This window comes from Chlamydotis macqueenii, chromosome 1 (assembly GCF_036417535.1).
Source record: "Chlamydotis macqueenii isolate bChlMac1 chromosome 1, bChlMac1.mat, whole genome shotgun sequence".
Lineage (NCBI taxonomy): Eukaryota > Metazoa > Chordata > Aves > Otidiformes > Otididae > Chlamydotis > Chlamydotis macqueenii.
This window is the reverse complement of record NC_141556.1, coordinates 51,784,017-52,072,374: the sequence shown is the minus strand read 5'-3', so window position 1 is coordinate 52,072,374 and position 288,358 is coordinate 51,784,017. Positions and strand designations below refer to the sequence as shown.

At 39.3% G+C, this 288,358-nt stretch overlaps 6 protein-coding genes and 1 long non-coding RNA gene across 10 annotated transcripts; 2 read left to right on the top strand and 5 right to left on the bottom strand.

The window, feature by feature from the left end:
• Positions 1 to 99,425: 99,425 nt before the first annotated feature.
• On the bottom strand, positions 99,426 to 112,428 carry GAS2L3 (growth arrest specific 2 like 3). Its single transcript, XM_010124717.2, has 9 exons — positions 112,301 to 112,428; positions 110,936 to 110,983; positions 109,797 to 109,965; positions 109,265 to 109,383; positions 107,666 to 107,807; positions 103,888 to 103,951; positions 103,050 to 103,188; positions 101,676 to 101,783; positions 99,426 to 100,943 (listed from the first exon to the last, which is right to left on the bottom strand). Exons 2-9 carry the CDS (start codon positions 110,963 to 110,965, stop codon positions 99,555 to 99,557), a joined length of 2,160 nt encoding a protein of 719 aa, XP_010123019.2. The 5' UTR covers positions 110,966 to 110,983; positions 112,301 to 112,428; the 3' UTR covers positions 99,426 to 99,554.
• Positions 112,429 to 117,032: 4,604 nt separating this feature from the next.
• Positions 117,033 to 158,818, bottom strand: NR1H4 (nuclear receptor subfamily 1 group H member 4). Of its 2 annotated transcripts, XM_086750935.1 has the most exons (10): positions 158,715 to 158,818; positions 152,596 to 152,735; positions 141,586 to 141,948; positions 135,812 to 135,952; positions 132,029 to 132,162; positions 131,407 to 131,505; positions 130,337 to 130,436; positions 128,678 to 128,824; positions 119,181 to 119,294; positions 117,033 to 117,892 (listed from the first exon to the last, which is right to left on the bottom strand). In XM_086750935.1, the coding sequence occupies exons 2-10, from the start codon at positions 152,678 to 152,680 to the stop codon at positions 117,654 to 117,656; spliced, it is 1,422 nt and encodes a 473-aa protein (XP_086607061.1). In that variant the 5' UTR covers positions 152,681 to 152,735; positions 158,715 to 158,818; the 3' UTR covers positions 117,033 to 117,653. The 2 variants fall into 2 exon arrangements, with proteins under 2 accessions (XP_086607061.1, XP_086607068.1); XM_086750942.1 differs by lacking the exon at positions 135,812 to 135,952.
• Positions 158,819 to 176,275: 17,457 nt separating this feature from the next.
• On the bottom strand, positions 176,276 to 206,552 carry SLC17A8 (solute carrier family 17 member 8). Its single transcript, XM_010117075.2, has 12 exons — positions 206,410 to 206,552; positions 200,307 to 200,559; positions 199,701 to 199,819; positions 194,662 to 194,776; positions 194,100 to 194,187; positions 185,021 to 185,107; positions 183,984 to 184,123; positions 182,516 to 182,665; positions 180,153 to 180,285; positions 178,748 to 178,858; positions 177,231 to 177,358; positions 176,276 to 176,614 (listed from the first exon to the last, which is right to left on the bottom strand). Exons 1-12 carry the CDS (start codon positions 206,550 to 206,552, stop codon positions 176,276 to 176,278), a joined length of 1,806 nt encoding a protein of 601 aa, XP_010115377.2.
• Positions 206,553 to 209,647: 3,095 nt separating this feature from the next.
• Positions 209,648 to 219,088, top strand: LOC147602033 (uncharacterized). The gene is made up of 3 exons (XR_015257570.1): positions 209,648 to 209,748; positions 214,343 to 214,456; positions 217,440 to 219,088. It is a non-coding gene; the product is annotated as an uncharacterized LOC147602033 (long non-coding RNA).
• A 3,018-nt stretch (positions 219,089 to 222,106) lies between these two features.
• SCYL2 (SCY1 like pseudokinase 2) lies at positions 222,107 to 262,851 on the bottom strand. 2 transcript variants are annotated; one of them, XM_086750885.1, is made up of 18 exons: positions 262,691 to 262,851; positions 257,539 to 257,743; positions 249,504 to 249,661; positions 245,460 to 245,604; positions 244,713 to 244,862; positions 243,884 to 244,105; positions 242,911 to 243,027; positions 240,549 to 240,674; positions 238,911 to 239,087; positions 235,363 to 235,485; positions 234,636 to 234,749; positions 234,023 to 234,155; positions 232,120 to 232,238; positions 231,370 to 231,470; positions 230,539 to 230,605; positions 230,318 to 230,407; positions 229,089 to 229,208; positions 222,107 to 228,502 (listed from the first exon to the last, which is right to left on the bottom strand). In XM_086750885.1, exons 2-18 carry the CDS (start codon positions 257,713 to 257,715, stop codon positions 227,846 to 227,848), a joined length of 2,796 nt encoding a protein of 931 aa, XP_086607011.1. In that variant the 5' UTR covers positions 257,716 to 257,743; positions 262,691 to 262,851; the 3' UTR covers positions 222,107 to 227,845. The 2 variants fall into 2 exon arrangements, with proteins under 2 accessions (XP_086607011.1, XP_086607021.1); XM_086750895.1 differs by lacking the exons at positions 245,460 to 245,604; positions 257,539 to 257,743; positions 262,691 to 262,851 and having other exon boundaries at positions 249,504 to 249,615.
• Positions 262,852 to 262,947: 96 nt separating this feature from the next.
• DEPDC4 (DEP domain containing 4) lies at positions 262,948 to 276,811 on the top strand. Of its 2 annotated transcripts, none has more exons than XM_086750862.1 (9): positions 262,948 to 263,032; positions 263,986 to 264,412; positions 264,940 to 265,091; positions 265,672 to 265,855; positions 268,154 to 268,380; positions 270,395 to 270,537; positions 270,756 to 270,881; positions 272,072 to 272,150; positions 274,260 to 276,811. In XM_086750862.1, exons 1-9 carry the CDS (start codon positions 262,948 to 262,950, stop codon positions 274,475 to 274,477), a joined length of 1,641 nt encoding a protein of 546 aa, XP_086606988.1. In that variant the 3' UTR covers positions 274,478 to 276,811. The 2 variants fall into 2 exon arrangements, with proteins under 2 accessions (XP_086606988.1, XP_086606978.1); XM_086750852.1 differs by having other exon boundaries at positions 264,937 to 265,091.
• Positions 276,812 to 278,491: 1,680 nt separating this feature from the next.
• ACTR6 (actin related protein 6) lies at positions 278,492 to 287,941 on the bottom strand. Its single transcript, XM_086750874.1, has 11 exons — positions 287,198 to 287,941; positions 286,496 to 286,613; positions 284,888 to 284,956; positions 283,400 to 283,523; positions 282,507 to 282,642; positions 282,361 to 282,417; positions 281,609 to 281,707; positions 281,343 to 281,421; positions 280,664 to 280,835; positions 279,614 to 279,752; positions 278,492 to 278,820 (listed from the first exon to the last, which is right to left on the bottom strand). Exons 1-11 carry the CDS (start codon positions 287,263 to 287,265, stop codon positions 278,691 to 278,693), a joined length of 1,191 nt encoding a protein of 396 aa, XP_086607000.1. The 5' UTR covers positions 287,266 to 287,941; the 3' UTR covers positions 278,492 to 278,690.
• Positions 287,942 to 288,358: the final 417 nt, after the last annotated feature.

The following is a 288,358-nucleotide window of genomic DNA, read 5'->3' as shown; positions in this document are numbered from 1 at the left end:
CCTCTCTTAACACAGCATCAAATCCCTTGCCATTGGTAACACAAACAATTCATGAAACTGTATCTAAGCCCAGATCATGCTTGAAGTATAGCTTTGAAAATGTTGAAACACTTCTAACTGCATTAGATGTAAAAAAAACCCCTACAACTGCAAACCTTTAAATGAGCAAACAGAAAAGCTACTAGTTACAGAACTTCCCTGGAACTGAACTGGCTGGAGAGAAAGCCGCTTAATAACTCCATCCATCTTGACATATGTTCAGTTTTCTGAGGCTTTGCATGGTCTTCCCCTCCCCCCTCAAGTATCGGAGAGATGACAGGATTTTCAAGACTCATATTTCTGAAACGAAACTGTTCCCTAAATGTAACTTTTTCCCCCATTTTCTATCAAATAATTTGTCCAGCTGGCTTCTGAATTTACATAAATTTTTAGGACATACAATTTTCCATGGAAAGAAACCACAGAGCTTAAATATATAGCCTGTGAAGGAATAACACTTTTTCTTTATCTGAAACACTTAATCGCTGAAGTTTTGTATTGGAAGAAATAATGAACGACCACTTCCCTTTACCTCTCCATTCCACTCGTGACATTACAGAGCTCTGTCATATCCCCTCTCTGTTGTTTCCATTCCCAAGCTTAGGATACCTGATTTACTCTGTTGCTCCTCATGAATAAGCTGTTGTATACCTCCAATCATCCTTGGTCATTCTTTCTATGTTTTCCTTTTTCAAGAAATGAAGATTTGAAGTGTACATTAAGAAAGTTTTAAGAAGTAGCACCAGAAATGCCCATGATATTCAGGCTGTGCCTTCAACAAGGATTTACACAGTGGCACAACGATGTTTCTGGTTTTGTTCTTTCCCTTGTAATTTCATTTGCCCCAAGATACTTGTAGATGGGTTGTACCTCCCTGTCTAATGTGCCAGCTCTTCAGGCAATTTTCTAGTGAATCAGGGATCTCCCTCCTAATCCACCTGCTCAAGGTCCCTATGTCAAGCAAAAGCTGCAGGAAAAAAATACTGCATTACTTCTCTCATATCTACATCGCAGCTTTTTCCACTTCAGTTGTTTTCTAGGTTTATTACTTCTGTAAGAGCATCACTGTACAGCCCTTTTGTATCAGCAAGACAAATCTTCACAAAGGTGCATTACTTGTCACTGCATTTTTTCTTCAATTACTCTCCTTCAATGGGAGAATGCTAGCATCATCCCATGCCTGCCATCACTGGTGCTATTAGGATTTGATTTTTAAACTGTCATCAAAGGCATGTCGGAACTAGAACCAGGATTCCATAAAGAAAGGGCTTGTGTCCACACAGTTTATGCAGCTTTCTCTGCACCAATTTAGAAACTAACCATTAAAGAGCCGCAGACTTGAGAGGGACATAGTTTTACACTTGCAAATGTGCTTTAAGTCTATTCTTCTCAAATTTACAAAAGTGGCTACATTACCTGCGGTACACCTGCATCCAGAGCCAGTGTTAATTGAAGTCTGCCAAGTTCCTAATAAATAAGATCATGCTTACCTTAGGCCTACCATCAAAGGGTTGTTTTCATAGCCCCGAAGGTAGTTTATTAAATTATGACAAGCTAGCATTCAATGGTGATCATCTAGCATCACTGAAAAATTCCCATAGTACTCACAGAGATGCAGGATGTCAACCTGAAGTCATGAAGATGTCTTGGAGAAAGTCATAATAGTCTACATGACAATCTGAAAAAACACTTGTTTTATGCATGGATGAAGGGAAAAGCTTAACTGAGTCAATATATAAAGCTCTTTTTGGTTGCTGTTGACTTATCAGAGATTGCCATGGGCACGTTGCAGGACCACAATGCTGAATGCAAGGTGCTGGCTACACAAGTCATATGAGGCCAGGTGAATAAATGAAACTTTCATCCCCAAGATGCCTGATTTTATCAATTTATAAGCCCTGTATTTTTATTTCTGTCTAACAATTCATTATTTAGCTCCTCTCTAGAAAAATAAAACACACTGTATAGTGCATATATGCTGCTACTTCTTCCAGGCTACTGGGATAAATGCCTAACAATTATCTGTAAAATATGCCCCCCTTCAGTTAGGCCAAAAAGCTGCAATCAACATCATTTGTCACCATCCTAGTCAACTGAATTCTTAGTGGGGTTGCCTGCGTTTTTGTTGTTGTGTTTAGTGTCTACTTTGATTTACTTTATTATTACAACTGGATGCTCAATAGTGTCAGAATCGCATGCATTCTGAAGAATAATTTGGAAAAAAAAATTTAAAAGTTCTTTTGCTTGCCTCACTATGGAAATAGCAGTGAGAAAGAACACCTGGTCCTAAAATCTGATAGACAAAATAGACATAAAAAACTGAGGCTGATAAAACACTTTCAGTAGAATGTTTATCAAAAAATTGTCTTTTTTTTTAGGAAAAAAAGATTGTCCCAAAGCAAGAGCTGCTGTCAAAAATTTTGCTAATAAATCTGACCTTATCTGGACTAGAATATCCTGGCTTTTTATTTTGTAATGACTTGACACTTTGAAAAATGTAATCTAACATATCAAATACAATACAAACTATCAATTAGAATACCAGTTGCCTCTGAGCAAGCCAAAAAACAATTATCATTTCAATTACTGAAACACCATCTATAATACTAATCATCACTTACTGTTACTGTTATATATAAATAGTAAGAAATAATTCAAAACAAAAATTAAAACCAGAAAGCAAAATACAGAAAGCAAAAAACAGGAAGTCCAACCAAGATGAAATATTTCAACTGTTCAGAAGCAAATTCTGATAAAAATATTTTAAGCTTTGTCTTGAAAAGTGACTTCAGAAAGTGTTCAAGAAAGAATCAAAGGGAAAAAAAATTCAAGAATATTTTAACTTCTGAGGACTGGATGTTCTGGCTTTTGACTCACTGTCTCTCTAAGCAAGTGGAATAGACTTGCACTAGAATGAACGTAGGTCCATGCAAAAAACAGTAGATTCCTATCTCAGCTGCTCTGTTACAACAAATAACATCATGTAAACTCTTCTTTCTTTGAGATAATATCTATTTTAAAAAAAAGGAAGATTGAATCTGTCTTCTTAAGTGGCACATATATTTGGAAACTATGCAGTAACTTTTGTCTTATTCCTGTACATGCACAGAATTTACTTGCCAGAAATAGAACACTGAGATGATTTAAAACTTACTTTCACTTGTGCTGAGAATTGCATTCAAAATCATTTTCTTTCTTAACAACTAGCTATTACTCTGATTTTCAAAATCACAGACATTCTCATTAAAGCTCTCTGCACTGGTTTTGAGGCTTTTGCCCACATGCATATGGTGATACTACACACATAGCAGTGATATGTACTATAAACACCAGAGCAAATCACAATGTCCCATGAAATAAAGTCAAGTGCCAGATGCTTTTTACTGGCCAAAGCACTGGTGAAGCACTACCCATGCAGATATATTTTGAGTGTGGGTAGATTTAAAAGCAGAGAATTCTTTTTTTTTTTCACCTCTTAATGTGCTGCCTGAATGTCAACTGCTAGATTTCAAATACCACAAGTCTCATTTTATCTCATTTAATCGGATGTTCTCTATAATGCAGAACAGTGGAATCAATCTGAGACATCATCTGTGAAACAGGAAAAAACCCAGGAGACTTCACAGATGGGAAAGAGATAGCTCAGGATACATCTGAATGTGTCTGCCTCCACAGTGCAGACAGGAACGATTTTTCAGCACAGCAACTAGCCTTAATTTGTCTTTTTGCGTCCTGTTTCAGGGGACCTGTTTGCCATCAGTACTCTTGCTGCTTCAGCACCCGGCCAGCCCTGGTCCTGCTCCCCAAGGAACCCGCGAGCAGCAGGTCGAACGTACGCTCCTGCCTTTGCCCAGCCTGTGCTCCAGCTACGGGACCTTTCACAGGCTTGGTATCAAAATACTCTCTGCCCACAGATAGTTTTATTAACCATTAATTGATGTTTACTTTGATAACATTTTTTATTAGTCCCTATACAGCCAGTGTCTTCAGGGGCATGGCCTAAGACAGCAAAAGTTTCTTCTTCTCTCCACTCCTCTCTCACTTCTCTCCACATCTTATATCCTATAGTGCCGCCTCCATAGCCACATTCACTGAAACACGTAAATCTGAAATTAAGCTCTTCCATGGAAAAGACACGTTAACAAGGGCCAGTTGTACCAGAAATTTTGAGGCATGTGTACCACTTGTCTTTCTTTTGTGCATCACTAATTGCCAGCACACTCTCTCTTGGCAAGTAATGCTTTTGGTTGTAATAAAACCTATGGTGCCAAGCTTTCCAAATGGTCGTAAAGTGAGGATGATCCCCAGAGGAGATGGCAGCTGTAGTGTGTAGCAGATGCCCGTGAAAATCTGTGTTCATCTGCCACCTCATCTTTCTGGCAAGACTCCAGGCAATTAACAATTAACAAGATCCTATTGAAACGAATATGTAAACCTGCCATGTTCGTAGATACGTTTCTCATAGGGATCCAATTAATTGTTCTCAACTTATGCTGATCTGGATTGAACAAAGCACAGGTCTTGCTTATTTCACTTCCAAGCTAGACTGTATTTGTGATGGAAGATGAATAAACTCTGAAAGACAACAGTAATCACATAATGATTGGCTGAATTTGGGAGATTAGTACATAGAGATGGAAAGAAGCACTCTACTGATTGATACCATTTTAATTTCTTGAGCTATTGACAGTAGAATCAGAAGAAATGTTAAGAGGCTATAAAAATGCAGTAACTACATTGTAGGGGATATGAGGTCTATAACATACGTTCGTGTTTGTAAAAGGCAGTCCATACTCTAACTCGTATATGAAGTAACAGCCTTGTGCAAGAGCAAGACCCATCATTCTTTCATGTGTAAATAATTCTCTATATATACATTAGCAATTCAGAAAAACATGAAAGTATGCTAGACAGACTTTAAGCTATGTTTTTTGCACTACATAAAATACTGTATGTTAGTTGCATGTTCCTAAAGGTTAATAGGAGGCACAGAAGAGACATAATTTTTCTGAATCCACCTAAACCAGCTTGATTATAGAAAGAATCTATAAAAAGAAACACATGTCTAAATTTAGCACCTGTGACTGATGTTTTCTCAGTGAAAGGACTTTCACAAACTCTTTCATAAAAGTTTTTCTTTTTTCACCCATATGTGACACTCAGTGTCCCATTACTGTTCATTCATTTTCAAAACCACAAACATGATGTAAAAAAAGAATTTTAAAAATCACAATACATAGGTAACAAATATTGTAAATATTTATAAATTATATCTGTAAGTATTGAAAATATATTGAAAGTTATATTTGTAAGAAAAATCCAGTCTGAGAACGATACTGAATTTGTTCTGAATATCACAGGAGTTCTGAGGATTAAAACAACCAGGCAGTTAAGGAGGAAGGACTGCTTCTGTTCACAGACACCATTTTGCCTGGAGTCAAGAATATGCAGTGCAACAAATGTGTAGAACCCAGTCTTCACGAACAATTCCTAAACTGCAATTTCATCACCAAAACTGCCTATACAATCCTGAAACTTGTTAGTAGTGATTCTGAGAAAAGATTAACATATTATGAACTGGGACTGTCTTTAAGCAATACACAGCATCTGAACAATTAAAGATTGTTGTGTACGCTGCTCCTATAACAGCATACCATCCACAAAAAGAATACTCAAATACAGGAGCAGCAATGTATTGAGAAACCAAGAGAACAGCAAAGTCCATTAGTCGAGTACTTAAACCTAAAAATACTCATGGGCAGCCTAGTTAATGACAAAAACTCAAATAAAAAATAACATCAAAGCCTTCCCAATGCAAAATCCTTTTTTTTTGTTTAAAAAAATAATAAATCAAAACCAAACAACATAAAACCAACCAACCCATCTATCTCATTCCTTCCCTAGGTGAATGCCTGGTTAGACATAACTACATAAAGCTGTCTTATATACTCCCTGAAAGAAAGACCAATGTGTACCTCCTCAAATCACATCTAAACCCCAGAATAAAAATGGCACCAAAAATTATGGGTTCTACTGGACTCATCTCTTCCTTCTAATCCTTTATAAATACAAGCCTAAATTGTGAAAAGGCTGAGTTTAGAGATAATGTTCTTTTTAAATTTCTATGAGGAAGTAACCACCAACCAGAAACATTTTTCTTCATTTACAAAGCAATATGAGCCTGCTTAGAAAAGGCTATTAATGGATCACAGCAGTCATAATTACAATTGCACGGACAGCAATCTGGAAATAGATTTCTAAAGATTATTTTAATGCATCAATCAATAAAGTCAATATGTGCCTAGGAGTGAAGAAGTAGATGATTTAGAATTGGAGTGGATGAAGGTTTGTGAGAAAATGAACATTACATAAGAATATAATCTGTTAAGAGAGTTCTTGAAAATGTTAATGATGTTTTCAGTCTCCTTATGTGACATCTCGCCTTGTTGCAAATTAGGCATGGTCTTCATTTTATGGCTACTGACATAATACCTCCTTCAGTGATCAGGCCATTGCAAGGAAATGTTTGTTACAGTCTCTCCCTTTTTCATAAACTGCTGGGTTTTGGTTTTGCTCCTGCCTTTACAATTGTCAAACTTATTCCTCTCATAATGCATTTTTCAATTATGGATCTTCACTTGACTTAAAAAAAGTAAATCTAAATCAATCAAGATAAAGAAAATTTCATTGTTGACAATATTGAGCCTTTCTTTATTTTTATTCTTAGCTTTGCCAGTTAACAATCAGTTTTATAAGTAAATGCATCAGAACCTAAACATTAGACCAAATACAATGATTCATAAGAATTCCTAAGTTCTAAAAATTGTTGTCCAAATGTGCTCAAGATACTTGGTGCTCTTATCAGCTCCATAACACTTTTTTTTTCTTCTTAGAATTTCATGGTATATGCCAAAATATTTTATATATTATCTTCAATTAAAAAAAATATCCCAAAGTGGTTACTTTAATCCAATCTCTGAGAATATCTGAATTCAGTGATTATTCTCCCTGACACTAAATTCACATTCAGTGAATACAAAGACCATAAATATTCTTAATTCATGTAGTGATAATTCCCTGACTGCTTTCTTTCTGATTTATACAAGTGCAAGAGTCTATAAATGTATGAAACAAAGTTATTTTCTCCCTCTTTTGTTGCACTATGCCACAGCTCATCTCTTCTCCTTAATTTTAAAACTACAGTTATTATTTACGATGTGCATCATTATTTATCATGCATACTGTTTACCCTTTCTATAGAAATGAATGTGTATTGTCTGTAAAAACATGATAATAAAGATGTGTCTTTGACAACTGTAAATCCCAAATCCAACTTTCTCAGTAAAAAGGCTATGTACTAGCTTTTGCTATGTGACGATGGGCAGTATGAGAAATATTTGACATAGCTATAATCCCATCTATCAGAAGCATTGGGGAAGTAAAACATTTGACAGTCTACACAAGGTCAATCCTTAGCCCATTTTTCAGAAACTTGATCATGGTAATTCACAACAGTCACTTCTTTTTTTTTGAAAGATTCTTGTTCAACTTGCAATCACTTGGCATGACCTGCTATCAGCTTTCTTGCAGACACAATCCCATTCCTCAGTGGTATTTCATTAATGTACTGCTTGCTGACCAAACACCTTGTCAAGCTTTCAGTTGACTTTGGAATTTAAAATAAAGTTCTTGACAGGACCCTACACACAGGAGAAAAAAAACAGCCCTTCATATCCTACCGATCCTATCCTCCATTACAAAAGTACAAAAGGCAATTTATTACTTACCCATATTTCACCAGAAATAAAAATATCACTGCCTGATGGCAGAGACATCTCAAAAGAACACGCACTTCAGATAACTGTTACTAACTTTACTGCTAACTTTGGTCTGAAAGTTAAATCTTTCTAAAGATGTTACATAACATGAATAATTCAGTAATTGAGCTTATTTTTAACTGCCTTTACTTTTAATTGAACTACTGAGGTATTGAACTTAAGGCTGTCACCTTTAAACGACTCATTACATGAATAAAATAAATTTCTAAAAGTCTTTACAAAACTTTCCCCTGCTTAGACGTGCTTTATAAACTGTTTCTTCCAGATATGCACGGCACAGAGAAATACCTGTGGAGTGCTGGCAGCATCACTCAGCCCTAAATCCAGCAGGACCAGCTTGCTTTCTCCAAGCTCGGAACAAGACCAGCGAAATACAAATGAACTGTGGCCATACAGCTAAATAAAACCAGGCGGTGATCGCACGGTGAAGCCCACCATGCCCACTCCAGACATCAGCAGTGCTGCTCAGCCAGCCGCCCGTGGGCAGCCCAGACCTTGCAATTACAATCCCAGATGGCATGAAATAAGAAAAGGAAAGTCCTCTGCTGACCTGCCCTCCTGCTCCCTACATGCAGTGTGGAAACACTCCTCCACACGCTGATACACTTTTGAATCATTATGTTCAACTTCAGCAGCGCTGACTGGATTCTTTTTTAGCAGAATGTTTTCCATGGCAGTTTTGCAATTGCATTAAAAGTAACTATCTATCTCTTGCTAGTCCACCAGCCTCCCTACCACCTTCTGAAAGCCTCACTGCGTCTGAGGTTCTCAGTCTGTAAGTTCCTTCTCCCAGTTGCACATCTCCTTTGGACACAGAAAGTTTTATTCTAAGATGTTCTTATTTTGGTGAGTTCAGAATGTAACATCAGAGTTCTCATTTCAGAGAAAAGAAGTTCCATGTTTCTTGAGTCTAATACACACAGATAACAAGATATTAAATAGTCAAGCTGCATACTGAGAGAAATCAGAGGAACACAAAGATCAGTACTAAAGTTACATTTCATTAAACTGCAATGCATGAGGTATTTTCTTCTTTTAATGCACGAGCGACTTGTTTTTCCCCCTCTCTATTCTGTTACCTTACTTTCTTTTTTGATTAAAAAAAAAGTAATTCCAAATAAGATTCTGAATATGCATGAAAAGGCAGCCCAGAACTAGGACATGGAAGAATAATGTTTTAATTAGGAGAAAAACATTGGCAAATTGTTAACTATAAATTCACCTAGATGATATCTAGTGATATCTTATCACAAGTATTACCGTCAGGCTTTATCTAGTTCTCCAAGCCTATTTTAAGCTAGCATTATGGTAAGACTAGTTAGCATGCAGCATCCTTAAAAAAACCCCCATCACGAGGACGATATAACTTTTCCTTTCTGCATATAAAAGTCCCTCTAACTGATTCTTGTAAAATCTTATATTCTCTAGGAACATTGTTAGAAGCTGTAAAAACTCACCTTTCTCTTAGATGAGCATGCTTCTTAAATGCAACTTTCTATGTTTGGAAATTCACTGTAACGGTTGCCATGGTGATTAATTTTAAAAGTGAAATTCTCCTCTTTTAAAGTTTTTTCTTTAAAGAAGAAATGCTCTGCACTAGGGCCCAGTCCTTAGCAAGGTAAATGGGAATGAAAATCCCATCTTAATCTTGAAGATTAAAGCCTCTGTGTAACTGAAACTTCAGCAACAGAGATATTTTCAGAAAAATAACAGAAATATCTATTTTTACCTAAAAATGAAAAAATATTCATAGAAGAAAGAACTGACGTACAAAAGCAATGTCTTCCAGTGATCAGACTGCAGCCAGCAGGCCAGGTTATACTCATGATAGGAAGGAGGAAAGGTAAGGAGGGAATGGTAGTGGTAGCTGGAGCTCAGCAGAAAAAACAGCAAAGCAGAGTCAGCTAAGATAGTGTCATTGCATGGCAAGAGAGAAGAGAACTGCATCCCCAAAGAAAGAGTCTTGAAGCCAAAGGTCATTAATGAACAGCTCTTTACCTAAGGCATCTTCAGTTTCCTTTTCATGGCTCAAGATGCAATTTCACATGGATGTCTCCATCTATTGACTTCTCCTCTGCACAATGCTGCGCAGGGCTACATTGAACTTTGGCTTTTCACATAACTGTGTCAGCTGCCAGGGAGCAGACAAACGTACAGCTCTGTTCCTGCACTGAGAGATGGAAAAGTACCATTTCTTCTCTAAAAAGGCATACAGTGTTCAACATTGCAGCATGCAACTTGTCACTGCATAAGCTGTCACTGCAGAAATATAGCAAGTGTTGTGCCCGTTCAATACCCAGGCAATTTATGACTTCCTTATTCACATAAAGATCACAGTACTGTGAGACAGTTGCATTATTCATTATGTGTTTAATATTTTATCTCTCCAGATAGAATTATCTATACAAGCACAATTAAAATGTGTGACGTAGACAGAGTTAATTTTAATACAATCAATCACATTTGTTTCAGAGACTTGCTTGACCTTAAAGCTCTGTGGTTTAAAAGGAGAGATGGAAAAACATGCTGAGACTCACTCATATGGTGCAGTGTCTGAGTGTCACCCATTTTACTTTGAATGACTAGAGACTCTTTACTTGATCTACTACCACATCAGTCATGGTCACTGTAAGATATTCTAGGTTATATTTAATTATTTTAAAGTTAAACAGATAAGGTCATGATGACAATGAAAAATAATCTATTTTAAAATGGCAGAACACACAAATAGTTACCCATGCTGCTCTGTCACTACCATAAAGGTTAACAAATCCATATGCTTTGTATTTACCTGCAAAAACTTTGAGGGGAAAAACTGTTTTCTGCACGGCATCAGAGTTACAGGTATGAATGCAATGAAAGCTGGGTAGGAAACAGTCATCCTCTCGTTCCCCACACCCCACAGCAGCAATGCTGCTCCTAAATTACTGGTCCCCATGCCTTTTTGCCTTCTCTCACAGGGAAAGATGACACCTATCAGCAACTCTTCGTTCCCTAAAGAAAGTCCAGTTTGGTTTCAATGTACACGAAGTCCCACAGAACTGTATTTTGCAGCACATAGAGTTCAAGAAATGAAAAATCCATTTGCTGAGCAAGGAGAAAACCAGGGTCCAACGTGCAAACGGCTAAACTGGTACAAGCGTTTCAAGGTTATCATCTCTGTCATCAACAGGTAAGTTCATTCTTTTACATACTGATTTTTATAAAGAAAGTAAATTGAATAAATTGCTAACTATTCCTCATATTCAGTTTTAAATAAAGGTTTTTTAAGAACTACGGAGACAAACCACACTCCAGAAACCCATCCTTCAGGCTTCCCGAATCTCTTCAGAGACTGATAGTTTCCAGTGTTCCTTTACTTTTTTTTTTGGCAGCAAGCCCAGGAGTCTTCAAGATTCATTCAGTCAAGAAAACCAGCGTTTACCAGTGTCAGTCCTGGAAAAGGTGGTGTGGCAGAGATCAGATATAACAAGAACAACCCCATCCCTAATGCTGCTCCTAGCCCTAAAGTAATCTATGCAGCTTTTGGCTTTCAGCTCAGTGAAAAAAAAAAAAAAAAAAAAAAAAAAAAAACCAACCAAAAAAAACCCACCAAAAATTCTCCCACCAAATATATTGTCAAAAGGTCATTTCAGGAGTGCACATTCACACAAAAGAAGCAAACCTGCAGATTTAACAAGCACAAGACTGCTAACTTCTATAAAGCTCCAGAAACAAAAAGATTGAGACCTGTGAAAACCAAGCAGGAATTTGAAATATTAACTCCTTCAAATTGCAAGAGGTCACACATTCTCAGAAGTTGCTTGTCTGAAAAAGCACATTGCTCCATTTTCTTCTTGATGAAGATGGAAGCCCCAGGAAGCCTCAGAAGAACTTTTCAGACAGATCATTATCATGCTGCTACCACTGTAAGCTTTTGAACTCCAGACACACACAGTACCCTTGCTGGGCTCAGAACTTGTGGAACTGAGAAAGAAATGCCAAAAGGAAGACAAGGACTCCAGCCACTACTCAGCTTTGCTACTCATAGCCAAAGATCAACTTTTGTGTTCTTGGTTTATCTTAATTTAAAGATACAAATGTTCATACTGGACATGAAAAGCCTCATATGTCACTGGAAGAGACTGAGGTGAGATGGCAAAGGGGTACTATGCATTGCTAATATTCCTCTAGAACCCTTTCCAGTCATCTAAAAACCCATTCAGCCCCTGCCTGCTGCTTCCAAATACAAAGGTCAAACTCTACCTGGGAGCAGAGAAGTTGCTGGAGGTCACCATGCAGCACCTTTTAGCTCAGAACGAAGCTGAGAATGACCAGAGCTAAATTGCTTCACGACGTGTCTTTGAAAGTTGAGACTAATTTTATGTTCAGGAGTAAGTTAAGCTAACTAAGAACAGTAGTGAAGCATCATTCACATGCTTTGTACATTTTTTCTTTTTCCTTTTCTCTCTCTGTTTCCTCTCCTTTGACTAGCGTTTTCCTTAGGCTATGACTTGCTTCTCATTTCCTCAGCTTGAGCAAACTGCAGAACAGTTTCTTTCTAAGTAGCGTGTTTGTGAATTGCTTTGGAAACATCACTGCTTAGACGGGATGTAAGCAAGATGGGAACTAGTCCAAATACTGGTCAATAAAAGACCAGCAAAGCCTGTTACAGTCACTTTATTTGGAAGGCAACAGTATGTCTGCAACAGGCATCAGAGGATGAAGAAATTCAAAATCACAACTTGCAGACAAAGCACTTTGCAATGTTTTGGTGGTCCAGCAAGCTGCATTAGCTGGCAGCGAAGGACAGTGAAAAAGAGATCAGGCCTTACCTGCTGGCCTGGGACTACCACAGGTCTTGGACATAACATCAAAAACAGCCAGAAGAAAAAGTGAAAGCTATTCCACAGTCCCTCACAGTGCTGTGAACATATTGTGCATTGAAAAGGTAAGACCAGTGCTGACCTGTTTAAGCTTCGCCATGCAATAGAATAAGTTAAAAGTTAACAAACACTTTCTTGTAATTATCCTTTATTTTTAATTTGTACTGGGTTTTACAAATAATAATGCCCAGAAAGCTTTAATTTAGAACTTAATCTAACTGAAACTGTTGTCTTTAAACAAGTAAAGGCACACAGAAGAAATATTTGATGATTATAAAAACAGTTAAGTATCTGGTATCTATCTGCTTTTGACAGTAGATGAAAACTGAATGTTGGCCTTTCAGTCCTTCACTAGCATGGTGTCAGCATTCAGAACATGCAGGTAATACAGGAATATACTGTGACGGACTCTGGCTGGCAAGGAGAGCACAACTGGCTAATTCTCAACACTGTGAAAGAGCATGATCCTATAAATGTTGCCTAGAGTTTGAAGTGTGTTTTTCAGCTAAGACAAGGCTAAATGAATCAAATAAGCCAAAAGAAAAAGCTGTGGTTTTAGCTGAACCTTCTCCTTCAGCAGCCTCGCTCAAGCTGCTGATGTTTCTCTTGTGACTTCACCAATGTGTTACAACCACCTCCTCACAGAAAAAAAAAAACAAAAAAAACCAAACCAAAACAAAAAAGCAGCAGTTCAAGGGATCCCAGCATATAAGGGAGTGGAAAATGGCACTTGGGAACAGGTGGCTGGAGAACCAGCCAGAGATATCCCTGGGTCACCATGGGAACTGTGTTGTGGTCTCCCTTCCCTCCTTAATACACATCTGAGGTCCTCCCAGGAGCTTGCCCACCTAGAAATGAAGGTAAGAAGCAAATGAAGACACAACAGAATCTGAATAAAAAGAGATACTGGATCATTTTACCCTCCTCTCAAAAAGAGACTCAGCATGAGAAATAGATACTTTCATTATGAACTTGGAAATTTCATGCCATAGGTAATCTTGGAAACATAAGGGAATCATTTCATTAAAGCCAGAACTTTTGTGGATGTTTCCAGCTTACAAGAATGCACTCTAGAGACACAGTTCTAAACATAAAGAGATTCTTCCAGATAGGAAGGCCAGCTGAGCCATTCTGGGACTGAACCAAAATGATGAGTGCTAGTAATGCAGAACAAGGAGATGACGCTTAAACTAACAGATCCCAGAAGCATTCATCCCCTCTCTCTCCAGAGAAAAGAGGAATGAATTTACCTGCAAAGGGAGAAGAAAAATAGAGCTTCCTCCCTTCCCCGAGTGTATTTCCCACTAGCACTGGGCAGTGTGACTGGTCAATCTGTCCCATTCCAATCCAGACCATAGTTGTACCTACCCCATCATTTCCAGATGAGAGAGGGTTGCTGTTTGAATGTAGTAATTTCAATGACTCAGTATCCTCCACTACCAGAACAAGCCGCCAGCAATTCAGCTGCTAAATTTGCAACTTTGCTGTTAGATCAATAAGATTGATGTTCCAGGTGGATGGGGGAGCCACTGCAATGTAATCTCCTGCAGCACTGCTAAGTGGCACCATTAGTCTGAAGAATCATAGTCAAGTACTATTAATATGCCATAGAAGCAATCTGGGACTACTACAGAAATGTATGGCCCCTAGGATATCCACGAAAGAGCAGACACTGCCATTCAGAGTCTGTAGAAGTAGACATGAGGGACAACTTCCGCATTGCATGGCAGAATTGCAGTGTAAGCCAAGAGCTGAGAGCAGTATTGGGAAAGAACAGTAACGCGGTGTCCTCAAGGTTCTGGATGCTTAGAGGTCAAGCAATAAATCTTCTGTTTTCCCTCTATGCAGCCCTAAGCTTCCTGAAACACTTGATTGTGTTACCCACAGAGGAGTCATTGAAACATTAACTGGCCTGACTGTAATGTGATCACCTATACTGAAACAATCCTATCAGCCTAGGAAGCCCAATGGCAGAGAGCCTTCGCCTAAAAAAGCACCAAATATAAATTCCTATTCAGTAGGACTAATTCCGACCTGTGAAGGACACAAAAAACCACATTTAACGTAGGGCAAAATTATCCACTTCCTGTGGCATTGTAGAAGTCCTGACACAAGAAGAAGGTGATGAGGTTCCTCAGTATATTTGACAGACAGGCCAAAAGTATTGTTGACTTTGATGTGCTGCAAACACCAGCCGAGGTCTAGAGGTTAAATGTAAACTGAACCAAGTGTCAAAGCTTCAGCAAGGACAGTCTGGTAGCAGAAACGGAACTGCGGTAGAGACAATCCAGGACCTGATACTAAGTTACATCCAATTCTTAACAAGTACTTGGAGCAGAACATTGAGAGGGGGTGGGGCTGGCTATCCATGGAACATCAAATATCTGAGGACATCTGAAAGACTCCAGTTTAGTCATCCAGTAAATGCTCAGACCAAGGAGACAGAAGGACTCAAGTACTGAGCGTCTATACGCCATATCCTTAATACAGCTTGAGACCCTGAGGGTGCTCAAGGCAGCAAGCGTGCCAGTGAACAGTGAGGATGGTCCAAGACCTGAGACCAGACATTTGTTTGACTAAGTAAAGGAATAAGCAAAGCACTAATCCTAGCATATTACTTTATGATTAATATTAAGGAAGAGCTCCCTCACAAACTAGCCAGAACTGCACCACTGTGATGTAGAGGTCAACCACGGCAGCCTTAGTGCAGCGCCAGTAGCAGATGTGATAGCAGTCCTGACAATACAGAAGATGTTACACGGAGACTGAAAACACTTCAGTCACTGTTGCCAGTAGAAACACCAAACAGCACATACTTTCTACATTACCACACCATTAGTTCTTTGGAACAGAAGATAAAGGCTTCAGCTTCTGCCAATAACTTAACATGCCTCGCTGAAGGCTAAAGGCAATCTGTGAAAATGGTGAAAAGGAAGAGTTGTTACGGACGCTCAAAAATTGTTCACACTGCATGACTATGCAGATTGCAAGGGGCAAAATGTACCTTCTGCATCTTCTCCTGCCAGCTGAGAGATGAGGTTTCCCCTCAAGAATGGGTTTTGTCTGAAGGGACTTCTGTACTGTCCCAGCAGAATTAAGGAACAACATCCTGAGATGAACAGCACTTCACATAAATGGACAGAGAAAAGTAAAGTAGTATGTCAGGGTACCAGGCTGGGCATGATGCATACCTGCATCATACAGTGCAAGTTGAGGAACAGAGCAGAAGGAGGATTCATTAATCTAAGAGAAAATGGAGACAGCCTGTTCACTTCCAGTGTCAGGAAGCATGTAATCACAGCAGATGACTCCTCCAAATTCTGAGACCTGTGCTATGCAAAGGCATTGTGATCCTTGGGCTAGCATTATCACATGTAAACAGAAGCAGGTGTTGTACTATTCAACACACTACCTTCAAAAGACAAGCCAAAATACAACACACTAGAATAAAGCAGTTCAATCCCAAACAGAAATTTATGCACACATCATCTTCACCTGGATATTCAGCAATAAAAAAAAGACAAGTGGCAAAGGTAAGGCAAGTAGGAAGGAATCAACATTGCACCACCAATTTAGCTCCACAGTGGGCTGGTGGGAAGGTGCCCAGGCCATGCCACCTGGCAGAGAAACTCTAAGATGACAGAAGGAATTTTATTATCTCCTATAAAGATGAAGTAGAAGTAGGAGATTACTGAGAACTTACTTAGAGGAATGCGAAGCCTAGCAGATAGTCTGGGCTGACAGACAAAGCACTAGCAACCTCTGGCCTCAACAAAAGAGGAAACATTTGCAAAAAAAACCTTCCCTGCAATGACAAAAATGGAAATACAAACCTGTAGCAAACTGCATAACACTTAGAGGGAGGAATACATCTTATGGACAGAGCAGGTTGAGGACTGATCAGTCTACATATGTCTCCACGGCTACTGCTATAGCTGTACTTCCAACACCTCTGCAAATAGCTCAGATGCATGCTGTTACATGACTCACAAAACATAGTGTTTTCATTTTCCTTGCTGGGAAATATTAAAATATTATTTCTCCCTACTCAATACAAGGAATATTGAAGTTATTAAAAAAAAAGTGAACTTAAGTTTTCCAAAACATGAACTTTTTCCCCTTCAGCATTCCAATTCTGTAATTAGTCATTCTTAGTTCTGTCTAGTTTTAGTTTTTCCTCCACAGATTTTTGATAAAATAAAAGTTTTTCTTTCCTTGCTTTTATGTTTGCTAATGCATTGTCAAAGACAATACAAAGTATGCAATCTGCTTTAAACTTTAGTCATGTATCTAGCAGCTATGGTGATTTTATGTTAAATACAACAACTTGCAATGTATAATGTCAAAAAGAGTAAGAATAAACTTTCTCATATTAAATATTAAAATTATTATTAATAATACTACACAACATTGCAGCAAAGTTAAGAACAGATATAGATTCCAGTCACCACAGATTCTCTTCACCAGGTTTACCTGGAACCACAAGAAACAAATAGAAAACTACCTAGGAAACAACAAGAGAAACAACCATGAAGGTGAATATCTGATAATGTGTCTCACACACGTCCCTATGAAAGTCACCCACCTTCTAAGCTGAGAAGGAGAGATCCCCTCACCACAAATAGAGGGAAACCTCAAACAAAAGCAAAACCCCTGGCAATTATCGTATATGTTTTGTCAAGAAATGTCACTTGTCTGAGAGCTTGTTAATCATTTTTCTTTCTTGAAGAGTCATTTTTCCTCAGCAGAGTTACGCCATAAGCAATGTGGCATTGTAATAGATCACGTAGCACGGCTGACACACTGTAATTTGCTCTGAATGCAGACATTTATGGTTTCATCCTGACTTGCTTCATGTTAATAGTATAATAATTGACCTGTGTTTTTTACAAGGAAAAAAGAGTAGTAAATCATGGGTAAATGACCATTGTAGCAAGTAGCCATGTTTCCCAGCTCCTGATGTAATGATGCCATGTCCTGTTAACCAGCCTCATTCTAAGTAATACCACTTAAAAAGTGAAGTTGGCAGTGTCACGCTAGTGGGGTCACTGACCACTGCCAACAAGAAACAAGCCATCACACATAGCAAGGGCATTGCAATGATCCGGTGACAGTGTTGTGCAGCCGTGGCTCTAGACTGATGCCATCCCCAATGTGACCTTGGGCTGGGCCAAGGGAGGGCAAAACCAGTCCCAAAACACAGAGAGCCAGGGTCGGCCACTCTGCTGCTGACCAAGGGACGAAGGGGTGAAGTAGCAACCTAATTTCTGAGAAGACATCTCACCCTCAAGTGTAGCTGTTTCATGTCCCCTTGTCTCGCCCACAGGCTGCCTTTCCAGGACTCTGCACAAGCACAGGAAAAGCCAGGCTGGCTGCTCCCTCCTGCAGCCCTCAGCAGCTGCCCGGGGTGCCTCTGCCAGGAGCCAGCCCAGCACTGAGACCCTCACTTTGCTCAGTTTCAGCCCACACTGTACCACCTCTGGGGCTACTTTGGTCCTCTGCAGCTCTCCCTCTTGGGGCCTGCCACCCTTTCCCCATTCAATCTCTTCTGTCACTCAAAGATTTCCCTTCTTTTAAAAAATGTCCTCCATTTCACTATACTCTGTCTCCTTTCAGTTCCCTTAAAATGGACTTTCCTCCATTTCCTCTATCTTTGATCTTTTAATTAATCTGGTTTCACTTGTTCGACTGCAGTACAATGTCTTTGCAGTGCTATTTTCTGTACTGTATATTTAGTTCTCTAAAGCCTTCTGGAGATGGCTTATTTACAAGACATCGTATAATTATAGGAAGGTTTTTAGATTACGCTGGAAATGAAGTTGTCATTGTGAAAGTAGCACTAAAATATGCTGTGGATTTAATCCACTGTTTAAGTCTTATAACCAGGTACAAACAACACCTAAATGCCAAAACCATAAATGTACGTTTCATAATAAAAACAATTTACTCCCAAACAAAACAAAAACATCTTCATATAATTACATCCACTAAAATTATCTATTAATTACATTTTAAAATCAGTATTCAGAAAAAATTGTTCCAGCAGGTGGTAAACTGCATGTCATTCACAAATATTCCAGTATGCCAAATGATGTTTTGGTACAGCATTTAATGAAAGCAAATCTTCTCCTCTAACAGCTGGGAAATAGCACTTCTGGGACTGGTAGAACACATGACAAAAGTCTGTTCTACAGCCTGCGTGGCTCACACTGGCAGCACTGTCCTGCTCTCCTGGCATGCAGGGAAACCTTTATGTAGTGAATCCATATAAAATATATTTTTACCTTAGGCTGCAGCAGAAAGCAGAGTGTTGGAATGTGTTGCTATTGACTAGAGTTATTAAATTAATTTCTTGCACCAGAATACCTTGTCCACAACTGCAGAAAAAAAGGTATAGCTAAAAGGATTAATACAATAGGCATTTATGGATTCCAGCTGCAGGACTCTAGAACTTCTATGCCAATGCTGTCATTCTGGCTCCTAGTTGATGGTTTACACCAGTTGAAAAATAAAAATGTGAACTTAACAAATATTTTTTTTGGACTAAGGCTCTACAGCAGCTTGCTGGTTTATGTCTGCAGGTTTCTGTATACTGCCTTTCAACTTGGATCCAGGATTGCCTAATGCATCAGTTATTCTAATAGGTCAGAGTTCTGGAATTCAGTGCAGACTCCTCATTTAAACATCAACTTCCACGTGGGATTTTAAGGCCAAGGTTCCTCTGGTATCCTCATGGTGAGGCTGAAATTCTTATTTAAAAAGCAAAAGAAATTAAAACCCAAGAAAAATAAACTTGCCCTAAAGTATTTTTAAAGGAGTAATTATAGTTGACTTAGCACATTGCTTCTTGTTAATAATTCAAATTATTTCACCCCATATAGACCTAACTTTGCGTCTATCTACTTTGAATTCCATCTACAATCACACTGCCCATTAACTTCGTTTTGCTGGATCCCATTAGAGATTTGTGGAGTCTTTTCTAGTTTTGCCTTACATAAATAATTCTTTATCATGTGTAAATGTTGCTGCATTGGTATCCATCCGACACAGAGACTTTTAATTTTCTCTCCCAACTACACTCTGCTCTCTTTCCTGTTCCCATGTGTGTGTAACAGCCTCTGCCATCCAGTTAACATGTAATCTCCTCCTCCCTGACACCTTTTAACCTTTTACTTTGCCCAAAACTACCTTGGAAACATGGTTTTTTTTTTGGTTTGCCCTTTCACTGTGAACCATCTCTCCTTCCTAGAAAAGCAATTGATAAGGCATCAGACAGATTTCAGCAGTTTTCATTTACTTCCACACCACGCTCACCTCATCTCTACCTTCTCTGTTCAGCTCATTCCCAGGGGCTGACATTGCACCTCCCTTATTTTTCAGCAAAATGCCATAGCAATCTCTGGCATTAGAGGCAGAAATCATTCAAGTTTCTTACAACCAACTAAAATGTTTCATAGTCATTGCCTGAAGTAGTGACATTTAAGATATCATAATGTTACAAATGCCATTATCAGACATTTCCCTGGCTGTAGTGCTCCAGGGAACTCCAACCACATCCTGTTTGATTCAGGAGTCATCTTCAGACAACTGGAGAGGTTTTCATACCTGGCCTCCAGAAAAAAAAACCTACACTACTGATATCTCTTTAAATGAAAACAATAAAGACCCAGCTAGTAAAAAGAAAAGAAAATTACAAAAGAATAAAAATTATCTGCTAGAAGTCTCTGTCCTACGCACAAGAAACTGATTAGAAAATCAAACTAAGGTTAATGTGCAGAATAAGGAGTTTTCTGATTCTCTTTCTATGGATGTATTTTTATATACATTTGTTGTGGTTTCATTTAGTGAGGGGGGGCCTAAGGTGGTAGCTTCTGTAGGAAACTGCTAGAAGTCGCTCCCCTTTGTTTAGTGGACTTGGCCGGGCCTAGGGCGGACCCACTGCTGGCCAAGGCTGAGCCGATTGGTAGCAGAATGTTCTGTGATAACACCTCTGCGATAACGTATTTAAGAATGGGAAAACAGAAAAAAAAAAGAGAAGAGAAGATGTGAAGAAGCTGAGTGGGGGCAGAGGCGCAGAGGGGGAGGTGCAGGCCTCACCCTCTGGCCTCTTGCCAGGCGGCCGACTGGGCCCGGCCCAGCTGCAAGAAGTGGAGAGGAGATGAGAAGTGAATGAGATGTGAAGAGATTCTGAGAGGCATCTGCCAGCCTGTTGTGAAGAACTTTTCTTGTGAGAGGAACGGCTGCAGATGCCAAGGTCAGTGAAGAAGGAGGGGGAGGAGTAATGCAGCTCCTGGCCAAGATTCCCCTGCAGCCTGTGGTGACGACCATGGTGGAGCAGGTTGTCCCCCTGCAGCCCATGGAGGTCCACGGAGGAGCAGAGATCCACCTGCAGCCCGTGAAGGACCCCGTACTGGGGGAGGTGGATGCCTGAAGGCAGCTGTGGCCCATGGAGGGCCCGCTGGGGCAGCTGTTCTGGAAGACTGCCCCTCGTGGAAGAGATGACCCACACCAGAGCAGTTTCAGGAAGGACTGTGGCATATGGGTGGGACCCCACAACAGAGCAGGGGAAGAATGTGAGGAGTTCTTCCCCCGACCATGAAGAAGCGGCGTAAAAAAATGCATGATGAACTGACCATAACCCCCATTCCCTCTTCCCCCCTGTGCCGCTTGGCAGGGGGAGGTAGTAGAGATAATGTTAAGTTTGAGAAGAGGGAGGGGTGGGGGGAGGTTATCTTGTTCTCTGTCTCATTATCCTGCTGTTTGTGGTAATAAATGAATAGTTTTCCCCAAGTCGAGCCTGTTTTGCCCATAACAGTAACTTTAAGGATTTTCTCCCTGTCCTTATCTCAAACCTCGAAAAAAAAACCTCATATATATATTTAACAAGTCATCAGTCATCATAACTATTACTACAGTAACAGTCATACTTGCCATCTTTGCAAAATACAGTCATAATGATATTCTAAACCTAACAACATTAACATTCCTGATTTCTCTAGGGAACATTACGGCAAGAAGGAAAATCGTACAGGCTGCAGTAAAAAAGTAGCAACATTGCACAATTCCCTTAGAGCAATCTGTTTCAAAAAAAGTTGCAGAAATAACACTTCCAAACAAAACTACACAGGATACTGGAGCTGAAGATTACTCATGAGGTTGTTAATCTGTGTGGTACTTGGCAAAGCAGCCTGATTCTAATGACCTGGGTACGTTCAACTCAAGGCTGTTGAGGAAATGACTGCAACAAAAGTTAAGTTCAAGGCAGTGTGTGTAAGCTCACCTAAGCTAATAAAAGGTATAGAGACTAACAGAAGTCATGGTAGCAAGTAGACAAGACAAGTGAATAAAATCAAGCTTCAACTCAACTGTTGCCCTGCAGGGTTAGGAGAGATGTGTAGGACGGGGATGAAGTGTGTGCTGTGAGCAGGAAAGCAACAACTCTTTGGGCCACAGATAATGTAGATAAACATTGCACAGTTTGCCAAAAACGCAAAACTAGAGAGTCCATTTAGAAGAACCACTGTGCAAACTCGTCAGGATCCCACATTTCCATAACAGCAACTATTCATTCATGCATTAAAAGCACAACAGCAAATCTGATGTTAGCATATTCTGATAATTCAGAGCCTAGGTGAATCTTTATCTCTTTCACTTCAAAGTGACTCTTTCAGTCTGAGTACAGCTTTTCTTTTGTTGGTCACATATTATCTGTGCTTTATTTCCTAATCCTCTTTTCTGTTTTTCTAATGGCAACCTAGGTAGCAACTAAACAACCAAGGAATCAGCTACATCCTGTGTCCAAGAAAGACAGATTATTACTCATTTTCAAAATATATTTTCTTTGTGAGGAAGTAATGAAAGAGAGATTGCTCTCTTGTATCTTCTGTTTATAGCAAACTCCTATAAAGTATACTGTTTGCAGTCATACTGCATCATTAATTTATTTTTTTTTTAATTATAAACACGGAAAAGCTTTCCTCTTTAAAACAAACTGGGAGGACTATATCTAAGTATACATTAATCAGAAGTGAATGAGGAAAAGGTGTAAAATACCAGGAAATGAAGTGACCTGATGAATACTAGCTTCAGTGTAAAACGACTAAGCCTTATTCTCACAGCTATCTGGTTCCTGCCCTACCACAATGGTAAGCATTATTTGTCCACATTATATTTAATCGAAGTTTTCATTCAGTGCTTTATTTTACCACACGAAAGCTGTGGTATCGGTGCAATATGGGCTGTAAATACGGCCCCCAACGATGTCATCAGTGACACTAGTCACGCATGTGGAGCAGCTGAACACTCACCTAACATTTTCACAGGAACCTGGTAGCAACACGCAAAGCCCTTGAAGGTATTGGGATATCTCATAGTATGTGTGTCATGAGTCTCAGTGAAGATATGAACATCTTATTTTTCTTTGCTGTTTACTGTGGAAGTCCAGGTTGATCTGGCTGAACGCCAAACTGTCATTGCAATAATGGTGTCTTTATAAATCCACGTTTTCTTAGCATAAGACACAGACAATTTTTGTCTTAGTATACATTAACTTCTTTTTTTTTAAAAAAAATATTATTTGTCTGAAGTGACCTCAGCCTATGGCCTTTACTTAAAAACAAAAACAAACTTACTTTTCTGTCTTTTAGTGTTTTCTTTCACTTACAGATGTAGGATTTGAAATGACATAATAAAAAGCCACTCATTTGGTACTAAAAAATCTGGGAGAAGAGATCATTTTTTTCTATGACATTCCTTTTTGAGCACATCTTTTTCTCCAGCACAATTGTATCTACTGTAAATAGAACAAAAATTACTCTTCCCAAATCCTTTACGGCAAAGTTCAAATTTTTCTTGTGAAAAATACTGTTACCTGCAGGCTATGAAGCACAGTGAATGAACAGAGCCTTCTTCAGTCATCAGTTGCCTCAGAGAGGAAGATTCATTCTAATTTGACTGGAGTGATTTTTGACTACATAATTACCACCTGGATTGCCTCTAGCATGATTTCGCTATACAGTTCTTAAACATGTCAGTGCATTGCTTATCTAATTCTATGCATGTTGTAAAACTTTCCTTCGGATTCACAATAGCAAGCCAGAGTTAATAGTAGATACTGAGCCTATAGAAGAGTTGAAGGCAGGGAGGAGATGGCAAGTGAGCTCATCTTTTTTTCTCGGCACAGACCTGAATTAAAATGTCATCACAAGTTCATTGCACTAGGTTTTATGTTATTTATCACCTTAGAACCTTAGAATCCATAACCCTTTTTGTTTCAAGCACATTAACATTGCTAATATTTTTCCTTAAAACTATTCAGTTTTACTGAGGATACGCTATGGCCAGCTTTTATTGGATGATGAACTTTTTTAAATTGGTCAGTTAAAATGTGACCACTCTAAACCATATGAGCCTTTTTGAAACACTAAGAGATATTTGCTCAAGTAACAGCAGATTGTTGTACAGTGGTTTTGCAACAAGGTGCAAGTGACTGGGGATGCAGCCAAGCTCTCACCAAGATGTTCCACTGTAATAGTTCAGGAAGACACAACTTCTTAGCCCACAGCTGTTCTCAGATGTAGCAAGAGATATTTAAGAAGGAGACATAAGAAAGATAAACCTCATTCTGTGAAATGAGGATACTTAGTAACTGGGGCTCTTTTAAAGTATTACCTGGAAACATGCATCCTAAAGAAGTCTCACGCATAGACTTGTGAACCCGAAACATTAGTGGGAATTAGAGTCCCAGTACTGACAGAGACACAAAGCATTGCAAGGACCACAGCTATGACAGTACACCTAGCTCAGAGCCTGACAACTTGTCTGGATTCAAAAGGTCAGAACCTAGCCTGATGTAAAGCTGCTCTGCAGCACTGTAAAAGATGCTCTGAGACCTTGTTCACTTAATAGGAGCAGGTAATGCCTATAATGACATTAAAACAGTGCCTGAAACCCGGTGCTGTAATGCCCCCAACAACACCAGGTGGGGTTATGCTCACATTGAGCCATCTCACTGCAGAGGTCAGCAAGCAGCTTGGCTCTGCTGGGAAGTATGAACCCTGCTTCATCAGGGCAAATGTCACAGCAATGTGGGAAACAGGACAGCAGGAAGCTTGCAAGGTCACCCAGACCCTCCTCTACCCTCTATATTGGAAGCCTGAAGCCATGCAGGACACAAGCCACTTTAACCCTGGAAAGCTCCCAGGAGAGATAACACAGCCCTTGCTCCCTTCTCAGGCAATCTTCTCCAGTGTCTCATTCTTCTCACAATTAGAAAGTTTCCCTTAATGTCCAAAGCTCATTTGCTGTAGGTTAAGGTCTCTCCTCCTTCATCTACTCGCTGTGGACAGAGAGAAGAAATTATTCCTTTACCATCTGGTACCACTTCTGATGTGACATAACTGAAGAGACAAACATGGACCTTATCAGTCTCTTCTCTGCTGGACTGAGCACCAACAGCTTTTTGACTGTACGCTTTGTTCTCCAGGCCTTGTCTGCTCTTGCTGCTCTCTCCCAAAACTTCTTTCCCCAGCATTTTTACCTCATCCTAGAAGGGTATTGCCCCAAACTAGGCAAAAGACTGCAGCTGAGATCTTCTTTGTGCCAGCAACAGAAGGAGGATTTCTCCAGGTATCTCCTATACAGCTATCCTCCTTCTACATCCCACTATGTTGCCTGTTTTGCAGCAGTACAACATTACTGGCTCACGCTCAGTTTTCTATCACTGTAAGTCCCCCACCCCCAGATCTTTTTTTTAGAAAACAGCTGCTTCTTGTTTCCCATCCTCCACAGGTGCAGTTGATTTTTTTTTTCTGCCTAAATGCAGTCATTCTGACTGAATAGCATGCCATTTTTTTCCAGACTATTTTTCCAGTTTATCATGATGATTTTGAGTTTGACTCCTGCCCTTCAACATATCTGCAGCCCCTGATAGGTTTGTGTCATGTGTAAATATATCATATTCTACCACCCCAGTTTCCAACAAATTATTGTATAGTATCAAACACCAGGTGAACTCCTTAAAAAGCCCTGTTTGACACAGCCTTTCAGGGTAGCAGGTTTAATATCTACCCTGTGTTTGGGTTTTTGTTTTTTTGTTTTTTTTTTTTTTCACAAGAATGCTGTACCCATCTTGGAAGAGTTTCATGAGTGTCAGGCTTCAGTAGTTTGCACATGAGAGCGTCATGAAAGATTTTGTCAAAAGCCATTACCGAAGCCAAGAAATATGTCAACTACTATTTCTCCCATATCCAGGAAATGTGTTACTCTGACACAGGAGAAAATCAGATGGCTTTCACACAATTTCTTCTTGACATAATTTGTTGGCTGCTGCTCATCTCCTTGTAATCTCCTAAATATGTATCAAATGCTTACTTGCCTAGTAACTTTTCCCAGGTATTTTTCAGGGATTAATGCTAAACTAACTAGTCAACAATTTCCTGACTCTGCTTTTTCCTCCTCTGTAAAAGGTGCCAATTTTTTTTTTCCCCCTAGTAAAGCAGTCCTGTACTGTCTTGATGGAGCATAGTAGCTCTTCCACACATTATGGTGAAATTAACTCCTCTGCCTGCACTGTAAGACAGGCAAGCTGCCCTGCCAGTACTGCACTTTCCCTCTCATTACCCTAAATAAATCTCTTTAAGCCAGCTCCTCCTCCTTCTGTTCCCTCTGCCTTTGTCTCTCTCTCAGCTGGTTAAAATGTAACCCGTTTCTATTAGGACTCTGCACTGGAAGGTCTGCTTGGTTTAAAACATCTGGAAAAGCAAGAGATGGCTTTTAGAAAGGGCTTGTAAGGCTGATGGAGTGAGTTTTGCCTATTTGCTGATCTGGTTGCACGTACCCAGAGCTTCCATTATCATGGCATTTTAGCCTGGCTTGGCAGTGCTTTGCTCAGAAGTGCCTTTACTTAATTTACCTTTAAGTCTTGCCCATAGCTGCCACCCCAGGAGTGCCAGAACATTGAGACTCTGGAATTTTACATGGCAGGTGTCGGGAAAGAGAGGTGTATGGTTTCCTTTGCATACGCAATTTGCCATCCAATGTAACCTCTTTGTATGAGTGCCTCGGTTTGGCAATTCGAGGGGAGGTTGGGGTGGGGTGAGGTGTTAAAAATTATCTTTTTTCTGCTTAAGAACCCAACACTACTCTGATGCTGAAGTGAATGCGACAACACTCAAGGGCCTCACTTCTGTTGAAAGACAGCACTGCCACCTCCTCAAATATTTTCCATATGCTGAATTTTCCTCTATATGCTGAATTTGACCTAAATTTGCAAAAATATTAAATCAGCCTAAAATTACATCTGTTATCATTTTGGGGCAAATAAATTCTGAAATGTTTGGTTTGTGTCTCTGTTTTCTGTCTCAAAGCACAATATTATAACATTTTCTTTGCCTTTGAATTAATTGGGATTTTTATAAGGGTTTATATCTTAGCAAATATGGATAGATTTTTTTTTGTCAAAACAGCAAGGACGTACCACTCTTTCAAAAAGCATTTGCTGTAAAACAAAGATTTGCTACAAAGCAAAGAGTTGCAGAAACTGCTCAACAGAATTATTACGAAGATCTTATTAATATTAGCAAAATATTTCTACAGCAGTATATAAAAACTCTGTATTAAAAACACTCTAGCAGAAACTTCAGAGAGGTAAAAATATCTGGCAAAAAATCTGAGGGATTTTTTTGTAATCTGCCCTCTTCCTTCGCCCTCAATTCGCTGCTACCGCTCCGATGTCAGATAACAAAAAGCCCAGCTACTCACAGATGCACAGATGAGTTTTACAGAGAGAAACAGCTGTTCAGTGCCGTCTCTGATACTTACTCATCTGAAGCTTTCTCCAGCACAATTTCAGGGTACCAGGCTAGCATTGTTCTGTTGATGCCAACAGAATAGACAGCAGCTGTAAAAGACAAGTCCTTTTTTCATCAACATAAAAAATATGGTGCTTAATTAACTACATGAGAGTGAGAGAGGTAAGTAGGGAAACATCAAGGTTATCAGTAGAGCACACAAAGCACTAATCCCAGGGTTGACCTGAATTTTCCTGGTAAATGTTGGATTAGCTCAGATACTTTGCATTAATCTTTGTCAACAGATATTTTAATTCTGTGGTCTGTAAGTGCCTGGTTTCACATAGCTTCCCTCCCAAGCCATGTTCATCCTCATTACATCATACTAATTTAAAATTATACAAATACATTGCCAAACAGCTAATAGTCTTCCCTATTTATTTGTTTTACTTCTTATTGACTAAACTGGAGCCTGCTTGCTTTCTGCAATGTTATGTATAACCTTATATTTATTTACAGACAAGCTGCCTGAGGGAATAAATTCCTGTTCCTCCTGGGAGGATTCATGTGCATTCTGCAGTACGTGGCCCATTTAATTTGAAAAAAAAATGACTACTACAATTACAAGTTTTCAGGATTGTGCAAAAAAATTCTATAAATGTTTTGGTCAGGTATTCACAATGAATAATTTAGTCAGTTCTGAATATTTCCCAAATACTTCCTTAGGGCAGCTTGTAGGAAAACAAATTCTTTTGCATCAATTAATGAACAAAATACAGAAAATGTTTTTGCAGGGTAAAGAGTAGACTTCAGCAATATTCAGCTCTGTTGTCTAAGACCTTCATTACAACAAGGGCCTTCATTTACAATGAGAGTGGTGGAAAACTGAAACAGGTTGCCCAGAGAGGTGGTGGATGCCCCATCCCTGGAAACATTCAAGGCCAGGTTGGACAGGGCTCCGAGCAACCTGATCCAGTTGGAGATGTCCCTGCTACTTGCAGGGCGGTTGGACTAGATGACCTTTAAAGGTCCCTTCAAACCCTAACTATTCTATGATTCTATGTTTCATTAACAAACTGCAGCAAGACCAGTTTATTATGATGCTTCCATGCCTTATTATTGATCATTAAACTGGAATGTCGTGGATAACTCCTTGGTAAGGTTATTGATGAGAGTAAAACTGAAAGTGAATGAAGAAAATGAATGAATGAAATTAGATTATGCACTTGCCAGGCAAGAAAGGAAATACACAGATACACAGCAATACAATTACTGTATAATATAATAATACCAAGTAATAATAATACTAAGAATATAGCATTTAGTCACATTCACATTTCTTCCAAAAAAAAAGAGATGAAACGGTCAATCAGGATGATATATACTGCACCAGAAAATTGTGAGTATCTGAGACAGGATGTTACTTTTCAACAGCTACACCTGCACAAAGAAATAGTAAGACATCTGGTCTTCTTAAAGCACAAAGAGAAAATATTTGCAGAAATTCCTGAATGTTCAATATAAGTTTTAACAACCAGAGAAAAAAATGAAAGAAGCAGCTGGTAGATGGTGTAAGAGAGACAAAGGCAGTGCCAGCTTTCCCTGGGTTCTCGCCTGGATAACCTGTGGCCTTTCCCTGCAAGCATCGTTCTACCTCGCCAAATGCTGCTACACCGCAGGAAGCCCCAACAGCAAAAAAGGTTGAATTAGCAAGGTAAGACCCTGCTGCTGGAACTAGGGGAACAGAGGAACAACTGAACTCCCTGTCTTTCCACTGTTTTTCAGCCTGCTTCATGTCATCAGCACTTGTTTTGCTATGGAGTAGAGGTGAGAGGGAGCTCTCCTGAATTACAGTGCCACTGCTTTATGTCTATAAAGGTAAATATAGTCATGTTCTAAATAAATATTTAAAAGATTTCTGTTCTGAGGTTATTCAAATTACCACTGGTTTTCCTCAATCCCACTGATCTGCTCACAGCATATGATAGGGTCACTTGGGATTCAAAAATACAGTATTTAAAAAAATATAATCAGTATCAAAATCTAAGAATTTCTACTCTATTAAGAAAAACCTCTTTCTTCTGGCATTTGCTGCTAAGTTACTCATAATAACATCATTTTAAGCACCTCCATGATTACTATCTAGATAGCTTTCCAACCCTGTGAAACTTCTGCACAGAGTATGTATTATGTTCAATATTAACAATAGCACAAATATTCTTAGTGCTTATTTGTAGCTTACCTATGATTTTTACCTTTTCCCCTTTCTTTATCTAAATTTTCCATTAGGTTTTTTTTTGTTTGTTTGTTTTGGTTTTGTTTTTTCCCCTGGATACAACAGCCAGATAAAGTAAATTGCTATTAGACCAGAGAGGTTGAAAAGGCATTTTGGAGTAGTACAGCAAATAAATTCACAGGGAAATCGAAACACAGGGGAAGGTGGAGACCACCTACCACTCACAGTTGCAGTCAAGAGGAGCAGCAGCTGTGAAGCCCAGCCCCAGGTTCGGAGCACTGACCTCCTCTCCAGGGGCAGCTGGGAATGGCCCAGCCTCCACCAGTGGGACCAGCACCTACCTAACTCACAGTCCACTGCCAACAGCAGTTGCCACACTTAGACCATCACAATCACTACCTGAAGATAATTTTGGTGCTAATATGCAAGAGATGAGACTTTCAGAAAGCAGTCCTAAGAGTATTTTCTATATAGGGCTAAGGAAATCCCCTCTCCCGTGCTGTCCCAGATACTACTGCTTTTGTCTCCAGGTCTTGAAGATTCCTCTTGCATATCAGGTCAGCTCTCTTGAGTATGGGTGACCAAGAACACAGCACATAACAAATTTGGTACAAAAAGCAGCAGTCATTTTCAAACTTGCCTAGACTTGCAGCATCTCACAGCAGGAACAGCCCAACATAGAAAACAAAGTGCATTTTTTTTTCTTTCCTTCTTAATTTACAACTTGCTTCGGTGAGTAACCTCAGCACATCCAAACATCATTACAACAAGCAAACAGCTCAAAGACAAATCTGCCAAACCAACCCCTGAAACTGACACCAAAGTTGCAAAGCAAATGAAAAAAATATTTCCAGAAGGATTCTAGTCTAGCAGAGGAATTGACACTGCATTTTCCATACATGCTGCAAACTAGGCAGTAGGTACCTAAACCTGTTCCTCACAATGGCCATGCTCTTTGCATTGAAGACAATGATCTATTTCCATTAAGGCCTCTATGAACCTCTAGTTTGATGGACTTTCCATGTATATTCATAAGTATTTTTTTTTCCTTAGAAGCTGACTCTCAGCTTAAAACTCACAAGACTGGTAACGCTCTGGGTAGCCTGTTCCAGCACCTTAACTCCCCACAGAGCTGCCTTCACACACCGGGCAGGGCAGCCCAAGGCTCACAGCAAAAGAGGCAACACAACAAAAAGCAGAAACCCAGTGCGCTCCCCTTTACGGCATCAGACAGCAAGGTTCTGAATGCTATCTCCCATCACATTCAGCTTGCAAATAGGCTTCATCTTGTGTCGTAGTTCAGCCCCGATCGGGACCAGACTATGCAGTCTCTCTCTCGCTCCCCCCACCCTCCGAGAGAACAGGGGGAGATGATATTAGAAAAACGGCTCAAGGTTTGAGATAAGGACTGGGAGAAATCCTTAAAGTTACCGTCACGGGCAAAACAGACTTGACTTGGGGAAAACTATTCATTTATTTCTAAAATTAGCAGGAGAATGAGACAGGGAACAAGATAACCTCCCCCCACCCCTCCCTCTTCCCGGGCTTAACATTATCTCTACTACCTTCCCCTCCCGAGCGGCACGGGGGGGGGGGAAAAGGGAATGGGGGTCGCGGTCAGTTCATCACGTGTTGTTTTACGCCGCTGTATCATGATCATCGTCAGGGGAAGAACTCCTCGCATTCCTCCTCAGCTCCAGCGTGGGGTCCCTCCCACGGGCCACAGTCCTTCGTGAAACTGCTCCGGCGTGGGTCATCTCTTCCACGGGTTGCAGTCCCTCTAGAACAGCTGTCCCAGCGGGCCCTCCACGGGCCACAGCCTCCTTCAGGCCTCCACCTGCTCCGGCATGGGGTCCTCCACGGGCTGCAGGTGGATCTCTGCCACTCCGTGGACCTCCATGGGCTGCAGGGGGACAACCTGCTCCACCATGGTCTTCACCACGAGTTGCAGAGGAATCTTGGCTAGAAGCCGTATTACTCCTCCCCCTCCTTCTGAACTGACCTTGGCGTCTGCAGCCGTTCCTCACACCAGGCTGGCAGACGTCTCTCAGGATGCTTTTTACATCTTATTCACTTCTCATCTCCTCTCCACTTCTTGCAGCCGGGCCGGGCCGAGTTGGGCCCAGTCGGCTGCCCGGCGGGAGGCCAGAGGGTGAGGCCTGCAAGGCTCATGAGGCTCGCGCCTCCCCCCTCTGCCCCCCGCTCAGCTGCTTCACATCTTCTCCTCCTCTTTTTCCTGTTTTCCCCTACTTAAATACGTTATCGCAGAGGCGTTATCACGGGACATTCTGCTACCAATTGGCTCGGCCTTGGCCAGCAGCGGGTCCGCCCTAGGCCCGGCCGAGTCCACTGAACAAAGGGGAGCGACTTCTAGCAGTTTCCTACAGAAGCTACCACCTTAGGCCCCCCCTCACTAACAAAACCAGAACAATCTTGCTAACTCATGAACACATGAGTAATCTTGGCTAATATAAAAGCAGAGGAAATATGGACAAGGAATTGCAAGCTCAAGCCCATTATTTACCAGAGTACGCAGCTGGTAACAAAACTAGTCATCTTTACATTCATGAGTAAGGCCCTTAGGCACCAGGCCTGCTGTTACTAGTATTTTTTCTTTTTCATACACTCAGTTTATTTATTTGAATTACTTAGCTTTTGAGACTAATTAAATAATAAAAATGTTCTCTTTGCAAAATTGCAGCCCTCACACAAGAACCAGACGGGCATTTGTTTGGTTGCTAAAGAGTCTGCAGTGGGTGGCTGTTGTCTTGTTCTTACTTAAAAATCTATTAACTTTGGGGGATAGTTTTTTCAATTTGCCCCAATTTGCCAAGAGCACTGTTTCAGACTGCAAGACTGAGTCTTTGAAATGCCTGCAGTACAGACCTAACTGCTCTCTTGGAGAAGTCTCTGGACACCTCTACGTGCTTCGCCCTTTTGAGCATCAGACGATTTACTTAATCTCCAAAGATATGCACCTGGGAGTTTTGCTTTTCTAAAATGCTGGCTTAATAAAATAAAGACAACTCTGCTGTTCTCAAAGGCATTTATAAACATTTATCCACTCATTCTTCAATTTCTAGTTTTCATAGCGCTAAAATACTTACTAGTGCATTAACAGAAAAATGCAATGGTGTGATGCTGCCACTTGTGCTGGAAGTAAAAAGGAAAACAATTACTTTCAAATCACTGTTTGGCATCTGGCATTTGTTGACCAGAGTGTCATAAAACATTTACTCCTGAGGAAAGATGGGAGTACTTCACTGACAACATGATATATGTGAAGTGGCAAGTGCACATAAGAAAATATGAATAGACAATATAACTCATGGGGTTTCTAATAACTTATGTTAACTACATTTTAAAAAAAAGATAACACAGAATTATTGCAACCTCATGAAATGATGCCACAGAAAGATATACTGCTTGTGTTCCTAGCATTAATCTATCTTAAAGAGTGTCGTAGTTCAGCTACCACCTTAGGCCCCTTCTTACTAAACAAAACCAGAACAAAGAGGTATATGCCTCAGCCCCATAGGATCTGAATGCCTCAAAGTCTTTAATGGGTTTATCCTCATAAAAAAAAAAAACAAAAAAAAACCAAACATGAGACAGAAAAGTTAACTGGCCTAGATGCTCACAGACTCTGTGATAGCCCTATAGTCACACTAGAAGGCTACAGGCAGTCCAGAACAACCTATAGATCTAGCAGAATGAAAATAAGAATATTCATAAATGTAAAAAGTTCAAGGCTGCATGATGCTAATAGCTCATCTACTGTAAGAGTCAGAGTTGCAGGCTCATCAACATAATTAAAGCAGCTCTTGACTCTCTGTGTAGTCTCAGATGTAGCATTATCAAAATGCGGATATATTAATACACTTGATTTTTCTAGAAATAATTACTTAATTCTCTGGAATTAACTAAATTAACTTATTCTTCTGTGCTTCTGTATTTAAATAATCAATGGTACACATGCTACATATGTGTTTGTATGTCTGCACGTGCATAAGTCTACTTGCATTTCAGACGGTTACCCTTCAAAAACTGTCTTGCATTTAATAATTTTCTTTACCTGACACCAGTATATTTCCTGAGAAGCTAGGTGGTTTGTTTGAGACCACAGCGCATGTCAGAGTTGCAGCTGGTATCAGGACTCATAGCCACCACCTGCAAGTTTGCAGAGAAGTTCTCTGTCCATGCATGTTTGGATTGTGTTCCTTCTGTTTCTTCTGACCTTCCAGTCACTGCTGGACACAGCTGTAGTTTGACGGATCAATATCAGGGATAAAATTTCTATGTGATTTTAATGAGTTAGCTACACAAAGGTATGTTTGACAATTCCTTCGCCGCCATCAGGGACCATTTAAATGAAATGGGGATTAGACCCACAAACACTTTCAGTACTGAAAGACTATGCACTTGGCCTGAGAAATGCTGGATACCACTCCTGAAACAGAAGAACTACAAATGGCACAAAATCAAGGCTTAGATGAGAGCGTAAATGCAAAGTAAAAGTCTGTCAGCAAATTTGATAGGATCTCTGCTTCCCACATTTTGCTTGTGCATGTAACTGCCTGGGTCTCCACTGGGAACAGACTAAAATCAGGGTGCTTCACTTTGGGTACCTCTGGTAGCTACCTTATACAATAATTACCTCATCAGTCTGCAGCTACACTCTGCAAGATAAACAATGGCCAATGTCTCAATTTTAGAGGTACATATAAAGACAAATACAGACTAAATATTTTTTCAAAAGCTCACAGTATGTTGCCAAAGAAGCTCAATTTACATTAATACTGGTTTGCAATCCAGGCTCAATCCACCTTGTTTTGTTTTGTTTTGTTTTTAAAATGAAGTTCTTATTTCGCAAGTCATACTCAAGAAAAGAAATCTCCAATTCATTTTTCTGGGCTCCATTTCAGAAAATAGGAACATAGAGAGGATCCCTATCTTATTCTCACTCTGTTTTCTTTGGGTGTTTTTCCTCTATTAGAAAACACATTAGGAATTAACACCTTGAGAGAAGAGAAAAAAAAAGAAGGGAAAAGACATCTTTTGTATTGTTCAATATTTTCCCCATGTTCTGCAGCCTAGTAGCTCTTCAGGAGTAGTAAATTAGCCTGCAGCACTGATTTTTCCCCAGACACCTCTGTTACTTTGAATTTGCATCCTTATCCTGTATATTATGTATGCCTGTGCGTCACTGTGCCTGAATTAGACTACAAATTCCTTGCAGCAGAGTACCTTATTCTGTTCGCAGCGCTACATTCAATTTTGATGTTCAAATAATAAAGTAACATAGGAAACATAATGGCAAGAAAAATCAACCAGAATATGCTTAACGCAAGATTGACTACGGGTCTAACAGCTACGAGACAAAAATCAATAGGCAGCGCAACCTAAACATTCACAGCTGAAGACCTACAAAAGTAGCCCCACAGACTTCAGATGATCATTTCTCTTCATAAACGCGCATCATGGGAGCTCTTCTGTAGAGGGAGAACAGCTCTTCCTAAAATAACTCCCTGCATGGAAATGCTTATGCTGAGATCCTAGGCATTAACTCTCATCTCCTCCTTTTTCTGGCTCTCTGCAAGACTGGTGGGGTGGAAGGGGCCACACTCCACCTTGGGGCTGGGCTTTCAGAGAGGAAGGGATCCCCTCGTGTCTCTCGCCCAGGAGCGCGTGGTAGCAGAAGGGATACTGTTTTCAGCTCAATGCAAGGTATCAGAAAAAAAAAAAAAGAAGTCCCAAGACTCTTCAGAACTGCATGCAGAAATCTTGGAGAAGGGTAAGGAGGAGAAAGAAACCCACTTTCTCCTGAGCTCAGAGCAAAGATTCCAGAAAAAGGAGTCCTGCCAACTGAGGCAAATACAGGACAGATCATATGAGGCATCCTCTGTTATTTGTGGTCCTTTCCCTGTCTTGATTCTTACACTTCTGATAACATGAAAAACTGCTGTTTGAAGCCACTGGGATCAATAAGGGAGTTTTATCTCATTTTAAATCCATTACACTGACCACCTTCAGAACTCACCCATAAACAAGCACCGACAGGGCAAACAGCACAAAATGATTTATACATGCACGAGATCACTTCAAGGGACTAATAATTTTGCAAGTTCTGACAATGTCACATGGGAAAATAGACCTTGTCCTTCAGAGAAATAAACTATCGCTTCAAAGGGTTACAAAAGGCCTTATTTTCTGAAGTGTCACCATAGTATGGTGTTAACCAGATGTATCATGAGAAAGCTTCATGGTTCTCTATAGCATTATGAGCAGCCTATTGCCAAACCCAATGCAGTAGATGAAGAAATGGTCTGATTTAGCACTTTCTGCTCCACTTCATAGTCACTCATAAATTTGTTTAATCTGCTGTACTGACTTGATAATCTCAGGTTTTTCATCAGGACCTTGTTTTTTGGGGACAAGAAGACATTCTGCAATTACACTGCTATATATTAAATTGACATTGCCCCAAGCAGTGCTCAGGATTACTGAAGATGAGCAGGATTAGAAGGAGGAAACTATTTTCTGTCTAGTCAGCAGTTTTATTCTATTTTCACTGGACAGCCCTCCACGTATGGTTTGTTTCCCAGTGGTGCTGACTCCTTTTTTCACTGTCTGTTCCCCTGCATGAATTCTGCTTTGTGATCTTGCAAGTCCTGCCTTCCTGGCACAGCTGTGGCTGTCCTGGATAGGATACAGCTGGATGCAACCCCCTCATTTAGCAAAATGATTTTTTTAATTTATGCCCATGTAAAATTTTGATTCATGCTGCAATATTTATGCAGCAAGCACAAGTTTTTTTTTTATATAGCCTTGATTCCTTGCACCTCAGCATGCATAGAGGAGTCAGGAAGGGAATTAGCTGGCAGGATGGATCCTCATCTGCCAGCAGTGTATCAGACAGGTGTGGTTCCTGTTCTCTCTCCACCTGCTCCTGTGGCTTCCCTGCTTGGAGCTGAGCAGAGCATAGGGACAGGAGAAGGTGCTATGTCAGCTACCAGAAGACACAGCAGTTGTTCCAGTGACAGCAATCTTTTCAAAATGGAGAGCTGAGCTTAATCAGCAAATAGCTAGTGACCTGGAAAGGCAGGTAATTTGGTGCTTGTCTGCAAAATGAACACTTAATTGAAGCTTTATCAAGTGCTTGCAGAACTTACTCCCAGAGCTTACAAACAGGCCCAAACACCCCACGAAGCAAAAGGGATTGTTTACACCATCCAAACAAGTTGCCTTGCATTTCTGAGCAGCCAAACAACCCAGAAGGAAATAGGTGGGGCTTCCTTGTACTTTACTGCTGCCTCCCTCTCTTCAGCAATTTCCAATTATGTTAAAGCTGTCACAGATTAAGCGCTGCAGTGCAAACAACAATGCTCAAGTTCATTGGCTCTAATCTAGAGACATGCCAATGTTCAGGCAGCTCTAGAGTTCTGGGTTTAGACCACATAGGTACTAAATATGACTGGGGCAGGGTTAAAATCACCAGTCCAGTTCTCACCTACCACTAGGAAGGTGACCTCCAGCCCTGGCCAGGCTGCAGTGCACTATGAAACAGCAAAAAATAGTGCAGAAACCAGTTGACAGGTGCCCATAAATGCTAACTACTCTATTAGGTCTACTCACGTGTGTGAACTGGCTTAGAAAAATGGTCTTTACATTGTGGATGCGTTCATAGGTACTATCGCAATGTCTCCAACCATCTTCACCACTAGGGCAACACATTAAAACATCCAAACCAGCAAAAGAAAGCAAGGAGGAGGATAAAAATTACAGATCATTTTTCCTGGAGCTTCACAACAGTGTTTTGTCACAACTAAATGTGAATAACAAGATTTAAAGTGTAAGGGAGTCAATTTCTCCTTATTTTGGGAGCTATCTCCATAGCTCCCTTTCCTTGATGTCCTGTCAATGTTTGACACAAAAGGAACTATTTCCCAGGGGAGCAGCCTTGTTTTGAAATTTTGCCAGTATTTCGTTGCTGATCAGCAAGGCTTCAGAAATATGAATGCAATAACCGCCAACTCCTATCCAAAACTGAAATATAAGCTTATCATGTGTGTTATACTAAACTAGAGGCTGGAAATGTGCTTCTTTGTTTTGCTTGCCCCTTTAAGCATATAAAGAGAAGTCAGATTGCAGCTAACTGCACCACGTTCCAAGTGATTTAAATTTTTTTGTGTGCGTGCACTGATAAGAACCACAATGTTAGTTTTTTAATTGACTTTGGGAATAAATAAGAAATGTTTTGGTTCAGCCCCTAGAGTAGCAACACTCCCTCTGCTACTAAACCTCTGTCATCAGTGTTGTCCGTGAACAGAAACACCAGGCTTTGCAATGGTCCTGACCAAACTAAGCATAAATCTGCAGTGTCAGTTCTTTCCCCTCTGCATCATCTGAAAAGTACAAATAGGACGTAGCTGCCAAATGGAGACCAGCAGCAATGGAGGGGAATGCTCAGCAGGCAGGAAGAGGCAGCCAGCTCTATGCCCTGCACAGACAGGGCAGAGGTGATGGGTTACAACAGAAGACAGAAATCCTTGTCCGCAGTTCGCTGGTGCTGACGAAGTTGGGTATCAGGATGAGGCAGTGCAAAAACTGGGAACTGTTGCTCCCACTGTTCTTACCCTTCTTCCAAGCAAAGCACAGGACTTGAGAAAATCTGGACCATGACTTTAAATATTTCCCCTCACAAAGTCAGGAATCGGTTCACACTTTAGCAATAGCCTTCAGCTGTAAAAGAAGTTTTGTTTGCTCATGCCCCTGGATATATTTTTCAGAATGTAACAGTATGATAGAGACAGAACCTTCAGTATCTTCCTCAGCAAGAATAATGTAGTGATGGAGAGCTTAGCAACAATATGGCCATTAACAGCACCTGACTTTGAGTGACTTTGTCAGAACAGGTCAAACATTAAGTTGAAAGTCAAAGCAAAACACTGTTCTCCTGGAGGTTCATTAGTTTTAAGACATCATGGAAATTTTATGGCCTTTCCTCATAGTTCTCTCAAATGTGTATTATTGTAGCAATGGATGAGACACTACACTACAGCTCTTCTGAAATTTTTGCTGTTGTTGCAAAATACACAGTCAATTTCATTTGCTGCACTGGATTGGAGATAAACCCACTGATGTGAAGAAGTGACCTTCAATTTCTTTTTATCAGAAGCTCACTAAGTTCTTGGATGTCATTGCTTTGACAGCACGGCACAGCATTTCTCTAACTCACTTGCAAACGTAAGTAAAAATGCACTGAAAGTGAGATGATAAACTCCAGTTTAAACTCAAGGGCTGTACTCTGCACAGTGTACAGTGCTGAACTTGCATGCTGCATATTGCTTCATCCCCAACGACCTGCTTCCCACTTTTATTCCCATATTCCACTGCAGATGCTAAATTCTGATCAAGCAAACTTATTACAGATAACCATGCCTGTACTCCAATAATTAAATTAAGCAAACTCGTGCTATTTCCCCCTCAATTCAGAGCCAAAGTACATTTCAACAGAAATTTACAACTTTGAATGCATACATGTATCATGCATTTCCAGACTTTGGCTAATCCATCTTTCAAAGCTCTCCCACAAGACAAATCTACTTTACACACAAGAAAGAAGATATGAAGGGCTGCTTAGGTTTCAGTCATTAGCGTAGCATTATTGATGGATTCTCACAAGATGAACAGGAAAAGCTGTCTTGCCTGCATGTGCTGCTCATTCCTATATGGATCTGGTGCAGTTACAGCAACGGCCTAATCTGCAAAGTAGTAGGCAAGGTCCAAGTGACTTGACCAAAAGTCAAACTGCAAGACATTGTCAGAATCAGAAAGGAAGTCCCCACCACTACCTCATTTTCTGTTTCTCTCTCTAATAAATATTTAAAAATAAAAGAGTAGTTAAATAATTAAGAAAAACCACAGTGACTCACTCCAGTATCAAAATACTGATATCATTATAATGGGAGATTGATCTAAAGAAATCTACCAGCAATGCCTTTGCCTGAAAAGATTTGCTTTCTATTAAAGTAGCCCAACAAAGCCCATACTTAAAAATTCAGGATCTTCCTGCTTCTACTAGGATGGTTTTGTCACCATCCTGCTACTGACACAGTTTCATTCTGTCTGATATAACTGTGGTATTAAGGAAGAAGGTTTGTCCAAGTCATTCATGAAGTCTACAGACCCACAGCAAGGTACACTGTCTCTATGTTCATTATCTCTGGATAACAGAACCCAAGCAGTTTATCTCAACATAACACAATAAGCTACCCAAAGTGGACAGACCTCTGCCAAGCTGGTGCTTTTCTCCCCTTGCCTGCAGACTGCCCAAACACACACTACTGAAACCAATTCAAATCATATTAATTGCTTGCTATGTTTAGGGATGAATTCTTGAAAGAGAAATTATTCACTGTATCCACTGCTGCGTCCCACTAAGGGGCCTCCTTGATTGTTGCATATATCACATTCTAGTAAGTATCTGCATTATTTTCTCTAAAATCCTATACATCAAGGTACATCTCACATGGAGTTTCATTAAGCAGATCAAAAATACTTTCAGCACTACCTGTTTTCCTTGCTTAAATGTTAATATTTTGTTTTCTTTTTCTTTGGAAAGTTGCAAGCCAGCATCATATCCATGGGAATTTTATTTAAGTATTATTACCCCAAAGTATTTCTTATGGTCAAACAGACAAGTTTGAAAAAAAAAAGAAACCAAACAACAAAAAAAACCCCACACAGTTTTGATCAAAGTGCAATGTGAGATGTTACAGAACTGAAACTCACCTGATCTAGATTTTCAAAAACAGTCACTTTGACAATCTATAATACCCTTTGTCTTGAAACTAGGACTTATATTTCATATACCATCTCATTATGATGGTAATGGGAACTGTGGTATTTTTAAAAACTACATAATTGTCTTCCATTTTTCTTCCTTTTTTAGTTTACTCATTGCATAAGCAGATATATAAGAGTATAGCTCCTCTCCAGATACTTTGAGCTGTTTGTGGAAAGAAGAAAATGTTTTTATTGATGTTGCTTATCATAATTTTTTAGTGTCAGGTTTTCCCCTACATATTTATTTTCACAACTGACAGCATAAAAATGAAAACACTAAAAAAAAGTAAGAGATATGATCAAACCTTGTTCTGCATAACGTTGAAAAGTGACCAGGGGTGGGAGGGGGGAAAGAGCTTAGCCTCCTCATGATACTACTTAAATTCTGTTCAAATTAATTCTGCAGATGTTGGATGCTGATTTACACAGGATCGAATCAGCATTGAGCCTGCCCAGTTTGAATGGTGCTTTTGCTCATGCTGAGGTAGCTTCACCTCTGGGTTGTCAACAAACATCAGGACTGTCTGATCTTAGCATGGTTGGTATCAATAGCTTTAGAGATGGACACCTTTCTCCTCAGTTTCGTGTTGTGGTAGAATCAGCTCTTTCATTTGTTTGCAATTTCCTGAAGACTGTAGTCCTCATAAAGGTTCCTCAAAGACTCCACTGTTGCAAACTTGACAGACCCTGGCTGCTCACACATTTAACCTTGGCAAGAAACACTCCCCACTTCAATCCTCAATTAGGCATTGCCCCATGTTAATCTCCTGGAAACTGTAACACAATCAACTATGGGAATTCCTTCCAAAGAATCAGCTAGGCATAATTGAAGAGCTTTTTCTGACTGCAAATGAATGTCTTGCATTAAAAATTAATTGTGAAATTAAACTGTTTATTAATTCAAGCTCTTTCTATTCAATGATCCTGAAATAATACTATTATTAAAGTAAAACAGCATTTATTTTTTCTTTTCTTCGTTGATCATTCCATAAACTTTAAACCAGGCATTGTTAATTTCTAGCAATTTAGCCTTCAAACTCAATATAGAATGTAAAGCCCATGAAATCCATGGGTCTTCTGTGATTATAACACAAAGATGTAGACTATTTACTTGGCTGTACTAACCTATATATTTTTCTGTGCTGGCTTGAGTATGTTTCTAAATGAGAAAAATGTACCTCAAGGAAAAGTTACAGCTTCACAGCAGTGAACAATGCAAGTTTCAGTAAACTGTAACCTATTCTCATTAACAATTCAGCAATTTTTCTGTGCAAATGCTATATCTAAAATATGGTTCCAATCCTGGTTCATTGTTCTCTACCTTCAATTCCCCTTTAAAACTAAACACGCTTCTTGCTAAAGGAAGAGGAAGTGAAAAAACACTCCTCCCTCCCTCTTTTTTTTTTAACCCTGGAGAATTTAAAAGCCTAATTAAATAGAAAACCACACAGTTCTGAATTTTCTGGCCTTACGCACTTTCCCTGCAGGTACCTGTCAGAAGGTGCCCTGCCTCCAAGGCTGCACAGGAGGCTGAGTTGCTTCTTAAAGCAGGAGAGTCCCAGAGCCTCCAGGAGGCTGTGCGACCTACGGAGTGAGACCCAATCATCACTATGAGTAAGTGTTCATTAACAGCCATAAATTATCCTTCCAGCACGGGCAAGAGAAATGCAAAACTCTGCCTGTTTCCCACCTACCCGATTTCTTGAACGCCCTCAGTAAGATCCAGCTCCAAGCACAATACTTCTGCGCTGCTCACAAGCTGCACGCTGTGCTGAGAAAATTTTTGACCCTGCTACTCCTCCGTCACACTTCCACTTCTTACTGCCATTCACTTCTACTGTGTTAGCAGCGCCATTCCTCTTCAAACACTGGGAATCAGAATTAGTCAAAAATTTGCATGGCAACAAGGAGATATTTCACGTCTCAGCTCTACAAAGAATTTCCAGTTAAGACAACTATCCATTGTCCAAAACAGACACAGAGCAGCTCACTCCCTGTCCCTACTGCATAGGCTGCTGTGCTGACCTCTGTATTATTTGAGGTTTTCAGTAAGCAGCGGAGATTTCTCAGTCAAAACTTTGAAATTGCCCAAAACAGCCTAAAAAAAATGTAGGAGGTTAGAGATCTGCACATGGCAGAAAAAAAGAAATAAATATTTTGGTTCCCAACAGCATTCAGGATCTCACAATCCTGGGTGTCTGACATCATGTGCTTTAAAATAAAAAAAAAAAACAAAACAAAAAGCAAAAAACTCTTGTCCCAGATGATTACAGTCTGTAAAAAGGAGACAAACTAAGCTGAAGAGTGAAAATAGGATGCACTTAATATAATATGTGGGCATTGGAACAAATCTGACTTGTTCTCATTCATTCCCTGCTACTGCTAATTGTATGGACCATTTACTAAAACTTCCAAAATTATATGATGTATTTTATAAAAACTGATACCAATCCATGAAGGAACATGTGAGTACAATCAAAAATATTACACCAAGTCAGGCTTTGAGTTTTAAATTTTTTTTGGTAAATTTATTCTAAAATCAACTGGACAGGTATCACTACAGCCTGCGAGTTGCAGCTGCAGGGATTCTGTTGACTACAGCTGAACAGCAGCTTCTTCCTGAGCCATCAATACCCTGGTAGGATGAAAATGGAAAGCATGCATTTTCACTTATAACTGATTTCCTGACAAACTGCAGCACTAGATTCTATTTCACTCTCTCAAAGATTTTCCAATTACGTCAATTCCTACTGACGTTCTTATGTAAGACCAGAAGATCTGCAATGTTTCTTGCATGACTCCATTTATCGAAAGCACCTGCCTCTTAATTATTTTATCACACTTGTAGTTTGAGCTTCCTCAGCAAAATAGCAATACTAAAGCCAGAAGGATTATTGCACCAAAGTACTCAGCATCTGAGAGTTAACAGGCTATAATATTAGGGGCATGCCAGGTTTTTCATATGAAGAGTAAGAAAAAACTTCTCCAGACTTTCCCAAAGTGTGAAATTCAACACAGAAGTGACCTGTTGTGTAAATATTGAAGGTTGCAACCCTGACTTTTTCTAGATCAACTAATAAGTGCCTGCTTATACTGAAAGAAAATGGTCTTTGTGGGAAAAGGAGCATTTTGTATATCCTTCAGTGGAAATCAATAAGTCTCTAATTTCCTTGACACAAAATCGGGTACTTACTGCTTTAAAACTGCCATGTAGAGTAACTAAACCTACCATCTTGCTCTCCATGCTTCTATTTATGCAAATGACTGCCTCCACCTTCTGAGCATCAGTATTTTTAGCACACAATCCTAAGTGTGATTACATGTAAAAACATTTAAATGATACATTCAAGTAAAAACATTTAAATAATACATTCAAGTTATACTTTTAAGTGATAAAACGATGACTGGAGGGACATCCTAAATACTGTTTCCTGAGCTCTGCAATCCTCTGTCTTTGGCTTCAGAGTATATTGAGCCCATGACACATCCACTGATATATCTCAATCTAGGAAGAATTTAAAGTTATTGAAAAAAAATATTTTAAAGCATAGAGAATTTAACTCATAGCTTTCCTTCAGCTGAAGTCAGAGTAAGGTGTGTACTGAAGCCCAATAGCACAGAAAGGGTCAGGCCCTTTTCTGGGATTATGCATTAGATGCAGTTCTTGTTCTTGCCCTGGGACAGCAAAGTGCGGGTAACGAATCCCCACAAAGCCACAGGCATTGTAGGATGCCATGCTGTGACATCTTCCTGCAAATGGCACTCCAGCAGCATTTAGCAGGCATCACTGATTCAAAATTTGCATTCCTATAACCTTGGCTCACCAGCCAGACCCTCTGGCAAAGCTTCTGAAACAAGGCAATGCCTATGGTATTTTCAAGTGCACAAGAGTTAAGTATTAGATGCCTTATTCACAACACCTAAAACAGGACAGGAGATGATTCTGAGGGGTTTTTTTTGGACTTGACTGATTGCAATTACACTATTTGTATTATATCCTTCACTAAAAACTATGTTAATGAGGTGGAATGAAGACATTTTCACAATTTAATTGTATTTACTTAAAACACTGAAACTGTAAAGACAGAATTTGTGCTCATGTAATAGCTAATCAACATTGACTTTTCTTTTCAAACAGCAGCTTTCAAGTATTAACCACACCAGTGAACATGCTATAAAATCACTAGCCATGCACATACAAACAGAGGTGCCTCAAAATTTAAAATGCCATTTCTGACTTGGGACATCTCCTTTAACATACTTTAAATCAACTTTACTTGAAATTCAGAGGGAGAACACTAAATATTTCAGGCTCTTTTGTAATATCTTAGCTGCAGAAAAGCACTAGTCAATTCTGAAGATTTGAAGATGTATGCTACCAACATCTATGTATCTGTATCTAGAGAGATAGCTATTATAGTAAAAAAAACAACCCTAAAGTGATAAGCTATTTAATTTTTTTTCTCTCAACAATAGACATGACAAAGTATCTTCTGGGTGAAATAGTTGATTCTAGGTTTTACTGGAGGTTGATTGAGTAGGTTGTTTTGTATTGGTTTATGTAATTCTAAAGCAAAAGATACTCAGTCACTCAGGATAACAAAAGTAAGAAGAAATGTACTTTGATATGCCAAAAAATAATAGCAGTCTCTGTATGTTAGAGCAGGGATTTGATATTTGATAGATTCTGTGGAGAAAAATTATTTGCCATCTAAAGAGTATCAGAAGTTGTGGCAATTGCCATAAAAATATGTCAATAGAGAAATATTAGTTTGTTTTTTATTTGGAGCACAGTTTCAATCATATACAGTAACTATCAGATAGAACAAACTACTTAAAAAGGAAAACAAAAACAAACAAAAAGAGAACTCAATGAAAAATACTGCATGTGAACATATGACTAAAGTCTCCAGGAAAAAGCATAAATGCAGCCAACCAAAATTCTGACATTTATTAATTCTTAAATGCTCAAAGCTGCACACTCCCATGCTTTTTAGTATAATTAAACACATCTAGATTGCACAGTGCTAGTACCCAAGAACACAATGAAGTACTCACAAAGCCATATCCAAGGAATAAAATCTATTTCCAGGCTTACAGATGTTTCTAAAAATGCAGTTCAAAAAATGTAAGTACTAACAGCAAGGCCCCAGAATATGCTTTCCCCCTGGAGTCAATAAAGCAAAGAGGACATATGTCTGACAACAGTGAAGGAAAAACATCACATCAATTGAAAGTTGCTTAGCCCGGAGTGTACTGCAACCAGCACGCAAGTGAGAGTTTCAGAGCACATCAAAATCTAACCAGATGTCATGGTGCACCCTGGCAAGCAAACAACTGGGAATTTTTAGATAAGCAATGACAAGCAGCAATGCTATCAAAGTTATGTAGCAAATATCCTAAATATTACTTCATATATTGTAACAATATGATAATTTTTTTCTTTGTTAAAATTTCTCTGAGGACTATTATCTAGTTTAGAACCTATAAGATTGTAAGTTTTCTTCTTTACCTCGCCCACTTGAATGCAGTTTCTCTCTTCTGAAATTCCCTTTTCCCCTACACTACCCCTGTGGAAAAAAAAACAGGCTAGCCTGGCACAAGCAGCGTACTGGCACAGGTTTCAATAGTCCCCAGTTCAACTGTACGATCTTAAGGAAGACCCTTAAATCTCTGACGATGAACAAGTTTCTGTGCAGTAACTGTCATGCTGTCATATGGTAGCTGAAAGCACCCAGCAATTCCCAGTTGTGCAAAGTTTCTTTCATCACAACCTGAGCTTGAAGCAAAATGTCAAAAATCAGCTACTCTGTGCCACATCCATCTCGCTGCTTCTCACTCTTCTCCCTCTCGGGACTGAAACCAAGCACATCTCCTAAACCCATCTCCCTCTTTACTCACTATTTCCTTTCTCAACACAACTCATGAGCAGAGGTGATACTGTTCGGCAACCAATCTCACATGAGGAGCATCGGGACAAGCACAGGCCTATCATACATCCTCCCTGTAACATATATTAAATTTCAATTCTAACATTTTACCCTAAATTCAGAAAATAAGGTTATCATATTGAAATCTCACACCGTACTTCTGCTCTGATACATCTCTGCATTGTAACATGACCTTTAACACCCTCATTGCATTGTTTCTCAAACAATTCATGGAAAATCATTACTTGTTACTGTTGTTGCAAAGAATGCGAACCTGTGCAACAAGCACCGCTGAACTACCTTAACTCAGTGGTCTGAGTGAGTTCATTTTTTCACAGCTCAGAACTTGAGGGGAAATAAAAACAACACTGAGATGTGAGTAGGACGCCTGGGCACAAAACCAGCCTTGAGAAACAGGTAAAGAACAGAAGGAGCAGAAAGAGAAATGCTAGAGGGGGAATGAGGCAGAGCCTGGAAGAGAGTGAAAGGACAGGAGGTCCAGCAAGTGGCAGAATTAGGAGTGGAGAATTGGAAGGAGTAAGATCAGAGACAGAAGCTGAAATATAACAGGCAGAATTAAAACAGCAGAGAAAGAGTTACCTGAACGCTGATCTGACTGAGTGGTATCCCTGAAGGAAAGCAAGTGGATCATTTAGGCCTAAAAGTTTGTAAAAAATAAATAATTGTGCAGTATGCTAACATGTAAGTCCCCGTAGCAAGCCAAAAATGATTGAGTGATGTTACTTTTTAGTTTAAAAGGAAAATAAAGTCATATTTTTCTTACACAAGAATGTTTAGATTGTTTGCAGAACTGCTCCTGGTGACAATAGTGCAATGATACGTTGCAGCAGCAACTTCGCCATGGGGCACCGAGTACCAATGTAAGCTTCAGAAAAGTTGTTCACATAACCAGAATTTTACTATAATATATTAATCAGAATGGTTGAGAATCCATCTTTATTAGAAATGTAAACTAAGTAAACTTCATGACGCATACTGAAGCAGGAGGTTATCCAATCTTTTGCCAAGGCATTTCTGAAATCCACATCACACAAATTCTACATTATCGTAAAAGAAAATTAAGAATTCTGTCTATGGCTCTACAGCTATTTCAGCATGACCAGTTAGAAATATCTTCTTATACTTAAGCTGACCTGGTGGTCAACAAAAAGATGTAGAGAGAGAAAAACAGGACAATTATTATCAACACTCATCATCGTATAAAGCAAAAATAAGTTGGTGACTAGAAACTTGACTACCCTAGATTAAATTTGAATGGGATCAGTAATTTCCCCCCATCTTCTTCTAGAAGAGTTTGTTATCTAAATGACATAGGTTAGAAAATCAAGTACTGCAGGTGTTTCTATGGGAACAAAGGACAATAAGAAATCAGAAGAGGTATTCTTTTCTTTCTCCTGAGGGCAGAACAGCCTCCAACTTAATTCATCTGCCCCTTCTCACCTAAAATAAATAGTTTTATGTCAATAACCTCAAAAACATTGTGCATAAACAAAAGCAGTGTTGCCTGCATGAAACTGCAGAGAGCTTGAAACAACTCTGACCAGTATCATCTGCCTAATTCTTCTTCATTATGGTTCTTTGACCTCAGATTCCACAACTACAGAATATACTATTTTTCTAGCAGATTCAGGAAGAGAGTATTCACACTAAGGAGGCTAACATTTTATTTGGCTCTTAGGTTCCAGCCCTTTTGTCCTGCTAAACCTGCTTATCGTTGCCTCCAGTTCTTCGGTTTTCTACACAAGCTTCACAATACATTGGGAGTGCAGCCCCACCTGTTCATTTAGAAAACACAGTATTTGCTGTTCCCCAGGAAATGAATCAGAGCAGGGCTGCACCTAGACTGAATACAGTATAGGATGGCAACTAGTATGGCTAAAAAAATCCCAACAACAAAAACAAACAGTAAGAGGACAATCAGCATGAATAAAAACCCTAAACAATCTAACACAGATATCATCTCTATGAAGTACAAAAAAAAAACATCAACAAAAGAAAACAAAACTAAGAAAAATGTGAAGGTAAATCAATATGTGAAAAGGGAAAAAAGTATGTGTCAAGGGAAAATAGTGAGAGAAACAGTGACATGGAGCACAAGCAAGAAAAGATCTGAAATGAGCCTGAGGTGGACAGCACGGAGAGAGGTTCCATGTCTGCCAGGATACAAGGAGACATACTAACAGAATTCACAAAGCTGGCATTTTATAGGACGTCATTCCCCAAGAAGTACCAAGCTCATTTAGAAAAAGTCTCCAGGAGTCTAATACAGCATGTGTAAAGTATTATGCCTAATTTTAATGAAAAACAGTTGTGTCAAAGAAAATTATCTGAAATGGAAATATATCTCCTGGTGATCCAAACCAGCTAATCACCAGGCTGGCTTTTCCCTACAGCAAACTGGCTCAGAGGAGATTCGGTCTTGCTCTTCTCAAGTGATTTTGTTAATTAACTTCCTCCTCCAAAAACGAAGGGAGGCACAATCATTTTTTCTGTATTTGAAGGCTCTAAGCACCATATAAAATAAGAAATTAATGTCAATACTGCAGGGGGCTACAAACAAGAGCAAATGGATGAAGTTAAAAAAGCTGTCCTGAAACAGACATCTCTTTCAATCACCTCCCAGCAGCAGTGCCATAAACCCTATGGACAGTTTAAATTATACAGAAGCTCACTCTTGCTAGCTTCATATCAAACAGCAATAGGATCCTTAAAGGAGATTTAGGACATTTCTCTTTGCCTTGTTTCAAACCATGGTCTAGAAGTGCTAACTTCTGCTATTCTACCTCTGCAGAGAGCATGAGGACCCCACCTCCTACGATCATCATCAATACCTTCATAATTCCGGGATCTTAGAGCACACTTATGGCCAGCATGACGTGGCTCTAATCCTGGCTAGTGTTATCTGAATATCGACTGTTTGAAAATGGTTGTTTTTATGGTGTCAGACTGGTGCCCAGTTGTGCTGGTGGCTCTAATCTCATGCAGGTGACCCAATAGCTCTGATCTGACATGAAACAACCACTACAAAGAGCTAACTAACACCAGTACTGAAGTGATTCAAGGGATTGCATTCAGAATAATTCATGGGTTTGTTGTTTTGTTTTGTTTTGTTTTTTTTAATATTTATCCATGGGTAATATAGAGTTTTGAAGGACAAAGTTGTGCAAAATTCTTGGACAGCAAGTCTGCCTTTGGACAGTCAGATTTTAAATGCTGATCCTGGAAATCTCTGAACTCATGTTTAAACTTCACTGTCTGGTGGGGACTCATCTTTTCTCAGGGCTGGATTTGGAGGCACCTTTGGAGGTGTGCTTGCTGTAGCTCCTCCTGAGATGGTAAAGCGACACTATTTTGAGAGATGGGCCTTGCAGCACTATAAGTGTCTACACATAGCTCTTAGAAACATGAGGCTTTCCTGAAAATCTCTCAGACTTGAGCTCTCCTAGGGTAAAATTTATCCACGTGCAGAAAGCTGTGTGCCATTAGTTCCTCTGTCAGGAGATTTAATTGCAGTTTAGTGATATTCAGCCTGTTCAGATGTGTTCGTAGAGACTGAACATTCACATTACCTGCTCCAGTGCCAAGGTCCCTTCCACTGGGATGCTAAGAAACTAACCTACAACTTTTAACCAGGTTATTGTTTGACTTTATACTGCAAACAGAACAATGTGAAGTTATTGATTCTAGTAATCTCAGATTATCAGACTGGGACCATTTTAATTTGGTTGAGTCAATTTAGCATAGAGTTTTGCCTTCTCCTTATCTTCCACTGAAAAAGGCTACAAATGTTTCCACAATCACTTGAAAGTGAACACTTTACCTTTAAAAATTATCATTAAATTCTAGTTAAGGTGCTAAAGAAGCCTATGAGACAGAGTAGTCCCTAGGGAATGCTTCGGTTCTTTGATATTTCCCAAAGCAAGCAGGCCTAATGCTGCTCCGTTATTACCATACTGAACCTGGAACAGCATAATTGTGACTTACACTGGGCAGGAGAAAGTTCCTTAATTTATAGAAGATCTCTCACTTTATTGTCCACAGAACAATATTGTCCACTTTATTTCCTACACAGGAAGTGTATGTGAGCAAATCTGCATGGCATGAACAAAAAGGCCACAGTTTCCATGAAGAATCAGACAGATCTACACAAGGGCAATGCAGTTGTACAAATGCAGAAAATATGACACCCCTTGCCTGGGGATACGAGAGGCATAGAGTGCAAGCACTTACTAAGACAGCAGCATATGCACAGAGACACATGAGACACATTAAACGATGCCTGAAAGCTAATCCTTCCCTGCAGACACAGAGAAAGCATGTAGCACACGAAGGCCCTGTGCAACACTTCCCAAAAGCACCAAACTTCTTCTAACAGGTTCTGCAACACAGCATACATCTACAGGACTTCCAGATGCCCATGAATGCAAAAGTAGCAACTGGACTGAAGACAGCTCACTTGTTCAGGCCTCCAGACATTTAGAGACAGATCTGTAGTATTTGCAGCGTTAGAGCTGTAAAGTCCTTGAAATCATCCTGGACAAAGTCTGCAGACTAAACGAGAGGATGTGTCCAGGAAAACCATAAAAGATAGCTCTATGAATAACAGAGAAAGCCTAGAAATTGCAATAAAGTTTAGGCTATCCCTATGTGCTTGTGTAAAGTACATCTGAAGAAACACCCACTTATAACCACAATTAGCATAACATGTAATATATATACATAGAATATGTATATTGTAACTTGTAATTACATGTGCTTTGTAAAAATATGATGTAGTACCTTACCTTTGACAATATTTGTGAACAGTTTTCAGAAGGAGCTTTGAAAAACCACTAGCCAGAGCACCACCTGGTACTGGTGACTTCAGCTGTGCATCATGCTTATCCCAGTATTACTGTCCAGTCTGGGGCAGAGAGGGAAGTTGGGGCATGGCTAATCCAGCACCTGGATTCTTCAGCCAGTCATAATCAATACCTGCATGCGCAGGTTTTGTCAGGAAGGATATTGGCAGGTAGAAAGCATAAAACTACTGATGCAGTATGGCGCAAGTGATCTTTCTGTAAAAAACATACCCTTCTAAACTCACAACACGCTACATGGTTAAATAGCTGTGGAGTATAAAGCTTTAAAGAACTTGCTTGCATGGACAAGTCAAGTGAGAAACGCATACTGAACATATACAGGAAAAAAATAATGCAGTGACTTCATCAGACCATTGGGTGATTTTGGCTGGCTAAGGAATAGAGCTCTTTTTTTTTTTTTTTTCCTGCAGTTGTTTTCTATGCAGTCTTCAGCCGCCCTGCAAAGGAATTAACATGACACCATGCTGTGAAACAAGGAAGTACTATGCATGCATTCCTCTCTCAGAGACTTCACAGGATTCCTAAGAACTGAAAAGCACATCTACCTACTTGAACTTCATATTTTTTGAGGGATTTCACTCTTCTCTCTACCTCTCAAGGGTTTTATAGAGTATTGCATTTTTATTTTTTAAGCCCTCAGCCTGCAACAGGATGTGCTGACAAGGATTTTAGGAGCATGGACCTCTCAGTTGCAGTACACAGATGTCAGGTTCCAAAGGTAAACATCCCATTGCAAGCTCATGTGGTTTTAAACTGAAGAAAATACTTCAGGATTATTATTTTTCCTCCCTTCCTTTTGCCTCAAGGTTACTTTGAAAGCACATTACGTTATGCACTTTGGCTTTTAAACTTTTATTGAAAAAGACATATGATTATGCACTTTGGTTAAAAATTAGCTTTTGCAAGATAGTCTTATTATACATGAGTCATTTTTTGAGTTAAAATAATCCTTTTGATTAAATGTGAGGTGAGAATGTAGATTATTTTAAGTCACAGGAATATCTTATTTTATAATAATAAATTTAAAAATAAAAACATGCTGTACCATGCTTAAATGTGTAATCTTCAGAATTATTTAGGTTGTGCACCTATTTTGCAAGCCCTTTTGTTTTTTAAGTTTCCAGTAATTTTATATGGAACAAAATGGTACAGCTCCACATGCAGATGCACACACAGAGTAACTTGTTAGATTTAATCAAGAAAAGCCTAAGCCTGGTCTCCCCAAGGCAATGTCACAACCTGCAAGCACTTAGGACGGCTTCCCTGTGTATGTTAAGAAGATCCCTGCTGGTCTTATTTCACAGGAAAAAGTTTCTTTGCTACCGTCATTGTGTCAGCTCTTACTGAAACTGGAAGAAAATAAACTAGGCACCATTGTTACCTTAAAAAACAAAGTAACGCATAGACCCTACATAGTGCCCAAGCTTTTTTGCAATAGGCAGCGGGGAGGACTGAGCTGCGTGGGTGCCAAGGTAGATCTGCTCCCTACCAGAGAGTGGGAGGGGAGGGAGGCAGGTTTGCAGCGTGCCCTCACCACGTCAATGAGAAAAGAAACGGGTCCAAGGATCAGCTGCACCAGCGGGTGCAACATGATGCCAAGATGCATGGTCTGATGGGGAGATGACTTGAGCCACTGACATCTGGGCTATGTGCTAGCCACTACGGCTTTTTCGCGAAAGCAATGCAGCAGCTAGCTCACTGCACCATGAAGTCCTCTACCTGCAGATCTGTGTAAGCCTCCTCCTCCTCCTGGTACCTCAGTGCCTCTTGCCTAATGCTGAGTGTCCTGCTCTGGTTCCTGAGCTTCCTCCCCTCAACACAAATACACACTATCAGTACAACCAGGCATTACACACAAGTACAGAAAAGAAATGAAGGGTATTTAAAATAACTGGAGTGTCTGAAAGTTTTTACTCATTTGGGAGAGGGAAGGACGTATACAAACTCTGTTGAAATGAACAGCTCATGAAGCAAAACCCTCTGAATTACAGGACAAATCACCAACAAAATTTTTTTATTAAGCCCCAACGTAAGACACATTAAACAAAGAAAACAAGTTTCTAAACATCAGCATATCTCTTGCTTAAACCCAGAAAAGGCAATGTAGAGACAGAACAAAAGCTTTCTTTTTACCCTACCCAGTAAAATCAAGGTATAAGAACACATCACCTCTTTGCCTTGCTCTGAAGGCAGAGCAGCCTGTGAGGAGTTTCAGCCAGTGTTATATCTATACCGTCAGCAGACCTTTGAAGATTTAGTAAAATCTTTATTATTCCTGCAGTGTGTAAGGGCTATGCATAGTCAATCCACATAATGGATTCACAACAGGAAACACATGTAAGTTAAAAGAAATATTTTTGTAGTTCTCTCATACCAAAAGCAGAGGAATATATCTATCTGCAAGAAATCATGTGTTTGCATTTACTTTAAATCTCATGCAACAAACTAGGAAAAAAACAGATGTCTAAGGGCACAGTTTACTGGGGACTAATAACCTTTCCTATTTACAAAATCAGAGTTGTTAAAATAGCTTAGAGCATGGATTAAGCAAGCACAGATTTCCAGACATTTAAATGAACTTCTTTTCTACTGCAGAGTTGTAAAAGCGCTCCAAAAGGCTAAGAATCTGCAGTTGTATAGAGCAGATAGGGACAAGGGTTATTAGGTTGCCTGTTCAGTAACTTCTTGTCCCAGCCAGTCTGCACTTGTAAGATGCAAAAGGTCCAACTGACAAACACCTGATGACATAAGCTTATACTGAAAATGCTGAAAGAGCCCATCCTTCCTTCCTATGCCAATGACAACAAATACCAGCTCAAACCACATGTATGCCCCACACTTGAACACTGAGGGGCTTCAGAGTTTTCTACATGACTAGTCAAGCAGGGAGGCTTTCTGTGCCCTTCCGGCACCTATAGAAATGAGTCACCTTTACCAAATCTGTAATTGCAGTTCCCCAGAACCTTATCCCGTTGCTGCTACAGGCAATCGTGAGCAGCGCTCAAGCCTCCCGTTTCAAGGACAAAGAGGCAATACTCAGATTGCAATCACTACTTCAGAGCTCCCGGTCGGAGAGGGGAAAGAGCAAAATAAAGAGAAAACTTGTATTTTAGTTAGCCAACATCTGCTATGAAGAAGATGAAAATGATGACTAAGATTGAGTGAAGGTCACGAGGCTTATCTAAGAATATAGAGGCAGGAAAACAGACGGGGAAAGGGGGAGGGAGAGAGAGGGAGAGAGCACGAGCACTGCAGCAAAGAAGCTATGCTCAGCCAATACATGCTGGCACTTACCATAAAAATAGAAAGATCCAAAGAGACTCAGATTAAGGATCCTTTTTCTCTCTCTTCAGTAGAAAGATTTCCACATGAAGCTCTGAACACAGCTGTCCAGGGAAAAGCAAGGTAATACGATGATACACAGAAAACAGTAACACAAATGGTAAGTCCTTTCACAGCCTTCCAAAACCTGCAAGCAGTTTGTGCTGAAAAAACAAAGGTAAGAAATCTGAAGGCATTTCCTACATAACACTGCAGCTAAAACAGACTGCTGTATTTCCCGTCACTCACACCGCACTGTTTTCATCTTCATCTTCTCACCATCACTTACATCCTAGAGGTGGGTTTAGGGGTGGGGAAAAGAGATTTCTCCTCCAAGTGGAAAGGAGTGCAGAAACAGCATCAGCATTTACAATCAGTCACTGGGAATACCCAATCAGAGGAACTGAGCGGTGCCAGCGTGACAGTTGTCCAACACAGGGCAGCCTGGCACGCCAGCTGCCAGCGCGTTGCCAGCTCGGCCAAGAACACTCACAGGCTAATCTGCTTCTTAACCCCAGCAAGGTTTTCCGTGCCCACATGCAAAGAAACTGTCTTTGTGCACTGCATCTTCTCCGAGGAGCGGTGCTTGGGAAGCTACAGGGTTTTCTGGGCTGCTGTTCTGACAGGCTGTTTTCTGCATCTGTGCAATAGTACAAAAGCAAGAAAAGTTTGGAGGTTCAAATATCAGCATCATTTAACTTACTATTTATTATCCAGTAGCTTCCCTATATAAAACATACATTAACCACTGCTTCCTTTTCACAGGTTTCTTTTTGAAGGAGAAGTCTGTAAGAGATTTTACAGCACAGCCCCACTGCTGTGAGCTGCCTTGTTAGAGCCGGCGCTGGTTTTGACATGACATCATAGACTCCTGATGGCACCAGAAAATACACAACCAAAGTCCCTCTCCCCCCACCCACCAAGGTGACAACTGGATTAAATGTTTGTGCTGCTATCTATCAAACTATTGGACATCAAAAAAAAAAAAAAAAAAAAAAGAAAAGAAAAAAAAAAGACAGACCTCAACTTAATTTCCAATAAGGACATTCAGGATCTGGAGACAAACCTTTCTATGACATTTAACCCATCGAATCAATCTATACAGGAAAGTGATGCAGTCAATATTAAAGCTGCCAACCACTGTAACTTCCTGAGGATGCTCCGGATGCTAAAATACAAATGCCTGCATTTGACAATGGGGGAGAAATTCTTCTGCTCCTACTGCACAATTCAGTTCACAATGGAGCAAACCTAAATACAGCCTGCAGATTGGCATTTACTTAAAGTAGACGCTCTGTCAGTAAACAAAGTTAGATGCTTACCTTCTCAAAACATTTTGAACACAGTCCATCCTGAATTTCTGACATACTGCAAAGTAAACATGAATATCATCCATCTGATATTCACATTTCAGAAGAGGAAAAGGCTCTGTAGTGTAAGGGAGGAATGCAGGGAAAACAAACCTTAAAGCATTCCCAGCAGTGGTACCCATATTATTTGGTCAGTATCAAGTACTGGTAGAACATTCCAGGAAACAAATATAAGCCTATAGGGAGAAGGTGTTTAAAAAAAAAATAAAATAAAAAAAAATCAGAGGGTCTAAGGCCTGAAGTGCAGATTAACAATCTAAAGTGCAATTTAATACAACTACTCTGTTCTGAAATAAGTGCAAGACCATACAAATTCCACTAGCAAGCAGCAGTGATTGTCACTGAACACCAGGCTGACATACCATGTTGGTCATAACCAAAATTATCTTTCTTTTTCCCCTCAGATGACAGGACATTAGAAGATCTGTTACTTTCTTGCATTTCATTTAGGTTTTAACAGGCTTGTTTCATCCTATCAACAGAATATGCATGATATTTATTTCTCCCTTATCATAAACACCAGTAGTCAAAAAACACAAGATAACTTGTATGAGAGATAGAAGGCACAAATGAAGATCAAAAGAATAAATAAGAAAGGAGGGCAATTACCATATACAAATAGTGCACCTGGGAAATATACAGCTAACAGCACATATACATACATATATAAAAATTTTAAAATATAGTCAGTATAGGAGTGAGCACAAGAAAAGGAGGAATCAGCAGAAGAAAATACATTTAAACTCTGCAGTAATTTTTCAAAACATATTGCAATGCGAGCAGAAAGATTACTATTTGACACATGCTTGGTGAAGTAGGCAGTTTCTGTTTCAGGAAACTGAGTATGAGAGACCTTCAAAAAGTGTCTCAAGATACCCATTACAGAAGAAAGACTGTCCACACACACCCCTAAGATCATGTTTTAATATTCGTTCCACAGCCAAAAAAATATGTCGTTATATAGTTAAGGTCCTGAAGTAAGCAATAAATAGAGGAGAAATCAGAGACAAATCCCTTGTAAACAAAACTCTCAATTCCCTTTTTATCCTATAAGGATGCATGAAAAAAAAAAAAAAACCAAACATTGATGGAGCAGCTCTCTGGAGAGAAGAAAGTGAAGTCATAGGCAGAATTTAGTGGACAGTGGTATGAATATTTTGCACTGAATCTCATAGCAAAGAAACCTGGACCTGAACTTCATAAAAAGGAAGGGTTGGGGGGGGGGGGTCTGTTCCCTACTTTTTCATTGTAAACATGGGAGGTGTGAGAAGAGGCTGTGCCCACAGAAGGAGGAAGAACTGCTGTGATTCTATCTGCATGCTCTCTGGTGATAGCTATAATGAACCAAAAGATAAGAAAGGCTAATAGAGTAATTAATTCAAGCTTTCAGCTAAAAGCAGAGGATTGAACACTCAAGTAATTTAGGTTTAAGCTCCTATTGAGGCCACCTTCGAGAATTTGGAAGAAGTCTCTGACAGATGTTCAGAGTGGATTTAGCACGGGGTCTATGTTTCTGGTGAACAAAAGATCCCAGTTTCCTTGTGGTGCTTTGATTATAGCTGAGGGAATGGTAGCTAATTCATTTGGAAACATAATTGTTCCTCTTCTCCTTCATTTGCAGGTGGTCCTCTTAATATGCCTCAAACTGTGGTTGGTGACACTGGTAACCTGCTTAAGTGTTACCTTTCAAACCATTTCAGGGATTAGGAGTAATGGAGGGAAAAACACACATATGTCCCCAGAAAGAAGATAATTCTCTCTTCCATGTCAGTAAAACAACTGCTGCCTGAAAAAAAAAATTACTGAAACCAGCTGTTCTTCTACATCTAGTTAAAAGGACAGGAAAAGCTTACTTACTTTTTTTTTTTTTGTGAAAGAGAGCCAAGAGCATTCTGCCAGTCAAAACTGGGGCTTGTTTTATCCTACATATCTACCTGTTTGTCCAGAAAGCAAAGCAAACTCAGGACTAGGTGGTCCAGAGCTGTTCTCTCTATTCCTCCCCAATAATTTATGAGACAACAGTTCAAATCAACATGCCTGAGCTGGAAGGTAAAGGCGACATCCAGAATTGAATAAAGCTCCGCTCTGACTACTGGAGTCTCAAATGAACTGCCAACTGTTCAGAAAGAAGTGAAGGATTTAGGAAAGTACAAAGGCGATGGAGCTTGCCAGTGTGCAGGCCCCAGCACAGCAGCACACATCAAAAAGGGAACGTGTGAACAGGACACGCTGCTGACAGGAGAGGGAAGAAGAGCATTAAGTATAAAGGAACAAAACGCGATTTCAGGGAGAGGTGTTTGAATATTCAGTGGGTAATTTAGGTGCAAGTATTTTGTTTCTCCAAGCTGTCAGGATCACTCCTGCATGCAGAAGGAAATTTCCACACTCTGAACTAAGTGAAGCAGACAACAATGAAATAGCTAACGCAGGAAAGTGAGAAATGCCTAAAACTTTACTCCCCTGTTCTGTCAGAGTGCTTGTGAGCCTCCCCAAGGCGTTCAATCCCAGCTCTGGTGCCCAGTATTGAGCAGCTTGATGAGAGCAACAAAAAGCAGGAAAGTTTCTGCTAACTTTATCTTGGCTGAAGGTGACTGAGGAAAATTAGTACTTGCTACTGCTCTGGTGGAACATCCTTCAAATTTCTGATTTTGCTATTTTTATTATCTGTTAGATGGAAGTGCTTTTAGTTATCAGACTTCTAACGTTGATCTATTGAGCAGTGACAAAAATCTCTCCTTAGTTGTCATCTTGGTAGGTTTAGATGTTCTCTGGTCTATTAGTCTGTCACATGGTTATTTTGCAATTTTTCAGCACTTTTTTTTTTTTTTAAGTCAGGTAGGAATTTAAACCATTCCTTTAAAGCAAATTAAAAGAAGATATCTTTCTGCTGATTCTCAAATAATTTAATTTGTGGGTTTTATTTAGAAATTATTGAGTATTAAGTATTTCAGGTTATGATATCATTTTCCCCCTAATGACAGAACAGAAATACTTACAGACTATCTCTGCTTTTAACATTATCATATAAAATTTTGCTATTTCTACAACTGAACTATAACAGACCAATTTTAAGTAAAAATTCAATTCCTAACATACTGTAAAATCTTTCCTGGTTATGAGAGGTATCTTACCTATTTTCTACTGTATTAAACACACATTAATAGTCATGGTTGTCAATATAGCAAATATTTTTTCTATTTAACAATTTTTATCTTACAGTTATAAAATGAATATATTTTTCTTAGTAAGACTTCACTCTTCAAAATGTCATTTCCTTGGAAAAGGTAAAAAGTTCTTAAATTACTTTCAGGTAAATAAACAATTCATAGTTATAAAAAAGTGACTTCATTTTTCAAATCTCTTGACAGTGAAACGGGAATTATCAATATCAATCCAAGAAGAAACTTTCTTTCTTTGTTTTCTAGAAAAGTGGGCATTTCAAAGGCTTTTGTTTATGCTGCTGACACATCATTTGAAAACAAGTAAAGGAGGTTCAGATGTACAGATGGAAAGGAAACTGAAAAGCATGATGGACTTTGAGAAAAAGATGTTGGTTAATCAAAATGGCCACTAATAATTTCTACCTTAGAGTTTATTTTTTTTAAAGTAATCCATACAGTCATTTCTGAAGAAGTAAAAATATCCAGGTAGAGGAGAAGAGAATAAGTATTCATCTAGAGAGACTTTAATTTCTGCAACAGAAGTTTAAATCTAACACAAGTGGGAAGCAGTACAAGTAACTGATAAGACTATGTGGATAGAAACAACCACTGCTGAGTATGGCATCTCTAATTCTAATTAGAGAGCTTCTAAGACTTATTCTATAAGAGTAAAAAAAATATGAGCTTTTCAATGACGAAGCCAAAATCCCTCAAAGAAGAGTAGTTCATAAAAAAAAAAACTGAAAAAAACCCAAAACATATGTTTCTTAGCCATCATTTGGCAGAAAAATCTGTAATGACCATGTCTGCATTCTAGAGACTTTGTCTAAAAGGAATTTATCTAGGGAATAATAGCAAGCTGCCCATAGAGATTTTTTGTTTGTTTGTTTATGGAGAATTTTCCTAGCTGTTTTATATAAAAGAGGTTGTTTCAGATAGCTTCATTGTGGGAAGGGGCAACGGATTATGCACTCACATTTGTGAAAAAAAAAAAACAAAAAACAAACCAAAACAAGAAACACTACACCAAAGCACCCACAAATTTTAATATTTAGGCATAAATATACAATATTTTTAATTTTACACCAATGTGGGCATGGTCCCCCCACCTCCTCACCTTGTTCCCAAAGGGGACAGTAAAATCAAAGCCATATAGAGGTAGCTGAGGGATACAACTCATCCCGAGCACACCAATACCAGGTTCCACTATCTACAGTATCATATTTGGTCTTTAACTCAGGACCATAGAATAAGACTTTCTATAAATCAAGTAAGAAAATTATATACAAGTAATATTTCTGAAAGTATAAAGTACGGGTTTTATTAATGCATCTTCAAGGTGACTCTTAGAAAAACAATTGCAGCCTGAAGCCAAAGCTGGTAGGTATAAGCAGGGAACGTACAGAGCCGACCAAACTGAAGTCTTCAGTTAATGATGCTTTTTAAATTGGGGAACCAATACTAAATATTTAATGATTAGCCATTTTTGAACTTTTTAAACTCAATTATGCTACTGCTGCATAACTCCATATTAATTACATTTTGCACAATAAATGTAGTTACCATGGACCTTGTAAAGACACAAGTGTCATAACACATGAAGCAGTTAAAACACTCTTAACAGATCATAATTTAATGGTACAGAATATTCCATTTATCTCTAGCTATTTCTTTAACTAATAAAACTAAACTTTTAACAATTAAAAAAAATCTTTTGATAGCCCATAAAAATGACCTCTCCTTAAATTTATACTTCTGTCTATGCTATAACCTAGAGCAGATGGACAGAAGATAATCTACTCAAAATAAAAAAAAAAAAATTTAATGCTTTTCCTTAAAAAGTACAGTAAGTCATTTTGCCACACATCTTTGAACTTTAATGTCAATGCAAACAGATAAGTTTGCTGTTCATTTGAAACAAAGACAAAAAGGACAAACCTTTCCAGGATGATTAATTGGAGAGCAATTATTTAGACTACACAAAGGACATCATAATCTCATAATCAAAGCCCAACCCATAGGTTAGCTCCTAGTATGGATAAGTACAGCACTAAGAAGAGAGTCTGTCTAATAAGGGATTAAACTAAGGTTCACTTGTCTTTTACTGCCAAAACTTAGATCTGCTTTCCCACCCCATAACAGAAAAATAAAAGAACATTTTTAAAGCCTATGACAACATTTTCTGTCAACAGGCTAGGAATTCAGGGTGGAGAAAAGAAAAAAAAAAGGTTCTTTAGAACAAAGAGCGCATTCTATAAAAGTTTCTAAGCACTGAATTAGCAGTAGTAGAAGATGGCGAAATTCAAAAGTTGGTGAAGATTCAGAGATAACAGTGTACTGCAGTGGACAAGCAAGACAAACCTTTACCAAAGCATGTAAAAAAAAAAATTATATGTATGTATATATATTCTTCACATATTGATCCCCAGATACCTTTTTAATTTTTGATTGTGGACCAAAGAAGAGTGGTAAGACTTTTTTACCTGCAAGGAGACAGGCATGTTACATCAGGTCAGACAGCAGGGAGAGTCTGCAATACTGAGCTCTTGAGAGGAATAAGGAGAAAGATGCCACCTAGAAAGCACAGGGCCAGGTGCCAGAACAGACGGGCCCCCAGACACTCATGAGGGCTTTCCAGTCCACTGTTAAAGCAGGTGGCTTAGAGCTGTGCCAGACTATTAGTCAAATCGGAGGTGATCATACACTAACCATTCGTCTTCATGAAAGCAGAAAAATGAACTGAAGTTAATGCTGAAGCAGACTGGAAGGACCCAGCATGTGTAGATATATCAGAATGACCCCGGCAGAGCATCACTTGGTAAATTGTGTCCTGTATCCAGGGCACCACCGGTTCCGTGATACAGTGTCATAGCTGCATCCAGCTCTACTTCTAGAGCAATTTGCAAAATAGATTGTGAGAGGAATTGCAAACAAAATATTAAGAACATAGCACAGGGATATGAGAGAAAGCATTAGATGCCATGGATTGGCCACTAAGATTTGGAGGGCAGGTTCACTGGGGTCAGACACCCCAACATGATGAAGCAAACACAAAAACATTATCAATTAGGAGATGTATGTGCACAGATGCACACATGTGACAAGCATTTGAGAGTTTACAATAGTAGAGAGTGTTGCTGAGCGTATAAGCACTTGGCACCTTCACTGCTAACTTTTAAGAGATTTAGATAAAGAATAATAATAAATAAAACATAATAACTAAGAATGCATGATCTCTGTGAATAGATGAAGTGTTTTATTAACTCTTGATTTGAGGCTTACCTTACCTTCACTAACGGATATGAATCTAATTTGAACTAGTCAAAATCTAAACTGATCTAAGCTGATCCTGCTTTCAGTGGGGGACTGGACAAGATAATTTTTAAATGCCTTCTAATATAAATTTCTCTACAACTCTAAAAAACCCAAACAAACCAACAATAAACAAAAAAAAAAACCCCTATCAAATAGAAACAAAACAATAGCAAAATTGACAATGATAACCACTAATAAGAACCATAATCATGACCACTGAAGAACATACACACACTTACACACATCATAATGAAGGATCCTGAATATCTTTAAGTAGTATTTCAGGCAGAATCAAGAAAAGAAGATAACTTCATCCTGGGTTCTTCCTCCCAGCCAGCAAGGACCCACATAAAAGGCCCCATACCAAGAAGTTACAAAAATTGGGTGATCAGACTCTGGAAAGTGACCCCATCTAATGATGATCTTTTAAATACCACCACACCTACCAAGGCTTGGATGAGTTCCCCATGTCCTAGTCCTCTATTAAACCTTAAAGAATTTTTTCTTCTATAGAAATATTTTAAGTGTATCTTAGAAATAGTAATAGAATTATTTTCAAATGTTCTGCCAGAAAGGGAAACTATTTTTTAAATTAACTTACTACTTATTTAGTTGGTCCATTATTTCAGCTCATTCGGCAGCACAGACCATTTAAACTGTCTCCATTTTTGGACATTCAACCTTTGAAGTATTAGGAATACAACAGACAGAATTTAACCACAAAGTCTCATTCCTTCCTGAGTAAAAGGAAGCAGTTCCGTCTTGAACACTTGCTGGCAATGTGAAGACAGCTACACATTGATGTGTCTTCCCTGGAAGATGATAAAAGTATCAAGTACAGTTCGACTGAAAGAGTGGGGAAGAAAATCCGGATGTAGCCCAACAGACCTGCTGCTGTGGCTGACTACAAAGAATAGATACCAGTATCTGGAATTAATTTTGCTTTAGGTCTTAAGCAAGTTGCCTGAGAGACTAATAAATCATTTGCAAGCAAAGAAGAGTCAAGGGGCATGAATATCGCTGGTGGAAAAAGGTGTTGTGTTACTTAAAGATTTGATAACTGCTGCTATTACATGAAACTAAGACTGAGTGGAAAGATTGCTGACTTAGGCGCTGATTACTCTGCTGCTAAAGCATCATGCAAGCAGCAGTGTCCAGCTGGCACTAACAACACATTGCAACGCTCCATCTGCAGCTCCCCATGTGTCTGCTGTGGGGAGAATGTCCTGTGCAAAGTACAGGACATAATTGGGCAAGAGAGGCTAGAAATACAAACCAAACTGAAACAGTTTTTGCTTATCGTGATCCACCCTCAGCTTCCCCAACACCAGTAAAGACTGATTAATTAACTGTGCACACTTGGAAGTATTACCTGCCATTTGCACTTACATTTCTTCAGCTTATTATCATTCTATTACCATTCATACTATTATCATCTGGAGTAAAACACTATTTGAAGACAGTCCTGAAAGCTGGGAGGAGGTTTGTATCCACCCATGTTCTGGTTCTCTTTTCCTGTCTTAGCCTGGGAAAGGCTCCTTAAAACCAACAGATTCCTCAGATCAACGTTTTGACACACTTCACACTTCCTAAAGCCACAGACTCAGAACAACAATTTTCTAATGTAGCTGTTTTGCCTCATTTTTATACTTAACAGTTGTGGATTTGAAGTGCTAGTGTGGCCCTGGAAGAAGCAATTGTTTTGCTATTCAGATTAATGGCCATTTCCACACTAAACAAAGGAAGTAAGTGACTTAAGAAAAAATGATCACCATAAGTAGCTGTAGAGCAAGAAGTAACGATAAGCCAGAAAAAAAAGAGATAATTTTTCACCTACACATATGGAAAATTAAATAAGACTGATCAATTGGCTAAAATAATCTATGACATGCAGAAAATTAATCCAAAAAATGATTAATATCAACTCTTACTATAAAACTTTTTTTTTCCTCCTTTCACCTTCCTCCCTCACATTTCAGTCACTTTATTGCCTGGGGCTAGGAAAGGAAGATTCTGTTAAATTTCCATAAAGCAGCGGAACAGTTAGTGTCATAGCCATAAGCTCAGAAAAACACGTTGCTAAGTTTAAAGGTAGTCAGACTCAGTGTACAGTTAAAGTCAGAAAAGCAGCTTACATTCACACTTTCACGTGTCCCCAAGACGATGTGGGGTCATGCCGTCCTGATCGCTGCTGCTACGGAGTGGGCTGGAGGAAAGTGAGATTGGTTTTGCTCCCTGGTATCTTCCAGTTTATCACTGGTTTCCCTTTCAGAGATGCTAGTTCAGGTGATTAATTTCTGACTAGACAAAACACCTTCATTTTCTGATCTCAGCCTGAATTTGACCAATTACAAAACCACCCTCCAGCATCAAGTCAGATCAGTGAGGAAGGTGACTGGGAGACAACCACCATGAGCCTTATAGAGGGGCTAAGGGTGGGCCAGGCCATCAGCCTGCAGGTGGCCCTCATGGGGCCTGATCCCATCCTTACCCACAGGCTGACGTCCCAGCCTTGCCTCCGCCTGTCCCCTCCCTCTCCCCACAGAGGTGCCTTATGACCACGGCTGCCCTGGTGCCCCCCACCTGCCCTGCTTCAGGATATTTATTCAATAACCTGAATGCAGACATTAAGCGTGGAAGGAGATACAGAACAGCACAACCCTACGCCCTTACGTGTGGTCATCCACCCCAGGACAGAGGCAGGCTGAACCCAACACCTGTGTTCTCTCCTTTGCTTGACCTGAACTGTTCTGCCCCTTCCACATGCTCGCCTTGAACAGTGTGTTTTTGCCATCTCTGTCTAGGCAGATGTGGGAGCAAGCTGAAGTATGTTGCCATCGGTCTACTTGCAGCTTCATGGTGGCAGGGTCAGGGTGCAGGTCTCCTCACAAAGCGCCGCTGCTCCTCCTCCCCGGTGGCAGGTCCTGCTGCACCTGCCCCCGTGGCCACCCTGCCTCTGCCGTGGCAGCAGCGCTTTCTCGGGGAGAAGGGGGCTGCAGGCAACAAATCCCACTGAAGAGACTGCAGTGCCAGTGCCAGGACAGCACAGGTGTCTTCTCAGTGCAAAAATCAAAGCCTCTCAACAGACCAGCATGGAATCGAAGCCATTTCAGCTTCTACAACACCTTTTTCAAACACAACATGAGGTGGCCAAGGAAGGACTGAGCTGTTTTTTCATCACCTCTGCTTGTGAGGACACAGTGATCTACGCCAGGCAGGAAAGTTTCTCCCTGTAACTTGGCCTCTCATGATACCAGTCTTTAAACTGCCCTTGCAGCTTGGCAAAAGGTGTCCATCCCCTCCTCTTACACCTCCCAAGTGGCTGCCTATGCATACTCACTGTAATTGGAGGAGTAACGTACATTAAGTTTGCCAGCTTCATTGGGATTCATTTTTAATAACAAGATTGAAAAGGTGAAAGCAGTACAAATTTATTCTGTCAAAACCAAAGGCTTGTTCCTGACGACAAAGTTGCAGAGGAGAATAAAAGAACCAAAACCTGTTTTATAAGATGACAGATCCTTCCCTAAGCTGTCACTTGAAACTCCTGAAGCACCTTTTTTTGCTGTAGGGGAGGAAAAAAAAAAATGGGGCAACTGCATCCCCTCAGAGCTGAGCCCTACGGGCAGCCTGGGGGCTGCTGCACCAAACCACTTGCCTTCTGCCCAAGCAAAGCCTCCCAGCTCTCATACCCACCTCTGTTCACAGCTTCCTGTGTTTCTATTGTTGCTGTTCTCGTCTGCTTTCTTAACAAGCAGGAAAGCCACTCCTGGCTTCATGTTTTTCAACAACCGGGGCTACCATTTTCCAAGTCTTATCCCCAGACTCTGGGACACAGAAGCACAGGAGTGAGGCCACTCCTGTCCCTGCATCCTCTGATCACACCGTGCCATCATGCTCTCTACTACATTTCTCCAAGCGTAGGTAGCTTTTCAGGTGGTTGCAGTGCTCTCAGGACCATCCCGCTTTTTCATAAATAACAAACCATCAGGAATATTTGTCATATGCTTACCTTACCTTACAAAATTTTCCATTCTTGGTTTGCTTTCAGCCCTCCACAGGGACCAACAACACTACAGAATGAAAATGTAGGGAACACGTCTGGCATGCAAAAGGATCTTTCCAGGTGTCCCACTGAATCACAATCTGGAGAAGTTTGGTTTTCTTGTATGGACTAGCTTCCTCGGCATGCCTCCCTCCAAGCACAGCAGAGTCAAGCAAAGTGTTTCTCAGCTGCATGTTGTTACTGAATAAAATGAAGAGGGAAAAACCTTCTGAAGTCTGAAAGTGGAAGTCAACAATCAGAGGACTTCACTATTTTTAAATACCCGTGAGTGTTTCTGCAGGTACCCAACATTACAGAATGTCAAAGTTTCTTAAGAATAAATGCATTTTGAGACCTTTAAGTTCAACCTCTTGGCAATAAGTTGTAGCATCAGTGAAGGACTTTGTTTCTATTTCAGTGCGGACCAAATTCTTTCATTACTTAAGCTGCCAGAACCGTTTTCATAAGTAAAACCTCCCAGAAGTCTCCTCGTGACAAGTTTCCCTGCAACTAGCAAAGGTGTGGTCGGAGGTCATGTGCACAGAGAACCAAATGTCCTCATTGGAGAGGGATCAACCAAGATACTGAGCATTCAAGACCTAATTGATTACAATATTTTAACATTAATTCAAAAGTACCACTTAAGTTAAAAGATTACTCACGTGCTAAAACCCACACATTAGCTAAAATATTTTTCTAGATCATTCATGACGGTCTCAGCAGTATGTATGATTAATTGGCTTACTTATCTAAGAAAATTAAAGGCCTCTTCAGAGGACTGAACATAAGGTCTAGGCCTCAAATATGCTTATGTTTTAATTTGGTCAGAAAAAACTGTTCTAATATCTTTAAACAATGTAAACATGAATAATCAGATATTAGTATTTTCAGACTGGTTTACTAACACATTCATACTGATTAACTATTTACTTTTCCCAAAAGTGCTCTGCAAAAAGACACATTAATATAGAAAATTAGCCCAGCTTATTAAATTTATACATTTGTCACCATTATAGAAAATTCTAAATATATTAGGCAAATGCACTGTAGAAAGCAAGAGTATCTTTACTTTGTATAAGGAAGGAACAGACCGAAAGAAAGGGAGGAATTTAACACAAAAATAAGCATCTTAAATGCAATAAAACAAATGCTTTTGTAAAGATGACTGTTGCATACAGAGCTGGAGGGGGAGGATATTTTTTTAAGGACAGCACGTACTGAACCTGCAGAGTCAAATGAACATTTATCACACAGTTGTTGAAACAGGTCTAAATATATTTTAAAATGAAATATCAAAATCTGCAAAAAACCATGCCTGCAAGCAGTTTCTAGACAACTGGCATGCTTGAAGTGTGATGCATCTTTACATTGCTTCAGAAAGAAACCTAAACCAGTGTAAAACAATGTTAAGAATAAAATAAATCTATTAAGTCTTGAAACATTTTATATCATGTCTCCTCAGTTGCCAAAGAGAATTTTAAGCAGTGTGCCTGAGAACAAAAAAAAATTACTGTTTTTTTCTCTGAGCCAAACCTTCTTCTGTATATGCCTGAGACTCATATAGATATTTTTTAAAATAATAAAACAAGGTACTAGAGTCTTCCACTAAAATGATTCTATCAGTAAAAAAAAAAAATAAAAACCTGTTTGGTTACCCTTGAACTAGAGGTGATGGGGGGCAACTCATTCTACAGAACCTAAACAGAACCCGTCAACTTCAAAAGAATAACAAGGCAAAATCCTCCGGTACTTTCCACAGTGAAAGAAGGAAGATGAGACTTTGAATGCACACAGGAAGCAGTGAAAGAAGATGGTTTGATTGTCTAATAAAATTCCGATCAGCAGTATTATCACCTGATCAGGAAACACTATACTAAAAAGTACTATATTAAAAGTATACTAAGACACACATTTAATAAACTTTGATAAAGAATTTATTGATAATAATTGATAATACAAAATTCTTATTTAAAGAAGAAACATATATATTACAAATTTTACATGCATTAAAATTTGCATTTACCCTTTTTCAGAGTTTCATTTACTATTACTTTAATATTCTGTTAGTAAATTGCTCTGAATAAGAGTGAACAGTGTGTTCATGATCCAAGAACAATATCACTCTGCTCATGAAACTGCAGACAATGGAAAGACTGTATCCTAAAATATGCACTGAAAGTACCTCAGTCCTCTATCAGTTCTCCTACATACATAAACCCATTAAATGAGAATTTCAGGGGCCCATTTCTGTGAAGATAACCTCATCTGATGTTATCCTGAAGTTTCTCAGAAGCTGTTTCATTGATGCTTACATCAGTCAATCCACAAATTTTTACGTAAAGCCATCTTTATTCAGCCATTGATGGTTCTTCTGGTTCAGCTTTCAAATATTTACTGCCTGATTCATATACCAGAGCTCAGAAAAACCTTGACTGACAGAGTTTCAATAATATTTTTAATAAAAACTTCTAACATAACACAAAATTCAGAGTTGGTAAGTTATATGAATATAGTGTTTCTGGACTAAGAGCCCGCATGAATAGCTTCACTGAGATCCTGAGACTTTGTGCTGAATGACTGGATGTTTACAAATGCAGAGACGCTATTTCTACAAATAGCCAGTTTTAGCCATGGCTTTCTTGACAGAATTTTCCACATATTCTTTGCAGTAATTGGCCTTTAAACTTGATGCATGTCCAAAGAGTTGTTAAGCACTGAATTCCTTTGCTGTAGCTTCCATTTGCATGTTCTAGCCTTACATAAAAACCTTGTTTCAGCAACATGAGTTACTATTTTGCTGAAATAAGTATATTACTGTACTTCAAATACAAATTTCTGTATTTTGCAATTTCCTCCTGTCTATCATCTAAAAAGTAAACTAGAGCAGCAGAAGAAATGGACTAATTTGAAAACATAATGTGGATCTTCATTGTAATCAGAACTCAGTATCAAGTATTACCAGATATACCACCTCTTCTTTAAAAGCCTGGTTTCCACTGTCACCAGCACATCCTCTGCTGTTTTACTGTTTTGTTTTGTTTTTTAAAGACCTGGCTCTTTAGTGTCACCCATCCCCACAATTAGGATGCAAAATTAGCTCAGAGAAACATGATTGGTTTTTCTTTTCCCCCACCAATATATAAACCAAATGGAGGACTTAGATGCCCTCACAACACCAGCATATTGCATGGTGATTTTTATCTAAAGCAATGTGATCTGATCATGAAAACTCACCCAACTCACCCAAAACTCACTTACTAGTAGCTACTCTACTTTGATGAAAATGTTCATCAAATAATTCTTTAAAGCCATCTGGATGACAGTTGCAAGCAGGTGAACCACTGCTCGAGCTCATCGTGCTCCAGCTTTAAATTGTGTCAGAATATAACCTACAATTTGGTGTGCTGGGTCAGACTAGAAGCATTCCAGTCCAATTGCTGAAGCATTCTGTCCCCAGTAAGAGCCAGAGGTCATAGTTTCTTGCCATCTTGATCATCACTAAAAGTTACCACTTCTTCGCCCACCCTGTAAATGAAATCATCGCATCCTTCTAGCCATGAGACAAACCCCATTCTAACCAGTGATAGCTTAAAACCAAGTTGAGCTCATGATTTCCTATGTACACCAACATAGCTGCTTTTTGCTTTTGCTATTTCTACTTGGCTTATATAGCCACTTCTCCACTTGCCACTCATGATATTCAATATAAAGGAAGATTAAAAAGCATTGCACCTCATCTGCTTGCATAGGAGGAAACATCTATCAGTGTTAGATGCTTTTCTAGTCCCTGCAATATCGGTTGTAATAATACACACAATTCCCAGGTTATTTCTGTTTTCAAGCAACTTTTACAACTAAGTAAAATCACCAGTAATCCCTAGTGACTATGGGTTTATGTAGTATTCAAAGTTTATAGGGTACAGACACAGTCAATTCCTGACAGCAAATTGCATCTTCAATTCAGCTGCCCAGCTTACTTAACACTTAATTCAGATCCACAACTTATTTTTAATAATGACTCATTTAATTTCATCCTCACCTTCTTGCAGTCTCAGTTCAAGACTATTATATAACTCAACCCAGCAAAATATACAGTTGAAAACTTTTACTGTTACAGCTCCACTGCTTGCTGATAATTTATGGCAAAGATGCCTTTTACTCCAGTGTAACAGAGATGTTTACTAATACAGGTTCTAAACTATCAGCTCTACTAATAACAGAAGAGAAAATATTTTCTTTACTGTCCTAAAGATCATCACCTAGGGGGGTCTGATTTCTCTTCTGACTCTATCAAACACTACTCCTGTGACCTTGCAGAATAGTTGGATAATGGCTCCACCTTTCTGTTTCTTCCTCCCTCACCTACCATCCACAGAATGGCACAGTGTAATATCTGCCTAAGAAAAAAAAAAAAAAACACAAACCCAAAACCCTACAGTTTTCAACACACTTTAGGTGCAGCATATTCTTATTTTTAAGTATGGAGATCAGTGCAGACTGATGCTCTCCCTCGCCCCAAAAACTTAATTCCAATAACTTACTTTCACTCCCCAATATTTTCACCTTAAAGACTAACGGTTTTCAAGCATGTGAATGACAATATTTTTGGCGAAGGAGAAAAAAGTACCCAGGGGAAGTATTTAAAAGAAATATTAAAGAAGCATATAGGTATTTGTGCATGAGGTATGTTTGCAGTTTTTACTCTTGACGTGCAGAAGATGGCTGGGCTTTGAGAACTTGTCATTTGCAAAGCAGCAATTACTTCTGTAACCCCAGAGTGGTATCTGATACGTGCATAATTCTTCCTAAGCAGACAACAGGAAGCAAGTGCCCATTATAGGGGATTTTTTCAGGATTCTAGGACAGAAGGGAAACAAGGGGGTAGGAAACAGTGGACAAATGGAAGCATAGACAGCACAGAGAGAGAGCAGTTGTGAGACAGCAAAATAGGGTTTGTGCTATAAACACAGTAACATCAAAAGCAAATGCATGAACTGACAGGAGGCAGTAGGAGTGGTTCTAAAATATGTTTAAACAAGTTATGCTACATTTGAGTAAAAGTTTTGTTCATCTTGGGCTAGATTACCTTACACTGAAGAACGCTTCCTACTTTGACACGTGTCCTTTCTCTTTCAAAGGACTAAGACTTCATTATGGATAATAAACTGAAAAAGCTTATTAAGAATTTGTGTTTTCTTTATGGTTTTCCAACATCAGTCATTGTTTATTCTTCTGGTTCACTCTTTTTAACATGACTGTCAAAAGAAGATTTATTGGAAGGTTTGTTTTTTTTTTTAATAGGTTTTCCCAGCACAATTTCTCTGGAGATAGAGTTGGGAAGTGTCCTATTTTGGTTCTGTAAAGTTAACAAGAAGATATTAAATAATCATTCTATGCTTGTCTTTTATTATACGCTAGCATTTTGGTTATAAAGTATGCAAGATAAGTACACTATTCCCAGAGAAAGGCATGTCACTGACAGAGAACTGAAACAGATTGCAGTTTTGCACAGCATCAGTAAACCCCTATCTGATTTAAAGAGCTACTTAAACATTTCCTTCTTGCACTAAGTCTTAAAGATTCAATAGTGCTAGAAAACTGCAACTGGAAAAGTGGTACAGACACACATCCTTGTGTAAAAAGTAGTCTTCTGGTACTGACCAGAACTCCAACCTTTAATGCTTTTCTGCATTAACTGTTGAGCATACAAAACCACAATATTGCCCAGAAAAAAAAAAAAGGATTATTGATGAAAGCTCACATTCAAATAAATTCTTTTTGTACCAACTGTGGTGAATGGACACTGCAGAAATGTATTCCAGAAAGAATAAGGGAAGCAAAAAGAAAACTTATAAATTCAAGTCTGTGTTATCCAAGTAGCAATTTGAAAAAGAGACTCTGTATTACAAATCCTCCAGAGTTTAAGTTCACATGAAGCACCAGCAATGAGCAAATGGTGATAGCATCAGATTCCAGTTTAAGTTTTTGCAATACTGTGCCAACCTCAGATCAACAGAAAGGGCAAATATCGACTTTCTAGATAAAATGAAAGGCCAAGCCTTGTGGTTAATTTCAAAAGAGATGTTAGCAGAAAGAAGAGGCTGAAGAGTAAACGCACTTCCAGCTGTAAAGATGCTCTCTGAAGACAAGACTCAAGCACACTGATGCAGTACTACAGGAGCATCGTCAGTGTTCAGTGCCTTCAACCAACAAAGCATGACCAGTGCTGGCTGGCATTTCTAAACATACATGTTATGACAGGAGCTACCAACTCCCTGTGCTTAGACAAGTTTTAGTGTCTCATGGTAATAAACCACTAGAGAATCTGTTAAATTCATTTCAATGGCACAACTCTCAAGTCCAAAATTAAGCATACATTTAATTGCTTTGCTGGATCAGAATCAGGCAGCTCAGCAGCTTCTAGGCTTGATCCTACAATAAGGTCAGAAGGTAACAGAAGTTTCATAATTTTTATTTCCTTCCTTTTAAACATGAGATTTTTTTAGAATCATCTATGCACTTCATGTAAGCCAGAATTTTAAGTAAACAATATTACACATCTTTGAATCATAAAAGCAATGCTACTGGTAGCCAGAGCCTTGAAATTGGTTAAGTACATGTATCTAGATCTTTGGAAGTATAGACTTAAGGACACTCTCTATCCCAAGAGCCAGTAAGAACACTAATGTTACCAAAATACTTAATGTTCTTTTTAAGATCTTAATTCATCGTACTTACTGAATGCAGTATGCTTTTTAGCCATTTCAGGTTTATATTTAAATACATTTATTCTCATTTTATTCACAGAAAAAAACACGTATACACTGCATTTCAAAAACAAAAGATGACATAGCACTGCAGGAAAGGCATTCCAAAACAAATTGCACCTCCATAATTTTGATAAAAGTAGTTAGTAGTTGCCATTCATAACACTGGGGGATTTGGTTGGTGGCTGAATGAAAGAATTGAGAAAGATAAACCTCTCCTCTTCATGGCCATGCTGATTAATGAATAGAGCACAAGGACTGTGCTAGCAGATGGGACAGGACAGGGCAGCAGCGGAGGCAGGCTGTTGGCAGACAGGGCACCGAGGTAAGTCTACGCAGTTATCAACTGGGCTGCATCATGTCTTGGGTTCAGCTAACTTCAGCGTTCCCAAGTAATGTTTTTGCAGACAATATTTTTCCTCTTTATAAACCTCACTAGGAGCTCTCTATTAGAAAATCATAAACTACAGAACCCTATCTCTATTCCACTGCCTTATAAGACACTATACAGAGAATAGCAAACAAGCCTCCCAAAATGGTCCCTGCCTCCATGCAAGCATAGAAAGAAGACAGGCAGAGAAGCATCAGCAGTCAGCAACACTGTAGGTACAGCAGATTTTGCCCTTGGCAGTTAAAGAGCATGGAAATTCAAGTGAGGATGCTGATGAGAGATAACACAGATGTGTTTTCTTTCTACCTCTCAATTTTGTAATTTCATCAATCCCTTTGTAGCTGAAAGCCAAGCAAAAAGAGGGTACAAACTCCATAATAACCATCATCTTTCCAATTCCCTTATTTCTGTCTTCATTTCCCTCTTTCCCTCCAGTATACAGAGTGTGTATTAGAACTCCTTAACAGAAATCAATGCATAACTACAAACTGTAGATCAAACTGAGCCACTGACTTTATTACTTATTTACAGGTTAATACACAGCGAATATGCTGCATGGAAATTTTGTCTGGTTACACACAGGCCACTGCATGTTGCTCTGCATCTGTGATAATGCTGTCGACGATGGTAAGGACTGTCAGCACCATCTTGTGGCTTTCACTTCTGTACGTAGTCCCCGGGACTCAGGGCACTTTGTGAGCCCTTCACATAAAGATTGACAACCGGAACAAGTTAGCTCTAAGTGGTAGCATCAGCAGTTGCATCTCCAGTGTCGCTTGGCAGTTTCTTCAGATTCTGAAGGCTGCTGGTCAGGATAAGTGAACAGATGAGATGCCTGTTCTTCAGAACTGGCCGTTTCCCAACTTTTATTTACATTAAACTATTAAATAAATAGAAACTGAAACCCACTGTCTTGATTTTTCATTTTTTTTTTAAATAGCTTTTGTTTTGTTAGTTTAAACACAGCAAACTTTTTTTACTCTCCTTTCCCATATTGTTCTGGTAGTTCTCTGCTTTAACTCCAGTATAACTTTATCCTTTTTTAAAAGAAGCAGTCAATTTGGGTAAACAACTTCAATCTCTCCCTCTGTGGCAAATATTTCACCTGAGACATCCCAGGCTTCCACTTGCTTTTTCACAGCTACAGCACACTCCTAATTAGTAGCTGGATTTATCTTCTTCTACTGTTTCCAGCTGAGGACTCCCAGCTCACAGGAGAAAAAAAAAAAAAAATCCTATTATGTACAGTCTTGAAACCTGGACTATTGTATTTCATCACTTTTCCCTTATTCTGCTCCCAAAAGCCATCCATTTCTTTCTACCTGACATTCAGATTCTCCTCTGCAGGGATGATGTCTCCCGGCTTAGACTCATCAGCACATCTCATAAATGCACTCCTCCTTTCCAGGCAGAAGTCATACATAAAAATATTAACCTTTCCAAACTAGTACTGGGAAAACTCCACTATTAATCTTCCTCCTATTTAGCACTCCCCCTCCCAAGACTGTTATGATGTCCCCTCAATCATCTATCTCCTTATTCATATAATAATTCTTCCAAGTCTCATTTTTCTCCAGGTGAGCAAATAACTTCCTAGGCAGGCCAATACTAGTCCTTTTACAAAATGCAGCTAACATTAGATCTATTCCACTCACTTTCTGTGCATCTAGCTTATCAAATAAATTTAACTGGAGTCCTACACCATACTAAAAAGTAGTAAATGTCACAAATTATTTCTTTATATAGCTTTTTACTGTTATTGTGTGATTTAAAACAGGCCTTAAATGCTGCATGAGACAAGACAGCTCTGTCATAAATATATGGAAGCTACAGGATCAAAGAATCCATTTAAGTACACAGTTACATACAAATAAAGAAATACATAACAAATTAATTTTATTTCTGTCTATGTGAAATATAGCATTCACAGCAGGTGGCAATATTTTGCAGTGTAGAAACAGAGAAAAAAGTTTTGATGCTATAAATAAATAAATAAAATTGAGAGGTCGCAAGAATTTCTGTAAACAAAACAGGAAACCCAAGCTGCAGCCAGACTTCCAACTTATTTGAGCAATGAAGCTGGAACACTCTTTCAGATTTTTGTATGTCTGCAAAATTTGTGTACCATAATCCTAAGAATACTATTTTTTTTCCAGAACTGCATGTTTCTGACCAATTGCAAGACAGAGCCAGGTGCATCCCTGAAGATGGTCCAGCTGACTCAAGTTCTTTGCATTTTCCCTGTCTCTGCTGGAAGTACAAGTCCTCCTGAAATAGCTCTATTCCATACATTCCCACACCAGGGATCAGGCACAGACCCAGAAAAGGCACATAGGTGTCTACTTCACATTTCAGTTTCCTTGCTGGGATGTAGGAACCTAAATACATGTAAAGGAAGACTCCATCCAATTAAGGATGGAGTAAGGTCCTGTAACAGTGGAGAAGGGCAAATAAAATACTTTGGGTAATTACAGCCCAGTCAGCCTAACATTGATATTTGACAAAAGATGGTGACAAATTAGTAAGCAAGCAATAAGTCAAGTGGTCTGTAAGCATCTTGAAAAATAGGATGATAAAGAGCCAACAGATTTGTCAGGAACAATTCAAGGCAAATCAATATAATTGCTTTCAAAACAGCTGATCTAGCATACAAGGGGACAGGTCCCTGTAATGAACAAACAACAGAAATATAGCCTAGATGAAGGTGCATTAATTTCAAGTCAGAAGTGGTTGAAAGAAAAGATTCAGATTATTATTGGTAAAAAAAAATGTTATATTCAATATTTTATATTCAATGTTAGATTCAATATTTTAATGAATTATGATATTTTACATTTCTTTAAAATTTGCAGATGACACAAACTTGACAGGTATTGTTCAGCTCCTGACTCATTTCTACCCAGTGCAAACCTAATCCTCTCAATCCAGCTGGTGTTGTCTAGCAAAATCTTCTGGATATTCTGGAATATATTGTTCAATGTAGTTAAGCACTGGATCATAAGAAGAGACAAAGTTAATCAACAGAAACTCTTAAGGACTCAGTTCAAAAAACTGATCTGTAGTTATGAAATAGTTATCAAAACTACACTCATCTCTGGTAATCCCTCACAAGATTTCCAAGTTAGGAAATCAGTACAGAATAATTCCTCATCTTTTGTCCCATTCTCAACGGAAGCATGGTCTTTATTTACCAGTGCAAACCTCTCAAAAAACATTATTTCAAACCACAAATAATATTAAAAGTTCAATAATTCCCTTCCAAACTACATTAAATTGATTGATTCTGATGTCAATTATACTTCTATATCCAAGGACAAAATCTGACACTACTCTCTAAATTATCTAGCATTGCAGAATGCTGCGAAGCAACAAAAGCTCTAAGTAGAGACTAAAGTTTCAAGTAGGATGCAAAGCACCCACTAAGACCTGCTCCCCAAATACTATTATCTGTGGTTCTATCTCTTTCATACTGTGTATCCTAATACAAGGAGTTTTATTGTGTTGATACCTTATTTGCCGCATCACTGTTTTGCTGCTCTGAATGTAAAAATTCAGCTCAGATATCCCCAGGCACAGCTTATTGCAAAGCCCCGAACATGCCCTGCTTGGGAGCAAGCAGCCAGAATTTTACCACTATCAGTAGTTAAAAAAAAATTCTTTTGAAACCACAGTGCATGTATTGTATGCATTATATGCTGGTGGTTTAGCATAGTTTATTTTTTAAGAATTTATTATTAAAATGTTACAGAGAGTTTGATGCAAATTCACAGGAGAGAAGGAGCTCAGTAAGCCTGTGGCACGGTGTTCTTTTGCATGTCAAATTCCTGTAAACAAGCTCATCAAGTAGTCTTGGACATAAATAAGCCTGGATATAACTTTAAGATATAACCTGTCTCATTAATCAATTTCTAAGTTACCGTTTGTCTTTTCAAAAATTCCCCTGAAATTTCAGCTGAGGCAGGACTCTTGCCTGTGCTTCCACAGCCAGGCTGTACACTGCTGAACAGCTGCTATCTTCGCTGCAAACAAGCTTTTCAATCATGGCAAGACAGTCCCTGAAAACTGGTAACATTTAAAAAAAAACTGGAGGAATCTTTGCATTAGAAGTATTATAATAAGGCCCAGTGGTACAGATTATCACTGGTGTTGCAGACACAACATCCAGCCGCACAGAGAAGCTGCTGACACAAAACCCTCCTACCCCTATGCAATAGGATAAAGCACTTCTCATCAGTATATATGAAACCTCCGTATACACAGTACCCTCTCATCTGCTGCAGGAGACACATGTTTAGATTTAAAACAATTACATGGGCTATCAATTGTTGCGTTATGTTTAGAAATTAGGAAATTAACTCCTCAGTATGAATATTGTATCTGCTTGTGTTGCGAGCCATGTTTTGCACCAGGACCACCCAGTCCTCTTGGACATTCCTTCAGTACGACTGCACTGACCTGTCACCATGCTGCTCTTCAGTGCAATACTTGCATAAACATCTCACTATGATCTCTTCAAAGACCCTGTAGCTTCAATTAAGATCAAGTCTAGGGCATTCGTATTTGACTTACTAATATAGTATCATACTGGCACCTTTGGCTATATGCAGCCATGTTTCGGAATTGAGAAATTGCTCTGCATGTCTAGCAGCGCCTTATCAAGCTTTATTACAATTTTATTATACTACTACTATTTTATTTTTTTAAATAACGTTTCTCCTCTCCTCCACAGATTCACCTCTAGGTGACAGGTGCCCATGAACCTTATGGTAAGGCCCCTTTGCCACCTCACTGTCCCAAAGCAACAACTTCACAATTAAAAACAGAGTTGTCACTCCCCATATGGGAAAAATATTAAGTATCTCATGGCAGATACAGTATTTCTATCACTAAAAAGAGTGGTAAAATAATCTATGATACAAATTAAGCTTCCAGAATATAGTCACAGGTATCATACAAAGAACACTGGATTGTGAGCAGGAGGTGCACGTTTACACTGCTCTTAATTGGAAGCAGAAAGATAGATAAATGAAAGTCACAACATTTAACCTCACATGAATTGTTTGGCATTTGCCCTAATGCTCCCATCAGAGCAGGGATTAGGAATGGTACTTGAAGTGCTGGAGCCCAAGATTTTAGCTGTCTTGAGCATCTAGCCAGCTCCAGGGGATGAGCTGTTAGACTAGAAGGTTCTGAGAAGGGTGAAATCAGTTTTGTTTGGATTTCAGTACCACCACAGAGTTTCAGAGCCAGTATTTTTTGTCAACAGGCAGTAACGACTACATCGGTTACACGGTCCATTAATGTACTTATAATGAAAAAAAGCAGTAATACAAAGAACAGTAATACACATATTTGGTTATACTTTTTACTACAGATTACATTCAGCCACTGCTGTCAGTAAGTATTACAGACATTTTAAGAACTAAGTTAGCACTAGGAATTTATATCAGCCCTCTTCCAGCATTACCCCTTTCAATACTGGATCCACCAAGACCCCACACTCCATATATACCTTTCTGCTACCTGGCATCTAGGCAGAACCTTGCTAATCTCATCCACTTCGCAACACAAAAAAAAAAAGGCAACATGAGTTAAAATCCTTTTACAGGGGTTCAGTTAGGAAGCATGTAGATCAGGGCCTCATCTGCCAGCCAGAAAAACCTCACTGAGCTCATGACCCACTTCCTATCATCATTTTGATCAAAGACTCGGATACAAGTGGGAGCAGACTATGGGTCAAGTGATTTGTCCTAACACCACAGCCCTTCATCAGCCATCATCTTTCCTGCAGATCCTGAGACATCTCCAATGCCCATATTGGAATCATCCTAACACTGACCAGCATGCTACTGATAGCTTCTGAAAGACACAAGCCTTGCAACAAGGTGGGAGCACAAGTGCATTCCCATGGATGTAATCAGACGGTCCTTGTACATTCTATTTTGTGATTAGCCACATGCTCGTAGCATTTTGGATGCATGATGGACATATCAGGGTATCCTCCATAGTACAGTCTTATGACAGGCACAGAAGAGAGAATACTGTCCTCAAATGCCTCCATATGCTACCATGGATCCACCCTCATCAAACAGTTGGTCTACCAGTTCTAAAGCAGACATACACTAATTATATCAATGTGTCTGAGAACATGATGCTCTTTGTTTGAATAAGGATTACTTGGCATAAGCATAAATTCCTTTGTGAAGTTTCTGTGGTCTAGTCCTTCCTTAGGAGCAGTCAAAGCAGTCTGGCAGCAGAACTAGCTATTTAACTTGAACACTAAAACTGCTTATTAAACTAAACTCTGACATGTAAAAAAGAAATGTTCACTTACCTGTAGAGTCTTGACTCAAAGTTTCCTGACTACTAGTGCTGTAAGAAGGCACCGGAGTGATAGAAAGTGAAGCTGGGCAGGATAATGGATATGATAAGTCATTTTGTGTAGCAAAAAATTGAAATACAGGAAGACAGGTATCTTCAGAGAAGGTGAGAGGCAGGTGAGGGTTCCCATACACATATGGATTTTTCCAGCGAAGCAGTCCTATTGCAAGAGGGCCAACAGCATCAGAACCTGACAACAAACACCAGGAGTTAAAACCTGTGCCCTTGTATTGTAGCAACTTACAATTTTGGAGAAGGAAGCTTCAATGAGGTAATATCAATTCCTGTTTTGATCATTAAGTTAGCCTGCCCCTTGAAAAGGAATGCCGTATTTCATTCCGGTCCCCTATCAGAAATGCTGTTAAGTGCTGGTGTAACGCTGAAAGTATACTTTCAGTATGTGTTCTCCTTGTACTGAACAAGACAGCATTTAAGATTAAATAAGCCAACATAATTCCAAAGTGAACATACAATTTATTGTGGTCTTGCTTATACCCAGATTTCCACAGGTCTTGCTTATACCCAGATTTCCTCACTCATGCATTACAACCTGAAGGTTTCTCAGTGAGACTGAAGAGCCAATGTTGATGTTTCTGGTTTTTCTTTTTCAAATCAACATCTTGCTGCCATTGTCCCGACCCCTGCGAGGTTCAGAGCTCAGTGGAAACTGGGAAGTGGGAGCCACAGCCACTCCACTGCCACTCCAGATCCCGCTCTGCTGTTAGATGCATGGCTCTGTTCTGCTGTAGTCCTCAGCAATTCTCTTATCCACCAATCGACAGCATGGAATTTTTTTGATCTATTTCACATTTTCTTCAAATTACTCTTTATTTTGTGTTCTTTAAATATCTTTGAAATTTTTTTGAAAACTTATCTTCCATCTTACTAATAGCTCAACTGGATATAACATAGTGACAAAACCAAATAGGACTGGTTATGACAGTAGACCATAAGACTGTGGAGGAGAGCTGCCCTGTAGAGATCATTCTGCTGCAAGTGATAATAGCTCCTGTGTCCCTATCACCCCCCAAAAAAACCCACAGGAAAAAAAAAAAAAGACAACACCTTTGGAGTGTTGCTGTATAAATTATCAATACCTGCAAAATAAGGAGACTCCTATATGTCTCTCCTACAAGTATTACCTTACGTTTTCTTTTTAACTCTCAGGTTCATGATATTTGCAAGACTGGCAGCATATGAACACGAAATGTCACATCCACAAAACTGGACTCTCAGATGCAGACAAATGCCTCAGATCTGTGGGAAGGGTTCTATAGGCTCCTAAAAGCACCCTTGGGCAATTACGGCAACACGCATTTGAGACTACAAGTGCTACTGCATCAAGCACTGAAATAGGATGCAACAACTCAGACTTCAGACATTATCACGTAATGAAAACAAAGTATTTAAAAGTAGAGCATGCCTGAATGGAACTGATAAGCCATACTACTGGCTCATAACTTCTGCAAGAGCAATATGGGAGTATCTGATGTAATATTACATTGCAATCACTCTAAACATAATTCTGTCAAGTACTTTAACTCTCCATATAATCATGAAATATCCATAAGCACTTCTAGCATCCTCCTTGATGTTCAGATTTTTTAAATACACTTGCAGTCACTTCTTTCTTCAGTATCATTTCCAGTAGACACTGATTTTCACTTTTACCAATAAAGAGTCACTCAATACACTCCTATGAATCTACATGGCATTTATCGTTTCTGAAAAAAAAAAAAAAAAAAAAAAAACCAACACCACCGATACCTCACATCAAAGAGCCTATTAGTTGTTTTAATCTATTCACCAGTGCAAGGCCACTTTGCCTCTGCTAAAACCTCCAGCTTCACTTTCAGTTTTATCTGCAAGGGAATGAACACATGCTGCAGCTCTAAGTGTATGACATACAGACTCTGAGACTGAAAAACTAAGCTAGATTGGAAAAAGTTTATAAATAAAACTACTCAGAACTCTTGAGTGAAGGAAATTTTTAACTTTGTTTAACCTCATTAGTCTCATCAGTTAACAACAGCTTTCACCATAACCACTTCATGTAGCCACATAAAAATAATCATCTAATAAAAGCAATACATACAAAGATGCATTTATATTGATGATACATATACATGTACCTAGATATGACTATATATATGTATACACACAACCCCATGAAAGCACAAGAGTGTGTGTATGTATGAGAAGCTGGGACACTCTGAAAGTGAATGCAATAGTTTTAAATTATTAAATTGCAAAGATGTAACAGTAGTTTCTATTGAACTCGGTGAAGTTGCAGAAAGTTTTTTTTTGAGGGGGAAAACAAAAAAAAAAAAAGGCCCTGAAGACATTTCACTTAAAGCAAAAGCCACTTTTAAAAGTTGTCGGAGTTCAATACCATATCTTTCAAGGTAAGTGCAACACCATGGATCATTGCAAAAGGCAAGGGACTGGCTAACCCTGCAGCAGTTACAGAGCATTGCTCTGTGCAGTCTGTGCCGAGTACATGCACAGGCGGTTGCTGCCTGCTTTGCTTTACAAGCTGACAGCAAACCAACTACTGAAACGGAAGAAAGTATCCAAAGAAGAAACTTCTGCAGCAATAGCATGTTTTTTAAGCTGTGACGAGAGTTTCACAATTATAACAGCGAAGGAAAGCAACATCTAGCTCTCAACGCAGCTTCTCCATGGCAAGGCAGGGAAAAGATTGCTGAGGCGTGCTGGAGGAGGCTGCTTAGCAGCGTAACAGAATTTGTGGTTGGGCACACAGGGACACTTATGAATCTGCAGACAATGTTCCTGCTGCAAGCTTAATGCCACTCCCAGGTGTTTAGATACAGCAATGCTTTGTGGAAAAACAACCACATGCACCCTTTACTAGGAATATGGAAATTAAATTAAATTGTATATCGTGTAACTGCTTCTCCCAGTGAAGGGGACTGAAAGGGGCTTGATTGTCCCTCAGAGCTTTGCAGATGCAGCAATGCCCTGTGGAGTAATTCTTAAAGCTTGAAAATGGATATAAACCTGGCTACCCCGGTTCTTCAGGTTTTCCTATCCAAAACCCACTTTTTATGTACTCCCTTGACTGATACAGATGTTTCCCTTTCTCTTTGTAGTTTTCTGTGAAGTGGTTTATTTTGCATCTCTGAATTTTCTCTCCGCTGTGCCTAGATTTCCCCAGGCTTGTTCTCTCACAGATGCCACTGTGCCTAAAAATTCCCCCTGAAAACCTAAAATTTTTGTATATCCTCCTGAAACAGTAATCCTCAAAAACAATCTCTAATATTCCTCCTCCCTATGAATGCAGTAATGCCATAAAACAACCACATAATTTAGCACATTCCCGCCTCTGCCCCGTAACATAATGAACTGAAACTATCTAAGGGAATTAAAAATAATCTATACGCTGCGTGGTCCACGCACTTGCCCTACCTGGGCTCCAGGCTGAGCTTGCTGCAGGGTGACAGCGGATCGTCAGTTGTGCCCTGTGCACCTGCAGACGTCTCCTGGTTGCTGGTGCCCAGGCGTCCCCCATCCTGCAACGCCTCTTCTCCCCTCAGTCGCTGCCGCCCAGCCGGAGCCTTGCATGCGCTCTCCTGCTGCCTCCTGAAGCCTGCATGGCACACGCTGGCCATATGCTAGAAGATCAATCTTGCCATTTAAAGCTTTTTTTTTTTCTTCTTTCCCCTCCCTCCTCTCCTCTCTCACTTCTCCAGCCAGTCCTGATCCTAGCAATCAGGCAGGCACACCTTTCTCCTCCTGCAGCTGAGGTGGAGCGTGAGCTGCCGTCTCTTCATGAGGTGCATGTGGCTGCTGCTCCAGCCAGGCTGCTCCGTAGGGAACCGAACTCCCTCCGGGGGCACGGAAGGGGGAAGGCATCAACATGCTTGGGAGGATTTGCAGATACACTTGTGTCTGTTTAGCTAGCACCTTCGTGGTGCAAAAACCATCCCTGAACATCCAGCCATCTTGCATGGAGATATAAGGCTGCTGCAGGATGGGCCAAATGCATCCACATGAAAGTACATTAAAAGAAGTGTACATATGGAGAGCAAGCCCCAGTGTAGTATGTACTACAATAAAACAAAGCAGAGTCCAAGAGACTCAAGTGACATGTTTCAATGTCACATTTACCACCTGAGATGCTCTCCCCCCTCACCTGCCCCTGCTCAGGGCAGGAGGCAGAAAACCTGACAGATTAGCTAGGCCCGACATTAAGTCAGGGTCAGGCCCCAGCCAACTCCTTTCCTTCACTGAGGCCACAGGAGGGAGACTGAGGCCACCTGAGTGTCACACCATGCTGCTTTCCTCCAAAAGCTTAGGCCCCACTGTGAGCACCCAGCTTGCTGGAAACACCTAAAACCCCTTCCCAAACCATTGCACTGAACCCCTCTAACAGAGTAGCCTTCTGAGGGGCCTCAACATGCTGGGGAGGACCTGCTGCTGCTGGTCACAGCTGGACCAAGCAAGGCAGGACACCCCTTGTGTCCTGGGGTAAAACTCCCCCAGTTGCAGTAGCAGCTCTGGGTCTGTCCCAGGAGGCTCTTTAAAAGTTCTGCAACGTTAGGAAGGAGGGTGGAACAGGAGCAGAACCATGCCTGGGATCGGAGCTTGCTTACAAACATGACCTGAAATACTTCATAGTGGTACCTACTCCAGAAAAGTTTCTCTATATTCTCTGACACTTCTAAGCAGTTAAAGGAGTTGAGGCATCTCATTTCCAAATTTAGTTTCCTTCTTTGAAATAATTTGTTCAGTATAAAGCTTTACATTTCTTTCCACTGGAAAGATACATTTTTGGAATAGATGACATATAGGTAACATGGCATCAAAAATCACAGTAACAGACCAACAGTATGAGTCTTTAAATAAAAAGTCTATATTAGCATTTTTCAGTCTTGCATATTTCTGGTATTTTTATAGTTATATTTATCCACATGGGATGACAATAATTACTTTCAAGAAATTCTGTTCCAGCTAAGCATATTTTACATTCACACACAGCATAAAACTGAAAGTGCATACATGGGATTTTTTCAAAGTTTGGGTTAAGCAGAAAAGCAGCTTTTAGCTCTATTCTATATATATATGCCCCAGTTCAAGCTTTTGAGCTGAACATCTCCTTGCCCAGCTTTCAAATATTGATGTTAGCTATTAGACTGGCTAACACCTAACCAGATACAAAGAGCAACTTGACCATGTTAAGTTAACAGGAATTTAACATGACTAATTTATTTTCCATCTTGGGAATCACTCTATCCTTTCCCCTTTGTGGAAAGTGAATTCTCCTTTAGCTGCCTCTCATTTGGATACATACTCTCAAGGGAGAGTCAGATTTCCCATGGCTGTTATTAATGGCTTCACATCTAGATTAGACAAGAACTGAAATTTATGCAAACTCTTGGTAGAAAATAAACATAGCAATTTACATTTTCTCTATGAAAGATCTAGGCGTCACTTATGCATATTTAAGGAAAAAAAGTATTATTATTGTATACCCTGGCCACACTGCACCTGCTGACATGTGAGTGATTTCTTATGGTTCACGTCAAGACTACACATATACATCCAAGGATAGAGTTTTGCGTTCAACTACAGAGGAGACACAGAGCAGACAGTGTGGCATATAGCAGAAGGATATATTCTCACCACCTAACTTCAGTTAGCTGAGTTAGATGGCTGGTCTCCATAAGTAAGTGTAATGTAAGTGCACATAATACAGTGTAAACAGTCACCCCAAATACCCATTTTGTGATTCAGTCTACTTCCAATTTTCGCTGGATTCGATAAGGACTGAAGAGCTTGTTGTGGAGAGGTGGTTGATTCCAAAAGTGCATTTCCCAGTTCTGTGGGAAAGAGCAGCACCAGTCCCCATCATCACAGCTTGCCCTCTTCTGCACAGGGGATGCACGAAGATCAGGATAGAGAGCAAATCATAAGCAGATGATGGAGATGATGCTGGCCATCTATACACCTCAAGGCAAAATATTATATCAAGGACAAGGTGTTGTTTCACCAGGTCTCATTGCAGAGCAGTGGGTAGAACATCTGGCAGAGCCAGAACAGCCAAAGAGTTAAAAGACTGGAGAAAAAAATAAATAGTTCCTTGTCTTCTTACCTAAGGATTTTGAGACTGCTTCCTATGGAAGGAAAGAGTTGAAGTAGCAGGTTTGGAAACATCTCAGAAAAAAAACAAGAAAATCTTTTCCTCTGCTTACACACCGAAAGATCTATGTCAGTAACAAAAGCCTTGGTCTTCAGCTGATCAATTCAGACTGTTTATCCATCAGATGCCTTCAACTTGACTGAGAGCCCTTGGTGAGTATTTTCGTGTTAGTGCAATACCATAGACTGTCATGGATGTCCACATCAGTGGTGAGTTTGACAGGATGGGGTTTTTTTAATAATCTGTTTAGCTACACAAGATGTGGTAGGAGCATTGCAAATCCAAGTATAGATGGATAGAGTGAATGGGGAGAGTTTGAGCATACTGCATGGGAAAAAGATTTAATTTGCAACAATAATTTATAACTACATTAGGGACTGTGACTTCATTAAAAATCCCCATTGCAGAAAAAACCCAGGAGAACAATCATTACTAACATCCTCCCTGAAACTGCTTAATGCACAGCCTAATGGAGTTCTTCTTACTCATGTCCTTCATATCTCACAGAGAGAGCAAAATCACTGCCTAACAGAGTCTCTAAAAGCCATTTACTCCTCTCCTGTGCTGGAGCTAAAATCCACTAAGTCTCCAGCACTGCAGGCAGTATGAAATAGTCTGACTCCCACTTCCTCCCATTTTTCCCCTTACGGATCTACAGTCCCAAGTACAAACCCAGGCGTTTTGCTAGAGTCTAGGTGGGAACAGAGCTCTTTAATTCTTTGTCTGGTCCTCACTCCACCTGTAGTTCAATGGCTTTTTCAAGCATTTAACAGTAGAAAGCATTCTGCTAATTTTATTTTAGTTCTCTTTTGTTTGTGTCCCTACATGTGGCACGTATTTGCTGGGTGCATTCAAGTAAGGCCAAGGCGCTGAAGGACAGGCGCTAGCAGTAAGCGTTCAGAGAGTCTGGAACCTGGATAACTAAAGATGAGGAGTTATGAGTCACCCTCTTTCTCACTAGCAGCTTATAAAACTTCAAGTTATTTGTATTAATTTTTAAAACATTATTTTATTTGTAATACATATTAGCGTTTTAATGAAAAGTCAAGTAGTTAAAGAAGAGACTGTCTTGCTGCACTCTGTAGCCTACACAGGAACAAACTTTTAAATGCTTTGACATGTAAACAAAACACCCAGCCTAACAGCTTTTCTTCCCATCAGTAACAGTGATATTTTAGCTCAATGAAAGTTAAAGAAATCCTAGAAGCTTTACTTTTTACCAGGGAAGTGGAGAATAAGAGATTAGATTTCACAGCTATGTGAAAATGTCAAATGACATTTTGCATATTTGACAGCTATGTCAAATGAACAATTTGATAGGTGGCAAATGGAGCAGCTTGTTTTGTTTTGTCATTGGGTAATGTAGTCTTACTGGTAATTTAATCTAAATTTGAAAGATTATTCTGCTTTTCTGAATCCTCCCATGATCTCAGCACACACAGACTAGACATTTTTACTTCTATCCCAAAACAGATATTTATATCCTGTTATTCCATCTTCTAGCATTAAATTACTCAGTCCTAGGCAGTTTTCATTGTTTAAAAAAAAAAAAAAAAAGGGATTGTTTTCTACTTCTTGGTATATGATTATGAGCAAAAGAACAGGTATATACAATAGCTGCTTTCAGCTTAAAGCTCTCATTTGCTATTTCTGACTTGCACCTGTTGAGTTTAATGGTAAGCCTAAATTTTCATGACATTTCATTGCACAGGTATCACTCTTAGAAAAAAAGATGAAAGGAGGGCTGACTCACCTGGCAGGTTGCTCATTAAGGTACATTCTTGCAACCTCTTGAGCATGATCCCAGCTTAGCACAAAAGGACCCTGTTGGCCCAAACATAGCTGGATAATTCCTCCTGTACTGGAATAAAGCATGTAGACAAAGAGCCAGAGCCTTGTTTCCAAATAGACTATCAACCCACCACGACATATCCAGCTCCAGTGTAAAACATTGGGTAGACCTAGCATGAAGAGACATCATTATAACTCGTGTTTGTCTTATACTTTATGAATGCAGAAATCTGCAAAAACTCAGGCAGTGTAACAGCACATGCCCTTGAATTTTCATTAGTCTGTCTGTGCAGAATCAGATTTTACAGAGGGCAATACTTGTTCAGCTAAAACCAAATACTTTATTGTCACAACACTGCTTTGTTTGTTTTTTTTTACAGACACTGCAATATTTTCCAAAACCCAGATTTCAAATGTTTTTTTTAAAAAATTCCTTTGTATTTATCTGTGTGTCAAGTAAAAGGCAAGCTAAGCCAAATGCTACCTCAATTCATTACCTACTAGAACATTTGGCGATGAGCATTTCCAAAGAAGAGTCTTCCCAGAGAAGTAAAAAGTTGAGCTGAGGGCAGGAACAAGCTCACCTGCAAACTGTATGCCTTTGCTTTACAGAGATCTTAGTCAGTCATCCAGCACTATGAAGGCAACATCCCTCTAATTCAACCCATTGGCAGTCACTTAGTCACCAGGTTGTTCTTGGTCAAAATTTCTTAGTTTATTATTTTTGGGGTTGCTATAGAGATACAGCTTTTTAATTTTCCAACACTTCTTGTCCCAGTATAGTGTGTGGCTGAGGTGGTTGCATGTTGTGACTGTTGTTCTGGGGGTAAAAATGGAGAAGGCAACATCTGAATGACATTATAGAAACTTCAACATAGCATTTTGAGACCATAGGTATGAATTTGTGACTGATGAATACCATTGCTTTACTGGGGGAGTGGGAGGGCAGTAAAAGACCTAAAATAAGTTTACTTGCTTTTTTAAAGCTTTATAAATTACACTAAACCCCAGTTCTTGCAAAACCAATCATGCAATGCCCTTTTGCAAAGGCGCAGTAAGAGCAATATTCTCTCACTAATTGCACTTCTCCGGGTACCCATTTCCATTAAAACGTTCACAAGAAGTTTGTTGACTAAAGCTAGTAATCACTGTTTAAAAAGATAAATAATCCCCAAAAAAAAGGTAAGTAATCAAAAAAAAAAAACATCATTTGTATGCAGTTACTCTTACTTAATTATTTTGTTTCTTTCCCCCTTGGTGCAGAGACTGTACTGTCCCCTTATTGCCCAAACCCATCTGAATAACTCAAACGCTGTCTGAATCTAGCTTCATCTTTCACAGACACAAACACTTATTTTTGCTTGATTTGAACAGGAACATTTGCAGCAGTGACAATAGCTCACTTGGAAGGGACCTACAATCATCTAGTCTAACAGTATTTACAGTGTGATCTGGAGCTTGTGGAATAGAGATACTTCAGGTTTCATTCTACAGAGCAACGTACAAAACCATATTTAAAAAAATATAAATAATGTTGAGGAGTCAGGCATTAAAAGTTTAGGAAATAACAAAATGAAATTGGTCAGAATTGCTTGTAGTTTCTGAACTCAAATCTCTTACGTGCATTTAAGATGAGATGAGCTGTAACTTCCTCAAGACAGGTTCTGCTTCCATGGGATTGCTAGATGGCGATGAACACACTTAGGCAATACAGGAAAGCTGGACAATTATCTCATCTCTTTTTTTCAGGCAACTAATTTCAGCCTCTAGGAACAAGATTTATATGTTCTTTTGTTTTCTTTCATTCTCTCCCCACCTGCATGATACCAAACAAACAAGTTAAACACCTTTTCATGAGGGACACTACTCTTTCTTATTATACCAGTGTCTGACAAGCTCATTAGTCAAATTTGCAATGCTGCCAGAAACTCTGGCTGTAAGTAAAGTCACCTGAAGCTTTTAAGTTATTCAGTCCTGTATCATGCTAACTACTTTGAATGGTGAAGTGCAAGACAACTCAAGTTAATTAACTCAGCTGCATAGATGCTTCAATCTCAGTGACTTTCAGCCTTGATTTTCCTTCTATTTAAGGAGATAAGCCTGTTTGACTTTGTGCCTCAAGAAACACTTAGGTGCTGTCAATGAGATCCTGGAGGAACTCATTTGATAATGAATCACTGTCTTCAGCACAGAGTAGAGAATTCAGCAAGGGGCCATGCAGTGAAGTACAGGCAGAATCCCCAATACCGAACAACTGTTCATGCAGTCAGAGCTGTCTTTTCTATGGGCTGAGTGAAAGAGCATCCTGATGATGTTATAATGAAAGTGTGTGTCTGCATTTGTGCAAATGAAACACTTGCACTTAGGATCTGAATTATAAGGTTTTCTAAACTGTGAGTGTTTGACTTCACAATCCTAATGTTACTTTTACACTCCAGTGTAAATGGACTGTGACTTAAGAATCCAAGTCTTGGAGGAAACTAATGGGTTTTTAAGCAGGAAATCACAAAAAACTTCCCAACATTTTTATTTACACAATCAAGTCCACCCATAATCTAGGATAGATGTTCCTATGACCATTTTCATACAGATCATTGGATATCAAAAATGCTTCTTTATGTATTTATATGTAAATAATTTGACATAGCTGAATAGCCTACTATAGCTGAGGATGTATTAAAATCCAGAGCATACAACTGTGTGTTCACAAAAATCTCACAAATCTATTGTATTATACAGGAGCCCAATTTCAGGACTATAGACTCAAAGCAGATATATTTAGTTTGATTTTCGAATAAACTCATTCTGCTGCTCTTTTCTTTGGATGCAGCAATAAAAAACACCAAGGTACCGCATGGGTCAATGCTGCAGTGTGTACACAATAAAAATAATTTATTATGGTCTTGCTTCACAGGTGTCTCTATAATAGTATACTCAGCAAAAAAAAAAAAAAAAAAAGAAAGAAAGAAAGAAAAAAAAAAAAGCTGTGAAGAAGCATACCGTTCATCAGAATGACACACTATGGTAATTATTTATGTTCTTTGGGGAATATAGGTTCCAGTACAAGGAACTCTGTTACAGCAGCCTCACTTCAGAAAAGTAAAAAATAATAATGCTTATATAAAAGATCAGCAAATTACAAGATTCTAAACCTGAATTTCAACAATTATTTTTATTTCCAAATGCAGGAGGAGTAAAGCATATACTTTCACACTGCAGATATGGATGTAACTGATCTTAATATGGTTCTTGTGAGATGCCATGTTTGAGTACCTTGACAAGCACTAAATACATGCTAATTTTTCTGTGTGGATATCCAAACGTGGTCTTTTTTTAAGGAAACATGCAAGTTTGGCCTTTTTTTTTTTTTTGTAGGACCTCAGCTTTGCACAGTACTGTCTGACTCAGCACTAAACGCAATTTGATATCTAAGTTCTATACTGCAATCCCAGCTCCTAAAAACTCTTAGCACAACTAATCTGTCAATATTTTCTGCCTAGCTAAATTCCTCAGAGAAACAGTCAGCTGCTCCCATCCTGTAAGGTTTTTCTTCCATCTGGAAAGCAATACTTTGTGCAAAGTGTCGTGACAGCTTTGATTTAGACAACATCAGTTCCCCTCCCCAACTAGAAAGCCATCCACTGCTGGCATTCCCACCTGATGACACAACTGAAAGTTCGTTTCTCAGTTAATGGAGATTACTAGCTAGCTAGATCTGTACTGTGAGCAGATCTCACCTCTCGAATATTTTAATGTTTTACTTTTTCTTAAGATGTCTAAAATGTTGTTGTGGTTTTGTTTAGTGAGGGGGGACCTAGGGTGGTAGCTTCTGTAGGAAACTGCTAGAAGTCGCTCCCCTTTGTTCAGTGGACTCGACTGGGCCTAGGGCGGACCCGCTGCTGGCCAAGGCCGAGCCAATTGGTAGCAAAAAGTTCCGTGATAACACCTCTGCAATAACGTATTTAAGAAGGGGAAAACAGAAAAAAAAAAAAGAGAAGAGAAGATGTGAAGAAGCTGAGCGGGGGCAGAAGCGCAGAGTGGGAGGTGCAGGTCTCGTAGGCCTCACCCTCTGGCCTCTCGCCAGGGGGGCCAACCGGGCCCAATTGGGCCTGGCCTGGCTGCAAGAAGTGGAGAGGAGATGAGATGGATGATGTGAAGAGATTCTGAGAGGCATCTGCCAGCCTGTTGTGAAGAATTTCTTGTGAGAGGAATGGCTGCAGACGCCAAGGTCAGTGAAGAAGGAGGGGGAGGAGTAATGCAGCTCCTGGCCAAGATTCCCCTGCAGCCTGTGGTGATGACCATGGTGGAGCAGGTTGTGCCCCTGCAGCTCATGGAGGTCCATGGAGGAGCAGAGATCCACTTGGAGCCCGTGAAGGACCCCACATTAGGGGAGTTGGATGCCTGAAGGCGGCTGTGGCCCGTGGAGGGCCCGCTGGGACAGCCGTTCTGGAGAGACTGCAGCCTGTGGAAGAGATGACCCACGCCAGAGCAGTTCCACGAAGGACTGTGGCCCATGGGAGGGACCCCACAACGGAGCAGGGGAGGAATGCGAGGAGTTCTTCCCCCGACCATGAAGCAGTGGCATAAAACAACATTTGATGAACTGACTGCAACCCCCATTCCCTCTTCTCCCCTGTGCCGCTTGGGGGGGGGGAAGGTGGTAGAGATAATGTTAAGCTTGGGAAGAGGGAGGGGTGGGGGGGGAGGTTATCTTGTTCTCTGTCTCATTCTCCTGCTGTTTTTAGTAATAAATGAATAGTTTTCCCCAAGTCGAGTCTGTTTTGCCTGTAACAGTAACTTTAAGGATTTCCTCCCTGTCCTTATCTCAAACCTCGAGCCATTTTTCTTATATTACCTCCCCCTATTCTCTCAGAGGGTGGGGGGAGTGAGAGAGAGACTGCATAGTCTGGTCCCGATCGGAGCTGAACTACGACAAATGTATAAAAATGTTGAGCTTATTTACATTTCACATAATTTATTTTTCAAAACTTTTAGTAAGGAAGTGCTCTTCAGTCTTGGCTCTTGGAAAAAAAAAATGAAAAGGAGTTTTTAAAAAATGTATTTACATGAAATGAAAGCATCCTACAAAATTAAACATCTCTTGCTATGTCTCGATTTTACTAGCTAAAAGGTTTAATTAATCCAAGAGGAAGTTTTTGCCTGTGGATTTTAAAAGAAGTTACAGGTCTTACAGTGGTGGAGTAGCCCTTGTTAAATTAATAGACACCAGGTGGCCCCATAGCACTCACTCACGTAACAAACAGATTTCCGTTTCCCTTCTGTATAGTTTGATGCTTGAAGCTATATGGCTACTTCAAGTTTTAGAAGGAAAACTGCCTTGAATTTAATCGGATTTCTATGTGTGTGTACATATATATATGAAAATGCTAAGCCATAACTGAAGTTCTTTGAACTGCATACCTATTTTATTGTGCATTCATGTGTGTACTTCAACAATACAATCTCAGGAGATTTCTACATGTTACTAGGCATATGGTGCTCATGTTTTGAGGTTTCTTCTATGCAGATACTGCCATAGAAAGGAGAATGAGGTTTTGATGAATCACAGAGCAGCCCAGTTCTGCAGGGAGCTTGTATCAGCCACAACACAGTTTAAGGCTACAGCTTTCAGTGAGTTGCCTGCTGTTTCTTGAGCTTTTTGTTGCCAGTCTTAAGTGAGGCACATTTTAACCATCTCAAGACAACTTCCTATGGGGCCCAAAATCCATTTAGATGGCCTTTGCTTTTTGCTTATTTCATTCTGAACAGAACTTGCCTACAGGATGGTCCAGGTGTCTTTGTCTATTGTAAGTGAAGCACCCATTAGTAGAACAGCCAGATTTCACTATGCAAAACATGTGGAACTTTGAGGAAAACACTGGAGACTGATGGGTAGCTTCACATGAACTCTTTTGTGTGCTTCAGTATGGCTTTGGAATACGTCCTCAGGGTACTTGATACAGTTAATACATTTGTGTAGGTGATAGACCATTGGCTACCAAAGGACTTTGATAGCAATAGTATCAAAGGCAATTCTGCTGGTTCAAATGAGGGATCTACACAAGCTGAAAAAAACAGACTGAGGTGACTAGATGGGAACCTTTAACATGAGTATGCTTAGACTCCCACAAGTTCTAGTACAGTAAGAATCATTGCCAGCTACGCTGTGATCAACATGAAGAACAAGATCTAATCCAGTTTGTCACTCCAGAAGCAAGTATTAACAGAGTATTGCAAGGATTTCTCCTCGTACCAAAGGAAACCTAGCCTAACTAAAGCATACGGTAAGCTTTTTTGACCTAACTCACATTATCATGAAGTAGTGACAAGCAGGATCACTCTCTGCAGCACTTCTTCAGCTTAAACACTAGCAAGTAAAAGAAGCACAGACGCAACTTCACATGTCCTTTCTTCCTTCTCTTCAGAACAGCAGATCCAAAAAGAGATCTAAGGGCTGCAGTTAGATGAACAAAACCCATACAGGATCCAGACTTGTTTTGGCCACAGAGGGATCATGATGAGAACAAGAGGGAGAAGAGAAAGGTCTTCTGTCGACTGAACAGCTGAACTTTTGTTCAGTACATGCACTGAATTGTCACAATACAACAAATTGTGCTTTTCTGACAGCCAGACCTACAGTATCTTAATGAGGAATAGAGCATTTTGGTGACTACTGTAGGAAATCTGTTAAGTACAAGACAATATAACAACCATGCAATTACTGGAAATGTACGGATAACTTTGTGGAGAACATGATAGTTGCACTGAGCAATATACTTCCGACAAAGAAAGTGGCAATGTGGTTGGAGGACATTTTGTTGGGGAGGTACACACTGTCAGCACAAGGTAGAGTGCAGAAAAGTCTGGCTGCTCCAGGTTAGGAACTCCATGTGGGAGCAGTAGCTGGAGCCCCAAGTTAAGCACCTAGAATGTACCAGAGAGGCTATTTTGATTTTGATGCACCTACAGGTTGCAACTATAGGAATTAGCACTTCCCATTGTCTTGTTGTGAGCAGGGCCACAACATTAAATTACACTCTTCAATGGAGTTTGAGAAGCAAGAGCTTAAGACTTCAGGAATGCCTCTCCACTCTCTCTTCTAGAATGGCTTTGGACTGTGGATACTAAAAGTAAGTGCTTTTCCAAAAAAAAAAAAAAAAAAGCAAATACTAATCCTATATACCTACCTGTAAAAAGTGTCAATGATCCCATCTTTTCTATTAAGGTCTAAAGGCTAGAAAGCTAACTCAGGAAAAGACCTCACTTTATCATTCAGAACAAAGCATGCAATTTCAACAGAATCTGTAAAACCTACCAGCAATGAACAATTTTGGAGTAGGAGAAAACAGAAGCTTCCATACCTCCTTTTAAAGCTTTACTGGTGGACAGTAAGTGATTTAAGATTCCCTGGGACAAGGAGGCATGACGGTTCGATGGTTAGGATACTTACCTGAGACAGTCATGGGCTTTGTATTTTAATGGCCAGCTGTAATGCCACCATCTCTTAAAAGAAAGCCATAACGAACATCTCTGCAGAGCTTGGTCATGTAGGAATGAGCACGGTAGATGCCACAAGAATGCACTTACTAGACAAAGGTGAGGTGGAAGGATAAGTGTATCTATACAATTAGGCATCAGCATCAGACTGGCAGGAACTGAAGCCACTTTGGAACAGACAGAGAACTGCAGGTATTAAAACATTTTTTTAAAAAATCAAATAGGGAGAAAAAAGCTAATTAGGTGACTTCAGTGAGAAGACCCAATTCTCTTCTCAAAAAAACCCCAATTAGTTTCTGTTCTTGATGGCAACAGACACAGAGATGGGTCTAAAGTTTGTTGACCAGATGTAAGCATGGAAAATATTGGCACATAAGTGCTTTGTATTTCAAGCAGAGCTGCGAAGAATAAAACTCTCAGAGATATATCTGAAACTACTCAGGCACATTGTCAGCTAGGAAAGAGCAGGAAGCCCCTTCTACTCAAGTAGTCATACTGAAACCAGGATCAGTGTAAAGAGGTCTTGAACTTCAAACAAAGTAATGGATTAGAAGTAGGTATTTACGTCTTTAGAACAGCTTGAGATGGAAGCTACTACACTTAGGTGGTGGTAGAGCAAAAACATAAACCTTCTGAAATAAATTCTTTCTCTCCCCGCAAAAAAAAAAAAAGATGACAGTAGAAAAATAAAAGTGTGCATGTAAAAAAAGGTGCAGTATATGTTTATTTAAAATAAGTACTCATACAGAAGGACATCAATAACACATGCAGAATTCAGTCAGATTCTTGCTCCAAGTTATCTTTCCCTCACAAGAAGTAATACAAACTGAAGATTAAAATTGCTATTTGGCAATGCAAACATTGCAAAAAGAGTAAGTGTTTCCATTAGGATGTACTTTGTTACATGTTGTTCTTGGTTCACTTCATGTTACACGACACCACCCATAGTTAGAATATAACCATGAAGTTGGAGACTGTGGTATTCACAGAAGTTGGCCTATGCTCAAATACTCTATTTTTGTAATAAACCCAAACCAAACCTACCCAGATGTAACAGGTGAATCATCTTTAGATTAGCTGATTAAGGCTTCAATTGTAAAAGCTTACACTTTTTATTTCATTTGGAACCATAAAATTCAGTCTATTAAACGAGGTAATGGATCTCAAAGATGAAGCCATCTGCTTCATTTTCTTTGAAGTTATAGTTCAAAAAGGTAGATGTTGAGATAGCTTGGATAGATCCAAGAGTCTTGGTGTTTAAATTACTACTAAAACGCTTGTAAACCATTCAAAAGGTGTTGTGTGTTTGGTGACTATTCTAGGACAAACACACTGAGGTCAACACTGTTGACCTCAGCCAGCAGCCAAGCACCCATGCAGCTGCTCGCTCGCTCACTCCCAGCAAGACAAGGGAGAGAAGAGCAACAAAACCAAGAAAACTCACCTGTTGAGATAAAGACCGTTTGATAAGTGATGGAAAGAGGGGAAAAAACAAACCACCAAGTGATGCAAAGGCAATCGCTCACTACCTCCCACAGGCAGACTGATGCCCAGCCAGTCTGCAAACAACAGCCACCTTGGAAGCCAGCCTCCCACATACACCTTCCTCCTCTACCCCATTTATTGCTGAGGGTGACGATATACAATATGGAATAGTCCTTTGGCCAGTTTGGTTGGCTGTCCCAGCTGTATCCCTCCCAATCTCTTGCCCACCCCCAGCCTACTTTCTGTGTGGGCAAAGCAGGAAAATGATAAAGCCTTGACCCTGTGCAAGGACTGTTCAGCAAAAGCCAAAACATTAGTGTGTTACCGGCACTGTTTTAGTTGCAAATCTGAAACACAGCACCATATGGGCTGCTATGAAGAAAGTTAACTCCATCTCAGCCAGACCCAGTATAGAAAGAAACCCCAAGAATTCAGCTATTAATCTTCATGAGATATATTACATCGTAGCTCGCTGTTTGGAAGCCCAGAATCAAAACCAAGTAATCTACTCTAAAATGCTTTCAGCATATAAAACTGTGTGCCAAATTTATCAAACCTGAAAGCAGTCTACAACAGTCAATATTATTCTTAGCAATTGCAGTTGTGGCTTTGACTAGTGCATTTATAAAACAAGGAAGCCTAAGGCCTTCCCCAAACATACAAGTTTGTATGTGAGCTTGTAGGACTTGTGTCCCTGTTATTAAAACTGATCTGTTTTCCTCCTACGGTTTGGATATTGGTATTTACTGCTTACTCCCAGAAGGCTGTAAGCAGTATTGTACAGTAGATATGCATAAATAGAATCATAAATAAAAAAGCTAACAAGGTGCTCAGAAAGGCAGCTCAATGACTTTGCCATCGCGCATGGGAACTCAGCTTATGATGCATGCTTACTCTAGTTCCAGGGGAAAAAAAAAAAAAGTATTAAATATATAACACCAGAAACTGCAGTTTCCATGCATCTCTTCTCCTGCCCGTAAGTAAATATCCTGGGAATGGAGAGCAGAAATGTGGAAGTCAGCAGTGTCTCTTCACAGACCTTGAGAACTCAGTGTCTGTAGGAACAACTGTTCATTAAACCTAAAATAACCCAAACAATCCTACTTCCAAAGACAGTGGTTTTAATTAACCTACCATTAAACTCACTTCTGTTAAGGGTAAAGGTGTTGAGCACCACAGATGTTTAACACACTGGAAGCCTTCAGGAACTGAAAGCGTAAACAGTGCATAGCTTTCTGGCACTTTCAGATCTTTAAAGGCAAATGGCAGTTCCCTCATTACCTCTTCAGGAAACTACTCCTCACCTCCAGAAAGTAATACAGAAAAGCTAGTAAGGTCTCCATAAATAAAACAAAAAAGGCCACTGCAGATTAAGGCTGCCCACAAAAAAAAAAAAAAAAGATCTGTAGCACTGAGAGAAGTACTTAGTAATTCAGTTTTACATGTAAAAGCCACTCCTGCAGAGCAGTAAGGATCTGCCAGTGCAGGTCAGTGCTCACAGTTCTGCGTTGCTGGAGCTGCACTGGGGCTCCATACCAGGAGCAGGAGCTACTCCGGGGCTCCATCTCAAGGGAAAGCACCCTCCCAGCAACTCAGGAGCTTCCCTCCATGCAGCAAGAGCTTTCTAGGAAAGACTGCTCTCAGTTATAGTCAGATCTGAACATGAACTAAGCAACGTTATCTGTCCAGAGTTTTAAAAGTAGCATTGCTCTCTGAAGAGGTCTGTCAGGAAGATGCTAAGGCACGAGAGCAAGTGATCAAGGCCATGATTTTCCATGTCTAATTTAACACAACCAAAAAGGCTCCATCTCCACGTGAGGTGAAGCCACATATAAAGGCATATGGGGCTCACAGTGAACACTGATAACAGTCAAAACATGACCAGAGATTTCTTTCTCTAATATGTGCAAGTGACTCAAATTTGGGTTCTGACACGCTGGTGAACTAAAAAAAAAAAAGCATAGTTTTGTTTGAGGTACTAGAAATTTTACAGCTTGTGCACAGCTCTATCACTTGCCGCGAGCCTCAATGCAGATGTGCCAGAACCACCAGAACCGCTCAGGCTCTGCCCCTGGTAGAAGTTTCTTGGGCAGGCTTCGCTCCCTTGGAAACAAGCAGCAGCAAAAGCAGCAGCCCTAGCTCCCCTTTCCTCTCTCCCGCCTTCCCCATTGCAGGTCAGGCTAGCAGCAAACAGGGATATTCTGTATTCCACAGTGCTACACAGCAAGCAAGCTCACTTCTAAATGCTATCCAAATAGAAGTCTCCAAACCGCAAAATAAATCTATTCCTTACTGTAAGTTATGCAGCAAAATGTAGGTTACACCTAATATTTCACAGCAAATGTAGTGTTATTAACTTTTTTCCATGTCCTCAGTGTTGCAGATACAAGAGGCCCATTTGACCAAATATAAGACTTCCACAGAAAGTAATAAATAGGTTTACTTTCTGGGTTTTTTACTCCCTGTCATAACAAAATAGTGATCGTCTTGCCTGCTCTTCATAAGAGAACCTTTTGATACACCAGGCGTTCCTTTGTTACACGCTGTTGCTGATTTTCCCTTAGGGAGAGGCTTCTTGGCTGCTGGGGCTGAGCTTTCATTTGCTTGCAAGTTTTTGGTTGAAGGCTGACCTTTTGTGGAAGGCTGAGCTGCCTTTTTGGTCACTGCCGCTTTTGCTGAAGTTTGAGGAAGCCGTACGACAGATAAGGGAGTGCGTTCAGAAGGTTTGGATGAAGTGGGTCCATACTGAGGGGGTTTACTGACATTTGGCTGCCTATTGACAGCTGATGGTAGGTTTTTGCTTGTAGGTACCAGCGCAGGTGGCGACTTTGATGCTTTGCTGACTGCAAGGGAAGGTGCAGAAGCTGAGTGTTTTAGGGCTGAAGCACTTTTCAGGTTCCTTGCCAGGTCAGAAGCTGTTTGTGGGGCTTTTTGAGGATGCTGAGACCCAGTTCCTAAGGCGTGAATAGCATTTTCAGAAGGAGGTTTTGCAAGTTGCTGCTGAGAACGTGCAAACTTGGCAACAGCACGCAGATTTGTAACAGGCGGCCGAGCAGCCCTCGGAGCAACCGAATTCGCTTTGGTTTTAGTGACAGATACAGATTTGTATTTAGCGGTGACACACTTCTGTTTTGAAGCCATCGTTTCAGCTGTCCCAGGCAAGTGAGATGGCTGTTTTGTAGAGGATGAGAGGGCAGGATGCAGCGCTGGTGCTGAGGAGCTCTGAGCCAGAGCAAATTTCACCTTGGGAGCATCGGGGGACCGAATACGTTTGCGCAACGTTTCGGAGTGAACAAGAGCCATTCTCTTTCCTGCAGATGAGGAGCTTTTGCTTACAGGCTGCAAAGAAGCAGAAGCTGGTGAGTTGTGTGCAGGCGACTCCAGTTTCTTTGAGGTGCCAGCTAATGGCTTGAAAGGAGATTGCATGCCTGTCGCTGAAGATCCATGTAATTTAGACTTGACTGTCAATGACTTGGCTGCAGAGGATGGGGGCACTGGCACTTTTGGTGATGCCAGGGCAGGGGACTGAGGACGTTTAGATAATGCCTTCTTGGCACTGGCCCCAAGAGCTGAAACAGGAGTAGGGGGTTTTGATGGCTGCTTTTGAAACATATTGACAGCTGATATTGGATTCATGACAGGAGGCTCCTGGAATCTAGCTGACGAGTTGGGAATACTGTCACTGGTGACTCCTTTCTGAAACGCCAGAATTTTTTGTTCCAGAGTTGCGAACTGAAGCACTCGGCACGGATCGTACTTAAGGAGAAAACCTTGAAGAGTGTCCCAGCCTCCACCAACACGCACCATCACATGCTTGCCATGTAGCATCTGAAAATGGGGGAAGAGAGGGTAGGAGCGGGAGAAGAACAGGAGAAACTTCCATTTTGTTTTATGCAGCATTATGTCTTTCTCTTATTTTAAAATCTATGGAAATTGACTAAAAATAAGATCTCCTTTCTTACAGAGAAACATTAAAAAAAAAAAAAAAAAGATGTTATAAATAAGGCTTGTATTTCCCAATGCTTTTATTAGATAGTTTCTCCTGCAGAGGCAGTCATTATGCATCAGGAAATAATGAAAACATCTATACAGAAGACATTTTAACCATTCTGTCAGCATGTTTATTTAGAATATAGAGGTTTGGATACAGATTTTGTTCAAATTATGAATGTCCTCATAACATTTTAATTCCAGATACCTGATGCCTGATGAAGGCAGCAGTCAACTATCTTACAAATTATAAACCTCAAACATCCAGAACAAGCAATGTTCTCAGGATACTCTATTGCATTACGCTTATTTATATTGCAAGTTGCCACTGAAATTCTAGAAACACCACAAAAAAAACCATTAACTTGCTTAATTCAGTGTTGTTGTGAAATCAATAGTTGTTAAGATCTAATTAGCTGCACCTACTTTGAATAGAAGATTGGTTGATGTGGTGTCCCAACCTAAATCATTCTATAATTCTAAAACAATACCATAAAAATGAGGTATTCAACTTAAAAGCATTTATCTCCCCATTAAGAATACAAATTGGAATTCTGAGAAACTACTTACTCGTATGAACAGTATTTTATCTCCCAGTCTATAACGTCCCTCCGATAAGTATTCAATTGAAAACCGATGGGAACAACTACAGGGAGGATCTTCTGCTATATGTTTAACCTAGTTATTAAAATTGAAAGCATTCATTAGTATTTTGACAGAAGCATGTGTTTAACAGTTTATTGAGATATTTAATACAAGAAAAGATACTGAGAGCTTCATCTATTAATAAAAAAAAACCCCAAACACTAGAATTCTATTCCCTCACAAGAAAATCTCAGCTACATAGCCCTTCAAAATGTAGAATAAATTATTAAAAGAAAGAACAAACTGTATGCACAAATATTTTGGGTCTAATTTTCATTAGTTCTTCAATTTTAAGTTATTTCGACTTTCCTTTTTAAGATTTCTCTGTAACACTATGCATAGTAGCATCAAATTCCAACCACAACCTTGTAAACATACTGTTATGGTCTCTAGAAAATGAAGCAAGTGCTTGGGTCCCTCCTTTGACCAAATCCATTGCTACACCTGACCCAGGGCTACTTCAGTGTTCTCCTTAACTTTTTGTAAGGCTTTTATAAGTTAATCTTCTGTGTGACACCCAAGAAGGAACTCAGTGAAAAAGGGAGAAGGGTAGTCCTCAAATAAGTCCAGGGTTAGAGAAGATGTGCCTCTTACAGCCACTTAGAAACTTAACAAATTGGAAGGTCAAGACTATCGCCAAGTAGGAAAAATTGTGAGACTTCTCAGAGAGAGCAAGGATCTGGTGGCTGATATTCTCAAAGAAAGAGATGTTTTACATTACAACATAAAGGACCTTTAAAAAAAAAAAAATTCTTCCTTTTGGACCAATTCATGAGATGTACAAATAATTTCCTTTTCTGCATACATATTCATTTCCAATTGGTACAACCACAGAGGTTTTATTTAAAGTCTTTTTCAAAGGAGTTTCATCAAAGCCTACTTTAACATTTTATGAAGTTTTATGAAAACAGCAAATTGAAGAGAAGCACACACTACAGTCATAGAATATTGATGCACCATAAAAACTGAATGAGAGTATTTATTATACTCAAAGAAGCAATAAAAGATGGGGATGGAAATCAAGGCAAGTTATATGCACTGACACATTAACTCCAAAAAAATGTGACAGCATTTTGCTGACATTAAAAAAAAAAAGAAAAAAAAAGAAAAAAAAAAAGAAAAAAAAAAGAAAAAAAAAAGAAGAGAAAAAAAATTGTTGTTCAAAAGGGGTGTATACCCTTCTGTTTTACATTTAAGGAGGCTCACACACATTAGATGAAAAACAACCTATGTCTACTAAGCCAGATCATACAAGTACTAAACTTAGAGCCCACATCACAATAAATAAGTAATACTTACTGCCTCATGTAGCTCCCCATGGTGACAACATGACTTTGCCGAGCTAACAGGTGGTGGTGGTCCAGAAGTCATCAGCAGCGTTTCTTCTAGCTCAATTTCCTTCTCTAGTTTTACTAGTACAGGAGGTTCAACTCCATACCTCAACACAAATACAAAAGCAGAGAGTTTAATTGCTAAAGAAAACAAAAAGAAAAAAAAACCTGATGATAACAAACATGCAAAATTTTGAGTAGCTTTACTGACAGGGAAGAGCACTATATCAGTCAGAGGAATAACTGCCTTGATAATGTAAAGAGAAGGAGCAACCCTTGAGTTTCTAGTACAAGTCTTCCCAAAGGTGGTCTTGGAGCTATCAGAGAAGGCAGTAAAAATACTGCCAAAATTACACAGTTTAGGTCATATTAAGTTTAGATAAAAACTCTCTTAAATCTTCCAGCTCTGCAATAGAAATAAATTAGAAGTCTACATTTAGAGAATGATAAACAGATACCTGCTAAAAAGCTTAAAAAATAAAGACCTTCAAGCTGTATTTAATGTTCAGTGACTTCTTCCCAGATGGACACATATCTATAAGTCGAACGTAGTATTTAAAGAAACAGCTATAAAAAAAGTGTGGATCAGCACTTCTCCATGAAAAAAATCTGACAAATATTTAAAAAAAAAAAAAAAAATACTCATTGTACAATGGTCCTAGTAAAGCTACTCATTACTTTCTCCAAGGAACTAACATCTACTGCATTGCACTTCATCACCACAGATTGTCTTAGCTTTGTCTTAGCTTTTACTTAATAGAATACGTTCTTCAACTTCTTATTAAGAGTGCGAATGGATCACCTACTTGGATACAATGCGTCCAATTTCCAACAAACAAAGATACACTTGTCTTGGATCCTTGTGCAAAACTAAAAGGGAAGAGAATAAAAGGGAGTTACAGCTCATATTTACTGTGCAGAGGCCTGTGCAATTAGGTACAGAGAAAGGAAGATAAAGAACAGATGACTATAACTTTGCCATCATTCTACCCGGAAGCAAGCTACATTATCACGAATAAAGCACTATATGCTTTCCAACTCTAATTTTCTATTCCATAAATTGTTTAAACCCATCCTCGCACTCCTGAAATCAAACTCCTCTGCACCTCCTAAGAGAAATACGCTTTATTTGATTTTATGCTGTTCTTTCTTGAAGTCGACTGGAAAGAAAGAGATCTGAGAGTTTTCCCTTCTCTATCCCCAAATATATTATAGCAGTCTTAAAGAGTAAAAGCTTTCAACAACTACAAACAGGAAAATATACTTCATTTGTTCACGCTTGTGCATACAGACACAGATAGGCACACACACTCTATAGGTGAACAACTGTAGGAGAACACACTGCAAGGGATCTAGGTGACAAGTGGATGGCTCTGCAGCCAGTCAGAGTAGAGTGGTTTAAACCCTTGGCTGTGAAAGAATAATCCCAGTGATTGTTACCATTTTAGTAAGATCATTTTTCTTGTCACTTTAATAGGTCTGAGTGCCAGCAGGGTCCATCCATATGGCAGAGTCACCCAGTTGCACTAGAAGATACCACTTTGCCAGTGGCAGCTCCCCTACCCCTTGCTATACCCTCATTTCACCCCTGTCAGCCCCCACCTCCTGCCCCATCCACCCAAAGGCTTTCTTCAGAATTTGGTATCTTTGTGAGGATGTATCAAAACCCCCTGTAAGGAGGAGTTGCGAATGACATTGGTTTAACAGGGAAACACTCGGATGCAAACATCAGATACCAGCTGTGATCACAGAAAAGATGCAGCGCTATTTCAGATATGTTAGTGGCACAGAGTTTTGCAGTAGGCTTGGCTTCTCACAGACTGTGCCCATATTAACCCAGCTAGTGCCCAGTGCAGAGGCTGCTTGGCACTCCTCCGTTCAGAGCAGCTGTGACAGCTGCGTGCACTCGACTGCATAGACACAGTAAATTATGAGCAGGAGAGCTGGAGAACAAGATGGAAGAGTGGAGTGAGAGCCAAACAGTGTGTAGGTGACCATGGCAATTGTTCTGGGTTTTCAAAATGAAAATATTCAATTATTTTTACTGCTGCACTGAAGAATAGAAGAGGCAGAAGGAAAGCAATGTCTGTTTTGGTTTCTTGCAACTTCCATCTTTAGGTGTGCAAGAAAAAGGAAAAAGAAACAAGGGCCATGAGAAGGAAAATAGCTTAAAAATTTCACACACAAGTAACTACTTCCTCCCCCGCCCCCATCTAAGCCTCAAAAATTGAGATGCTGTCACTATGTCCTAAGAACATAGTTGTATGAATGCTCTAGAAAACAAACCATCCCTGTGCTTTTAGACAACTACGTATACTGCCTAACAACTCAGAAACCAAAGGCCAGGAGAAAGGTCACCCAGCTCCCCTCCACCTGCACACATGGCACTGTTCTTTACCCCACCACTATCAAGTATAAGAAATGTGAAAAGCTATAGATACAGTTTTCACATGGTGTAACATGTACATAAACAAGTCTGACTTTCTTGGTACTGTGCAGTAACAACATTCAGTAGAAACTGGAAATTCACTCTGAAGAGAAACCTAATGAGCCAGCTCTATATTTACAGATGAAATATAGTGTCTTTCTGATATTCAATTTTATATTTAAAATCACTTTGCTTTAAATAAGACTGAAGTGCTTCCTGAAGTAGAAGCTGAGTATGAAGTAAGATGTTCTTGTTTAACATCACCTACTTCAGTTTGTAGGTCTACTTTTTAAAATATGTGATTCTGAAAGGTAAATCTAGAAAAGAAAGTTGGCACAGCTATAATCTAAAAGGTACTAGAGGTCATTTCATCTTTCTTTTTTTTCCATAAGTGTTTTTTTGTCAGCTGTTACAGAAGAGGCATAATTTGCCTGAATCTCAAAGAAAAAAATCCCTAGCAAAGATAAAGACATTTGGCTTGATGTCAAAGGGGCTCCCATGATGGCTACTCTCCCTTTCTGCTGTCTCAGGAGCCACTTAATTTATTTTCTTCACAGCTATCCACACTTCTCAGGAGGCGTTGCTATATGTAGAACAATTGTCAAATTGTCTTTCCCCTATTTCATTCATAAAGAATGGCTTGAAAGTTTGATGGAGAACATCAGTGGAAAGAATGTTTCATCAAGGAGGCTGTAAGTCTGCTAATTTCAACTGCCAAAAAGGCTCACAGAAGATATTTATGCCACAAAGCAAGCTTGTGTCAAGAGTTACAATCAGACTTCAAAACACTTCTTGGCTATGAGCGAAAGCCATAGCATTAGGAAATTCTGTCTGCTTATCTCAGGGAGGCTAAACAGGTTCTAGTTACCCATCCAGTTACAGGAACTAAGATATTTAAGCAATGCAATTCATAAAAGTTGAACTGAAAAAAAAATTGAACTAATTTTCTTATAGCTCAGTTCTCCTACTTATCTGTATTTCATGGCACTGAAGATAAACTCCCTAGTTAAATCAGAATGAGACGGACACAAATGAGGATGTTTTCTCAACTTTTTAAAAGATGACTTATCCAGTAGAGAAGGCATGGGAAGTCCAGCTAGCAGGGAGGAGAGCTTAAAGGGAAAGCAGTTAATGAAAATAGTGCCTCCTATTTAAATAGCATTAAATGTCATAAAGACTTCAAGAAAATCTAGTAAATATTGTGACAAATTCATTTGACTACTGAAAAAAAAAAAAAGTACTTTACAATATTTTGCTATTTTGCTTGACAGGCAGATATTTCACCTTTCATTTAAAAAACCAAAACAATCTAACAAACAAACAAACAAGAACCCAAACAAAAACACAGTATTTGGCTTGCTACAGAAATAGTTTGTATTAATTAATTTTTACTGACATAATAGCTGGGAGAAGAGCATTTCATTATTTACCATGCAATGAAAGCACAGTTCCACTTAATTAAAAATAAAAAAAAAAAAAAGTATTCCATCTGGAAGTATCAGTCTAGAAGCTGTTTGTTATAAGGAACAGACTGTGCACGGGGGCAGGCATACACACACAGTTGGCAATATTTATAACTATCTTATTAAATGGGAAAATACAAATGGTTTAGAATCATGTCAAGCAGGTCCTGAAGTAAATGTTAATTACCAACAGACTGTTGTCACTTCAGGCACAACGCCCTGATGTAGTTACCAAATTTAGCAGTCATGAATGCATTATTCTGAGGGCTTTCTGCATCAAGAATGAGCTCTAATACCAAATAAAGGATCTTGTTGTGAGATGACTCCATGGCCCCATGGTCTTCCCGCACAGGGAAAGCAAAACCAAGCTTTTCTCCTCTGTTTCTCAGTGGGCCTTTTCACTGAAGGAAAACATGTGAGTTTGCTGCACAGCTGTCTCTCTTCCCTTCCTCCCACACAGCAACTTTTAGAAGGTTGGAAAAGCAGCATGCAAGTTAAAGCAGTCACTGAACTGATTTTTCAAGGCTTTTATGTGAACACTGCCTTAAAAAAAAAAAATAAAAGCATTAATAGCTTGCACAAGACAGGTAGAGTTGTGACAAAGGCTTCACAAGACTATATGCAAGAGATCTCCCTGACCAGGTAGTTATCCGCATACAGATCAAAGCAAGTCTTACAAAAAGATAGATTTACCTAAACCTTCAGATTCAAAGAGATAAGTCTCATCAACTCCAATGGCCCTACACCAGTTAAGAAAGTTGGCTGTATTATCTCTGGCAAAAAAAGATCCTGACGGAGCATCCTTCTTACATGGAACTTTTCTCATAGGAAAATTCTGGCAAGGGAAGAAAACAAAAAAGTACATTGTGCATATCAACATTGTCAACAGATTTCAAAGCATATTTGCAGAGGAAAATAAACCCTAAAATCAGAGTATAGAAACAGTAGTTAGTAACTATCTTGTGTTCAACCCACCATGTATTCTATTGAAAAAACTACATTAATGTAGAAGGCATTCCACCTTATCTTTGTGAACAGTCACTGAGTGAATAATCCTCAGCTCTGCAACCTCTCCCAGAACTGCCCATACAGTTGCTTCCCCATTTCCCCACATGCTGGGGTAAAAGTCTTACTGGTGGTTTCACAAGTCTAGGTAATTACTGCCCCTTCCCAAGCTCTGTTCATAGCAGCAGACTAATCACAGAGAACCCCAAATCAGCTAAACTATACTTAGCTGCCAGATCAACATTTTAGAGCCCGTTCTAGAAAGCAGAGGGAAATAGAAGGGAGAAAAGGGCAGTTTCCTTTATAACCATTCAGTGCTTATTTGTTTTTAAAATTGGTATCTTCAAAACTAAAGAAAGAGTTCAAAGGTACACAATTTGGGCACCTTGTCCTCCTTAAAAAAAACCCTAAGAATTTGCAGCATTCATATGGCTCTTGTATAAATACCATTTGGCATCCTAAGCCTGCTGTCTTGTCCTCCCCAATTAATAATAAGCCTAATATTAGTAATTATACTAGTTATTGGTAAATAACCATTATTTAAAACTACTGCTTTACTAGATAAAATAGTAAAAGGTAAACACACACACAAAAAAATGGTCTGGATATGGTGAAACAGTTCCTCTTGCCCCTAAGGGAAACACTACTAGTCAGGGCACGAGTTGGTGATCTACTAATTGACAAATCCAAGCATTCCTGTAGCTATACTGGGTACCTGTACACTGAACGTATGCTGCCTGCACCAGCGCTACACAGTTTTATACTCCAAAGTGACACATCGCTATTTTTCACTGTACAAACACAGACTGCAAGTTGCTTGAGATTCAGGTTTCAACTCAGCCTTGGTTCCTAACAAAAAAACTGAAGCCCATCTCAACATACATTTCAATATGGATATTTTCATGGCTAACCTATATACTAGGGTTTAGCCACCAGTTTCTAGAATAAAACATTCCACCAAGTGCCAATGGATATGTTACCAGCCCACACCAACGTTATCAAGGGAACAAACTCCAGACTTGGACTAGATCTTCCTCTGGCAAGACTTCTACTGAAATCAAACTAAAAAACTAGTACAGACACTAGGATTTGATTAACAAAGTGAATAAGTAATTTGTTGCATAAGGACGGCCTATCCATGTATAACGCCATACTGTTGTTAATCAGTCTCCGGATACAAAGTACACAGAATGCTACTTTGGGAACCCTCACTCACCTGCTTTCCTTTTACTACCACTTATAATTAAAGACTTTACATATGTATTAAAAAATCGTAATATGACTCACCCTTAAATTACTTGAGCTACAACATTTTTGAATTGTGTTTTGAAGAACACCAACCAATTGGCAGAGCAGTACCCCATTATCAAGTTCTTCAAGCAGTTGTTCTGCTTTGACTTCTATTCCTAAAAAAGAAGGTCAATACTAGAGTTACTCCACAAAGGGTAAAGAAGTTTCATATGAATTTAGAGGCAACTCAAACAGCATTCCATCCATCATACAATTTACTACAGCATTAAAGACTGAAAATTAGGAGAAATATAGAAGTAAACTAAAATCAACTATCCACTTAATTAGATTTTAATTAGACTAACAAGACTCAAAAATACAAATTAGAACGATTAATCATCCTACCTCTAAGAGGTGGCAGCTAATAAAATCCAAAAATCAAAGGATGCATTTTAATGCAATTCTCCTAGCCATTCAGGCTCAAATACACCAGATCTTAACAGTACTATAGATATTAAGTGTCAGAATTGACCGGAATATTGGAAAGTGCTTTGAAATTTATTAGACAGTGATTTATTCTTAACCTCACCCAGCAAGCCAGACAGCCAGATCGACAGATCTTCTTGCATAGGCACCAAAGTTGCTTCGTGCCGCACAGATATCCATTGGTCGTAGAGGCACACGTCTGCCAAACCTGGCCCGTGTCTGGGAGTCAGAGGACTTCGGGGACTTAAGGGAAGGTCATCGCCAAACCACACCTGCAGAAGATTTCAATAAGCTGAAGACAGTGAGCTCTAATATTTGCAGTCAGATGACTAAAACTTGCAGTTCTGTATTAAGCTAAAGATCTATTATTCAAAGAGTAAGCTTTCATTCCCCTGCAGACAGAAACACCAAACCAACACAACAGTAATCACAAATGGTGCAGCTCTCATTAGTAACTGCTGTACCAAAAGTACTACTAGATTTATTCCCTTGATTTCTTTGGATTTAAAATTACATACTTACCTGAATATTAAACAAAGAAAACATCCATTAAAGCTGTGGGTTTTTTTCCTCAGTGCATTTTAACTAATGAAATCTGCAACTTATCATATAATTTACCACAGACTACTGATTTCTCTGATCAAACACCAAAGGTATTTTGTGTTTAAATCATTAAAATTACTATGTTAAATGATGAAACATATTCCCGTGCAAGAACATAACACACTTCTTGAACACGAATCCGTAGCATTTCTCTTAAAGACTGCACATTTTCAAACTGAGAGGTACCTTTACATTTCAAGAAAAGCACCACACTGAAATTTCATGTATAAAATTCCCAAAGACAAAGAGTCCTTCTGGTATTCTTAACTACTTACTTCTCTTCAGTTCAGTGTGTGTATAAAATATATTCACTTATTTAAACTAAAGTGATTAACTAGAATATAGGATTTTTAAAAACACCTCTTAATCGTCAAGTAAGTTTTTAAATAATCTAAGCCTTTGACTTAAAACCTTCTTAAGTAACAGCACTTAGGAAGAGAAAGGATCACCTATCTGATATAACACTTGGTTATCTATCTTGTCACATTGCCCCATTTGTAAAATAAGAAAATTTTTTTTTTTTTTTTAAATAGAGATAACTCTGGGAATTCTAGCATTTTGTCTGCTTCAGGGTAGACCTTTGAATAATAATAATAAAAAAGTATTATATAGAATTCAAGCATTACAAAAGACATTTACCTGAACTGCATTCTGCATGGTCATCTGCATTTACATTAGTTTCTCCCTCTGGGGAAAGAGAAGAGAATTTTTAATACAGTCCCTCCCTGCTTTCATTAAAATCACAAGAAAAACCCATTGCTGCTGTTTTGGCAAAATATGAGCGAGTCTAATCAGGACTGGAAGGGGGGAAAGAGGGAAGTATCTTGGCAGCTAAGGTTTTGATCCAGTATTCAGTCAACTTCAGTTCTCTGCTCTTAAATACAGCAGCAGTTATTCCAGCACAAAGTAGCAACTAACTTTGTATGTATAAATAATACTCAAGAGTTTGCATTATTTTAAGGAGCTGCGAGGCATTTACTTTGCCAAAGAGAAATATTAATAATTCAAACCATTCTTTGATTTAACAATGTTAGCATTCGCTCCTTCCTTCTCAGCTGTCACAAGTGTATCTTGTACATGAGTGCATACACATATAGCCACCCCGAGTTTACATTAAATGCTTTGAACCTTATGAAAATCTTAAAGCAAGAAAATAATTCTGAAGAGTGAGATTTCTTCTTGCATAGATACATGAGAGAAATCAGTGTTTTTATTAGGTTCTATTGAGATTTTGACTTAGATTCCCAGGCAGCTAGCACATGCACAAGTTTTCAACAGAATGCTGCAAACTATTGCAGCAATAGGGTTATAAGGAAAATCCTCTGGCAAAATAATCCTTAAGGAAAGTTTTAAAGGCAATCTGGTCAATGCCTTCTCTCCTGAAGTCAACATAGCGTTTTCCAACAATGCTTTCAGTCATGGGAAAACCCAGCACAAACTTTACACTGGGCTGGGGATCAGTAAGTCTCTCCACGTAGGTTCCAGGTCTAAAGAGGTGCAGTATTACCAGATTAACTGCATACATACGTACCAGAAGGAATTCCCTCAGCATAATTCTCCACAGTGGCAGTGGAGGCCATTACAATCTCAAAATGTACCTATCTGTGTCTTGAAACTAGTTAAAAACAACTTTCGTGCTGTTACTTAATACTTGCAATAAAACTTCATCTTACTGATCAGGCTGAAAACCAGACTGCAGAGAGACAATTTTAACTCATCTGTTTTCCTTTAAAAATGAATATCTCCCCTCTCCTGTCCCAGATGTTTAAGCTTTATACATAGATAGTATTTTTCTCTCTTCCTCCATCTGTTGCAGAACCTCACCTTCCTATGGCAAAAGGCCAAAGAGCCCATCACAGAAGACTCAATTCTCATAAAACTTCTTCCCCTTCCTCTTACCCAGAAAGCAGAACGATCCTATTTCCTCCCCATTTTTCCCTTCCACTGCCTTGAACCTCACATGCTACATAGGATCACTCACGTCAGGCATTTCAAACAACTTACCTCTACGACCAGCAAATGAGCAACCAGTTTGTTTTCTGATTGAATCCACTTCCTTGTACCAGGACTGCTAGCACTTCTCAAACTTTATCAGAGATGCTTCAAGTGCTATCTTTCCCCCTCCTTTTATTTCTAGAGGGAAAAAAAAAAAAAAAAAAAAAAAAAAAAGACATCCTCTCCTTGATGTCATTTTTCCTTCTATGAATGAACAAAGGAAGGGCAGTGTATATACCAAGCATTACTAATGAGCATGTTATGCTTCCCACAGCTTTGTCCAGGGGAATAATTTTTCCTTTAGCATAAGAAAGCTATTGTCCCAAGAGAGTCACAGTAAGAGGCTTCATTGATTAAAAAAATAAATAAAACAACAGCAGAACAGCCAGTAGAGAAGTTGGTCTCATTAAAATAAGGAGCTCCATATAGGCTAACAAGAGCTCTAGCACACTAACTGCCAAAGGAAAACAAAAGACAGCCTAATTCACAGGGAGCACTCAAAACATGAACAAAGCAAAATATTCACGCAGCAGCTATCACAAGAATGCTCAGCATATGCAGTTTTGTGGCATGCCTAACAAAAACTACTCAAAAAAAGGGAAAAATAAAAAAAAAAAAAGGAGATGATTGATAAAAATTGTGGCACTTGAACTTCCAAGGGCCTGCTCTTCTAAAATGAAAGCCCGCATGCCAAAGGGCTCTCTAGAAAGTCAAACAGCTTCACTTTTTATCAGGCATCTCAATAACATTTATCAAAAAACCTCTGATCATAGAGGCTACCCTGCACGAATTTTGAGTTGAAAAATTAATATAGCGACAATTACCCATTTTCAAATCTCAAACAGTCCAGCTCTGAGATCACAGGGAATAAAGAGCAGCATAGCCTTATCACTTACAGGGAGAAGCAGGGGATGAGAAGACCCAGAAGTCTGCCACGTTCAAGTAGCCAGCCTGCAAGGTGTAGAAGGTGCCGTGGTGAGGGAAATACTGCAGTACCGGGTAGAGTCATAACCAAATCTGACTTCTTCTAAAACCAGTTGGATTCCCTACATCAAAAAGCTGTACATAATGAGTGAATCAAGTATTTGCTATTTAATTCATTCCGCTCCAGCTAAAATGGTATCAGTTTCTACTCACGCTATTTTTTCAACTCACCTTCATTCAACAGGCATTTGGTGTTTAGGGCTCACAGCTGTGAAAGAAAAGACCCCAGAATGAAAATGTACTGTATCATGTCCAACACGTAGCCTCAGGCCATGCCATTCCCATCTCCAGGTCAGCTGATATCCCCAAAGTGCCCAGGAGTGCTCTATACCTGCTTCACCCCTTAAGATGGAGGAAAAACGAGAAATTTCCAAGCACTTCCCAAGGTGTCAACCAACCCAGCTCCAAGCTCACCAAATATAGAAGTCACGGACACCCAGCACCACTCCTGGAAAACACCTTATTTCTGAGGCGCTTCTGCGGCCAACTGACTCTGTGAGATGGGAGGAGAGGAGAAAGGCTGCCTAGTAGTGCCTTATGGCTGGATCGGTACAGCAACGCTGATTTACTGCGAGATGGGCGCTCAGCCCCAAATGATATAGTGGGGAAGGCAGGAGCTGCCTTCAGCTGGTCGAGTGCCAAACCTCCAATAAAGGACTAGAGCTATACATCAACATTAGGAAAGAGAGGTGAGAAAAAAAAGGTACCTATCTTCTGACACGTGGCATAGAGACAGGCGTTTCTCAGAAAGGGGCTGCAGACATCCCCCAGATATGACCCGCACAGGACAGCCTCGCAAAACTGTAGTCTGCTTCTGCTCTCCAGAGATGCCCACCACTTCAGCCCCAGGCAATCTGAGAAACAGTAAAGTCAGCAAATACTAAAGCACTTTATGCAAATACTTCAGGGTGCTAAAAACATGCTCCTAGCTGCTACACAAGACAGCCTGCTTAGTATCGGTTGTATCAGGTTTTAGAGATCATTCACTGGGGCCCAACCAGCAAGACACGCTACACTAATTACAAGCCATTCTATAGCACAAGATGAACTGAGTCCAAGTCCCATTCTACCCGACTGCACAGTTTACAAAGAAACGAACAAACAAAAAAAATCCACAACTCCACAGATACCCAAAACGTAGACAAAGCAGCCATTGACCTAGCTTAAGTGGAACCTAAAGGGATTCACAGGCTCATTAAAAAGCCTTGGGTTCAAAGACTCATTAAAAAAAAACCTGGAGTAGAAACACTTTTACATCTTCACCCTATATTCAAGCCATATCACACATCATCTTCTATTCCATCAACACCCAAAGGTAGTCACAACAGACTAACCCAGAACAGCTGGAAACTGTAGATTAGTCTTGACAGTACCTACTGAAACCTATATTTTTAAACACTTGGAAACGAAAGAAGCTGTCAAGTCGGTATCTGTTGAAACCTACTACAGGGTAGCCAAGATTTTTTTTTGGTACACATATCCTAACATGCAGAAGGAAAGAGGTAGGCACAACATGGAGCGCTGCTCTCTCCTTCACTACAGCAATTAAAGAGCCTTTTTGTTGCATTACTGAGTCAGCAGGAGCTCTGCCTCCCTGGAAAGGCCTCAGAGGCACAAAAGAGAAAGAACCAGACTAGTTGGTCCAAGGTGAAGGGCTTTAAGGTGGCAAACAACTCCTTACATTAAGACATGCTGACTGCTTTCCTCCGGGCCAGCCCTTCCGCACCTCTTGGTGACAGCACACACAGCAGCGAAGGCCCTGGATTCACCTGTCAGGGCAGAGAAACCCACTTGAAATCAGGGAGGAGCACTCCATCTCAACAGCTGGCATCTCCACAGGAGACATGCAGACGGCTCCTTTACCACAAGAGCATCCAGTTTGGGGAGAGGCTGATTAGCAGGAGACACGCTACCCCTGTCGCTCGCTCACGTTCACAAACAAACCCTTCTCTCCCTCCCATTTCCACCCCACACTTCCTCCGGCAAAGCAACACTGAGGGAAGCACCGCTTGATGTCCAAGCAGCAGGTTGCTGGCTGGCCATAGTCAGGAGGCATTTATTATGACTTAAATATAAAATCCTTTCTTATTAGGAATGATCTACTCAGTACATTCAGAATTACAATCGCGTAGGCCAGCTACGCGGTATAGGTCCCAAAGGTATGCCCGTACTTTTTCCCCATGTCTTGATCTGATGCTATGCCAAAGGTGACACACAGCATCCCTGGGATACCGCCAGCTTTTGGGCAAAGAAAGGAGCCAGACATTTTTCGGCTTAGTAAGCAATATGAACGAGTATTTTAGCCAAGAGCAGTAGGGCAAATTTCCTACAAAAACAGCACCGCGTCCTCAGATCCCTGCGTGAGGCACGGGCGAGGCTGGTTTGAAGGCTGTTACACAAAAACGCTCCCCTCTCCCTTCCCCAGGGAAAGTTTCGCGGCACTTCACTTCCAACACCCGTGCCAGTGAGGCTGACTCGGCCGGATGGCAGCTGCTGCCCCACGAAGGGTGACCGAGCCGATCCCGGTAACAGGCTGAGCCCAGTACCGGGATCCGTCCCCGCCGCACGGAGCTCCCGGCAACGCGCGACGCTCAAACAGGTTTTCAGCGCTGACCCCGTAGAGCGGCGTAACCGACCGGCTGCCACCGCTCCGCAGCTGTGAGGCCGGTGCGCCGCCGCCAGCGGGACCCCGCAGCCACGCCCCGGTCCCCACGCGGGGCCAGACCCACCGCCGCCCGGGTGGCCTTCATCTTCCCCGCGGGCCCGGTCCGGGGTACCACCACCCCGGTGAGGGGGGAGCTGCGCTGCGCAGCACCGCCACTGCCACTGCCACCGCCACCGCCACCGCCCTCGCCCTCCCCTCCCGCAGCCGCCAGTCCCCGGCCGGATCAGGCCAGGCCGCGTACCGCGCTACTCACCGGCAGCTGCCCCCGTGCTGCGCCGCGCCGCGCCGCGCCGCGCCGGGCTCCCCCAGCGCCGCGCACCAGGGCGCCCCCGCCCGCCCCGCGCCGGCCGCTCCGTTCGAAAGGACCAATCAGCGCCCGCGGGGCGGGGCCGCACCCGCCGCACCTGGCCCGAGGCCGCGGCAACGCCCAGCCCTCAGCGCCCCAGGCCGGGGCGGGCTCCCCAGGCCGGGGCGGGCTCCCCAGGCTCAACCACGTAGTTTTTGCGGCTCTCCGCCGTAGCCGATTTTACCAGGGGACAGCCCGAGGGTCTCCACCGGGGTCCCCTTCGGCCTCCCCCAGGGATGCGGCCTTTGAGGCGGCGCACGGTCACGGCCCCGCTGGCAGTCGGGCCTCCGCTCCGGGTCAGGCCCCCACGGAGGCCAGGCCTCTCTGTCCCCCCCCTCCCCTCAACGCCCCCTCCATCTTGTGTCACCAGCTGCGTTCGACAGTCGCCACGCTTCCCTGAGGCAGCGGTGGCGGGTTTGGGAGCCGGCTGCCCGCGGAGGCGATCACAGCCGCGGAGGCCTTTTTGAAGCAGGGCAGGGAGCTGGTTCGGCTTCCAAAACAGCGGGGCAGGGCCTCCGTTGGGAGGACTGGGTGGTCGGCGCGTCCGTGTCCCAGCTGTCCGGTTTCGCGTCGCTCGGGGCAGAGCCAGGCGGAAGGACAGCAGCCCACCCTACCTGCAGCCCCTCTTGGCCTCGGGGAGGCTCCGCAGCTTTCAAACCCACCCGTTTCGGGGACAGCAATTTTCAGAGCTGCTAAGCACCAACCATCAAAAGTTGTGAAGTAAAACAACCCGTGATGCGCTTACACAAAGTTTAAATACGGTATAATTTTTACTTTTAAATAATAATGATAATGAAGTTATGTGTTTATGTTGTGAAAAGGGTTTTTTGTGTGTGTGTGGCTTTTCTCCATTACATAGTTTTTCATCTTCTGAAGAAAAAAGAGCTTGTACATCTTACGTCAACACATTTCACAGTTGAGCAGCAAATGACTATAGGATTAATCGTTTCAGCTGGTTTATTACCGTAAATATCTGGAATATATTCTTTAATGGAGGCCAAGCGCAAAAACACTGCAATGAAAAAATGATGAATGGAAACCTGCATTTCCCTATTTGTCGAGAGGAACTGTAACTGCAATGAACTTAACTGCAGCAGGAATTAACAGGGTTCCTCTGAGGAGCTGGTGGACTCTTTCTGATCAGAGAATGTAAATACAGAAAAAATTATACTCACATGTGAATGTCTGATAGTGATACAATATTCTGTGTATAGTGAGAAAATGGCTTGTATAAATTCATGGCATGTTTCTATAAAAATGCAGCAAAGAAATTTTAATGTACTGTGGGATATTTCTCTATGAAAATAAATGCTATGTGGTCCTTTAAAAAGGTGTTTTTTTTCCTAAAATAAAATTAAAAGTATCCATCACTGCACATCCCAGATCTCACAGAGAAGAGGTGTGAATTTGTGATCGTTCACTCTCCATGACATCAGCATCTCTGCATGGTGATGGTTAAATGTCCGTAATTCTGTTAGACGGCCCAGAAGACATGCAAAGTGTTGAGGGTTATCTGGGTGGTGAAGTTTGCAGAGTTTTTGTAGAATATCCAGCAGGGGTTCTTGAAGCCTCTCCACAGACTCTCTGTCCTTTATGTATTGTCGATCTGGTTACAGTTTTAAAAGAAAAGAAGTAATTAGCAAATATATGTTCTACTACAATGTAAATAAAAATATTCAAATACCTACAGTGGGCAGGGATGTTCACACCGACTAAGAGTATTTCTTTTCAAGCTGAGAGGGAATAAAAGTGCTTTAACACTACCCTTTTGGTTTGGGGTTTTCATGTAAACTTCCCACTTCTAGCTAGGGAAAACTTGCAACTTTTTCAAAAAGTGAAGAGTTTTAGCTCAGAACTGTTGCTCTGGGGTTGTATCATCATCTCCCAATGCAGTTCTGCACGTGATTACGTCCTGTGATGTGTTACAACAACTGAGCAGCATGGCCTAAGTTCTAGGAAATGTAGTACAATCAGGGAATTTGGCCAGTAGAGAAGAGTGTGCATACAGGTCACCAGGAAGAAATCAAACATCTGCATCTTCAGATTACATTTCTTTGTTAGAAGATACTTGTCTTTTAATTTTGTTCATATGGAATTGTGTGTTTGGGTATTTAGAGAGGGAAGAAAAGAGGATGATTTTTTTTTTTTTGTTGCTGAAATTTTTGGTGTAAAAAAAATTTCCTGGACCATACTGACTCAAAGAGCCACTGACTCAAAGGTGAATTGCTTCACTTTCCCATCTTCCATGAAACCTGATTTGGAAACCTCAGTGTCTGTCTTTTGTCCTGAAGCATCAGGCTTCTCCCTACGTTGTAGGCAGAGCTGGTTAGTTTTGTGTCGTCAAATAATTAGTTTATACAGGACAGCCTGTAATCAGGGCTGAGACATAATTATGCTGATACTTCTGAAAGGTCGATTTCCAAAACTTCATGGTCGAGAGGACAACTTGCTGCTGCCCTTCTGCTCTTGCCAACTGGTGTTTGTTCAAGAAAGGCTGAAGACCTTCATTGCCATTCTCTATTCTAAGTTACAGTATTTCCCAATTTCCCTCTAAAAATGTGACATTCTGCAATGGTCTGTAGTGATGTGCATGTAACCACTTCTGTGATTTTATGAAGGAAGAAGCTTGTTGTGCTAAGCAGCAAAGAGATATCAGTAATTGTTTCAGGCAGAGTATTTAGGCTTTTTTTTTTTCCTTGTATGTAAAACCAGATGGTGTAGCAGAACATTTGGAGTTTGCATTTGTGTGCTTGTTTTCTGGTTTAAGAGCTGAATATACTGAATAAGCATGTATGGTCACTTACTCTATGTGGAATGTAAGTTTTTACAAGTCTCAGGTCACACTAATACTTTCTTTCCAAACCATTAATATTTAATTCTGGATTAGAAGTTACCTGGAGACAAGATAACTATGGCTGTGAGCAGCGCGTATTCTTCCTGTGTCATCTTCAGCTCTCCAATGCTTTTATAAAAGTTAAACATGGGAGTTATGAATTCATCTGAGATACCTATAAGAGAAAAAAAAATTGGAAATAGTCTGGTTTATTGCCACAGAGCAACTATTTAGTATTTGAAGCTCTGACTGTCTTGGTGGGAGAAATTTACTATGCAAATCAGGTCTGATGCAAGACAATTAGTTACAAAAGTGCAAAGAACATCCTTGTTTTCCAGATTAGAGTAGAAACAGGTAAGTGCTGGCCATTTCTTTTTGCATGGTTTCAAAGTCTTTCTTTCGAGAAATTCCTTTTCCTTTACAGGTTTGTCTGTCTAGCTCTTCAGGACAAGTATCATACATGTTTTTCTCACTGTCTGTTGATATTCTAAATGTCTTCTGTTTCCAGTATGCACAGTTCGAGAGACAGTCCCCATGTTCCCTATCTTTACATTAGCTATATGGAAATCTCTCAGGGTGTATAGTTTAATTCGAGCCCAATTCTACCCTACAGCTGACTGCCTTGGGCAGTTACTTCAGTTGTCTCCTTAAGGAGTCTTAATTGCTCCTTTTATATGTAGCCTGAAACTTTCGCTAGGTCTGGGATTACCTGTAGTCCAAGATCAACTACTTGCAACTACTACTACCTTAAAGCGTAAACTAGTGTACTTTAAAGTACAGAGCCATGAATAATTAAAATCCAGACCAGGATGGGATCCTGCGATTCATCATCAGCGAAACCCTTTGGGATTACCAAACTGGGGCATGCCAACTGGGCTTCCTCTTATTGACTTTGTCATTGGGTCACAATGTTCTTACTTAACCTTAAATTACAGATGTACTTCATTCTGCTTTGTGGTGTAAAAGAGAAGTAGGTCCTGTGACATCAAATCTGTTTTTTTAAAAAAAAGCTAGTGTGTGAATCACTCAGAGCAGCCACTAGACTGTTGACAACGGCTGCTTGCAACTCTGAAGCGGTGGCTCTGATGAGGTAGAGAGATCTGAGCCAGTGGTTCTGCAGCAAGAAACCTTTTGGTCTTCCTTGGCTGAAAGAATGGAAAACCTCCTTTGTTCCCACAGACGAGGGCCATAGGATTTCTTGTCACTTTACTCTTAATTTTGAGCTGCTCTGGGAGAAGACTTTGTCACTTGATGCAGAAAGCGTGTGAAATAATGTGATTTTTGAGTGTTGTATACAACATGAAGCTGAAGTCCAGGACTGTTAAGGTTTGGAGTGCCTCCCATAGGGGAAATTCAAAATGAAACTCAGCAGGCAGAACTCAAAGAAAGGAAACACGAAGTCACTTGACTTAACTACAAACAAGTCACATTTTTCTGTGACAGTGAGAACTTACTTCATTCAGTGGAAAAGTTGAGTCCCAACAGAGTGAAAGTACGGCCTTGCAGGGTGTGGTTTATTTTGTGGCTGAATGATGTGCTTAAACATGTGACATAAGCAACCTACGTTCACTTCAGATTACAAGCCACAAATCTCATTTTTCTAACAAGTTCAACACTACTGGGAAGAGTCTAAGTCAATTAAGCAGATACATATGGTGCGAGTCAGCTCATCCTGTGGTAGTTAGTAACACAGCTGGAGCTTTATACAATGGTCATAGCATCTAATATTCTGCGAGGTTTATGTTGTTAGTCATCAGCATTAACTGTTTAAAATTTTGAACACTTGTTATTGCTGGCTTTTGGGGAACCGTCTCTCTCTCTCTTGGGCAGTTCTAAATGCCAAAGTTCCTTACAATAGGACATATGTAAGGAACATGTACATGTGACACACCAAAGTCGTACAGTTCACATGAATCTGGAAACAGGAAAACAAGTAAGATTAGTTGAGCCCTAAGGCAGAGCAAATTAATTCCTTTCATGGAAGTGAATAGCTCAGCAATGACATGAAAAAAAGTCGAAGACAAACTGGATATTTTTAGAAGTCTCTGTGCAAGGTATCGCGCCGCTGGGCACAATTGTCTTGGCAGCAGACAGGAAATGGGAGGAAGTGGGCTGTGACTAAGACTCCCATCGTTTGTTTCTCATATTCATAATTTGATTTCTTCTTTCTCTCATTTTTGGTCAGCTTTGTTAGTTTTCAGCTGGATGAATTCATTATTTTGCTGACCACAAAGCTCCTCAAGTCCTATTGTCAATATAACAGAAGTGGGATGAAAATGATGCTGGTCAACAGGGTGTGGAATAACTGACTCAGGCCCTCACTGGTCCAGGCACTGTATAAGCATGCAGTAAAACAATACGTGCCCCAGGAAGCTTATAACCTAGCATTAAGAAACTAAAGCACGAATGGGTGAAGCAAAAAATTAGTATAGATGTGGAAGCAAATGATATTACGGCAGAGAGCTTCTCTGCTCTACTGTACTCCAAACAGAGAAATAATACAAAACAGAAGAGGTGAAAGAGAGTAAAAAAGGATGTTTCAGCAATGTGATTTACTGCTTTTACTAAAGAGAACAGAACTTTGAAATCTTTAAATGGATATATGTCACAAGACAATTGTGAATGAAACCGTGCAAAATGAGCGATTTTGAGATTAGGAGAATGGAATTTTTTCTTGGTTACTAGTTTTGCTTTCATCCCATCTGTGCTGAAGTTTCCTTGTTATTTCATCATCCTGTGTGCACATTACACAAACCGCTGTTCCATCACAAGAGGGGGCTGTTTTCTAATGGGACTGAAAACGCTTCAGTTTGGATTTAATAAGCTCCATCAGGAAAAAAAAAAAAAAAAGAAAAAAGCAGGAAACAGATGTTTATAGTTCTTGCCTTTTTTTTTTCTTATCTACTGTACAAGATGTTGTCACTTCAGTTCAGAATATCAGAAAAAGAATGAAAAGCAGTTTGGTGCTTGTAACTGCAAAAGCTATAGGACAAATGAATTGTATGGCTTTTCAAATGTTACAAGTCATACTTCAAAAGTGAAAAAAAATGCAATAGATAAAGTTATAAAGTATTTCTGGCTTCCGTGAAAACAGAAAAGTTAGCCTTATCTAGCCCTCTTTATTTAAATCAGTCAAGAGCACTACACAGTACTGTGTCAGATAGGCAGTCTTAATGGTGCCTCCTTCTTAACTTTTTTTCAAACAGGTTTCAAAAACTTTGTTTCATGCAGCATGACGGCAATAAGAACATTCCCCTCCTTTATGTTTCATTGTGCATCATTCTGAACTACAGAGATTTCTGCCTAACCACCAGCCCAACTCTATCATCTGCGGAAGATACTGCAAGTCATTGGATTGATTTCGCTTTGTTAATGCTACCTGGGGTAGTCAACGGGAAATACCAGCTTTACTGAGTATGGCCTTGCGGTGGTAGAGTGGAGCAGATTTGCACCCATGAGCATTATTCATTCAGCACCCCTTACTTATTGCACAATTTAATTCCTCTCTGTAGCTTAAGACACAGCATTGTTTTAGACCTCGCCTTTTCTAGGGTTTTGTTCCTAGGATTTCTCTCTGAAGGTAAGATGACGGTTGTTTTCATAAGGTTTGCAGTTTTGGGCCATAAATAATTATCTGGTTAACATAACCCTGGAATAGATGTTTTTACTGTAATATAGAGTCAGTATTGACAACTTTTTGAGACCAGTATTCTCTCTTCTGTTTTGGCTTTTGATTAAAACTGAATAGATTAATCTATTGCAAGAGGAAAGCTTGAGAGTAAATACTAATTAACAGTAACTAGCACTGTGTGATTAATAAGGATAAAGAGATCTTCTTTCTTGATAAACATAGAGGTGCCAGTGGATATTAAATCAAGGGTATATTAATAGCTGGTTTATGAAAATAAAATATATTAATTACACACAAAATTACATCTTATCTTTCACAGTGTTTCATCTACCAGAACTGCTTTCCATGCTGCTTATGAGCTCTGCCTTTTAGCCTGTTCAAATTCATCAGTGACCCTTTACACACCAACCAAATTCACTGTGTTGATGCTGAAAGCTGAAAAGGGGAAAACCTAGCCAGTAAAGAAGATACCCCAGAGCACATTCGTGTGACCTCACCTCTATCATCATCTTGTAGGTGTGAAATGGCCAGCTTAAATGAGAGGCTAGCATGTGCCGAGGAGAATTCACAGTCAGGATAGCAAAAACCTGTTTTCTCAAAAGCGATCAATACGACCTCTGCAAAGCCATCATTGCAAGCAAAGAAACCTTAGTTAAAAAAAAATACAACAACAAACAAACAACAAACAAACCAAACCTATAAGAGGGATGCAAATGACATTGCCACATACTATCCTTTGGCAGTGGCCTGAGTGCCTGCAGTCAGGAGGGAAATGCAGTCTGGCACCCAGCAGCAGCATCTGCACTGCCTTGAGCTAGTCTTCATAGGTTGAGTGTATTTAAATACGTTTTTGGCCTGGAGAAGCATGCTTACGCAGAAGAAAAGAGATTGAGTCCTCTGACATCTGTTCTTGTTTTCCTGGGTATAAATTAACTCTGTAGATACGATCTAAACACTTTTATCAATTCTATTTGTAATTCAGGAACATGGCACTGGCTAACTCAGTGTGACAGACTGTGCGGTACTGTGTATGAACAGAAAAGCTCTTTCCTATACTCTGTAATTTTAAGTGGGCCTAATTTCTAAGTGTTTTGGGCAGTGTGCCCATTTTGGGTCGAGTCACAGGATGGTAAGTATCTCCTTCTGTGTGGATGCTTATGAGGGTTAGACACCTACGACTTGCAGGTATGTTTAGGAACAAGGAGCCAGATACTGGCCAGGTTGCTCTCTCTTGGATTAGATTATTTGAAATCATCAGTGAAGATAATTTCATTTTGTTTCTTTGCACAAACCCCAGCACAATGGGGTTTTGAAACATTACTGTTTCTCAGTATTAATGATCAAATAATGAAAGCCAAAGGCAGTGGAAGTGATTGGGTATCCATTGTCCTGGTGCCAAATTTTGCCTTTGGTTGCAGGAGTCTCTTGTCCAAATAAATTGGACCTTTGTATTCCACATTCAAGGGCAAAACATGGCCTCTTGCCAATGCTTTGAAATTGTGGCTTTCATTTTTTTTTTTTCCCCTGGATCTCACTGTACTTCAGCACCTGTAACCCATCCAGGAAGACAACGGTATATTTCACAATGTTAGATGTCCTGCTGCCAACTGAAAATTTGGGTCCAGATTCTTTTGTTTGTGTGTGCATATCAGATAGTATCTTATTTCTCGATACTGAAATTAGTAGAACTGCTCTGTAGAATAAAATGATTAAATCTGTGGCTCTTCATGTCTACTGAAAGCAAGTGCCCTTAGGAAAATAAGCTATAAATGCACAGTGACAAAACATTCAGTATTTCAACACTTTTTAAAAAAAATATTGTACTGCTAGATAATGGGGAGAGTTTGCTTTCAACATAACAGAAAGAAATTAAGCATTAAGTTACTAGGATGTGAGCATTTCACAGAATGAATCAATCAGTCACAACTTGGTGTATGCATAGTGAAGCATCCAGCAAGATGAGTAAGTGGCACAAGCTGTCATTAACATTAAATAAAATGCCTGTATTTATCATTAAGTCTCAATATTAGAGTGAGTAGAAGAGGATTTCAGTCTCAGGAGCAGCTAATGAAAGAATTTCCCTAACACCTTATGGAGAAAGACTGTAAGGGCATAAACAAAGGCAGTCACTGAGATCACCATGACTTGAGCAATATGCTCAAGCTAAGACATAAAAATGGACCTCATCAGCATGAGAATGAAAATGAAGGCTGCTAATGCTCAAAGGTCATCACCACTAGATCTCTGGCTTTTATATGAGGAAAAAAAAATCTTTTCCATATGCTCAGACTTGAAAAGGCATAAATATTAATAGACGAGAGCAGCTTCTTAGTGGACTTGGTAGCAGGTGACAGAAGTTTGGACAGCTTGTGACTTTTAGGCAGGGTGCCCATCCCTGATTTTATGGATACAGACATCAAGGCTTGACAATAGGACTTACGTGACATTCAGACAATTGTCTGCACCTGAAAATATGTGGACAGAAGCTCTGACTAACAGCAGTAATTTATGGCTGATGGCCTGACAGTGTTTAGGACCTCATTAGGAGCTGTGAATAGTCCTGATGCTTCTTCATTCATTACTTAGAAATTGAATTTCTAAACTCTCACTCAGCCATTACTGCATTTCCTCTGCTGCTCTCTGTTGTCTTTGCAGGGTGTTTCAGTTTGCTGCGTTTAGTCTTTTTTTCTTCAGTGTAGTGTGTTTTCTTCTTTATTTGACTTGGGTTTAATATCTTCTGGCCATCTTAGACTGATCTATAACATGATAATGGCCGGCTGCAGTTTCTAGTAGCATGTGTCCTTACTGGTTAAGGCTGGAAGAGGCTGCTTAAGTTTCTCTCCTAATATCACATTTAGTACATCTCATCTGCACATTCAACCTGGAGCCCTGGTGTTAAGTCCTATGACATGAACTGCATGTTAATATTTTTGAAAGCTGTATGTGTAAGCAATGATAACAGAAGAATTTGGATGCCTTTTTTTCTTTTTTTTTTTTTTTGAACTCGGGACACCTGAACGTGACTGTGATTTAAACCACAAAAATAAGATTCCTATGAAAATTCAGTGAACACTGAGAAATACTCTTGAGGAGCACGAGAGAGTCAAACCTACCTAGTGAAAATCTTCCCTTTTATAAACCAATCTGCTTGCATTTTTGGTGCAAAGGAGTGATACCACTAACTGACAGGCAGTTACCAGTACTGAAAACACAGGCAGAGGGACATTTAAAAAAAAACATTTAAGCCTTTTCATGCAAGGGACATTGCCAGGTTGACAGATATGCTTTAGCATGCAGCAATGTATGTCCAGAATGAGCGACTCTGGAAATTTTGAGTGAATTCTGGGTCTGTGCAGTAGCACTAAGAGTTAAATAGTGTTGGTACCAGCAAGTAAGTTAACACTGCTACAAATGCAAAGATTTACAAGTTGCTTTTGTTATTTGCTGTCACAGCTCCATTAAGTGCAGCCAAGGAAAATGTTTTTAAGTAGGCTTGAATTTGCACAGAGTGGAGAAATAATATATATGGAAAAGGGTATTTTGTCTTCTATTCTGATTATTAATAGAAAGAAAGAATGCAGCCAGCAACAAGTAAGCTGGATAATATATTATTCTCCTGTAATACAGGGAGAGAGCAATTCTAGCAGTATTTCCTCTAACATCTGCAACTTGATCCTGGCTTGAGGGAAAATATTTTTGAGAGCCTTTCCCAAAGGAAATAAGATATATATGATACATATACACACTAAGGAAGTTATCATGTTTCATTTCTTGCAAACTATTCAGCTCAGGTTTTGTTCTGATCCAGAACTCCTTTTTAATTTACCTTGGTCTTTTTTTTTCGCCCTGGAAAAAAAAGAATTGCAGAAAATCTTCCTTTATAATACTATGTTGGAAATCTTTACTTCTCTTGAAACTTTCTTCTACACAAAATGATACTTTTAAAATCTATTTCAAGACAGGTAAATAATATTACTACAGGATACATAAGAAGGACATGGACCAGTTGGAGAGGGTCCGGAGGAGGACCACGAAGATGATCAGAGGGCTGGAGCACCTCCCCAGTGAGGACAAGCTGAGAGAGTTGGGGCTGTTCAGCCTGGAGAAGAGAAGGCTCTGGGGAGACCTTATAGTGGCCTTTAAATGCCTAAAGGTTGATGCCCCATCCCTGGAAACATTCAAGACCAGGTTGGATGAGGCTCTGATGAGGCTCTGAGCAACCTGATCTGGTGGGAGATGTCCCTGCTCCTTGTAGGGGTGTTGGACTAGATGACCTTTAATGGTCCCTTCCAACCCAAACTATTCTATGATTCTATATTCCAGCCACTGATATTCTGGCATGAAATGCTATCTTTAGTCTAGTACTAGCTTGAAAAAATATACTGCATCTCATCTGGACTGAATAGTTGCAGACAATTAACAGAGTATTTTAAAATTATGAGTAAGGAAAAAATTATTAGTAAGACATAATGGCTTATGTAGTGTTCTGGATCAAAGTATTTCCTGCTTCTGCTTTTTATGAACAGTTGACATCTTGAACAAGAAGGCTGATACTGACTGTATAGAGTAGAGAAGCAGAAGCTTTCAGTCATCATGTCTTCAAATGGATTAATTTCTCTAAGACCTATTTTAATCCAAAATTTATGTTATATTCTAGTAGAAAAATCTCTAAATGAAGACATTTGGATCCATGACAACTCATTACAGTTTTCAGCAAATATCTCTGGCCTTCTTGGCATACTTCTCTGCCTGCAGAACCTGGACCAGAAGCCATCTCTGTCACTCTCAAAGTCACCATTTCCAGTCCATCAAGCAGCCGCCTCTTGTAATAAATCAAAATGAATGAAATATAAAAACCTACAAAATATAAATCTAGAAATGAGCGTGCTAAGCCAAACTAAATACGTACTTTCAGCAAGTGAGTTATTCTTATGTTTCCTAACTCCTTTTCAGGGTTTCAAACATATAGCTATTGGCCTAATTTTGCATACATCTGTAGTACCTTCACATTACTGTTCCTAAAGAGTTTCAGAACTGAGTTCAAGCCCATTTCTATGACTAGTAGTGAGGTTAAATGTTCTCCTGTCTCTTTTCCTTCTGACTATTAAAAAGGAAGGTCAGGAGCCAGAATCAAAGCACTCCCTCTGACTGTAGACAGACTCTTTGATTCAGAATTTTTGTTACACTTGAATTTTGAATGATAGGTAGCTGAGAGGTGGTTAAAGTTTGTTGGTCAATACAGAAAAGGGCAAAAAAGTCAGTATGGCATCAGCAAAGCACAAAGAATACACAACAATGCAAAACATGACTTTTTATGCTTTGAAGAACAAACAATATCCAGCCCTGTTCAGCTTTTCTTAACTATTAAGATTAATGTCTAGAACCAGTAGAATCTATCATAGCAGCTGAGCCTTGAATGGATCTTGAGAAGCAGAAAACATACTGAGAATATGCCATATTTATAGTTTTTCTATGCATCTTGTGCAGTATGATTCAATTTTACCAAATTAACCCTAAGAATACGTGGTTCCCCTCAGTCATCTCCAGTAACTTCCTAAAAACGTGTTTTCTCTCTTGTATATAGTGATTGCCTTTGAAAGCATAAATACTGATATTTTATGTGAATAATTAGGAATTGTGGTATTTCTTCTTCATCATTCTTTCATGCTTATCATTAGAGACTTGCACTGGTTAATTTGATATAGCATTATTCATAATACTTGCAATGTATTTATTAATAAACCTTTACCTTATGACCTTTAGACTCAAGGCTGAGTTGGATATGTTGGAGTTAATGTAAAGAACACCATTCACATAAACATGTTTCAGTGCTAATAAAAAATTTCACTAGCTTTTCAAGGGCAAAATACTGGCACAGAAGTGCAATTATGTGGTTTGGTTTTTTCCTCATTGAACAAAATACTTACCACTATTGCGAATTCTTTCTTCTAAAAGGACAGTATGTCCTGAAGGAAGTTTCCTACTGAAGATCTCAGCTGAACGCAGGAACATGGCTTCTACTGCTGAGCCCTTCAGCAAAGCAATCTGATCTTCATGATCAAGGGTTTGGAAGCCTGGGGAGATGTTAGACAGAGATAAGACAACAACAGAAGAGTACTCACTACTTTCTGTCTGAAGTTTTTGCACGTGAGGTGCTACACGTCTGCGCAACCTTGGTGTTAGCACGGATGACAAGTGCTGTTGGAATTGAAATCCAGGTTCCAGAAAATTACTGAAGTTTATGGGAATTAGACTTATATTTCAGCATTCATGTTACTTTAAGAGGAACGCGATAAGCAAAATCTAGCGGTGTAGCACAACCAATAGTGGAGATTTTGTCCAGCCTGATGGTGCTGCCTAATATCTTCCATCAGAGCTCTCTATATGACTATCCTTCTGCCATGCTGCTTTCAGCCCTTTCTGTGCTCTGATGGCAAAAATTAGCATTTGAAGCATCTAATTTTGAATATTTCACTTTGACATTTGACTGAGATACTAGTTTACATATAGGCTTCCTGCTGTGTTTTAAATATGTGTTTCTCTTTTTGGAGGGGAAGGTCTATAAAACCCACTGAAGAAATCAGAAGGAATTTGGTAACTTATGTGAATACAGAGCTACTCTTCTGAGGAAGAGTGAGGGGCTGAAGATCATGGGAAACTCTCCTCATACTTGCCAATTCAGGTACCCACCTTATACCCACACCCTGATTCTGTGAGGGAGCACAGAAAAGGATGAAGTAGAGAATGAAACAAAAAGGTGATAAATCCTGACAGATGTACTCTAAGTCAACATTGAAAATAGCAGATTATTCTTTTACAAAGCTCCTCCCTTCTTTATTCCTGAAAGCCAGTATCCCAGCTAGCATAAAAAATCTAGTTACAACTGCGGTGGCTAGGCTTTGAAGCAAGCCCGTAACACAGAGAGGAAGGGTCAATGTGATGGGAATGCCAGGAAAATAGTGTTTTCATACAGCTAAGCATTACAATGCATCCTCCTTAATTACAAGGAACCTGTACCATGCCCACTGTTCACTCTTGAGGTAGCATCAACTTGGGAGTTAAAAAAACACTAATGGATAAACTCAGGTTTTCAGTGCTTGTTCATAATGCACCATGCAAGGACCATAAATATGGGTGCCACCAGCTAGGGAAAGTTCTTGGTTAGGACTTGCAATTCAGTGGATGCCATAACCTAGAGGCTTTGCTGAAAAGGCAGCAAAGAGAGTGAAGCAGAGTCTGGCAAGTCGTAGTGGTAATTTAAAGGCAGACTATTTGGCACTGCAGTGATATATGAAAATAAAATCTCTTTAGAGACACAACTGCTTCTCTGAGTGTTTTGTTTGTCAACAGGTAAAGAGTGCCACATCTCAGAGTGGCAGAGTTTGAATTATTCAATGTATTATTCCTCAGAGCACAAAGCTCCTTTTCTTTAGACAGTGTTTGAAGAATGCGTATGTGTCAGAGGAGGAGGCATTTTTATACAGTTTTCAAAACATACACAACAATCGCCAAATAGCAACTGAAAGGCATGTAACAAAACTTGTAACTTTGCAATAACAAAACTTGCCCAAACACACTGGATATACCTGGTAGTTTTTTCGTGAATTCCACAAGAACCTGCACATGACTGGTAGCCATTTCTGTTAAAATCAGGAAATTTCCTTCAGCACTGAATTCCTCGTGTAACTGTTAAAAATCAAAATAATAATAATAGAAAATCTCTTAATATTAATTGTCACGTCACATTTAAAAGCGTAAAATACAAGAATTATTAGACTGGATCAGGCAATAGATCCATATAACCCTGTAATGTATCTCCAATTTTTATCAAAACCAGGTCTTTTTGAAGGTAACATAAGAAAAGAAGTAGGCAGTGTCCTTTCCTCTGGAACATGTGTCTCACTTTCAATGTCATGTCTAGCAATCCATGATCTAGGCACTTCCTGAGCTAGACGTTTTATGAGCACCATAATATTTAACCAAAAGCCTTATTTTTCAAAGTTGATTACTTGGGAAATAGTTTTCTACAGTTGTTTTGGTTTGTTTTGTTTTTTTTTAAGATTGAACGTGGCAGTTTCATAAAAATATATATATCTCAAACCTTTTTTTTTCCTTTTCTCCCAGTTTCCCAATAATTTCCCTTCCTGCCATGAATACTGGGAGCTTTTAAAAGGAAAATGGAATTTCTAGAAGGTGGAGAGGAAAAGGAAAGAAGAGGGGATGAAACAAAAATCCCAACCTGGAAAATGTTAGGAATTTGGGGTTGAAAAAAAATGAAATACTTTCAAGCTTCCAGGCTGGTATCTTTATTGAAAGGAAGCTTGGCTGCAGGTCAAGCTCAAATCACTGCCTATACTGACAATGCAAAAAACAAAGCTCCAATCAGCAAAGGTTAGATTTGAGCATAAAAGTGTATTTCCAGAGTTGAAAGCTTTTTCTTAGCATTTAAGTTTGATAAAAAAAAAAGATGTGGTCTAACTATTGACTGAATGGGAGAGATTCTGCTTCCCTTGCAGTATGTTTTAACTGTAAGCTTTTACCCATAGTTTGCTCTACTACTTACTATACCTACTTATGCTGAGTACAAGTATTTTCTGCCACGTAATCCTCAGCTTCATTATCTTCATCTCAAAAAGGAGTTAATCAATGTACTTACTAGTTTTTTTGACACCTCCTGTGGTATTTGTTGTTTACTGTATGAATCCATGATGTAATCAAGAAGGTTCTGCTGTTCTGGGGTAAATTCTACTTTCTCCTATACTGGCAAAAAGAAAAGCCCATCATGAAATGCAGTCATAGAAATGATCTAGCATCTCTTGCTTTAGGCAAAAGCTGTACATCTATTTCTCACACTTGGAGACCAAGCAAAAAAGAAGTTTGCTTGTCACTGAGATTTCTACAGAAGTGTACAGAAGAGAAGTGTATAATGCTTCTAAACCACATGAGCTTGTGTGGTCTATTATTAGAAATAAGGAACTGTTTAGCAAATAGCTAGGTATGCTCAACCTTTAGTATCACATCTCATGCTATGTGATGTATACCTGACATATGTATCACAGAAAAAAAAATACTTTCTGGATTTTTATGGATGCTTTACTGAGTTTTAACTAAAAATATCAGAACAACTTCTATACTCAAGGTATTTCCTTGTCTTGGTGGGAGATGGAGTTTTAATTAGTACAGACAGCTCCGGAGAGTTTGTAGGTAATTCACTCTAATTGCCACATATAGCTCAAACATCACCACTGCTGTACAAACTATTACAAGAATTTTCTTACCCTATATATTTTAGTTGTAGATGTCACTTGTTTCATGTCGTGGCCTTCGTTATCTTCATTGACTGTCTGATCCGGGGGCTGTTTCACATTTTTCCGTAGCCTTTTTGACTTGCATTGTATTTCTGTTAACAGACCTAGAACACATGATACAATAGAAAGCAATTGGCTTTATATATGCTGCAGGCACTGAATAGGTACATAAACATGCCCATGAATGCCCTTTACACTAACAAACCCACTTACCTGTGCAGATCATTTCCTGAACGTGTCATTATCTTTGGGCGAGAGTCTAATGAGACATACTAAGTACACACGAATGAGTAGTCCAGCCCAGCAGGAGCCCACCTGCAGAGCGAAACAGTTGGTGCTGGTGACCCAGCATCCACACAGTGTACACGTCAGGGGTCTTGTTTTGGACCAGCTCTAATCTGGTCATACAGATAGAAAACCCATAAGTGATGGGAGCATGCTAGGGTGTGTATTTGGTTTAGTTTCATGCCAAAGAAAACCCCATCGTGCTCCAGCACCCAAATCAAAGCGCAATAAATGGGGTGAATTGGAAGACCATCGTCCAAAGTGTGCTCCTCATCCAATCCCAACCAGTAATCGAAGTGCAGCTGTTCTTACACAAAGGGCACTGGATGTTTTCAATCATCTTTAAGCAATATTGTGGCTGTAGTGCAGAATCTTGTTGCAGAAAGCCCTCTCAGAAGAGAGGACTCTAGGGCTTTAGCTATTACAGTCTCACTATATAGATAGACCAACAACTGAAAATGTAGGCTTAAATGTAATTCAGGCTGGCAAATGTACCTGTAAAATGTATTTATTTAAAATGGTGTCCAGTTGGTCTTGCTATTTTGCATTGCATTGTATCAGAGGATTGAATTCAATATAGTTTGCTATATGGTTTTACTATAGAGTTTGACTTGCCTAATGAAGGGATATTTTTAAAATTTTTTGTTGTTGTTGTTCTAGACTACATTTCAGTACCTTGAACCAGGGGGCATCCTTGTGTGGGTGTTGTAAAAGCAAGCAATTTGCTTGTGCTAACAAAAGGGACAATAGGTACCCTACACAACCTATGGAAGACAGCCAGAAAGCACAAATGAAAAAGTAAACAGCTAAGTATTAATCTAAAAATAGACCTATCAGCACAGGACTTTTTTCTTTCTTTCTTTTTTTTTAGGGTTTTTTTTTTGGTTTTTTTTTTTGTTTGTTTTTAGCTTCTTTCAAGTATCCTTCCCATTCTTCACCTTTGAAAATGCAGAGCAGGGAAAGAGGCTCATTCAGTGAGTATATGATGGTGGAGGAAGATACCATGAAAACAGTGAACTTCGTTGTGAATGTTTTTAATTTCCTGTTTAAGCACTATATAAAATAACCTACCTGAACCACAGAGAGAAGAGGAAATTTACATTATTAAAATAAGACCTGCAAATAATACCTTGAAAGGAGGGGAATAGGAATGATGGAGATAATAATTGGTATCGAGCCATGTAATTTGTGCTGCCGCACAGCATCACAGATTTCTTTTTCTAAATTATTCAGTGCATCCTTTGGCAGTGTTAATGGGATTGTACTGTTTTCCACCAGCTTAGGATCTGTCCTGCCACCTTCCTAGGGAAAACTTGGTTTACTTTTGCCTTAAGCAGTAAGACTAGATTATCTCATGCTTCCTGCCACTCAGTAGTACCTTTGACATCTTATGCAGGCTCCATTTAAGTTAGCTGGAAAACTCATGTGAGAGACAGGACTTTACTTTTTACCTCAGAAATAATTGGGTTTCAGTGGGTATTAAATGAGTATTAAATGCCAGGAAGAATGGCAGAACCTGGGTCTTCCAGGTAGACGTTTCAGGTAGACATTTCACTGGAGAAACTTGTAGTTTATATCAAAACCACAGTAAATGACTGAAATTGACGGTTAGTAATTTTGATGTGTCTGTGGTTTCTGTGTAAAGGGCAGGAGTAGGATTATTGAGTAGCTGTGTCATAAATGTTTATAAGACTTTACCTCTTTGTTCAGAGGGAAAAAAGAATCCACAGAGCTTGCAATTAAAATCCTACAAAATGAGTAAGTGAAACAAAGTTCAGGGTAACATTTTATTTCCTAGTCTTTTTTTTTTTTTTTCAAATAAATGCTCTATATTACTAGAAGCTTCGTGTTTTACTGTCCTGAATTGCCTTGAACTAAGAGCAATTATAGAGCACACTCCTGCTTAAAAGCTATTAAGTTGTACCTTGCCAAACATCCTCATTGCAGTGCATTAGAGCATGCTTATGGTTAAGTCATGAGCTACACAAGATCCTAAGTGTTTCCATTGCAGAAAGAGTCAGATGGCAGTGGCACTCGCTGGCTTTTGTTTCACATATGCCAGTTTGTGAAAACAATAGGCCAGTTTAAAAGTTTCATGTGGGCCCTGGCAGTATTATTTACACTGACCTATATTTTTTCAGTGATGGGTTATTTTTTTTGTCGCACTGAGTCACTCAGGCTATTTTGAACCCTCAAAATTTTGGAACAATGGATCTGGGATCAGCACCACAGGGGAGTTATTTTCCCCTAACACTTAGGGACACATTGAGTGCTGTCATCATAGTGGTGGTGTCTGCTCATCTATTTATGTGTTGCACGACAATATATCATATCGCAGTATCTTTGTAGCCTGTTCAATTTGCAGAATGAAAGATTAATTACATTATTCTGGCAATGCATTCCAAATATTGATGGAGCTTATTGTTTCTCACCAAACCAACAGTTAATATAGCATCTTCTGATCAGATTGAGGGATAGAAGTATATTAAAAATTCCAAGTAGATTAATTTCCTGTATGAACCTAAATTAGTTTCACATATATGTGTATGCTAAAATGATTGAAGCCATGAAGAAAAATAAATTATAGCACTGTTCATGAAAAGCAGATAGCAGATGTTTACAGCATGTTTTCAGGAGCAAGCTTGCAAAAATAATGGATTGGCCAACATTTTACTCAAAATGGAGTTTTAAACATTTTTGAAGTTGCAATCCAATATCCCTGTTGTTCTAAGTTGTCCAATGTGAAGCTTAATGGAGTTTATAAGCTGTCAGTCTGAATAGAATATTCACTGAAACATTATTAAAGTCCATCAACTTAATTTCTGGAGATGGTTCTACCTATATGCAAGGCAGGAAAACATATGAGAAAAGCTAATGAGACTATTAAAAAGGGCTAGCCCTCAGCAGGCTCTGCCTGGTTGCTGGGTGAGGTCTGGGAACACACACTTGGCAAGTCCACAGAAACTTCCTGCTAGTGGCAGTCCTCGTCTTTTCTTGAAAATGGCACTGTTTGAATGCCAAAATTTGGACTTGGCTAGTAAGAAATTGACAGAGAGACCCCCAAAAAGAGTAGCAAAGGGAAGTGCCAGGACATTCCTGCTCTGGCTTCTGTAACACTGTGAACTCCTCACTCCTGGGGAGTCTTCTGCAGATCTGCTTCCCCGACTCCTTTTCCTTCCCACTCAGGCAGACTAATGGCTGTTGTCTACTGCAGGACAGCCCTTCCTTCACCATTTACTCAGCTCTTACACCATTGTGTCACCGATCACCAACTAAGTTTTCCTGCTTATAAGTGCATTTGCCTTTTTCAACAGGATTTGATGCACAAGCGTGGTATCATCTTTAATGCCCCTTTCACCTGCCGGATGACAACTTTTATAGCTTTAGTATTAAAAACCAGCCCAATTAAATATCGTATTTGATATATTCTCTGCACATTCTGTATGACGCAAATACCTGTATACATACATTCAGCCAACATGCCCATTTGTTTGCATTTCCTTAGGCGGCACTCCTGGCATTTTCTCCTCATATACATGTCCATCTCGCAGTTGCCTCCATTTTTACACTTGTATACTGCATTTTTCGTGATGCTTCTTCTGAAGAACCCTGGATAACACAGCAGTGACACAGATAAAAGAAAATACTCAAAGAATCAAAGTGGTCAAGTTGAAGAGCACCTCCATCTCCATTGAGTCTTCTGAATGACACATGTTCTGCTGCACTGTGAGTTTCTTTCAGTGCCTAGATTACTATATTGTTGATATTTGTACTGAAAATAGTATCAAAGTAATATAATTTAATAAATCAACATTATAAATCACATGCCCAAACAGTAGGCATTAGCTCAAAGTAAAGTCCTGGAACAGTGAACGCTGTGAAAATTCAGACCCAAATCTGACACCTGCCAGGAGCAGGCTGAGTACCAGCACTAGAGCTGCAGGGTGATACCGTACAAATAGCAAATTGAAAAATACGATCTGTTAAGTCTCCTGAGCTACAGAAATTGCAGAAAGAGAGTTGAGTAGCTCATCACTGTTCCCTCTGCTTCTGGGAGCTGCAGAAGCTCCACATACTGGTCTGTTTGCCGACTCACATGTTTGATAAGAAAGCAGCGTTGTATCTGCCTATCGTACACGTGGCCTCCTCTGCTGTTTGTAGGATACTCCAGCCTCATTCACTAAATATTGTCCAATATAAATAATAATACTAATAATACTATATATAGTATTATAATATAATAATACGAAATATTAGTATTTATAGTAATAAATACTAATAACCTGATGAGTTAAGCAGTCACCTGTGTTCACATGCGCAGGCAGTTCTACTGGTATGGTCACTGGATTTGCTCCAGAATTGCACAGTAGTAACTGCAAATGGCAACTGATCCAAGAAATGAGAAGACCTTTCTTCAGCCTGTGCAAATCTCCTATTTGGCTGCTGCCTATCACACCTCTGAGAGTGGCACCATGGGCAAAATATGGAGTGCTCAAGATAGGAAATGTAATTGAATAAAACAGTCATCACAAAACGACAGAGTCTTTGCTGCCAATGATGACTTGAATGTTTCCTGAATTTTTAGTGTGACTCACTGTGTTGCCACAATCTCTTTACATTTGTCCTTCATATGGCAGAGACTATCAACTACAGAGGGAATTGCCTCTCTCTGGCATAGGAGGGAAGCTCACCTCTCCTCCCCATCTGAGGGCAGGTTTCTAAAATAGACTCCTGGGAGCTTCTGTTGGCACATCATTGATTTATAGTGTACTTCAAACTAGAGCTCTGTGTAAATTTACATTAACCAGAGCTATTCACAAACTTTTGCTTTCTCATTGCCACTGGCTGGCACAATAAAAACACCATCGTTTTCCAGCTTGGGACTTTGATGCACTAAGAAAGGCACCTGATAAGACTCAGTCTCCCATATTCAAATTGTAGGCAAAATTCAGATATGAATCTGAATTGTTGTCCATTGCAGGATTTATCTGTATATTTTCAGAATGAATTGAGCTAAGATATCATCCCAATGAATCTAGGTGAGAAAACAGATGACGTGATGATTTTGCCGTTGTCAGATGACAATTTCCCAATTTCGGCCCATGTTTTTATAACCGCATAATCCCTTCCAAGCACCAATGTGTAGCTACCAGTAAAACAATTCCACTATCTGGTCACAAAAAATACAGCATTTATCTGAATCTACTGTATTTCCTGCTTGAAATCTCTTCCATGCTCTCTGTTTTACTGGCTTCTTTTCAGACAAATACGCTTGAGTGGCACCAGTCTCTTTTGAAATGCAGATTGCTTAGAACCTCCAGCAGCCCTAGGCATTATTTTTATTCATCATTCATGTGATGTTTAATACATTACCATTTACTGGTCAGAGCAGGGGGAAAAAGGCCTGGATTTAAGCTGCAAATTCTCAGTATCCGTTAAAGGCAACTGCATCTGCTTTCCATTGTTTATAAATACGATTTGTTAAATTTAAATCCTGTAATTCATGACACATTAATTAGTAGTAAATGTTGAAAAATTCTGCACAAATATTTATGACATTCTAAGTCTGATTGATAACTTTATCACTCTGTCTGCAAGGTGTGTCTTTGTTTTTTCATGGAAGAGCAAAGAAAAAGAGCTTTAGTAAATGGATTTTCTAGAAGTATGTAACAATGTGAAAGACGAATGCAAAACTAGGTATGCAAAAAGATAGGAGCCAATAGGATTCAAGTAGTAAAATATTTTCTCTTGAAAACAAAGTTTTTTAAAAAGTGAATGATCTGAAATGAAAACTGAAATATCTTTTGGGAAAAAAAAAAGTAGTTTTAACCCTACTCTCGCTTCAGTTTTATCATGAAGTGACTCTTGAATCATTGTCTTCTTGAACAGACTTCTTCATAATTAATTTTGAAATTAGCTTTTTGGTATGAATGGAATTTCTATATATATTATTCACTAATAATTCAAAATGAACCTAATCTACCTGAAATATTTTATGTGTGTCCTTCTATACCAGATGCAATTTTACAAAAATTCAGAGGCAAATCAGAAATGGCATCTGTTAGAATAATGAAGGGGCAGCCCCAAAAGCTGAAGGCTTTTCTGGCACAGTCTAACTTTTATCTGATCTTGCCAAATTACAAAAAGCTGGCGTTGCCTGGAAATGTTGAATTTACTTTGTTCTCTTAGCTAGTCATGAATATGATTAATTATGGCTAGAGCTGCTCCAGTGTTACTGATGCTGATTTTTCTTATAGAAATTATGAAAGTTGAAGCAGGACAGCTGTTAAAAGTGTAGACGAAAGCTTTGTAAATATCTCCATTTGCCATCCTGATGACCAACTGCTCTGTTTTTTTTAAATTTAAAAGTTTTTGACGTCCACAATTGCTAATAAAGCACCTGCTCTGCTCAGTCAGACTATCAAGATGTGCTACGGTGTTCCTTCCCTCCATGCCCACAGGTTAATGCGAGGAGGAGAATAAAGCAGGATCCCTTCTTTGCAGGAAGCATTCTCAGTCTGGCATGAGAGACATCAAGCATTATCAGGAGTGGTTTGAAGATTGCAAAAACTCATACCGCCAGCCTGTCTGTGCCAAGGGAACACAACTAGCTTTTCTCTCAGCAGAACTTATTCTGTAGCTTTATTGAACAAGTGGGATACTGTGTCCCCACTTGTTCTGCAAGTCCTAAAAATGGCCATTAAAACCCAGTATCACTGTACAAACTTAGGCTATACCAAAAAGTCTTTAATGTCTTTCTGCAAAGATTATCTCAGAAATGACCTCTACAGCAGCAAGCTTTAAAGCATTGTATATTGGTCACTATACTGTAACAATGCCTGTGAACTGTCTCATCCTCTATGGATCACAACTGTGATGCTATTATTGTTAATCAAGGCAGCATTTTTTAAAGCAATATATTGAAGATGAGAGAAACCTCAAAGAAGCCTTTTCTTTTTTTTTGTATAGTACCACAGGCGAATGTTGTATGAGAGCAAATGTTCTGTTTGATCTGCTTTTGCATAATATGTAAAATATTAATGAAATATTTCATGCTTATTTGCTAATAGATGGTAAAATATTAAAAAATATATAGAAGTGTATACTCCTGACATATCTTTAGATTAATATTCTTATGAGGGACAATAAAGAAGATCTTAATATAGTTCCTTCTGCCCAAGAGAAAAAAAAAAAGAATGGAAGGTGTTGCTGAACGCATTAACCAAGAAAGAAATGAAAGAAAAATTAACATTTTAGTCACAGGGGATTGAATCCCTTAAAAATATGCACAAAGCTTCCCTCTTTGAATAAGAATGTCCATGGCATCAATGGAGCAGACGTGCTGCAAGGTGAGCACCAGTGCTGCAGAAAAGGATCTGTGTATTATTTTGGACACACAATGAGCATGAATTAACAGTCTTCTTGCCAAAAAGAAGGGCTAATCTCATTCCTGGACGTGAGACACGTGAGGTAGTCCTACTACTGCACTGATAAGAGCACAACGGACGTACTGAGCCCAGTTTTGGTCACCATGCTTTGAGGGTAATGCATACTCATGTGAAAAATTCCACAGCTACACAAGAATGAACAGAGGTCTAGAAAATATAATATCCTCTTCACCTTGTCAAACAGAATTACTATCCTCAGCACATCTTTTTACTGAATCAGCTGGTACTTTACTCACATCTAAAGTTTATTGTAGAAACAGAATGCATTATCTTTAAATAATTCAACTTTTACTATGCTTGATGAAGGGTACTATTCTTTGTAATTGATGTTGCAGTCATGAAACAGAGTGAAAACATAAAATAAATTATCCCAATAAAGCAGTAAAATTATGGTTACATAGAGTGATTCAAACTGAATCAGTAGAGAAAGGAACACATATTTCCTTTCACCATGAGTTCTAGTCTGAGTATTTACCTGGTGGTTTTAACCTCTCTCCTAGAAACATTCTTTGCAAATTCCATAGCTTGTAATTGTAAGAATTTGGAAAATTACTAAGATATTTAATAATGAAGTTAATAAACAGCAGGAATAGCTTACTAACAGAGTAAATGTATCATTACTTGACATCTTCACATTTAAATTGAGTTTAATCTGGTTTATAACAACAGCATTCATATGAGTTAATTAATATTTTTTGACTTGGAGACTGTTTACATAAACAGCAGAAAGAAACAAATCTCTTATTCATTGGAATTATTGAGATAAAATATATGACCCTTGACTGTATTCATGTTCAGAGTGGTTGACCAGTGTGGTCTGTTGTGCCCTCAGAAATGAATTTGTGATAGCAAAACCCCCAAATTAGTTCGAAGTCCACTCTCAGAGGACATATTAGGGCTTCAGTAATGTCCATGCTTTAGCCTTTATCCATAGAACAGAAATTATAATGAAATATTTATAGAATAGAATGAAAAACTGGGACATTATTTTTCTTTCTGTAATGTACCTCAGCCCTGTCACAGAGTAACCATGTTTCGGTATAATAGTTACTCCATCAGCGTAACCTTTTTGTCCCTCTCTGCTAATCTGGCAATCATTTTTCCAATAATGGCAATGATTGTCTATATCCCATTTATCCTGACATCAACTTGTGAATGCTGTTCTAAGAAGCAAGATATTTATCCTACAGCTACCATCTGTTCCCCGAAGAACCTTAGCATTAGGAGGTGTCCCTAGAAGAAAGTCTAGAATTAGAAATCTTTTCATTTCTCAAACTTGAAGACTGTCACCATATGCTTTGGAAGCTGGGGAAAAGAGATTCTCTGGGAATAGCCTGCAGGTGGGAGTTGGCAGCTTTCAATTCCTTTTAATGTGCACTACAGGAGGCATTTGGGCTGAGTTTGCAGCTGGTTTCTAGGGCAGCGTAGCACTGAACTCCCAAGGGCCTCTATGGGTTTGGTACCTTCCACAGGCAGAGATCAGCATGAACAGCCTCCAAGACAGCAGAGGCAGGCTGCCAGGCCCCTGCATGGAAGCTGTTCTTCAGTTTACCAAGAGCTAATGATGGCTCAAGAGCTGTAGGTTGGCTAGCTGCGCTCTGTAATAACGGGACAATGGTGGAAGGTGCTGGCAATCTGTCTTGGGGAAAAAAAACAGAATAGTGTACACCAGACCCAAATATAAATCTCTAAAATGCTTAATGACTCAGATAAAATTAACTAGAAAGAAAAATTATATTCAGAAATTGCTGTGCTTATTAGCTGAATTGTATTCGGTAATTGATTTCATCCTACCTTTGCATCCTTCACAAGTAAGAGCATTGTAGTGATACCCAGAGGCTTTGTCACCGCAGACCACACAGAGCTCTTCTCCTTTCACTCTTCCCGTGGAGTGACCTAGTCTAGGCTTTTTGACTGCAGGGATGTCCATTATCTCTGTCTCCCTTGTGAAAAAGGTCTCTGAGGGTATTCTCCGGAGCTCGTACATCCCAGGGGAATACCATTCCTCATGCTGTGGAGGGTAGAAGCCTAGGTTGGAGTAATAAGGTGGCGATGAAATCTGAGGCTGAACTTGGGGAAATGGCACACTGTTGTACTGTGTGTAAGGTGACACATCTGCCTCTTGCACTGGAGAACTCATTGGCTCTGAAAGGACACCTGGAAAATAATAATGCAAAACCAGTTTCTATTACTATCATGAAACTGGAGTTATCAGAGAAGTTTCCACTTCCAGACATCCATCTCAAAAACATTGCATAATCATAAAGATTGCATTATCTGAGCTCACATTTGCTGTGGTCCTAGTCCTATGCAAATACATTGCAAGATATTTTAAAAGTAACTTGGCCATTTTCAGCCACTCCTTTACTATTGGTGGAAAGGTCTGGCACTGGCACTTCTGTAAAAAATTATCGAAAGACACCATGCAGCTAATCTTACGAATGTTCAGTTTACAAGAAAGAGCAATCCACACCATAGAGAAACCAGCAACCCAAATTAGCTCTCACAGTAGAATAAAAGAAATCTAAACAAAAGTAAAAAATCCTATGGCATTGGTGGAAGTTAGGTGAAGACTCAAACATCATGTTAGTTTCTATTGAATTCTGAATGAATACGTCATGAAAGGGAAAAACTGCACTGTGGAAAGACAGCAAGAGTGAGGCTTAATTAGAAGACTAAGAACATTAAATAAACCTTCAAGAAGAGCCTGAAAGGGGAACATGAGGTTACCATGGAGGAACAGGGAAGATATTCCTAAAATAAGTGATAAAATGTGACCTTCTCGCCATCCAGCCTCCAGTGGCCACCCAGCCAGCCTCTGCAGCCTGGTCCTCAGCCCCTACAAGCCTGTGCCACTGAGTGCAGTTGTGCAGTTCTTATATTAAGCACCTCTGTAAGCCAGCGCTATTCCCCTCTGAGCCAACAACAAACCTGGCAATGGTACAAGGAACTGCAACCTTTCCTGTCAGGATCGACATAGTATCTGGATGCTACCTTAACTTTGCCCATTATTAGCAGGTTTAAAAATACTTAAGTGAGACTTAAGTCTCACTTTTTTTCTGTTCTACAACAACATCTAGCATTCCCTGAATGGTGTAATTAAAATCAAGCCCATGTCAAACAGCTGAAAAGAGTAATTTAAAAGTTATTTGCAAACTAATTCATATTTTCTGTTGGAGAAAGCTACATCTTGCTGTTTCATGAAAACATTGACACAATTCCTTCATTAGTTCCAAGAGCAGAATCTGATAAAAATAGTGCAAATTTCCAGGAAGATGTTGAGTCCCACTTTTATTGAAGTCAACAGCAGTATTTATGAGGAAATCATAGATTAATGTTCATTGGTAGCTATTACTTAACAGTGCTTCAGAAGCACTCCAAAAACATTTTTGCTGACATCAGATCAGTTCCCTGGAAATTCTCCTTCACTTCTGAGAAATCAGAAACAATGAAGAAATGCTAACAGTTTAGAAGAGGGAACATCTGTAATGACAACAACAATGAAAATGTATAGCAGGGAATTCTTCCCTCTCCTTTGTCTTCTCACTTCAATTAGTGCCAGAAACTGACCTTTTCATTTCACCTACTTTTTTCACTTCCAAGGTCTCACCCTCTTGCTGTGCAGCCTTCTGCCCTTCCTACTTTACTGTGCTGCAGAAGCCGGACAAGGGTTTGGGATTTGTGGGATTGCTGTATTGTCCACAGCACATCTTTGGCAATAGCAAATGTTGAGATCTCAATTCAAAAATAAGCAGCAAGATGTGTGTCTGGAAAAGTGTGACACAAAACCAAATTAGAATAATGGTGCCACTTATTATTAATGATTCGTTTAATTATGGTTGCATTTTGTTGCTCCAGAAGAGGCCAGGGCCCCGAGTACTACACTAGCAGAAGCAGAAGGCACTCCTCAAACCCAAGTTTATGCCCTTTAAATAAACAGCATAGACACAGGGAGACCTGAGATAAAATACAGGCATTTGGGGACTCTGTGGAAAAGCCTGGGGGTGAAGTTATAGCTTCATGCATTGAATGCAAATGGTCACTGATAAATGCCAGCTGCACAGTGACAAAACACATAAAGAGTGAGGACAGCAATGATTTGATGCTGGCCTTTATTGTTCAAGTATAGGTTTAATGAATGGATGGTCTTTCTGTAAATATATTTACCATTTGCTGAGTAATGCTGCTCATTAAGACTGGTCAAAGTACTTCAGGTACAAAAACTGGTGTTAATTGTGAGATACACAATCATACAAATCATTCAGTCTCTCTTTGGAAATGAATCTGTTCACCGTGGAGGCCTCAGTTGTCATTTGCTAGTTAGTAATTACTTAGTTGATTGAGTTTGATAAAGGAAAGTGGGAAAATCCCAAAATGAAAAGGTAGAACCTGTTGATTTTTAACTTTATGCGATCCAGAGGAAATTCCACAAAAGCTCTATGCCAGCCTCCTGAACTGTTTAGGCCTCTGAAAGAGCAAGAAGAGAAGGCAGCACTCCTTCCACAACAACAACAAAAAAATCTCAGGGCTTGTTAAAAAACTCAAGACTGCTGAAGAACTGCAGCACATCCCAAGACAATATTGGGTGTTTAAATAAACCACTGTAGATCACTTGGGTTACAGATATGTCTAGAAAAATCTTCACAATCTTTAATTCTACTCTGCTTCTGGAGGAAACAAAAAAAATCTGAGTCTTAGTGTATGAAGTTAAATATGAGGGAAAATACCCAAGAAGCCTGTATCTCCTCCGTTTTCCTTCTGTGTCAGGCACATAGTGAAACAATTCAGCTGAACTGAGTCCATGCTCAGAGTAATGGAATAGAAAAGGAAGAACAGGCAGGGTCAAGAGAGACTGAGGGAACATAGTCTTGTTTCATGTAAAATAGGTTTACGTACAGGTTTACTTCAGGTAAGTGCTGGAATACTAGTTATGGAGACCAAACTGATTTTTAAAGCTAATTAGGTTATAACTATGCAAGTAAAGGTGGGGTTGTTTGGGTTTTTCTGTTTGTTTGGGTTTTTTTGGTTGGTTTTTTTTTTTTTTTTTGGGTAGATCTGTTTGAAAGGCTTGGTGAGTATCTGTATTTCATCCTTAGAAATCAGACAACTTGGGCTGACTCAGTGAGGCACCATTCTCTACCCAGAGCAGATCAAAGAGTGTTGTCAATTTTTTTTTTCCACAAAATTGTCAATGAGTCTAGAATTAAACATTGCAATGAAGTCTCCTCCAAAGTGTTAGTGATCTAAAATAATTCCTAAAAATAATTGTTTAAAACTGTGCAGGTGTTCCATACAGATGATTTCAAAATGAAACTGTTTCATTTTTTTAGTTGAAATGTCCATTTACTCTGAAATATTATCTTAAAAACTGAAACAAATAATGAGGGTGAAATAGAAATTAGATGACTTGAAGTTATTGGGATGAAGTATTTCTCTGGCCTGATCCAAAAACCGTGGTCTGAGCTGTGTGCTCCAGCCGTCTGCATGCACAAGGCTTCCAACAAAAGCTGAAGGGGTTCTGCTTTCAGAGACATATAGTGCACTGCTCTGTCCTGTGTGACATTTGAAAACCACACTGATTTTTGGAATTAAGCTTTGCAAAGTACGTGCGAGTCTAGACCAAATAGTTTCTTATCGCAAAAGAAAGCTAATCTTATCTTGCCTACTGGATTGTACATATGCTTTTATCCAGATATATATTAGTAGAAGTCTGAGATGGGCTGGTGCCATGCCACTGTAAAGCATGAGCCAACCCACTGAAATCCCTGGAGCTGCAGTAGTATAAGCAGTGAAAGTGAAATCAGAAACGACTTCACTGGAATACAGTGGTATTTTATGTTTGTGTGGTCTTAACTATTTTGAAACATTCATCTGGTTTTCCTTCTGGAAGCATACCTTTTACATTTTTAAAGAAAGATTACTTAAGCACATACAACTATGATGTTACTGACTTTTAGATTATGTTTTGCAAATGAATATTTGTCAATGAAAAATGTTTTACAGAAAACGGGAAAGCTTTCTAATATCAAGGTGCAATCCTCACATGCACGTGGTCATCATTTTATAAATATTTTTCCACAATATCACTTGCAATGGAAACTTATCAGAGAGTTTTGCTTTTGTTCCTTTAAATTTTACACAGAATATTTTACGTAAGACTTGAAAAAATATATGACTTAGGCTTAACCACTTGTAGAAATGAAAGGGAATTTTCCTTGAAGGAACTGAAGAAAATGTTTTCCGTTTCCCAAATTATACTGAGATTATGTGCAGATTGAAGGTGGTTTTATTCAGAATATTACAGAAATTACAGTGAGGTCACGTTTTACTGTAGAAGTTATTGTTCCACTAATATAAAGCTAACTGAAGAGAAAAACATTCTAAGCAGGTTTAAAATATGAACCTCAAGTTCTCCATAGGATATGGAAGGAACTTAAAGAAATAAGAATAAGATTCAGAATTAAGTAATTTGGAAACCATACCATAACCATTAATGAAATCCTGATTTAATTCCAAACAAATTTTTTTCAGATCTTTAAAGATCACTTGGTTTAAACAATCTTCTAGCATTCTAAGGTTTCAAGGAAAAATGTAAGAATAGATGGCAAACTCATCCAAGTGAGAACATGACACTATCCTACCTTAGGCTGTCTTCAATCTGACCATTTCTTGAAGAAAAATACTCTCCTTAAGGTGCCCAGTCCTCCTTTTCCTCTCTTTTTCTTTTTTTTTTCCACTAAAGACTACATATGAATAAAACTTCTTAGTTCTACTTTGTCTGTATCCTGTTGATTTCTTTACTGTGAGAACTTTCTTTAAGATTAGCAAAGGAGTGACACAGGCCAGAGGTTATATAGTTTACTCATTAACTTCATTACAGAGAAACTTGTTTGTAAATGTTTGAAACAACGTCTGTTCCCAGTATGGATTTACCTGGATAAAATTTGGTTACCATTCAAGGGGATGCCTCCAAGTAGCCTAGCCATTGTAATTTTGTACCTCTTGTGATTTATTTACCACAAATTTTTATCAATACATATTTAGTAATGTCAGGTGATTCTGTGCAATAGATTAACCACTTCAATATCACAAGCAGCTTGTTTTAGCTGACTGGATTAACAGATTTCTTTTTTAAAAGCAGAAATGTTGTATTGTCAAAAAAAGGCCAAAGTGCTCAGGTCATAATGGACACATCTGTAAGATAAGATAAAAGAGTGCCAGAGCGATGTCCTTGCCCCAAGGCCAAATGTCAAGGTCGACATGTTGGAGGGAAGGGATCCCATCCAGAGGGACCTTAACAGGCTTGAGAGGTGGGCCTGTGCAAACCTTATGAAGTTCAACCAGGCCAAGTGCAAGGTCCTGCACCTGGGTCGGGGCAATCCCAAGGACAAATACAAGCTGGAAAGAGAATGGATTGAGAGCAGCCCTGAGCAGAAGGACTTGGGGGGTGTTAACTGATTAGAAGCTCAACATGAGTCGACAATGTGCACTTGCAGTCCAGAAAACCAACCTCATCCTGGGCTGCATAAAAAAAAGTATGGCCAGCAAGTCGGGGGTGGGGATTCTGTCCCTCTACTCTGCTCTGGTGAGACCCCACTTGAAGTACTGTGTCCAGCTCTGGAGCCCCCAACATAAGAAGGACATAGATATGTTGGAGCGAGTCCAGAGGAGGGCCATGAAGATGATCAGAGGGCTGGAGCACCTCTCCTATGAGGACAGGCTGAGAGAGCTAGGGCTGTTCAGCCTGGAGAAGAGAAGGCTAGAAGGCTCCAGGGACACCTTAATAGCAGCCTTCAAGTACCTAAAGGGAACCTACAAGAAGGTGCAGAGGAATTTTTGACAAGGGCATGTGGTGGTAGGACAAGGAATAATGGCTTTAAATTGGAAGACAGTAGATTTAGATTAGATATAAGGAAAAAATTTGTTGCTATGAGAGTGGTATCTGTGGATGGGACATTGAGCAACCTGGTCTAGTGGCAGGTGTCCCTGCCCATGTCAGGGGGGTTGGAATTAGATGATCTTTAAGGTCCCTTCTAACCCGAACCATTCTATGATTCTTATCTGTGTGAGATAAATAACTTTCTCTAGAGTGGCCAGGATGCATCTGCTCTACATGGTCTAATGTTGCTAATCTTACTCTTCTGGGCCCAAGTAGTCTCCCTGTGGCTCTCAGATATTATTGTTTAATATATGTAACTTCAGTTCAAAGCATCTGTAATGTTGTGAGTGCTGTGTTGAATGCCACTGCAGCACTACTGGAATAACATGAAGTCAGAAAATTGTGTGGTATGCCTTGTTTGATGGCAGCTAAGGTATGAAGGTACAAACTCCACTGAGATGGTGTTAGAGGACAATGCAGCGTAAAAGGACCCAAACCTACTGCACTCTTGCCCATGCTGCCTTTTTTGGGAACAGTCCCTGGAGTAAGCCCATGTGTTAAAGACACCTACTAAAGCAATCCAAAACACATCCCCAGAGGAAGATAAGAGTTGAGTAGTGTCAAGATGAACAGTCAAGGTTGCTGTGCCTCTTTCAGTCTTCAGTCTCTTTCATTTAGCACCGTGGATGAGCCCACTAAGACCCAATGTCAGATTTGTGACCAGAAGTACGTCTGAGGATCACACCCGAAAGTAAATAGGTGGGGAACCAAGCCCCAGACTGCAATATTCCCCTTATTTTATGAAACAGTTTCCTTTCCAAGCTAAGATACACAAATGACTTGCAAAAAAGCAAGCATCACATAACTGCATTTTGGTTTTGCCTTGCTCTGTGGTGCAACCTTCACCCTCGAGCGCCATTCATCTGTATTCCTTCTCATTATTTTTTTTTCTCGGATTGCCACTCTGTTTGGTTTGGCTCTCTTCATAATTATTATACATACACAATTTTCTGTTTTAATTTGTGTTGGTTTGTTTCCTTTGGGTTTGGAGGTCTGTTACAGGCCTAATTATCTTCTCTGCAGTGATGAAGCCAGATGTTGCATCATCTGCCAGGTGGTGCTAAAGACAAGTAGTTATTTAACATATCTTATGATCTTGAAGCTCTTTAATCAGTTTGGACACTTGCTCTTACTACAATTTTTTTTTAAAAACCCAGCATAACCAGAACAAATACAAATTTATCTAAAATGAGTCAGCCTTTTAAGCTCATCTTATGCACTGTTCTATGGCTACAAAAAATTTTCAGTGCCATTTTGTTATTCTTACATTGTCAAATATTTAAGACAAGTTTAGCTGTATTGCTTTCTTTTCCTCTTTGTTACATGTCTTTTTTTTTTTGTTTGTTTATTCTCCTTTGTGCATTTCAATACAGCTTTTAAGAGTGCTCATTCATCCCAAAAACTTCTTTCTCAGCTAGAGACATGTACAATGAGGGTGGCATTTCTTGTCTTCTTATGTTTTGATGTCACATTACAAGAAAACATTGTCAGCCATCAAAAAAATACTTAAAATAGGTCTTTATTCAAATTAAATCTATAACAGTACTGACTTATCTTTCCAGGTTCTTAGAAATAATTCTGACAGCTGAAGTTTTGCACATATTAATAATGCCTGTATAAGTTGCTTTCACAGAAAATAGAATGAGGCTATTACTTTAAAGGCTTGCTACTTGATTGTCATATAAATGACAGTTTGAGTCAAATGCTATATATATATATATATGTCATCATAGGATGTCATCAAATACCTTTTTGCAACAGTCTTGCTGTCCCAGCTGAGTTGCCAAGAGCAAGGCTTGTCAGCTTCAGCACATTGCTCTGCTAATGCACCTCAATGTCTTCTAGGTCATTGCTTGCGTTCAGTCAGTTTGGAGCAAACCGCAGGAGCTTAGATCTACCATGGTAGAAGTATCCACAGAGTAAATTCATGGCTCTAAAGTGAACTACAGAGCTCCCAAAGGTTTTAAAGGAGACCAGGATTTCAGTCCTAGATTACAGGGGTTCAAAGACGCAGACTTCTAGGTGTGTCACTTTCTCTTAGTTCAGGATATGAAATTGGACCTGTCTTCACATAGCTCACCCTGTTCAATCCAATGGGGCTTGTGAAGTAAAAACAGGGTTTGACTAAGGAAGAGAACTCTTTTAACAGGACAGCTCCCATGGAGAACCATGCACCTCCTGGATTTCTTGTCATCAAAAGTCCCTTTCCCTCACTGGGAAAACCAGAGCTGCAAGGAAGAAAAAGTTGATCTTGCATGCAGATGCTGTGGAGGATGTATAATTTTATCTGGCTTTGACCACTTCTTAAAAAATATATTTTCTGTAAAGAGGTCTAGGATGTTTCTAGATCATCTGAGTAGTGAGGTAGGAAAACAGATGCAGTTTTCCAGGAAGACAGGATGGAAGGGAAGGACCCTCACTTCTACTTGGTTAAAGATCCTTCCTCATTTTTATTTTGAGTCCCTTTTTCCAGGTACTCATAACTACAGAAATGAAAAACTACAGTTAAAACACAGTAACTGCAAAGATATAAAGAGATATTGTACCTTGTATATGTAATGTTAAAATAATAACATACAATTTCCAACTATGGAAAGGTAGAAAACCTTTTTTTTTTCCTTTAAGCTCTTCTGAAACCTGCTGCAACTAGAAATCTTGAGGGTTAGTACTTAGAAGTGCCCTGCAATTACCATGGTGATGAGGCTCACAGCACAAGCAGCTCATGATTGACTACATTTCTGGACCTGGTGCTAATGTTTGGAGATGCACTTACGTTTGTTTTTGAAGGTCTAAGAACACTCTCCCCATAGACTGAGTGAAACGTAATGAAAAGATAATATACTTCCAAGGTTTTTTTTTTACAGAATATGAGTATGTGTCTTGGAAAAAGGAGACTGGTTTGTATAAAGGCTGATAGATATAAGCCCGTAATTTCTCACTTGTATTATATCAGAGCTGTAATACGTGAGAAGTTGTGGGAGAAATATATATTCTAAGGGTCATTTAAAAGAAAAGCTTTCTTCCTGTTTCCTTGGGTTCACAAGTCTATACCTACCAAACTGAATGTAAAAAAAAAAAAAAAAAAAAAGCAAGTAGTTTACAAATATAAAATTGAAAGGCAAAACCATTTCCTACAAGCATTTTGAAGAGATGGAGTTATATTTTCAGAATTAATAACTTTGTGCATTCAGTTGCATATTATTTCTGATTTTTTTTTTTCCAGCTATAAAAGCAAAAGACTCCAAATTTGTAAAGAATTTACTTCTGAAACTTGAGTGATATCCGTAAAACAGGACCCAGTGGCCATACAAAAGAGAAGTCAGCTTAAGTAAAACACAGCAGGAGTGCTAAGTCTCCTTCCTAATGGGACTCCTGATTCATTAATACATTATTTCTTTCTGTTACAGAAATGTCAGTTTGAATTAAATCTCCCTTGTGCTGAGCTCTGAACACCTGTAAAGGCAGACACAATCCCCCTTCTGAAGACCTCAAAATTTCTGAGTAAGATTTCAGTGTGGAGAGAAAGTATTTTACATTAACATACTTTCTTGTATTTTGAAGCTACCTGATCATTACTCTTTAAAAATAATGAAATAATTAGTGAAAAAGTAGACATGAGGAGAAATCTTCTTGACAAAATCTGAAGTAGTTCAGTTATGCAGGACTTTTAAAGGGATGACTGGATGTAAAATTTGGCACCTTAGATTTGAACATCATCCTACTCTTTGTGTATCATGGCCTGACATTGGAATTAACAGGTAGCAAATAAGTGTTTTAGCTATTTATATATACCTTTTTAACAATCGTAAAAACATTTCTCCCACCAAAACCCAACACATTTAGGGAAAAAAAAAACCAATAAGTAATGCAATGGGGTTTTCTTATCATTAGTAATAGTGCTTTAGTTCAGCTGTACAGAGCCAGGACACTGGAACTGGTCTGATTTGGAAAGATGCTCCCGACTTCTAAGAGCTCTGCAGCAGGAGTGGCTCCAAGTGTCTGTACCTCCATGCTTGAGCCACTATTCTTGTTTCAGATAGATGAATCTGAAATGTTTTCAATTTTTCCAGCACTCAAAAAGATAGAATTCTGGTTTTATTTGGACTGGCAACTTCTGAAACATTACAGTTTTCTGAGGGAGTTTGTATTGTGTTTGAAGCCCTGAATGTATCATGTTACTCAACAAAGTTCCCCCTCTGCTGCCATAATAAAGGGTAAAAAATGTATTATTCTCTCTTTTTTTTTTTTCTTAGCAGTACAGAAGATAGCTTCCACATGCTTATAAAATATTGACCAAGAATTCTTGATTTGTTAACAAACCCATGCTTAGCCTTGAAAGATTCAGTGGAACTGGAGCAAGGAGAATTTTTCAGCCTGTATTATAAATTTTCTTGTGCATTGAAGTTAATAGCATAAGTTTTTAATGGTCTCAGTAAGACAATGGTTTTAATTCAGGTGAAATTATTTTCATAAATTTGCATAATATGGCAATGCAAGTATATTGCAGTATAATTTTATTACAAATTAACTGAAAATTTATCTGCTCAGCTTGATTTAAATGACTCACATGAAGATAACTTTCAGCCTACATACAAAGGTCTGTCTTTGCTGAATGGTTTCAAGTATTAGAACAGTGTTATAAAAACAACCTACAAGCTCTGCTATGAGCAGTGATGAGAGCAATAGTGTGCAGGATTACATTAATACCACAGATCCATTATTTGTTATTGCTTCCATAGGTACTGAAGATTCAAGAAGGTCGGCACATGTCAACCACACATCTTTGACTTGAGGTTTCAGTGCATTTTCTTTTAGGTTTCTGAGTAAAGAATATCTTGCTATTTTAACCTAATTTGGTGACTTACCAAACAAATGAGGACCTTCAGCAAGAGAAAATCCATCAGCAGTGGCTAGCTGGTGATGTCCTATTAAATTCATTTCAGATCCCATTTATTCTTCAGTGCAGCAGGAATATGCTCATTAAGAAAGAGGTTGAAAGGAGACTCTGAAAGATACAAAGCAAAAAGAATTTTTAAAACAAGATAAATAATTTTTGTGTACTTATTGTAAGGCAGGATTCAGAAGGTTGTATCAATATTTACTGTAACAAACATCGCCTTGAAGTTACAATTCAGCTTTTAAATAAAATGCTACATATAGTTTGTTTGGTTTTTCCTTGCTGTAGTATATTTTATTTGCCATTCTTCTGCTGTTCATTTAAAACTAATGGCAGTTTACGCTCAATCTCATTCAAATATTCACAGATTGAAGCTTTGGCCTGACCTGCTGAAGGCATGTTGCAGGGAATACCTTCCCTTCCAGGGAATACCAGTTGTTTGCATTATTTTTTGATCACCCTTTCATCATTGCATTGTTTTCACTTAGTGAAAAAGTGTAAGTTATGGGTAGGTCAGAATCACCAAGCCAGGAAACTTGAGTTTGATTTCCAGTGACTGGCTCTTTATCTTGCCTTCAGCAATTACTGTCTGAACAAGATAAATGGTGGCAAAAACAGAAAGCAAAGCTTTGGTCTAATTACCAGGCTAGCCCACCCACTCCCTTTGGGGTCTCAAGCAGCCATGCAACTCTCTTGTTTGGGGAGGCTGGGAGATGCTTGTGCCTGCTCGCTAGCGTACTTTCCTAGCAGGTCAGATGGAGCAGCTTTCATCTCCTGAGGCTGACAGTGGCACTGTACCCAAGTCTTCTCCTTCCTGCTCCAACCCCTAGGCTGTTGAATAAGTGGCAAGAGGTCTACCATTGCCTCCTGCTCGAGCAGCACCACATCCAGGAGAAGGCCATGCAAGAGGCGCCCTTGCCCCTGTCTGGCTCCCGTGGGTGGGATGTGGCAACTCAAGATGCATTTGGGGTAGGAACATCAGCAACAGGAGAACATACAGCTCCAACAAGGAGATATCTAAGGGTTTATTCAGACACCAAGAGGATTCTGCATAAAGTTGACAGAAATCTGTTTTGCTTTGGTTTATATTCTTAATTATTCTTAATTATTTATTCAATGTTATTGCTGTGGGATTGTCCCTGGGACTGTGTTTTCACTCACTGAAGGTGTTTGAGAGTTACAGCCCAGTCTGCTTCCCAGTGAGGGCTCAGTGTGTTTCTTGAGCAGAAGTGAAGTCATCTGACAAAAACATGAATGCAGCAGGAGGCCCCAGTGCTGAGCAGACTGGGAAGCAGCTTCTGAGAGCAGCAAGCACACTGTTTAATTATATTCAGACTCGTCCGTAAGGATTCATTAAGTTCTTTCTTAACATAAACAAGGGCCCTCTAATTAGACAGATGCATTTTAAACGTCTGCCAACAGATAATTTAAACAGTTTACTTAGGAATGTCAAAATCTACTTGTATCACAGACCAGATAGGGTTCTTGTGGCAAATAACATGTAAACATACAGTCTCAAATCTAGCACAGAAACACAGTTTTGCAACAGCAAAAAACTCCACATATCTTGGGATGAGGGTTGGTAACCTGCCCAGCCACCTCAGTAGGCCCACGTCTACTTCCAACCGTTTTACTGCCTCGCCACCACGTTTGCTGGGAAAGGTATCTGCTGCACTCAAAAGGTGAGGCTGCCCACATGGCTCCAAAGGTCTTACAATTCCTGGCAGCCACTTTTCTCATGAGCTACCCATGACAGACCCTTGGGAGGGGGTTCCTCTTACAGCCCATTACCAGAGTTCTGCCATGGGAGAAGACAGCAGCGCAGCCAGGACTCTTATAATGGTCAGTAAGAGAAATGTCAAAGTGAGGGCTCCTGAATGGTTCTCTGTATTTTCTTGTTGAAGACGAGAGGAGAGAGGCTGTCTCCACCCTCTCCTCATGTGCAAGCCCTTCAATAGCTTTCTTACAGCCCGAAGGCATGCAATCCTTGCCCTTCCTTGCAGGATTAGCTCTCCCTGCAGCCAGACTTGAAGATTACATTCCATCACCACTACTGCTTCCCATGTTTCCTCCACACACCCTACCTGAGGAACTAAAACTACAACAACTAACATGTTGACATTGAGATTGTGAATTTCTATATGTTTATATGGAGCCTAGAACGTATAATCTTAGGAAATTTTGCATGTTATATCAGAATATTTTAAAGATAGTCCCAAGAAGACATCCATTCCAAAGTATTTTGGTATACAATCAGACTTTCAATACATAGCTTCTCAGCTTGTAAGATACATGTCCTGCATCTATCTAGTCTGTGCTGCAAATAGGGAGAAAGCAAGCAATCTGTATTTTTAAATCTAATACAGTGTTTCTGCTTTTACAGTCTCTGAACAGTATATAAACTTCTTTCTTGTTCCTTGGAGGCTATTCCGTTTAACGTTATTAGATAACGTCACTCTTTAACCTCAAGATAGACTTCTTAGAATCTATTATTCTTTAAATACACACCAAACACCCCCATGGTGCTATTAATGCTGTCTTGTTTATATTAATAAACTTGAGAATATATATGTCACAACCTGTCAGTATGCTAGGATGTTACAGGTTTTGTAGCTCTACCCCTCCCATCACATTAATTTTGATCTGGATGGATTCAGTTTGAATCAAACATTCATGATGATTTTACAGTTCCCACCTTTTTTAAATACTTCATTTTCTTTAATTTATTCAGCTGATGTAGACCATTTACTGAATTTCATGGAAGAAATTAATCCTATCTTCTGGGAATTTTTGCAAGGCACAAGACATAATCGCCATTAAAAAGGCTAGGAAAATATTTTCCATTACCTGTAGCTTTGCTACTGTAAATTTTCCTGAACACTAAACCGTTCGTTAAATACTTATTGACAGGTTGCCTTGATTTGCCCCCGAATCCAGCCTGCTATAAGCCATCTGTGGTATATTAGATTCATCCAATTGATTTCACCAGTATTTAAAAGCAGTGGATACTGCTTTCCAGCTTTCAGACCTACACCAGGTAAACAATATAGTGCATTTAGGCACCACTTATTCCACCTTTTGTTCAGTTCTGGGAAATAGTATAGGTCACCATAAATCACTGTCACAAGGCATCACAGACCCAGGGGTGGACTCTGCTTTCACAGAGGCGGTTCCACAATGCACAACCTGTCATTAGCCTCTTCTCAGCCTAATCCTCCTGGGCTGTTGTTGCAGTTAAACTATGGTCCCAGTTGGCTGCAGCTCCCGTACAGAAGCAGCATTGCTCTGGTCAGTGGGATACTCACACCCAGCAGACATACAGAGGCACCCAAATTGCTGGCCACATGGCCAGGTGACAAAGGGGGCCATGTGCAGCACCTGTGCACAGAGCCTCTTGTCAGAAGTATTCCTTCCAAATGCTCTGAAGCATTTTTTGGTCTGGTAACAGAAAGCTATGTCGTCTCAGTTTCCAGAATAAGTTCATCTACAGGAACTGAGATCAGAAACCACTCACTTAATTCAGATTTCTTTATCCACCAAAATCACATAATAGAGGAATGTTTGTTGATGTTCGCAGGCATCTTTGGTACGACTAAACATTCATAGGTATTTCTACCTCATGCTTGCTTCCTTATATGAACCGTATCTTTTAGCTACTGCTGTCAAGATGAGTCTAGACTACCTTGGCCAACTTGACTGATACATCATCCTGAGGTGTAATAAAAAAATGCATCAGATAGGTAAAAGCTGAAATAAAGGCAAAAGGTGCACAGGAAATCAATGTTGCTCTCAAAAATAAAAGCCCCTCAAGAGAACTAAGAGGCATGGGATAAGTTACAAAGCTTTTTTTTTTTTTCCCAAAAACAACTATTTTAGTTAACTTGTTAATAAACCTATTTACTACACCACCTTTTGATATTATTTTCATGGGCCAGAATATACAGCAAAGAAAAACAGAGATAAATATGTATAAAGTAAAATATATGCCCAATTGCTTTAGACTATTTTAATCAATTGCATATTAAGATCTCTGAATTACATAAAATTTTATTACTTGTATCCTTTAGCATATTTCAGAATGAAGGCATGTGTGTGTATTCTATATTTAACTGAGAAAACTAAGATGTATATTATTATATATGTGGCTTGATCTTTCACTGTGTGTATGTGCATGCATGTTTATTCAGCTTTCTTATGGAATATATGTTCATGGAAGTATACAAATATATATGTACACACATATGCATATGAATGTAGGTTTCAAATTTATTGTGGACTCTTATCAGTGGACGACCTCTGACTCTACTGTGGTCAATAGAAAAGCTTCCTCGGCTTCTGTGTAAGCAAAGCCAAGCCTCTTAATGAAATAAAGTTAAAATCAGCTGCGCTCACTGAAATACAAAAGTATCATAACCCAATACTTTCAGGTAAAGTAAAAATACGTTTGATCATCAGGAAAGGTCCATGATAGTCTGATTGCGTTTTACCTTCCGAACAAGAATGACTGAATCTATTCCAATTACTCAGTAAAGGAAGATATACGAAAACACTGGCAAAATTTTTCACAAATATTAGTGAGGTACATTTCCCTCCTTCTGTCCCATAGTATTGTCCTATTCTTTACACATCTGGTTGACAATATCATTAATCTATGGCCCAACGCAAACACTGTTCACATCAATCGGAAGGTTCCAGTCTAGTTCACAGGCTTTTGATCTGGCCTTGTAGCCTTTTTGTAGAATGTTTAATGCAGTGCCTCACTTATTTGAGAGGCTTTTTTATTTGCTTGCTTGTTTGTTATAAAATGTATCAAAGAGACATGAAAGCATTAGGAAGATTTGTGCTCCTTTTTTCTAGCCTTTTGCTGCCAAATCATTTTGGCATGCATGGCACTACAGGCAGCTACACAGCAACTGATGCAGAATACAACATGCAATACAAGCAGATTTGAGAACCAGAGGTAGGACTGGTGTTACTGCTTTTGTTTGAAATTTACTGTTTAGATTTTTTAATATTATGTTTAAAATCAGAGCAGCAAAAAGACAGGACACAGAAAAAAAAAAAAAGAATATTCTTACACCTTAATTCTGGAACAAAAATAAACATCCAAGTCACAAATAGAACTGAAAGTTCTACCAGAAGTCTCGATGGTCTTTCTGTAGGTAGGCAAGTAACTTCAAAGAGTGGGTCCAGCTTCTGACTGTCCTAGGATGACCTGCTGTACACCATTTCTCTGTCTTCCTTTCTCCAGCGTTTTTTTTTTCATGTCTCGCCTGATAAAACTGCAAATTCTCCTTCCTTAACCTATTTTTAAACTCCTATCTACCCTAGTGAGATCCCAATCTACTTTGGGATCTCTAGGTTCTCTGTAACACAAGCGATGGCAATAAAAATAACAAAAGCCAAATGTGTCCCACCACAATTGTAGTTTTCTGAAGATAAATGGCTAGCAGGAACACTCAGAATAAACTGAAATTTTATTAAAAACTGGCAATGGATTCAAATAGTAACCGCTTGACACTTGCTTGTACTAGTTATGTGAAATAAGTGCTAAAGTCCTGGACTTCGGAAGATGCATCTGGAATCTGTACACAAAATTGTCAAACAAAGAAATTACATAAAACAAATACAAGTATTTCCTTTCTGGATTGTCCTCTGTTCTTTCATTAATCACATTTAAAACATTTTCTGTTCCTAAAAGGATAAAAAATTAACAAACCAGTACAATTTTAAAGCTGATGCACATAGTTAACTAGATAGTGTTACTGCAGGAAAGGGTCCATATCAAAGTTATGCTTTCTTTTCCAGTGACACACAGACAGAGAAGTCAGTTTTTTAAAGACAAATTCCAACACCGTCATTATTTTTCATTACCTTAACATTTTTCCCAAGGGGAATTCCTGCTGTTGTGCCAGTTTTGTAGACGAAATTACTTCTCCTTATATTACTCTTCAATAAAATACTAGCTTTAAAAGTCTTTTTATTCTGGTCAAAAATCCATTAACATCCACTAAATAATTCAGGTGAGAAAATTGCTTTTATGCTACACCACAGCAAGAGCTATCAGTTTAAGGAATTATTACTTACTGTCCTTTTCTGGAAGACGGCGGGCAGCAGGATGTAAGACAGTTCTGCGCTCAGTTCAGTATCCTAATGATTCTCACACAGGAACATTTTTGTTTTGGTATTTTATTTTTTTTTTAGGTTTAGCAGAAGCCTGTAGTGATAACACAATGAATCAAAGCTTGGACTCATTGGCTCAGTGCCCTAATGGACAAGGATTACTCATTAACAATTCTTTCTTTGCGAAACTCTCCAAACACAGGCTGTATGAAAACGTGAATCCCCCAGCTTGTCCATCAGCACAGAGACTCGAGATGCTCATTCATACTCTGTCTGGGTGCAAGGGGGATGTTGGTTAAAAAAGTGGGGTGAGAGTACCTTTTTGCTGGTTATAACACTTTTCATGTACATTTTTATGACACTCTCAGCCTCCTTGTCTTTCCCAGCCAAGGAGCCCAGATGTCATTCCAAGACATATACTTGACTTCTAAGTATATCTGTTATTCTTCACACTTTTGAGGGAAATTGAGCATTACATTGAGTACTGAAGCAGCAGAATGGCCTATAAGTTACAGCATCTTAGGGATTTGGGGTCATTAAAGTTCAGTTCCTGGGTCTGTCACATTCACTAACAAACTGCATCATTTTGATTTGGGCTCAACCCATAAAGTTTTAGGTATGAAACTGAAGCCCTTAGCTTTAAACCTAGTATACTCGTGCACCTTTTGTGCACAAAGGGAAGAAATTGGTACCCGTAGATGGCAAATCACATACTGGGTGGGCTGCATGGCATCTGAAAATGCTGATCTCTTGCCACAGACAGAAAGGGAGCCTTGAGCCACTACGTCCCCTGCTTACCCAACAGAGGAGTTTAAAGTAAGGTGGAATTAATCTGTTCTGTTTCAATATCACACTTACATGAGGGTAATAATTCCCTGGTTTGCATTACTAAACATATGCAGTGGGGATGCATTGATGTGGCAGTGGTATTGAGGCAAATTTCAGCCAGAGGGGACAGCTGGCAGCATCACTCATGGTAAATGAGTTCATGTCTGCCACACAGTACATGCTCTCCGTCCTTCTCTACACGCTTGTACTGTCTGATCAAGAGTGAATACACAAACACAGTCTATATCTCCTGCTCCAGAAAAGAGAGGCATTGGGCAGCAAACACAGTCCTCTCTAGGAGAAAGGTGACAGCTACTGGTCTTGAAGTTACCAAGAGTGAAATTCCCTTCTTTCCTCCAGCTTAAAAGAAAAAAATTTAAAGGCTGTATTCCTTCTCAAGCTTCTATCAAGGAAACTGAAACTCTCTATCCTTCCCTTTAAAATGTTATTAATAAAGCGTCTTTCTCATGTATTCTTTCCCTTGCAAATTCTCCTGGTAGCCAGCCAAACACATGTGGTATGACAGGTTTCTGAAGAGATCAACGGGAGAATGATGCCATAAGGCTGATGCTGGACAGTAGCAGTCCCAAGGGGGTACTGTTTTCAGAGTTTTCAGCCTACAGTTCATTCCAGCAGGCACTGGCCATATGATAAGTGCATTTAAGTCCAAGGTTCTCTCAGTCTGCATTTCTGACTTTCTGAAAGCCATGGCTACTGTAAATGATGAGATTTCTCTTTTACAAATTCATATTTAGCAAAATTGACAAAGTACTTTCAAATAAGAGAATTCTTCCAAAACAACCCTACCCACAGGAGACAGGTAGTCTTCACAACTCCAAATATGCCAACATCCCATCTGACACTTTCCAGTAAATTACCACTCCAGTGGTACCTAGGAAACCCAAGCCAAAAAAAAACCTCCTCTCTCTTCAGTCATCCTGAGGCCAGTGGTAGGACTTGCCGCTTACCAGGTGAAGAAGTGGAGGCTGAGCCAAGAAGATCAACAAATGTCCTATTATGTCTCATGGAGCTTTCCATCTCTCGATTATTTATGAAGACCTTAAATCCCTTTTTCAGCTTTCAGCCTCCTGCAGTATTCGTCCTAGATAATTGGTGGCACAGAGCAGTTGCTACTTAGAAGTCTCTGGAGACTAACTTTCAATAAAAGTTCTTCCCCCAAAAGCATTTTCCTCTGTGTGGATTCTGTTTGTCAGACAGTGAAGAGCTCAGCACAAAGGAAGCAGAATTTAATACCCCTGTTCGCTGGCAAATTTGTTGCATTAAAACATTTTGCCTTTCCCTACAGTAATAAAGAGGCAAGTGGTGAAGTGGTGCTTTGTCCACTAATCAATACTTTCAAGGCATTATTAGAAAAGCAAAGAAAGAATACAGATGCTCAAAAGAGGAGATGTTGCCTGTAGCAATGACATGTGGCATTACTAGTTCAAGCCTGGTGTTCATATTTCATTACGGCTGGTGTGCAAATGAAAATTGAACAGAAAGGAATTAGAGCAAATCAAATATATCTTCTGTAGTCTTACAAGAAACCACCTACACAGCATCAAGACAGAGAAAAGGAAGGGAAATGATTAAAACCCAGTTACCTATAAATATAACATCTTTTCTAAAACAGCATTGCATGCTATAATTTTTAAAATTTTAAAAAAATTGACTTCCTAATACTTCTGTAGGCAATACTAACATTACTTCTGTAACTGAGAAATAACATGCATTCTAAACTACATCCATGCCATTATCAATGCAAATACATGTTCAGCTACAAAAATAGATACATATATAACATTCAGAGCTAGAAATCTGTCTCCCTAGAAAATACTGCTTCATAAAAGCCACGCTCTATGAAAGAATTGGAGGTTTCGTCATAGTTCCTGTTTGCTCCTCCTCCTGCTACTCTGCCTTTTCTCCACTGAAATAATTGCCATCTCACACTTGCACTGACAAGTTAGTTCCATGGCTCCAGCCATGGAAAGGCAAGACAAATCCTGGCAACAAAGTAGTTCATCATCAAAAGTGTAGATGGGAAAATCTAGCACAGAGGGAGACAGGAAGAAAGGAGGAAAAGGTAGGTTGGGCATTCATCTTCAACACTTCCTTCTCTTCACACCCCTTTGAACTCACCACTACGCATTAAAAAATATGAAAAAATATTTTAAAAATGAAACACAACTGACCAATACCTTCTTTTTGCACAGAAAATCTTGTCAACAGTTGTACCACCTTCTGCCTACTCACAGCCAGTTGCTTGGAGCCCAAGCAGTGTTGAACAGATGACAACCAGTCACAACTAGTGAGAAACCTTGGGTCTGTGTTTGTTTGATAGGCCAAGGGACACGTGTCTTCACTGAGATCTGCTTGTGCTCAAGAACATCTTTACCCAACGCTGACAACTCCCAGAATGAATGGTACTGCTGACACCTAAGGGCTCATCTGAACCAATCTCTGCCTCAGCACAAGCCATCAGTTAGAGCTTAGAAATCCTTAGTTTCTTAGAAAGATCTGATTTTGTAATCCTGACTTGATTATAAACAGTTGCCACTAAACAGCAGAGTCACCTGCACTTTTTCTTTCATCCCTGCAGCACCCCTTATTTCTTATTGCTACCCAGAGGACACATATCATCTGCACCACTTCAGGTCGTTGTCTGTCTTCTCAGACAGGCCATTTCTTACTCTTAGGCACTCTCAGAAATATCACTACTCACCATTCTAATGAATAAATTAAGCTTTTCCTTTCTTGAAAGATGGCCATAATTATCTCCAGCTTACAATAAATTTTGTCATATGAAGATAATTAAGTAGTCTTAATAGATAAGGCTTCTTCTGTACAGACTAAAAAAATAGGCAAGGAGTGGGGTGCAAAGTTTCAGTGAGTTAAATCTAGTAGCTGTTCATTTTTTTTTTCCTCCTGTGTTTCAAAAGCAGAGGAATAACTCCACTTTTAAGATTATTTCAGCTTATTCAATTAAGTCTTTCATTGACCAGAGCCTCTTCATTATAAGCTGCTCTCTGATCACTTGATTTCTGAACAGGGCAAAATTTGTTCAACACTCCTATATTGTGCCCTGATGTAATCCAATATTTTTTATCACTTATATATTTAAAGTGGAGTGTCATGAAAGGGTAGAATAACCATGGAACAATCTGTCCTAAGAGGAGAATTCCTCCCTGATGGCAAGTAGTTAATGGTTAGCCAACATGCTCTAGCAAGAGCATATATGTTACTAACAAGATACCATGTCAGAGCTGTCCAGGTGCAAGTGGAGAGCTGAGAATACGTGGAATCAGCTACAGTATCAGATACTAAACTTCAGTATGGGGAACTTGGTCCACCTCCCTCTAGCTGGCTTCAATTGAAATTAAAAATGTATTTTTCTATAAATAAGTTCTTGTTATTCCACATTGGATTCTCTCTCTTTCATTATTTTAAATTTTAATTAAGGCACTGATATTACATGATCTTCCCCGCGCCTCGCTAGAGGTTACAAGTTTAAAAGTTTCTAGAGGAATTACAGCTTTAAGTGAAATATGTTGGTACAGTGTTGGCTGATAAGTTCTCCAAGAGGCCTTGGAGTAAATATATAATTTATTCTTTCAATTTTCTCCTCTTGACATTTTGATGTTATACAGTATGATAGCAATTGAGTTCAATAAGGGTTAGCCTTCCTTTGTGTAAATATTTGGAGATAAAAATATTCTAAAATGTTGATCTATTCCAGTAAATGAATGCACTGTCCTTTCATTAATGAGTAGATCTTTTAAGCTAAATGTCAAAGGTGATGAGTGAAGTATTATTTATTAATAAATATTGGGATATTTTTAGATGGGCTTTTGAATTGCTAAAATATTCACACTAAGAAAATTAATTCTGCAAACTTTTAAACCTCTGCTTGTTTCTAATACTATCATAGAATCATAGAATGATTAGGGTTGGAAGGGACCTTTGAAGGTCATCTAGTCCCACCCCCCTGCAAGGAGCAGGGACATCTCCAACTTGATCAGGTTGCTCAGAGCCTCATCCAGCCTGGCCTTGAACGTTTCCAGGGATGGGGCATCCACCACCTTTCTGGGCAACCTGTTCCAGTGTTCTATAACTCGCATCGTAAAAATTTTTTTCCTAATTTCCAATCTAAATCTACCCCCCTCTATTTTAAAACCATTACCCCTCGTCCTATTGCAACAGGCCCTACTAAACAGCCTTTCCCCATCTTTCTTGTAGGCCCCCTTGAGGTACTGGAAGACCGCTATCAGGTCTCCCCAGAGCCTCCTCTTCTCCAGGCTGAACAGCCCCAACTCTCTCAGGCTGCCCTCATAAGAGAGGTGCTCCAGCCCTCTGATCATCTTCGTGGCCCTCCTCTGGAGGTGTTGTCCTCACAAATATGGAGTCAAGTTAGAGGTTTCTGTCCTTTCCCTCAAAGTTTCCTCAAAATTGCATCAAGCTAGTGAGGGACTGTGGCTATAACTCTCTGAATTTACAAGCCTTCCCCGAAAACTGATATTTCCCATGAGCAATGGAGATGATCACACAGAGGACATGCCGTGCTCATACAGAAGACAGCCCTTTCTCAGCTGCTAACCCATGGTGGAATAAATCATCAAGAGCCTGTGGGATCAGTCCTATGTTTCACCAGCCCATTTTAGCCATATTTGTGTTTCTTGAAACTAGTTACCACAAAAGCAAATGAGGAAAGGAAGGTGTTACTGTTAGAGAAATACCAGCTAGGAAGTTCTTTGGAGCAAGGGCTAGACCAAGCTGCCAGCCTTGGTGTTAACTCTTTTGTTAACTAACAGAGGAGTGGGCTCCAGCAGGAATCAGGAGGCCTCCTACCCATCTCTTTTGATATACAGAACTACTGAACAAAAACATCACCAGCCCACACAAACTAGCTGCTGTGTAGTGTGGAGAATGAAGCTCCAGTTTCTGATCTCTTGAATTTGAGTGAAAAATTAAAACAAGACAGCACCAATGATCGACAGCTAGGGAGCTGCTGCTCTGGTTATTGTGAGGACTACGGCTGAGTCTTAGCTGCAGCAAACTTACACATGAATTTTTTTTTGGCTAAAGCATTTGTGTGTGCCTGTGTGTAAGTGTTGCTATTTCTATTCAAAGGAAATAGAATCTGTACATGTGATTAACAAAGAAATTAATGTCACTGACCACTGAGAGGCAAAAATCATGCCCTATTCTTTTTCCAGTGGTCTTTCCCCTGTAATATCTACTGATGACAAATACAATAGTAGAAGATGATGGGAGCGTCAAAGGTACCAAATACTGGATTAATAGTATGATTATTAGATACAACTGATGCTGTTCTAGTGTTATTAAATTGAGGATTTCCAACATGTAATGCAGGCTGCCAGAAAGCCATCTTTATGTAAACACAACAAAAGGGATTCCTTCCTGTATGCATGGAAACATGGAAATTAGCCAGATACTAGCAGATTATTCTGTATTTCAGATTGTGTCTCATTAATGTGCAGCCAAAAAAAAAATACATCCTGCCAAATGAAAGATTGATAGAGGAAAAATGATGCCACTTTAAAAGTTTTTAAAAGCAGAAAATATTTTTCTCCTGGATATATGATATGAACCTGGAAATGTACATAAACCCTGCAACTGCATTCTTTTTTCTCCCCATGCAGTTCATTGCAGATTGGGCCAACAAAGCGTATACCTAGCTCTTACCACTTTCAATTTAGTCCAAAAAAGATAATTCAAAATTAGAAAATGTGAGAGAACTGCTATTTTAATGGTGATAGAACTGCTTTTCAAGTGGGTGATGAACTGTAACCTTGACCTATGCAAGACCTCAATGACACTCCTATAGCATGATACTCCCTATATTAAAAAAATGTTGGCTCTGAAGAAACATCAATTCTTAAATCTTTTAGGAAAATTTGACAAAACATAACCCAGTCAGGTTGTAAAGTTGATATAAAAATGAAGTTTATCAAACATACACCTGTCCTCTGACATTAAAGATTATACAAAAATAAATTGCCTGAGAAAGAGGATAATGAATAAATGTCAAAGACTGTAAATAAACAGTGGACCAGAAAAATCTTAGTACTTCAACTTATTTACAACTCAGAGAACTGTATTTTTTACTTCATACTTTCTAAATCTCTTTTAAAACTAACATAGTTGATAGTCATTCTATCAGTTTAATCATTGACTTGTTGCTTAACCTGTCTTGTTACTTAGGTCTTTTAAAGTCAACAGATAATAATATGAAATAAATAAAACCTTTGTCACTCATTCCTACATCAAGTTTTACGTAACTCTCCTAAATATGAGTTGCAACAGAAACCTTTGAACAGCATGCCAGTAAAATGGACTGTATTGCAAAGAGGCTGATAAAGTCTTGTTTGGAATATTGTCAATTTATTCCAGGAATTTAACTGCAATTAACCAGATACTTTAGGTTTCTTGAATGTAATAAATCTCTGTTCTGTAAATATACTGCTTTTCATTTATTCAAGTGGAAAAGCTTGATCTGTAATGGGCCGGATACAGTAATTCTCTTTTTCGAGATTACTAGTAAAAGTGCGCAGAGACGTGATGATTCCTGTAACAGGAATGTCAGCCAGTAGGCGCTATAATGAAATGAGACCTTGACTGCCTTTACACCTGCCCTTGGATTACTTCAAGGCAATAACTGAGGTATGAAAAAGCACTATTTTCCTGTACCTACCGTTGATCTCTCCACTTAATATCACAATTTAACATATTTTACCAAACTGCTTCCTAGTCCAGAGTTTTAGAAATGGATTAAAAATTTGAGATGCCTTCATTTTTTGCCTTTAGATGGTGGATACTCATGCACTTCCTTCTGGAAAATTAGCTGCTCCCTAGTGCAGCATGGTGGGGGAAATAAAAGGAATTAGAGGTCTGTGTGCAGTTGCTCTGGTCTCATTGGGATCATGGAGTCATGGTGGGACAGCTTCTATTACTGGAGTACTGCCTTGTATGGATATAGGCTCTTTAGGAAGGACAGGCTGGGTCAGCAAGGAGGTAGAATTGCCTTGTACACAAGAGCAGCAAGCATGCAAGAAGCTCTGCGTCAAAATGGAGTTTGAGACAGTTGAGAGTTTACAGGTCAGGATTAGAGGCAGACCAATGAGGATAATGTTGTGGTGAGTGTCTCCTATAGACTGTCTGAAGAGGAAGAAGTAGATGAGACATTCTTCAGACAACTGGAAGAAGTCTCATATGTGCACCTTGTGGTCCTCATGAGGGACTTTAACCACCCTAATATCTGCTGGGGGGACAACTCAGCAGGGACAAGCAATCCGAGTAGTTTCTGGAGTGCATTGTTGATAACTGGTAACTGACTGTAATTGATAACAAGTGCCCAAGGAGCTGAAGAAAGGATATGCTCTGCTGGACCTGGTTCTTTAAAACAAGGAAGAACTGCTTGGGAGTGCGAAGGTCATAGGCAGCTTTGGCTGCAGTGACCATGAGATAGTGAAGTTTAAGATCTGAAGAGGCAGAAAAAAGGCAAAAAGCAGGATCATAACCCTGCACCAGAAGAGCGTACTTTGGCCTGTTGAGGGCTTGCTTGGAAGAATCTCACGGAATATGGTCCTGGAGACAAGAGAGGTCCAGAAGAGCTGATTGGCGTTCAAAAATCACCTCCTCCAAGCTAAAGAACAGTCCATCTTGAAAAGCAGGAAATCAAGCAAAGGCGTCAGGAGGCCCACATGGATGAACAAGGAGTTCCTAACTAAAATCAATCATAGAAAAGAAGCCTACAGGTGGTAGAAGCAGTGTCATGTGACCCAGGAGGAATATAGAGCATACAAAGCATGCAGATATGGTCTTAATAAAACCAAAGCCCATCTGGCATTGCATCTGATGAGAGATGTGAAGGGCAACAAGAAAGGCTTCTACGGGTGTATTAGCAGCAAAAGGAAAACTAGAGAAAATTTGGGCTTGCTGCTGAATGGGACAGGGTGACAAAGGACATAGAGAAAGATAGTATGTTTGATGCCTTCTTTGCATCAGTCTTCACTGGTAAGACCAGTCTCCAGGAATCCCAGGTCCTCAAAACCAGTGAAAAATCCAGAGCAAGAAAGATTTACTCTCCATGGAGGAGAATCAACTTAGGGCACATCTAAACAGAGTAGACATGCACAGGTCTATGGGTCCTGATGGGATGTACCAAGAGTGCTGAGAGAGCTGCTGATGTCACTGTGAGGCCACTTTCAGTTGTCTTTGAAGGGTCATAACAATTAGGAGAGTTTCCTGATGACTGGAAAAAAAAAAGCAAACATCACTCTTATCTTTAAGAAGGAGGCAATGAACCTGATAGCCTTCTACGATGAGAAGACTGGTTCAGTGAACAAGGGGAAAACTTGACTTTAGTAAGGCTTTCAGCACTGTCTCTGATAACAAATTCATTGACAAAATGAGGAAGTAAATACTAGGTAAGTACACAGTGATTTAAAACTGGCTAAACTGTTGGTCTTGAAGGTTTGGGATCACCAGCACAAAGTCCAGATAGAGACAGTCATCTGTGGTGTATTCCAGGGGTCAATACTGGGACCAATATATATTCATTAATAACCTGCATGAGGGGACAGGGTGCACCCTCATCAGCTTTGTAGATGATACAAAGCTGGGAGGAGTGGTTGATACACCAATTTGTTGTGCTGCCATTCAGAGGAACCTTAACAGATTGGAGAAATGGCCCAACAGGAATCTCATGAACTTCAACAAAGTGGAATTCAAGTTCTGCACTTGGGGAGGATTGTCCTCATGCACTAGTAGATAGACACTGGTGGTCTGGAAAGCAGCTTAGCAGAGGAGGCCTCAGGCATCCTGGTAGACAAGTTGAATATAAGTCAGCAATCTGCCTTCACGGCAAAAATGGCCCACAGCCGCTTCGGCTGTATTAGGAAGACAATTGCCAACAGGTCAAGGGAGGTGATCTCTTCCTGTTGGTCAGCCCTAGTGAGACCCATCTGGACGGCTGAGTCAGTTCTGGGCTCCCCTGTGCAAGTAGGACATAGACTTACTGGAGTGAGATCAGCAAAGAGCCATGAAGATGTTTAAAGGGTTGAAGCATCTGACATTTGAGGAGAGACTGAGAAAGCTGGGACTGGTCAGCCTAGAGAAGGTTCAAGGGGAATCTTATTGATATGTATTAATATCTGATGGGAGGATGTAAAGAAAATGGAGCCTCTTCTTAGTGACATCCAGTGACAGAACAAGAGGCAGCAGGCTTTAACTAAAATACAGGAAAGAATATTTATATATACAAAAAGGCTTTTCCACTGTGAGAGTGGTCAAACACTGGACTAGGTTGCCCAGAGAGATTGTGGAGTCTCCACACTTGGGGATATTCAAAATACAGTCAGATGCAGTCCTGGGCAACTGGGTCTATCTAGCTGACCTTGCTTTGAGCAGTGGGAAGTTGGACTAGATGATCTCAACAGGTCCTTTCCAGTCTCAACTGTTCTGTGATGCTGGTCTTTAGCTATTTCATAGTTTCTTGAGGGAAGCACTAATGAAAATATTACTGAAGGAAGTGCCGTGGTCCCTAGAAGGATTTGTACCAACCGTTCCTGATGAGGAACTTCTCCTATGTGCCTTTTTGAAGAGACAGATTCTTTTGTTAAATTTTGGGAAAGTCTTTCCCAATAGTTGGCTTGTGTCAGCAGCATATCTTCTCTGAAAGACATAAAATTGCCCAAGAACAACTACTAGATAATCCTCCTGCCTGAGCCATGGCATGAGAGAACCAGTGGGTTAGTGGGCTCACCCCTTCCTTATGCATGCTGCAATTTGTGGGGAACTTGGAGTGTTAAGGAGGAGAGCAGCCACCAGAGCCAGCTAAAGTCATTCAAGCTCTGGCAAAGCAGGGATAAAAATATGTCCTCATGCTCCACATGTGGAGGGAGGCAGGTGCAGAGGCATGCATGGGCCAATGGTACAGCTCAAGAGTGCTGAAGGAGGGTTGAACGGGGAGCACTGAGGAGAATGGGCGCTCGGCTCTGTATGCAGCTTAGGAGACAGAAGGAATTAGTTGTGGGCTGCTCCTTGTCATAAGCAAATGTAAGAGCAGAGGGTGCCAGAAAGCAAGGGGCATTCTAACCTGCTCACATCTTTTAATGAAATTGGGATAGAAGTGGTGGCTTGGAAATAGTAAAAGCATGGATGAGGGATGCAGAAAACGACTTAGAAATGCCGACTGCTTCTCATGCTCCGATAGTTCCTGTAACCGATGCAGCCAGCAAGGGTAGGGGACAGAGGTCCTGATTGTAGTTTCCTTCCCGGCTTTGTCAGCGACTTTGTCCCCCAGTTCTGTCCAAGTGTGACGTTTCCCCTTGTGCATTGGCAGAGCAGAGGGTGCAGAGCAGGTCAGCACGGCCTTGACCTTTGGGAACACCTCAGCCACCTGCCACGGCCTGGCTGCCACAGCTGCTGCTGTGAGCAGGGACCTCAGCCCAAAATGTCCCCCTTTCTGGCAGCAAAAAAAAATCAGGAATTTGCTAAAAAACAAACCCTTGCTATTATTGACTCTCTGCCGATCTGCAGTCTCATGTACCATTCCATGAGTTAACAAGGGTCAGGAGAAGCCACATGTGAAAACAAGAAAATAAAGAGTAAAGATAAGGTCCAGTGCAACTGTAGCTCTTTCCTGTACTCTGCCCAAAACGCTGTAACAGGTAAACCTGCAACCACTGCAGAGCAATGGCAAATGGGAGTGAACAGTGCAGGACAGAGGATATTGCTGGTAAAACCTACCAGCCTTATTCCGGAGGACTGACATTACACCTATCCAGGTTGATTGTCCTTCACTTGTTTTTGTCCTTAACTTCATGTCTTTCGCATATAAATTCAAGTTGCACATTAATACTATGGTTTTCCCATAAGTTGCTTCCATCCCCCTGCAGATTTCTACCAGCACAAACTACAGAACTGTTGAGTGTCAGGAAATAGACTGGGTCTCTCAGGACACACAGACATCTTTCTTTTGATTATACACATAGGGAGGGAGCAGGGAACAAGCAGATGGGATCAAAGTTCCCTCCCTAAAACAAAAGCAAGTCCCATTCCTCTTGTCTTAATCACAGAATCAGCAAGTTTCTATGACTTCTCCCTTGCTGTCTGTTACAGCTATGTCCAGCAAAAAGAAAGCACCTGGCATGGTGCTTCTGGTGATGAGTGCCGGCTTCTGAGAGCAGAGCTGTCTGCATTGGGTACCTTAAATATTTCCTGGTTTATAAAAGTTGTTGCCTTCCTGAGGCTGGTGCTCCAAAGGCTCATGAGACACTTCTGGTGACCACAACTCTGAGCCAGCAGAGATTTGTTTTTCATGCGTTCCAGTGTTTTCTTAACACATATTTAAGAAAGCAGCCATGACCTGCTCAAAGAGCTCTGAATTTCTTGTGCGGGTAGAACTAAGCCTAAAAACAAGGAGCCAAGTAGATGCTAAAAGTTGGTACATCAAGAGTCTGAGCACTGACTTTGTTGAGCAGATAAATGCAGTTATACATGAACAAATGTAGTCTGTTGACTGCTGCAGATATCCAATACAGTAATTAAATGAGGGTGGAAACAAGTTAAATGGGTCAAGCTTTTATTATGATGGAGACTTAAAATATCCAAATGGTATGCTCTTGGGGAAAAATGTGTTGGCTTTTATTATGTTATTTTGAAGACAGTTCAGGATGAAGAAGTACAATCTTACTACATGTCTTACACAAATTTCTTTCTTTACTTATGTAATTTTGCATGAAGCTGTAAAAATGCTAGGCAGTATAAACACCAAAACCAAAAAAAGGTTGAGATTAAAAAGGGACAATTTTTCCTGTCACAGCTAAACATCGTTATCAAACGGAAGTTAAGAAATAACTGATATGAGTAATTAAAAGTATTTTTACAAATCAGTCTACAAGACTGCCTTCTGCATATAGAGCTGCAGTAGTGTTCATAGTGTTGTATCACTAGTAGTGTTATCTATTCCAACATAAATATTTGGATGACATAAGAATGAGGAGTTTTAAATATCTCCGTTTATTTATTCCTGATTTCATGAGAGTTATCTTTCAAATGAGACCTGGGTGGACTCCCTGAACCTTGGGATGGTGCAAAATATCAGGTCTTGAACCATCCTGTAGGTTTTTAAGTCAAATGTCTAGAAAACTCCCAAGTTCTCTTTCAAAGATTTGTAAGTTGGTTTCTCGTCCTTCCTCAGCCCTCTGTCTGCATTGGCTCTTAGCTGCAACTTGCTTTCCCTTTTTCTCTTTACCTCTTCTGTTCTTGTAACCACAAGAAATACTCAATCCCCTCTCTTAAAATATAACTAATTAAATAGCACTTTCAAATTAAGGTCTTTAAAGGAAAATGGGAAGAAAAATAAGGTAAGAGATCTGGTTTTCACAAGATTTTCCATTAAAAAATCTTTGAAATTATGACTAAACCTAAAGATCGCCGTAACTATCTGAAAACAAGAGTCAACTGGAAATATTCCTGGGAAACCATGATACATTTTGCGTGACTTTGAATTAATTTTTGCCTTGCTACATTCAAATTAATTATTTTACACACATGAGACTCCTCCTGGCACTTTGTTAACATCTGGATACCCTTGTTGTATTTTTTACCCAAAAGTCTGTAATTCTTTTGGATCAAGTGATTGTTTCCCTGGATAAGTTTCTGTTCAGGTGAGTTTTTGTTATTTCAGTCATTATTTTTTTCCTTTCTTACTACAAGGAGCATTTTATTTAACTCTTATATAAATATAAGAAGAGTATTACTTACCAATATACTTCTGGTAGTAGTGCCTGGAAAACATCAAGGCTGCAGCTTTCTTTGTTAAGAAAGATCAGTGGCTAACAACACTGAACAACATGTACCTAGGACTTAGTGTCCTACTTTTTCTCTTCTCAGACTTAATATTCTGTGGCCTATCCTACATTTCATGTTATGGAGAGTTGACCCTTCCTCTAGCTTTCTTAAGTTATTTTCCAATATGAACCGGATTTTACTTCCTTCTGCAATCAGAAAGCCATTTTCAAACCAAACTCTGAGTGTATGAGCTCTGTGTTGTATTTGAAAATATGCAAAAGTTATTTTGGACATGAAGACAGAAAAATATGCAAATAATGTAATAAATGTCTGTGTCTATGAGGACAGGCTGAGAGAGTTGGGGCTGTTCATCCTGGAGAAGAGGAGGCTCCGGGGAGACCTTATAGTGGTCTTCCAGTATCTCAAGGGGGCCTACAGAAAAGATGGGGAGAAACTCTTTAGCAAGGCCTGTCATAATAGGACAAGGAGTAACGGTTTTAAAATAGAGGAAGGTAGATTTAGAGTAGATATTAGGAAATTTTTTTTTACAGTGAGAGTTGTGGAGCACTGGAACAGGTTGTTCAGAGAGGTGGTGAATGCCCCATCCCTGGAAATGTTCAAGGCCTTGTTGGATGAGGGTCTGAGCAACCTGATCTAGTCGGGGATGTCCCTGCTCCTTGCAGGGGCGTTGGATAAGATGACCTTTGAAGGTCCCTTCTAACCCTAACCATTCTATGATTCTATGAAATGAATTTTAATCAAGCTAATATTTCTCCTTAAAACATATCATTTCAGTTATTTGCATCCACTAGCATTAAAGGCGTGACTTTTTTGGAGTCGGGTTGCCTGATTGTTTAAATATTCCAAATTCTAACATATCTTAAGAAGACAGTTTTAGTAGGAACACCCTCAGTGATTGCGCTCTCTCAGATCAAGAAAAGGCTGTTGGAGCAGGTTGCAGATAACACATCCAGCAAAACTGGAGTTACAAAACCTGTTTGGTCCCAATAAGTTGGCTTTATTCTTGGTCATACAATATTGTGGAAACCACTGTGTAGATCAAAGAATTGATTAAGTAACAAAGATTTCCAGGAAAGAAAACTAACTTCCAACCAGTGCTGATGTTTACACTTCATGCAATGCACCTGAACAATTTTAAACAGATGAAAAGGAAAGAGAGAAAGCCCAAACATCTGACTGTGATTGCCTGGAAAAGCATTGTGGTCTGTGCACAACTTCATGTTGTCAGAGATTATATTCTGCCTCTGTAAGCAGTTACATTTAGAAAAGGAAGTGTGTCCTCAAATGCAAAAGCTTGTCCAAATTATTTTAAACCATTTCTTTCAAGGCATTAAATAATACTCAAATGTCCGTTGAAGTCAAACCTCCACTAAACTAAATTAGTGCGGTCTGTGAATACGAAATGATCCTGCTAAACAGAGCTCCTCATTGTATCACGTGTCATTTGTGACAGCTGGGGTACGTATCTCTAACAGTAAGAAACAGCAGCTACATTCACCACAGAAGCAACCGAGTTCTCATGTGCTGACTGGCCATTTCCCAAAATATTGGGATGTTTGTATTTGTTTGTCATAACAACAACATTCACTCCCTTTGTGTTTCTCTTAGTGAGACAGGAAAGTTACCCTTTATCATTACTGGTAAAATGATGCTTCTTCTCAGAAAACATTACTATTTCTAGAATAGTCCGTTGTCGGGTCTTCTCTTTACTAAGGCCAGCTGATTCTCTTACTCTTTCCTCTCTGCCAGATTATACTTACACCTATTCTTATATTAAACCCTTTCATAATTATTAAGAGTTCCTGTAGTAATTATGTGCATGTTATGTGGTTGGAGAGGGAGGAAGAAGCTGTTTGGTTTGTGCATATGCAGAAAAGTGGTGTGCTCTCTTTCATAAGATGTGGTGGATGTTGCAAAATACTTTGAAAGCAGCTGGTCCAGCTTTTTGGATAGATTGGTGAGAGTATTTGACTCAAGCTCCTGCCACTTAAATCCCCAAATGTTGACTATAACCTGCAAGAAAGAAGATATTTTCTTATGCCTGTTCTAAATGTCAGTAGTGAAATAAGCAACTCTAGTCTAAATTTAATTTTAGAATTTTGAAAAAATATTCTTTTCTATCCTAATGCAATAAAGCTATAAATTATTTTTTGAGTGGCTTATTAATAAACTGCATTATGTCAAGGTAGGATTGAACTGTACCAAAACAATACCCATGTAATTAAATTATCTGCTGCTACCAATTAAAAAATCCTCATTGGAGTCAAATTAGGTATGCATCCATTCACCTTACTTTACTTCTCATCTGTATACCGTTGTAGATTGGATTTTGCTGTGTAGAAAGGAATCAGAGACATGAAAAGAGAATCAGCTACCATCCTGGTCTCCCTGTTTAATTACATTTGTAGGGAAGAAAAATCATCCACAGACTGAAATGAATGTACAAGTGTAATTCCATTCATGGTATTCAATTGCACTTCAACAAAATAGCAAAATGCATATTAAAAATGTTCAAATCTCGTGTGCATCACAGCGGCTGTACATGGTACATGAGAACAATAATACTGAAACATCACAAAGTGCATCATAGGCTATACAGGATGACTTTCACTTGAATTTAATGAGGCAGTAATCATAATGAAAGACAAATCAAATCACAGCTTACTGAAAATCTCCATTCTGAAAAGAGTATTAATGCCACAATGAGTCTCTGAGTTGCAGCTAAATGCTTGAGAGGATACAGCATGCTCCACTGGTTGATTCTAAAAATGGTGGAAAAAGGCTAAATCCACTTTATACTGTCAAACATGTACCAATGGCAAAAGAAAATTACTTTCAGACATAGATACTCTGTTGACTCAAATGGTACAGTGCTTCATTTGTAGCAACAGCAAGACTGAGGCATTGAGAAGTTACAGATCCAGAACTGAAGCCTTTACTCATGTAAGTAAGCTCATTCACCTAAATGAGGACTGTTGGGGGTTGAGGCCAGGAACTCTATCAGTGTAATACTAGAAAAATATATTTAAATTACTTCACAATAATGAATTGAGTGAGAAACCTAATCCCAACAGGACTAAGATTTCCTTTCATAAGGATTAATAGCATCACTAACGATGATTTTGTATTCAAAATTATTTCATGCCAGCACAAAATCTTTAGGGGGTGGGAGAGAAATCTCACAAGTATCCATTTTATTGCCTTATCCAGACTCTGTGGGCTATGCATGTAAAGCAGACTGTCATTCAATTTGAAGGAACTGTTGAAGCAATACTGTGCCATCTCCACTACATCTTCCTCTTCCTGTTGCTGAGCGATCATTAGTAATTAATTACAGCTTACTTCCATAAAACTGCTTTTCTTTCAGCATGAGCTTGCAGTTTGGCATGGGTTAAGCAGCTCTAATGCCAAGCTGCAGGAATCCTAAAAGGGCAAAGCAGGGCAGGCTTTCGTGCCACTGAAGCCCTAGCAATTACATGTATCACTATGGATCCCCCATCTGATAGGACCTTGTCCTTTCTCTGTTTGGGCGAGAAGATGAGGGCACTCCTTGCTCCTACAGTCATAGGCTTGCAACAGGCAGGAACCTTGCCAGGGCTGATCATCTCCTAACAGCTGCAGGAGCTCCTCCCAAGGGGATACAATGGCTGAGCAAGGGTTTAGTATCACTTCTTCCAGTCCCATTGTTTTTAGCCCTCTTCCATACTATTAGAAGGGAACTGCAACTCCTTGTATCTAGCTACAAGTCCAGATGTTAGACAATTGAATAAGAAAATAAATATGGATACCAGGTGATTTGGGGCACCCAGGCAGAAGGGAGAATGGGATTAGCTGCTATACAAACCTTACAATTTCAAGTATTATGACAAATCTTGAAAATTTCCATTTTCATAATGGTAAGAAGTCTGATCTTCCATGTCTTGAGTTACTTGCTTTTGCTTTCTCCATTCCCTTCTTTGTACTTCACTGTTTTGACTGGTAGCACCGTATGTTTTCTTTGGACTTACAAAAGTTTCATTGTTCATCTCTGTTTCTTCAGCTAGTTCATCCTGATCAATTATGCCACATTTCTCTTCACTGAGATTTTCAGGGTCAGCCCATTCCTGCTTCTCCCCAGAAGCAAAAATAGCATAGAATATCACTCCACTGTAATGCACTAGGGCTGCGATCAGAAAGACATTTTGCCATTCTTCCCGAGTCTGAAAGAAAGGTACAGGTCTCATTAAGTTTCCAGTAAAAATAAATATTGCTCTCTGAGTTAGACCATGAATTAGCACATACTGAACAATGACCGTGATCACTGTTTGATTCCTCATGTTACGGATAGAACCAATTTACAATAGTTATTGCGAAGTTTTTTTTTTTCATAACAACAGCTAATTAAACGTGAGATCTTTTTTTCCTCATGGTGAAGGTTCTCTTCTGCGTATGAAATATTCATGGAGTTGGAAATGCAGAGGTTTCTCTAACAACTAAGTTAATCTTACTGTAGATCTGTGGTTACTTAGGAACCCTATCAGGGATGCATTGTAGGGGAGTTTACAAAGTCCTATAAGCATCACTTAGTAGTATGGAGATATTGCAGAGACTCAGCCTCAGGTGGTATAAAATAATGTCTCCCTACACAGATAATTAGTTTATGATAGCCAAGAATCTGGCCCCCGTGATGCTGTAAAAGTGAATGCTTAAAACAAACAACAACAGAAAACAGCTGCAGAGATCAGTGATGAAATGGAGTTCCCAGGAAGCTTTGAAATGTCTTAACTTTTGTTGCATTGCCTAATCCTTTTCCTAGAAAACATGGAGAAATGTTACCTTATGTTTTGTCATTGCACCAACAATGAGTGGGCACACCATGCCAGATAACGTCCCCACACCATTGGAGATCCCCATCAGAATGCTGGCGTAACGTGGGGCTATGTCCAAGTGGTTCACATTGAATCCTACAACAAATGAGAGACAACAGTCAACTGTACAGCTTTGCTCTACCAGGCCAACAGAGATTTCAACAGCCATTCTGGCTGAAAAAGCATGAAAAAGGTAAGAAACCCCATTACCGTATATATGAGAAAGAAGAGTGGTATTTTCTTGGTGATGAAAATGGAAGATATGTTGCAACTCTTTATTTTTTCTCAAAATCTCTTTTTTTCCCCACTGATGGGGATCATGTTGTACAGAAAATATAGTTTGTTTTGGCTTTGTTTAAAGTATCTGTGCTTCCCATATTCTCATACTGAAACAATGCACTTAGCAAACATTTGTAATTAAGGAATGAATGCATTATGTTTGTCAAATGTCTGATGTCTTTTTGTTTAGGTAACAGTATTTTTTAATATATGTTTTCTAGTACTTTAAGTAGCAGTTTAGCAACATGATAAAAAAACAGAATATGAACCAGTAGGAAAAATAAGTACCCTTACTGTAGCATATCTTCTGGGTACATATTTTATTAAGAAATAAAAACAAATAATAAAAATCAGCTCAAATAATTATTTTGCTTTAGGTAATGAAAATTAGTCATGTGAGCTCTGGATGATCACAAGAAAGAATAATGAATTCGAAGTCCATGAGATTAAATACAGTAAAAAGTTGAGTACTGGGAAAGTACTACAATAAAAATAGATTAATAGAAATGGCCTACACTTCATAACTGAGGAGCAAAACTACTTCCTGTCTGCATAATCCTGAAATAACTGAAGACCAGCAATTACTTTGCTGATCGATTTTGCTTAGTAGATCCACTTTCTTTGCAGTCTGCTATCTGATGGCCTTCCATCTTCATAACAAAAGGGTTTTTTTTTTAACAAGGTGGCACTGGTGGAGCTACAGAAGTCAGTCTGAGACTGGTGAGACCATGAAAGTGTTAGAAATAGCTGTTCTGGAGAGGGCTGGTTATAGTACACAATGGAGAGAGGACTGACCTAGAAAGCAGAAACTAGCAGCTAGGGCCAGGAGGGGGGTTGCAACTGATAGCCTTTGAGCAACTATTCATTCCAGAGTAATTCTCTCTCTCTCTGCTTTTAGGGATACTGTTTATGGCAGAAGAAAAGGTGGCTGACACTGTGAAAGTATATTAGAAAACAGCCACATAAAGCTGATGTAAATTGGAATCAATAAAGAGCAGGTTCTTTCAAAGCTTCATGTCCTATGTGCAACATGTTTCATAGATAGTGAAGTAAATTATTTCTGATATGGGAAGAAGTGGGGAATACCCCATAAGCACCCACACTAAAAGCAAACAGAGTAATAGAAGTTGTGACAGCAACAACATTGAGGCTAATAGCATAACTTTTATCACTAATAATAAAACAAATAATAAGATTAATTCTTACCTGAAATTGCAAAGCCACTGAAGCCTACTGCTAACACCAGAAAGGAAATAGCCACACCTTTTGTATGGGAATAACCAACCACTAAAAGCAAGGTTGCTTCCATCCCAAAGCCTTCAAATGAAACACATGGGAATAAATTACATTTAAAGTACTATAGGTCACAGAGATACTAATAAGGTTTAGCCAGAATAGCAATTTAAAATGAGACAAAATTCTTTCATATCTTATGGTTTGTTTTGAACATACTTGGCAGCTTTGTGTATTTGCAGAAATATTTGTATATTTATTGTTTTAGAATATACTTTTTTCTTGGTCTGTAAATGACCTAAGCAATTGGCAAAGTTAACTCACTGAGCAGTAAAAAGATACAAGGACAAAGTGAGCAGTAAAAAGATACAAGGACAAAGTGACTCTGCAAAGCGTTGAAAAATTAACAAACACAAAAACATGATAGGGAAAGGAGAAAAATACTTCTTGTCTTTGATTTCTCATGGTTGTAGTGATGTGAGATGTTCTTGGCCAATGGAATAAAAGAGCATTTTTCAAACAAGTGTGTCACCAACACAATAGGGAGTCCCTGAGTATCACAGGGAACTTCCAGTCTCTGCCATTACTGCAAATTAATATTCTCTACTATGTAACATTATAATCCTTCTGTTTATTTTTTTAATGACACTGTAAAATATGCCCTGAAAATGCAATGAATCTGAGAATCCTTTGTGAAGATGCATAGCCAAGCTGCATGGCCTCTCTGACTGCAGGTATCTCTATTTCAGGGAGCCTGTGCCCGCCATAAATAATGTAAGCCAGGAACTGGCAGAGGAGAGCGACTCCACAGGCTATCTGGCTTGAAATTTTTACTCTAATTTAGTATATTCCTTACATGTAGATGTCATTGATTTTTCAGTTCAGTGACTGAACTGGAAAGAAATTATATTGTGCTGAGTAAAAATGAGTCCATCCATCCCCCACCTCTCTTACCCAACCCTTCTACCCTAAACTTGTCAGTGGGTTCTGCTGGAAGTAGCACGTGGGAGTATGGCCAGTTATTGCAAGGCTATATCCACTGGAAAAAGGTCTATCCAGCACCACAGTACATGTTTAGCTCTGTCTGTAATTGCAGGATGAGGCCAGTCATCACACTACTCCTCTGGGCCAGTTCCCATTACCCTTCTAATTATTAACCAGGCTTCTTGCCTCCTCACTTTTTAAAAGCATGCTCATATGAGTAAAGACTATGAGGACATCTAACATCATCTCTCTATTAGATGTTTCAGATTAACCAGCTGCAAATGCAACCTAGAGTAATTTGTCTCTTGTTACAATTAAACATGGACCAAACTATGATGTCTGCATCAACTATAGCACACAATTGAAATATGGTATTTTCAGAATCCAATAGTACCTCCACAATTCATGACCTTCCTTACAGTGGTAGTGGTTAAAATCTTCCTGCTCCGTAAGAAGTCAGCTAGCTGCCCTCCAATGGGTACAATGATTGTCATGACCATGTGAGGAACTGCCGACAAAAGGCCAACCTGCAATTAGACAAATGAGTGCTTACTGCTTGTGTCCTCCCTCAGGATTTAGGGGGAAGAGAACAGGAACCATACCTTTTCTTCATCTCTTCCTCCCAGCCCCCATTGGACACATTTTTCTCTTAGATCCTTGTGTGGGAGGATTGCAGACCTTTCCTCCAACAAAACCTGCAGCTAAGACCTAGGTGACCTTAGGATGGAGAATCCACAACCTCTCTTGGCAAGCTATGCAAGTGCTCAATCACCTTCAAAGTAAACAAGTGTTTCCTGATGTTCAGATGGGACCTCCTATGTTTTAGAATCTGCCCATTGTCTCTGGTCCTATCCCTGGGCACTACTGAGAAGAGCCTGACTCCATCTTCTTTGCATCCTCCCTTCAAGTATTCGTATACATTGATAAGATCCCCCCTGAGCCTTCTCTTCTTCAGGCTAAACAGTCCCAGCTGTCAGCCTTTCCTCATAGGAACTGGAGAGGCTTCAGTTCGTTAATCATCTTTGAGGGCCTTCATTGGACTCTCTCCAGCATGTCCATGTCTCTCTTGTACTAGGGAGCCCAGAACTGGATACAGTACTCCAGGTTTGGCCTCATCAGTGCTGTGTAGGTGGGAAAGATCACCTTCCTCTACCTGCTGGCAATATTTTGCCTAATGCAGCGCAGGATACCATTCGCTTTCTTTACCGCAAGGGCACATTGCTGGCTCATGTTCAGCCTGATGTCCACCAGGACCCCCAGGTCCTTTTCTGCAAAGCTGCTTTCCAGGTGGGTGGCCCTCCAGTGTGTACTGGTGCACAGGCATGTTTCTTCCCAGGTGCAGGACTTCACACTTCACCTTGTTGAACTTCATGAGGTTCCTGTCAGCACATTTCTCCAGCCTGCAAAGGTCTCTCTGGATGGCAGCACAACACTCTGGCTTATCAGCCTCTCCTCACAGTTTTTATCTCATCTGCAGACTTGCTGAGGGTACACTCTCCCTTGTGATCCAGATCATTAATGGAGGTGTCACACAGGATCAGACCTCTGGAGTGCACTACTAGTTACTGGCCTCCAATTAGACTTCGTGCTACTGATCACCGCTCTCTGGGCCCAGCCATTCAGCCAGTTTTCAGTCCACCTCACTGTCTGCTCAAGCAGCCCATACATCAACAGCCTGTCTATGAGGATCTTATGGGACATGGCGTCAAAGGCCTTACTGCAGTCTAGGTAGACAATATCCACTACTCTCCCCACGTGTACCAGGCCAGTCATTTCATCACAGAAGTTTATCAAGTTCATCAAGTGTGACTTCCCCTTAGTGGATTTTCTGCTAAAGGGTTATCACGGTTTCTGTTAGTTCTGGTACTTATCCTAGATATGCAAAAAGACTATTTTGTAAAGTTTTAGTGATCAGCATGTCACCTTCTAGAAGCTTTTCTTTGAAGTAATTTTATGAGAAGTTTGAGTTTATTTTCTAGGATGTGCAACCTCCTTACATTGACACTGAGTCAGTTTTACATTAGTTTTTAACTAGTAAGATACAGAGGTGCAACTCTAGCATTTATGAAAGGCAAATCATCAGAAACAAACCTATTTTGTCTTAATACTCCTGTTTGTCATCTCCATGCTGCACTTGGCTATTCAGAGTGTCGTTGCTACCATGACAGCATTCCAAACACTGGTGCTCCCGGACCATACAGATGATAATGTTGTTTGTTATCGGTTTGAAAGATTGCACTTGCTTGAAAATATAGCAAGTAATTTTTTTAAAGGAATGTTGGGAAAACTTTTCTGGAGCAAATATTCTGAAGTCTTCATGCTCTGAAGAGGGAGTGTAACAATACTGCCTTTAATTAAGTGGCAATGGCAGGGAATATGGATTTAAGGAATTTGACCCCTCATGGTCAATGGAAAGTAATATTTTTTTTTAAAAAGAGGACAATAAAAATTACCTGAAAAATAATGCTAAACTGCCAGCACTAAACAAAATGTGCATTTCTATTTACTTACCTTGTGGTTTTCATGATATATGGGTTTTTTAATCAACTGTTTCCCAAAACAACTTTTTCAGTTCTCTCCTTTTGCTAATAATTTGATGCAAGCAAGCTTTTATTTCTATCAGATCACCAGAAGTATGTCATCCCGACTACTGTGAATAATCTACTGTAATGACTCCAGGGAGATCTGGGGATCTTCAAGCACTCTGCATCTCCTAGGGTGACGTCTGAATGTCACTGCTTTGTTTCAGACAGTTACCTTGCTTATTGCAAACCCAAAGACTTCTTCAAAGTAAGCAGGCTGACTTATAAGGAGCAAATAGAAGGTCCAACTTCTGCAAAAGTTTGCCACAATGATTGCATAAACTGGCATTGAAGTGAAAAACCTCTTCCAGGGAGTACTAAATTTCTAGGAAAAAATAAAAAATAAAACAAACTGAAGGCATTTTTGAGTAGGCAGAAAGCAAAATAAAGAGACCAATATCGTTTAGTATCAGGAATATCCAGTACATTGTATCCAATTTACACTGCAAATTACTTGCAATGCAAATGAGAGCTATCTGCTGGATTAGTGGCAAAAAAAACCCCACCAAACCAAATAGAGAAACTTTCTTAGAATAGGTAGGATTTTTAAGATTATTGCTTCTCTACCTACTGAAAATACACAAGGTCTTCTGGAATCCTGCTGTTGGAATAACAAGATCAATAACAGAATCAAAGAAAACCAGAGAAAACCTTGTGCTGTTCCTCACTTTTTGGCATGATGCAGTTTGAGACATTCCACTGACAGGATTATGAAAAAAAGGATTATCCAAGATAAGAAATAGGTGATAGCACAGCAACAGGTAGCTACCTGCTTCAACCCAATTCATTTCATTCAACAAAACAGTCTGTGCTAGAGGATTTAATTTCTATAACTTGCTTTTGGCATTTCCAGTTTCTATTTATGCCTCAATACTCCATACAGCAGGAACAAAAACCACTTCAGAGCCCTGTTCACTTATTAGACAATTCAAATCAGAAGTTGAAATATGTAACTATGGCAATATACATTGATATTCTTTTTTTTTTTTTAAATGATAGTTGTGTTCTATAGGCAACCATACGCCTGCGGCCGTGTGTGAACCCATGGTGGTGGTACTAGTGTCCTCTGCAGTAAAACCACTAGCAAAAATGGCTTATCTAAGGAAATGGAGAGAAGATTTATGGGAAAATAGGTTTTAGTTTTGAGTTCCCAGGATCTTTCAGGATCCTCTCAGAGAGAGGAGAGAAGTCTTAAAGCAACGAGCTGAACTGCTGTGAGAGTGAGCAGAAAACCCCATCCTTAAGTTTTCAGAATTTCAGTCATCCTTAGTAAGAGCTCAAAAGGCAGCTGCGTAATTTAACATCTGCAGCCAGCTTCTTATTTAGCTATTTCCATTAATATTTTTTGGAACAAATATACAGTTACTCAAGAGCAGGCAATCAGAGTGTGTTGTTTCCCCTCTCTGCCCGCTCCTTTCCCTCCCTGGGTTAGGGAGGCTCTATAAGCCGAGAGCTGGAACAGCGCTATGTCTTTTGCCTGTAACTCATCCTGTCCAGCTGCGTGAGCCTGATCCTGCACTTTTCATAAAGGAAAAGCCCCTGAACATCAACAACAAATAGTTCTGCTGCTCTTACGCAGCTAATAATATCCATCCTGTCATATGTGCTCACAAATTATAACCAGAAAAGCCTTTTTTACTTACACTTGCACTAGCTAGGCTGGCTCCTTCTCCAATACTTGTTTCTATATATATCTTTTCTTCATTGGTTATTGTTGGATGTGCAGCGGGGCTCTCGTAGGCATGAAGCAGCCAGAACATGTACCAAACAATCCCAAACATTCCTGCAGAGGCGGGAAAAGCAAAGCTCAGTTTTAAAAGCCGATAAAGACGCACTTCAGTATCCACAGGCCTTGAAGTTTGTTTCAAGAGCCCATTAAACCAAATCTGCCTAGAAAATACGCCCAGGGAAGGAAGAAAATATGGTAACTAACTCTGTGTATATTGTATGCCTGCTTGCGAAGTGTGTGAGCATTTTGTCACTTGCATTACATGATATCCATGGGGCAGAGAAAAGGCAGAAGCAAAGCTTTCTGTGGGGCTGGGGAAGGAAAAAAGCAGACTGGTTGTAACATGACCTCAGTTTGCATAAAAGAACTTCACAATCAGATTGTGATGGCAAATCTTATGGTGCATTCCATGTCTCCAGAGAAGACCGAGAAAACCCATCTTAAGTGGGTTGCTGATGTGCGAGACTGGGTCTGAGACAGCTCGGTCATGTACTGCAGGGGGAAGCAGGAGGCATCACAGCACAACCACAGGATCGTACCCTTGTGATGGGACCACTTTGCGCCACTTTTACCAAGGGTGGGCAGCACGGAGCAGACGGTTTCAGAGGCATTCGGCTCTGCATCAGCAGCATATGCTGTAGCATTCGCTGTTCGTGTGTGCTCCAGAACACATATCACGTGAATGTTTGGGCTACAGAAGAGCCTGTGCAATTACATCCAATCCTGTCACTAGGGTGGAGCCTGGTCATCACAATTCAGAAATATTTTACAACAGACGATTACAAAATAAAAGCTTTCAGAAGTTGCAATAAGTAGGGAATAAATTGGAATACCAATTTGCAACGTCTTCATTCCCCAAAACAACTTTGATCCATATTTGTTGTACAGGTTTAACAAAACTGCTGGCCGTACCAGTCTAGTCACAGAGATCCTTTATGTTAAGCAACTCACCATAAATATAAAAGACTGATGACCATCCTATATACTGTACCAGCACACCTGCCAGCGGCATGGCGACCACTGCACCTGCGTAAGACCCTGAGGAGAAAAATGGATTAAGAAAAGATGTCAGCTACAGTAGGCAAGCCCAGCTTCCAGTGCAGATGATCCAGGCGGGTGCTCATGGGGGCAAAACTGGAGGGACCCCTCTGGCTGATAGGCACCAGGCTTTCTTGTGAATGTAGGGGAATGGGATGGCAACTGCAAAATTTAGCGTGGGGTGATGGTAAGGACTGGCCCTCACTGATGTGGGGATCACCAGTCTCATTTTGCAGCTAGCCTGTGCCCTGTAGGTAAACAGGATTTGCAAAGCTGGAACTGATGGTAAACCACCACACAGGCATAAGCGGTATGTACGGAAGTGAGGAAGCCCTCTGTCGTAGTTCAGCCCCAACGGGGACCAGACTACGCAGTCTCTCTCTCACTCCCCCCACTCTCCGAGAGAATAGGAGGAGATTTGACAAACAAAAAAAAACCAAACACGCGGGTTGAGATTGAACAAAAAGTAAATTTAACAGTAATGACAAGAAAACAATAGAGTGATGGAACACAAATACAGTATAATAGCTCACAACAGATCTCTACATCCAGTCTCTTCCAACTAGGAGAGCCTCCCTTCAGCACCCTCCTCACTTATATACTGAGCATGATGTCAGATGGGATGGAATAGCCCTTTGGCTAATTTGGGTAAATTAACCCCAGCTGTTAGCTAATTAGTTAACTATCCCAGCCATAGGGGCTACCAGCTTCAGTTCTCCACCCAGCTCAGGTAAATATTAACTCTATCCTGGCCAGAACCAGGACATTATCCACCCCTTATTCCATACCATCTACATCATGCCCAGATTCTACACTTTCCAATTAATCATCAAATTTTTCTTCCTTTTATCTACTTGTATGCAGACACACAGATGTAACTCTCTTAGTCCATGGTCCATCCTTTCAAAAGGTCTGTTGAGTTTATCCAGTCCATAACTTTGGGCTCCTTCTGTCATAACAGGCTCTCAGCATAGGACAGATGACACAGTGTTTCCTCAGGTAGTCTGTCTGGTGCAAGTGACTTAGCAAGTTCATAGTCCGGAGACTGAAGATCTGTTGGCAGGTGCTAGTAGCAAGAGCCAGTTCTGGTTGCATCACTGCTGCAATTTTTCCTATTTTATTAAAGTTCATTCTTTGTTGGTATAAACGATTTTACTATAATACTTTTGACACAACATAAGTATCTCAGGGCGTGGAGCAGGAAGAAGCAAGGAGGGACACATAATAGCTAGATAATGACATACAGTACTGTATAGTAACCGACATCAAGCACTTCAAATTATTGGCTCTTTTCACCTAAAATTAGATCTCCTTGAGGTACACATTGGACTTTCCCATCCTCCTGCATTACCCACCAAGTACACCCAGGTCCTTGAGCAAAAGCAATCCCATGCATGGGTTTGCCTTTGCCCAAGGGAGAAATGACCCAGACTGTCTTCCCCAGTATATTCCTTACATGCACCACAGGGACTTTATCCCCTTCTACAGTATGTAGAAGTTCAGATTGGGCAGGGCCAGCTCGATTGGTGGACCCCCGAGTGTTGACTAGCCAAGTGGCTTTTGCTAAATGTTTATCCCAATTTTTGAAGGTTCCACCACCCATTGCTTTCAGAGTTGTTTTCAGCAGCCCATTATACCTTTCAATTTTTCCAGAGGCTGGTGCGTGATAGGGGATGTGGTATACCCACTCGATGCCATGCTCTCTGGCCCAGGTATCTATGAGATTGTTTCGGAAGTGGGTACCATTGTCTGATTCAATTCTTTCTGGAGTGCCATGTCGCCATAAGACTTGTTTCTCAAGGCCCAGGATGGTGTTTCGGGCAGTGGCATGGGGTACAGGATATGTTTCCAGCCATCCAGTGGTTGCTTCCACCATTGTAAGTACATAGCGCTTGCCTTGGCGAGTTTGTGGGAGTGTAATGTAATCAATTTGCCAGGCCTCTCCATATTTATACTTCAGCCATCGTCCTCCATACCACAGAGGCTTTAACCGCTTGGCTTGTTTGATTGCAGCACATATTTCACATTCAAGGATAACCTGTGCAATAGTGTCCATGGTTAAATCCACCCCTCGATCACGAGCCCATTTGTATGTTGCATCTCTCCCCTGATGGCCTGAGGTATCATGGGCCCACCGAGCTAAAAATAGTTCACCCTTATGCTGCCAGTCCAGATCCACCTGAGCCACTTCAATTTTAGCAGCTTGATCCACTTGCTGGTTGTTTTGATGTTCTTCAGTGGCCCGACTCTTGGGTACGTGGGCATCTACGTGACGTACTTTTACAACCAGATGCTCTAACCGGGCAGCAATATCTTGCCACGGAGTGGCAGCCCAGATAGGTTTGCCCCGACGCTGCCAGTTGCTCTGCTTCCATTGCTTTAACCATCCCCACAGAGCGTTTGCCACCATCCATGAGTCAGTGTAGAGATAGAGCACAGGCCATTTTTCCCGTTCAGCAAGGTTTAAAGCCAGCTGGATGGCCTTCACCTCCGCAAACTGACTCGATTCACCTTGGCCTTCAGCAGCTTCTGCAACTCGGCGTGTAGGACTCCACACAGCAGCTTTCCACTTCCGATGTTTTCCTACAATACGACAGGACCCATCAGTAAATAGGGCATACCGCTTCTCATTTTCTGGGAGGTTGTTATATGGTGGGGCCTCTTCAGCACGCGTTACCTCTTCCTCTGGTGGCTTTCCAAAATCTTTGCCTTCTGGCCAGTCTGTAATTACTTCTAATATGCCTGGGCGATTGGGGTTTCCTATTCGGGCCCGCTGTGTAAGTAGTGCAACCCACTTGCTCCATGTAGCATCCGTTGCATGATGCGCAGAGGGGACCCTTCCTTTGAACATCCAGCCCAGCACTGGCAGTCGGGGTGCCAGGATGAGCTGTGCTTCAGTACCAATCACTTCTGAAGCAGCTCGAACTCCTTCGTATGCCGACAGGATTTCTTTTTCGGTTGGAGTATAGCAGGCCTCAGATCCTTTATATCCCCGGCTCCAAAACCCAAGGGGTCGACCACGAGTTTCCCCTGGTGCTTTCTGCCAGAGACTCCAGGTAGGGCCATTCTCCCCAGCTGCGGAGTAGAGCACATTTCTTACCTCTTGCCCTGTCCGGACTGGCCCGAGAGCCACCGCGTGAACAATTTCTTGTTTAATTTGTTCAAAAGCCTGCTGTTGTTCAGGGCCCCATTTAAAATCATTCTTCTTTCGGGTGACTTTATACAGAGGGCTTACAATCATACTATAATTTGGAATATGCATCCTCCAGAAACCCACAACGCCCAGGAAAGCTTGCGTTTCCTTTTTGTCAGTCGGTGCAGCCATAGCTGTTATTTTGTTGACTATATCTATTGGAATCTGACGACGCCCATCTTGCCATTTTATCCCCAAAAACTGTATCTCTCTTGCAGGTCCTTTCACCTTACATCGTTTTATGGCAAGCCCAGCTTTCAGGAGGATTTTAATTATTTTCTCCCCTTTTTGAAAAGCTTCTGCTGCTGTGTTGCCCCATACGATGATGTCATCAATGTACTGCAGGTGCTCTGGAGCGCCACCCTTTTCCAGTGCAGTCTGGATCAGCCCATGGCAGATGGTGGGGCTGTGTTTCCACCCCTGGGGCAGTCGATTCCAAGTGTACTGGACGCCCCTCCAAGTGAAAGCAAACTGCGGCCTGCATTCTGGTGCCAATGGGATTGAAAAGAACGCGTTGGCAATATCAATGGTGGCATACCACTTGGCTGCCTTGGATTCCAGTTCATACTGAAGTTCTAACATGTCTGGCACAGCAGCACTGAGTGGTGGTGTTACCTCATTCAGGCCACGATAGTCCACTGTTAACCTCCACTCTCCACTTGATTTTCTCACTGGCCATATGGGACTGTTAAAAGGTGAGTGGGACTTGCTGATCACTCCCTGGCTCTCCAGCTGATGAATCAGCTTATGGATGGGGATCAGGGAGTCTCGGTTGGTGCGATACTGCCGCCGGTGCACAGTTGTGGTAGCAATTGGCACCTGTTGTTCTTCAACCTTCAGCAACCCCACAACAGAAGGATCCTCTGACAGACCAGGCAAGGTGGACAACTGTATAATTTCCTCCATCTCTAAAGCACCTACACCAAAAGCCCACCGATACCCTTTTGGGTCCTTGAAATATCCCCTTCTGAGGTAATCTATACCAAGAATGCATGGAGCATCTGGGCCAGTCACTATGGGGTGCTTTTGCCACTCATTCCCTGTCAGGCTCACTTCAGCCTCCAATACACATAGCTGTTGGGATCCTCCTGTCACTCCAGAAATACAAATGGGTTCTGCCCCATTATATCTTGATGGCATCAAGGTACATTGTGCACCAGTATCCACTAGAGCTTTGTACTCTTGTGGGTCTGATGTGCCAGGCCATCGGATCCACACAGTCCAATAAATTCTGTTATCCCTCTCCTCCACCTGGCTGGAGGCAGGGCCTCTCTAATCCTGGCCACAGTATTCATTATTCATTTCTTTTAAATATGCATGAGAGGTCCCTTCAAGAGGGTCAGAACTAAAGCTATTCCTTCTACGCTCCCTGTTGGAGACTGGTGCAACAATTTTCCGGGGAGAACTTCTATTTGCAATGGTTTTTCCACGCAACTCACGTACCCGCGCCTCTAGGGCAGAGGTAGGCTTCCCATCCCACTCCCTCATGTCCTCTCCTTGGTCACGCAAGGTAAACCACAGGGTACCTCGCCGCGTAAACCATCTCTCTTGAGCAGGGAAACGTTTACTCCTAATAGCTGAAATATTGGCCCGTACCGGTGGGGAATGGGACATATCTGCTTTGAATTGCTGGAACTCCTGGGATAGTTTCTCCACAGCCGAGACACAGGCCCTTAGGGAGGAAGACAGGCTTTCCTCGTACTGCCGGAGTCGGCCAGCCAGTTCATCCACTGTTTCTTCCTCTCCATCTTTCCAGGTCATAACTGCCAATGAGTTGGCATATGATGATGGTGCACTTCGAACAAACTTCCGCCACATTTGTCGTGTGCACCTGACTTCATCTGGATCCTTAGGTAACTGATCATTGTCCAGGTCATCATAAATAATCTCCAGCACAGCTAATTCCCTCAGGTACTGGATACCCTTCTCCATGGTAGCCCACTTGCCTGGATGACACATTATATCCTCCTTGAAAGGATACCTCTCCTTCACACCTGACAGGAGTCGCCTCCAGAGGCTGAGGGCTTGTGTCCCTTTTCCAACTGCTTTGTCAATGCTTGCTTCTCTAGAAATGGATCCCAGTTGCCTAGCTTCTCTGCCTTCTAATTCCAAGCTATTGGCCCCATTATCCCAGCACCGCAGCAGCCAGCTGATAATGTGCTCCCCAGGATGACGGCTAAAATCTTTTCGCATGTCTCGCAGCTCGCTCAGGGATAGAAATCTGGTGCTCACTGTCTCCTTTAGGAGTTCTTCCCCTGAGGAAGAGCCTGCCTGCCGAGTTCTTCCTAGGCATGTAGCAAATAAACCTTCCTCTTCTTCCTCCTGCTCCGTCCTAAAAGGGGCTTCTTCTTCCCTCACTAAACGAGCTGACTTCCGCTTCCAAGTCTTCTTGGATACAGGGGCAACTGAAACTAGCACAGGTTCACCCTCTGATTCAGCTGCAATGCCTGTTGCTGGGGTTTGAGTACCTACATTGCAGGTCAGTTTGTTCTCCCTCACACCATGCCACGTATTAGTATCTTGCCTTAGGGTAAATCTCGGGAGGAGATTCCCAAAAAGTGGGTTTGCAGCTCTAGACAAGACTTGGCACACATTCAAAATACATAACAACAACATCATAGTGGCTTGAATATCCCCCAGATCTTTAAAGTTCTCAAAAAGTGGCTTAACTACCCTGGAAGTGAAAGAATTCGGGAAGCTGTCCACATAGGAATACCAATTTATCTCTAAGGCCATTGATGTCACCATGTCATAGATGTATATGGCATAGTATAACAGAAGGATAATTCTCATCATTTTCCCTGAGGTGATAAACACCACCACTGGGAACACGTAGTACATATAAGAGCGTAGACAATACAACAACATAACCAACCACTGCAACATCATGACCAATAACTGACAACCAATACAACAAGCACGTATAAACAAATTTGTTTCAAGCAATAAAGAAAGTCAGATCTGTTATTATCTCAACCCTTCATGCCCCACGTTGGGCGCCAAAATAACTGTCGTAGTTCAGCCCCAACGGGGACCAGACTACGCAGTCTCTCTCTCACTCCCCCCACTCTCCGAGAGAATAGGAGGAGATTTGACAAACAAAAAAAAACCAAACACGCGGGTTGAGATTGAACAAAAAGTAAATTTAACAGTAATGACAAGAAAACAATAGAGTGATGGAACACAAATACAGTATAATAGCTCACAACAGATCTCTACATCCAGTCTCTTCCAACTAGGAGAGCCTCCCTTCAGCACCCTCCTCACTTATATACTGAGCATGATGTCAGATGGGATGGAATAGCCCTTTGGCTAATTTGGGTAAATTAACCCCAGCTGTTAGCTAATTAGTTAACTATCCCAGCCATAGGGGCTACCAGCTTCAGTTCTCCACCCAGCTCAGGTAAATATTAACTCTATCCTGGCCAGAACCAGGACACCCTCCTAACCCTGTGGCATATGAGGTGAGCTCCAGAGAAGCCCAATGGCCCAAATATCAGAAGCCACCTTGGTGTCCAGAAATCCTGATTGCTACAGATGTGCTGGGAGACTCTTGTCATGGCTCTAGCCCCATGACCCCACAAGTGCTGCTGGTGGAGGGGCTGTTCAGACCAACCTGGAGTCTGTTTAACCGCGTTTAGTTCCTATCAGCGGCATGAACAAACAGCTGTAATAAATAGGCAAAAGTTGACAGGGGAAAAAAGGATTAAAAAGTGATCTGTGCCAAGGTTTCTGATTGGGAAATGTATAATACTGGTGAAATATATTTCTGAGTGACTTGTAGAAAGAGATGAGTATTTAAGTGCTTGGAAAGGAATTTCCATGAAGACCCTAGGAAGAATTCATGCAATCTGGACATTTGGGTTCAATGTAAGACAGTGCCAGTGGCTTCACATGCAAAAAGCATTGCTTTGAATTATTCTAGGAAATGAGATATTTGTGGTTTTGAGAGTGTAACATACTTTATTAATGAACATTTGGTAATGTTCTACTCATTAGTAAATACTTCTCTGCAGTGGTTCACAGTGACCTTTCTCCCATGTTGCTGTGTAATTCATTTTTCCTATGGCAATAGCAAAGCTCCAGGCAAGAATATAGTCAGAGAAACTAGAAACCTGGTTAATATGGGGTTTCCTAATTTTTCCACTATTCCTGTGCACCTTTCAAGTGCAAGAGTCAGCAATTCGTATCCACTAAAATGGGTTCTGGGCTGCAGGATGGATCTTTCTCTACCCAATGCTAGAATTTCAAGGAGAGAGCATTGAGGGTGGAGGGGCTTCCTTTTTGGTCTGTTTTTCTACAGAAAATAGAAACACCTAAATAATCACTAAATCCCGGAGTCATCTGTAGTAAAAATAAAATCCCCATAATATGAAAAGCTGCTGTTTTTTCTCTTGTTTCACTCTTCCTTTTACCCTTTCTCGTGCATTTTAGTGCTGTATTTTCCTTAGCCTTTCAGTTCCACTGCCAATGGACGGACTGTTTTTCCCTCTTTCACATTTTCTATTCAATGTTCTCTCCCAAAGACATTTATCTTCATCTGGCTTTACCCCACTACCTGCATTTATTTTCATTGTTTTCTCTTCCTCCTTTCCCAACTGTTGTCTCTTCAAAGTCTTAATATTTCTGATTTTTCTCCAGTATTAGACATCCACTCACCATTCCAATTTCCCTGTTACAAGTGGGAAGGGACTCACCTAATACAGATGATGAGAGTGTCTTAGAGGGAAATGGCAGAGTGAAGTAATGAGCAGTGCCTTTTTCTTCACTGCCAGCATAGCACATTTGAAATTACAGCAGAACCATTCCTCCTTTGTACTCTGCATATCTGGACTTTTTAAGGGGAAAAAAGCAGAGGAAGTACATTTGGATTATGCCTGACCTTCCTTACATTTAGCCATCTACTCAAATCCAGCCTGGAGCTGGTAAGGAGATACTAAGATTCACCGTTTTCCCTGGAATTAGCAGCTCATTGAAGATTGCAGGGTTACCAAAAAAAGGATGAAGACATTAGGTAGGAGACTGTATGAGGAGGGAACAGCTCAAACTAGACCTGGGAAAGGGCCAAAGAGGTGTAACACCCGCAGTAGTATTTTCTGGCAAAAAGCTGTGGTAGCACAGAGTGCTACAAAAACTGCTACCTAGAAGATGGAATTAAAAGTAGGAAACTCTTTTTTTTTTTCCTTTTCATTAGTGTGGCTGTAAGCAAAAAGAGGGTATCTTCCTTGAAGAACAAAGTGTAAAACCTCAATATTTTTGCTGCCCCTTGCTTCATAACAAGGTTTAAGGCTCTTGCCAGAGGCTAGAAACATTCCAAAGAGAATGGGAGTGTTTGATTTCTCCCATCTTTCCACTGAGTTCCTCTCCCCAAAGTCTTCTGAAATTTCCCACAAGCCGTCTTCCAGAAGGCCAGCTGTCAGCATTAGAAAGGGAATCAGAGAAGGGAGCAAAGTTCCTGTTTGTTTAGGAGGGTCAATTTATTATGTATAATAAATGGAATCTGTAAGGATGAAGCAAATGAAAACAAAAAAGAAGTGTGATTTCTCTCATGTGGCACCTCTAGATACATTTTATTTTGCTACAAAAGCCATTCTGAGGGTTGCCTTTCAATGATAAAATGGTGACATATTAGACAAGAAGACTCTAAGGTTCCTGAGCTCAGAGAATGAGCCAAATTGGTATGTGGGCAGGTGGAGCAAAGGGCAGAGGGTTTGCATTTCTCTTTTAAATCATGAAATGAACAAAATAAATCTAATAGGAATATGTACTTATGTAAACCATGTAAGCCTATCAACTTACCACAGAATGACGTAGTGGCCAACCTGCTTCTCTCCAGCGGAGGAGCCCACTTACTCCACATCCCGTGGCAGGCTGGGTAGGTGACACCCTGTCAGACATTTCACACATCATATGATTTGCTTCCACTGCATTCCTACTTGAAGCAGTTGCTGATACTGTCCACCCTGTCTAGCTGTTTGTCACTGTGGAATGATGTAGGAAGGGGTAGGTAAGCCTGGAAGAGCTCTGTTGTTTGGGTATGAAGATGTCAAACTATTCTGGATAATCACTTAAACAGTAATGTGTTCAGCGGTAAAAATGCTGTTCGGTACATGCACTGGATGGCAAAAGTAAACTGAAATAGATCGAACTGCAGCACCAGAACCTACATTTTAAAATTTCTTTTTAAGGAAACTTTAAAATATAAATCAGTATATATTTTTAAATTGTCATCCTAAATATGAGTAACAAGTGAAAATGTAGATTGATCAGAAAACTTGACTGAAAGTTCTTACGATTTTTCAGAACCAAATCTCCAAAAATAAATGAGGAACGAAAGGACCAAAATGATGAGTGCTCCTACCTCCACCAGACCTTGCAGAATCCTTACAAACATCACACAGCCATAATGCACTCTTGCTGCAGAAGGGATGAACATGTTCAGTGTAGATGTTAGAAAGATAGCTGCTCCAAATACCCTACGGAGAAAAGTAATATGAAAGGGAATACAGTTATTGTCTACTTTTCAGAAGTGATGCTGTTCCTGGGTACAGTCACAGAGAAAAGTTCGCATACCACCATCTCACCAACCCAAATGCTTGTAAAGTCCCCTTATTGGCAAAAGGGGATAAGTGCCCATGTGGACAATACATTTTCTTCTCTGAATGGAATGGAAGTTTTATACATACTTAAACAAAGGTGCTGGATTTTTCTTTGTATCAGAGGAAGAGATATGCGTGTTGATATTGGAGGGTAAGCTGTTTGTATGACTCCTGACCTAAAAGAAGCATTTGTATCCTGAGAAATACCTAAATTATATTAAATCAATGGGGTTTAACTTAAATCAGGTAAAGTTTGGTTTAAGTGCCTCTCCTAACACAGGTGTGTGCTGCTTAGTTCCAGTTACTGCTGCTGTGATGTATAACATGGCTGCTTAAGATGAACTCTTTTCCAATGTCACTTCTCTGAGTAACAGCTGCAAGTGTCCTGTGTGACTGTGACATAGAAGGGGCATTTCTACAAGAAAACTTCAGTGAAAAACATGATATAAACATTTTGTTATCCTACTTGGGAGGAGCACTTCCTGCAGCTGGGCACCAGTCAGTTGAGCCCTAAATGCACCTTGAGCCCAGTGCCTTCGGGAAACTGTTTGCAGCCTCCCAAATGTTAACACCCATTAGAGAAAAAGGCAGCAGAAACCTCTGTGTAGTAGTAATGGATCCAAGCAGCATCCCTCAAAGTCCAGGCCACTCAGATACCCTGAGATGCCCAGCTACTGAAATGACATCTGGGGACCTCATTTGACAACTGAGCCTGCTGCACCACTGAAACCAAGAAAGAGACTGGGAACAACCAGCTGGATCATTGAAATTACTGCCATTAGTAGGAATGAGCTGTACTTGATTTATTAGATTTTGTGTATATTCACATCTGGCTGACTGAAGCCTCAGATTTCCTTTCTGTGCAATGAATAGGGTTCAGTAGCTGCGCCATGCAATCGCTGAATACCAACAGTTCATTGCTCCAGCATCTGTGGATGAGGATCCTCTCTAAGATCCTGTTACAGTACTGAAAAATATCAGAACTGGTAGTAGGAGTTCTCCACAACTGCCAAGCACCATTTAAATTGAATGGATTGCTGCTGACCCTCAGTAGTTTACTGTCTTCTTTGTGTTGTCTGCCATTCAAAGTAACCATGTCTGGCTCCCTGCAGACTGCCTTTGTGTGGGAGATCTTTCATTCTGCAGATAGAAAGTTGTGGTGATCGGTGACCCTGGGGACCACAGCACTTAGGAGATGGGAGGTCAGCCTCAAGCTGCCCTGTCTTGCACTAAGAGTCAAGGTGACACCTTGAGAATAAAGCAGCCCCTTTTGTTAATGGCCCTCAGCTCCTAGCTACACTGATGTTAGCTAGCAACATGCTGCTCTTTGTGGACCACCATTCATGTTTCTTTTTCAAACTACTCTAATTCAGTGATGTTTTAACAAGTTTTGAATTGTCTTTTTATGTGTGAGGCATTTCAAAAAGACTCATTAAGCATCATTCTGATATATGAATGGTATTAGACAGATATTTGATTTGAAATGGTATGATTTGGACAACAGCAGTATTTCTGTTTTGATTTTTCTGCCAACGACATACACAGATCTTGTTATGCATAGCTGTTTATCATGCTCTACTTCAAAATATTTATAAACTTTTAAAATATTTTGTTGCCATTCTTTTCTTCTTTTTTAAATAAGGATTTCAATTGTTTACATCTCAATCTCTTATTGAAAACTTATCCACAGGAATATACATCACTTTATTTTTTTGATCTGGGCTTGTTATTCACGGTAGTATTAATGGCAGTATTACAGCGCGAAGAATCTACAGTCAGAGATCAACACTCTTTTATCTAAATTCTATATGCCTATCAACAAAAAAACCAGTCCATGCCTAGACAGCTCATAATTTGAATGACAAGAAAGCACTCAACAGATCAACATAAAAGCAAAGAGGCTGGATATGCTGGCAGAGGGAAGTGACAAAGGAATGGATTTATACAGAAAGTGGTCTGAAAATCTGAACTGGAATACAAAGCCTATGATCATATCTTGACATTTAGGAGACTGCTTTCAAAGCCAAGTAAACATTTAGCTGAGAAATGAGTATTATTTAGCTCTCTATTATGATCAGTGAAGAAAAGAGTTTTGCTCCTTGCATCCATGTCACTAATAGAAATATCAGATCTGTTACCATAACGCTATTGACAGTTTCAGGGAACTACAGCAAATTATGTAAATTAATAAACACGTGAAAGAATAAACCATAAGAAAGAGAGTGTTTAATTATCCAGGCAGCTAGCTCTGAAGACTGAGTTTCCAATCTCTGCTACTTCATTTCATGCCAGCGCTTAATATGCCTAGGTGGTAAATGCATCGTTTATACTGAGTTAAAAACCAGTCACTCTTCTGCTACTATTTAAGAGGATGAATGGTGTTTCCACATTTCTAGCAGTTCACTGCCATTTATCCCAAAGACATCAGTCCCCACCGTGACTAAAAATATCCCAATTCCGTTCTGTTCATTCATATATTCTTCTCTCCTCTCTGCCATGATCCCTGGCCAGCTGCCACTTTGGGATCAAAACAACTTCTTCAGTGACGGACTCCTCTGCCCAGCAGGGTGCTGTTACTGAAAACTTATATCAGGAGATGCCTTATGTTTCATGTATCCTTGTCACCACCAAACAATGATGAAATAATGTGTGGATGCATGTTTGAGGATAAGCAGCAAGTTAAAGGGACATTGTCACTAAATGGTTCATGAACTTTTTGGTGGAATGCAGCAAATAACATAGTATTAGATGGTTTTGGTGCAAAATCCTAAAGCACTCTGTATTTTCAGCTGTTCTGACATCCATTTGAATCCCTCATTATTACAGATAACTATTTGTATTAGAGAAGTGCCTGGGGTGGGGGCATCCATGTTTGTTGAAGATTGTGCAGTGCTGAGCAGGATTTAAACAGGTGACAAAAAAAGTCTATACCTAAATCTGTAATGTCAATAAAAGATAGAAATACTACATGTAATTGCCAGAGTGCAACTGGGACAAAAGAAAACATGTGCCTTTCTAGGGGTGGTGGGTTCACAGACTGGCCCCAGATCTCCTGGTTTCCTGCCATGTGTCTTAGCAAGCAAGCAACACCTCTGAAACAGAAACTCGGCACAACTGTTGAATCTACCTGAGCTGAAATTGGTTCAGTAAGCAAGGAATAAAGGAAAAATATGGTGTTAGCCAGACCTGTGAATCCTATTTCCACAAATAGAATTTCTCTTTGAGACAAGCCTTTGAGATATTGTTGCTCCTCGGCAAATGTTAATTGTATTCTACTCCTAAACCTAGTTACGATCATCAAACCCATAGTTTTATGTTGTATTACAGTATCAGATTAAGTCTGAAAGTCTCATGGGGACAGAAACATAGCTTTCTGTGCATACGCACCACACTTACCTAAGGAAGTAGTCAGCTGATAGAATACATTGAGTTACAGAGTAAACATGGTTGATTTTACTGTTTGCAAGAAAATAAAGGAAACAAAAGCCAAATTAGTAATATGCTGAATTATTCAGCCAACAGTGTGCATATCTGTGTTTTGGGGCCCTTCTGCTGCAAAAGCTGATGGCAAGACTGGTGAGCCTATGGAAATTATTAAGTTTAGCTAATTTGTTTGGCTTATTTAGCAGATGAAAAAAAAACTCTGCTTAGGCACTTTTGTGTGGTAGAGAAATAAATAATTGAGGATGTTAGCAGTGTTGAAGAAGCAGTGTTGAAGAAGCAAACTGAACTCTAAGTAATTTTGCTTATGGACAGAGGGGAGTAGGAACTGAACTTCTTGGCAATTCTGTGGGATGACTCTGTCCTGGAGTCATTTCCATAAGGGCATATGGGTGGGAAGAACTCCCAGGTGGTCTTGTAACCCCTATAGCTCTTTGCAGAATGCAGAGAGCAAAGTACTTTGATTTGGGGCAAAAAAAAAAATATATAACTAGTCTTAAAGACCCTTTCCAATTCTGAAAGTGTTTGCAGATAAGTGTTTGCAGATAAGTCACATCTTGTTTGCAAGATCTGTAGATCCCAAATGCTTTCATGAGCTCATTCACCACCAGATGTCTTCAGACATTTTCCCTCTCTCTATTGTGATCATATTCCAAGTTCTGAAGATTTTTTTAAGTAAAGCTCAAAAACAAAATTATCTTTGGCAAAATTAACTGCTTTTCTTACTTTCAGTTTCAAAAGCAGTTGAATTTTAAAAAGTCAGCCCACAAACACAACGAACATAGAAAAAATCTGTATAGATGCTCACAGTTTTCCAAACAAAAATCATGAAGCTCTCTTAGAAGTTCTAGACAGTCCTAATTACAGACATCAGTACTATATCCAGCCATGGTGAGGCTATCCATGTACACAAGGATGGATTTGTGTCTTCAGAACATAAATAGTTCTGTAATGCCTACATGCCCATCTTCAGTCTACGGGGAATTTTTAAAGGAGAAAAGTCAAATTTTGTGGGAAAATTTTTGTTCGAGGTTAAGTTGAGCTAAAAAGCACTAAGGCAATTTCTGAAAGACAAACGCTTTCTCTGAAGCATTAAGTGTGATTTTCCTAACACTCTCCAGAAAGCATTCTTGTTTAGAGAACAAAAAATGCATAAATATTTGAAATGAACACACTAAATTAGGAGGATCATAATGGAAATCTAGTGCCATTTTTGGTTATAGACCTAAATACTGCACGTTCAGTTTCAGATGTGCATTCCTGAAACATGTTAATTCGCACTGCCAGTAATCATCATTTAAACAGTGTAAAACAGTCATCAGGCTGTAAAACTTACTTCTTTTGATTATTGTTTTTTTACCTGTTAGCAGCCAGTTTGTTTGAGATGAATCCTCCTGGAATTTGTGTCACAATGTAACCCCAGAAAAAAGAGCCATGAATGAGTCCCACTGTCTCTGGATCCCAGTTGAATTGGGCTTTCTGTAAAGGAAACGGAAAAAATGCTGCAAGACGAAGTATACTCATTGTAAGATAACCATGATTTGGAAGTCACAAAGAAGTCACTCATCCTCCAAATCAAGGCAGTCTCTTTACACTGGTGTTGCAAGCTAGAATCATAAGCATGATGTCTGATCTTTGCAGATCGATAGTTCCTATGACCATGAGACATGCAGACAGGCATCCTTTTAACTTTGGAAATTTGCTATAGACACTTTCTGCCATTTTCTTTACCAAAAGTTAAAATATTTGTGAGAAAAAGCTGATGAGTAATTGCACAGCTCTTCACTCAGCTCTAGAAACATGACAGAAGGTATCTACCTCTCTGGAATATGTGTTTTGTTTTAGGGAATGTGCTGAAAAACAAAGGATATCCATGGGATAGGGGAAACAATAGTTTGATGTGTGTCACTTTGATGATTTTGCAATGGGGTCTGCTCAGAACAATGAAAGGAAGATGGTTTCTCACCTGTAGCTCTGGTTTTCCATTAACGTAAACAGTGTTATTGTTCACCATTTCCACGATGGCAACACCCAGGTTGCACCTAATTCCGAAGGAGATGCAAAAGCCCAGACCACTCATTATAGCGATGATGTAGCGCTTGGGCAGCCCACAGCAGTGGCAATCACACGGTGCTGGCTTGCGAGTGCTTGCCCGCACAGGCCGCCCCTCTTCCGTTAGCTCAATGTGATCCTCCTCTACGTTGGTGCCGTCGATTTTCCTAAACAGATGAAGAAAGAGAAAATTAAAATGCCTTATTATCTCAGTAAAATCTGATTATTTGCTGAAATGCAGATGGGCAGTTATGTGCTCCAGTCAGCTGCTGACTTGCAAACACCTTGCAAGGAATTTGCCTCTTGGTGTTGTGATGAGTTAATGCTGGGCAGGCTTTGAAAGGTTAGCTCTTTTTCAGGAACGAGCTCTGAATTTTGTAAATCTGAGCCACCTAGCCAAACAGCTAGCTGGAAATATGTTCATAGGCTAGTCATTAGCATAATTATAAGAGCTGAACTGAGTTCTGTTGTGATAAATTCTGCTAGTTGTTAGGAAAATATAGATATGAAAAAAAATAATTATAATTTCTAATTAGATCCGCTAAGCAGAGCTGACAATAGGTTTCAAGAAAAGGGCAAATACAGCACAAAGCATGGTTTTCCTCAGACCAAAACTCTCTGTGAATTTGTTTTCACCAGTGAAACGAAAATCAGGGCTATCCTGAAGAGGAGAAGAGACTCTGGTGTCAAAGCATCTACTTAAGATGTAAAAGAGACAGACTCAGACTTGCTCCACCTGAAGGGATCTGAAGCCACATATCCCCTCTTCTCTGAGACATCTTCTCACCTAACTCTCAAGAGTTAGGTCATTGCAAAGTGAATCCCTGCAACGCCTTCTGTTGAATGTGTTGAACTTTTGTTTAAAACACTTAATACTCAATGAGGTCTGAAGGAAGACAGTGACTTTCCAGGCTGCTGTTTCAGGACTCCTCAGCAGCAGAGGCTGAAAGGACTTCAATTTTGGAGGGCTGAAAGGGATAAATTTTGGAGTGGCACCTGTGGTCTGGTTGGGAGGAATGGGGAGGGAAGGGGCCAGGGATACGGGCTCTCCCATTTACCACAGATAGTAGAAAATGGCAGCCAGCCACTGTGGCCTGTGAGAGGTTGCCCACCAGCTACCAGCAAACAGAGGAGCACAGCTCTGCCAGCTTTGCCTATCCAGCTTTTCCTTTTCCTACAAGTACCCCAGTTGAGAGATCCATACTAAACAAAATGGCACTTCCATGTTATCCCTAATTGTACAGTAGTGCAGTTAAAAATTAATTTGGTCTCCCAGTCTGATTAGAGATATTAACATCCCGTGTTGTAGGACCGTAGGGAGTGTCTCTGGTAGAAAAGGTGACGTCAGAAAGAAGTGAACATGGTTAAATACTTCCTCTCCTAACATCACCTTCCCATGCCTTTGTTTTAAGTGCAGTGGGTTTTCTGACATGCTGAGACACTTAAGCAGATGGTTAGCTGTGAATACATGGCTAGCCCACTGAATACTACCTGCGAGCTTAAGGTTGTTTACTAAAGGGAGGCCTCAATCAGCAGCTACATTACGAAGCCTTTCAGTTTTGGCCTTGCTCTGAAGCAGTGAGCTCAGGATCTGGCTCCCTTTGTATCCGCCATGGAGTGACTCTCAGTATCGTGAAAATATGAACAGTTACTTAATCTAAAGGAAGCCAGCTTGCCATATAAAATGATGAAATTATTTAATTCAATCTTTTCTGATAAAGAATAACTTATTTCCTTCTTTCACACATCTGGCTGAATGTGTTTGAAATCTTAATGCACTTTGGTTTTTCCATAAAAAATTGGCTATAACGAAACGTTACCGAAGCATATATGGACAGGCTATACCTGGCTGATCTAGACAGTAGCTGGTTGCTTTTTTGCAGAGAAAAGTGTTGGTTTAATCACAGGTTTCTCCAGTTACTGTAAATCTAATATGCTGCCCATAATCTAACAGATAGCACTCTGTAATAAAGGTTTTGCAAATGCAGATGGTATGTATGGCTTCTTAGGGTGCTTCCTGTGGTATTAAATATATCTTTCCAATATGAAACGTCACTTTAAAATCTCAGCATTTCTAGGCTTTAGAGCTACAGGCTAACTATTGCATCATTTACTATATTACTCCTTTTTTACATGGTATCATGAAACCGTTACTCCCGCCTTATTCTTAGCAGCAAGAACAAAAGCATGTTACAGTCCATCATCTCATACTTCCAAGAAACACCTGAATTAGAGTGTTTTAGGCCAGAAAGGAACTCCAGAGGTTATTTGATTTAACCCCTTGCTCAAAGCAGTGCTAACTGCAAAGTTAGATCGTTAGCTCATTGTCAGGCTGGAAGGAAGACTTTGCATTAAAGCAAGGCAACACAGGAAATGTGATATTACTGTGGTGTTATTGAAGGTGATTGAGATCTTATGATTCACTGGCAGGGAAACAGCATTTGTTAGTGAAAGCAGAGTACAGAAGGTAATGCAGTCAGCCACTTTAAAAAGAAGACACCATATATTCCATGCTCAGTGTGCTAATATAGGTAGGTGTAAACTGAATAAAATATCAAAAATAAAGACCTCAAGAAGTAAACAAACAGTTGAATAATTATTTCTTAGAACTATTGTCATTTCAAAAGAGTTATTAACAAACCAAAAGAAGTAATTTAATTTTCTTCCTCTAACATAATCTGAGATACTGATTGAATTAAATCAAAGCACAATTCCTCAAACTTTTATATGTTTTCCAGGCTCTCTATTTATAAGAGAGATAGTACACTTTAATTGGAGCATTATTTTGGGCAGCTGGTAAAGATTAGACACATCATGCAAAGGCAAAACATCTGTTCTGATCTGGACATTTTCAGCTGGCTGTCAATTCAGATAGGCATGAAAACATCCTTCTGTTCCAAATTCACTGTTAAAAGTGGTGAGCAGGGAATAGCACTATGGGCCTACATTACCTCTGCAGAGAAATTAATTGGTTTGCTATTGTATTCTACTCCTCATTAACAAAAGAAAGTTGAGGACTGGTCCATGACCACAAATCCACACAGCTTACTTCATATCCCCAAACCTTAATGTTAACTCCTCTACAACAGATTTGTCTTGCAATAGCAGTCCAAAAATAGAGCCGAGATGAAGCATTAGCAGTGCAGACAATCACAGAACCAGTGTTTGACATAGCTTTTTGGCTTTATTTTATCGACCAAATATATAATGAAGTTATGGCAACTCCATGAAAAGATGAGAAATATATCCTCCAGTTGATCCATATATTTTGGTAGTGCCACTGAAAATTTTCACTTGTTGTACACCAATGATTTAGAAGAAAACTGCTTCAGGGCCAGTGCTCTCTTCTAATTATCTGACTAATGCAGGAGGGCATTTTGCTGCACGGGAAATGTTCAGTCCTTACATCAATGTTTCCTTTTTTCAGCAAACATACAACACTTGGCAAGTAAGAAGAGCTAAGCTATTTGAAGATATCTGCATCCATGCTCTGTGCCCAAATGTCAGAATAACTGTATGCAAAATTTCTCTTCTTTATTGAATTACTTTACTCTGGCATATACAGAATTTTGAAAGAATTAAAGAATTTTCAAAAATTCCTATCAGTAATAAATAAAATCCCTAGAACACATATACTTTCAGCAATCTATATTTATGGGATTTTAGCATAGGAATTAGCTATTTCTTCAAATGATGAAGGAGGTGGACTAGAATCATACCATTTCATTTGATTTGATTAAAAAAAAAAAACAGATTCTATAATAATGGGCAAATAGTAATACTTGTTGGAACACACTAAAACGACTTTTACAGTACAGATATTACAGTCTTTCACAGGCAGCAGCAGCACAATCGTACACAAAGTTCAAACCTCACACCTACAAATCCAGCATCAGTCACCACATGCAACAATTATTGGTGATCCTGCCGTAACTTCAGAAACCTACACAGTCACTATCAAAAAGTATCATTTACCCAAAAGTAGATACAATCTGCTGAGATCTCATCTGCTCTCTGAGGATTTGCCCAGGTGGTAATTGTCCACACCAAATCCTGCAACTGATGCGTACAAAATCCCACTACAGAAGGGCAAACCCTAAATGACTCAGTGCATGGGACCTCTCTGGCTGGTTTCTGTATGGTATCTCCATGAAACTCATTGCATGTCTCAAACATACGCACCGTGGGACTGTGTCTCACCAGTGCTGCACTCCCAGGCTGTGAGGCAGCCTCACAGTTTCTCCTCAGCACAGCCTCAACACATTGGAGGGATGCCCCATGGGTGCTGCAGCGCAGCGCTGCACGTGTGTTGTGCTCTTGCACGAACACCATTGTACGAGGGGCCTTGCACGACTCACAGACCAGCTGAGGCTGGACACCCCACGTTGTGTTCCCAGTGCTGCATGGGCTGCGCTGCACTAAACTCTTTGCACTTGTGTGCAAAGGAAAAAAAATGGAGAGGATTAAGGCCATGATCCAGTGCAGGTGGAGAAGCCCTGTCCAATGCCAGGGTGCATCACCCAGCTTCAAGTTGCAATTTTTAGCAGTTTAGGCTCTATTTCATCAAGGGACATCTGCAGCAGCCAGAGCTACACATATTGGGGCCCAGACTATATCCAGCAGCTGTGTAACATGGCCCATACAACTTTTCACATTGACATGACTGAGTTGTAAACTCACTTAGTCACTTCCCACTTTATCAGTAAGCCCACAGTTGCTGTTAGCTGGGCCAAGACTCCTGAAATCCCCAGAGTAGGCAGAACCTGAGATTTTACTTTAGTTCATTATTTTTTCTTTGACTACACTGCGTTCACAGAAGGCACAAACTGTTTGTACCTCCCAAGAAGCTCTGCAAGAACTTTCTTTTCTGGGAAACTTGTAAGGATTGCAGAGCCCCAGCTCTGATATCCATTCACTCAAGCCTTGAATCCTCTATTTTTTTTTTCCTGCCCCACTATATTTAACTAATTAAGAAAAAATCCAAACCTGCATTAAAAATTGTTTTGTACAGAACAACTAAAACATACATGCTGTAGTATAATATGTGTAAAATATTATATATTTTTTATGATCAAAGGCATGTTCAGATGTGCTGAGAACTGTATCTCGTCTCAAAGTAGCATTCCCAAAAGAAGGTAATGAGGCAGATGTGAAAGCAAATACAATTCAATCAATAAATGCATATTCAGTTAAAATGTTGGCCTGATCCATACAAAGATTTGAAACAGTTAAGAAAGAAGAAATGCCACTGAACCCTCTGGTTCTCGTCTATTGATTACACAAGTAAAGGTTGTCAGTGGTCATTACTAATAGAAATAATCTTCAATTTAAATGAGAAATATCTTCCCCTTTGTGAAATTGGCCATTTGTTACATTGTATTTTCATTTATCATGAAATAAAAATTTCAGTTTAGTTCTTCATAAACTGTCAGCTTAAGATAAAAATCTTCAATCTTTTTTCTCTTTTTGCTAGCAAACAGCTGCTTCTCCTTTTTCTCTTCCTAACTTGTTAGTCTCAGTAAACACACACATACACATCTCTACTTAATACATTTTCTGTTACTGATTCAGAACCAGATTTTTTAAAAAGTCCCTGTAATTTAGGAACATTAAGTCTAATTTCAAGAGTGGCATCACTTGGGAGTGTTAATTCTCATTAAATCATCAGTTTTTCTCATGCAAGCTAAACCACAGAATTATTCATATTTAATTATTTAAAAGTTTTTAAATTAAAACACTTTTTCACACTTTTTATAATATTAGAACACTATTTTATAACTTATTTTCACCCTTTTCTTGTTTGATACAAATATTCTATCATCTATACTCATACCCTGTTTTAACAGTGCTCCTTTTACATCTTCTGTCTTGCAGCAGGGGGTCTCTCAGTATCTGAACTCAGATATTAATTTTGCAACTCTAAATTCTGTTTTATGTTTATACATTTTTCTATACTTCATTTCTCTTTAATAAATTGAACCATTAGACCCATCTGGGAATTTTCTGTTTTATTTTACCTTCTCAGATTCCCCAGCGAGTCACTAACGGTGTTCTTCGCCTCTTCTTTTCCTGGGTTAAAAAATCTTTCTTTCAGTGAACTGAACCCTTTGAAAGGCATTTTGTCTTTCTTCTTCAGTAAATCCCTTATGTTAACAAGCATTCACTTCTGCTGTCATGTTTCCTGGTATCAGACTCAGGAGCCTCCGCTGGTCCCCTCGGTGACCTCTACAGTAACAACCAGTTGCTCAAGAAAGCAGCATAGAAGAAAAAAAAAATAAAATCAAAACAGATCTTCCAGAAAGTCGGTTGGGAAGAGCTCTGGAGCGAAACCCCCTCAGAAGTGCTCAGGGACTCGGCGATGCACTTGCAGCAGCTCTCCACGCATCCGTGCCAGGTCGGGTACCTGTATGAGGGCAGCAAGTCCGGAGGGTGCGGCTGGCGAGCTGGAAGTGCTACCGAGGGCCGGTGTCCTGGCAGATGCAGCTGCCTGCTGCACGGACGAACCTCAGGCTGGCTCGCTGGGTCTCATTCTCAGTGCCTGCCTCCCTCCCGCCCTCCCCTGCCTCTTTCATGCTAAGATCCTGTGCAAGGTGGTGCTATAGTAACGGACACAATACCTGTCCTTAAGCCACTCCAGTTCATTAATAGGACCCCATCTGTGGCAAGGGCAAGAAGTTTATTAAACATTTACAAGTCCCTTCTGCAGGGAGGGAATTATTGCAAGCTACAGTTCCCATTCACTCTGTACCCCCTGCCCAGATGAGCCCCCCTACCCCAGGACACCTGCCGGTTTGAACCCTGAGCCACCTTCCCCAGCCTGGTCATTTATTATTGATGTTCCTGGGCCCTTGGACAGACAGACACAGAGGTGCATTGATGCCATGCTGCTTGAATAAGCAATGAAAGACTGGCTATAAACTAAATGCATTTCTTTTCTGAAACATGAAATGGCTGAAAGAGGTCAACCAGTCCAACTCAACGTGACTTCATGACTGCAACATACTTTTCTTAGTGGAAAGTGTTTAATGAAAACGCTTGTGGAAATGCAACCTGTCAGTACACTCATCAATCGTGCATGTTGCCTGGAGTCAAATGAAGAAATTCTGCTTTTGTCAAGGCCTTAGTTATCAGGTTTGGGTCATGAATGACAAGAAAAGAAAAAAAAAAAAGAAGCCCTATTTTGTATTGATCTTGGGCTCCCACCAGCCCTTCCCTATTCCCTGGGTGGAGGCCAAGGCAGAAAATTTCCAGGTTGTTAGAAAAATTGAGAGCTTTGCATTTACCATGTTCCCCTTGCTCTCCCAAGGGAAGTTAAATGAAGAACCTGTCACAGTACCCCGTCAGGCCATCAGCAGAAGAATTGGTTTCTCCTGGAAGCCCCCGGCTGTGAGTTGCCATGTGCAGGGCAGGTGGGGCAGGAGCTGCCCACCCATGAACCCCAGCTCCCGCTCTGCCACCAGCTGCCTGGTGCCCCTGAGCAAGCTGCTCTGGGGTCCCTCCCTGCTGCCCTAAACTCGTTGTTACCCTTCCAGGCACAGGGGCCATGCTTTCCCCCCTCACTCCTGTTCAGAGCTTGGTCTACCCAGACTCTACAGAGAGAGAGAAGGAAAAGAGAAAGCAAGAAAGTGATTCCTCCAGAGAATCAAACCACATCTGAGTTGTTTTCACTTACAGACTCCTCATTTTGGGGTTTGAACTGAGTGAGTAGGATTGAGTGGGACGTAAATCTGGGCCAAAGCAGGGCAAGGAGTATCTGGTCCTTCATTCCTCCTCTGGCTCCTTGCATGGGCCACCAGTCTCTGGGTTTTAGATGTCTCCATAATACAAGTACCAAATATCTGAATTGTCCCAATGCCGCTACAAGGAAGGGACTGTTGGACAAAAACATGTCCTCATGGTTAGATGTGGCAGGCAAGCAGCCTGCCCAGGAATCCTTTATTCCTAATGCAGATATAAAGGGGTGGGGCAGGAAGGGGCGGGAAGGGAAAGGAAAGCAATACTTGGGAGCTGAGGAATTTTTGCTTGGCTAGAGTCTCTTTGTTGCAGAACTGGTTACAGTTTCTTCCTCAGCTTTGAATAATTCATGTGCTGTAAAGCAGCATTGGAAAACTCCAGGCTCGGCACAGCTAGCTCACACCTGTGCCCCAGCAGACAGTCCTCTCACAGCGAGCAGTGAGTGCAGCAAGGGCCATGCGGCCAGCCAGCTTCCAGCACTATGTAGCCCCGTAGCCTGTGGCAGGGCTTCTCTGGGTGTATTCCTGTCTGGTTGGATCAAACAGCAACTGCTCTCACTGCCAACTCAAGGACTGCCTGGTAAACCCTCCCTGCAGCACGTCTTGCTGCCCTGGGACCAGCTGTACCTCCTCCTCCTCGCACTGCTCAGGCTTTAGTCTGGCTGTCTCCACAGCTGAGCAAGAGGACATGGTTCCTCTTGGTTTCTCACTCCGGACTCCTGGCCCTAATGCACCCTGGCCCACCAGGACATGCTGACAGCCAGAGCAGCAAGGTCAACACTGCGGAAAGGAGCACAGGCCCAACACAATCACATGCAGACGTTAAAACAAGGTCTCCCATTTTCAGAGGGCATACAAAAAATCAACACTAATGGGCTAACTGCCAAACATCAGAAGTATGTATGTTAGTAGGGAGCTCTATATATGTGGAAGTGTACAATGACATTTTCTTCCATTTACACAAACATCTATTTGCTAACATTCGGGATAGTTTCCTGAATGCTCTTAGGGCAGCTGAACACCTGAAACTGTGTAAGAACCCAGCTCCAAACTGAAAATGGTGCAAATCCCACTGCAAGGACTTTGCCTTGAAAGTCTGAGGGCTCAGGTTGGAAAGCGGTGTTCAATAACCAGTATCTCCCAACAGCTGTGGAACAGAGGTTTTTAGTTTGCCCTTCTTTCTGGACTTCTAGTCCTGCTTCAATTAAAGAGAGCACAGAGTAAACACAAGAAAGGAGCTATGCTCGAAATTTAGTGCTTTGTTAACTTATCCACACATTCCCTAATTGCATTTAGCACGAAAGTCTTAAGTCTGTCTTTTGTGCATCTGGGAATGCTTCAAATAGCTCCCTCAGAGACAGGTCCTGGCTGGCACCTCGCAGAGTATGTTCCCCTCACAGACCCCAATATGCATTGTGGAGCATCACCTGAGGAAATCTCTTCTCTTCCTTAACAAGATTTAACGTGATAGCCCTTATGGACCCAGCTCTCGTTCCTATTTTCTTCTTTCCTGTTTTAACCCTATGCTTTAAATTTCTTTTCCAGAAATTAAAGTACTCCATGGTGATTCTCCTTCTGATGTCTTAGATCTTCTTAAAGCACATTGTATTGTATCATATCATGGTAAGTCTGCTGCTTGCAAGCGGTAATCTAAGTCCAAGACACAGCATGATTTGGGCCTGCACTCGCAAAGAAATATTTTGCAAAATTAAAACTACTCCTGGCTCACGTAACTTGTAGCTATCGCTGAAACTAGAGATCCATATCCCCAAAGACCTCTAGTAAGGGTATATTAAAACTGTATTTTAGAGCCAGTATGGACACAAAAGCAGCATGCAGACAGCCACTGCTGTGGGCTCGTGTACTCGTAACCTCGAGTGCTCAGAATAAAAAGCGTTGTAAGAAAACTTGGAAACTGGTCAAGTGCACATATAGGAGATATGCCGTTCTAACCATAGCTGTGCCTGCAGACATGGGGCTAGATTTGGGATTGTGGCAACGCCTTAAGAAAGCTAGACATGAAAATGTCAGAGCTACCGAGAAACATAACTCTTACCTGGAAGAACAGTTTCTGCGGTGCAAGTAAATGTACACCTAGAGGCCATCTAATTTGTTACAGTTATTTCTTTTGTTGAAAAGCCTGGAAAAATCATTTTTATGCTACTCTGACTGTTGATTCCTCAAAATAATGGCTGGAGTACAGTCTTTGCCATGTTTGAAGGGAGATTTTTGCTGCTGGTTTCAGTGCAGGCTGCATAGCATACACATTTCACATGCAGGCGTCGTTCAGACCGTGGCTTCTGTTCACTACGATTCCTGACACAGCCTTGCAAGCAGCCACTTCTTCCAGTGTTGTAAAAGACAAAATTTTGAACTCTTTGCAAATATTTAATCATCATAGTCATTCACATCCTAACTCTAACACTCTGAGAAAGTCAATTTAACCCTTTGGTGTCTGTGATGAATTAGCATACAGCTGCTTCACTTCATGGTTTGAGGTCAGCCTTGACAACAACCAAAGGCTGCTGGGATCCTCCAGTGGAAACACACGCAAGTGCAGACCGTTGTCACAGCTCAGGCGCTCGTGGTCAGACTCGAATAACCTCGTTCATTTTTAATTGCTTTCTTTTGAGTCCAAGCTCATGTGATCACATCTGTGGTGTTTGTGAGCTGCTTGTTGGCTCACAGTTTGCTCTGGTTTTTCCTTTGAAGGAATTTTCCTTTGGAAAAGCAGCTTATTCATCTGTGGCTCTGGGCTTCCCAGGTGAATTTGTCTTACCAAGGCCTAGAAAATCCTAGGTGCCCTGTTTCCCTAACAATATTTCTTAAAATTAGATTTAATTAAAACGTTTTGGTATTTCAAAATTCTCTTTGGAAGTTTTAAATACCTACTTTTTCTTCAAAATGGAGCAAAATAATGAAGCAGAAGTGAGGAACATGGTTTCATCTGCACGTGGGCCATACAACTGGTAGACTTTGATGTCTACAGCAGTGTGAGTTTGACAATGGACAAGACCTATGTAAAAGTTGTCTGCTAGGTTTGTTGGTATCTTGTCAAGTGTGTGCTACTCTGCCGCTTATTTTTTATAAAATGTAGCAACTTAGCCTCCTAGAAATTTTTACTCCTGTAAAAATGATTTAAATTGGCTCAAAAGTTAAGAGAGGACCAGAGGAAGAGACAGCATGATTACATAAATTTTGGATCACACACAAAAAGTAGGTAAGAAATTCGATCACAGTTGGACAACAAATAAAAATAGAGGCTCCTGAGGTGCTAACAACAAATAAAACAATAATGGAAATAGGAACTTGTACTTACAGTTTTCCTTACTGGAAACTGCTAATTAAATTGTAATTTATTACACCTTTATTACACAGTAGGTATGAGGGTTTTTAAAGTATTTCTATCTGGAAAGCTATTATGTAAAGTACATTTGTTTCCCTTCAAAAGAACAAAGCTTCCACGTCATTGCACTAGCTACTACAGGTACATTTAACACTAGAAAACATTTATTATTTTCAATTTCTTACAAGTAAATATGTTAAACATGAACTTCTTCAATAGAAGCCCACTCTAAGGTTAAAAAAAAAAGTTCCCTATATAAAGCAATAATCAGTGTGCAAAACATAGTTTTCTAAATCTGCTATTTTTTGTCTGACTTCACAAACACTCTTCACTGCTCTCCCGAAAGTGAATAGGTCTAAATGCTGAGAAAGCATGACAATACACCTACCAGGAAAAAAAAATGGGAAAAATAAAGCTGGTGTATTGAATATGACGATTTCTGTGCATACAGGAATGCTCTATGCTATTAAAAAAAAAACCACCAAAAAAACCCCACCAGATTCTTTTTACTTTCACAAAGAAGTGTAAGACTTGTAGCTGGAGAAGAACACATTTATGTTTGCAATTTATCTGAAAGTTTATTGGGTTATAGTGACACCTTATGGTAGTTCTATTACATTTCACAAATCGTTTGGAAAGTTAAGATCTCTTCCAGCCTTTCACAGCCTGTCACTATCAGCAAGGAACCGCTTCGATGTTTTTAGAAATCTTTTTGTAACAAGTTACTCAAAAGATCATGCCACCTCTTCAAATTTGTCTGGTTTCCCTTTTGCCTTTACTGGGAAAATAGATTTTAAAGGGGAATAGTCCTTGGTGCATTCTTGTCTCTGTTTAACAGATAATCTATGCCAGGCAGTACATGGTATTCAAAATTCTCTGTGGTGATACCCAGTTTCTGAGTACGGTCTCTTACTGGATTGATTCACCAAATTACAGCACGTAGTTCATTGTGTTCCTCTAATCCCAGATCTGAACTCTTTAAATGAAAACATCATGATAGAAGTAAAAGAAAAAAATATTTCCTTTTAAACACAGTTGAAAACCAAAATTGTGGAATATGTAAATAAATATCAAAACTAACTAAAATGTGAAGATCAGACTTATAAAATCTGCCTTCCTGGAGCTCTCCCATACATGAATTTTCTAGTGTCTAATAGGATCTATCTCACTCTACAGCCACCTCCCTCACTTGAAGTGTGAAGTTGATACTTTTAATGAGCCAACAGTTTCCATAAAACTTACATGAATTCCTTACCTTTATTATTTATGGGAAAATAATGGAAGATTGGCAAGGAGGATTTTAAACAGGCCTAAGTGACTTCCAGCTGGGATGTAGAAAACCCCATACAGCACACTAATCTTTGTTTGGTCTTGTGTGCTTGACAAGTAGAACATCTGTGTTTAGATAACACAGGCCTGGGATAGTCTCACAGGCACCCTATCAAACACACTTGAGATTCCTGCCCTGCTGTTGGAAAGATCAAAGCACAGCAGTAAATTACGCCTGCGTGAATCCCTGACACACAGGTGAAAACAGCAGCTTCAGTCACTCTCTAGCAAGGACCAAGCTCCGCAGTTCCTGCATCCCTGTTTCTGTGCCTCTGTGTGCTGCTTTGGAGATCCCCTGGTTCACAAGGTAACAAAGATAAATTTACTCTTTGAATTTTAACTGTGGTTTTGTGGTTGTTCCTGCGTCCTGCTTGTGTCGGCTCGCTCATTTGGTGTAATCGGCAGAATCCAGGAAGAGCTATGCCATGGCTGCCAAAAAAGTTGGGGACCGGCGAGGCCACAATGGCGACTCCCCATATTCCGGGATGGCCCAGTACTGAGCACTAGACCCCCCTGGCCGCTTTCCAGGCTACATTGGCTCCGCCAGAAGCATGGCTTGAAATAGATGAGGGAGCAGCAGTTACCTCTTAGGTTATTGAAATGGCTGTGCGCAAGTTGCCATAGAAAGCAGCATCAGATTCTTCTTGCCAGCTAGCGGGGAGATTGGGATGGTTGTTAGCTACTGGTCTTAGAGCTCTTCACCGTGGAGTTGTTGCATTACAGAGTAAAATGAGAGAACCAGAAAAAGAAGTCGGGACTTTACAAGATGCAAAGGTGATTGTGCAAGAAGTAATTACTATTCAAGCAGAGCAGTGCTATGAGCTGCAACATAATGCAGAGCGGTTGGTAGCACGTATTCCTAATAAATGAAGGGATGGATGTGGAAAAATAAGGTTTTGATTTCCCAAGCTCGTGCTCTCACCACAAAACAGTCATGGAATCCTGAGGAATGGGATGGAAATATTTAGAGTGAATCCTTGGACTCCAACACCCAGTCTGAATTTGATCCAGATTCAAAAAGCAGGGAGGTGGTGGAAGCATGACCTCCCGTACAAATGATGGGGCAGCAGGAATGAGCAGACGGGGGAGTGAAGATCACGTGTACTTACACTCCAAAAGAATTAAGGGAATTTTTAGAGATCTATCAGCAAAAGAGTGGGGAAAGCTGTGGGAAACGGTGATTCCACCCCCTGGATGATCAAAGAAGACGGAAAAAAACAGACTGCTTAATATATATGTGCAGGCTTATATTCTTTCTTTAGAACATGGTCACAGAACAGTCAAAACAAGATGAATCTTAAGATATGAGGTACAAATAATGTACTGGGCTGGAATGCTGCCCAGAAGTATGTGTGTTTACCAGATCGGAACACCATCTGGAGAGTGTGTGTGTTTGAAATCGAGTGCTGTACCAAGTGTGAAGAACATCTGGTTCAGCTGCATTGTTTCCAAGATCATTATCTGAAAATATATAAGTTGCTGTTATACTCCAATAAAGTAGTTTTACAGGCATAACTCTGAAACTTCTGTTTTCATTCGCAGCAAATGGTGCTCCATATGAGGAGCAAATTATGAGATTCCTGCGGTGACCGCACAGCCCAATAGAAGACTACTGTGTGCGAATCTCAGAAAGAGAAAGCAACCTCCACTGAACGGGTGAGTTGCAGGGCTGTTTGGGTGTTATGGGTCAAGCTGCCTCCAATGAACATAAGTTAGAGTGAAAAATTCTATCGAGAATAGTTAAGGCTTCTATTTATTGTCTCACTGATGTACAGTTAGCTACTCTTTTGCTTTGGGTAAAAGAACATTGTACTTGGTTTCCATCTGAAAGGACTTATGAAAGTGAGTAGTGAGAAAAGGTGGGAAAAGAATTACAGACAAAAAAATCTCTAGGTTTTTCAGTTTTGGATTATATTATTCTGGCATGGAAAGTGGTTTTTACAGTTCTGAAAAAATTTCACAGGGCAGAAAAATGTGATGGCTGATGTTACTATCCAAAAGCAATCAGCCGCTTCAGAAAATATTTATAATACAGTGGCTGTGGAAAGTGTTGAAGGTGATAATTCTGACTGAGCTCAAGATGATCCATTTGATCCAAGACCTATCAATCCTCAGAAAGAACCAGATCTTTATCCTCCGCTCACTCCAGTAAAGGAGATGGTGGTGGCACCACCAACTGCTACAAGTATATTTCAAAAGGCAACAGCATAACCTTGCGAACAAGCCACGACAATGTTAATAGACTTTGTAAGCCCTTGTCCTCCTGTTGTACAAAAGAGGGTTGACACTAACAGAGACAAAAGACCCAAAACAATTATGCAGAAGTATCAAGATGTGGCACTTGAGAAGGGGGATACTGAAGCACTTACTGTGTGCCCAGTGATATATCACCCAAATCAGCCAGCAGCTTATGATCCTATAACCTATGAGATTATAATTTAAAAAAAAATTGGCATTTATATGTTATTGATCTTAAAGATGCTTTTTTATTATCTCATTACACCCTGATAACTGTCAATATTTTGTTTTTTCATTGCCAGTCCCTAATAACAAGGAGCCTATGCCTAGGTTTCAGTGGACTGTTTTACCTCAAGGTATGAAAAACAGCCCCACAATCTGGCAAACTGTTGTTGCTTTTGCAATAGCCCCAACAAGACAGACATACCCTGAAACTCATATCTATCATTACATGGATGAGCTATTAATAGCTACAGAGTCAATAGAACTGGGTGAGATGGTGTAGAATCATATGCGGAAATCTTTGGAAATTTTTGGATTACAAATTGCGCCAGAAAAAATACAGAAAACAGCTCCATGGCAATATTTAGGATGGAAATCAACTGACACACAAGTACAACCTCAGAAATTAATTCTTAAGCACTCTATTAAAACTTTGAATGATGTACAACAACCGTTAGGAGCAATTAATCGGGTACAACCCATATTAGATATTTCCATGACTGAGCTTAATAATTTATTTGCTATACTCAATGGAGATTCAGATCTCACCTCTCCAAGAGAACTCACTCCAAAAGTAGAAAAAAAATTACAGGCTGTTGCTGAAAAAAATTGGCACTGGTAGTGCTGATAGAATTGGTCCAGCATTACCCATAACTCTTTATGTTTTGAGAAGTATAAAATGCCCTATTGCATTAATAGGATAGCATGATGTAAAATGAAACACAGGGTTGCATTTAGAGTGGTTATTTTTACCCAATTCTCTTCATAAAACAGTAACACTTCCAATAGAACCTGTGATTGTATTCATTCAAAGAGACAAAGAGCGAGTGCAAGCTTTGTCGGGCAGAGACCCTGATGAGATTTGTTTACCAATGCAAAAGGTAGACTTTAACTTTTGGCTACAACAAAGTCTTTCTATCCAAATTGCCATGACAGATTATTTAAATGTAGTGACCTATTCATTGCCGCGCTGCAAGTTGTTGCAATCATTGGCAGTTTTGATATTCAACCTCAACCAATAATCTCCCAGACGCCTCTTAAGGGAGCAAGAACAGTTTTTGTGGACGGTTCAGGAAAAACAAAAAAGGCAGCGGTCACTTGGCTTGAGAACAGCCTGTGGAAGCCTTCAATAGTGAAATATGAAGGTTTGACTCAATTGGTGGAATTACAAGCATTGATACATGCTTTAACCTATTCAGTCAAGAACCTTTGAATGTTATTTCAGATTCTGAGTATGTGGTTAAGTTGGCACAAAGATTACCAAATGCATTTCTAAAAGAAATAGATAATCAAAATTTATTAGACCTCTTTCAACAATTGGCTGATACACATTTGCAAAGGCAATGTCCATTGTTTTTGTTACACCTCCATTCTCACACTTCATTATCAGAAGGAAATTCATTTACAGATTATTTCACAGTTAATACAGTTTCTTTTCAAAAGACAGCCATTTCGCATTCTTTCTATCATCAAAATGCCTTAGCATTCGGAAAGATGTTCGTTCTCATTAAATCACAAGCAAATGATATAATCTGCATTTGTCAACAAATTGTAACAATACCCTCACATTACGGTGTCAATCCCAGGGGTTTACACTCCAATGCCATCTGGCAATCTGATGTAGCTCATATTACTTCTTTTGGCAGGCAGAAGTTTATACATATCACAGCAGACACATTCACTGAATTCATTGGTGCGTCTGCTTTAACAGGAAGGAAAAGTAAAGATGTTATAAAACATTGGACACATAGCTTTGCTATAATGGGAGTTCCAACACAAATTAAGATAGATAATGACCCCACTTACAATTCACACAAAGTCCTTTTGTTTCTACACCAGTGGGAAATGGAACATGTTACAGGTATTCTTCACTCCCCAACTGGCCAGGCTATAATAGAAAGGACACACTAGACATTGAAAAACACGATCCTTAAACAAAAAAGGGGGAATATCTCCCCACAGGAACAATTAGATAATACCACATATACTTTAAATTTTTTGAATCTCACAGCATTGCCATTCTCAACTACGGCAGTTGAACACCACTTTCAAGCTTCTTCACTTTTTCCCACTAGACGAGAAGTTTGGTACAAAGACATTAAGAATCCTCAGATATGGGAAGGTCCTGTAGAATTGATAACCTGGGGGAAAGGGTATGCATGTGTTCTTCTTCCAACAGGTCCGTTATGGATACCAGCAAAACTTGTGAAACCATACCGTGAGTTGGAAGGATCACGACCAGAATCCTTTATCCCAATTCGAGAAAATGTAACTGAGGCTTCAGACTTTGAGGAAAAGGAAACAGTGATGCAGAACAACCTCCTGATGTCACTTGGGGAATGCTGAAACAACTACATCAATCTGCAGGTACCACTATGGCAGCGGTTGGAGCTGATCCAAACCCAGTTAATACATTCTTGCATATCTTGCAGCAGTTGCAGCTTCTACTGAGAAGCAAAACGTTGTTTTCTTACTCCTTTGTTGTAGTAATGTCATAGATGCAAGAGCTTATTGGGCCCATGTGATGGAACCACTGCTTGTTAAATCGATAACCTGGCAGGACCCTGAAGTGCCTATTTCTAACAATGACACATACTGGACAGGAGGTACATGGATCCCACCAAATGGCCAGTTAGTGGAGAATTGAGATTCAACACAAATAAATGAGTCACAGCAATATCAAGTAAGTTTACCTCTGGTTTGTTTGTCAAACATGGAACATGATTATTGTTTAATGTTTCAAGAGAAATTCCTGCTGTTGGAAAGATCAAAGCACAGCAGTAAATTACGCCTGCGTGAATCCCTGACACACAGGCGAAAACAGCAGCTTCGGTTACTCTCTAGCAAGGACCAAGCTCCGCAGTGCCTGCATCCCTGTTTCTGTGCCTCTGCACAGGTGCTGCTTCAGAGATCACCTGGTTCGCAACATAACAAAAATAAATTTGCTCTTTGCATTTCATCTGTGGTTTTGTGGTTGTTCCATCAGCCACCTCCATTGCACAGTCTGGCAGCTTGCCAGAGCCGGACCATCCAATGGAGCTGCAGAGGCGCAGGTTAGGCTCCCTTCTGCAGCCCCTGATGGCAAAGAAACCATCTCCAGCTGAAGAGGAACAAGCACAAAGTTCAGGCTGCCACTATCTTAAAGTCAGAATTCTTTTACCAAGTGTCCTGGTTTCGGTAGGTTTCTATGTGTAGGCATCTTAGTCACAACGTATTTGCTGAATTTGACCATTAACATATTTACAAACAAATTGGAAATCATAAACCCAATTTATATGCATTCATATTTCTCCTGTCAGTCTAGGCCCCTGTCCTGGTTTTGGCAGGGATGTTGTTCATTTTCCTCTCAGTAGCTGGTGTGTTTTGGATTTTGTATGTGAAGAATGTTGATAAACACTCTGATGATACGAGTTGTTGTTAATGAGACCAAGGACACTGTCCGGCTTTCCAGGTCTCACTAATGTGCAGATGCAGGAAGCTGGGAGAAAGACAGACAGAATAATTGACCCAAACTGGCCAAAGAGAGTATTCCATGCCACAAATGTCATGCTCAGTATATAAGAGGGGATTGCCCATGGTGGAGGGCATCCATCTTGTCTCTCTCTCGCTCACTGGCATTGTTCCCTCTACCTTGCTGGCTCCTTTTCGCTCCTTTGCTTGCTGCTTGGCTTCATTTCCGTGATCACTGCTCGGGATGGGCTGTATCGGTCATTGGGACAGTGGGTGGTGAGAAATTGTGCATTGTTCACTTTGTATATTTTAGTATCCTTATATTCTGTTATTATTGCAGTTTTCCTTTGCTATTCTAGTAAACTGTCTTCATCACAACACATGAGTCTTCATTTCTTCCCAACTCTCTCCCTCATCCCACTGGGGAGGGGGAGGGAGAGTGAGAAACTGTGTGGTGACTAGGGCTAAACCACAATACCAAGTATCACCAGGAAAGAAATTATCAAAGCTCTCTGATTTTTGTTGCCCATCTACCACTTTACACAGCCATGCGCTGCCTGTGAGCATTCATGTAGGAAACAAAAATGAAGGGAGAGGAGCTGCGAAGGATGACTGTACCAGAAAGGGCCTGGAAGAGCAGCAGGCACAGAGTCCTAATAAAAAAATCCGACAAAAGAAGTGCTACATGTGGGATTGAGCTCAGTCAGGCTCGCAATTGTGTGTGAAGAGACTTCCACTTACTGAATTTCTCTAATGTGTAGAAAATCAAGGCTTTGTACTATCTGTCGTGAAAAAAAAAAAAAAAAAGGAAACACCTTCTATCCAGCAGCCAGTTAATTATCTGATTAGCTTACGTAATATTTATAATACCTGTTTAATTAAAGAGCTTCAACTGTATGGTTCTGGTTTGCAAAATGTGCTGGTGAGTATAATGCAAAGGGGGTATTTCACTGCAAACCTTTCTTGTGTAATGGTTGTCAATCAGTAAGAGTCAAGTAATGAACTCTTTAGGAAACATGAAGCACATAAGCAGAATTGAACTACAAAAAACTCAACCAATTTTGAAGTGTCCTGCTTGACAAATAATAAAAAAGAACAGATTAATCTATAACTTAATCCTGCATGGGATAACAATGAAAACACATTAGTACTTTATATTGAAAGCACTCAGATTGCAGAAATGGCACTTGGTATCTATCACGTCAGAAATCCACACCAAAAGCTACTTCTCCTGCTAGGTTATACAACAGATCAAAGCTCTGAGCACAGCTGGCATCAATATTGTATGTAATATGTTCCAAATATTTTAAATTATATTTTTAATTTCCCAGCAAGATTTTTTTTTCAATTTTGTAACCAATTAAAGCTAGCGTTTGTAGGGGAAAGGCTACATTTAAAGTTCCTGTTTAACAACAGAAGTATGAAAATGACATTTTAGCGTAATTTTATTTTTTCCTGATTCTTCTGCTCTGATTTTGTAAGATACAATTGTAAGATACAATAATTTTAAATACAATCATTTTTAGAAAAATCTTTAAAAAAATTAAAAATCTATCATCTGGTGCTGCATTAGGATATCCCTACCTGTGTACTAACTTCCATTTAAAAGGCCACATAATTATTAAGGTACAAGCAAAAAGCCTGACCAAAAAAACATCAAAAACTGGTAAGCAGATATAGGCAGGCCATTAGATCTCTATCGTTTCGAAGTTCCAAGTTCTCCATGTCCCCGACTGCCTTAATTTTCAGTAAGAAACTGCATTAGAGCCATAATAATATCGTTTACAGGCAGGTGTCCTACAGAGGGAAAAAAAAAAAAAAGGAAATCTTTTCAAAAATAAGTCTATAGTTTAACTCTAAAATTCTAAAATACTTAGCAAATTATTTTAAAGCTTGTACTAGTATATATTTAGCTGCTCTTAGATTTGTGCATGGGTATGAGATCATTCTGAATTCCTGGTTAATAAATTTGGTCGTAAGTTTGGCAAAACAAATTGGAATCCAACTTGTCACCCTAATAGCCAGTTTTCCAATCTACTGAGAAACTTCAGTGGTCTCCAGCTGCTAACATGAGGGCAGGGAGCTTCTGAGATGCAGGAAAAAAGTACATTTGTGTCCAGCAGAGAACATCGAATGGACCGTTTCACTTTGCACGACTCCTCACAAACAGCTCATTTCCTACACCTACTGAGCTGCATTCCTCACAACTGCAAACTTGATAGGGGAACACAGCTCTACAAACACTGATATAAAAAGGATTAACCTAAAGCTCTGGTGTATGACATGCATAAAGGAGGGACTAGGGATATTTAAGTGATGAAGCAGAGACAATTAGCTGCCAATATCAAAGTATTCCAGGCAAAGAAAAATCAACTGCAAAGGTCTCCAGCTTTTCCTGTTTGAAGTCTTAGGTTACGTGAATTCATGAATGAGTGTATGATAATGTCAATTTTAAGCCACAACAAACCAACCCAGAACATCTGGATTTCAGCACCTGAAACTTTCCTGCGTAAGAAACAGGTAACAGTTATGGATCCTACCAATGTCCAGCAATGGAGAGGATAAAAAGAACATTACCACAGTAAAGGAGATTCAAGTCAGATCCGGACTGTGATCTGCTGAGCAGCTTACGGCAGACATTTTCTCTGCAGGGTGCCATCAAGTATGTCTCCACCTTACTGAAATTTCACTCTCTTCTGCTACTATTGACCGAAAGCTGGCACGCAACAAGACCATCCTCCCTGGATGGATATGGCTGTGGGAGGAATGGGGATGCTGTCATCCTCAGCAAATGAAAATGAAGAGGAAATTGGAGCCACCTGATGCTATCTTTCCATTTCCACCTAATCCATCTCTTTCTTCTTTTACTTTCTCCTCCCACACCATCTCCAGCTGACAATGATGCTTCTAAGCAGATCCAATCTCAGATGTCTCATACTTGATCAATTTATACCATACAAAAAGCAGAGTACCAGCTTCCTTCAGAGTGCTGTCAAACTCTAACCCCAACAAAGCAGCGTATCTTGAAACTCTGGTTTAGATAAAGGGCTCATTTCTGCGTAAATGAGCAGGGAAAATGAAAATTAAAATCACTGTATGGCATTAGAACCCTGGATTCTGACATGGGCTTAGTGTGCTTTCAGAAAGAGTGAATGCTAATTTTAAAGACATGTGGTGCATCAGTTTTTCCCCAAGACTTCTATTCTTTACATAAAGGCAATGTGTGAACACATTTTACAGACATATGGACAGCAACTACACTAAGAAATGAACCCAAAATTATGTGGGATAAAATGAAACAAAAATTTTCAAACAAAATACAAAGTGATAAAGTTTCCTAAATAAGTTACTCTTACTTAATTTTATGGAAATTTTAAATAAAAATATCTTCCAACATGAAAATATGAAAAGTTCGTTTATTTCCATAGGCAATCTCATTCACAGTACAAAGTGATATGAATTTCTCGAAATTGTCACTGTACCTTTCACATATTTTTTAGGTAGCTGATCTAAAAGTTGATACAAGAATAAATTTGTTTTTGAAGAGCTGTCCAATAAACCAGATATACACTAATGCCATGCTATGACAGTTCTAATTATGAATCACAGCTGACACTACAGTAACATCACTTTATAAATCTCATGAGAATTTTAATGTTTTACAATCAAAACATAAAACTGCCACTAGTACAGAGACTGTACGATTAGACAGATAAACAAGTATTAAATATTTTGCACAAGGCCTGAGTTCACTAGAACACATTTTGATTTACAACTTCATCTCAGAAATCTGTACAGCAGTTAGAACTGTTTCAGAGAACTTAAAGACAATACAACCTCAGGGGCTTCTTTGTTCTGTTGATACAAGTGTGAGGCCTGAAAGGCAAGATAATTTGGTGTATGAATCCAAGGTTTTACTGCCCTGTGTCATTTCCCCGTAAAGCAGTCAAAACCTAATGGAAAGTTAGGTACAAGGCAGGACCTCACTTGAACATCAGCTAACTCATCTGAAATTCTCCTGATAGGTTTCCTCACAGCTATTTCAGAGTAAGAGTTCACAATGAGTATAAAAAATGCAGCATATCTCTTAAAAAAGAAAAAAGGGTCACATATACAACAGGGTATTTTTCCTGTACTTCCCTTCCCTAAATTTCTTTCACTGGAAATGGCACAAAACAGCAATATCCCACCCACTCCCAATAAAAAACTCCTACCCAATAAACAAAGGTCACTCTAAAGCCCCAAAACTTCATCTTCAATGAGAGATCCAGTGTTTATATATGTATGTTTTTAAAAACTTTCCTTTTCTGCTCAAGTCATGCAGATGTAGGCAGACTAAGTATGTGAATTCATAACAGATAACAAAAGCATCATATAATTGTTAGCCTGTATGTAAGCCTTGTGAAATTTGATTCAAATCTAACTTCTCATTTAATCTTTGCTCTTTTGGTGCAATCGAACTGAAAAAATCTCAAATCCTATAATCTATACACACACTTACTTCTCTATCTACAGACACAGATTTCATTATAACAGGTTATAATACAAAAATCAACATACACTTTTCTTACTTCAAAAGGCCATCGGGGTATTTGTTAAAGTTCCACATAAATGTGAAACAGGTGTTGCTAAAAAGACAACAGAAAAGGAAAGTTTTAAATAATAAGCCTTGCAATGTTGTGCACCTATTCATCCAAACATTCAGCCTTTCACTTCGGGTACTGGGCATCTGTGCAGACCTTTAAGGCCAAAACTTCCCCAACACATTTCTAATTCATATCACCATTGAGAGAGGAAGATACAGTATATTCATTAAAACAAACTAGGGTATTCCACCCATGTTCCCAGTAAAATTTCTCTCTGCATCGCCCAGATGATTGGTGGACTCCTTTACCTTTCAGAAGACTCCTCTGGTACTGCTGTCCTCCTGCCTATGCAGCTTCCACTGGCTGTTCTGTGCCTTATTCACAACACTTGTGTGATGAAAAGGAAAAGAAAATCTGCTCCCTCCTCCATCCTCAAAATGACACTTGTGTGATTTCACTCCCCATTTCTCTCCTCTTGAGAGAGGCAGACCTAGGGGCTTCCAAGCTAATCTGTAACTCGGTAGGTTCAAGGTCCCTCTCCACCAGCCCCAGTAGAGAAGACTTTTCAAGCCTTTTTAATACAATCCTTCCATCTAGCAGGATTAGTTAGTTTTCTAAGACTGGGATTTCAGAGAATGCTTCAGAGACTTTCATACTTGAAACCAAATGGAACCAACAGCTCTAATACGGAAAAGATTGCTGTCCTGGTGCAAGAGCATTCATTTAGCATACACCAGAGCAGCCACAGGACAACTGATGCTTGTAATTAAGATGTGCAGCTATCTCCACTTCTCTTCATTTCTCCTTTTGTAGTAAACGTAATACATATAAATCAATTAAAGAATAGAAACTTACTCCCTTCAAGTCTTTTACCTCTCCTTTACAAATGAATTGAAAGTAAACCAGGTGGGCTGGGCGGTTCAGCCCAGACCCTGCTCTAATTTCCACAGTGGAATCTGCTTGCAGCAGGTGAGCACAGTGGGTGCACAGGGTGGAGGCTGACTGGTGATAATACAACCTGCCAGCCTTCCACATTTTTTCCTTTAAGTTAGGTTGAAGACAAAGGGCAGAAATTTTGTGTAATTTACAGTATTGTTCAAGGCACTGTAATAAGAACTCATTTTATATCACATTACTTTTTCAGTCACAGAATTTGCAATTCCTTATTCAGGTACCAATTTCAAACCTGTGTTCTCCATTTTGTTTTGCATTAGGGCTAGACAGTCCCTCTGCTTACAGGCCAAACTAGATGTAACACTGCTTTCCACCCCAATCCAGAAACAGAGGGCCCCTGGAATGCCCATGTTTTTTAACACTGTCCCTTCCTCCTACTCTTCTCCAAACAACCTGGATGTGAAGTACAACTATTGCTCCCAAACAATGGTATTCACTCTGGCCACATGAGTCTTCCAGCCTCTTGCAGGGCCTCAAAATGATGACTTCTAAGTGGAGAGATCAACTGGACAAGGCTTCCTAAAGAAAAACTATTGTAGCAGGAGCCAAGTGGCACATGGCCTTGGTGACTTACCTCTTGCAACTCCTCCCTCCTTTAAGTTAAGAACAAATAATTAGAGAACTTCACATACACACAGTTTCCTGACACACTAAGCAGGAAGCATCTACAAGGAAGAGGGATTTGATCCTATCATTTTAACTGAAGTGATTTTTTCTTTTTTTTTTTGTTTTTAAACAACTGGAAAATTTTGTTATAATTTTCATAAGCACCCTTTTCAGTTTGCTTGGTTTTCTTCCACTCTGGTCATTCTGAAAACGGCAGCAAACAAGAGAAAACAAAATTATGTTCTCAAATATAAGCAAAAAAGAAATCATATTACTTAAGCCAGATAAAGATCTCACTCCATCATGTTACCACTGCACAGAAAAGCCTCTCTTAATTTGAACTTTTAAGATTTTTTTTACTTTGTTCTGACAAAATAAGATTATATTCTCAGACAGCCCATGCCAAAAGCAAATACCCCAAACTTCACAGTTTAGGAGGTCTAGTATATAAAATCAGATCCATTTTTTTCAGTTAATTTTCCCCCAAATCGGTTAAATTAAAATCCAGTTCTGAAAAGTCTCAAGTCCAGGGGGATCAGTGACTGAAATCCCAAATCAGGACACTGACATTTAAGACTGCCTTTACCATGGATGTATTAATTTAATACACTGTGGAGTCCTAAGATACGTTATTTTTAATATAAACTTATTTTCCAAATAATTTAGAGGAATACAGATTCAAGTAGTTCTCCAAAGGCTTGCCTTAAGTTACCCTAACAAAACATAGCTTGCAAAAGTTAACATAAACATAAGACTGTGTGATTGAAATGTATAGAGTAGTAGTAACCATAAATGAACTTAAACAGTTTAACAGTTCTGGTATTGTACTTAAGTTTATACAGGTATCTTAACATAACCTACAATGCTTACCATGAATACTAACAGCACACAAGCAACACAATGTCGTAGGTATTGTTGTGTGTTAGGTATTGTTGAACTCTAGAGAGGGACTTTTTACAGGGGCATGTAGTGACAGGACAAGGGGTAATGGCTTTATACTGAAACAGGGTACATTTAGATTAGATATAAGGAGGAAATTCTTCACTATGAGGGTGGTGAGACACTGGACGAGATTGCCCAGAGAAGCTGTGGATGCCCCATCCCTGGCAGTGTTCAAGGCCACATTGGATGGGGCTTTGAGCAAGCCGATCTAGTGGAAGGTGTCCCTGCCCATGGCAGGGGGGTTGGAACGAGATGATCTTTAAGGTCCCTTCCAACCCAAACCAGTCTATGCTTCTATGATTATTTTCTAAACCACAATTTCACTGGTCCCAGGAATTTTAAAACAATAGGACTAAGGCAGCAGCTATAATACATAAACAATTCTTTAGGAAATATGCTTAATGCTATTACCACTTAGAATCGTGGAAATACAACAAAATACAAGTCACATTTACAGCATAAGGCCCTTTGGTTTCTCGAGCAGCAAACGAAAGAACAATTTCTTCAGTGAAAGGCTTTGAAAAATAAAGCATGTAGGCTTTCCATAAAAAAGGTAACTGGCTCTTTCCTTCTTAAAATAGCCAGCTATAGTCTTCAAAATGTGACGTAAGAAAGCTCCTCAAATTCCTAGGAAAGAAAAAATTAAAACCCAACAGTAGCATCTGACAGCAGAGCAGAGATTCTATCATGGGCAAGCTGAACATACACCTTCTGGGAAGCAGAAGAAACTACTGTTTGGTTTTCTGGAGAGCTTTATTAAATTTGGAGTAATACAATAAAAAGGATCTGAAATACCTGTGTGTTTACCGGATGTTCTAAAGCTTATAAATCTGTATTTGAGAACTTGCTTCATATTCATCTATCCTTCATAAGGACTTGAGTTAAAACCAAATTAAATAATTTATTCTAGTCAAGGCAATTTATGGCACTCTGCTTTTTCACACAACCATGTGCCACCTGTATGAGGCAATCCTTTTCCATCTTCCCAACAGAGTCAAAATCTACGAGGTAACTAAAGATACTTCTGTGTAACTGAACAGGGTGTGCTTAGTTACACAGAACTGCTTAGTTACACAGCTGGGGCAGTGAACATCTGAATTTTACAGAGAACAGTCTTTTTAGAAGGTTCCATAACTATTCATATTCTTTTTTTCAAACCAGTCGGAAGCAGTATCAAATTAGACAAAACACTGGAATATATAATAAATATGATCATGCTACCACATGTATTTTAAAATGCTGCTTTACCAGCATGTTGCTTTTGCTGTGTGCCTGGTAACAGGGATCTGGCATTGTAAAACTGGTTGTAAACCAGCATGACCATTAGAGCAGTGTTCTTGCTCTATAGCAAACTTGCACAAAATTTTAAAACAACTTCTTATGCCACTTCAATCTTCTGCAGTTTACTACGACATTAATTCTCACTATCTCATAAGAGAAGAATACAAAACATTTTCTCTTCTGAGCCTCTTACATAGTTACTGGTTAGAGATCTTTCCATGCAACGTGGCTAACAAAACTTTTGGAGGCAGCATAAGAATTTACTTTTTGCAAACCGTCATATAGCAAAATGACAAGTTTGTACCAAACTGAGGCAACACAAATCATCAATAAGAATTCAGCAGTCACTGAAAGGACTGGGCTGCAGGATTGCGTTCACTAGTGTTATTACTCCCCTAAGCCTTTTGTTGGAAAGGCAAAAACAAAATTCAGTAGGAAATTTCATAGGAGTTGATTGAGTACACTTCTAAATAATTTTTTAAATACGTAGCTGCTTCTTTTTTGATTGAATATATGCATCGTACCTTCAGTGCTCTGATGTTTGCTAAAGATACAGGCAATAGTTAGCATGTAAGATGACTTTGCACTTACACAATTCCACTGCTGTATCAGGTGAACGCAAAATCAAGCCTTTTTTCCCAGTGCAAAAGTCTTTACTTTGCTGGGTTGAAAGTTTCCCCAAGTCATGCTTTTACTTATCAAAAAAAGATGTTAATCAGCTTACCCATGATCCAAATTTTATTGATCTTTGAAAGAAGAAAAGATTTTACCCAAAAAGATCTTTTAAGTCGTTACTAGCTGAGCTGCTGTTTGTCATTGTGTTTGCTTGTTGTGCAAAGTTCTGAGGAGCAAAGAAAGGATTACCCTGTATACCAAAGCCAGGCTGTCCTATCACGTTCATCTGAGGTCCCAAGACTGAACCGCTCGCACTCGGGGACCCTTGTGGGGTTACAAACTGATTAACCCACTGGCTTGATTTCTGTTGAGCCAACTGTTTCATGCTAACTTTGGGTTTTTGAGGACCAAAAAGATTATCTAAAGCAGACATATCTGGGGGTCTGTTTTGTTGTGTCAGTGGAGAGATTGCAGATGCAGCATTCATAGGACTGTAATTTGGCATATTGGCAGTCGGTACAATGTTCATCTTGGTTGTTGCTGTTGCACTTGGCCCAGTGAAGAAATTCTGAGTGGTGGGACCAGGACCAGCTCCCATACTGAATCCAGCAGTCTGAAAACCCATATTAGTATTTAGTCCGTTAGTTATATTTCTCTTTGTGTTGTCAATAGATGATGAAAATCCTATTCCAACACCCATAGAAGCGACAGAAGAGAAGCTGTTTGAAGATGCAACTTTAGCTGTGTTGATAGAATGGCTAGTCAAAGATGACATGTTATCTATCAAGGTATCTGTCAAGTCTTTTGTCTGCAAAATACATAAAATGCAGTTAAATGTACAAATGCTATAGCATCAGTCTTTATCATTGCTCCTGCAGAAGCGCCATTCATTTTTCAGAAATTAGAATTTACTGCATGGAATTGGACATGAAATGTAATTATACACAAAAGCAATTAGGTTATTTTCATTCTTTGCTACGTAGAACTAATTGTTACGCAGAATTAATTTGACAACTAGGACTATACACGAAGTACTACCGTGACATTTGCTTACATGCCCCATTCCTATCCCCAAGTCCTTTATGTATTCAGTTAATAAACTCTTCAGAGCAAAACCTTTTCCAATATGTACTTTTTCTATATCTAGATAAATGGCCTTCCAGTAATATTTATTTATTCCTTTGGAAACTCCTGCAACTTAAAAAATCGGAAATATGGCTAATAATAAAAATGGAAGGTAGATTAAAATTTTAGTTTTTCTGAGCTGTGCCATTGTACTACCAGTGAAAACAAAGGTGATTCACAGGAGAAAAAAAAAAATACTAAATGCATACTGAAAGGAAAAAAGCATCACAGCTCCAATGGAAATAGTGCAGTAGTTTGCTCTTTCTCACCTGCTTCACTGGCGGTGTTACTACAGTTGCTTGAGGCTTAAGAGGTTGCTGGCTTTTCAGTTTCTGTGCCTGTTCTTGTTCTTTAGCTAACTTTTGCTTCTCTTCAAGTGTAAGGGATGCCTTTAAAAGGGAAAGTACTGACACTAAGTTGCACAGAATGGTTATTCTTACATTGATATTTTGATTTCATAAATAGCACCATTGTTTCAATGTGGTAGAACAATACATATTATTTATACAAAAGAGAAAGTGGACAAGCACAAAACCTATGCTAATATTTATCACATTGCTAAAAAGTACTTAAAGCAAACAAATACAGTATTAAAAGCAGCACAATGAGAAAATTGAGCAGATCTCAAATAAAGATGTATCACAGTAAAACCATTTTAACATTTTGGCCATAAGAAAGTGTTCTTCACAGCTTTTGTTTTTATATGGTTACCAACTGGGACTTGATATAGAACAGCAACCAACCATGGAGTTAGAAAGGGATTTTATTTTAAGATTACTTAAGAGGCTTTTCAGGATTTTAACTCTGCTTTTATTAATGTACGTAATGATGTCAGATAAAACCATAAAATCATTTCCCCTTAGTCTAAAATTAGTAAGAGGGTTCAGAAAACTAGAAATGGAAATCATAAAATGTATAGATTCTGGGGAGATATTTACATAACTAATAGTATTAAAATAATTTTACAATAGTTTATGCTTATGTATAATATCCTATGTCATGTCATGCTTTTTCTTTGCTTCTTGTATTTTTATTCATACTGAGTGTTCATTTTCACTTAACTTTGAATTGTAGTGAATGTTAGTCCCTATTACTACATGAAATTCTACCTTTTATGTTCATCTCTGTCTGTAGTTTTTTCACAAAGTTGCCTATTTTGATTTTCCTGTCTAAATCCACTGCTGAAGTTTCAGTTTCATTGAAATCTAACTAAGTAGAAAGAAATGACCAAAAATTTGATAATCATAATTGCTGCCTACTTTGTACAAAGCTATGTTCAAGGAAAAGCTTCCACAGAAATTCAAGGATATGATTTGGACATTATTCAGCGGACCTTCACAGGTGACTACGTATGGTGCTATGCTATACAAAAGCAGACAGTTTTTCTTTTAAACCTTTAAATATGATAAATATTTACACATACTCTTTTTATGCAACCGTATCAGCCTTGTATTAGATGGATAGATGGCACAGGATTCCAAAACAAACTAAAACACACCTTTTTCTGTTTTGATGAAATCTCATTCTCTTTACTATCAGATCCACTCGTTAGAAGGTCAGTTCCACTAGTATTAAATACCTTGTCAATCTATTTAAGTTCAAAGAAACAAAACTTAGTTATTTGAAATGTTGTAATTTAAGGTAACATAAATATTTACAGAGTAATTTTAAATTTCAAATTTCTTCATGTAAATAACGCAGTAAAATAGTGTCGCTCACCTGATTACTTGTACTACTAGCTCTTGCCTCTTCTGACACACTCATTTGGTTAGCTATATCCAAAGATCTATATAGTACAGAGTATACATATTACAAAAAGATAACTTTACAGTGACATCCACAACACTAATTCAGCAATGCAGATTATTCCTCTGTATTTAAATAAAAAAAAAAGAAATTGTACTATGAGAGCATTACCATTTTCCTAGAATGCCTGTAGGAAACTGGAAAATATTAATATTCTAAATTGTAATTGTAATGATTATTCCACATGGTCTTAGTTCCTCTTTTTGAACAAGGTGACACAGACTTTGGGTAGCCCAAGTTAATTTGACTCAGAAATTTCACCTTGTATCAGACTCCATAAAATAGCTCCAAATATCTTCAAATAACACTACCTTCTAAAAGGCTGCAATGTTTATGTTTCTCCAGTATTGTTTATGTTCTCCACAAGTACAGAAAAGCAGTTTAGCATACAGAAGTAAGACATAAACTGTACTAGTGGAGCTCAGTATGAATTTTTACATTTAAAGAATTAATTAAAAATTATTGACTCAAAATAATAAACCGTGACTGAACTGTACAAAAGTAAAAGATTTCATTCTATAAAACCATTGACATCACAATATTATTATTAATCTAGGACTAATACACCTTTGCTGACAACTGTGTGCTTCTTTGAGGTAATTCTCAACTACTGAAGTAAGAATTACCTAGATTTGTTATTGCTATGGCTATAGGCACTTATTTCTCACATTTGCTAAAAAATTAACTGAACTTTATCTCTGCTCACTTGTTCCTTCTCTAATACACACACAAATAAACACTTACTTCTGTTGCTCTTGCATGACATGAAGTTGCTCAAGTTTTGTTTTATGCTCTGCCTCCAATCTATTAAGCATATCTTTTATAACACAAATAAAAGAATTGAACTGTAAAAGAAATACACAAGAAGTTTGGATTTTTCAGTGATGGAATTCAGACGTGTATAACTTAAAAGGTAATACCTCATAAAACTTACAATACACAATGTCAGATAAACTGCAGACTTTTAAATAATTTATAATTTATTACCTTCACTATCTTCCATTAGTTACCTAACTACAAGCAGAGTGTATACTGGAACAGTGAAAAATGTATCACTAAAAAAAAAAGGGGGCAACCCAGACAAAAAAAAATCACAGATGAATATTACCAGATTAATTAAAAAAAAAATCCTATTATGGCACTTCTACATTATCTGCAACATTTACAAACAAGAGTAAAGGAAGAAACATTAAGATTGTACTTTAGCTTTTAATTTGAATTGTAACTATGTTAGTAACTAACTGCTTTTGCAGGATATTTGGAAGGTGACAATAGTAATTTTGAAATTTTATACTAGATCTGTTAAATCCACTGAAAAATAACAAGCTTGAAACATGCAAATGCAGTAATACTGCAAGGATCTTTGGTTTTGTTTGTTTGCTTTTACAACAGACACAGGCATGTAGTAATGTATGAATTTTTCTCTGACAACAGTTTAAATCTATTCTCTGCCAATTTACCAAGTACACGTATGCAACATAGTGATGCTCCTACCTGATTGAGATTAAGATTGTTCTCAATACTAAGAGGAATCAGATGGGGCAATACTTTTCCTGCAAGCTGTTCTTTGGTAATTCCCAGCTTCTTATGAGTAAATGTGCATTTGTAAATACCTGACATACAACAGCAAAATAGCAAAAAATTTAAAGTTTAGTAAACAATGTGAACAAAGTAGCACTCTCTGTACATATCAATCACCTGAACGTACATTGTCCCTGCGTTCATGGAGGGACAAACAGAATCATACAAGCTAAGTACTCATCATACATATCATAGCAAGAGGCTTTGCCTAATGCCAGGTTTCGTAGCTGCAAAGTATTACTTTGGACCTGCTCTTGTTCTGAAATTTAGCAATGTATTGTCATAAGCATTTTTAATAAATAATGAGCAGCTGAGTTACCACAAATTGACAAACTACCACTGAGAAATCAAACTGCATTAACTAGGGATGTGTTCCCTCCTGACATACAGAAGTATCTAAGAGTAACTATCACACTGCTCTCTTGATTGCATTTTACAAAGATTCTTACCCAAATGTTTGGGGCTGTGTTACACACAGTATCAGAAATCATGCATTGTCTTTATCTATTCTAAAATCACTGAAAAAAGAATACTAGCAGGCACGAGGGATCCAGTGTTAAGCCTACAAGTTCCATGGTATTTCTGACAGGAGGACTTCTCTGCTTAAATAGTCCATCTCTGGTGGCAAACACTGAACATACTAGCATAAAAGAAGGAGAAGCTTCCCCCACTTTCTATGGTTAGTATTAGAACAGAGCTGTTAGCTGGCCAAAGAAGATATCGCACACAACATGGAAGGTTTTACAATTCCGGAAAAAAGGAGAGCCCAACTATATAAAATTGATTTCAGCCTATCATTTCTAAATTAGGGTTCACTTATCCACTGTATTCAAGTAGAATTCAGGAGCAATACAACTAAAGTAAAAGATACACTATCCCTCATTCTCAAACAGTAAATATAGGTTAAAGCTGCAAGGATTAAGGGAAATAGGCAGCTTTAAATCTGTACTGACAGATGTTCTCTTGCTGGTTTTAAGCAAATCAAAATAATGCCACCAACACATATTATTACAGTGTTTCATGAGGGCTGCTGCTGGTACAGCTCAGCTTGTTACAAACGGTCTTCTGTCTACCACTTTGTCAGTGACAGAAATGGTCACTGTCTTCCAGACTTAGCCACGCAGTCACACCTCTTTCTTGGCCGTGACTCTGGTCATTTGGTCTCCTTGAGCCCATTCAAGTTGTTAAAATGACACAGCCTGAGTTAGGCGAGCACCAGAGTGGCAAAGCACAACTGGGAGTGAGGTCTCCCCTTCCAGAAGTGACAAGCCATTAGGTTTTGTTAGCTGTTTTGTGAAACCTCACCCAGTCTATGCTCCATTTCAGTGCAAAAGCAGCCATATTTGCTTAAATGTCCAACAAAATAAGTCTAAAAAAACCTGCAGTGAAGAGCAGTAGATTTGTAGACAAACATTTATAGCATCTGACATGCAAGAGTGGTACGAGAAGGCAACAGTAAAAGCTCCAGCAAGGTGCTCAGCATCTGAAAGAAGACAGATCACATATTCTTCTGAGGAAAACAGCCTTTCTGGCTGTGTGGACCACACAGTCCACGAAAGTGTCACAGCCCAAGAACTGCAATGAGTACCCAGAACTGCACTGGGCCTTGAAGACCACAAATGTATGTGCTAGTGTTCAGAAGTACCAGCAATACATAAGGCAATTGAACAGGAGCATACGTAAGAACCAGAAACAGGAAGTTTTTAACAGTCATTTTAGCAGTACAGTATGTAAACATTATCAATGATACTACAGAAAGCTCTCAGATCTACAACATCAAAGCACAAAAAAAGAGAAAGTTGAAAGAATTAGTTACCTAAAATTCCCATTAGCACTGCAGGTTCCTTGGATGGAATTTGTTGTAGAAAAGGTAAAATATCATCAAGCACAAACCATTTATCCAGGTATTCCAAAATCTTTCCTAAGCACACTAATGAGTTTACCCGGACCTGAGAGATACGACAAGAATTAAACAAACTCTTTACTATACTTTTGCCTAACGAAAAAAAACAACATACAAACTCAGAAGAAAACAGGTGTTGCTGAAACTACAACCTTCGTATCTGAAAATTCAAGAGAAGTTAAAAAAAACTTTTGTGTCATGAAAGGAAAATATATATAGTTACACACTGCTCACAAAATCTTGTTTTTTCTGCAGGACAAACATATTACTCTGGAACACACTTCAACAATTTTTACATTATTTTTAACAACAGTAAGTTGTTAATAACTTTAAAAATCATTAGAGTAAAAATGTAAACGGTGCTTTTGTATTTGTGAAAAGTTTAAAAAAAAAAAAATCTCAAAAATAAATCAGAGCACATTGATGGGCTTTTCTTTAAAGACACAACAGCAGAAAAGCCAAAGTAATTAAAGGTAACAACACTTTCTGATGATTGAGAAAGAGACAAAATTATTAGGATACTTACAGCAAGAGAAGAAGTTTGCAAACATGCATTTTTAATTCTTGGAATTAATGAATTTTTCATTGATGGGTAATCTATTAAATTGGCAAATGTGGGAATTATGTTCAGGCAAAGCTCCTATTAAAAAAAATCGGCATCAGTTTAAAAAGAAACATGTATGTTTATTATAAAATTAGTACTAATATTACTCGAGATCGAAATTATTTTAAAATGTCTGGTTAAGTTTTTTTTTTACAGAAATATTTAAGGAAGTATCATGTTCAACTAAGCTGACCTTAATCTATCAGACCTACCTAAAAATAGCTAGAATAATAAAGCATCATGATATGCAGACAGAACCTTGGAAAATGGATTTCAAAAATAATTTATAATAAAGTATTTGGACAGCAAGAATATCTTGCATTTTCACATCACACCTTTATATTGCACAGGTAACATGTTACAAATGCACATCCTACTTTTTGCTATAGTGGCTATTAAGAATTTAGGATAAAAGCATTAGAACAACAGTCGAATGGTTACTCCCTGGAAAATTAGGGAACTAAATATTATTTTACTAAAACAAATTTTCTTCAATAAAACATTAAGTCTTTCAGCATTCAGGAATATTACAAAGTTTTATAATATTTTTTTTCCATTAAACAAACACAGTGGTATACAAAAAGTTGGCACACCAAGATTAAAGAAAAGATAAATAAATTGTTTTAAATAAAGACTGCAATTACGATACCTGGATCTGAATCGAAGGTGCTTCCAAGGCTCTATAAACCATTGGCAGAACACTGTTCTTTATTTCATCCGGTGGAGTTTTGGTTAGAAGCAAGTCCATTTTTTGTAGGAAAATCAGTAAGATCTATTAAAAGAAGGACAATTGAGAAGCCAAACATTTTAACTCCAGAAACATATACTTAAATTTTCAAGTGTGTTGTATTATATCACAAAAACTTCAGAAGTTTTCTTGTAACTCAGTAAATCTGATCACTTACCATGTTGCTTGCCTGAAGGCATGGAAGACAAAAAACACTTTGACATATTATTGCATTTTAAAAACAGCAAATACAAATCAAACAAAATATGCATGCTGTAGACTAATCCTTCTGAAATAAAAAAATCATAATGGCTAAGGAATGAGTTCTTGTTTCTATTTACAATATGGCCTTTTGTTAAAACCCCCCCAGAGAAAACCTTTATACACACATCAGTATTGAAAAAGCTAAAATTTCAAAAAACTGTGGCTCAAATGCTGTCCTCAAAGCATTTGTTCACAACTCCACATATAAAAGCTGCATTCCATCAGTATCTAGAATCAAAATAGGGACACAATGAAAAAAATATTACAGCTGCTACATGGAGACAAAATAGCTTCATTCTATTTCACATGAAAATTGCCTATCATAAAATGAAATATCCCAAACAAAAAAATTCACACCACACTAATCTAAAATGAAACACTAGAATGGCACATTTACACAGTGGGATTCACCCTGCTTAGGCTTAGCCATCTAAAAGTTAGGTGCTATTCTAAATTACTCATCCAGGCCCAGCCTTCAATACAGAGAACTACGTAACTCGTAACACTCGCATCTCATCGCAGATAGGTGAGACAACTTGCTATAGGTGACACTGACGATCCAATGATAGCTAAACTCCTTTTAGAAAATAGGGTAGACTAGATAGATAAATTGTGTAATATGATGCAGTATCCCCAAATTTGGGAGAATTAGGGTGAGATGGACCAGATCAGTTTTAAAGTTAGATTTCATAATTACTCTTGAATAAGAACTTTTATTTGTCCTAAACTTGGCTTTTTGAAACATCCATGTGCTCACAACTCTGTCCTCTTCTCTAGCAACCCTGTAATACTGTGGTATGACAGCTTCTATGTTAGCTAAATATATATTTTTTGAGAAAGATGGTTAGACTGTTTTTGCAAATCTGAAAAGGACATGAATGAAACCTGTTATTTAACTACAAAAGCTTCTTTAAAATAAGAACCAGATGTTTGAAAATATAACAGACTGCTTTTAAGTTAAACACTGTCCTCTATAGTCATTCAGATTCCACAGAAGCAGTTCAGCTGTTCTCCACTGGCTGTCAACGCTTTTCAACTAAGACAGCATAAACCTGAATTGTTTTTGATCTCTCTCTCTACCTCTCTTTAACTAGAATGTAGTTCATCCTCTTCCAATGAATCTCTTATTTTTAGCTTTCTAAGATCACATTTTATATTTTTTATCTATTTAAGTAGAAACTAAGATGTTGCAGTCAGATTAAAACACACCATCTAACAAGCAAGCAGGAGCAGTTGCACTCTAAACAATAATGCTAAAGATGTGCTTCATGCATCAACACAGAGCCTAGTGCTTGTCAGGGTGTACTTTGGTGTACTGAACTAGAATATAATTTACAGTACATCATATGCTAACTCTCTGTGGATTCCCCTAGATCTAAAGGGTTTGTCTACATTGAGAAGCCACACCAGAGTAAGCTAGGATGGTAATTTACAGCACACCGGTAACTCCATGATAACTCCAAGATTACGGCAAGAATGAGTAGTTTAACTAGATACTCCATTTTCATATTATAAATTCCCTCATACAAAGACATACTGAACACTGAATAACAATTTCTTCATACTGAATTACAGGAACCTCCCTATGATACATTCACTTCCTAAGTACTCTGTAAAAGCCAAGCAGCAGGCCTCATACAAATCTAAAACATCTTCAGAGAGCATTTAAAAGAAACACTGGGAACTTCCCCAACTGCCTCTGGACGTTTTTGACTTGCACAAAGACAGTCAGACCTGAAATTCTTTCCTCTGGCACTCTGAACCTTTGTATTTTTTTTCCTAAATTCCTGGTATACTAACTTTGAAAACCTGTCCTAGATTACTTAAACAAACTTTGCTATACTAAAAAGACCATAGAAATTATAGTGGAATAAGCCATCTAGTACTTAGTGTGCATTAAAAAGGCCAACATAAGAATTTCAAATACAGTATCTAGAAAGCTACAGAAAAACTTGGTGAAGCTTGCTCTTTATGAGCTGCCCCCAAGTCTGTATTTTGCTTCCCTCATTTCTCAAAAAATAAAACAGCTTTTGCACCCATTATGCTCCAGATATAACTTTGAGACAAACTTTTTGCAGTGAGGATTGTCTCACAAATCTGATGTTAAAGGGAGCAAAACACAATGTTACCTTTTAGGATAAAACAGCACAAATAAGATGTTCATTGGCTTTCAGTCAGTGAAATGTTTGTTTTTTTCAAGACAATAGCAAAGCTAACATAAAGCCCCAGTGTACTCAAAGTAAAGAACATTAAGTAGTTCTAATTTTCTGAGGTATTCTCAGTTACACATTTATCTCCTTTTCCTTCCTCCCAGTACAATGAGAGTTCTCTGATCCAATTTTCTGAAATCCAGAAATAAAAGGTCTACTTGTTCATTCCTATGTTTATCTTGCCCCTTAAGTGCTCTGCAGAGAAATAACAGCATCCAGTAGTTAAACAAGGTGAGCTAGAAGGAATGCGTAGCTGCCTTTTATCTGTGGAGGCACAAACCCTAACTTAGAGACAGAATTCTCAGTAATAATCATGCACAGTGTTGACAAAAGTATACAAATGTTTTGCTCCTTTACAGTAATGATAAAGTCTTGCTACTTTTATGCATGTAAATAACATAAAAAGGCTATTTTACTTACACAATACGTTTGCCAAATAAAATGAAACAAATTTCACAAATTTGTGAACAACCTTCAAATAAATACTGTTTTACTACCATCAATAAACAGCACTTTTAACAGAGTGTCAAAGTTACAACTTTTCCACCCCATGATCCCAGTGTCAGCAATCTGGATAAAAGGAAAAAAAAAGATCCTAAGTTCAGCTACTGGTAGAGTATATGCAAATATTGTACTGTACAATGCTGCTCAGATTGGCTAGGTAAGTGACAAAATGCTTAGAAATATACCTTCTACAACCAACCAAAAATAAGAATTGAGTGGCAAATTAAATGTTTCCTTTTTTTTTTCTAGTCTAATCTCATCTATAAATGCAAATATACCCTCAGAAAATCCACCTAAAAAAAAGCTGTGGTAGGGGCTTTGTGAATTTCCCGGAAAAAAATCTATTTCTTATGAATCAAGACTGACTGCTTGGACAACTAAAGCAGGTTGGGCAATCTGTGTGAAGCTGGAAAAGGGAAACAGAAGAATTAGTCATTGTTGAGGGAAAAAAACACCAAAGAGAAAAGCATAATCTGAACAGTATTAAAATACCTGGATTGGTTCTTGCTGCTTAAAAACAGGACCAAGATCAGGCAGAATGAGCCTGATGTATTCTTCTTTGGTGCATTCCTCAGCAATTAGGAGAACATTAGGCAAGACAAAGGGTACCATATCAGGATTCACAAATTCAGAAGTCAAGCAAGGCAAAATTCGTTGAATTATAACACGCTAAAAGAAAAAAAAAAAAAGCATGCATCTTATTGTACAGTATTACAATAAGATCCTATTGTGCTAGCTCAACAGTTTTTGTATTACCCTGACATTTACAAAAAAGCAGACGATTTTCAGTTTTGAACTCTTATTTTCACATTATACTCTAGCTAATTCACACTGTGCTACTTTGCTTACTTTTCTCTATTTGTACTCAAAACATAACTGGAGACTGTAACAACTGTCAAGGTCAACAAAAAGCAGTTAACTGTACAGAGAGTAGGACTTTCAGTCACATACATGGATTATGAAAACCTTATTCTATACACTTTCTTAAAAAAACATCCTTAGAAGTCTCTTAAAAAAGACCCTATCACCCTCCCAAAATAATCAGTTTTTCAGTATGCCATCACACATAATCCTACTGTACCTCCCTGTAAAACTCCAGGTATGTTCCCTAAATCAGATTCTGCTGATGAAACAGGTTTTTACACTGTGGATGTCTACTTAAGTCAGACATCCTTAAATGCTTTTAAAGTCAATAAAGAGAAATACACAGTTCAAGGGCATAGTCCCTTTGCTCATAAAATAAACTTTCAATATAGAAAAAAAAAAAATGAATGCCCTAGAGATCATTAGGACAGTCAGTGGCTGTCTAAAGTTAGGTGAAATATATCCCATCTATTTCAAATTCAATGCATCAACAATTTCTGATCAAAGGAAAAAATTACTAAATTAAAAAGAAGAGAGTATTAAACATGAAATCTGAATTTTGCACTGTGTATTCCAAAATAGGATTAAAAATAAAGACATTTAATGCAACGGTTGAGAAGCTCAGCTATTCTATTATGCATTAAACTAATACTATTTTTCTATAACATATGCATTATGCCTTATATAAATTAAAGAATACCACAAAAGTAAAATGAGTCACTCTAGACACAGAGTCTAACACTACACAGAAGAAATTGGTAATGACAGACATTCAGGTTTCTGGACCCTGCTAGCACAAGAAAGCACTTAGTCTGTTCAGGGAAGGAACCTTTGCATTATTCAACATTAAAGTACTGCCTTGCTCTGAAAAAACCTGAAGCAATCTTATCGGAAGAAAAGGTGGCAAGATGACTTCAAGGAGCTATGATAGCATCCAGAAACAAAGGGAAAGCCTTTTAAGTGAAGACAACACAATTCCCTTTCAAAGTGGGATGAACAACAAGAGGATATGCAAATAACGGTTCCTTACACATCCTGATAGCACAATTTGACATTTTCCATTTAAAGAATTATTGATAGCTGAGGAGTATTTTCACACCAATTATTTTCTAATCTCCCCTTCTTTCCTAGTACTCCATTCTGACAGTCTCATGGCAATCTATTATGGTACAATGCTACATAAAGTCCAGCATTCCCAGATTCAGAATGTCATCAGATGTTCACATATTTTTAAACTCACTATTTCAAGACATCATACAGACATACCTTAGGTAGTTTTGGCAAAACCTTTGGTAGCCCTTTAAAAAACTGTGATTTCTGAAGGTTATCTCTTTGAAATAATGAATCAAAATACTGAAGCGTCATTGCTCCTACATCATCGAAGAATGGTATCTAAAAAGAAGATTAAAAGCTTGTGATCTGGAGGGAGACAACATTGACACTGTTACCAAGATTCCAAAATATAATTATCTATTTACCTTTTTAACGCACTATAGTAAACCCTTACATCATGTTCTTGCAACTAACAAGAAATGTACGTTTTTACATACTAAGCAGTACAACATTCACAAATAAATGTTGACTATTAAGACAGAATTTTCCTAGTATCTTAAAGAAATCAATGCATGTTATGTATATCTAAGTCAACTTATTGTGTATGAAATAATGGTTTTGTCTACAAAAAAAATGGAATGAAAAGTAAAAATCTGATTAAAAGTTCTCCTAGGAAAAGTTATGCTATTTAATATCGCAACAAAGGATTATCTACTAGGCCATCCAGATCTGGCTACCACCCCTGGAAACTTACAATGAATTAAGAAGCATTTATATGCAATGAATTTGTAATTACATAAATTTCTCTCCAACATTCAGACTCATTTGTAAATCCTGTCCACTATAATTCCTAGTACAATCTTGCATATTTGCATTAGATGCACAGGCCACCTTAAGTATTGCGTAACAATGTATATGCATAGAGCAGGCTTATAAAGATGGTACCAACAAAATATAAGAGGGTTTCATCTACAGCTGTGGTCTATCATATTAATACCGACAGAGCTGCTTCATCATTAATGAAAGACTGATAAAAACGCATGACGATAACAAGTTTTTTTATATAAAAATGCATCCCCACATATTCAGCTTTCAGTTAGCAGATGAAAGAAAAGACAAGAACGTGTATCCCAGACCCACGCAGACTGGAATGAAAAGTTCTGCATTCAAAAACTTGCATGGGTAAGATTCCTCTCCTTCCTAATAGCTTTCAGTTTTAGGGAGGGATATATGAAACCTCATGGGCTTGCAAAGCTAAAGATAAAGCATGGTCTCCAGGCTGTTTAGACACTTGCTTTCAGTCGAAAAATGTGTGCATAAAGAAAGGATATAAAAATATTTAAAGCACTTCTGCTGTAAGGCAGAAAGAGAAGCCAGTAACAGTATGTCAATAAAGAAAAAATACATAGAAAAGCAGATTGGAGGAGGGCAATATAGAAGAAAAGAATCTATCAGCAGAGAATTCAAGGTAGTCTCAATGTGGTCTTAAATTCTGATCACACACCAAAATGTATGTGACTGTGGAATTCTACAGAGGTTAACACAAATTAGTTAAATTTAGCAAGGCAAACTTGCCCATGTTGAGCTCCATTTTAGCTCATGCCATGCTGGCCGTAACAACCTGCTTTTAGAACTAAAACTCTAATATCTCTACCTTACAATTCAGTCTGGAGTGCAGACATGGTAAAAGAGACTTAACATCTTTATAAAATTATACTGCTTAATAAATCCATTTATAGATTTGTTTATTGTAGTCCTTCAGACAAGTGAGTTGGTACCTGAGTAGTATTTGCCAATGTCCTCACTTGTCATCTTTCAGCACATATGCCGGCAGAACCATTACCTGTCCTCCCTCCCTTCTTCACTCAATATTTTTTCTAACTGTTAAGATATTGATTTCTCTCTCTGCATGCAATGTTTTTATATGACAGGAAAAGAAGAAAATTGTCTACCTAAGCAAATCTATAAGTAGGAACCTGAAAGACTATCAGATACAAGAAAATAAGGTATAAGACCAAGGAGGAATCATGCTTTTAAACTCTACTTTCAGATAACAAAGTGGAGGAAGTCTTTGTCAAATTAAAACTTAAATTATCCTACTTGCAATTAATTTTCGCTTTATTATGGCAAGTAAGCTCTGAATATATTTTAAGCTATTCTTCTGCATATTTAAGAATACACCAAAAATTATAAACCAAAAGTTAGTCCTTACATGTATTGCCCTTTATAATTTTATGGCTTTAAAATCCTTTCAATACAATTTTAAAGACTGAACTGTATAAAAACGTAGTGCAGAAAATACTTCCAGCAGTATTGGAAAGCAATAAAATAGTGTTGCATTGAATTATTATTCTAAATTCTGTCTCAGCACCCACTTCTTCTGTATTAATAAAGGTGAACATAAGGACAACTTTTGGCATCAACTAACATCATTATTCCCAAAATAGTTTGAAAATATTTAACATTTCAACTAAAATGATTAACAGGAAAACACTTTAAAATAGATCTACTGTTTCTACAAATCAAACAGTACTTTCCCTCTTTCCTATGGCTACTGTATTTTACACGAACTGACCTTAGTCATTTGATCTGCGTCTGGTCTGACTGCTGGAGCTACATTTAAGAGCAGCTTTACATGTTCACGCACCTCCTCTGGTATATTCTGAAGAGTACTGGAGCTTAAACGGCTCAGCTGTGTAAGTAATTTAAGCACATGGACCATGAAGTGAGAAAATCCTGCATATAACCATTTCAAATATACAATAGGACTACACTTTATCCTCTTGATGGTTTCTCTACCCACACCTTTGATATTCCTCCCTTCTCCCCTTTTATAACCCATTTGCTTCTGATCCCTCCTAGTCTTGCTGTCCCAACAGCATACCTGCTTCAGGTCACATTCCAACTCACTGTGTTCAGGTTATCAGAGAACAGAAACCCAGTATTTTTAAATAGGTACATGTTATTATCTGAGGTGTTGACTACACACAAAAAAATACAGTACACACAACTAAGGCAATGGGCACCCAAAGAAGTTACAACAAAGAAAAGCTGCATATGAACGTACATTATATCAGCTGATCCAAGTAATTGTCTTGTGTTAATATTTCACAAAGAATGTGAAATAGCTGATAGGTAAGTGGATACCAATTGCAGTGTCAAATGATCAAATAATTTTAAACTCAGCCATCTTCAACAGTCCTACACAGGTCATGCACTGCCTTGTGTTTTACACTGGTCATCCCAACAGGTAAAGTACTTATTCCAGAAGACCAGCATTCAACAGGCTTACAGAGAAATCAGGTGAAAAATTATATTTGCAGTTTATAAAGTTGGTACATGTAACCTTCTCTACACATATTTTTATCTCCCATGTTTTGCTAGGATTCTTTTTTCTTGTTATAAAGATAACATGCAAGGTAAGATACCAATATGGGATTGTTTATGTTGAAGCACTGGTATTGTGTTCTAATATTTAAATCTATTTTTTAAAAGTAACTTTTCAAACATGAAAATCAATGAATAATAGTCACAAATAGAACGAATACCTGATCCAGCTGTCTACTAAAGCTTTTATAAATATCCTGCTTGTTGACCTCAAAAATTGGTTTCCCTTTATTAAACACTGCATACATAACAGCTCCTAGAGAGTACATATCACTGGCTGTCTCACAGCTCACAGAGAGAATGTATTCTGGTGCCAGATATTCAGGATTTGGAAGACACAGGGATGGCAAGTTTGGATCCCATTCCTTACAGGGGAACTTTGGCTGCAAAAGAAGTAAAAGAAAGTACATTTATGAGGGATTTTTAAAGAACATCTAAAATCAGAAATTCAAACAGCAAAAAAAAAAAAAATTAATCCACTCAAATTCAATTATGAATGAAAGAGAAAGAGTAAGGCAAAACTGTTAAGAATCCGTGTCTGTAGCTCAGCATGATTAGCCGATGCAGTTAAGTCTTAGAGTTTGGAAGCGTAATGTAAAATCAAAGCACTGCTGTAAGAAGGAAACATGAGCTACGATGAGAACACATTTTAGGAGGTAGCAACCAGGCACTGAGTGGATGCACCAGACTAAATTAGCTAGCTTTGAGGTGAGCTCATGCAGATAAGTAGAAGTGGCACAGGCTTCAGCCTCTGTCTGAAACCATCACTAGTCTACTTTGACTCCAGTAAGCCAACTCAAGCTCTTTTTCTGTGATGACCAAAGGCAGCACTTCAATCCAGACCTGTGTCATGTTCAAACTTCCTGCCAACAAAATATAGAGGCGAATATTAAACAAATGCTTCTCTACTAAAATGCAAGGTCATAAAACTGGTTTCAGACAAAGATCTGAATTTTAAATTTAATGATGATAAATATAAAGATCTATTACCTCCTGTTCAGAAGGATTTGTTGACTGGATACAAAAATCAAAACCCATAATTTTCCATGCTCCACTCTTATTCAAGATTATATTTTCAGGAGTAACATTTCCATGGACCATTTTCACACTGCTATGCAAAAATGACAAGCCTTCAGAAACCTGTTAATAAAAGATGATTATTTCAGGTTAAATATTTCCCCAAATCTCCTGTAAGACATTTACAAAAATTCTCTTCCTGTGGTCACGGTTAAATTTGTAAATTAAATAGGAAACAATTTTTCAGCACTATTTCAGGCTATGTCTTTAAAATTATGCATAAAGTTAATTAAACACAGATGGGCAATTAGCAGATTAGATTACTAATGCAAATGAAGTATCACTGCATTAGAACAAAAATGCTTTTCAAAGTTGATCAACATATTCACCAAATAAAACCTGGGAGCTACTGTTTGTCCTCTGAAGGTAAAGAAAAGATTCGCATATGGGAGAGAGAGCTGTAGCACAGACATTTACATGGAAAATAAAAATTAATTCGATTTCATGTTTTCCATGTCAGAACAAGCAAAACCAGTAGCAGCTTAGAGCCTCCAGTGTCCATCCTCTCTTATACTTAGAGTGATCGAGGCACTATTATCTCTCACTTCCCAATTATTTGATTTACTACAGGCAGACAAAATTTTGTCAGTTTATAAACTTCATAAAACAATCACTAATGCTAAAAGCACACAAAAATTGCAACGGCAACCTCTTTCATACCTGAAGCAAACCATATTTTGTCTCCACATCATAAAGTTTGTATTCTTTAATGTCAGATGGTAAAGGAGAAGGTAGGTTGTCCCAGCTGCCAAGAACGTTAGCTAAACTTGCACAGACTGGTTCTGTACAAAATGCCAAGCAATCTCTATAGAGGAAATGCATAAAAACACTTATTGTAAATACGTGTAATAAATCTCGAGTGCAAATAAAGAACCATACAGACATCATATTATACGCTACCAGAGCACTTGGTGTTACCTAAAAACGTGTTATAATTCAGGTTTTGAGTTACTGTAAGTAATATTATACTAGAGAGAAACATAAAAATATCTGAAGTATTTAAAAAACATTCAAATAAAGAAATCAGTTTAAGGTATTTCATTCTCTAACATTCATGTACATCACCAATGATGCACACAATGCTTCATTAACAAGTTTTAACAAAACAATGCTTTTCTCGTCCTGAACCAGGAAAATAAAATAATTCTTACTATTACTAGTAAGATTCTAAGATCAGGCTTTTAGCTGTGCCTAAAACTGATATGTCCCTGAGTGAAGCAATACTCAGGACGGCCAGACAGTGCAGAAATAAAATTAACAAAATGTAAGGTAGCACCTGAATATTCTGTTACTTTGCAAACAAATAGAAAAGAAGAGGTACAGACACAAATATGCTTGTTGTATGAACTGCAGTTTACATGTGAAGTTATTTTATGATTTATATGAAATTATTTTATCTATTGTTTTTGTCATGAAAAACTACAGGTCTTGTTTATGCATTTTTGTGCTTAAAAAGCACAGATGAAGCAAACCTCTGCACGAAAAAGGAAAAAATTACTGGTTGTAATATGCTTCAAAGATTCAAATTTTGAAGTTTTGAAAACCATGTATGTCTCAGTTTCACAAACTTAATGTTCCATAGATGTAGTCATTCTTTATATTCACATTCTTCATACTGCTCTGCATAGTGCTGGAGGCCCTGGGCAGTCATTGCACCTCAGTTCTTAATGGTCTTACATGTTTTTTTGGACAAAGCTTTACATGGATGGTAGCACACATGGTTTAAGGATGGGTAATTTATAAGAACACTAAATACTGCACCAGTACGAAGACAGAAAACTGAGACTGAGTAACAGTAATAAAGATACATTTTTTAATAATAAAGTTACAGGCAAGAAGACAGAAGCCTAACTTTTTGTTCATTCCTTTAAAATATTACAGAAGACACAATGCCTCACCATTGTGAGGCACATAGTTTTTCTGTATCTCAACCATTAACAAGCTTGCTCTCTGAAGTAAAATAGGGCAAAACATGCAAACCTCTTATAACTCAACCGGATTTTAGTTTTACTTCAGTTTCATCTGCTGCCCTACTGAAGGAAAAACAACTGAAAATTAAAATACATTGATTTATAAGTGTCAGCCAACCTGACAGAAATTCTCTGCTTGGTTTCCTCCCTACTACTCTGTTAACTCCATTCTTTCATGTTCTATTAACACAACTAGGGCTGTAAAACACACTACTGTAGTAATCACAAGGAAGAATCAGAACACAGAAAGACGAAGTCATTTTCAAATGACTTCAACTTCACCATAGAGCTTACACATTTAGTTACATTTAAGGCATGGAAGATAGAAAATACCTAGGGAACAGTTACTCAGTGGTTTTTGTAACATAAACTCTCTGATTGCTGGTGTTTTAAGGGAATAAAACGATGACTGTTTATTTTTCACTTTAGGAGCTAATTAAATAAGGACCCAAACCAGAGTAACGGAAGGCTGGGGCAAATCTAATTAAAGCAATCAAATATTGCAGAAGCTCAAGTCTGCCGTATAGTGCAGCTTCTTTAAAATTCCCTGAATTATACCAAAATAAAATTTAGAGTAACATAATAAAAAGAAAACAAGTTAAAAATAAAAGTGATGGCCAAAAATGCATATGCTTTTGGAAAAAGCAACAGATGGAATGTTTAGTAAATTAAGTATCTGTGACTCTTCACACTACTACTATTTTTAAGGGGTAGCATGAGTGAACTTATAATTTGGGTTTTTTAATCCTTTTCTCCAATAAGAAGTTAAATATAGAATAATATTGCTCATCTGTGCTGTTACGGGAATTCAAGTCCAGTTTTAAGTAAATATATTGTATTTATATTAAATATTTAGTATAAAGTTATTAATTATATAAATGTATGTTTAAATGTATACATGATAATAAATAACATATATTTAATATAATTACATAGAATACCAATAATTTGGAGTAGAAACATTCTCTTAATAGCGGAAAAGCTACCTACACACTAGGATCAGAAAGGTGTGACCTTTCTTTCCATATCTGCTTCAGCTGTGCAGGTACACTAAAAGTATCCCTTTGCACCACAAGGGAGGAATAAAGGGTGACTTGCAAGCCATTCAAAACAAGTGTATTTGGAGACAAAAAAAAGTACAATCTAGCCAGATGGAGCTCATGACAGATTTCTTCAAGAATAAGCACTCTGGAAAGACTTGCAATTCCAAAGAAATCTTACAGCATGCTTCCACAAGGTTACACACACAATTATTCTCAGCAAACTTTTCTTTTACGAACTCCCTTCAAAAACCATTACATCAATTTCTGGCAGAGCAAGGAACTGGACAGGTTTTGTGCTACTGGTGTTTCTACCAGTAGCCGAGTGTGCTAAGTATGGAAAGAAGAACAACTGGAGCAAAGCATAGGGCATCACTAAAAACTCACGAACGAGAACTCTGACATAACTGCACTCTTCGTCTTACTCAAAAGGCTTAAATTCTTTACAAGAACACCACCAAAGCTTTCTTAACACTCCAAGGTATGAATCTCAGCCTTCTCTTCTGGAAGTGTAGAGTTCAGGAAAAAATAATTACAGATGCAGTTGATGAGTCAATCGACATATTGTGAAAATTTTACGAAGCAGCCTGGGCTATACTCTGGGATTCGCATGCACACACTGACTGAGACGACCCTAGGCCAAGGGTGTCATAGTTTATTTACTATTGTAGACTACTGAGAGCTGTCTTCAATTACTTAATTCATCTTCTTTATGCTTTTGTGGGGGACATACTGAACCACAGGGGAACGACAGCTTTGAACTCTTGTTAATATGAAATGTGTCTAGTACTGGAGGAAAGTTCTCTATGAATATGCAAGTGTCATTTATTCCAAGAATTCTTTCCTAAAGTAGGCATTGCAAAGATCAAGAAGCATTTCTACAGTATTCTCAGCTCCTAGAAGCCAGTACATTTGCAAAAATGCAGGGTAACAGACACAATCAAAAATGCAGTTGTTTGAAAGGGTAATGTATGTGAATCTTTACTAGGCTACCATTTAGAAAAACTACTTTGAAAAAAAAAAAAAAATCCCTAAAACTTTCATGATCTTCCTCAGTAGGATGACAATCAGCTTTATATTTTAACATGAAACCTTCATTTTGTTAGATTTTAGTGTGTTGTTACCACTACAGTTAAACGATAAATATATTGACTAACCCATTATTGTGCCTAGTGACCAATCTTACAGAAACGAAATAAGAACTAGAAAAACACACTGAATTTTGTCTCCCTTGATTGGCATTTGAGGACATTTCAAATACATGTGGCCACAACACATACAATTTACCAAAAATCTCCAATCTCAAACGCACTAAGTACATACATTTCATAAACAGAACAAATGTATGAATAACGTTTTGAAAGAGAACAATTTTTAAGGGAGTTCTTTAAAAGTTAAATTAATTGAACAACCATATTTTCATACTGTAAAGGTCATGTGTAGCCTTATAGCTGCAAATGGACTAAGATCATGCAATAGATTATTAATTAGATTCACTAGATTCACACCAGAAATGCATCCTCCGGCTTGGGGCGAAAAAAAAAAAATCTGAGGGTGGAGTGAATACCATTCTCACATGAGCAAATACAGTAAACTTGAACTCCTCAAACTATGGGTTGAACGTTCCAGATATTATACATCTAACAACAAAACAATGATTAAGAAAGTATGTTCTCAACTTTACTACAGCTCACCTGGATTCTTCCAATGGATGTTGAACAGTAAGTAGTCGAGGGTGTCGTAGCCTGGTTAGCTGTTGAACACCTCGTTTTAAAGAATCAATAATCTGATCCTTTTCAAATTTTTGATACTTGTCTATTAGCTTCTTATCAAAGACAAAAACAGCCACTTCCTAGGAATAAGCAACAAAACTCACTCAGTGTATAACACAACCAAAAAACAAGCCTATACACAATTACATACACACACACACAATTTTTGAATCAACGGTACAAACCCATCAATGCAGTATTTCAATGTATATGCATATATACATACTGTCATTACTTTGTCCCAGTCATAATCACATAGGTTACTGTACATAACCTCTAGAATATATATTTCAAGAGATAAGGTACTACTGCTCCTTAGCTTATGAACAGTGATACATAAACTGTAAGCACTATCTACGTAGTGTCAAAGCAGCAGATCCACACGACAGAAATCAGTAGATGAAAGCATTTACACCAACTATGAACAATCAATACATTCTAAGCATATATGCATTCATTTGGCACTAAATATACCAAGTGGTGCTTTATGAAACCAGATCCTTTCTCAGCGTTCTGCTCCAAACCAGTATGATTTATATTAAACTAGACATTCATGAAAGATAATTTTTAGTCACGGTAATCAATTAATCTGATCAGACCACTCATATGATAAAACATTAAGAATTTTTAATGCTTAAACATGTGTAAAAAAAAAAATCCCAGAAATGCAGTAGATGTTAAAAACGGAGAAAATAATTCTTCCAACCAACCTCTGCAGAGGGAGTGGGGAAAAAAAATTAAGAAATTTATAGGAAACTTTGAAATTACAGAGGTGGGTGTGAATTAAAAAATTAGATTACATCACCATCTTGGAAGCCATTAAAGAGAAATAAATCAATTGAATAAAAAAGGAATTTAAAACTCTGTCATTAAAAAGAGACTTTCTTATAATCCTGCAACATTATGAATAATAATAAACGTTAGAAACCAGTAGAAAATAATATGAAAGTACAGTTTTCAGTCCCAAGAGGAAGTCTATGCTCTTGCACTGCATGTTTTAAAACCATTAACTGAACTAAAATCTCACAGGAATAGTTACTGATTTTTTTTTAAAATACTTTTAATAATAGGCTATATAAAAAAAGAAATTCAGTTCAATACACAAAAAATTGGTTTCTACTTTTTTGCTAGTACCTGTTTCATTAAGGGATCAGGAAGTCTATAACTCACTCAATCAAGTACACTTTTCCTGCTTCTATCCGTACCAGGTCCCTGCTCCAGCTCTTAGTGTGATGGATCAATTGTGTCAATTCACATTGACACAAGGCAGGGAGGAACCAAGGACAGCGGATGGAAGATATACACTATACCAACTATTTAAAAACCACGCATTTTCCAGTACAAAGCCCAAATGTATTGAGCAGCACATGACCAATAACAAAATTTCAAACTAATGCAGCACTTTTGAAAGCACTTCTGTTTAATGACAAGTCAAAAGAATCAGAAAGTGAATATTTAAATGAGATAGTATGGGATATCAGCTATGGTTTGAATATTTTATGATGGCTATAAATAAGTTCTAGTTGTGCTTGCTGCAATCCTGCACGGCTTGTTTGAAGTTTGACAGAACTTCTACATAACCCAAATTAGCTCACAGATAAATACATATACAAAATTGTAGTATTCAAGGTATGAAAATGATTGCTATCACACTGATTTTGTAGATATAGTTACTGTGGAGTGTCAAAAATAATTCGAGCTGTGTGACAACTTGCTTTCAGTATCCTTATTTTCACGTAACGCATCTGAAACAAGAGGAAAGCATACAGCCATCTCTGTCAGCACATGGACACTAAAATGTTACATGTGTTCAGGTATTAATAATTCAAAATACGGCACTCTGAAATTCAATTCCATAATCAACATTGATTTTTATATGCAGAATGCCATATCAACAATATAACATCTTAACTCCCGTGAGTCACCAGGTATTATTGTACAGAAGAACAAGGAGATAGCTGAGTCATGGGCGATAGAACACACTCGCAATGCACAAAAACTACTGAAACCATATAGTATGCCTGGAAACATTTTAAAGTCTTCATGGAGTGATGCTGCATGAGTCAAAAAACTCTGTCAATTTTTTTACTATTAATACGTTATTTCTGTTTTTCCTTTTCTGTTTTACAAGAACTGACACTCAACTCCAAAAAGGAGGGCTACCAACTGCAGCTGATAGGGATTCCATTTCCTGTAATTATTTTCATGGAAACTTACTGATATGAAAGCTTGCAAAAGCTTACATAGTTACTACTTCTTTGCATAGTGTCATGGTTCCGGCTAGGACAGAGTTAATTTTCACCTATGCTGGGAGAGGAACTGGAACTGGTGGCCCCTGGCTGGGGGACACAGCTGGGACAGGTTACTCATTAGCCAACAGCTGGGATAGTTTACCCAAATTAGTCAAGGGGCTATTCCAACCCATCTGACATCATGCTCAGTGTATCAGTGAGGACAGTACTGAGGGGAGTCTCCTGCTACCTGGGAGGAAACCAGGCATCAGGATCTGCTGTGAGCTATTGCACTGTAAATTACGTGCTTCAGTATCTTCTATTACTGGGGTTTGTTTGTTTGTTTTCCTCTGTTATTCTCTTAAACTTTTTTTTTAATCTCAACCTATGAGTTTTGCCTTCTTTTCTTTACAAATTCTCCTCCCTGTACTACTGGAGGGTTGGGGGAGTAAGTGAGAGACAGCATAGCTTTGTCCTAAGCGGGGCTAAACTACGACACATAGAAAGCTCTAGGGGAGCTTCCATTTTGGTTTTTTTTCACTTCATAAGTTTGAAGGAAGAATAGCTTCCTCCTGCAGATGAATACTTGTTATTTAATTCTGCAGTTGTGTCATAATTCCAACTTTTGATATAAAAATAAACTTAACATGAAAACATTAGAATATTTTTTAAAATATGACTGCACTCCACAGAGAAAGTTAAAAAGTAGAGACAAAACAACCCTTATCTTTAACAACATGGATTTTCATTCATTATGTGACAGGAAGTATACACACCTTGCTCAACATGCTCTTGTCTCAACACAGCATACTGGTAACACTACTGCCTGGGTTAGAAAATATGGACAAGTATGTAGGGGACTAGATGGGCCACTCAAGAGATCTAAGTTTAAACCTCAGTTCTGTACACAAGCAGGAGATAGTCTGTACCTCACATCTCACCTCCCACATGTTAAAGCCAAGTGGTGTTACGTAAAGCTCACAGATGACGCTGAGACAGCTGTATGTTATGATGTGCACTGTGTAAATATTTGCCAGGATGAAGACCTTAAAGAAAATATCTGGTTTTATTGCCAATAATTTAGAGTTTTTTAACATGAACCACTGAAAAGACCAGCGTTTAAGTTCTACAATGCCTTTGCCAAGGAATTAAACGTTACCTGTGCCAAGAGGAGTAAGCACTCTCCACAACATGCAAGAGACAGGATATGGTTTAATCGGGCTATAGTCATATTAACTCATCTAGAACACTTAGACAGTGAACAGACAAGTGTAAATAAGTTATCTTTGATTGTGCTTGTGTATTTCAGGGGAATCCTGTTGACCATTGTCCCAAAGACCTGGTATTCATTAATACACTCCTTCATAAAGGTTTTTTTTTATCCTTGTAATTTTAATCACTAAATGCCCCAATTTACTTTCCCCAGTTTCTTTCTGCAGTTTTCCTTTGTACTGGGTCTGGCTGAGATAGAGTTTACTTTCTTCATAGCATCCTACATGGTGTTGTGCTTTAGATTTGTGGCTAAAACAGTGCAGATAACACACCAATATTTTGGCTGTTGCTGAACAGTCCTTGCACAGGGTCAAGGCTTTTTCTTTTTCCCCACTCTGTCCCCACAATGAGTTGGCTGTGGGTAGGCAGGAGACTGGGATGAGACACGTCCAGGACAGCCAACCCGAACTGGCCAAAGGGCTATTCCATATCACATAACATCACGCTCAGTGATAAAAACTAAGGTAGAGGAAGAAGGGAGTTTTGGCTTCCAAGGTGGCTGTTGCCTGGAAACTAGCTTGAGAATTGGTCTGCCTGTGGGATGTGGTGAGCAATTTCCTTTGTTTTGCTTGTTTTCCTCCCCCACTGTCTTTCATCTATTAAATTGTCTGGATCTTGACCTACGAGTTTTCTTGCTTTTCTTCTTCCTATTTTCTGTCCCCATCCTGCTGGGCGTGGGGAACTGAGTGAGTAGCTGTGTGGGTGCTTGGTTGCTGGTCGGGGATCAGCCTACATTCTCCAAGTCCACTTGCAATGCTGTGTTCCTTATGAAACACACAGCAGTTTGAAACACACACTAACAGTTTAAAACATGTGTCCTTATTTACCCATGTAAACACCTTATAAACCAAAGAGAATGCAAAAATCCTGCTCCTATCTTAGCCAATGCAACTGCTAAAAAAAAAAAATTGGGGAGAGGGGAAGGGGGAAAGAGAGAGAAAGAAAAATAATTCTCCCTAACCAGAAAAAAAGCAACCAGGCAACCAAGGCATGTCACACTTTCTCTTCTGTCCCCAAAAGGAAGGCAAGAATTCAGAAACACACTGGGTTTGTGTCTCGAAAAAAGATGTAAAAACTAGAAAGTATTTCTAAACTGAAGATTCTAAAACTTGTGGAAATGTAATGATAACGGAATAGCAATACCTCTTCATATTCATCTCATTGCATACTTGAGAAAGCATGTTAACAATACCTGTAAAACATTCAAGCACTATAGTGATGAATGCTACAGAAACTCAAATCCTTCTATTTGCAATGACATTCTGAATAGCGTGGAGTAACAATGCCAGAGACTAAAACAAGAAGGAAGAGCCCCCCTACCCCCCAAATATTTAATAACTACAGTTCACCATCTGTCCTGTAAACTGAATGATGTAGTGCTCTTGTGGAAAAAAATTAAATGTGATCATGTTAAAGACTAAGTCATGAACGTGAAAGCAAAGACAATTTTAAGGTAGCAGTCAGAGTGCTTGATTTTGGAAACTTTGTTTGTTTTCCCTTTCATGTATGTTCTCTATTTTACCCATATGCACTCACATATTTTTTTAATGAATAATCAAATGTAACTCAATATGCAAACACATGATGTTTTACCAAAGCCTCCCACTGGGCAAAGCAAAATAGTCTCTGAACTAAAATACTCGAAAGCATTCCAGTAGTATTCTGGTCTTCTGCCAGAAAAAGATTTCCCTCCAGCTTTTGGGGGGGTTATTTTTAGAAGCCTGCCAATCTTTTTTTATAACCTTACTTTTCCATCAGTTTGATTCAGTCATAAGGTATACAATACAACTATTTCAGTTTTAAAATTAACTAGCCTTTAAAGTCTGAATAGTAGGAAGCTTTCATTTCAGAGCTACTGTATGCACAGCCAAAACAACAGATAGCTAATTTACCTACCATTAATGCATTTAGTACTACTATGTACTACTATGTACAACTACAGTAGTCTTGAAGTGCAAACCATTATCTCCTTAATTCTGCTAGTTTTTATGGCTGAGCTGCCAACACGAACATTAAGTGACCTTACCCTATTTCTTTACGATCGCACTTTCTAAGTGGGGAAAAAGGCCAAGTGTCATACTATGCCAGAAAAAAAAAAAAGTGCATAAAACCTAAGTTAATACATTCAAAATGAGCAGAAATATGTACTGTAAAATTAGTATCATGTTACTTCATGTATACAGGTATAACCAGAAAGACTCATAAATCTTTCAAACAAACAGCAGCAAATTAGCTATCAAATAGCGCCAGACAAACATATGTACACAGGTAAGTAATTTCCTCACATCTGTTAGGTTGTTATTCAGTCACCTACAAAGTAAGCAAAAAAGACAAGACACATTAAAAAAAAAAAAGTAAACGTTCAGAAATCCAGGAAAAGCAGCAAGGCAGAAACCAGGCAGAACTCTGAAAAGAGGAATAAAATCATTTGTATGTACTGTCACCAGAGATGGAACATTTTAACTGTCCACTGACTTAAAACAGAAACCAAATTAATCAATATTTGAAATCTTAACTTCAGCTGACCAACTTCTGTTGGACTGATGACTGTCATCTGCCCTGAAAATAATTATTTCTTATCAGCTCCACTGCTGTAATGGTCAAACTCCAAATTTAGCTATTTTGTCTTTCTACAACTATTTAAATTATTACTTGTGTTGTTGTAAAGTGACAACAACACAGGCAACTAAGTCCTTACATCCTCCTTGTCTGATTACAATGCACATTTACTGCAAAAAAGCTAAGTACTTGTAGCTTCAAATTAGATATACACACTTACAATACAGCAAATACGTGCATCACTTCACAAAAGTGACTGCTACCACTTGGAAAATGACAGCCAGCCACCTCCATATTGCCCAGCCGACATTCAAAGGTATGTGCAAAAGAAATAAAAATAATGTTAAAGAACAGATATATTGCAATACAGCACAACATAAACTGTTTGTATCGCTGCAACTATTTTGCAATGGCAAACAATGTTGACGTGATGTTACCTAACTGGTAACATTAATAATGAATGGTAACTGCATGTCAAACCACCAGCCACGTAAGATTGCCTGCAATGCAACTGCTGCTGTGTTTTTAATGACTAATGATGGCATACAAAAGCACAGATATTAGCCGGGGTTTACAGAGATACTGCAGGATCACATGTGGTAACATCTGAACTAAAACTCTGCAAAGTCAGTGGTCAGAAGACCCATTCAAAGCTTGACAAACATGATTGACAGGAACCAAGTTACATACATTCTGTCAATCAGGCAGTGAAAGAAACTTGCTATTCTTCAGACCTTAAAGCTACACCTGCTACAGGTCAATGCTTACTGGGTAGAGAGATTGTACAAAACCTATTAAAACTACCATACTTTCAATATTATCACTTCTTGTATAGTTGAGTAAGACCAAAAAACTACCCAATTGGTACACTGGGTAAATTCAGGAAATACTGGATGTGGAGAGTTCTGCAATAGCTAGACAGATGCTTGAGAACACGGCAAAAGTACCTGCTTAACATTATTCAGATTCTGTCACAATCAGATCACACATTCTCCACAGATCATTTATTCTGCACAGTATATTTCTTCTCTATCTGCTACAGTTTATTTTCCTACCATCTAACAGATTGTATATATGTTTTCCAAAGTTATTCCTTCGCGTCCATTTCTTTTTGGTACACCTGTAGCAAGCTGATTCATTCTCTAAGAGGCTTCACATCACTTCAGCATCAAGTTTAACTGAAGGCTACAACTTCTATTTATTTGAAGACTTCTATTTACTAGTTGAAAATTCTATTTCCTTTCCAAGTCTGAAAAAAGACTTTTCACATTTCTCCAGTACAACAAAATAATTTTCTAATGTTCTTAAACACTGTTTCTGGCAAACCTTTGTCCGAAGTCACAATCCCACTTTAATTTACACATGTGACTTCAAGTGAATCAAAAGTTTATACATATAAACCCTAACACTTTAAGGAAACTAAAAGGGAACAACACTGATCTGAAAGCAGCACAGAGAAGGCACAACTCACTTCCTCCACAACCACCTCCTCTATCCCATGCCTTCCTGTTACTGTATCTCATGACTTAACATTTCTGACCCCTCAATTTCTGTCTGGCAGCTGAGAAAAAAACTAGTCTCTTTTGCTGAGAAGAAATGATGACATACTTTACGATTATTTTAAACTGCAAACAGCCAGCACTGCTGCCAAAAAAAAAGCTGCAAAGTAAAACAAATTGGGGAACTTAATCCATGTTAAAACAAACTTCTTCCTTCTTGTCAGATCACTTTTAACTCAGACTAATTCTTGATCTCTTAATTTCATTTTATTTAAAGTACTAACCTTAGCACTAGTCTGCCCAGTTGGATTTTGTTTTTAAATGCCACTTACCAGCTGCTATCTATCAGTTTGTTACCTAATGCTTATAAACTTAGGTCTTTACTTGACAACCCACCTGTTTTGTTGATTTTTTAGTTCCATTAAATATCTTCCAAGCAAGGCCATTACCACCACTGGCAATATGTCGGCCAACATCAAATTCCCTGGTAACAGGATTTCCCATGACTGCACTGGTGACATCAGCCGTTACCTTTGTAACGGTACTCTTCAATTTATTCAGCATGGACTCCATTGTCTCAACTGTACACCAATGTGTTTTCCTACAAAGACAAGGAAAAAAAAAAAAAAAAGCTTTGCAGTCCTTTCACAATTTCTGTTGACATAAGATACATGTTGAAAATCGTATTACAAGACATCTAACCAAGGACGCAACAGGATATAGGAATAACCCACAAAAAGGATACTGAAATATAACTTCCAGCACTTTGCAGTTATACATATTCACACTGTGTACATACATCTATGCATGTGTGGCTGGGGATTATATGTCATTGCTTCTACTCTTCCTCCAAAACTTTGGAATGTGTTAGTCATTCTTCCTTAGATCTAACAAAGCAATTAAGGACTGAGAAATTCAACTACTTCTTGAAAACAGGTGATTGAATAAAGCAGAGAATCTATAAACTGCTCACACGAAGGGAGAGATTGATAGTTTGTATACGAGAACCAAATCTGGAGGAAACCAGGCTCCTTTAATTCCAGTGCTCATGGAACTACACATTTTCTGAGGGGAAGAATTGCACAAGATCTCACTAGCAAAAGAATAGATGGGTATTATACAGGAAATAATTTCAAAATGTGTTCTTTCCTATATTGTGCCTGTCAAAATACAAGCTCAAAAGTCAGTATTTTACCCATCAGATTGCTACAGTACTACTTGTATGACCTAAGTATTAATGAGCTGATCAGCTGCTGCAGAGGAAGGAAACAAGAAACTACCTTTTTATGCTTTGTTTTAACAAAATTGTACAGGGAATTTTTTTACATCATCTTCCAAACTTAAGAGTTAAAAGGCTGTGGCAGCTTACAGTTTAGTTCATCTTCCCCTGTAGTGTGTATTTCCACAGTTGCCTAAGTTGTCACAATTGGTGCCAAAAAAATCTGACTTGTCTATTCTGCCAGACAGAAGTTCTGAAGCCTATGTCCCATTTATACAATTGTCTCTCTGATAATGGATATACAAAAAAGAACAAAGACAGGAAAGAAACAGTGAAAAACATAGATTCATCTTCCTTATCAGTGTGAGCAAAGACGGAGAGAGAATGCAAGAAAAAATATTTCCTGGAATCAGTATAACATGGTATATTCAAAAGCAATATTTAAGGATATTTATTCATACAGTCTTTCAAATAAGGCATGAGGAGTAATAATTTCTTCAACCTGTAGTAAAACAAACATCAGCAAATGTAGTGAAATTTGCAGAAATACTATTTGCATTTATCACTTTATTTGCCCTATACTCAACTCATTGGCATACAATCTATGTTAAACTACTACTTTGAAAAATAGAGAATGTCATTCCTACTCAAATGGAAGAGACAAGATTTTGTTGCAATGAAGATGATGGTTGCCAAGTCATGGTAACAAAGACAAAAGAAGTAGTAGGCACTAACAAATAATTCATTATGCATTGGGTCTAATCAACCCCAATGTCCTTCTGATCTGATGTGAGGTGCTTGCTTGCATGAATTAAAGCTCTTCCCACCATATTACATACATTTATAAGGCAATGTTCTGGTCTACATAGATTATCTGGTGTCTACTAATTTATGCATTTATGCTACAGCTTTATCCACATTCAAGACACAGATGGAGTTGTTTCCATAGCTCCTTAATCTCATAAAACCTGTAGCAACTTATTTTTGATACCTGTATACCTCAGTCAAACTTGACTGAAATCAACCACACTCAAGTTATCTGGACATACACATCTTCTCCCCCTGGTACTACAGATCTGATTCCACTAGAAATCAGGACAAATAATCTGATCAGTATTAAATTGGAAAGATAGACTTCTTTTCTAAAAGGTAATAAAACATACTAAACAAAACTTCTTAAAACCTTATATGAGTTACTGAACAATTCACTCCAGTGTACAACAGTATTAACCTAGTCCTAAGCAAACACGAGCAGGGTGCTGGAAGTAACACAGCTGCGCTGCTCTATCTAGACTATTGCTGGAGCTCTATCCCACCTTCAGCACTCTTCCTTAGTGAAATGTAGAAATACACTAATGCTGTGGCTCCACAGATATTTCAGTTTCATACCAGCTGACTGACACAACTTTGTGCTACTAAATGAAGAGCCAGACTAGGAGTTTCAACAAAAATTATTAATAAAGAAAGGAATTCAGCTGCACAGATCTCGATCTTGCAAATACTGAACTTTAAAATCAGAAATAGTAGTTACTGCTTCAACACGACTACTCAGGAGCAGAACCAGATAGGACTGCAAGCAGGTTCAGAGTGGAATTGGTCTTAATTATGGGGACTACGAGTTTTAGATAGGAGAAACTGAGTCTGAATACAATGAGATAATGTTAAGAATAATTACGTATTTGCTTGGTATGTATTAAGTGTTTTCTTGAGAACACAGCTGGAAACAAATTAAAGAAACATGGAATTCCTTTATTAAATAATTTTCTTACAGTATGTGGCATTTTACTACAAAATATTAATTTTACTTTATGAATTGTGCTATGGAAAAACATATGCAATTTTAAACTGTGCAGCCCAAGACCAAACAGCTATTACAGACTGGCTAATATCCCTGTATAAAGGAACTTTACAAACGTGAAAATAGGTAGAAACAAAGATCACGGAACATTCTGGACAGGAACTACAGGTATTTCCAACTCCTAGAGATTTTATTCTGCAGCTATTCCGAGAAGCAAATGCTATATGTTAAAGGACTATAAAATCAATCCTAAAGAGTTTAACAAAACCACAAATCAAATGTGTTTATTTATAAATCTTGTGCTTTTTGCATTGTTTCATTCACTCCCAGCTATCAAACCTCTAGTATCAATGCAACATAACGTTGCATTAGAATTCTCAAAATTAGAGAGCAAAATTAAATGCAGAGCTAGTACAAACAAAATTCATATGCATATGCATGTTCAAATTGCATTTTATAAATCTGAAAGGGAGCTTCTCTATACAGATGGTGGAAAAATTGTGTAGCACTGACTAAATCAGAAGTGCTCCCTGTTGTGGGTGACAGACTAACTGCAGTGAGTAGTGAGCAGGTGAGAATGTTAACAGCATTGAAGTGTCTGAAGGGTTAGGATTCAAAAAGCAAGCCTGGTAGGCCCTGTCCAACCTGTTCCTCTTCAGCTTGACACTATGCAAACTACTTTAGCTAAGAGTACGGAGCACCGAGAAACTTACTTCTCAATAAGCAGCTTGAGTTTTAAGTTTATGTCCATCTAATACTGTAAATTTGTAGAAACCCTCAAGTCAACATTTGGACTATAATCTAAAATAGCATATTTTGCTTTATAAAAATGATTCTTATTACCAACTTCAGTAAAAATTCAATATATGTCAACAGGAACAATGCACCTAGAAAATCTATGCAAAATAAAATAGTATCTACTTTGAGTAGTATCTATAATACCACAAATCATGATGATTTAACCGTATCTGAAATATGCAACCTTAGCTTTCCACTGTAGGAAAACTGGTTTGTTCAGTTCTTTTAAGAACAAACTACTATTTATAGAAAAATTAACAACCACGGGACAATAAAGCAAGTGTCACCCACAATGAAACTTTCGTTTCAAGTTAAATGTTAAAAAATGAGAAAAGTACAAGATCTTAAGAGTAACAGTGTTCAGACACACAACAGAGGACATGCAATAAATGTTTAAGAACTTTGATTTCTTCCAGTTTGAATTTGATAGGTAATATTAATGCTACTGATACTAAGTCCATGAAACGTGGAACTAATCCTAAAAAGAAATCCGCACGGTCAATGCGTTGCTTTCATGGATACCCTGCACAATCGATAGTGGTCTGTATGCTGATGTACGTCAGCAGCAGTACGTCAGCATGATGACGACCTAATCGCTTGGCAAGGTAGTAAGCAACAGCCATAAGAAATGAAGCAAAACATTCCAAATGTTGAAATAAAAGTAAATCCAAAACAAAGATTCTTCACCACTCTTTAATTCTCACTCATGTGAAACAACTGCGTGATTTTAAATGACTACTTTATCCTTGAACTAATTCATAGTTTCATCTGATGTATGGACGTGGGTGCACACCGTACAGCAGTGCATCACACACTCTGCCAGAATTTTGACCTGGAACAAGCTGGGATTCGCTTCTGTGAACCCAGGCACCAGGCAGGTGCACAGGTACTTCATGCCACCCAACCCAAACTCCTATCCCACCAATCTGACCCAAACAATGATGACGTCACAGATTAAATAGGCTCTAGAACAGCTAAGTCTCAAAAAAAAAGATGAAAAAAAACCCCCAAAAACTAACAACAACAAAAACATCACATCTTTCAGGCACAACCAAGGTTTTGCACCTGTTACAAAAACAACAGGAGGACCACACGCAATGATGGGCTGCGCAGGGTGTAGCTGCCTTCTGATCAAGCTACCTTCACGATTTTTATTCAGCATTTCGGTACTGAGCTGCAACTGTAAACCTACCAAAAACTCACGGAACGAGATCCACGCACGGGGATCTGTCTGTCGCCTGCTGACAGGAGAAACCTCACCTGCACGCCGCACAGACCCCCGCACTGTCTCTGGCGGGCCGGTCCCCCCGGAGGAAGTATTTACTGTTAATTTACAGTTGGACGGGGCTCGCACCCGGCCCGCAGGGAATGCCCTCCCTCCCGCTGCCCCAGGGGCCGGTGACCGCGCTCACCGCTCCGCGGGGTAGCCGGGCGGGAGCGCGCCCGGGGCGGGAGGCGGCCGCACTCGGGGTGAGCGGCACCAGCGGGCGGGTGCTCCCCCATCCGCTGGCTCGGGCACCCCGGGGGGGTCCCCGCCAGGCCCTGCTCACCGAACGACCGCGCCCCCAGGGTGGCCCCCTTCTCCCTCTACCCCTCAGCGCCGGGGTCCCGGGAAGCGAGGACGCTGCCCCCAGCCCTTGCGGAGCCAGCGGGCCCTGCCCGCCCCGCGCTGTGGCCCTAGGCCACGGGCAGCCGCTCCCCCCACCCCGGGGCGCGGGGGACAGGCCTCTCACCTGAGCCCGCGGGAAGCTGCTGGCGCAGCGCCTGGCTGCCCGTCGCCCTGTGGGCCCGGCGGGCCACCTGCCACGCTGCCTCCGTCTGTCGCTTCGGCCCCGTCCCGCTCCAGCTACTCCATAGCGACGGCGACAGCCACAGCGCCGGTGGAGGCGGTAGGGGACGGCCGGAGCGCGCCGCACTTCCGCCCCGGAGGGGCGGTGGCCGGGTGTGGGCGGGAAGTGATGCACTGCGCGGGCTTCCGCCGGCCGCGGCCATGGCGGTTTATTTGACTCCGCGGTTCAGGAGGCTCCAGAGTCAGAGTGAGCTGGCGGCGTCGCCGCCGCCGTCGCGGCGGCGAGGTGAGGGGGAAGAGAGCTGTTCCCGTCTCTCCGCTATCGCGGGTTTTTCCGCCGCAGCACCCGTGGGGCTGGCGGCGGTTCCGCGCCTCGTCGAGGAGCGGGGCGGGCTCTGAGGTGCCGGTGCCCGCCCGCCCGTTGGACAGGTGCCGCCGGAGGGGCCGTTGGCCGGCGGTGGGGCAGTGGTTGTACAGAGGGGAGAGGGGCTTCCTCCGGCTCTGCCCCCATAAGTCGTGGTTAAAGCGGGCGCTGCTGCTAGGGCTGGGCGCGGGGCTGCGCCTGGGCGTTCGGAGCGAAGGGCTGGGGCACGGACGGGGAAGTTTAAGGTGCTGCGAGGGCTGGTTTGCCCTCTGCCGGGCTGAGAGCGGTATGGGGAGGAGGGACTGGAGGAGCATCTCCCCGAGGGAAAGCTGGGAGAGCTGGGGCTACTCAGCCTGGAGAAGAGAGGGCTCAGTGTCTACAAGTACCTGAAGGGAGGGTGCAAAGAGGACGGAGCCAGACTCTTCTCAGTGATGCCCAGAGAGGCTGTGGATGCTCTGCTTTTAGAGATATTCGAAAGCTGATTGGACATGGTCCTGGGCTGGGTGACCCTGCTTGAACTGGGGAGGTTGGACCAGATAGACCCCAGAGGTCCCTGCAAGCCTTAGCCCTTCTGTGATTCTGTAATGAATTAATGTGTATGTGTACATACATACGGTATGTGTAGTAATAACAAAAAAACCCCCTTCCTTGCTTGTTCTTAGTCTCTTTTTATTCTCTTCTGTTGACTCTAGTGGGGGTGAGTCAACAAGAAGGACTGATTCATGAAGTATTATCTTTCTCTGCCTTTGTAAAATTAAGCTTATTTCCAGAGAATTCTAAAATATACCTATAACTAATTTCACAGACTAAAAATACTTTTTTAAATGTTAGAGCTTTATAAACATCGGTAAAACTTTCATACTGATATTTTGCAGATGGTGATGGTCCTTTTCAAGCAACTCAGCTGTGGAATAGTATTATTCATGCTCTTCACAGTCAAGTGGAAATCAAAAGACGCAGGCAACATCTGAAAACATACAAAAACTGTTTCACTGGCTCAAATGCTGTTGATGTGGTGCTAAGCCATCTCATGCAAAGCATGTACCTAAGCTGCAATGATATTTCTCGGCTGAAGGGCGTCCGTGTGTGCCAAGCATTGATGGATCACAAGGTGTTTGAGCCAGTTGGAGCAAAGCTTTACTTATTCAAGAATGAGAAAGAAACAGAGTTTGAAGACACAAACACTAGTCTCTATAAATTTGTAAATAGTAGTCTTACTCCTCTTCTTCAGAGAATGAATAAAGACAATGAGAACTTGTCTCCTGAGCAACTCTGCAAACAGAAGACAAAAAGACGTTCCAAGTGAGTTACTCGCAACTATTCTGATTTCTTTGTGATGTCTGTCTTTTTTTTTTTTTTTCTTTTTTTCCTAAGTTTGTTTTTTTTTTCCCTAGGTTAAGGTGGTTTGTCTAACCCAGGTATCAGAGACTTTTGAAAATTACATGCCAGTTTTGAGAAATGTTATGCCTAAGTAGCAGATGGTACCTGGTATTTCTTGGTAATGTTAAAATGCTTTGATCTGCTCTTTGTTATTTAGAGTAGAGTCTGGCACAGTAGCATAAGCCTAGGAATCATTTAGTTTAGCAATCAATTGTGCTGAAATCTGAAGCTGGTAAAATAAATTGAACTAATAAACAGCATTTAGAATCAATATCTTTGCCCTTTCCACAAAGCAGATGTGAATGATTGATTTTTCTAGCAATAGGATAAACCTGAGATACAGTGAAGCTCTGAAGTCCTGATTTAACAGCAGTTCAGGAAGTGACAGAAAGATAAATGTGCCTTGATTGTATTTGTTATAGATCTAATTTTTTTTCCCCAATAAGCAGAATTAAGTGTGAAACAACACTTTCAAACCCGTTAGCATTAGAAGCAGACGATAAAAAGAGGGTAGAGGAGCTTCTTCGATCAATAAATGTTCATGCATCTTTACCTCCAAAGGTCATGGTTAATGAACCAACTCATCTGCTTTCAAAAAGAGGTGAGGATTGAGTTTTTCTTTTTAAAACTTGACTGTTCCTCACTGTATCCACTTGGAGTGAGTATCTCATTTCTGTTAAACACTGCCTCTCAGAGTCCTGAATTTAACATGTCGCTAATGACAAAGTAGCTAAATGAGTAAATGCTCATAGTAAGTAAAGTGAAGGAAGCAAAACAGGACTAAGTTTTTGCAGGATGGTGCTATTCTATTTATGCAAATACCACTTCAGAAGGAAATAGGTTTTAAGATTAAGCACATCTTTATTATGTGGTTCCTTTGCCATTCACTTGTATTTTCTTGTACGTATTACTAATTAGAGTAGGTTATGACTAATTCTAATATGATGGGGGGGGATGTTCTCTTTAAAGCCTTCTTTCTTAGCATTGCTATTTTGATCCCTTCTTCCCCAACACAGAAACTTCACACTGTGCTGTTACCTCAGGGTTGGTTTTTTTTTGTGGGGTTTGTTTTTTTTTTTTTTTTGAACACTTAAAACATTCTTGAGCGAGTAAAAATGAAGGTTAGTGTTTTATATAAGATCTTATTTCTGATGGGGTTTTTTGTTTGTTTATGGTATCAGTAATAGATGATGTCTGGAAAGAGCAAACTCTGCTACGACTGCTGCAGTTAATTGATGTCCCGCTTCTAGAAGGTATCTTAGTATCTTCTGTGAAGACAAAACCAGACTGTTTTGGCAAAGAAGACCTGATTATCTCAAATACTTTTCTGGACAGAGAGGTTGCATTTTGCTTAAACTTGCCTGAGTAAGTTATACATCTATAAAATGGATTTGTTAATAAATGCTTTATTTTAATCTTGATCAAAGATTTCGTGTTAAGTGAACAGAATAGACATCATCTTACTTGTAAACAGAGGTGGCATTAATGTACTTTCCTTTGACTTCTTTTCAGAAGTGATAAGGAAATTCACAAAAAGTGTATGTTTAGGATTGGACACTTGAGGATTTTTAAGTATATGTTAAAACTTTAACCTCAAGTATCAAAAACAATCCTAGTTTCCAGATCAGACACTTCACTCTTGGGTCTCTATAACAGATATTAGAACTTGACAAAACTTATTCTGAGGCTTTTTGTTTGTCCCAGTTCCTGGTGGTGGTGCTGTAAAGATATAAAGTCAATAAGGCATCTCTTGTTAGCAACAGAAAAGAAGAAGCTAAGCTATAGCACTGAAGAATACTTATATCCTGAGAATATAAAAGTGAAAGTGGCTGCATGTTGTCAGTGCTCTTTTCCTTAAATCTTCTGTTATTTTTGTAGTATTCCTGTTGATTGCACTTGGGCTGATACCTATCTTAGATTGTACTTTTAATGAATAGGTTGAGGCATGTCTTCTCGTGTGTGTGTGTCTTAATAATGCTTATTTCTATCAAATCAGTACAATTTTTTCTATTTGAGATCAATCTGTGTACCTAAAGAGACTCTTCTGTACAGTTTTTCGGTATTCTTGCTTAAGGGAGGAAATATTAGTATTTTTACATACGTTTAGAGTTTTATATAAGCTAATGAAACTCCAGGTTTCAAACTAAGAGCTTATTGCTGGATAGCATCTTAAGTCATTCTGGGAGCAAAAACCCATGGAGTTAATGAACACTGTTTCTTTTGAGGTTTATACTTCTGTTGTACTTGATTCTTGGGTGATTTGCTTTATGTCTCTTAAAATATCTCATATGTGGCTCTTACTCTGTATTCTATGTTAAGTGCTAATATATCAGATGAGTGTTAAGAAAACTAAACGCTTGCTTCATTACTTTATTCTACAATTACTTAAGTGAGAGGCTGGGGTAGGATCTTTATAGATAGTATATTATTTAGGTTTGGCTTATAATATGCCTGAGAAATTTGAAAATTTCAGTTATGAAGAATAGCCACAGTATTACAAGTAGTTGTAGGATTAATTGCCCCCAATATAAGGGTGAGGGAGTAAGCATAATTTATATCTCAAATTTTCTGTCTTCAGTTTTCAAATAGTGTCATGTTATGCTTGAAATAATCAAATATCTGCTCTCCATGTAGGCACTTAAAAACTGTAATCAAATTCTGCTTGCAGTGATTGCACTGCTCAGGGGATCATAACTAAAAGGAGGCCATGATCCTATTTCTGCTTTCCTGCATTACCACATTTATGCATCCAACTTATACAATCCTCCTTAGCCACAGCCGTTCTAACAAAAGTTCATGTTTATCTATCTGTCCAGCAGCAAGTTAAAGAACTCTATTTCTGCTCTTCATGATAAAAATAAGATTCTGTGGATCTAAAACAATATTTGCATCTTCTCATGGGTTATTGATTCAGTTCAAATTATTTTATATCCAGAGAGTCAGAAAAAAAGTAATTTTCCCTCTACTCTCCACAGTTCTATAATTTTAATTTTCTTCTGTACAAAACTGTTGAGTTAGTGACTTTTTCCTCTGACCTTCCAGCCTCTTTGAGTAATGAGTTGTCTACCTGAATTTTAGGTTCTTACATTGTTGGTTTTTTTCTCCCTAGTTAACTCATACAGGCAACAAATGCTTAAGAAAACTCATGCCTTTATTTTAGGTCATATGATAAACTGTTTTCACAGTCTTCTGCAATTTAAACTATTTTTTTTTTCCTCTGTTTGCAAACTAATTGTCGTCTTTGTCTCCTCTAAAGATCCAATCCCTTGCTTTTTCACTCTGGTTAGTCCTGGTGGGTTTTCATTGTGTGTGTTCGAGCAATAGTGGGGTTGTGTTTGGTTTTAAATACTAGCTGAATCAGACAAGTGTCCTTGGGACAGTGACAGTCTGGTATGATGGCACTTTATTTTGATCTGGGCATACCTCAAGTGTATTGTCTGTAGCACAGGAAAATCATACAAGTTGCTTATTTTGAGTAGATCCTTGAACTGCTATAGTGAAATAAGTTACATAAACTTGTTGCTTATTAAGCAGTTTAATGCTGTAGTTCAAATATGTGACTATACCTGCATGGTTATTGCTATCTAATTTTCTTTAAAGGATTAAATAAGAATAGGCAGAGCATTTTAAAGTAAGCACTAAAAATAACTTTTCCTTCTACAGGCTTGACAAATGGCTCTATGCTGCAATTGAATGCTTGGAGTATTTCCCAGACCAATTCATAGTGATGGTTAGTCAGCAGTTACCTCACAGCACTAACAAACCCAGCAGTCTGGATACATACAAGAAGATTCTTTTTGACATTATAGTAAAGTATTATAGCCAAAAGAAGGACTCCCTTCTTGCCACTCAAGATCTCGATATTCATTCAGGAATTATAGAACTTATAGGTAAGAGCAACCTGGAACAAAAAATGCAAGTGAAAGCTATATAAAGGATGGAACTTACTAACTGTCAACTAACTGAATCATGACACTGTTTGCAATGCTATTGCAGAACCGTTTTGATTTATGGGTTGGCAGGGAATGCTCAAGATCACTAGTCAGAACCTCTGCTCAAGGCAAGGGCAAATTCCAAAGTTTGGTCAAGTTGCTTATGGCCTGATACAGGTGAATTTAAAAAATCTGCAAGGATAGAGATTCACCAACCTCTGTAGGTAACCGGTTTCAATACAGAACTACTCTCGCTGTGAAAATTTCTTACTGCTAGTCAGAATTTCCCTTATAGCTGCTTGTGACTAATACCATAAAAGTAAAATCATTGCTGTAAAGTTTTCTTGTTAATCAGAATAAGGTTTTGTAAGTTCTGAACTTAAAGCTTGTTTTGTTACAGAAGTTATTTAAAACTATAAAAGAGGTTACTGAATTTGTGATTAAGGCTGTCATTCCTGCCCCCCCCCGCCCCCCCAAAAAAAACAAAATCAAACCCCTGCCTACATATATGCTCACAAGTAAAACAGAAGTGTTTAATTTAAATACAAGTTTAAGATTAACCATACACTAAATAGAACTGAAGAATTAACATGGTCTATAGAGTTTATGGAGTGTTACTAAAAGCTTCTGTTTTTAGAGAACTATGACGAGCTTGCCAGCATAGCAGCACAGTTGGCCTGTGTAACAGTTGAAGCAGAGTGGTGGATCCTGTGGCCAAAACCTCATTAAAATACAGAAAGCAGTATTTCTAGCAATAATATTTTGCAAAGGAGAAAAAATAATCAAATTATAGTAAGTCCATGAAAGGGAAACTATTGGAAAATGACATAACCCATCCACAATAAAAGAATGCTAATTTGAAATAACTGACTTAGCTACTGGTAACTTCTGCTAAATGTTCACTTTAATATACAAACTTTAAATACAAAACTCATATAAAACAGTATTATGGAATATTACTAAATTAGAGAATCAAAACAGCCAAATCTGTAGGCAAGGGAAAAGACAGTGTCATAATTCTGCTGAATTACTCTAATGCTGTAGTAGCCTGTAGGTCTTTTTCTTATTAAGCATCTGCTTGATCTAAACTACATGACCAGTGAATATCCAAGTCCTATTCTACTTTCTTATTCTTGCTTTAACTTTGTTTTACTCAAGTTGGAAAGATTAAAATCTCACAAGCAGTTTCTAATGCTTTATTACTTTTTGATGAAGTGGTAGCCCTAACTTTATCAATAGGAAATGATTCTCTGTTTGAAAATATTAGTCTGTGTTCCTGGGTCCTCAGCTGTGTCCTAGTTCATACTAGATCACTGTTAGGGGATTGTGCTGAACTATTTTACTACCATTTTTCTCCTCTCAGTGCTATGGAATAGATTATGGTTGTCAGTGCATAACAACTTGGATTCTAATAATAATTTTAAAGTAGAATCCAGTGCAGTTAACCTTACTTTGATAAAGCGCTATTGTTTTAGAATTATCATCTAAAGAGGTTTTTATAGATTAATTCTACCTTATCACGTTACCTTGAGAAACTTATATCCTAATGGCTTAAAGAGGGCAGAGGGGACACCAACCAACAACAACAACAAAAACAAACAAGGAGGAAGTTAGAATTGTTCAACTCATTAATGACTTTAAGATGAATACTGGAATATAATATGAAGATATGTAAATACAAGCAGTGCAAACATCACTTCAGTGTTTGCACATTGTACACAGAACATAAAAATGTCCTGTATATATTGTCCAAGTACATCTGTTCCCTGACTGGCTATGGGACAAAGGTTTTTAAGCTTAAATTGATTAAAGATTGTATTGAGTCTTGTCAAAAAGTTTTGGAAGTCACTGAGATAACATGCTTTGTTTGGAGGAAAAATCGCAAAACTGGGATTTAATATTGGAATTTAAATATGTATTCCTGGCTGAAAATGAACAGTTGGACTGCATACACTGTTTTACTGTATTGCAGAAAAAGGAAAAACAGATCAAGCTCTAGAGGCATGCCAACTTTATTTAAAATTATTAGCACCAAATATCCGAGAAGAGCTACATAGACTCCTGACATTCATAGCGATTGCATCTGAATCTGAGGGCTACAAATTACAAAAACAAGTAAGTATCTGTTATGTTTAGTGTGGGAAATAGCACTTTCCCATAGTAAAGCTGACTCTTTTTTGAGTTAAAAGTACTTTGTTTACTGCCTTCCATTGTGATTTGTTTTAAAACAAATACCAAGATGTACTTTCTGCTAATATCATCCTGTTATACTTAGTCTTTGCTGACACATTGCAAGTAAATCTAATACCAAATCTAGGCGGTTCTTTTCCTAGTTTGAGAACAGATCTGTTATCATCAAGACTTGCACAAAATTCATCTTACAAAATAAGACATTGTCAAAACCACAGGCAGAGCTGCTGACTCAGTTTCTGATGGACAATCACTCCGAGCTCTTCAAGGTAGTGTTTTCCTTACCTCATCGGCTTTGTCATTTTAAATGTTAAATGCCATGAAGTGCTTTTCTGGAGATGAGAGGTTTGAGAAGCAGAGTTTAATATTCCATGTGCTACAGTTTAAAGGTACAGTCAAGTAGGGCATGAAGCTATTTCAGACTATATGGACAGCTTTTTTGGAGCTTTGCAATCCTTTACATATAATATCCTCTCTGTTTGCATCATTTCTGTTAAGAAAATATTTTTCGTATTAAGAAATTTTTATAAAGGCCTTTTGGCACCTTGTTTCTGATGGCTGTCTAGTAAATTTTTTAGGCTTCTTAATATCTTTCTCCTTTAGAAGTCAGCTGATGTAGTCTGAATGATACATAACGTGGCATCTCTGGTGCCCCAATGTACATGTACAACTTTGACAGCTCTTAAGAGTTCCTTTTGGCATTTTGAAATGTTAACTTCTAAATTAAAGAAAATAAATAGAACCACAAAATGAAATGGCCTTTCTATTTAATTTGATCGATTACATAAATATACAGGTTTATGGTCTCCTTATTTACATTCCATCATATTGTCACACATGTGGAAAATATGCAACCTTCCAAGACCCTGTATTGACTTTCTGAATTCAGCCAGTGCCTTAAAGTTGTGATGCTTCTCTACTGTTTTCCTCAACTATAAAATTCTTCATTAAAACACTAAACTAGAAAACTAGTTAACCACTATCTCAGCTGTGGTAAGATAGCATATATAATTAAGTTCTGACAGGAGGGTTAGGGCTTTGATTCGTGATTGGAGATGGAGCCAGATCTGACAAAATAAGTACCCGCTGCTTCGTAGCAGTGACAGCAGAGTGGATGGTGGCTTGCTCTGTCACAACTGCAGTTGAGAGCCTTTTGTATTATATAAGCCGAAATAAATTCCAGGTCTACGCTACAGTTTTTTGCTGTAGTTCAGTGGAAAACAACATCTAGAACATCTTGCCTCCTATTTCTTTGGCCACAAATATCAGAAATAAACATATATGTGTGTTTTAGTGCAATTTTTTGAGAGATTTTGAATGTGTTCCTAAATAAATGTAGGCATGCATTCTTCTGCAGTTAACTATGTAGTTTTTAAATTGATCATCTGAAAGATTTAGATTCTCAAAATACAGAAGTATTGGTTTTGTAACTTTTTTCTTTGTTGGATTGTATTTTCAGACTCCTTTAATGCTTCTGGAACTAACTAGTAGGAAACTTGAGAGTTTGCTAGAAGGACAAGATCCAGATATCAATTCAGGTAGATGATGTGATACACATTTTTGTATAAACCTTTCTATACAAATTGATTTATCATCAGTTGACTATAATTTTGCATAGACTATGTTCTTTTCCTTTTATTAGAAGTGAAGTATTAAAGCAACTAGTAGCTAATTCACTAAGTATTTAAGTTATCTGCTATAAGCAAAACACTGACCTCTGAATATTAGCAAATAATGATTCTATTAATTATGTAGTTTGAACACATTGCAAAATTTTTTACCAAATAATGACTTCTGGAGAAATTAATGCAAAATGTGCTTCCTGAAGTGACTTGCTTATAATTTGGTTTGTGAATTTGATGTGATTTTATATATATAGGAATACCATTCTTGTATTTCTGCCAGAAGACACTTGAAAATTCTCCTAGAGCTCAGTCGTTTGAGGTTCTAATAGGTGTCTTGAGCACAGACTTAGATTGTTTAGTGTTTTGAGAACTCTCTTCCTTTTCTGGGTAAGCACAACGTTTATTAAGAGCTTAAGACTTACAGAAGGGTAGTGTAGCCTAAAAGGAAGGCATTTGACACTTGGCATGTATGTGAGATTAGTGTTTTCCAGCTCGCTACTTTTATGAGCTAACATTCCATCTGACCTTGCTGCCAAAAATACCTTTCAGCACTGTGCTAAAAGGGCTAGCTTAAATAATTCAAATTCTCTCTGACCCTTCAGCTTCTTCCCTCTGACTTCTGTATTGCCACTGCATTATGTGCTTAAACATTGGGGAGAAGCCATTGGGAACTGAGTGACACCCTAAGTTATTGTGTTGTTTAATACTATATTTAATACAGCAGTTGCCTGAGAAGTAGTTTTGGTACAGAATCTTCTACCATCTGTGTTGGGTTCTGAAATGTGTCCAAATTGCTTCTGGTTCAGTGTTCCAAGTATCGCATATTGTGTAGCCAAAGAATACAGAGATGAGCAGCAGAGGCAGGAGTTGCCTGTGTGCAGTATTCCTGGAGCCTGTGTGATCTCCATCAGGACACTGAACAGACAATTGAAGTATGAACCCTGTACTACCTTCTCCCCACTAAGTTTTGAAGTTTCAATCTGTAAATGCATATAGATCCATCTACTTCTTGAGATAGCTAGTTTGATCTGATTGTAAGCTCTCCAGCATATCATATTCCTGTTTTCCTGTGTGCCTCATATTCTGGTGTCATGTTCCCTTTTCTCATGGAGGTGACAGGAGGAAAATCTCTTCTGGGAGCTACTGAGCATTCTTAGCTGCTGAACTTCTGAAGTGCAGGTGGGAGCAGGAGGGAAGGCTGGGAGACTCAGGCAAGAAAAAGGGTCTGTCTATGGCAGGAAGGTAATCCTTAGGTCTGCTGGAAATACAGAACGCTAAAAACACTGAGGGAACTCTTGGGATTGGTTTTAATCTAGTAAGCCCCTTGAAACCACTGTACTAAAGGATCCACCCTGAAGTTTTAAGAGCTAATCACCTACCTAATGGTGAGGCTTGAATCCCTGCAGGACAGTACTCTACTGCATTGGTTCACAATTTTTTTATAGCTAACGCGTGCTTGAGTTGTGTGTCTCTCACAATACAGTTCCTTGTTCTGCCCTCACCCTGAACTGCTTGCCTGTCACATCACCTCTGCTTCTGGGTGCCCAAACCATGCTGAGCTGTCTACTCATTTAGAATGATTTCAGAGGTGTGGTTCAGAGGCAACTGTTTCTCAAAAATATTTATTCACTTGCATTATGTACTGGGCTTTCCTATGGATCTAATTGACTCACAGGGAATCACTGGATCATGACAACTGCAAGGTGCCGTTCCTGTTGTGTAGCTGTCTTCATTATGGTTTCTGTTTGCAAGAACTGCATTGATTCTCTGTTGTGCAGGCCTGTTTGCAAGACAAAATCATGTGTAATATTGCACTTGTAACACTACCTTTCAATTTTATTTTTGTAGCTAATGTTTAGATATTCATCCATGCTCAGTGGAGGGCTGTATGTCTCACATTGTAGAGAACTGTAATCACAGCTGAACTGGAATATCAGTATACCTAGTTTCTGATCATATTTTTTTAATCAGGCTCTTAAATGATGCATTAAATTTAATCTGAACCTCTGATTTCTTACAAAGGCTTCACCTTCTGTCAGCGTGTGACAACTAAAGAATATGAAGAACAAAAACAACAAACAAATCAGTATCTTCTCGCATTGGTTCAAGAGATGGACAATGACCCTACTGTTCCTTTGAAGCAGAAGAAGAAATTAGTTAAAGAATTACAAAAATACCATTCTCTTGTCTATTGTAGTGGTTGCAAAACTACATGTGAATTTTGTACTCTAAATGGTTAGACATCAATACAGCCCTTCTGTGTTTTTGTTTTTGGTTGTGGTTTTTTTTTTTTTAAAGCAGAGGATGCATATGAAAGTAGCTCATGAGACAAACCATTTTCTTACATCCTTATGTCTTCAGTTACAGGAAACTACAACTATCAAAATTACTGTTCTGCTAAAAAAAATAATTTAATGATGCTTTTCAGCAGAATATACTTAATTACTTTTAGGTTAGTAGTAACAGCACACTGCTTGTACAGCTTTGAATTCAGGGTTTGGCACTTCTTTTCCTTCTGTCCCCCAACCCCGTGGCTTTCTATCGTCTGAGCCAAGTCTACATTCAGAGCCATGCTTGGGTTGATACTCAGTAAGGTTTTTAATCTTTTCTATCTGTAGTTCATAATCTAACTGTAATCTAATCTCAAATTGTAGATTATGGCTCCGATGAGTACTTTGAAAGCGTACAAAGTTTGTTAAAAATGTTAGGAGCAGATCAGTGGGTTTTGAATCTGTGGCAGGCAAGATTTATTAAGCAAGGGAGCCATACGTGCTTGCAGTCACTACTTACAGCCTGTTATTCCTTCCCTCCTCTGACAGATGGAGCTTTTACACAAAAGCAAGTAAAAAATGAAATTTTTTATAAAACTTGAGAAATAATAATCTTGGTTTAGATCTGTGTACTTAAGCAATTTATTTTCATGTGAAGATACTTTTGTTTGTCATAAATATTTTGATAGCATTTAGAGATTCATAGGGCAAAGGTGGAAAGCGAAAAAAAAACCACCCCACCTTACACTTAGTTAGAATTTCTTGCATTTCAGTTGTGCGTGTTGCCTCTTGTCCTTTCAGTGGACACCACTGAGAAGTGTCTTGCTCCGTCTTCTTTACTCCCTTCCCTGAGCCTTCTCTTGTCAAGGCTAAACAATCATAGCTTTCTCATCCTCTTCCTTGTATGGCAGATGCTCCAGTCCCTTATCATTTTCATGGTCCATTTGCTGGACTAGCTCCACTGTGACTGTGAGTTTTATTATGAATATGCTTCTTTAGATACCTACATCCTCAACCGCTCTTCAAATGCGTGGTCAAGTTACCAAGATACCAAAGCTTTCTGAAAAAGTGCTGTTTTGTTTTCTTTTATAAATTGAAATGGTTAAATTGGTAGATAAAACCAACTATGTGTACAGGTAATAGGTTGTGTTAACTTGCATATTTCAAGTAGTCTTAATTAAAGAAGCTGAGCCTATTGGAAGTCAGGGAATGTAGCTGAAGCCTCTGGCACATGTCCTTGTTTGTGCACTTGTTATTTAACAGTGTCAGTGTAAAACAAATAACTTCTGGAGGAGGAAAAAAGACCAAATTTCACATTTCAGAGGTAAATGCCTTAATTACGAGACTGCAGGGCCACGTGTATTCTTTTTCTAGCCCTGTGGGGAGTTTTTGGTCATTCTCCCAGAAAAGGAAGTGTGTATAAAAGCAGGTTATTGAGACTTGTAAACATGAAAGTATCTCTTGATTAAGTGCTTCTCGTGTTGAGTAGTGAGAGAAGGGGATTTTAGTTTAGGTTTTTATTTGTATTTTTTTTTCCTCTCTCTTCAGTGCTGTGAGTGGGTCTCACTGAAAATACTGAACCTGGTAACAGGGAGGGATGATAACATGGTAATTTATAGGACAGATGGACTGGGAGTGCTTTGGGAAAAACTGTAGTTTTTAACAAACAAATTCTTGCACTTTGTGACTTGATTTGAATTTTCTTGTGCTAATTTAAAGATGTTGATAATAAAGCGTTGCATAAAAAGCGATTAATCAGTCTATCATTTCATAGTGCTTTCATAAGGAAGAAGAAGCTCAGCAGATGTAGAAACAGGTATCAAACAAAGGAAATTATTCAAGTGGACAGCAGGAGTTTATAGCTGCCAGGTGCTTTACTTCAGTTCATGTGACAAGAAGTCAAGATTGAATTTTGCAGACAAAGGAAAGGAAGAGGTCTTGAGAGCCATATTTTATTCACCTACCCTGACAGGAGGATTTAATAATTTTTAATCTTCTGTTGAAAAAAAACCTTCATATTTCACATTTAAGTACAAGGAAGGGCCTGCTGAACAAAACAGATTTGGTGAACTACAGATTACTGTTTTGCATTGTTACACTTTCAGTGACATTTCAAAATTCAGAAAAACTTCAGTGACAGAACTTTACAAAGATGAATAATTTTAAACAATATTTGACACAAAATCATCTGGTATGGAAACTTTGACCTCTCACTCATTTCTGTTTATGATTTCTAGTTATCAAATTAATTCTCAGTATGAATTTGTGTTTGAAGTATAAAATTTCCAGAGTGAAGAATTTAATCCAAAGAACAAGTTATGCCGCCTTAAAAATAAGGAGGCTTACTTCTATTCATAGAGCATTCATGTTCACTGCTACCAAGGAAGAGGTTCATTGTTGCTTCTATGGGAACAATGCATGTATTTCTTTTTTTTGTCTCAGCTAAAGGATGCTGAAAATTTTGTGAAGCAGATATTTACAAAGCCAGAGGTCAGACATGAGGACCTTTACACCTGGATATCAAAATAAGTGTATTAGACTTACTGATGTCCTGTACTTTCTTACAGAGTAATACAACAGCTGTATCCCAAGAATTTGTAGGTGGTGTTCTGCATTAATCCCCTAGCTGCCTCTATGGCCCATGCAGCTCTAACAGGAGCAGGAAATTAACTCTTCCATTTCTCTCAGCAGGCTAGACTGGAGGAAAGCCACCATGAGCTAGCAGTCCAAAGTGAAAAAAACCAAACAAACAAAAAATTGTATTAAAGAAGAAAGATCATCTCAGAAAACTAACTGGGGTAGCTCATCATCAGCATCTCCCATTCTCTGGAGTGCTGACTTCTCTTCTATTTTACCCTTATGCTGAGACCTCTGGGTAGTAACAGGAACAGCTCACCAGAATCTGGAATGTTCATCAGAGCAACATGGCTCTAACTCCACATATTTATCTGAAGTGGAAAAGAAATGGAAGACAGAGATGAGGATATCTCTGTATCTTAAGCCATCACCTGCCTAAGTCAGCCTGTGCTCTTTGTTCCAAGCTAGGTAAGTATGCTTACTGGTTTTACATGAGGGAATATGAGACTTCAGCTGAGAACAGAATACTCCCCTGCAAATCTAAGACCACCGAGTATCACCAGCCCAGCTAAAAGGCTAATTCTCCTGTGGCCACAAGTTGCATTAGATCAAGAGCTGTGTCAGCACCTGTGTGTCTGTTATCCACCCTGTGCAAGTACCTGCCTCTGTCCTGGTGACCAAGGAAGCCACCTGGGGAACTCCCTACTAACACAGCCCTCCGAAGCTTCTATCTGACTATTACCCGGGGCTGTTGCTCTTTCCCCTCCTGCATACGATGCTGCACAGACTGATGGCACAGTAACAGAACTTCTGATGCCACCTGTGCTCCGTAATTGGAAAGAATAGGTTCAGGCTGGAGTATTTGTGTTTTTCTGGAATGCATGGATAGGACACAGATGGGATCACCCAGGACACAGCTGCAAGGCTGGTTCACCTCGGGCACCAGCCTGGCAGTGATTTCAGAATGGTAAGGGGAGTGGCAGGAGGCTTATTTGCTCAGCCATTGTTCAAACAAAAACTAACAAATCCCACAACCCACTAACCTTAAACTCCTTTTTAAAAAAGAATTATTAAAATTATTTTCTCAAAGCTTACATATACTTTCAATAGCGCTGGTCATATTTAAAGTATATTCCTCTCATGGCTATTCACTAAAATAACCAATAAAACTCATGTATTCCTTTTCAGGATAGGCAATCTCAGAGAGACTTTTTGAGATGTGTCTAATGCCCATTCAAGTGCATGCAAAAGTTAGAATAATATTAAGTTAAAAAAAAATCTTGATTTCTTCTCATTATGTGTTAGTATCACACCAGTACAAGCATTCAATATTTTTATTCCCTCACGCACTGAGGTTTTTTTTCAATAAGAATACAATGAAGCTATCAGTAAAAGATGAGAACATAATGAAATTACAATGAACATATTATTTCATAGTATTAGGCTTGTAAAACTTTATTTTTAAACTCTCAGAAAGACTTTTTTCACAACCCACTTAAGTAGAGGAAAGCTAAAACACAGTCCTAACTGACAGAAAACAGGTTGTAGTTCAAAAAGTTCCATTTTGAGTAAAACAATGGAATAACAATGAATCCAACTATGCTACCTATATATCAAATTTCTCTTCACAGATATTGTGTCCGTGTTCTTCATAATCTTCTCTAGTTACTACCATGTCTTCAAAATCATCATTTTCAGAAATGAGCTTCCCACCTTCCCAAGAATAAGTAATAGGGCTGAAAAATGAACAAAGTTATTGTTACTCACCTGTAGGTTTATTTAAAATAGAAGTAAGCAGGGATGATTTCCAAGTCTTTTACTTAGCCATATCTATTTAAAATTTTTTTTTTGATTGCTAAATCAAACCATCCAGCTCGAGACAATGTATGAGGCAAAGTCTGAAATTTTAGCACGGCTATCTGACTTTGTTTTTCATAAAAGCAAGTGCCTCTTTGGAGGCAGGTGTGAAGAGGGCAGGATGTGGTGATGTCTTTGTATTTACTTTGAATGATAATGATTCTTTAATAATATTTAAAAATATTCTTTAATAATACTTTCTAAAAGTACAGATTTTTTTGTAGTTTGAAGACATTTTGTCTCAACTGTATACTCTCTTTCTGCAAAGATGTTACCCCTGCCAGATCCCTGAAGTGCCTACGTTAATAGCGACATGGCAGCATTCAGATTCTGAAAATTCTTCTAAGTAAAAGACTAAACTCTCATCTGGCATACTTACATATCCATTTAATGACAATACAGTCTTGTTTATCTGTTTACGATAAAAAGACTGATCCTGAAAACACTTACTTATATGCTTAGCCAAAGTACAGGGCAAACAGGTGGTCTCTAATTTATTTGGTTTGTCTGATAATGCACTGATTTAAAACATTCTTCTTGTACAATTTTGGTTCACTTGATATTTAAATTAACCCCTTTACTCATCTATCATTTTAATCAGGAAAATAAATCCCTCTTTATAATTTGTTCTGCTAGAAGGACAAAGCTTGTTCTGTACAGTTGAGAACTTACTTTTCAGGAAGAACAACAGAAACATCATAATCAGTTGGAGTAAGACATCGAACTTCAGAATAAACTCGATCTCTGAAGCCTGGAAAAAGGGTGTTTCCTCCAGTTAGAACTATGTTCTTGAAGAAATGAGGCTGCATTTCTGTAGAATAAATAAGTAAATCTGTAGTTAGAGACTGAATATATATTTAAAGGGTTTTTTTTAACAGAAGTAAGAAATATGCATAGAAGAATTTTATGATCATCTAATGATCATATCAGTTATATAGTTTTATTAAGAAATACAAGAAAGTGATCAATTATCCTACGTTCTTTGTGATTTTCAGAATTTGGCTTTGATAACTACTGTTTTCTTATATGATCTATTAAATTTCACATATGCTAACACAATTCCCATTTCAAAAGGGATTTTAAATTATACAATTTTTTAAGAGTACAAAATAATAGCCTCAATGTGGCCATACTTATGTGGTATCATAAAACCTATGACAATCTTCTTTGTAGTAATAACATTAATTACATGTACATCATCTATAAAATGAAAGCTCTAGTATTACTTCTGACAAACAGCAGTCAGAAAGATTTTATACTTTGATGTTTAAATTACTGAGTTTGGCCAGTTTCATTTTTCTCATCAGTTTGATTTTTCTCTTCCAGTGAAGAAGGGAATTTTGAAACACAACTAAAACTAATTTTAAGTATATTCCATCATCAGCGTCCAAGACAGATAGGTCACATTAGAAAAGGATGTTAAGAAGAATTAAGTCCATAGCAATTAATTGAAACAAGAGTAGAAACCAATCAATGAATCGCCACAAAATCTGTTTGCCTACAGGGAATCTTGTAAACAATAAGTTCTAGAGTATATGACGCACGCCAGAAGACAGAGCAGTTCACAACAACTTTGTAACTGGCATATTGAGAGTACTGGCTTCTTAAGACACTTTAGAGGCTTTAAAAGGAAACCAAAAAACCCAAAACCAAAACAACAAAAAAACTCCAAACCAAACCAACATCTCCCCCCCAACTTTTCAAAATACTTTTCGGTTATACCTTCAGGTAAATTCTGTATAGAATAAACAATGGCTTCAGGAATTCCCATCTCCTGAATGCCAATATCCGAAGGATGAAAGAGTATTTCTGGAACTGCAAATCTTTCATTTGCTAGACGAAGTATTTGTTCACCAGTCTTGTATTTTCCACTTAACACCATCTCTTCCCTTGGCTAAATTAAAGACATGAATAGTAGCCACTGCTTAAGACAAGAAATTACATCCTACAGTATTCAGCTAATGTTTTCCATGTACTGCAGAGGTACGCAGTATATTCTACATTAAGTCATATTATCAGCAAATCTTTCAAGAATAATACATACTCTGAACCTTCTACCTATTAGGGTATTTAAATGAAATTCAGAGAGACTTACAAAAAAAGTATCAAATCAGAGAAAACATTTTCCAACTTAACTTTAAAAAAAACCACCAGCAACAATGACATGGATAGGTTGTCTGACAGAGCACAATTACAGAAAACTACAAGTATTAAATAACAGAACATAAAATGCTGTGCTGGATAAATAGTATTTAATTTTCATTTCAACTTCCTAAGGAAAACTTTACCAATTAATGCATAGCACAGAAAGAAGTTACAATACAGCATTAGACTAACCCCTCTACTAAACTTGTGCAGGGGAACAGTCCAAAAAATACTTCAAAAACCATACTATCATTACCTTACAAAATCCTTTTTTGATTGTGCTGAAGTCTGGCAAAACATAATCTACCATTACAGTATTTTCCTCTCCTTTCAATCTGAAAGAAAAGAATGTAAAATACAACAGAATAAAGAACAAGTTCTAAATCCCAACTATTTTATACTGACAAGACTTCCTTTGACTTAACTGGAAAATTTTCTGATTAAGAGTATAGTTTTATTTGTTCGTAGAAATAGATTATTCAGAAGTATCAACTTTTACATTTCGTACCATTGTATACGTACTTGGCAATGTCCATGTCCTTGTAAAAGTCTTGAGAAACATAACACACATCTTCTTTCACTTGGTTAATTACATGCGTTTCATCCATAACATGTAGCTGCCTGTGAAAAACAAAAAACAAAAACACAGAAGTTTTAGAATAATTAAGTCTTAGCATTACCCTTCCAGTTTTCCAGGGGCAATGAGTAACTAAAGCTACTGTCTCGGTATCTAAAACTTGTATGCAATTTACAAAAGCATTCCTGGCCTACTGGAGTTTAATATTTTCCTATTTCACAATTCAATAAACACAAACTTCTACCTGCATTTGCCCAACGTCTTCAAAAGAAGGACAGTTATAGTCTTCCAATTAGCTCTGTTAGCAATGAGCTTCACCTACATAAAGTTCAAAGCTAAAGGATACTAATGAAAAGTTTATCCTATTGAATTTTATTTCTGGTATTGACAGAATCAGTTAGCAAAGTAACTGACGATCTACCGAGACATGTCAGAAAATATGTGAGGACTTGTAGAATTGTGAACATACAGGTGACCTATTTAAAAACTAACAGCCTAATTCTTCAAAGACCTTAAGCTCATGTTAATTCATTTTGAGCTTAAGCTCAAGATGGCAGCTAGCAGATTATAACAGACAAAAATTCCCTTCTCCTTTAAACAGCATTTAATCTAAAATTCACAGAACCAGTAAGAACATCCCCACAAACTTTTAGCTCATTTCATACCAGGTCTGAAGATGACTATCAGCATGCTTTACCTGTAAGAGATTATCTCCTTCAGATGGTTAGTTAAGAGTTTTCCTCCAACGTTAATCCTACAGGAAAGGAGCGACACAAGGAATTCTGTCATTATTAACTTCAGGCCAAACAAACAATTCTTCTAGAAAATACACACTGCAGTTACCTGATGATTGCCTCTTTCTTCTTTTTACTTCTACAATAAGGTACAATGTGTGTGAAAGAGTATCCACTATCCACAATGATACAACATAGCTCAGATGGATTATCCCGGAAATACCTGTGCGCACTAAGAGCTCCAGCTGAAATACATGAAATTTCATTCAATTTTTATATGAATGCACACTTTTAGAATCACATTGATATGAAAGTGTACTTGCTTCATATTTCAAATCCCTTTTTCCAAGACCTCAATACATAATACTACAGCTAACACATGAATTAATTTTGACAGTGGATAAAATTAAGTATTGTATATGCCCCTATCTATTCTTTTTCAATAATTCCAGTCAATGTTCAATTTCCTCTCCTAAAGTCCAAGCAGACTGATAACACCACAATTTATCAATCCAATTCCAGCTATTTTTCAGAAGGGTTGTGATGTTATTTACACATTCCCTGTAAGATACAATACATTTCATTATCGTATTTGCTAATACAAAACCAAACCAAACAAAAAACCACCCCTACCTCCAAAAAAAGGAAAGCTATCAAAAACTTCATGCCAATTTTTGGTAGACTTTCTCAAATGCTATCCTGTTTCAAAATCCATTGTCATCTCTGTCATCCTGACTCTCCTCAAATTTCCTTTAATTATATAGCACGAGACTCTTAAGAATGTAATATAAGAGTGTAGCTGGAATTTCTACAAAAAATGTTTAATCCAGTTAGAGTACATATAGAAGAATATCACTCAAGAGCCAGGAAGGAAAGTAATTTCTTTACTGTCTTTATATATACATGTGCATGTACATGCAGGCATGCATGCATGCTTATTTATTTATTTACAAGCTTAACCTTCAAAATACATACATGGAGACCAGGAGGAGACAGACTCACCATTTACTCTAAGAACTGCTTGGAACTGATATTCTTCAAATAGAATTTCATTCATGGATTCTTGTATTGAACTGAAGTTAAAATAAGGTTCGGTAATAATAATATTGGTATCTACAAAATCCACCTATGAAAAATACATTAAGACTGTCATTACACAAAATTTAGAAATTAATACTCCGTTACCATATTTTGCAGCAGGTGAAGATCACGTAAACTGGAAGCCATGATTACCACTTGCCATATCTGTTTGTAGAAGCTGGACTTAAAAAGTTCTAGTTTTTTTAAAGACTTTATCAAATTAATGAGTGAAAACATAATGGAAGGGAACAGCTTCATAGATATTCTGCTTCTGTTATCATCCTTGCAAATTGTAATCCAACATTTTAAAGAGATACCCATAAAGGAACACTACAATACTCATGTAAGATGCTTTACACTAATCCCGTCAACTACAGAAAGATCAGTCTCTTCAACAGCTCAGCACCTGCATCACAAAATTACTTATCTAATAACCAAAGTTGAAGTGCAGCGCAAATTGGAATCAATAAGTGACCCCTAGTGACCCCTAAAGAGGCCAGCAAAAGATCTTGGGCTTTCCACATTTACTGATATCTCAAACTCCTTTAGAGAGGACTTCAGAGGGTTACTTCAATTGTAACTGCATATGGCCCTAAACACATTACCAGCTGTATCTCTCTGTGGTCTTCACTCATGAAAGAGAATTAAAACCAAATTCTCCTTGAAACCATGACTAAATTGAATCTAGTTCCAAAACTAAAATGAAAGCTAAGTATGAAAAGCCAGCACTGTATCACTGTATATTTTTAAGTACTGACACTAAGGTATTTTGAGGCATTACTTTCATTCTCAGTACCATTCTGCCTCCTAGGTGTTACAAAAACAAAAAAAAAATTCAGAGTATGTAACGTTTTTTTTCTAAAGCAAAAATAAAAGGGAAGGCTTATTACACTTCTTGTGCTAAATCCACTTCATGTGATATGTAAGAAAAATTAAGTATCAGATATTTATATTTTATACATTCAGCTTACTCATAGGCAGAAAATGGTTAGCCAAAGATGGTTACTTAATGTGTATGTCTTTTGGCCTGCTGACCTAGCTCATCACTCTCTTCTACATCAACAGTTTCTTAATCACTAAACCACATTCTATCTGTCTATAAGCATTATTATGTTTTAGCAACTTGAACTGTTAATTATATTCATGTGAATTTCTTAACATACGTGAACTGAACTCAATATGAATACACACAAATGAAAAATTTAAATGTTTTTTAAATTCCTACACCAGAGCTCAAAGCAAAAATTGCATTCAGTTTCCAAAAAAATACATCCCTGTGATTTCTAATTGAAAGCCCTTTCAACGAGAACAGTAAGCTCACCAGTGCTATTTAATATTTGATGTACTTATGTTGATTCCATTAGTCAGTATTTAACCTATACGAAATCTGTAATTAAATAAAGCTCTTACTTGATACATTTCTTTTCCAAAAAGATAATCCCAAACCTGTCTCTGGACATCCCAGTTCACCAAGTAACCCTGTAGGAATTTAGAAAAAAAAATGCATTATTTAGAAAACAAAATCATACTTAAAAAACAATAAATTACTAGAAATCGAAAAATGTCAAGTGATAGACAGACTGGTAATATAAAGAAAAAGAGAGTAAAAATGTCTGAATTCACATTTCTATGCTAAGGAGTGAATGTTACATAGGATAAAGAATGTTACAAATATTCCCCACAAATATGTTAATTACCACCCTACAAAACCAATGTAAACTGTGTTTCCTATTCTCTTCGACAGAAGCCTGTCAGTCTGACCTCGATGCTGAGGAAGGTTATAGATCATCTTGAGTGCCATCATGCAGCACATACAGGACAACCAGGTGATCAGGCCCAGTCACCATGGGTTTATGAAATGCAGGTCCTGCTTGACCAACCTGATCTCCTTCTATGACAAGGTGACCCACTTAGTGGATGAGGGAAAGGCTGCCTAGTGTTCCCCAGGGCTCAGTATTGAGGCCAGTCTGGACAAGGTGATCAAGTGCATTCTCAGTAAGTTTGGGGATGATGCCAAGATGGGTGGAAGTACTGATCTGCTTAAGGGTAGAAAGGCTCTTCAGAAGGATCTGGACAGGCTGTATTGATGGGCCAAGGCCAACTCTATGAGATTCAAGGCCAAGTGCCAGGTCCTGCACTTTGATCACAACAACCCCATGCAATGCTACAGGCTTGGGGAAGAGTAGCTGGAAACCTACCCAGTCGAAGACATCAGGGTGTTGTTCGACAGGCAGCTGAATATGAGGCAGCAGTGTGGCCAGCTGGCAAAGGCGGCCAACAGCATCCTGGCTTGTATGAGAAATAGTGTGGGCAGCGGGGCTAGGGAAGTGATTGTCCCTTTGGACTCGGCACTTGGGAGGCCACATCTTGAACACTGGGTTTAGTTTTGGGCCCCTCACTAGAAGAAAGACATTAAGGTGCTTCAGTGTGTCCAAAGAAGAGCAAGGAAGCTGGTGAAGGGTCTGGAGGACAAGTCCTATGAGGAGTGGCAGAAGGAACTGGGGTTGTTTAGTCTGGAGAAAAGGAGGCTGAGGGGAGACCTTCTTGCTCTCTACAGCTACCTGATAGGAAGTGGTAGCGAGGTAGGCATCACTCTCTTTGCCCAAGAGGGATGTGATAGCAGCATAGGAAACGGCCTCAAGTTGGGCCAGGGGAGGTTTAGCTGGGATCTTAGGAAAGCTTTCATTGCTGGAAGGCTTATGGAGCACTGGAACAGGCTGGCCAGGGAAGCGGTTGAGTCACCGTCCCCGGAGGTGTTCAGAAGATGCGTAGATGTGGTACTTAGGGACACGGTTTAGGGGTGGGCACGGCAGTGTAACGTTTACAGTTAGACTCAATGATCTTCAGGGACTTTTCCCATCAAAATGATTCTATGATTGTTAAACTTCACCCCGCTGAATTTGATTCTTATATCATACTAGATATAACCTTGCACTTGGGGCATATTGTAGGAAAACTGTTCCTTAAAACACCAATTTACGTTTGGCTATAATGTCAACTTCAGGATATCTTACTTACTTTCTGAAAAGGGAGAATATAAAAAAGACCAGAAGGATCTTTAATTTCATCCAGTTGATTTGCCGTAAAGGTTTTCAAGCGTGCAGTCTTTGATCTGAACTGACAGTTGGGAATAACGCTGGAAAAGATCAGAAAGTTTCTTATCCATCATGATATGAGACACATTCATCGCCTTTATGCTGCTTTCTTAAATAGTACACTTTTAGTAATATTTTTTGCTTCTGTGTTTTGGTTTTAATCAATTTACTGGAGCGAGGTATGAGGGAAATTTGTTGATTTCTGACACCTCCAGTCCAGATGAGGGACCTTTTGGAAGAACCAATCAAAACCAACCCTGCACACCGCACTGAGCTACCCCCCTCCCCCGCCGCCAACACAACAGAAAAGCGCTGCGCAGGCCCCGCCACCCTCAGTGACTGAACCCCACCCCGCAAACACCCGTGGGGGAGGGGCTAACGGTCCCGCCGGGAAGGGCAGGGGCGGTCCCGCACGGCAGGGGCGGGGCGGAGCCGGGCCTCTCCGCGGCGAGCGCAGGCGCGGTGGCGGCCCGCCGGCCGGTGCGGGGCTGACGGAGAGGAGGGGCGGCCTCCCGTGCGCCCAGGTGCCGGCGGGGGGGCCAGCTGCGCCGCGCCGGTGCCGGCGGAGCGCTAAGGAGACGCTCGCCCCGCCCTGTCCCCGCCCCCTCCCTTCCCGGGCGCTCACCTGACGTTCGCGTGGCTGTAGCCGATCTTGGCGTTGTAGGCGCCGTTATCCAGCACCAGGGTCGCCATGTTCCCCACGGCGCCACGGCCGCCGCCGTCCCAGTATTGATCCGCCACCGCCGTGGATCTCTATGGTTACCATAGAGCGGAGGAGCAGCGCGCGCGCGCGTTGCCTGCCGGGACGCCGGAGTGCCGCGGGAACCGCCTCTGCCGCGAGACCCTCGCCGCTCACGTGCTGCCGGTGACGCTAGCCAAGCTGTGGAGGCGATTGGCCGGCGGTGACCCGGAAGCTCTCGCCGAAGAGAGCGGGCGGAGGAGTTGCGACGCGGAGTGATCTCGCCGTTCTCTGCGGTCGCAGTGCGCCTGCGCCAAGGGCCTGCTGGGCCGCGCCGCCACCCAGCGGCTCCGGGCGGCGGGAAGGGGCGGCCGGTTGGCAGCCCCAGCGCTGCGGTGGCCGGGGCGGGGCGGGAGTGGGGGTTCGTTCGGCGGGTCGCCTCTTTCCTCCTGGCAGGGGCACAGCCGGCACTAAGCCGTTAGCGCGAGAGCCCGGGACGGGGCGCGTGTGAGGGTAGAGACCGCCCGTCCCGTCCCGTCCCGTCCCGTCCCGTCCCGTCCCGTCCGGCTGCCGCCGCCGCATGGGAGCCCAGCGCCGCGGGGAGAAACGTGATGCCTGAAAGTCACTTCATGTGAGCACCCGCAAAAGCAGCATGGGCCTTCCCTGTGTAACAATCTTACAAAATTAAATAGAAGACCTGTTAAATTCCACTGTCATCATTTTAGTCGTGTTTTAAGTATGCTGTAATTAACAGACTTTTATTATAAATATTATAAAAAACAGTGCTCTTGATATTCAGCTGACACTGACCAGCTGTTGTTTTACTTAGTCTGTGTGGAATACCACACACTTAACAGAATCACAGAACCACAGAACATCCCAGGTTGGAAGGGACCTTGAAAGATCATCTGGTGCAAGAGAAAAAGAGAAGCAGCTCTTCGTGGGAAGGAGAGCTGAGATGAGATGATCTAGCACCCTGTCCAACCGCATCTTGAAAACCTCCAGCAACAGAGACTCCACCACATCTCTGGGGAGGTTGTTCCAGTGATTGATTGTTCTTACTATAAAAATATTCCTTACATCAAGATGAAACCTCTCACTGGTGCT

What these genes read in the sequence shown, in the direction of transcription:
- GAS2L3 (XM_010124717.2), bottom strand. Translation starts at nt 110,965, where the DNA reads ATGCAGATGACCATGCAGAATGCAGTTCAG. An exon ending in CCATGCAGAATGCAGTTCAG is followed by an intron (nt 109,966 to 110,935) that starts GTAAATGTCTTT and finishes AATCTTCTGCAG; the next exon opens with GTGTGGTTTGGCGATGACCT. An exon ending in ATAAAATACTGTTCATACGA is followed by an intron (nt 100,944 to 101,675) that starts GTAAGTAGTTTC and finishes CCCCATTTTCAG; the next exon opens with ATGCTACATGGCAAGCATGT.
- NR1H4 (XM_086750935.1), bottom strand. Translation starts at nt 152,680, where the DNA reads ATGGGATCTGAAATGAATTTAATAGGACATCACCAGCTAGCCACTGCT. An exon ending in TGAAGGTCCTCATTTGTTTG is followed by an intron (nt 141,949 to 152,595) that starts GTAAGTCACCAA and finishes ATTATTTTCCAG; the next exon opens with GTGTCCTTTCAGAGCCAATG. An exon ending in AGAAAGAATTCGCAATAGTG is followed by an intron (nt 119,295 to 128,677) that starts GTAAGTATTTTG and finishes TTTCTCTTATAG; the next exon opens with GTATCTCAGATGAATTCATA.
- SLC17A8 (XM_010117075.2), bottom strand. Translation starts at nt 206,552, where the DNA reads ATGCTTGTTAACATAAGGGATTTACTGAAGAAGAAAGACAAAATGCCT. An exon ending in CAGTGGCTTTGCAATTTCAG is followed by an intron (nt 177,359 to 178,747) that starts GTAAGAATTAAT and finishes CATTTGTTGTAG; the next exon opens with GATTCAATGTGAACCACTTG. An exon ending in GTGCAATGACAAAACATAAG is followed by an intron (nt 176,615 to 177,230) that starts GTAACATTTCTC and finishes CCTTTCTTTCAG; the next exon opens with ACTCGGGAAGAATGGCAAAA.
- SCYL2 (XM_086750885.1), bottom strand. Translation starts at nt 257,715, where the DNA reads ATGGAGTCCATGCTGAATAAATTGAAGAGTACCGTTACAAAGGTAACG. An exon ending in CAAATCCTTCTGAACAGGAG is followed by an intron (nt 244,106 to 244,712) that starts GTAATAGATCTT and finishes CTTCTTTTGCAG; the next exon opens with CCAAAGTTCCCCTGTAAGGA. An exon ending in TTAGTAGACAGCTGGATCAG is followed by an intron (nt 243,028 to 243,883) that starts GTATTCGTTCTA and finishes TTACTTACACAG; the next exon opens with CTGAGCCGTTTAAGCTCCAG.
- DEPDC4 (XM_086750852.1), top strand. Translation starts at nt 262,948, where the DNA reads ATGGCGGTTTATTTGACTCCGCGGTTCAGGAGGCTCCAGAGTCAGAGT. An exon ending in TCATCTGCTTTCAAAAAGAG is followed by an intron (nt 265,092 to 265,671) that starts GTGAGGATTGAG and finishes TTATGGTATCAG; the next exon opens with TAATAGATGATGTCTGGAAA. An exon ending in AGATCCAGATATCAATTCAG is followed by an intron (nt 272,151 to 274,259) that starts GTAGATGATGTG and finishes TTTCTTACAAAG; the next exon opens with GCTTCACCTTCTGTCAGCGT.
- ACTR6 (XM_086750874.1), bottom strand. Translation starts at nt 287,265, where the DNA reads ATGGCGACCCTGGTGCTGGATAACGGCGCCTACAACGCCAAGATCGGC. An exon ending in AAGGACATGGACATTGCCAA is followed by an intron (nt 281,422 to 281,608) that starts GTACGTATACAA and finishes CTTTTCTTTCAG; the next exon opens with ATTGAAAGGAGAGGAAAATA. An exon ending in TCAAAAAAGGATTTTGTAAG is followed by an intron (nt 280,836 to 281,342) that starts GTAATGATAGTA and finishes TCTTTAATTTAG; the next exon opens with CCAAGGGAAGAGATGGTGTT.